Source organism: Erithacus rubecula (assembly GCF_903797595.1).
Source record: "Erithacus rubecula genome assembly, chromosome: 3".
Classification (NCBI taxonomy): Eukaryota; Metazoa; Chordata; class Aves; order Passeriformes; family Muscicapidae; genus Erithacus; species Erithacus rubecula.
In genome coordinates, this window is record NC_136689.1 from 28,331,072 (window position 1) to 28,619,429 (window position 288,358).

At 40.8% G+C, this 288,358-nt stretch overlaps 2 protein-coding genes and 2 long non-coding RNA genes across 10 annotated transcripts; 3 read left to right on the forward strand and 1 right to left on the reverse strand.

Annotated features, from left to right (window-relative positions):
- Window positions 1-1,034: 1,034 nt before the first annotated feature.
- Window positions 1,035-4,844, forward strand: LOC306799537. The gene is made up of 2 exons (XR_013773618.1): window positions 1,035-1,561; window positions 1,967-4,844. It is a non-coding gene; the product is annotated as an uncharacterized lncRNA (long non-coding RNA).
- An 18,851-nt stretch (window positions 4,845-23,695) lies between these two features.
- LOC306799712 lies at window positions 23,696-45,092 on the reverse strand. Of its 2 annotated transcripts, none has more exons than XR_013773668.1 (3): window positions 45,014-45,092; window positions 34,316-34,417; window positions 23,696-23,952 (listed from the first exon to the last, which is right to left on the reverse strand). It is a non-coding gene; the product is annotated as an uncharacterized lncRNA (long non-coding RNA). The 2 variants fall into 2 exon arrangements; XR_013773669.1 differs by lacking the exon at window positions 23,696-23,952 and adding an exon at window positions 27,422-28,245.
- Window positions 45,093-45,334: 242 nt separating this feature from the next.
- Window positions 45,335-200,182, forward strand: RAPGEF5 (Rap guanine nucleotide exchange factor 5). Of its 3 annotated transcripts, XM_079302279.1 has the most exons (26): window positions 45,335-45,646; window positions 73,920-73,970; window positions 75,089-75,195; window positions 76,207-76,328; window positions 77,550-77,718; window positions 82,860-82,926; window positions 89,378-89,426; window positions 105,515-105,591; window positions 111,155-111,280; window positions 137,587-137,690; window positions 138,026-138,114; window positions 165,158-165,236; window positions 166,346-166,490; window positions 167,814-167,911; window positions 168,638-168,668; window positions 169,602-169,680; window positions 172,633-172,782; window positions 175,396-175,493; window positions 177,240-177,362; window positions 178,553-178,731; window positions 181,976-182,066; window positions 185,325-185,375; window positions 186,476-186,563; window positions 189,732-189,796; window positions 194,672-194,726; window positions 197,930-200,182. In XM_079302279.1, the coding sequence occupies exons 1-26, from the start codon at window positions 45,458-45,460 to the stop codon at window positions 198,046-198,048; spliced, it is 2,601 nt and encodes an 866-aa protein (XP_079158405.1). In that variant the 5' UTR covers window positions 45,335-45,457; the 3' UTR covers window positions 198,049-200,182. The 3 variants fall into 3 exon arrangements, with proteins under 3 accessions (XP_079158405.1, XP_079158406.1, XP_079158407.1); XM_079302280.1 differs by lacking the exons at window positions 45,335-45,646; window positions 73,920-73,970; window positions 75,089-75,195; ... (2 more) ...; window positions 82,860-82,926; window positions 137,587-137,690; XM_079302281.1 differs by lacking the exons at window positions 45,335-45,646; window positions 73,920-73,970; window positions 75,089-75,195; ... (5 more) ...; window positions 137,587-137,690; window positions 138,026-138,114 and having other exon boundaries at window positions 111,209-111,280.
- Window positions 200,183-239,719: 39,537 nt separating this feature from the next.
- Window positions 239,720-271,168, forward strand: CDCA7L (cell division cycle associated 7 like). Of its 4 annotated transcripts, XM_079302321.1 has the most exons (11): window positions 239,720-239,736; window positions 248,472-248,533; window positions 259,795-259,941; window positions 263,118-263,249; window positions 263,572-263,928; window positions 265,586-265,660; window positions 266,462-266,644; window positions 268,026-268,160; window positions 268,956-269,105; window positions 269,755-269,891; window positions 270,209-271,168. In XM_079302321.1, the coding sequence occupies exons 2-11, from the start codon at window positions 248,498-248,500 to the stop codon at window positions 270,237-270,239; spliced, it is 1,383 nt and encodes a 460-aa protein (XP_079158447.1). In that variant the 5' UTR covers window positions 239,720-239,736; window positions 248,472-248,497; the 3' UTR covers window positions 270,240-271,168. The 4 variants fall into 4 exon arrangements, with proteins under 4 accessions (XP_079158447.1, XP_079158445.1, XP_079158446.1 ...); XM_079302319.1 differs by lacking the exons at window positions 239,720-239,736; window positions 248,472-248,533 and adding an exon at window positions 252,962-253,079; XM_079302320.1 differs by lacking the exons at window positions 239,720-239,736; window positions 248,472-248,533 and adding an exon at window positions 252,962-253,079 and having other exon boundaries at window positions 268,029-268,160.
- Window positions 271,169-288,358: the final 17,190 nt, after the last annotated feature.

Here is a 288,358-nt window from a genome sequence, read left to right on the forward strand (position 1 = left end):
CATCACCCAGGTCTGATTGCCTCAAACACCAGAAAAGTCCTGGATGGCAGGTGTGTTCTGAAAATTCCTTATTTAGAGGGGAGGTTTAGCCATCAGCCAAGGTAGTATGGAGGAAATCCCATTTTCTCATTTTCTGTAGCCAAAACTGTGGGGTTTATTAAAAGACTGGTTTGTTTTGTGGGTTTCTGAATGTTTAATTGTGCTTTGAAGACTGCTTGACTTGTGCGTTTTTGCTCTGTGTTGCTGAAGCCAAAGCTCACCAGCATTTGAGAAGTTTTTGGTTAGAGGTTTGAGGACATCTAATACCTCAATCTAGACACAGTTTAGGTTATTTTGGTTTTTTCCTAATTTAAATAACTTGAAGTCAGCTCAGTTGTCGCTCCAAGTTTCCAAACTCGTTTTTCTAGTTACAGAGCGTTTCTCCGTGTTTGCCAAGCTGTATCTTTGTGCTCTTCCGTACCGCTGCATGGGGCATCTGCGGCCAAAAAGGGTCCAGAAGGGATTTTTGTGGCTCCGTAGCCTCCGCCGGAGCGGCGGCGGCACCAGGGGGAGCCCGCGGGCTGCGGCATCCCGGAGCTCCGGGAACGGGAACCGAGCGCCGGGGGCACGGCAGGGCGGGAATACTGCAGCTTGGTAAAGAACGTTTATAAATTTATCAACAGTACCGGTGCTTAGAAACAGCACAATACCAGTATTTATAAATAGCACCAATACGATTTGCCTAATAATCAGAAGATTGAGCCAGCCAAGCTACAAATCCAGATTGGCGTGTCAGGAAATTCCTGATTTTTTGCATTCAAAGCTGAATTTCATTATTATTTCCCAGAAATAATGAAATTTCTCATTAAAAAGTAAATTCCTTCGAATATCCATGAAAAAATTCTTACAAAATTTCTGGCTACTTCTGGGATTTAGTTCCTTATTTACACAGATAATTTGGAGGGGAGCATGAAATAACCATATTTTTGAAGGTAACTAAAACTGGAACAAAATATATAGTCATTAGTAACACAGATGGTCTATTTAGATTTAAATTTTTGAAGCACAAGTATTTATTACTGCTAAGTTAATATTGAAAAACATAAAATATTTTTCCCTCTGAAAGATTGGAAAGGAATGTTCAAAGCTGGAAAGGAAGCTGCAGGTCCCTGGGTGATCCAAGGCTCCACTGCTATCATGATTAATAGAGCTATAAGGCAACTGCTGCAGACTGTGGCAGATCCATTGGTTCCAGATATGCTCAACAATCAGTATGCAGATATGCTAATTTACAGTGTATTACTCAATCTAAAGGCTGTTTCTATGCTCCACTAATAGTTCCAAAAAAGATAATTATTTTCTAGTTAGTAAAAAAGACAAAGCCAGGCCCCGAGTGTTGGAAAAGCTTTATTTTTATGGAGCTTTGTGATTATGTTCTTGAACAATTCTGCATTCATTCAGAATGGTTTATAATCTACCAGGACCAGATTTGAATACCACATGTGCCAAGGCAAAAACATCATGGTGGAACACAAGCCAGATTAGGCAGAAGCTATTTGATGAAGGTAGAAAAGGAATTAAGGTAGGCTGGAAAGCACAAGGGAGCTGTGGATAAGGATTTAAGTGGCAATTTGCAATTGGAGCATGGGAAAAGCCAGAATGTAACATTATAATGTAGTTTTGCATAGTATACAAATTGGTTCATGTATTATATTGCAAATTATAATTATGCCACATTATTATACTGATTTTATGCATTATAATATTTTGTAATATTGCTGTAATTACATAATTGGAGCAAATTATAATGTTGCATTATACTAATACAGAAGTCATTAAGACCCTAAAGCACAATGAGTAGTGCTGCAAAATTCTGATTTTCCTTCCTGATGGGTTTGATGGAATACTTGAGTGATCCCCCAATTAATGGAATCAAAATCAATATATTGTCACTTCACAATCTCACAGTTCTCACTTGTTTTGTCAGCTTCTGCTCATCTCTGGCTACATTTAGCAGTAGATGTACAAGAAAGAATGATCAGCAGCTGCCAGCTACAGCCCCTAAGCTACTCTCATGGTAACTCTCTTGTAATATTTACAGTCCTGAGCTGCCAGCACAAGGCTGGCTCTAGGATTGCTGAAATGGCAGGAGGAACTAGGGCTATGTTCTTCCCCTATCCTCATTCTTCTGCATAGCTGGAAGCCTTCATCCAGCTGCTCCCAGTAAGCCTCCTCTTAGGGAAGGTATGCTTTGCTCCAGGCACTTGGAATGCATGATTCCTTTTTACTGTATGCCTTGTATGCAAAATTATTATTATTATTTAAATCTAGGATGGCTTATTAGTAAAACTGTGCAATAAACACTGCTGCATAATTCATTACATACACTGGGAGCTTTTAAATCTAATGTGCCACATAATGTGCTGTGTGCCTTTTGTGGAATACAAACACATACAGACAGTCATTCTCCTTTTCAGCAGTGTTGGTCAAGTCATTAAAACTTCACTACTATTGCCCTAAGTTCTCTTCTCACAGTCAGTGGGTGGTTTCCCACCTGCAGTCCTCTGCTGTGATGTCAGATTCCTGGAGATAATGCAGGTGTAAGGTTGCAGCCCTCAGAAAACCTCCTTCAGTGCTTTGTGATCTGTTTGCCACTGACACAATTTACTTACTGTGACAGACCCTTAAGGTTACATGTTGGGTTGTTTCAGGAAAATGTCCCAATTCTTCTAAATTTTTTTCTCATTTAAGTTGTGAATTGCCCCCACCCAACAAATTACTTGGAGATTGTTTCAGCTGGGAAAGCAGATATTTCTGCTTCTTCCATTTTTTCTATATTCTTTCTAATAATTTAATTCTTAAAGGTCATAAGTTCTGAGGATGTGTGATTAGTGCTAGGACTCATTATTACGTTGAGATAATAATATTAAGAGTACATTAATTTTTAGGTCAGCTATGTTACTGATGGTCACTGTGATATGATAGAAATTGCCATATTCCCAGGACAGATACTTCAAGGACCATGTTAGGAAATAATAAGTTCACAGATTTATTAGAATTTAAGTTTTCTTATCAGCTAGATGCCTCAGACCTTGGATCAAAGAAAAAAAAGCAATGAAAACATGAGGACAAGGTCTCTATGGGCTTCCTCTGGGAAGGCAGAACTCAGAACTGCCAAACTGTGAGCTCTGTTTAAGCCAACAAAGCTATTAAAATTATCCAGGCATGTCCATAGAGACTTCTTCTGGAATAACCTCCTGGTTCTTGGCTTGTTTTGCTTTCTTCTGGCTGAGTTTTTGTTTCTTTGATGGGTTCTGGAGAGTTGCATCTAACCTTGTTTGGCTGGTGGTGGAGTGTGTTACAGACAGGGACCCTGGGGGAGAGTCAGGGAGGTGAGAAGGGTCTAGCTGATAGTGATGGTTGTCAATTCTGCCTCTGCAGAAGGATTAAGGAACATAAAGGAAAAGGGAAGACTGTGTCTGAACAGGTGAAAACAAACATGGCTTGTGAAGGGAATCCATGTCTGAGCTATACATCCTTATCTTGCTTTCTGGCCTCATGTATGCTCCCTGTAGCTTCTGCTGGCACACTGTCCCTGCAGCCTTAGGTGGATGCACTGCTAGGCCAGGTTGCTGAGCTGCTGTTGGATTTCTGACTGCCACGTGTATGTTTGGACATCCTGCAGCTTGCTACTGCTGTGGAATTCACCTCTGTGAGGCAAGCAATGAAAAGAACAAACCCTTTCAGAATGTCACGAAAACCAAACTGTAAGTAGCATTGGATCTTTGGAATATTAGCGTTTTGCAGTAAAATTAATACAAAGTCTGGTTTTAGAAAACCAAGACTTAACTTTGATTAGAATTAAATGAGCAATTTCATGCTGGTGAGGTACAGGCGATGGTTATTAATTATTCACTTGATCCACTTCAGAATGCTTTGACCCTTGCAGAAGCAGAGTTGCAGTAGTAAGACCCCAGCCACCTAGGCACTGGGTATTTATGATATTCAGTTTGCTGGGTAGTTCTGGTTGCACTACTGAATACTGATTTCTTAGGGGTGTTGCTGCTTCAGCTGCATCCAGTAAAAGAGACAGACTTCAACCCTTAGCACCATGGTTCTATTTCCTGGATTGCCTCACTTTTCAGATGGTGCTTTGGCTGAATTACTCATGTTTGAAACCTGCCTCCATAATGCTGGTGTTAGAGTAGCTGAGCAGTTGCTGTGCTGAAACCTGTCAGCCTCACACCACAGTCACCAACAACAGCCACAAGGCAACCCAGTGTTTCCTGTGGCCTCATCCAAAATGTGGGATTTGTGTAATCCTACAGTCATGCAAGCAGGCTGCTATAGCAGGGTTTCTATCACAGCCACGATGGAAGGAGAAAACAGAAACAACTCTTCCCTGAAGGAGGCAGCAGTTCATAAATGAATGATATCCTGGACCACATTTCCTCCTTTCTGCCTAATGCCACACTTGTTGGAAGGAACTGTCACAGACTCATGGATCAGATTAGTAGACTCAGCATCAACAGTCTGGCCACAGGGCTGGAAATACTTATGCCAAGATGATGAGAACTCATAAACTGGAAAAAAAATAATGGGGACTTCATGCACTGAATTGACATTAAGAAACATTTAAATGCAGGTTCCCTAAGCTCTTGTTCAAGGAGCCAGCCTACAGAGCTTGCTACCTTGTAACAGCCAAATTCAGGTGGATTTCCCCTTTTCTGAACATCTTATCTCCTCTCACTCCCTCTTTCTCCTTAAAATTGTTTCTCATTACTTGCTGTTGGGAAGACAAATAGAAAAAAGATAATTGTAGCATATAAAATGCTGAATAAAGATCAAGCAAACATTGTTGTGAAGACTGGAGACCTTGCTGACACTGGCAAAGAGGAAGAATTTGAAGGGGGAGTCAATAAGTTTCTTAGACTGGTGGGTGGAGTAGAGAGACCATTTCAGGCAAGCACACAAATGAGTTTTATTTCCCCTCTCTTGAGGAGAAATTGATTAAATCTTGGATTGTCTTTTTACAGGTTTAAAAGATTAGGGCTGAAAAAGGGAAATCTTTTTTTTTTTTCCCTTATGTTTTGATGAACTAGTTAAAATTCATCATTTCGACCACTCGAGGGTCAAATATGACCTGGTTGGCATTTTCTGACTGCCTCAGAAAATGCAAAAAAAAGTTCAGGATTTGTTGGCTTTTTTTTTTGTTGTTGTTGTTTTTATTTAGTTTTGTTTTTGTTTTTGTTTTTTTTTTAGCTTTGGAATTGATTCCTGTGGAAACCCTGGGAAACACTTATTGTTCTATTTTGAAAGGACAGAATTTGGAAGAACTGTTGCACTAAGAAAAAACTGTGCAGGGACCTTGAGGAATATCCCACCCTGTCTGTACTTCTGCTGTACTTTGCCTGCATGATAATTGTTATTTATTGCACTCTTGTTCTTACCAGAGCATTTATGACTGAATTTATTTTAGACTATAGAAGTTATTTAGACTATTACCACTGGTTTTAGGGATGTTTTTAGACATCATTAAGCCTATACTGATGGCTGCTTTCAAGGTAAACATTAAATTCTTGTAGCTGGCTGAATATCCTCTTGGGAGTCCATTATAGGCAGATTTCCTACTTAAAATAGGTGTTCTGGGTTTTAATAACCAGGACAGACTGATCTACAAGAATCTGACTTTTTCTGTTGTTGGAGGTTTTTTATAAACCACAATTCTGATATAACTCATTCACTCGAGACGTCATTAGAATAAATTAATATTAAAATATTTAAATGAAGAACAAAGAGTTCAAAAAGTTACAGAGATTGATCACCTGAGATGCAACATTGGTGCTTCATTAGTTGTGGCTCTCTGCACTGCCAGGCTGAGGTACTTCTGTTTCACCTAATTAGCAATTTTTTTCCATAATGCTGACTGGACTGTATTCAGGCTGTGTGGCTTGATTTTTCTTTTTGCCTGAAGTTTATATTTCTAGGAGATTTCAAGGTATGTTGGTGAGAATTCATTCCAATTAATTCCAAGAAAAGAGGCTTTGCAAAAAGTGCAGATTTTCGTGGTTAGCCTGAAATTTGGAAATAGGGGCATCAAAGGAGAGACAAATGCCATCTTCTCTAAGCAGGCCAAATTATTTTTGCATTTCTGGTGTCAGGCTCCTCTTGTATACAGAGAGAGGAGTTTTCTCAGCTTCCCAAGAAGCTTGGCCCATTCTGAACCAATAATCTATGGCATAGCCAGTCCATCTTGTTCACAGCTCTGAGGCTGAGTAGAGAAATCTCCCCTCTCCTGAGTGAAACTCTCCTCCCAGAGCTTCCTGCAGTGCTGGATTCCATGGTTGGAAGTCCTTAATTCTGGTAATACTAACACAGCCATATGTCTAGAGCTGTAGAAAAAGACTTTTTTCTAATTGTAGGCAATAGAGTTTTGCCAGGAGAAAAAGGAAGACAAGTTTTTTAGCATTTAAGCCCTTTGCCATGTAGTATGCTCACTCTGCAAATGCTGCTTTTACAGCACTTGGAGTTTCCCTTGATCCCCAACTTAGGACCACAAATGTAAATCTGGGCCTGGCTTTCTTCCCAAAAAGCTGCTCATAGGGGTTTTCCTCTGGAAAATCTTCTGCTTCCCCCCATGAATTTGCCCTGGCCCAGTGCCTGCAGGCATGATGCAAAACAAATTTTCCAGGGCATTGGGGTCAAATCTGCCAGTTTGGAAGGGATAAACCCAAAGGCAGGAACATGAAACAATGAGGAGCAAATGGTGGAGGCATTGGGGAGAGAAGTGTCTGCCACTTGTAACTCAAGGCCACATGGAGCTTTCCTAGATCTGAAGGTCCAGAAAAGGCACAAACCATTCACTCATTGTCTGTTGCTGGTGGGCAGAGGTGGCAGAGACAGTGGTGACTCCATGCTGGGGAGGAAAAGCCATGCAGGAATGTAACTTTGCATTTCTTTGCATCTAGTTTTTTTTTTTTTTTTTGTGGCTTTGGACCAGTTTTAGTTTGTGATTGCATGCGATGATGGATTTATCTTCAATGATTGCATGCATTTCAAAAATAGAAGTTATAAAAAGAACATCAATCTGTGGATTTAAAAAGTCCTTTCTATTAGGAATTTTCACTCCCATTATAGCTGTGCCCTATTTGCCCTCTTTAAATCCTCAACAGAGTAGCTTGAGGTTTTGCATTTGCAGATGTCATGTTAATTCAAAGGCAGTTTTAAAATAAACCGGTGGATTCAATGCAGGCAGAAGGATGAGTGACTTTTGTTCATGCATAGGTATCCACAGTGGGGAGGTGTCAGTGAATGGGTCTGACCTTGACTGCATGGACCCTGTGGAGTTTGTGATATGATAAAATACAGCATTTGCTGCAATGGGGGCCTGTTTTAGCTTTTGCTTTCTGTGATATAGTGAGGATGTTCAAATCTGTAAACAGCACAGCACATTGCCCTTGACATGTTCATGAAATGTTCCCAGAACCTGTCCTGAAACGTGCAGTGTGCAGCTGGGGCAAACAGGGCAGGTCAGGGATGTTGGTAGGTTAGTGGCTTTGAGGCACAAAGGGTTAAGATGAAGGGCAAGGCTCCTTTCCCTGCTTCCAGGCATGTGGTCTCAGATCTCAGATGTGGGGAAATAAACATTCCTGGGAAGTGGTGTCTCGTGGGAGAAGTCTTCTGCTCCACAAAGCTCCCAGGTCTAAGGGGAATGGAGCCAAGGCTTTGGTGCTAGCTACTGCTTAAGAAATATGCAGTTTGATGCTGTCTCAGTGGACTTAGCACCCAGACATGAAAAATAGCCAAATCAACATTTTAAAGTGAGCTTTAACTTCTGTTTTTCTCTTCCTTTTTCTGCCAGAGAAAGTTTCTTATTCCCAGGCATCTCTTAAGCACATGCAGGATTATCTGGGGGATTAACTACACAGAGAAAGAACAACAGGGTTCAGGGAAGACCCAAGGGAAGGGAAAGACTGCTGAGAGGAACACTTCCAGGAGGCAGATTATGTTTAAATTTTGTTTTCATGAGAGAAATCTAGTGCTGGTTGTGCAGCTGTGGTGGTGGAGATCACAGGAGTAGAGGGACTGAACCAGGTTCAAACTGTGCAGCCAAAAGAAACCTTGCTGCTGGGGTCTTCAGATCCTTCCAGCACCATCAGGTCTTCACACATATTCCCTATCAACCCCCTGCAAGAACAGTATGTGGTCAATACACTCTGCATGCACTTATCTCTCTTAGCTACCCAGCTGGCTAACTTGATTCAAATACTTTACTTTTCCCCATCCCTATGACAGAGAAAAAAAGGCTTTTTATCTCTTAAATGTGACAACAACAAATTTCAGAGTCAACTTTTAAGTGCCCTTTCTGTGCTGCAGTCTTATCACAGGCTCATGGGTAGCATTTGCTTGGGAAGCACGTTAAAAAAAAATGTCAGCACATAACTAATTGCTTAATTTAAACTGGTGAAACAAAAGTTCAAAGCTGAGGGGCTTTCAGAGAGCAGCAGGTGCTTCCCTCCGACTTTTGTTTCTTCTTTAAATTTATGTTAGCTGGCAGAGCTGGTATCTATAGATTAAAAATCTAGTTGTTCCCTACCTTCTTTTGCCCACCCAGCAGTGTTTATCACAGGTCTGCTGCACTCAGGGTTCCTGAGCTGGGCACTGCTGCTAACCAAAGCCCTCAGGGCAGAGCCTGCTGTTCCAGGGAAAGGTGGCTTTGGAAAAGGTGCAGCTGAATGCTTTTTCTGCCTCTTCCTAAGAGGTATATCTGAAGTATCCTGCTATGCCTCTCATGTCTTTGACTGACATATTGAAAGCTTTTGAGAATTTTAATCAAATATCAGTTTAAAAGTTTTGATGCCCTTTTCCATTGGCAAATATGAAAGGGCTTTCCCCATGCCCCAGGAATGGGACTGTATCTTTCCAGTACCTCTATGGAGAGAGGCAGAAACCCCAAGCCTGCTGTAGGAATGGAGAAGTAGGAAGGCTGAAGCAAAGGAGAGAGCTGTCATTTTGTGCTGAGCTACTTCACCTCATCAGGAGAGCAGCATTAAGCAGAGCTCCCACTTGAGTGACAGTGACACTTTTAACAGCTACTCAGCTGAGTCAGGTGCTTGTTGGTGGGGTTATTATCTGTCATGAAGAGGTGTTGGAGCAGTTAATACAGCTTACTGGGGGGAGGCAGGGATATAGCTGCTTGGAGCAGCATTCCCTCCTGCCTGCAGAGTCTCTCTTCCATCAGCATCCTACTGATTTGTAGTGACTTGCTTCCTCCATTAAAGATTACACATATGATGTTGGGCTTTGATACTAAAATAATTGCTTTCTGGGTTACAACTGTAGCTTTGGCACAACAGAAAGCTAGTTACCTCAGTCACAAGAAAACTTGGAAATAATTCATTTGGCTCCCTGCTGATGCTGTGAATGTATTACTTCTTAACTGGAATGGGCCCAATATTATTTAATGATGTCTTAAATCCATGGGACACTACGGAGAAGCTGCTGTTCAGCAGGTGCCAGTGTTGATCATGAGGACATGCAGCTGCTTTCCTGAGTGAGCATGTAGGTCTCTGGGATTGCTTGGAGGAGCATTGTGCCAGCAGATAGACAGTTGTCAGGGATATCTGGTGGTGTCTGGAAATCCCCTGTCCATGGGAAAGGGGCTCTGCAGCACAGGGAAGGCTTGAACCAGGTGAAGGTGGGTGCTGGTGTAGTGGCAAAGACATCAGGGTGTGACAGAAAGCTGATGGAAAAGCCTAAAGGCAGAAATCAGAAAAGCACTCCTTTTACATACGAGCTTTTCTGAAACAGCATCAAAATTTTGTGGAATTGAGGATGGAATCCTCTTAGCAAAACTATTTTTGTTTTTTATTTTGCAAATTAATCTACTTTTTTTTTTAGCAAATAAAGCCCTTGAGATTTAAAAACAATGGAAGAAACTCATCAAACTCTTTCACTTTTTCTCCTAAATCCGAGAGAGCTGAGCTCTGGCCCATTTCTGATTTTGAGTGCAAATTATTTTGGCTTGATCAAAACCTTAGGAAAGGCTTAGATAAATTTTATTGTTGTTTTGTTACCAAAATAATTTTCAAGTCATACTGAACAATAGCTTTATCACTGGGTAATAAGTAATAACATTTGTTGAGCTTGTGATAATAAGTACTCAAAGATCGTGTTTGTACACTTGTGTCCTGTGGGTCCAACAACATTTGTTTAAACTGTGGATGCCTTTTATTTTTAATTATAGGCCTGAGCTGGAATTAAGAATTTCTGAACCTGGGGGCTGTTTCCATATGAATCCCTAGGCTGAGAAGGACTTTTGTAACTATTGCTCTACTGCTAAACATAAATCAGCATTTTTACCTTGGGTCTACAGGCAATAAATTTATAGTGGCATTGGCTCTGCTGATGACATGTCTGATCAGGAGGTGGACTGAGCTTACAGAAAAGATCATGCTCTGTTCTTTCACTGTAAGCTGGTTGACATACTCGTTTTAACAACTTATTTATAGTTAATGTATTAATCATTTCTGTCTCATATTGTTACTTTTCCAGTTGAGATGTTATTACAGGTAAAGTCTAGGTCTTGTGCAGAAAGAATTCAGCTGGGAACCTGAACAAGGTCATTAAATGTCTTTGAGAGTGTGCTTTTAAAGGAATTAAAGTGAAATTGAGCCCCAAGTGCAGAAGACAATGCAAAAATATGTGTTATGCAGTGTACTTTTAGATAACAGTATCTTCTAAGCAGCAAAAGGCACAGATGTGGTTACTCTGGGAGTGTGCAGAGGATGCAGTAATGCTGTTTTCTCCCTGTGCTGCTCATCAGGCCCTCTGGTACAGATTCAGTGTTTGCTGGCATTCCCAGCCATCCTTGTTTCCTGCTGGAAGCCCAGTTCCCACATTCCTGATTCAGGACCAGAGCTAGCCCGGGGCTCAGAGAAGTAAGTGGCTCTTGGGTACTGCCAGGGGCAGTTCTATGCTTGCCTCTTGCTCCAGGCAGGCTCACACTGGGAGAGAAATTCTGGCTTTTCTTCCCATGATTTGGAGTGATTGGTTACCCAGGCTGCCCACTGCCTTCCTTACATCACATCTTGTAAGATGTCACATACAGATGTCCCTCATCTTCATCACATTTTGCCACAGAAGCAGCACATTTGCCTTATTTTACAGATGAGAGATGCCCCATAATGAGGATGTTGACATCTACAGCTCTTCCTTTCTTCTTGTCCTTGTTTTTCTCCTTTTGGAGCCTAATTGTGAAGAGAAGGCAGCAGGAGATCAAGCCATGCAGTAATTAAACCCATGTCAAAGATCAAATGAAAGTGTTTAACACTATTTGAATGTGCTATTCTAAATTTTATGGGGTAGATTCAGTATCTGGGAAGGAAATTTACTGTGTTTGGATGAAACAAATGATATATTTTCTACACTTTTGGGGTGTATATGCACTGTAGGGACTTGGAGCCTGGATCACATCAAGCAGATAAATCTGGGGAGTGGGGGAAATTGCATTTTTGATGGTTTTAATATATACTAGACCTATTTTGTTAAACAGTACTTAAAAACACATTTATCATAAGTTGCTTATTGAGATGCATGTCACATGCACCATCAAGCTGATCAGCCTGAAAAAGAGCAGTTTCTCAGCTGATAATCTGCTGTGCCACAGGGAGGTCAAGTTAGAAGTCAAGACTCCAGGGATTAAAGTGCAGCTCCTTTGAAATTGATAGGCATCTTGCCAATCACTTTGGATTCTGCTCTCTTTTGCTGTTTCACATGGGTTCTGTTCTTGATTCTTGTCAGTGATTTGCTGTGGGAACTTGAGCAAGTTTAACTCTTTTACTTTTTTACCTTTTCCAGCAGGTTTTCAAAACCCTATGTATTGCTTGTTACAAAGTAAGATCAACATATAAACACATTAGATGTGTAATGTTAAAAACCTTGAGATGATCAGCTCCTCTGATTTCTTTCTTGATACAATATTTCCTGTTCAGGATTGTAGGTAGGAAATGAGAAAGAAACTTCCTACTTTGAGAAATACAATTTTTGGAGGAGAATATTTTTCATTCTGTGCATAACTTTCTGAACTGTTTTCCATAAGTTTTGTGAGCCAACCCTCTTTTTAGGTCAGCAGTAGGGTTGAGTGAGGAGAGCTTGAGAACTTAATTTGGTGCCTGGTGCATGTCCCAGGATGCTGATGGGAAAGGTGTGCAAGCTAAGCTCCATAGCAGCATGTTTTCTGCAGGCATCATTCACACAGCAAGCACCACTTGTGCAGAGAACCACAGCCATGTTATTCCCTAAGAACTGTAAATATTCTTTTCTTATGCATTTCTGTTCAAGACAATTCATTTGCCTGCTGTGGAAAGGAGCATCCCTCCTCCCTCACACCAGCTTTGGCTGCAGGCCACACACAGACCGGGTACCCAGTGCCCTGGCTTGGTAAACTGGCTGGTGGTGTGGAAAAGAGAGCCACAAAAACTGATGTGGGGTTGGTGGAGAACAGGATCATCCCAGGGGAGCATGACATTTACTGTGATGTAAAATCCTGCTGCCAGCATTGTGGTGAGTTCAAACTATTTTCTGTGCCTGAAGTCAAAGGAAGATGAGCAGTTTTAATCACCTTTGACTATATCCATGCAGCCCTGATGAACAATCCCTCATTCCCAGTGAAGATGTGCAAACTGGCCCTTGTCCAGACACCAGCAAAAGGGGACACCTCTGGGCTCTGCATGATCACCCTGGTGGGCAAGTGGGATGGGCCATGTCCTGGTCATTCCAAGGGGATGCTGCACTGCTGATGGGTGAGCTCTTTCTCCCAGAACAAGGTAGCCTTGGTCATTTTAATTACTGCATTGTGGTGTTCCCTGAAATAAGCCTGGACATTGTCTTGGAAGACACAATTGGGCCAGGAAGCCTGCTGGAAGTTCAACAATGTGGGCTGTGCCCCAGTTCACATCCTGGGCCTGTTTAGTTCCATAGTGCCCTTGTTTCATTCATGACCAAGGATGTCATTATTTTCAGCACCTTTGCAGTTCAGTATGAGTGCTGCACCACAGCCTGACAGATGCTGTTGCAGCAGTACAACACAAAGTACAGGTCATACATCCAGGAAAGTGGCAAGCATGTGTACATATGGTGTTCTCATGATGCAAAACCTGCTGGGACTACTGTTGGAAGTCTGAAGTAGGAAGGAGGAGCCAAATTTGTAATGTTTCCTTTCATACTCTTTCAACTGGACTGTGCCATCTTTCAGTGTGTTTGAGGTATGGGTGATCAAAGGACTGAGTTAGAAAATTAAATTATTTGCAACATAGGTGACCCCAGTTTTTTGTTGGTGGGTCTTTCTGCACCCTGGGATCCTGGAATGGAAGTGCTGTGTAATTAGAATGAAAAAACGGGGTAATCTGCAGAGGTGACTTGCTCTGCACACTGCTGTGAGGCTCCAGGGCTGCCTGTGGCTGTCTGCTTTGCACACCTGACCCATTCATCTCCCTAGGCTCAGACAGTGAGAGCAGCCGTGCTGCCCCCCTCCCTGCCAGACACACAGGTGCTGCTCCACAACCCAGAGAAAGAAGTCCACGTTTACAGGAAGTCCTTTTCCCTCCCTTTCCTTTCCCTTTTAAGGCTCCTGGCAGAGCTGTGCGATTCTTATCTGGCCTCTGCAGAACCTTGAAGTGAGGTCATTCAGGAAGTTTAATTAATCCTGTACAATTGTCACTACATCCTTGGCTGCACATTGTACTAGGGCCCAGCCCACCACCACAATGCCTCTTACGACAGCTGAACATCTGTTTAAAAAGTGGCTGCCAAGAAGTAGTGCTTGCTGAGCCTGGTTTTCCCTCTGGCTGTATGTATTCAGCCCATCACAATATTGTATAACAACGTTAAGAGAAAAAACAGAAATTCCCCTTGCTCTAGGGATCAGCCGGCAATGCAAGCTAAAATTATCTGGGAAAGGCCGGTTCTGAAATAGCACTGGCAGAGAAATGGCTGGTTTGTGTGTATCCTGCTCATATTTATTTCCCAGGCTGGCACCATCCAGGACACTGGGCTGTGAAGAGATGCTGCAGTGGATTCATCAGTGGGACCAGGACTGGGACCTTGCATGTCCCCAAGGCTATGCTGGACTCCACTCTTCACCCTGCAGAGAAGGTCAATATGTTTCTTCTCCTCAGGGTGGAGAAGTGTTGCCCACACAGAAGTAGTCTTAGTTCTTTCCAGCCTCCCAGCACAGCCTTTAAAAATTATTCTGGAAGGAAAGGAGAGACTGATAATGAAGAGGGGAAATTGCAAGTCCTTTTCAGGGAGGAAAATAATGATAGATGCTGGGAGACAGGGGAGCAGGGAGTGCAGGAACCAACAGAAATATGGGGCAAGCAATACCAAATGCCATGGTGGCAAAGATAAAGGGACACTTAGAAGGCACTGTGACAGGATGTACTTTCATCTGACAGAAGAGTATTCTTGGTGCCATCTGATCTGTCTTTTACCTTTATTTGCTCCAATCCCCCTTGGCTTCCTGCAAAATTCTTAGTCGTGCAAGAATATAAAGAAGCCTAGGATAAAATCCAACAAGGAATTTTTTGTAATGGTAGGAGGAGGTATTGAGGCCTGAAATTGTGCATCTCATCCTTCAAGGAGAAGCAAAACTCTTTCCTGCTCCTGCAGGCAGAAGACTTAACGTGCCCCGGAGTTGCTCACATGGGATAACTGCTCCTGTCCAAGAAAGCTGGAACTGGTGGGACTGGGGCTGGTGTGGCCCCTGACAGGCACAGCTGTGGATGTCTGAGAAGTGATTTGACATGAGGATTGTCTAATTTGGCATCTCTGATGAATAATGGATGGGAAAAGTCAATGTAGTTAGAGACTTTTTGAGCCTTTGGAGGTAATAATCCATGCTTCCAATTTCCCAAATGGTCTTGCCTTTTGCTTCAGTAATGAAATCTATTTTTCATAGTTTGGCCTTTTGGAGCTACCTGATTTGTTTCACTCTTTGCATTTGTTAAAAAAATTTTAAATTGCTTTCTCTGAGGTTTTGCAGAGTGATTGTGCAGTTGAATGGGCAGAAAGGTGTATTTACATGCAGGCAGATCCTTCATGGTTATTAATTCTGAGATATTCATATTTAGTTCTATACACAGATCATCTTTTATTCTATAATAATAATACTGGTTTACCTTGAGAGTTGTTCTTTCTTTGGTATCATATTGCCTTTTCTTAGATTTATGGAAGAATAGAATTCAAAATTAGCAACATACACTAATTTAATGTTAATTATGAACTGTAAATACAGTCAAGCTCTGAGCAGTAAACAGTTGACATAGACTGCAGCATATAAAGGTATCTTCTATAATTATGATGAAAAAATGAATATATAATTATATGTATCTATAATTATTTGTGTTATCTCCAAAGAATTAAGGTCATACACAGAATGATGCTTACCATGCATTGGGGAGCTGAGCTCTCCAGATGCTGTCAGTGTGCAGGTGTTAAATGGAGGGTTTAGGTGCTGTCCTTGGTTGAATTGCTGGTCTCACCACAGCACAGAGGCACAAGTGCATGGCCAGGGGCCACTGCTGGTGATACAATGCTTTTGTGGCAGGAGGGGTGTGTTTGTTCCCACCCCCACAGCATCTTTCTGGAGGGCAAACCCAAGCCCCATCATCCTTCTAGAGATATCTCACTTGTTCTGCACTCTAGGCATCTTGCTTTATACTGGAGGAGTTAACATTCAGCTTTTAGTCTAAGGGACGTGTGAAGGCCAACTCAAAGGAGGGTAGAAATACTAAGGAGGACTAGAGGTGATATTTTCCTGGAGGACTGTTTTATTGATAGCTTTCTAGCCAGTATTTTCCTGCCTCAACACAATCCTCTCAAGCACACTTACAGGACTGCATGAGTTGCATTTTAGGGTATTTATCTGTCTTACCTTTTGACATTGGCACACGTGTGTCTAGCTCTGATTTTTTTTTTTTTTCCTACAGAGCTCTTGGGAGCCAGTATAATCTGGATATGCATCTGTCATAATGTAATAACTCCCCTGCTGTCCATACCACTGTTCTGTAGCACTTCTCATGTTTTCTGTGTCTCAGAGCTGCCTGAGCTTGCTTACCTCTGAGTAGATGGTGCTGTTCTGTGGCTTGAATTGCAGGCAAGGGAAAACTGCTTTCTGTGGGTGTAATACACCTCATGTTTGTGTAAGAAAACTGTTTTCTCTGCTTTGGGGCAGAATTCAAAGCCAGGCGGAGCTGGCTGATGCTAAAATCAGCATTTTTGAAGGCCAGATTCTGTCCTGATCTGATATCCACAGCTGAACCTAAATGGGATTGTACTGGCACAGTCAAATACAGAATATACCTCGCTACCCCTGAAGTAAATGATGGCTCACACTATATATATGTATATAAATATATATATATATATATAAATATATACCTATATATATACACCCATATATTTCTTCAATGTGCTTACAGGAGTTTAACTAATTAACCTGCCAGTGCTTTTATTTAATGGGGCCTGAGTACCAGCATGCTCACAGAAGTCTATTCCCCAAGCACTGCTCTCTGATGAACATGCCTTTTGATTTAAGTACCACACACAATAGTATTTTATTGATTGCTCTGTTTTTCTCCTACAGGGTTGTAGGGGTTTTGTGTAGCAATGGGCTGGAGAATCTTGCATTGTCTATGGTGCCATGATGCAGCTTCCTAGTGACTGAAATTTAATTTAAATGATTTTTAAAAGTCCATGTATTCTCACAGAAATGGGAGAAATAAATAACTAAGAAAACCATCATTCTTAGGCAAAGATATAATGTCTCCTGTTTTAGGCTCACTTTGCTGCAGTGTATTGGGCATTTTAGCACAGTGGCTTGGACATTAGAATTGCAGTGGAATTTAGATGAGCTTTGGCTCCCTGTTAATCATTTGGCCTTCCTGGACATTTCCTTGGCCTGTGAGGTTTGTTCCTCTCTCCACCAAAGAGCCCTTGTCTGGCATTGAGAACAGCTCCCCGAGGCTGCCTGCTGTGTTTTGGGACTCAGCAGCCTTACTGCCTGCTGATTGCCTGTGTCTGAGCAGCCCTTGGCCCTGGCAAGCATGGTGCAACTGTGTGTGTGGGGGTCTTGGGGTGACTTTATGATGCTTGCATTCCCAATTGTCTGTTCTGTTAGTCTTGAATATTGAGTCCTGCAGCTTTAAAACTGGCTCTGAGATTAAAAGAGGGGAGAAAAAAATTACAAAATTTGTTATCAGAGGCTACACTTGCTCCCTCACATCCTTTACACAAACTGTGCTGTCTGCAGTAGACAACAAGAAAGAGCTCTCCTTTGCTCTTGGTTAGCTTCTAGTTAGATAAAGCAAAAAAGCCCCCTGAACTGTTTTTTTTTTTTTTTTTTTTTTTTTGCTTTTTCTTAAAATTGTTCAAACCTGCTCTGAACTAAAAGCCCAAAGGAGCACAAGAAGCTTGCACCCATAGCCCACTAGGGCTTGGCCTGAGTCACAACATTTCCCAGCACCAGAAAAACTAATAACAGGCTAGATAAGCCAACCTACAACTCACAAAAGAGACGTTCTGAATTTGTCATCTCTTCAGAACGACAGAAAGTTTTAATGTCTAGTATTGTTCATTTTCCACTTCTTGCTGAGAAAATATTTCCCCGAAACAGTTAAAAAAGGAAACCACTTAAATCTGTCTCCTAGAGAAACCCCATGCAAAAGTTTTCTCCCAAATTGTCCCTAAAGCAGAGCAGGGAAGGGCTGCAGCCCGTGGTGGGTGCCTGCTGGATCTGTCTGACCCCTGGGCCAGCTCCACATCCTGCTCCAGGCACTGGTTTCACAGGAAAAGCGGCTCATCCGTTTCTGCGGATTGCTCAGAGTCACGTTTTCATCTGTGCATGCAGAGCTGTGGCTATCAGCTGGAGCCTCCAAGTAACCTGGGAACAAGACAGATTAGAGTCTTCCACCAGGCAAGTTAAATTGTGTGTCAGATTGGCTGGGATTCTGCTCATTGAGCAGCTGAGGTTTGGCTTGTGTGGCTGCAGTGCCACTGACACACCTCTTGATTCATGGTTACTGGAGACCACTGAGCTGCTGAGCTTCTTACAAGCTTTACAAACGTGCAGTATGGGGAGTGTTGATTAAAACACATTTCTGGATATAAGTGGAGTTGCATACTCTGTATGTTTTCTAATAATAGCTTATCCTTATTTTGCCTAAACTCTCATATTGTGAATTCTCCAGCAGACATCTTTCTGGTATATCAAATGTACTGTCAGGCACACAGTTTTGTTTTGGCTTCAGCTGTTATATTTTTATATGGTGGTTTTTAGTGTTTGTTACAAGTGCCTTCACACCACTTTTTCTTGCCTTCTCTCCCCAATCCCTCCTCCTTTTTCTTGCTTTATGCTGAATTTATACTGAATAAATGTGGCTAGTTAACAGCCACCTACATCAGAAATTTCTGTATATTTGCATCATAGGTATGCCCCTGAATTCCTCCACCACTTTCAGGTTCTCCAAACAGTCCTTTCTATGTTCTCAAAGCTATAACTAAAAGCAGAGCCAAGGAGAAAAAGGGATTTCTGTCCATCTTCTTCATGTCTGAATGTCAGTGTGTGACAGGAGTGAATCCAAGGGCTGAAGGTGCTCATGCTGGAGCCCCTGCACCTCCACTGTAAGCAATTTACACCTTTATTCCAGAGCAGAGTTAGTTTGATTCTTAAGGTGAATGTCCTCAGTCATTCATTTGGGCTTTTGCATTTCCAGCAAAATTTAACGTGCAGTTTTTTTTCTTTGCACACCTGAATCACAGCACCTGGATAAGATTCCTCTGAAAGCAATCTAGTCCATGACCACCAAATTGCCTTGCAAACACCACCAAAATGTGAAGATGAAGAACAGCTGCTGCTGCTCTGTACTATGAGCACAGCTTGAAGAAAAGATGTGCAGATCCTGCCAAGAAGACAAAATGACACTGGGTTAATGGTAGATACTAGGAGCAGGTTTTGTCAAGCTTAGTGTAAAGCTGGTCTGGAATCACCAATCCCTTTTCTGTTGGACTGACAGACACATCTTCCAGCTAGCCAGGTTGCCACTGACCTTCTTGTAAAGGCATATTTATTGACTGTGGAGTGTATCTGTTGAGGAATATGGGATTTCCAAATGAATATTTGAAAAGAAACCCTGGGAACAAGAGGAAACACTAAGCTGGCTTCTTGTGTGTACTGGCCTGAGCTGCTTAGCAGAAACACAGCAGCCCCTTCTCCATAGGAGGCTGTGGAGCCTTCATCAACTCTGTGTTGGTGGCCTTGAAAAGCCTTTAGACAGTCCCAGTGTTACACTCAGTGATGGAGACCTGCCCTGGGAAGGAAATAATCACAGTCTGCTCTGCCCTTGTCCGGTTTGGAGCCAAAGATGTCACTTTACCACAAAAATAAAGAGGAAGAGGAAGGAGGAATGACCTCACCCAAGTACAGCAGAGAGCACAAAGGGAATGAAACCATTGGGGACAAGCTCAGCTGCTCTAGGAAATTCCCTTCCCTGGCCTTTCTGAAGGCATCATCAGTATTTCCAACCAACCAAGCAATCTGTCTGGTGCTTCCTGCCCGTTTTCACCCCCACCCTGTGTGGCCCAATCCCCATTCCCCCAGTGCAGCTTTCCCTTGGCAGTGGGACACCTGGACCTGTGCAATGTACCTGCCAGGCTCTGACCTCACTCTTTCATATCCTGGCACTGGCCACCTTTGCTGCTTTTTCCCATATGTGGCAGAATTTGCACCTGCTGGTGTTCTGCCCCAGCGCAGCTCAGAGTCTCTCCTTTGGTAGCAATTTTGGATATAGAGTCAAAAAAGAGTTTAGCTTGGTAAAAACCTCTAAGATCATTAATTCAACTCAACCAAGACCACCTACTAACCCATGTCCCTAAGTTCCACATCTACACATCTCTTAAATACCTCTGGGGAATGGGGACTCCACCACTTCTCCTGGCCTGGCTGTTTCACTGCTTGATAACCCTTTACATGGAAGTTTTCCTGGCATTTATTATAAATCTCCTGTGGCAAAACTTGAGGTGATTTCCTCTTATCTTCCTAGTTTTTGCCTGGGAGGAGAGTCCAACCCCCATCCCAGCACAACCTCCTTTAGGGTAGAGGAGCCTCCCTAAGCCACCTTTGCTCCAAGCTAAACAATCCCAGCTCCACCAGCTGTTCCTCATGAGATCTGTGCTCTAGAACCCTTCACCATTTTTGTGGTCTTTGTTGGGCATGAAATCTACCACCTCTATATCATAGCCGTGCATTAAAACTAACAAAAAATTAAATAAATTGCAATGGGTCCTACCTCTTCATGCAGGCTACCTCCATATTTCTTCTGGGCCAACAGACCCTAATTTTCCTTAATGATGAATCATCCTCCAAGCTTTTGCCCTTCCTGGGAGTCCCTGTGGTGTGTGCTCAGGTGACTGAGTCTTGGTCAGGAGTCTGTCCTGCTGGATTTCATTGGAAGGTGAACATTGTCTTGGGGAAGGGCTGGTATAAAACAGTTTGTATCACACAGACATTACTGGAGATAAGACAACTCCCAAAGTATCCAGATGCTCTGTGCATTTCTTTTTAACTGACTAAGTAATGAAAACTAGCCTTATAAAGTTCAGCTTTTAAGAAATTTATTTCCTTTGATGTAGGAAAAACTCCAACTTGTTTTTTGACAAAAATAATATCACAATTGTTTTCTAATTCCAAATGAGTTGAAACAGTTAATAGATAAGCTACAGAGGTGTGTATGTGCTTTAGTTGTGAAGGAGTGCATCCTTGTGGATATTTTACTGACTCTTTTGCACCCATGGATACACCTGGTTCCTTGATTTGTTGACCTCCCAGGGCATGTGAATGTTGGCAGGCTCTCTGGTGTGTAAATACCTGGAGAAGAGTTCAGTTTTAACTGGAGAACTGAAGAGAGTGGGAACTGAAACTGCCTTTTTTTTCTCGCCTACAATAGTGAACAAGGTTTGGGTCCTTTGAACTAATTAGCTCGTCTAATTAGAGACTTGTTTTGGTCTGTTCTGCTTATGCGTTAGTACTGTGATGGAAATAAGAGCAGAGACCCCAGAGAGCAGAGAGATTTATCAACCACTTTTATATTATCTCAATTGGCTTTATTTTAACACATGGCATGAAAAAATGTATGACAGCAAAAGTATGATGAAGAAATATGGTCTGTATTGCAAGACTCAGCAGTCATTTGCAAATGCAGTTACTAAATCTTTGATTGCACAGAGTTTGGCTCCAGTAAACACTAAGATAAATTCAGGTACAGCTTCCAAGGTATTCTTTATTCTGTGAGATCAACCAACATGTCTTGCAAGATTACAGCTATTTTTTTTCCCACTCTTCCTTCATCCCTTCCCTACTGCAGAGGAAAATTCTTTTTGAAGTCTTTGGACATGCTGCTTCAAAGGAAAATTATAACCTTAAACATAAAGTTCCCACAACTTGAATAGCCCCATGTCTTCTCAAGGTGATGAATTCTAATTCCATCATCATGAAGAAGATGAAAAAAATAGCTGTCAGTCTCATCAGCTTTTTTAGAAGAGTGATGAGATGAATTGCAGAGTTAAGCAGCTAAAGGTTGGAGTAAAAATACATTTATTACCTTTTTGAAATCAATGCATATTACTGAAATGTTCAGCAATAGGCAGCTTGCTTTGAACAGAGCAGTTTGCTGACAGATTTCTTAAACTACCAAACCAGAATTCTTATGGGAATATGCAGGTGTCAAATAGGTATCTCTAATAGAAAGAAATTGGTAAAGTTTGTCCTCAAACACCACAACAGAAAAATCTGTATTTTCCCAAACACTGATCTGGACACTCTCAGTGCTTAGGTGGAGCATGAGCTGGGGCTTCATCTTCTTCTAAGAGGTGGTGAAGTTAAAAGTAGTATTGCAATGTGTTCATTCTTCAGCCAAGTGCTTGCAAAAATATTTGGAGTATGAGAATCCTTTTCTAAGCTAAATCTATTTCTATCAAAAAGGGCTTCTGTGACTGCTATTCCTGTCTTTGGATTTTCATTCCAGCTTTGCCATTTAGATTGTGTCAAAAGATGAAAATTTTAATGGCTTTTCTCCTCACCACCTATACCTCCTCTTCACATCATGTAACTGTTAGGTAAGAATAGTTATATTGGACATCAGGAAGCTTATATATTGCTTCCAATTTCATTTAATCTTAGGCTTAATGATGCTGAAAATTCACAGAACCTCTAGAGATCTCTTGGACTCCAGTCTCTATGCTTACAATTTGCATGAAGGTAAAATCACATGGAAAATACTCAGGAAAATGAGGTATTTTCTTTGCCATAGAAAATACCTTCCTCTGACAGCTGCAGAATCCTTGATTAGTCTTTGTCTTTTACATTCCTTTTTAGGGATGTTATCAGTGCCTGAGTGGTATCTCTGTAGCTCCAGTGAGTAATTTATTTCCTACTGACTGACAAAGAGGAAGGATTATATCAAGACACTGATTGCTGAACTGTCCTGATTGCTTTGTTACTGGCACTTTGGAGAGAGCTGGGAGAGGAAGCTGGGGACTGCTAGCCCCAGGATTGAGATTGCCCAAACAGGGGGAGAGAGACTTTTTTTTTTTTTTTTTTTTTTTTTTTTTAACACATTAGAAAATGGACAGTTCCCCTAGCAACAAACTGCTGCTGAAGTCGAGTTTGCACCATCTAAAGGGTCTGTGTCCTTCAGACCAGGAGTCCAGAACTTGCTCCCAGCTCTGTCCTCAGACCAAGTGGTGCTAGAGAAAGGCTTGGGGGCCTTGCAAAGCAGAAACATCCCTCACAAGCCCTGTCTTGGGCCAACCATACCCATACCTATTTTTTGCTAGGTGGATGACTGTGGGCATGTTACTCTGAGTCAGGAGAGCACAGTGCAAGGTCCAGGTTTCAATCATCCCCTGGTGCTTCACCCTGGAGGTGCTCAGCCCTGCTGAGCCTCTGGTGCTGTCAGACCCCTCTGTGGCCTTGGTGTGCCCATTCCCAGGGGAAAGATGCAGATGTATGGGAGGTGAAATGAATGGGCCAGGAGACCAGCTCCTTTTTAATGCCTTTATTAAAGATCAGCTTTCTGTGGGGAACCTGAGGGGTCGCACACACCACTGCTGTCCCCACTGGACAACACAAATGAGGAGGAAATCAGCTCTGCCCAGTGACAGAGCTCAGGGTTCTGTCCTTGCAAGAATCCCTAGGAAGACTCTGCTGACTCTTGGTGTAGGGATGTCATACTGACTGAGTGCTGAAAAGTCATGGCAACAAGGTGAAAAAGCTCTAGCTGGTGATTCCATCTTCTGTCCTGCTTTCCCCACTTGGGAGTATCATTTTTTAGTCTTAGATGTTATACTGGCTCACTGTTTTTAGGGGTTTTTATCACTGAGTAGTATCCCTGTTGTGCCCATTTTGAAGGGGGTCGTGGAGATGTGTGTGGATGTGACAGTGGGTACTGGGACAGGGTAAGGGACAAACTGCTAAGAGTGTTAACATTTTACAAAGATATAAAACATTAACAACAAATGGTCAACACAAACATCAACAATTATGGTCGACTGGGTGGACACACATCAACAAAAACATCAACAACTGTACTTTAACATCAATAACTGTAGTCAACTGGGAGGACACCTTGTAGAGAAAAACTTGCATTTGGGAATTTATTCCCCACAGGAGGCTTGGCTGAAGCCCTGCTCTGATGAGCAGAGGAGATGGTTTTGTGAGCTCTGAGGACAGTGCAGCACCAATTGTGAGCAATGAAGGATCAGAGCTTCTCTGTTTACTGTCATTGTGGGTCAGTGCATGGGGCTTTTCTGCCATCTGCTGAACGTGGGAATCTCTGTTGCACCATCTCTGTGCTCATACACTGATGGTGTAAAATCTGCTTACTCATGCAGAGCTGAATTTCTCCTCAGCATGCATGTCTGGAAAAAAAGAAGCAGTCATACAGCAATTTTGTCCTATGCTTCTTTTAAAAAATAAAATAATGTAAAGGTAAATTAATGATACCATGTTAGACACCCCTCCCACCACCCCACAAGGGCTGAATTCTTGAGACAAATGCAGCTTTGCATTTAGGACCAGGAAATGTATGGACAGGACTAAGAAAGGGTTCTGAAGGCAAGGTCTCCTTCTTAGGCTGGGAAGGTGGGGAAGGAGCTATCTAAAAAGTGTAACAATGGTGGAATTGTTCCCATGATGTGGAGAGGAGTCTGCTTTTGACATTTATTTTGGGGACTGACTAATTTTATCTGCCTTCAGCACAGCCCAGGCTTCTGTCTTGAATGATGTGTCACTGCAAAACAGGAGGAAGGGATTGCTCTGCCTGCCGTAATATATCTAGTGCAGACTTTTTGGAAGTAGCATTTTGATTAGGGGCAACCCCAATGGATGAATTGGTTTAAAAATTGAAGTGGCGGATGTAGGTGTAATAATTTCTACTCTTTCTTTGATGTGAAGGTATTTAAATGTACATCTCATCCAACTAGAACTGACCTGGGGTCATTTAGATGAAGGTTACTAATGTGGTGCTGTCTCTTTTAAGTCAACCAATACCTGTACTGACACAGCCATGGCTCAGCATCAGAATTCCCTCTCTAAACAGGCCTGTTTTCAGAGATTTATGTAACTGCTGCTGGAATTTCCTACTGACTGGTTGACACTTGTCAGATCTATTGAAACCATCTCAACAAAATCAGGGGGAAAAAAGTATTTCCTCTTGCCTAATATGAAACTATTTTAAAATAATAGAAAAAAAGAAGAAAAAACCCTGAAAACTATATAACTTGAAGAGGCAATAAGTAACCTTAGAGGAGGCTGCTTGGGTGGCTCCCAAGATCCCTTCCAGCCTCAGTAGTTCCGTGATTACATGAACTGTGAGCCTTGGCAGTGTGATGACTATGTGTTCTTGAAAAATTGTTTTAGAAACACAGTGTTGGGGATAACAATCCCTGCTCAAAATTGACAGTAAGTCATATACCTGAGGTGAGACAGGATTTTTATCTGAAACCTCCACCCCATGGTGGAAGGAGATGGTTTTTATGTAAGAGCTGTACATCTGTCAAAGAAATTCCATCACATTGTTTACTGTGTGTAGTGCACATGCATATTGCACTAAACTCTACAAAATACATTCACAGATTATACTCTTTATCACAGAGTTCCTTTAGGCATTGCCTGAACTCTCACTGATGTGATGAGCTGCTCTGTGATCTCCCTATCCCTCCAGCAGAATCTGCAGGATGCCACAGGGGTGGCCAGAAAATTTTCTCACTGGGTAAAATTTTAGTTTTTCAGAGGACTAGTGCTCAGTTTTGCCAGGATTCAGTTTGTCAGAAGCTGCAGTAAACACTAAATGCCATAGTGGCTCTTTATTCTGAAGAGGGAGATGGTAAAAGCTGTTCATACTGTTGTGCAAGCCAGTACATGGCAGCACACATCAAGTGGTGACACCAAGGTAGTGGTTTGGCTCTGGAGATTCAGCTTGGAGCTACCTCATCTCCCTCTCCAACAGCTTCCCCCCAGACTGATGCTTGACTGTCCACTAGGAATGAGTAGTGTGTAGGAGAAGCCTGTGTTTCTCTGTGCCTGTCTACTCATTGCCAGGTATCCCACTGGCTTTTTGGCTCCAGTGTCTTTGGAAAGGTGGGATCTTTCTGGTGGTGGTGGCTGCCACTTGCTACTGGAACACTCCAAAGCACTCTCCAAGCACCTCTGCAACAGAGACTTCATTTTCATGCATGCTCCTGCCATGTCTGCCTATAATTAAAGCTCAGCAACCAATTAGATCATCAGCATAAGTCTGTGAATGCCAGCACTGCAGTATTCAGTTGCCTATGTGTAATGAAGCAATAATTCTGAATGTGTGAACCTTGTCCCACGGCTGACTTGACACAGCATCAGTATCGTCTTCATTCTCCTCTTGTTGTTGCCTTCTAATGTGATCCTGTGCCATGTGAAATTAAGCAGTTGGGTCTGCAGAGCATAAACACAGGAGCAGACATTTGTAAGACAGTCCAAAGTAAACTATAAAATTTGTCTTTCATTTCTTGGCTTCCTCTTTCACAAGACTTTCCCACCATAACATTTTCTTGTGTGTCCCTTCACTAGGACAGGCAGTGTGCTGGTTTAATATTCCTTTATTCTATTCTGGTTCTTCTGCCACCCACATCAGTATGGTGTCTTAACTAACACATGCAGATTTGAGGAGAGAAGATTTTAAAAAATGAGAAAAACAGCCTGCTAATTAACATTCTAGTGATGGGAGAGAAATTGTTCTGTTACCATTTAATTCTTGAAAAGAACTCAGTGTAAAGGTTTTGGGAGGAACTTTCTAAATACTTTGCTTAATAAAGCAGCAATTTTGTGAAAATGAGAATAGACAATGATTGCAGAGACAATGGAATATGATTTCTTAAAAAAAAAGCTCACTGTGCAAACTGAGGATTGCTAGTGTCAAAGAGACAGTGATATTGGTGCAGAATTGATAAACCATTCTCAAAAATACAAAATACTAGATAATGGCCGTCTGCCAGTTCCTGGGTGAAAAGATACCTTTTTGTTTTCTTTTGAAACTGGAACAGAATTAAAGATGTTTTACTGAACAAGACTATAGGAAAGGCCATTCCAGATAGTGAGTCCTTACTCTGGTAGATATGGAAGAGACATATGGGGGGGCTACAAATCTATTTGCCTGTGTATATGGTGGTCATTGCCCAGCTGTGCAGAGTTTGGGGTTAATTAGCACTGGAAGTTGGGAATGGAGGGATGACTGCAAGCAGCAGCTATGGCATATGGCTTCCTAGCCTTTTGTGGCAGTTGTTAATTCTCAGAGAATCCACAAACTAAGTAGACAAGATCAAACTGCAATTCAAGTTGTTCAGTGCCATTTCTTACAGTTTTTCTCATGTCTTATTCTAATATTCAAAATAAGCATGGGCTTATTATAGAAAAAGTTAAAACATCTTTTCTGTCCCTGCAAACTTCTAAAATTATCAGTGGTGTCTCAAATGGGTGAATGAACTTTGGTCTTAACTATGTGCTTCAGTACAAGTCTTCACAAAAACATCCAGTCTGGCTACATGCTATCAATTGCTTCTGAGCACAGGGAGACAAGCTGAAATAAAGCACGGTGCAGAATGTACAAAAACAGCCTAGGAGGAAATGTGGGCATACTGCAACATTACATTGGATATATTTTTTTTAGCTGAACAGCTAGTTATCAAAACAAAAACAAAAACAAAAACAACAAAAAACAACAAAAAAAAACCCCAAACAAAAAAACAAACAAACAAACAAAAAAAACCCCCCCCCAAAAAACAACAAAAAAAAACCCCATGAAAAAACAAAAAAAACCCCCACAAACATCAAAAAACAACCCAAAAACCTAAAAAACTTAAAAATCTCCACACCCCCAATCTTGAGTGCCTATTTTCCTTAAATTTGTCTTTAAAAAGCTGTTCAGATTCAATTACTCCTGGTTCTGACAAAAGGAACTGGCAAAACCAGCATACATAAAAGAATACAGGGTACTACCTTTTCAGTTTTGATAAACTCACTTCAATGTTGAAAAATTATTCTAAGCACAAGTTATAGCTCATATCTGATGCCAGGTAAAAATAGAACTACAACAGACACTAAAACATACTCCTTGGTCAAAGTATAAGGAAATGAGGGCTTTTCCCTGCTCCAGCCATCAGTCTATAAGTGAAGTTTATACCTAAACAATACAAGGAAGGGTGCATTAGAGGTAACATGGGTAATTCAAAAACATGTAGGGGAGGATTCCACACTGGAAGTGTATAGTGAAGCAGGATGTGACTGAACAGAACCAGACTTGCCTTCACAGAGATAAAAACAAGTATTTGGATGATGATAGTGCAGCTTTTGTATTATTGAACATACCTACCATTTAGAAAAAAAAAAAATCCTTTTTTTGTTGGAGGAATCTGTTCTTCCTAGGGAATTCAGCTGAGTCTACTTCAGTGCCTTCCTTGAATCTTGTTAGGGCAGATTTTTCTGTTAGTATCTTTTGCAACAAGCATGGGACTTTATGTTGTGGAGGGGACAGATTAATCCATTGAAGACCCCTTTTTTGTTGTTTTTTGGGCTTGAGGGGATTTCATTGAAGGCTGGTGCTAATACATCTGTGAACGTGCACCCTTGTAGGCTGCATTGATCTGAGTCACTCTTGCCTGGGCTCTATGAATGTCAATAACCTAAAAGTGAATAAATTATTTCAACCCTCAGATACCTTCACAAAAGTGAAGGAACTGCAGAGATGCCTCCTAGGTTATAGAGGATGTTGTGCTATAGAGAGGATTTGGGGAAAACCAGGTAGTATTCATACATCCTCTGCCTTGTGATTAATGGGGGGATCTTCTGTGCAGACAACAAAGTGACTGAAGAGAAGCAAGAGAGCTGAGTAAGTAAAGAATATGCCTAACATCAGAGAATCCAATTCTCCACAGCTGGGCACATTGGTGCATGCCCATCTATGTCAAAATCCCTGTGTGCCCATAGTCCATGAGATGAGTACATCAGACAGCTAAGGGACCACCAGGAGGCATTCATCTGAGAAAAACATACCTTCCCATGGGGAATTTCATGTGCTGCCTGTGGGAGAATACTGGCATGCAGCTGTGTCCCTGGGCAACCCAGAAATGTTGATCTTGGCCACCCTTGCTGGCTTACCTCCCACCTTGGCTTGAGGTTTGGATTGCTTAACCATCCCCATGCTGCCACACGCCTGCTGCAGGATGGGGACATTGCAGGTCGGGAAACATGGTGTGTGGGCATGTGGGGATTATGTATAGGAGCATTATGGGTCTCTAAACCAAAATGTTTCCTACCCTTACAGTGCTGGAGTGACCCTCAGGTCTAGTGGTCCGTGGCGAGACAGCAAAAAGGCACCAAAATCAATTCTCCTTCCCTTTTATTGTTCATCCACCCTATATCCAGCCCAAATACCAGGTGCAGCAGGAAGCACTGTGCTTTAGCTGCAGAATTATTTCCTTCTGTCATTAAAAGAAATTTTAATGCACAGCAAGCTCCATTGAAGTGCAAGTGAAGGGCCCATTTCATAAAAGATTTAGGCACTGTCTCGGTGTATACTTTTGATTTGTACAGCAGGGAGCTTGTACTTGGGAAGAAAAAGGGGAGGGGGAGGAATTTGCTTTAAATTACAGCTTTTTTTTCTATTCATTTTGCATTCAAAAGCCCAAATATATTTTCTTTTTCTCTTCCCTTGATTTATGACCTTATAAAAATGAGATAGAATCAGTCCAGAAAGAAACAAAGGTTAGGTCTTCCCAGAGCCTGAAGCCTTTGTGTAAGTCCCTGAAGAACAGCTGTGCAAATTACATTTGCTTCTATCAGATAAAGTGAAGACAGAGAGCAGTTTTTCTAGCAGGATCTGGACAAGATTCCATTTTATTTTGTCGTCTTGAATGCAGGTTTGATTTTGTTTGCTGGTAATCACAGCCTTTAATGTTACCTTGCCAAAAATGGCTATTGCAGGAGAACTGTCATCAATGTGCTATCAGCACAGGCAGAAAGAGAAACATCCTGTTTATGTGAATGTCCCTAACAAAAGAAGTTAAGATCTAAACAGATAGAAGAGAATGCCAGTAACCATGAAACAAACTACATGCCAGATGTTAGTCACGCTGCTTAGAGCACTAGGAGAAGTTGATCAGCTATTATGTTGATGAGTGCAGCTTATAAACATGTAGAGAAGGGAAGTGATAGTTGTCATTTGCGTGATTAAAGTCTTGTGTAGTACTTCTACGTTAAATCATAAATAATTTCATTTTACCTGAGTGTATTAATTAAAAGGTTTCTTTTTAAGGCATTCACATTCTTTTCTTTACAAGTTCATATAAAGCATTCAAAAGTAGAAATTAATTTTATTTTACAGACTAAGAAAGCCAGAGAATCACAAAGCAAATTAAGTTGAAAAGGACTTCTGGTCCTAGCCCTTGCTCAGAATGTGGCCAGATTCAGAGTCACAAGTTGCTCAGAGCCTTTAGTTAAATTTGAGTATCTCTATGGAAACTAGATTTTTTTTTTTTTTTTCATTGCTTAACTGTATTCACAGTGGAATTGTTTTCTATCCATCTAACCAAGCAGAAATTCCCTTGCTGAGACTTGTGTCTGCTGCCTCTCATCCCTTTACAGTGCACCTCTGAAAGGACTCCACTTTCCTGGACTCCTCCAAAGGCCCTCAAAAGCCCTCAAAAAACCTCCAAAGGTTGCTGTGAGGTTTGCTGTGAATGCATCTCTTTTCCAGGCTGGACAGGCTCAGCTCTCACAGCCTCACTTAACTCACAGGGGGTCCAGCCCCAGTCATCTTTGCAGCCCTCTGATGAGCTCACACTGGTTTTTGGATCTCAATTCTCTTCTGGAAGGTGCAAAACTGAACCACAGAGAAAGTTTCACTAGCAGCACAGAGAAATCTGTGGCCTTTCACATGCTTCTCTCTCCTGTGATGGAGGTAACTTGGAGCAGAATATTCAGGACTTGCAGAAGGAAACAAGTAGTCTAAATAAAACCAGAATCTGATCATTCAGACTGCTTTCCATTTTGAGTTTTTTTTTTTTTTTTTTTTTTTTTTTAAATTTTTTTTAAGAAAGTAGCTGTGTTTCTCAAAGACTAATAGGAGTTTATTTTTCTTGTTTAAATCTCCTTTGGGTTTCCAAAAATCTTTGGGAAAGGAGATGATGGGAAAGACTAAGGGTTGAAAGTGAAGGAACTGAAGCCAAGACCAGCAAAGTGTGGATTTGTACAGGAATAAGACCTGTATATACACAAAAACATTTGTAGCTAGCAGACACTATAAGCACTTCTGCTACTCTGTGTAGTTTCACTGTTTGACTGGGGAAGGAGATATTTCCCCTGCAGCAGTGCATCCTTTTTTTCAAATAAAAAATTTTCACAGGAGCTTTTGAATTTTGATAGAACTTGAGCAAGTTGAAAAGAAATACCTGACTGTGCTTGGTTTATTGATATTAGGCAGATTTTTTCTGCAGTATCAAATAACCTGCTTCACTATATTAGCAAGCACTCATTGTTTTGGATCTTTTATTAAAGTACAACAGGAGCAGTAGCACCATTATTATATCATTATATGTTACATATCTGCTTGATAATCAGGTTGTGTAGTCAAAATGAAATAATTTCATACTGAACCCAAGTTTACAGAACAGTGTCTCATGGGATGTATTGAATAAAATGTCAGTTCTCTGTTTTGGGTAGCTTTCTTATTTTCTGAAACTTCTGAGCATTGTGGTGGACCATGTACTTCCATGATTCACAATTCATGATGTGATCAGATTTCACTATCTGGACCAGCCCAAGGTGGTGGAAACACTTCATGCCTTACTGCTCAAACAGCATTTGGTGAGCAGTTCTTGATCCCTGGTTTTTTCTGTACTGTAATCTGATAGTAATGAACAGTTCTTCTGGCCTGGCAGGTAATACACCAAGGTCACAGTTAAGTCTGTCCTAAGATTTGGTGCAAATTTTAAACATAAGGAGTTAGAGGGGCATACAAATGGAAAAAAAAAAAAAAAGGGAAGTAAGGGTAAATACAATTTAGCACACCCTCCAGGTGCATATGTTGTGTGAATATATCTGTGCATTATCACTGTGTTCATTATATACTTTTCTCAGAAGCATCAGCCTCGAGCAAAGGTAAGGTGACATTGTAACATGACATGCTTTTCTAAAAGCCTGTCAGTGGGGATTTAGATTTAAACTCTTCTCCCCTCATCTTCTCTTGAATATGAAATGGTTTCTAGCTGGGCTGTTTAAAAGATTCATAAGGAGAGTCTGATTTGTGTTGGTGATTCATTTGTAAAGCTTCAGGTGAGGGGAAACAAAAACCTGCAAAGAATTTCCAACAGAAAAGTGCATGTGAAGGAGTTAGAAAACTATTTCCTGTATGGACCAAAGCCTTCTGCATGGCTGAGTGTCAAAACTGCAGCAGTCACACTACACTGACTCCCACACTGGCATTTTGCTACTGCCTCTAAATGCACTAGAGCAGGCAAAGACAGAACACTGTGAACTGGGTTTTTGAAAGCCAGGATGTAGAATTCAATCTTTCAGAAAGCAGAGCATCGTCAACAAAATACAGTGATTGTGCTTTAAAGCCACCTGGGAGCAGAGGGAGAACACATGCTCAAGCACTCAGAAAGCTGAGGCAGCCTCACATTGTTCTGCTCCTGATTTTGCCAGTGAGATGTGAAACTGAAACAGCTGTGTTATTGAGACAGAGAAAAAGCAAATTTCCTACCTGTGCTGACCTTGAAGGCTGCTCTCCTCCTGAGATAATTCTGTTTAGTCAGTTGTTTCTTCTCCTGAGCCTTATGCTGGGATACAACAGGAGAATAATGAGGGTGGGAAATAAGGGGACAGAGTCACTGCCAGCAGTGTGGAAATCTCAGTGGCTTTTGAACACCTCCAGGCCCCCTGACCACACCAGCACAAACCAGTGTTGTGCTGCTGTTCCAGCAGCATAGCATTCTGGAGAGCAGCCCCTGGAGTTGTCCCAAAGCCATACTCCACTGGATATGCTGAAAACAGCTATGAAGGAGAGCAAAAATGAGTTTGATGACTGAAGAAATAGCCACTGAAATCAGTGTGAATGTGAGGCAAATCTTTTGCAATGTTAAGTTTTGTCATGGGACAGTAGACAAGAAATGAAATGTTGCTTTCTACAATTCCTAGATATTTCTTTACACTTTTTCAGAAATAAAAGAGAAACTGTCATAAAAGTGAATGAAACCACTTGAACCCTTTGCCCTGCAGCACAGGTTGGCAGAGAAATAGGGAAGAATGTTGTGATGCTTCCAGATTTTCCAGGAAACTAGCAATGCTCAGGAAATTGGAGACGCTGGAGTGCCTCATATGGATGCGTGCCAGTCACACAAGCATTGTTATAACAGCTGAAATTTGTTTCTACAGGCCCCATTGAGCAGGGCATTAATACATACTTAAGCCTATCCCAAGCCAGCAAGGAGCAGAAGCGTGGGCTGAAGTTCCAGTTGTGCTACTGATTGCATGTGGCACTAGTTTGATTCTTACTACATCCACAAAGCTTTGCTCTGCTTCAACTTCTTTGCTGTATCAAATGTAATTATGCTGAGGTGACCAACCTGAACTGGAACATGGATTTAGGTTATCTTAAACTAATGAAGGCAAAGATAGATATTTACACTGATTCTACACAACTCTTTAGGTGCCCCGAGCCATGTGCTAGTATCCATGTCTTTCCCTTTGGGCACACTGGTTCTCAGGGGCTCTCAGGCTCATGAGCTCTAAATCACATTTTAATTAGATGACTAAAATGACTGTTATAAATATCTTTCTAAAAAGCAAAGTTTTAACTGTGAGCATAATTCAGTGTTGAAATCAATTTCAAAAATAATTTCAATTTGTCATCACTTGCAGTCATTCAGCTGAGCATGAGTGATCATAAACATACATTTCCCTCACTTACATAGGGTTCTTACATGGCACATTCTGCACTGTGCTGCATAAATTGACTCATGGTGTGCTTCACTGTGTATTCCTTCTGAGGGAAAAACTGTGTATCATGATGGCTTCTTTTGGTAGCAAAATGTGTGTGTGTGAGAACCTGCTTTTCCAAGAAGGTGCCTGGCAGTGTTTTACAGTAATTGCAGTTTCCTGTGAACATACATTGCATGCTATACTCAGTTGATGGATGATCAAAGTATGATTTAATAAACCAGATTGTAATCTACCAGAGACAATTTCCTAGCCAGCCAGGGATGACTGCTAGGTGATGCTACGCAGTGTCTGGAAAGGTGAAACAAATGACTTTCCAAGTAACAACTTGGAACATAAGTCTTAGTTTTCCAACTACTCTACGTAGTGATTGCTTGTAGACACTGAAAAGAGCTGTGTAATAGTTTCTAATAAAGCTGCAGTTTTCTCTCATTATTTTTTGAGTGCCTTGCTGGAGAAAAAGCTCAGACCATTTCAGATTGTTACCCTGGACCTTTGCCTTTTTATCTCAGGAAAAGGAACTCCGCCTCTGAGACAGTATCAAATGCTTTAGGTAGTTCCAGGAGTGTGAAAAAGGATGTTTACTGTGTAGCTACTGACTAGATGAGATTTTACTTCCACTGAAATGGTTTCTCATCCATATCCTGGATCTGAAAATACCCATTCAGCTTCATTTATACAAGGCTACAGTTAATCCTGTATTATTTTTTAGGAAGAATGGAGAAGAGGTAACCATAGCCTATAGCAGATTGTTACCTGTGCACCCAGGGCACTTTGCATGCCAAATAGTGTCTTTGAAGAGAACCTTCTTCTGTGGGTTTCATGTCAGCTATTTCTGTACAGTGACACCAGCTTACCCTGATGGAGGAAAAGTAACTGCTGTAGTCAAGTTCTTGGTTCATGCCCTCTCCTCAGTATGTGAAACTTTGTGCAGGTTGGAGGTAATGGGCACTGGAAGCCTTGATGGAATGCTGGCTGCAGTGGTGCCCTTTTATGCTGCTTTGCATTTCTGACACTCTTTTGATCACAAGATACATCTGTACAGAGCTGATTAAATCATCTGTGAATCATAGGAAGGCTTGGGATGAGATTTGGCAGTATCAGTGGAGAGATGTGGGCAGAAAGGTTTTATGGGAGTATGGGACAACCTCAGCTTTTTATTTTCTGCCACTTGGAACTTTGGTTTCATGCCTCTGGCAGGGGAACTTGTACAGTGGCAGAAAGCAAGGGAGGTATATGCAAATGGTAGGAAGACAGATCCATATGGTAGTCAGTGAGCTGATTGTCAGTGCTGTCAGTGCTAATGCCCCATAAGCCCCTCATGCTTTCCTCTGGGGAAGAAGACATTTGCATTTCAGCAGACCTTGGTAGCTGTTGTCATCTTTGTGGCCAAGCCAGAGGCTCTGAATTTATGGCTGGTGTCCTAATGAAATGATGGTTGTGATGTTCATAATCTTGATAGCAGGGCTGGCAAGCAGCACCTGCCTAGCTGTTTGACCAGAGATTATCTGTGACAGTTCTAAAGAAAAAGGGAAGAATTTGGCTATTTTAGTCTGGTAGTCTCACCACAGCGTTGTTGAAACTAGGTGAACACTGATTTATTTCACTACCTTCAATGATCCAGTGAACCAGTGTACCATTCTTCTGTCAATGCTAGGGACTGTGACAGAATGCAAACATGTGGTTTTACTCCCCATTCCTTTACTGCTCCTCTCTTCTGCTGTGCCTACCAATTGGAAAACATAGTGAATGGTGGTGTCCTCAGACTGAGTGCTGTGGATTCATCTGTAGCAACACAGCCTCCAGAGAACAGGTTAAACAACAGTTGGTCTGTTTTTATCTGCCTTACCTTGCAGTTACTGTTCTTTCTATACCTTAGGCAGGACAAAGGTTTCAGACATGGAGTCTGTCTTGGAGATCATAACAAAAAGTTTTAAAACAATTTATAGTTTTCTTGTGATGTAACCAAAGATAAACTCTGTTTATTTAATTAAGGTATCCAGGACAATGGATATGTATATTAGACATTTACCTGACTGCTTTGTTACCTAAGGATGAAGGATAATAAAGGCAGGTGATCTCTCATGACTTGGTTATATTTTTTGCCCATTTTACAGAAATGTGAATGAAGACCCAGTGCTAGGTGTCTGCAGTGCAGCTACCTAGGTTTGAGCTCCTTGTCTTAATTCACTTTATAATCAGTGGAGTTAAAAATGTTATTTTTAATACCTGCCTTATTCAAAACACGGTGGCTGAATTCAAACCTACAGAGTCTTCTTTCTCTCCATTACCATGAAAGTTTAGTGGTTCTTGTGAAGATAGACTACAGATGGCTAGAACTTCACTAAAGGTGAAGACTCAGTGAGGAACTGATTCCATTACATTATTCTCCATTTTGAAATGCATTTATTTCTTTGTTAATAAGATCCAATGTACTTCAAAGTTCTAAAACAGAGTAAGTTCTCATCCATTCCCCAAGCTGGCTCAGCTTTGTCAGTGGGGCCCACAGACAAACTGTCTGGTTTTACATGACCCAATTAGTGTTAATAACTTCCCATTCAGACAGCGTTCTCACTTGCCAAAATAGAATTTTTCATGAATTACTAAATTAATAATCAGTTCTTACTGACTGTCAGCTTCAGTGAAAGCTGATAGGAAGATGTTCTTGGCTTGTAATACAAGCCTAATACAAGTTTGTTCAGTAAGTTTCATCCTATTTTTATCACCCTTCTCCAGCCACCTATATTCCTTTTTTCCCAGGTGCTTTTTATTAGATTGTTGAAAATCTGAAGGAAGTGAGACACTTTAACCTTTGAAAGATTCACAACAGGTATTTACTTCTTCCTCTTCTAAAAGTTAAAAGAATCAAACAATATTCAAGATTGAGTCACCACACTACCAGCCCATTAGTTTATTATTACCAAAAAAGCTACCTAGGTCTTAATTAAACTGTAGATCTGTCTTCCTGAGACAAATACAGTTTGGCAAGAATAAGGAAAGAGAAACTCAAATCTGTAATTCAGTATTTTCTCTGCTATGTCTATCAGGATTTTGTTTTAGAGTTTTTGCTGAGGACAATTTCTAGAAATTAAGTATCTGGCTGTAAACATCTGACTCTATTGGGGCAGTCATATATAAGGTTGGAGCAACCTTAAATATGTCCTAATTATTATCCTACAGGTTTGGCTGTTAATTGTGATGTGAGATGCTGGACTGGCTTCCAAACTCTATTCTTCAAAAACTGTGCTGTAAATGAAGGAAAACACTGGAAGAAAAGAGAAGAATTGCTATTGTCTAACCACAAAAGTCCAGGCAGGCTGCCATAACAGCATTTTTAAAGCTCTAATTCAATAATTAGATCCAGCTACAAATGTATTCATTTAGCCAAGTCCTCTAGTTGGCAAAATGTCTCAAATTTCCTTTGATAAATGCTGTTGTTTCCTTAATAAGTTGTTAGATAGTTTACAAATTGCTTGTCTGTAAATTAATATGTTTAACAGCAACTTATTAATTAGATTGATTTGGTTTGGTATTTTGCTAAAAATATAATAATAAATCATTTTATTTCATTACAGTTACAGATATAACACTGTTTACTAATGGTAGTGAATCTAATTTTCAGAAAATAGTGTAAATGTCTTGCAGGCTAAGTACAAAAAAAGCATTTTTCCAGGGCTTCAGTGAGAGGGACAGTTTTTTTCTTGTGGGAATGCAAGATACATCTCATGTCTTTTCCATGTACAGTGCCATGTGCTTACTGTGACTCTCTTCCAGCAGGTTTTACATGGCTGCTAGTGCAGCTTGTTGGGAGACTGGACTGTAAGAGTCTTTTTTTACAGTTCTGGCTGCTTCAGGTAACCTAAACACATTTCAGACAGATAAATGCATGCAGACCCCAGAGCTAGTACTGCTTGCATGCAGAAGTACACCTCTGTAGCTGAGGTTCCAGTAAAACCCACCTCTCCACAAGCCAACATCTATAACCTTCCATGGGTGGTCTCATCTGTGTTGATGTCTTAGGACAAACTGGTTTGCTATCCTTATTTTCTAAACTCCCTGGCTCCTGTTGCCTTTCAGGAGTCTCCAGAGGTGTTTGTAAACACTTAGAGGAGACTGAAAGGGGAGGAGATTATGATGGGCAGGACAAAGACCATTTCTCCTTTTCTCCAGGTGTGCTGGATATCTCAGCACAGGGAGAGCTGTTTTGGCCAGCCACCTCTCCTTTCCCACCCCTGCCCTTGCTGTCTGCTACTTCCTTGAATGACAAGATTGCTTTGATCATGTTTTCCCACAGTCCCTTTGAACAGATGTCCCACAGGACAACTGAATAGTCAGGGATCCCAGGAATGCTGCTGGAGTGAGATTTGGGAGCTCATGAAGTCGTAGCTCTGGACACAGAGTTGAAAATGCCCTTGTGTGGATCCATTGAAATCCATTTACCCCAGGCACATGGTCACTGCCTTCCTGCACTGGCAGATGTGGAAGGCAGTGTTTCTGCCTGGACTTTTGCTTATGTTCACTCCTGTTGGAGTGAGCCTTCCCTTCTTCACCACCACCCAAACAGAAAGGACAAAGCCACCTGGATTTGTCATCAGCTTCATTACCTCTGCTAGTCTGGTGTGGCTGTACTTCTCCACCTTTAAGAATAACATCTTACTTTTAACAATACCTAAATAAAGAGAAACCCATCTGGTCATTAAGCAAACCTACACCATCCTTTGTACAGTGCAGACTGTCTACTGAACCCCCGATCAAACATGGTTTTCTTTTCCAGTCATCTGTCTCCCTGTTTCTGTTCAACAGCTGCAGTCCTCTTATTCAGCAGGAAAAATCAGGCATAGTTAAGATAAAACAAACCCCAGAATAAATACAAACAAATCAAATTAAAGAAAATGTTTTAGAGCGTTTCAATACTCACATGATGTTGTGAGATGGTTTCATGTCTAAAACAGTAATATTATTTCTGGCAATCTATCTCATGCTATTCTTTTGTTGATTTTTCCAACCTCTCAGGGACTTGGAATGAAAATATTTTACTGATGTTACTATCCCTGGGAAAAGCTTGTCAACATAGATCCAGGTTTATGCTGAAAACTCAAAATGTTTGGCGTGTGGTTTTGTATTTTTCCTTCATCAAAGAGATTATGTGGGGCCAAGGTCTGTTCACATGGAGGCAGTGAGAGACACTGTAATTAAAACAAAAGGTGACCTTTCATATCTGTGTACACATATATGCAAATATCTCTTTTTGCAAATGATAATATCATATGAGAAAGTCATTACATTACAGTAGCTCCCTCATATGAAAGCTGAGTAGACACTCAAGGGATATATGTGCAATAGAAATCTCTCTCTCTCATTTTTGCAGTGGCTCTCTGAGCAGGGGGATCAATGAAGTCTGATTTTGTATGGATTTGTGTCTTGAGGTTGAGACCTTATCTGGACTTTGAGGTCTCAGATGAAGTGCTGCACTTTTTACCTCAGTGAAGCATTAACCACAGCTCTTCACTGGCTGCCTGGTTTTAGAATACTTCTAAGGACTTATTAGTTTTTGGATTTCAATGCCTCTCAAATGTGCTTGATGAGCTTAAGAATTTGAAGACTCATAGAGAGATTTCAGATGCTCAGAGGCAGCACAGTATCTTAAACACAGTTTCTACAAAATGAAGCTAAAGCATCCTCACCCACATATGGAAAAAAAGCATAAAATACAAATTAAAACAGAAAACATTAATTTAAAAATAAAGAGAGAATTTAACAGCTGAGGAAGAAGAGATGTATTTGCAGACTAATCATTAATCACACAGCAGAAATCTTCCATTGCCTGTGAGAATTTAGCACCTAATTGCAATTTGTCTCTTTTAAAATTTTCTACACAATCTCTTCTCTAAATGTATGTAAAGCCTATCACATTGCACATTAAAAAATCCCCCAAAAACACATATATATCTATGTGCCTGGGGGGCAAAGAAACTTGAATTTCAGTTGTTTCAGGAAAACTCCCCAATTCCATGGGTTTATTTCTGTGTTTTCTGTTTATATTCTTAATTAAAAGATATTGATTTGTCATTTTGAGATTTCTATGTTTAGTTAAAAACCAACCAAACTGAACAAAATCCATTGAGGATCTTATTGGCTTTGGAGTTTAATTTGGCCTGTAAATAGCACGATGACAACACTGTTTTGACAGAAAAAGCCAGATAGATGAGCTTTAAGAGTTTTAATTTCCCTGAGGGGTCATAAGGTCCCCTGCTACCAAGTATGTTAAAAAGACAAATCAAGCTGAAGAGTTGAGTCAGGTTCATCAGCTCTGGCAAATGCATTCTTCCTTGGGTTTGTTTGAAAGCAAAAGTTTGCTACACACCTAACAATGTAAATACAATGCTGTGTTCACATTAGTTTTGCCCTTGTCACCATGGCTCAGTGATTCTTTAAAAAGGCCAGGTTGCTAAAGAAAATGCAAAGAGATCCATTTGAGACTTCAAACACCCTCCTCCTGTCCTCTCACAATTTGAGTTCAAACCACAGCAGTAACAAACCCGGTGGCTCAGGGTGCTCCTGAGCTCTTTTTGAGTGCTGAAGAGTCAGTAGCAGGGATCATGTCCCAATTCCACAGATGATTCACGGGCAGGACACAGGCTGAGCAGCCATTTGAAGATGCTCTGAGAGTTTTGAAGGCTGGAAGAGGTGCTGGGGCAGAGGGGCAGGCAGCTCTTAGTGAGTGCAAGGAGAAAGGGTCAGATGCTGAACTTGAAGAGGTTCACAGGCTGTCAAGTGAAAACTGGGGGTTGAAATTAACAGAAGCAGCTTCAGATCTTGCAGCTATGAGTCACACAAATAATGAAACTACTTGAAATACTTCACCTACTCATACATCTCCTTTATCTTTAGCCTCTTCCCTCTTTTTTAAAGTTATTCTCCTGTTCTGCTTTCTTTCACATCACACCCTGCACTGTTTTCCTGCTTCCTCGTCCCTTATTCCCATTTTGGTATCTTTCTGCTGCTGAGAATTCATTACATTTTGCAGATCTTTCACATTTTGGAAATATTACAAGCAGTACTTCTGAGTTTGTCACTGAATATTTGGTCTACATGATGACACAGTACTAAACTGTTCTTAGAAAATTACTTGAGAAACCAATTTTTTTTAAAGTATGCACTACCCACATACATGCTGTCAATCTGATAATGAATTTGTGCTATTTATACCTAGAGTGAATTGGTGATATTCAACATTTGTAATGCAACTGAGGTCCCACTCTCTGATCTGGTGGAAGGGAGATAAAAACTCAAAACTATCAAACAAGTTATTCAGCCAGAAAGCAGATCCTTAGGAGCTCTGAGGTGTAGACAGGTTGGTTTTGTTCTGAAGCTGACTGAACCAATGAAGAACTGACAAAACAGAAAAAGGTGAGAGGTGCCCAGATTTCTGCAGTGCTATCTCCAGCTCCCAGCACAGTAGCTGAATGGTCACCTGCTGCACTTGTGCTGTGGATGAAGTGATGAGGGGCACACACACTTCCCTTCTTGGGTCTGGGAAATGTGTCCTGAGACTGCTGTGAGGCACTGAAGTGGCAAAATGGAGCAAAGCCTTCCCCAGGCTTCCCTTTACAGGGTCATGGCACATGTGTTTAAAGACAGAAACAAAAATCTGCCAGGCAGATTTTCTCTTTTCCATGTCAGGAGCCTGAGAGCTGGCAGGATCTTGGAGCATGACAGGGGCGGTCTGCAAATCACATGCATTGGGCCTGGAGTAACATTTGGAAAACTAAAATTTGTAGGATACAATTGTCAGGAGAGCATCCCACGAAAAGGGACCTCCTTTGATGTTCATCTGGATGTTGTACAGGAGGTGGGTAGTACACAGCTCACTTACTGCTGAATAGGAAAAGAGGTGTTACAAAGAAAAACCTGCTTGTCTGCTTTTTGAAGAGAGGGTAGGGAAGCATCCACCCTCATCCCCACTCCAGCAGGACTGCCTGGGGTAGGGGAAGTAGTGTTTGGCTGGTTGTGTAGCAGGTGGTATTGTTTTGGAAAAAAAATTGCTTGCTTTTAAATGCCTCCTGCCAGGTCAGGGAGAGCAAATATTAAAAAAGGACTGCTGCCTGTCATGGCAGCCTGTCATGGCTGTCATGGCTCCTGCACACCAGTACTCTGCAATTCTATTTCTGCACTGCCTTTCTTCATGCAGGGAAACTAAACTGACATTTATCAACCTTTCCAACAGAGTCAAGAACTCCTAATACTTTAAGTCCACAAGAAGAGTTTATCATGCTTTGTCAGGAAATGTCTGATAGCAGGTAATTCTTTTTTTTTTTTTTTTTGCTATGATCTACTTAAAAACTGATGTGAAACACATACAGGCATGAAAGAGCTTGCATTGTTTTTACTGCATTTCTTTTGATTGTGCTACACCATGAAAGAAAAACAAACACATTCAAAAAGCAGACACTCCCAGGCTCCACATCTGCAAAGTGCAATAGAGTTGTTTAGGTCTCCAGACTCCATCCTGTATCTATTTAAACATAGATGTTTCTATATTTATATGAAGACTTTTGCAAGAAAGGGAACAAAGCCTAATCCAGACTCCACTCTGGAAGGTATATTCAAGCTTAGATTTTTTGCTAGAAAGCACCAGATAGAGTATGTCCTTAGCTTTGCTTTATACTGGGCCAAATCAAAAGTGTTTAATCTGGAGAATTGGAACTCTCCAATGTCTGCACATGGTCAGGAGATGTGATATTTCTTTAGTGTTATTGCTGGTGTCTACAAAGGACAGGAAATTCAGTCACCTGGAGGACAAACTTGTTGAGAATAGGGATCACAGTCCCTCAGAGCCCTGCTGTGCCTTCAGTGACAGTTCACTGAAAGCAAGGTGCTCTGAACATTTTATGTTAAATTTATGTTAAAATGAACAACATTTTAGCTGCAACACGCTGTTCTGGGTTTTTAAAATGAAACTGTTTTGCCAAATACCTCCTGATCAGATCTTGTCTTGCTCTCTGACCCCATCCCTTTCCTGTGCAGAAAAAACCCACACTCATTCATCATGCTAAACTTTCAGTGACTTAACAAAAAGATCAATACAAAATATAATTTTATACAATTCCTAGCACAATTCTCCCAAAACACTGAATGATCCCAAAAAGAACTAGAGAGGCCTATCTACTCTGTACTCAATTTTCTTGACAACTGATATTCCATATTATGCTGTCTGGCAGCTGATAATTTTTAAACACACTGTAGGGAATATTTATTTCTCTTTTGACACTGTTTACATGTTATACTTATCTTGCTTAGTTATAAACCAAAAAATTTTGAGTGCTGGAATAATTTTACTCTTTCTTAACATAATCAAATTACTTCTGGTTATACTCTGGTCTGTCATATTAAGTCCCACTTTATTGTCTTACTGTGGGTTGCATTGTAGCAATGCCTAAAGACTCAGACAAAGAGTATGGTCCTTTTGTGAAGCCCACAGACTAAGGATCCATTATTCTTTTGGGTGTAGATACACTTTTCTTCCTAATTACATCCTGAGCTGTGACAAAGTGGCTGCCAGGCAACACAGCTGTCAAAACTACATTGCAGGGCAGTTGGAAGCACAAATCAAGTATTATAATAGAAATGTTTGGGACATGACAGTGTTTGGGATTGACATAATCACACTTGTCCTTGCAAAAGTGTTGGTGTTGATATTGCCAGTCCCAGATCACTCTGGCATTTTGAGGTCTGCAGCACAGTTTTTGTCAGAAGGCTGTCACTATCCTGCCTCTTTTCTGTCTTTTCTGTCAGCAACGGGCATCATGCAATGGGCTGTAACACTCTGCTAAAATAGGTGAGTATTTTTTACACCTGACCTTTCAGATGTGGCTAATGTAATGGGCTATAGCAGCAGCAAGGAGGTGGTGCCAGAATGTGGCTGGAGCAAACTCTGTCCCTTTCAAGAGTACCCAGGTTGCCTGACTCATGCTTCTCATCAAATCATGCACACAGGATGCAGTTAAGTTGATCTGCTACTGAAAGGAGCAGCTCTGCTTTACCTCACTTCCAGGTTTCTGCCTTCTTCCACCCTGCAGCTGTGTGGTCACAAGGTGGATCAATTCAGCTGTCTGGTCAATGGAAAATCCATTATTTTCTGAGGTGTTATTTTTCACCAGATCAATCAGCGGAATGAAATCTGATGGTTACCAGATCCCACGGAAGGGTGACAAAGGGAGAAACTCATCCATGGGCAGGTGGGATCACTGTTTCACAGAGCCTGTGGTCAGGCCAGTGCTGCTGAAAGGACAGGCTGCTGCTGCATTCAGGTGACAATAAAATAATCCAGTGTCACACTGATGGTGGAAGAGGCTGCTCTCTCTCTCAGTGCCCTGACACAGGTTGGGCACATCTCCCATTTTTCTATTATGGGTGACCCTGTGATCCCAGAGGAGCTGGTTTAGGGAGCACATCAATGGTGTAAAAAACCTAATTGTTTTTTACTTTTTTCCCCAAGGTTAGTGTCATGGTTAAGCCAGTTCCGTGTGGGGCTGGGGGAGTACTAGGGTCAGTGCTGAATCCAGTGGGACCTCTTGGCTGGGAGAAGGTAAAGCTCTGTCTAACATGGCTGTGAAATTGGCTTGACTATAATGTTGTTTACTCAGACATTTAAGCACTGGTAAACTCCTCCTGGATGAGCAGATCAGCCTCATTTTTAGCTTTGAGGCAGAAGATGTAAGTAAGGGAGACCTGCATTACCATCAGTTCTGTGATCTAAATAAGAGAGAGTAGAGTCTGGCATAGAGGAAGCAATTTCTGTAATATGAGTTCGAAAAGGCAAGGACACTAAATAAAGAGGCTAAATAAAGTCCCCATAAGTCATGGAGCTGAATTCTAGACAAGGCTTTGAGGGAATTGGTTTCTGCCACTGAGTTCTCTTTCAGGGATTATTGAATGATTGCAAGCAAGTAATTTACCTGGGATGAGCTACTTGCTTTCTCTACCAGTGCTGGCTGGCATTGGAGGATGAAACACCTCTTTGAGTCAAAAAACCACTGGGAATGGAACAGAGAAGGTCTTCACCTCTTGCAGCCATAAATAATCGTTGTTACCATTGGTAACTCGGGCAAGTGGGAACGCGCGGAGGTCTCCAGCCCAGGCAGGCTCAGTGCTTGGGGGTCACACCGGGCTGCTTGGGACTTCCTCCAGCCCGCTCCTGACAGCCTCCAGGAGGAAGCCGAGGCCAGCCAGCCCCTGGAGGAGCCCGCACGCCTCTCGGCTCGGCTCGGAGCCGCCGTCTGTGAGCGTGCTGGCCACTGTCCCACGTGCTGTCGCCGTGGGTGCGGGTCTGTGCGTGTCTGTGCGGGGCGCCAGCGCCGGTGGGGACAGCCCGGGCGGCGGTCCCTGAGCGCAAAGGAGTTAACAGGACTTTCTGCCTTTTCCCTCCCGCGCCTCCTCCACCCTGCTCATTACCTGCACTTTATCACCGCCGGAGCCGCGGGGCGGGAGCGGTGCGGGGCCGGCGGGGCTTCCTGCGGCCGCGCCGCGCTGTTCCGAGCGGGGGAAGGTGCGCGGGTGCTGCGTGCGAGGGAGCGCCTGCCCGCCCGCCCGCTGTGTGCCTGCCTGCCTGCCGTGTGCCTATCCTGTGCCCGCCTGCCTGCCTGCCTGCCTGCCTGCCGTGTGCCTATCCTGTGCCCGCCTGCCTGCCTGCCGTGTGCCTATCCTGTGCCCGCCTGCCTGCCTGCCTGCCGTGTGCCTATCCTGTGCCCGCCTGCCTGCCTGCCGTGTGCCTATCCTGTGCCCGCCTGCCTGCCTGCCTGCCGTGTGCCTGCCTGTGGGTGGGAGCGCGGCAGGGGCTGGGGCTGGGGCCGGGAAGGCAGGCGGGCTCTGCGCGCCGCAGCCCGGCAGGGATGCGGCATGGCCGTGGGCTCCGTGAAGATGCCGTCGCCGTGTGAGGGCGCGGAGCTGGCCCGAAGCTGGAGCCCGGGCGGCGCAGCCCAGGAGCCGGCTCCGCCGGTGCAGCTGCGGCAGAAGCTGCGGGAGCTGCCGGCGCTGCTGCGGAGCGGGCTGACGCTGCGGAGGAAAAGCGCGGCCGCCGCCGGCCGGGTGAGTGAGTGAGGAGAGAGCGAGGCAGCCGCGGGCGGCCCGGGGCAGCGCCCTCGCCCTGCCCTGCTCTCCGTGTCCTGCCCGGGGCAGCGCCCTCGCCCTGCCCTGCTCTCCGTGTCCTGCCCGGGGCAGCGCCCTCGCCCTGCCCTGCTCTCCGTGTCCTGCCCGGGGCAGCGCCCTCGCCCTGCCCTGCTCTCCGTGTCCTGCCCGGGGCAGCGGGGCGGCGCCCGCAGCGACCCCGGCCGGGCCGCGCTGCGCGGAGGCCGCGGCTCTCGGCGCTGCCCCGGGCGGCGGCAGGGGCGGAATGAGGGAGGGAGGGAGAGGGGATGCCCGGGCCGCACCTCGGTACCACCGGGAGAGGTGCCCGCGGGGGGCTGGCCGCTGCCAGCTCTGGTGTAACGTGAGATACCAGGGGAGAAAGCTGCTTCCTCACCCTGTCCCATCTCGGGTTCCCCGAGTGGCTCTTTCCCTCTGTCATTTTCGCCTCGGGCGGATGCCTTCTCTCTGCGGTGCAGCACACCTGTGCTACTACACCGGTTTACACGCGTGTTCCAGCAGAGAGCTCCAGCGTGTCCTGGAGCGTGTGAAGATGGGATGGAGTGAAGTTGGGATGTGCACACCTGGCCCTCAACCTCGCCTGTCTCCTGACACTGAGGCCGTGGGGGTCAGGTGGGCATAACCGAGATCCCCAGCCAAATCTCAGTGAGTTTCACCCATTTTCCAAAAGGCTGGTGGTGTGTCTTCACAGGGCAGTCAGTGCTCCTGTAAAGTACAGCGTGACACTGCCATGGCTGGGAACTGCTGTGACAAGCAGCTGCTCACGGCTCCGACCTCTCCCAGTGGAGAGGAGACATTGCCATCCCATCAATGGCAGTCAATCACACCTTCCTTGCAGGCCAGCACTGATTGTAACCAACCTCCTGAGCAGTCGAAATGATGCAATGGGTTAATTCACACGGGGTTGGGTTTGTCTGCATTGGGGATCAGGTGAGCTGCTGTTTTTTTTCAGTGCACTGATAAACTACTGTGCAGAGAGTTGGTGGAAGTCAGCATGGTGTGTGTTTGTACCCTCATCAACTTTGCAGTACTTTGCCCATGTAAATAAATGATTTCTCTGTATGGGGAAGTTGTTGTGAAATATACTAGGGTGTGAATGTCAAACCAAACTTCCTGGGTGAATGGTTTGTTATAAGAGGATATATAGGCAAGGAAGATAATTAGGATTAAGTTAGGATATAAATTCACAGTAGAATAGCTGTTTTTGAGTAATGTGGGTTCAGATTCCAGTCATACATTAATTTATTTCCTCTGGCACATTCAACACACAAAATAAAGACTAACCTGTAAGGAGATGCCTAATGATTTTTATTGTTCTGCTGAAATAGCAATCCACCTGATTACAACCCAAGTTGTCCATATGAACTCAGAGCTAAGGGGGTGCAGTTAAACAGCTAAGTCTTGCTTTGCCCTCGGAGGATGTTGGTGGCAGAGATCTTTCTTCCAATGAAGAAAGTCCTTTTCTGAATGGAGTGTAGTTTGTTCCTCCTTGTAAACACACTACCAAAGAAATGGAGTAAGTGTTCCGTGAGGAGGAGAGAGGGAGCAGCACTGCTGCTGGTAACAGCTTTAGTTCTCAGGCAGGTCTGAAACAGTTTTAACAAAACAAATTCATGACACTTCAGGGAGACACCATGCAGAGCAGCCTCACGTTTACTCTGGTGGTTTTTCCTCACCCTACTGAAAGCATTTGACAAGTGAGTGGTAAAACAGATACTCTGTAAATATTTGTTGTGGGTGAGTTAACACCCTGGTGAGAAGCCTGGGTGGCTCCTGGGTCATGCAGCTCCTCACTTGGTGCTTGGTGAACCCTTGGTGCTCTCTTGTTTCCAGCTGAGACTCTGCCTGCCTTTGCTGATGTTGTGTGTTATGGACCAGCATACACAGTATGACAGATTTAGTGGTGGTGTCACCTATGGCTTCACCTTCCAGTCATCTTGTAAATTTATTCTTGAACTGTCTGTCTTGGTAGGAAGACTGGAGGGAGGATGGTGAGTCTGTAAGGCAGTATGGAGTCAACCCAGCAGATCTGCTAAGAAGAAATTCCTTACTGTGGGGGTGGTGAGACACTGCAACAGATTGCCCAGAAACGTTGTGGATGCCCCATCCCTGGAAATGTTCAAGGGCAGATTGGATGGGGCTTTGAGCAACCTGGTCTAGCAGAAAGTGTCCCTGCCCATGGCAAGGCGGTTGGAGCCAGATTGTCTTTAAGGTCCCTTCCAATCCATTCTGTGATTCTATGACCTTGGATCAGAGGGAGATGCTGTGTGGAGATGCTGTGTAGCTAATCAGGATCTTTGGACCAGTGTCTTTGTCCCACGTGGAGAATGGGAATGCTGTGCTCTGCCATCTCTGGGTTTGCAGGGACTATCCTGCAGCTGGAATTACTCAGCAGCATAAGTGCCTAGTGGAATGCTCCAAGGAGCAGGTCATACAGAGTCCAGCAGGGCTTTGCTTGTCCCTTTGGAGACAAAGTGGACACCTGAAGTGCAAGGAATGTCTCCCTACATGTGTGATCATCCAGGGAGCAGTTTGATTTTGTTAGTAGTACCTGCGTTGATTCCTGTCTGCTCTGTGCATGTGCCTTTTCCCCCCCAAAATGAACTTTTAGGGGCATGACACTTTTCATATACTTCTATTTAATATGAAGAGTAACTTAAACCCTGGAAATTACAGTATTTGGGAGAGGAAAGGAGTATGTTAGAACAATGAAATGCAGCATTTTTTTATCCTTTCCCTTTTAAACATGACCCTAAAATTTTAGAAGTTTTAAAATAAGGTTGAAGAAAGAGTAACACATATGAAACAAAGATTCCCTTTTTCCACTTCAACAAAATATTTCAAGTTAATCCAAAGTTAATTTTCAGAGGTTCTGTTTGCTTATGAAAAATACTTAGTCTGTTCTTCCTCTCCAGTGACTTTTTCTTTGTGCCTTTTTTCTTGTTTAAACACCAAGCTGAGTCTTATTTGTCCAGCTGGTTTTATCAGGAGTGTTGCTAATTTAGGTGAGCTGTTTTCAAGTAAATGCTGACCAGCTGAAATCCTGGCTTGTTTAATTTCCTAGAAAAAATATTATGACCCCTGAAGAGGAGTTCTGCTTCTGGTGCTGACTTGCTCAGGGACTGCCTGCAGTGCAGTTTCCTTCCACATCTATAAAGCACAGATAATCTACATGTGTGCATGCCTGGGGACTATGGATAATAAAATATAATGGAAGTGTTAAGGGTATTATAATTGTTTTAAGGATGTACTTCACTTCATGCTGTTCAAATACTTCCTGGGCTTCAGGGGAAAGGAAAGCATTGTGTAGTAGAGGGTAGTACATGTTAAAACAGTTGGTTACATTTTGAAAATCAGTAGGGGTGAAATAAATTTTTTCAATCTGTTTGAACATCTCAGTCCTTGGCTCTTCACACTAGACTATCTGAAAATTGTGACTAGAAATGGGAATAATTGAAAATACAGTGTAACAAAATTAGATTTCTCTCTCAGTTCAGTGACCCCAAAAACTGGAGAGCAAATATGTATTCTTTGCTTTCTGTGTTGGCATATGTCTAGTACTAATACATGTAAAGAACTTGGAGATGGAAAAGCACCTTGTAGAAAAAGCTGCAGTTACCACCCCACTTAGATGTTTCTATTCTGTGAGCAGTAAACATGAATACACTCCACTGCTTCAGTCATTTAGATAAAACAAATGTCCATCTCCTTGTCTAGGGACAATGTTTGTTTTAAAACTCTTGATCTTTGAACTGTACATTGACCTTGTCCTTGATGGTATTTTTTGTTAAATTCATTCTTTGGGCAGGTGTAGCACAGTTATCCAAGGTGGCATGGGTGATTTGTTTGCATTTGCACATTGAGCTGCAAGGTGTAGATTTTACTCATCATCCTCTGCTGGGTAAAATAGTAGAAAAATGACTCAACCTTTTTCTGAGAGCTTGTGCAGAGGCAGAGGAGGTTTCTGCTGTGGTGGGTCATGGTGCCCTGTGGAACTGTTCCCCTCTGCCATGTCTTTTCTCAAAATCTCTGGAAAGACCCTTCTGTTTCACAGTTTGCCTCCTAGAGTTGTGTGTTGAGTGTTCATGCAGTAGGCATGAAGACTTTGCTTATAAACCGTCTTTGCTGCTCTTCCTGCTGCCTGCTAAAGATATCTTCTTGTCTTCCCTAATCTCTTGTGACTAGTGATGACATACAGCTCATACAGAGAGGCTCTGCAGGCCACTCCATCTTGCCAAAACTCCTTTTCACCACACACAGTTTCATTCTTTATGGAACTAATCCTGCTCTCGAGAGGGCAAGGAAGGAGGAGGAATTGTCTTGCACACACCTTTTTAACCACCTCTTCTGCTTTCTAGGTTCATATTTGCACACAGATAAATACTGTTACACATGAGCATCAATGTTGCTCTTTGTCACAGCAGTGGATCCACAAAAGGAAAACGTTTTGGATGTCATGGTGTCAAACCCCATTACTCTGATATTATGAAATATCCTGCTGGTCTGTAGAAACTCTCATCATGGGATGTACTTTTTGGCTTGATCAAAGCTGAAGAGATACCATGAGTATTTCCTCTTCTGAGACCTTGTATTTACTTCTGTGAGATTCCTAGAGGTCTTCAGCCAGGCAGATGTTCTCAGACTGTCTTTGTCTTAGCCTTGTTTTGAGCAGCTACTTTGCTGTATGTTTGTCAGGATGTAAACTGACTATGGGGTTACAGGTTGAAAATAAACTACAGAAACTGTGGTGCAGCTTCTAAAAGTCTACATGAGTTCAGGGTGAGTCTAGAGAAGTTCATGGAAGAGAAATGTATTAAGGACACAAATCCTCATCAGGCACAGAAGGTTCCTGAGCTGAAAATAGCTGGAGGGTTGGAGTGCATTAGGGATATCTATCATATATTCTGGCACTAGCAGTTGTCATGCTGTTGGAGACAACTCCTCTTTGGCAGAGGAAAAAAAATCAAACTATATGCAATCTGTTTTAATTAAATGAAGTATCAGATCCTCTCAACCTACATTCTGCTAAACTTCTCCTCATCTCCTGTTAGGAGATTTCATTTGCTTATGTCATTCAAGTAGCTATTCTCAAATCAATTCATTTGGCAGCTGGGGAGATTATAGTGTTGTTGATGAAGTATTGCCAGGACATTAGAAATTGGCTGCTGGAAGCACTCAGAATTTACAGTCCTTACATCGTGGTGGTGGCTGATATTTAGGTTTCGATTGAGCTGAGCAGATAGATCTGCTTCATACCCAAATAATCCTCTCACAAATGACTGACATTTATCACAGTCCATATCCTTGTTGGCAGTTTCTCATCCTCATGGTGCCTGAGTGACCTTGTATTTCATGCTGCTGAATTGCAGCCTTTTCCTAATATTACACTTCTTGAAGGATCCTAATCTTCCAGTACACCATTCTGTTTACATGGATTTTGGCAATACCTCCACTTTTGTGCCATCAAGACATTTCATTAGCACCTTTATGATCTTTTTACCAGTGTTGCTAATGAGCAGAAAAAAAAATCATAGTAATTTCACAGGTACCTATGTTTATATATACTGTAGAGAATTTAATGTTGACATTTCTTCTGCACTAGAAAGATGCAGTGATGTTTTGTGTAGATGCTGTACTGGCTGAAATCAGCACACAAAATGCTGGATTGACTTAGTGGGTTGGAAGTTTTATTGTCAGAAGTATTATCAAAGTCAACTGATTGATATTAGTGACATTTTGCTTTCAATTCTGTCACAGAAGTTCTACTGGTAACTTAATACCCCCATCGCTTTAGCAGCTTTTATGTGACTAAAAATAATTGTGGTAAGTAGTCTTGAATTTTTCCCTATTGTAATCAGGATTATTAAGTATTCCTGCTAAATGTATTTGATTAAGATAATTATCTTTCGCATATCACTTATAGTATCCTTAAACTTGTCAGCTCTGTGATTGGTGACACATGAAATATTGAGCAGCGAATAAAATAGCTTTAGTAGCAGTGACCATGGTAGCTGCTGGGGAATTTCAGTGTCTCATGTGTTTATTTGCATAATAATTTGTTTCATAGTCAGTCTTCAGTGAATTACTAAATTGAAAATACTTCTTAATTAGCCCATGTGTTATGACATCTGAGAAATTACGCCTGGATTTGATTAACTACAGTTGAATGAAATGGAAAGTAAACCCACACTTCTGCCCCAGGATGTAACACAGTAAGTTTTGCAGAATGCAAAGCTGTTTTTCTCCCTGAGGTTTGGGATTAGCCTGCTTGATAGGATGATGCCCACTGCCTGTGGTCTTGCAGTGGCACTGGGAGTGAGGCTGGCAATTCCTGGACTGACAAGTCAGCTGCTTTCTAGCATCCCTGGGAAAGTCCAGATGCAGCTCTAGCAGGTGCTGCTGCCAAGGTGTGGGGAGTAGGTGCCATCATGTGGCTTGTGTTCATGGAAGCTGCATAAAATTGACATGGATTTCTTGACACATCAGAAATGCAGCAGCTTGCTTTAAACTGTGGGAGAGGTTCTGTTTCCTTTCTCTGCTTTGGTCCAGAGCACATCCTGATAAGTCTCTCTTTGACCTGCTTACCATAAACCAGACTTGACTGTAACCCCTTTCCCATGCTGCAAATTTAGCTCCAGCTGAAATTACCTTGAGCTCATTTTGCCTGTGCTCAATCTTTAAGCCTATTGTCTTGTGTTGGAAATAGAGCCTTAAGTTAAGTACTGCAGAAGCAAGTTTGATCAGCCTTGAATGTTTTATGTCTGTTTGGACAAGGATCTCACTGCTTTTTGGTTTTGCTCCCCTTCCTAAGGAATGTAGCTTGCAGATCCTCAGATGTGGTACTGCTGTGTATGGATTGGAAAACTATCAAGGAAGTCTATGTAGGAAATACGATCAACTTCACTGGAAGTAAAATCAGTGTATTTGCAAAACTTCTGCTAGTGTTACATCCTACTGAAATTCTTCATTTAAATATGAGCTGATTGTCCCCTTAGTTACATACTTACAGGAAAATAAGCAAAATTCACTTAGTGGAATGGTATACTTTAATTTGCTTGGTTACAAACCTGTATTATTGGTTAATTCACACTAGATTTCCCAGCTGCCAGGATGAATGAACAGCACCATACTGTACAATTATGACAAACTCTGTTAAGATTTGTATTCAGCTGTTGTTACTTGTGTGTCCCCAGTGGTTTAAATTCCATTTGCACTGTGAGGAAATTGCAAAACAAGCTGTGCATTTTTATGCTGATGAAAATGCTGAAAATAGACAGTGATAGCTTTTCAAAAGGAGAAAAGAAAAAAGGCAAGGAGAATATGCCAACTTTTCAGCCCAACTTGTAATAAAACAGATTTATGCTAATTTTATAACAATTAAAGTAATATTTCACACGTAGGAAAGGAAGGTCCTTTTTTCTTTATACTTATGCTATGTAACTAGTGCTGTATAACTTTATACTGTATAATTTGGTTATTCATTCCAGATGAAGTGCTCCTTCCCACCCATGGTTTCTGCTCACCCCAGGCAGGTGCTGAGTTGCTGAGTGCAGCAGCCAGTGCATGAAGTGATGGCTCAGGCTGCAGACTTTTGGTCTGGCTCTGCTAAAGCCCTTGAGCCCCCTGATGGGTCTGGCTGCATTTCTGTGCCTGATCACCAGGCAGCCAGATGCTGCAGGTCTGGTCACACACTCATCTCCTGGGGATGTGAGCCATCTCCTCAAAAGGGTTCTCATCAGTGCTTAGAAAAAGAGCCTTGAGGTTGGTTTGGGCTCAGCTGTAGGGCTGGAAATCAAATGGGACACCTTGTACCTCTGGGCAGGGTGACAGTGCCCTGTTTTTTGTAGTCTTTCAGGGCTGACAAAGCTGAAGCTAGGTAAAATTTAAACATTTTTCATTAAACTTGTAGTTTTGGCATGCGTTTAATGATAAAAAAGAAGTCATTTGGGCTCTAAAGTTAAAAGCCATGGAAGCAGAATGTGAGTATTTGCAAATTCTAGGTATAAAATGCAGTAGCTATTCATTATTATCACTATGTCTTTTATCTCAGTTAACTTATTGTTTGGTTTGGGCTAGACCTTGTAAAATGATCTTCTCAAGGACATTGTATTAAGCTAGGGTTAATTATTAATTTAATTATTTAAATCCTCTACAATTTTTTTTAATTAACTCATTTTTTGAAATATATTTTCCTGCAGAGAGACACAGTGGTCTAACTGATTAAAAGTCACTATACTTTTTTATAGTGCAAAAAAAAAAAATATTCTGCTGATTGAAGGAGAAAAAAGCTCTTCAATCTCTATAAATAGCAGTAGATGTGTATTCATAGCATCAGTAAGGATCTTCTGCCTTCATTTTTAGAACTGAATTAACCCATTACATCTTAAAATGATAGATGATTTCTAGTTTTCGTTTTTTGAAATACTAGTAGTGAGGAATTATATTCTCCTTGTTGTTGACTGCCCTTTTTCCCTGCTTCCTGCACCTCATACTCAAGCCTTTATGCAACTGAGACATATATGGGCTAGTTAGAGCAATAAAGAAAGAAATAGCAATCTTTTGTTTAATTACAGGGTGTGTTTTATCTTTATGTGTGTGTGTTTTATTGTGGTAGCTTCTGCAGCTGCCCTTTCTGATCCTCTCTGCAGGTGGTGCATGTGTTAGTATCAGCACCCTGACTGTGGAATGAGTGACACCAAGCAAGGAGCAGTGGCTGTTTGAAATTATACCACTGGTGGCAGAAATGTATGTCAAACCATGTCCTTCATGATGGAGTAGGTGGTGTGCAGTTTGTAGGTCAGTACTGAGGAGCAGGAAGGACTGCATTTTGCATTAAAAAAGCAAACTGGAAAAAAAAAAGGACCCAAAAACCCAAATCCCACAGAAAACCCCCAATAGAAAACCAAGGTCCAGAACACTTCTGAACATCAAGACTTTATGATGTGGCTTGGGAAAGGGAGTGAGAGCAGGTGTTTGGGGGTTGTTTATGCATTTTTTAAGATGATAAGCATTTAATTGTGGTTTTCTGGCCAAGTTCTCTCTAAGAGAGTGAGACCCAGTGGACCTAAAACTCTTTGTAATTTCAGATGGATGTGGTAGTCATTTGCTGCAATAGACTGCTACTGCACACTGCTGAGGAGATGCTCCATTTCATCCCATAGGCAAATGCAGTTCAGTGATACATCAATTGATTTTTAAAATATGGAAAGAAGGGGAGGAAAACAGTGCACACACATGGTTAGCTTTGAGAGTTGTGAAGCTGTTGTTTATTGGGTGGCTGAAGGAATGAGACAAAAGTACCACATAGATCTGCTCTAGATCCCAGCTCGTGTACAATCCAGTGCTTTGTTGTGGTTTGTCATTTCTGCACTGCCTGAAGCCTCTTGGCAGTAAAAATAAATCTGGGGGTGTTGGCTGTGAGTCCAATGCTGAATCTGTGTTGCAGGACAAACTGGGCTGTGTGGTGTTTGTTAAGGAAGGCCATGGGAGATCCAAGCCCTGAAGGAACTGAAGCAGAATCTCGTAGTTAGCTGCCAAAGAAGAAAGAGGAGGACACAACCTATCCCAAATTTGAGTATGTTTTGACTTGAGCAGGATAAACTATAACATCTGTCAGTGCTCACACTGATTTGTGTATGGGAATACCCTAAAGTAGCCTTCCTTGCAATTTGTTGGCAAAAAAAATTATTTAAGAAACAAAAATTTATAATCCTGTTAGATTTAACGGTTATAAACACTTTTGAAAATCTAAACAGAGCTTAGTTTCCATTCACAAAGAATGGAATAATCATGTTAAAGTTAGAATTTTGATACTTGAGAAACTTATACCATGCATACCATCTCAAAGTTGCACTCTGTCAGCTCAAAAAGTGTCTGCAAATGATTAAAAGACTTGTTCTCTTTATTCCACATGTATAAAAGAGATTGATAAAAATGCTGAGCCTGTTGGAGCACAGTAATTCATAAATAGTATCTTTGTAATTGCCTTTGACAGCAATTGCTGCAACAAAATACATAAAATGCAAAAAAATAATAATGGTAGCCAAATTAATATCTCTTTATTTATATTTTTACTATTGTGCTGAAGGATATGAAGAGGAACATTGAGCAGATATTTAATTTCTTGTTTTATGTCATTAAGCAAAACAAACGAGTTTCAGATTAGTTTAACCAAAGCTATTTATCCAATTAGAGCTTTCACTGCACTTGAATGAATGGTTGCAAATCAATAGGTCTCTCAGGTTGCCAGGACATGCATTAATGTTGGTGAGTGTCCAAGCTGAGCAGCAGGAATGATGTCTCTTTGGTTTTTTTCCATTCAGATATCTGTCCTCAGTTCATACAGTGTATGCATAAACTGAGAATTTACCTGAAGTCTTGCTTAAAGAGTTCCATTTATAAATTATCATTTGCAAGTCAGTGTGGCAAAAAATATTTATGCTATACTGGTAGAGGTTTTATTAAAAAAAACCTGCAAAGCAACTCGTTTAGAGGAACGTAGAGTAGATAAAAACATATTGTAATGAGTCAAGATGATGGTTCATCTAGTCCTGTAACCATAAGTTTTAAGGATAATCAAGGAGGTAACATTTTTAGCCAGAAATATAATGTTTCTTGGGTTTTCAAGAGAGTGTGTGGGCAAATGTTGCATTGCCTACCTCCCACACTGTTTTTTTTTTTTCCCTTTTTTATTCTAGTTTCAAATAGTCAGATAGTTTATACTCTGATGCTGAGGCTTCCTAACATTAACCATTTTAGTTACAGCTTTTCAGATTGTGCATATACAAATTGTCTTTTAAGGCATCTGGAGAGTCTTCTGTTTTGAGACTTATCTTTGGTGACAATGACTTTACAAGGGAAGGAAAACTAAGTTTTGTTTTAATCTGTTATTGATGAAAACATTTAGTTTTGATCAGCTTTGAATATTCTACCTTTAAATTCAGTGACCTTTCCTCTGTTCCTATGAGACTGGGAACTTCCAACATCTGTACATTTAACTTTTTATTCTTTTTCACAGCTGTTTTTCAAGCAAGCAATTCCAGTCTCTCTAGATGACTTCTTCCATGCTGTAATCATTTTTGTTACCTTGTTTTGAACTCTATCTGGTGCTGCAGTGTCCCTTTGAACTAGTGATGGCTTGTGCTGAATGTAATATTCTAGATGAGACTGCACCACTGTTTTATATAAATCATGCAATTTCCTCTCTCTCTGCATCATGTAGGATTTTCATCCTAACAATCTGCTGTTTTTTCAGAGCTCCAGGGACACTGATTAGTTCTTCACACAAAATGTCTTCCCAGCCATTCAGGTTGTCTTCTTTCAGCTGTTATAGTTATTTTAAAGCCATATAAATTGTCAGCATGTTTTTCCCTGCTTTTGATGTGGATAAACATAATTTAGCACTGTTTACTTGCCTACCTTGACTAGGTCCATTTGAAGCTGTTTATAGGCTTCTGATTGTGACTAAACCAAATTTGTATGTGCAAAATTTGCTTATCTTGATGCTGACATCATAAATATGTTTTATGAAACAGCATCCAGCCTGGGATACAACGTTGGGGCATCTTTGTGTTTTCCTTTCCACAATGAGAACAGTCTCTTTCATCCTCTTCTTGTCCTTCATTACTGCTGTGTTTTTGGTCAACTACAGTGTTTTGTCTACACAGGAAAGACTGCTTTAGCTTCCTCTGAGGAGTTTTCTGTGTTAGGGTGAGTCCTTGCTGTCCTTGTTGAAGCTGGAGGTACAGCTGCAGAGTGTGGCTGTGTAGGTGGTCTCTGAACATAGAAGGATGGAATAGGATAACACGTCAGTCTTGAGTTTGTTGCAACATGCTCTGTCAAAGGCTTTGCTGTTCTTCTAAGCAATGTAAGAATATTCATGACCAGTGAAGCTCCTGTTTGGTGGGTGGACAAGTGTTTGGAAGGCTTTCCACAGATTAGTTACCAACAACTTTGTCAATCTTTGAGCAGAGCTCTCTGCAAGAGTATGTCTTGACTCTGCTCCTATCCTACCAGTATTTTCTTTAAAAACTCTAGTGATGGAGTGGAGAATAAGTTGTTAAGGAGTAGCTCTGATACATCAAAGAAGAAAGAGCAATGAGGAAAAGTGCAGTTTTTTGTTCTTTTAAAAATAATTTATTTTTATTTTTCTGCCTAGGTGACTTTTGGGCAAAACTGCTATTAGGAACAAACCTATCTAACAGGTAAACCAACAAAGACTTAAAGAATGTCACATTTCTTCTCTATTCTTGTAAAGCACTTCACTAAAAACAGAGACACAAAATGTCCTTGTAGTTAATGGTTTTTTGCATTTAAGCAGAAAAGTGTAGTTAACAGAGCATCACTGCTATTAAATCACAGTTGTGGTCTGATTAAAACAGTACAAACTTAGGCTCTTTGAGAATAATTTTATTTTGGCTGTGGAAAAGTACCTACTTCAGTTGTTTATTCGTAGCAAAACATGTTACAGGAAAATTTATGGCAGGATGGTGGGAATTGATAAGGAAATACCACATTTGTTCCTTCTGTAAATAAAAGTAATTCCAAAAAAACTATCCAGAGACATTAATTTCTTGTTTAAAAACTGTGTCTGGTCACTGAAAAGCTAATGGTAAATTTTGTGAAACTTCTGAAACTGGAAACCTGATTTCATTTTTTAAAAAATTTGAGTTAAGCAAGAAAAAGACTGCATCTTTATCCCTTGCTTTAGCAGTTCTTGGTGTTATCTGACTTTTAGAAACAAAGCAAAATGCTGAGAGTCTGTGACTCATCTTCTTTTCAGCCTGAGCCAACTCCAACTTCAGTATGTGCATGCTTGTTTCTTTATACCATGACTTTTTCCCTCCTAAGCTAGTCATTGTTATCTCTTGGCACAAATGAAGAGGTTAAAAATGTCAATAAGCATGAGGCATGCTACAAACATGCAAACAAACCTCCCATGTAATCTTCCAAACCCCAGAGTGTTCTCGTTCTCATTACTTTGTTTATGAACCCATCTGATCTTTTGAGTATATCCTGATGGAGGGAGCAGGGAGGTGAATTCCAAGGCAAGGGTTTACTGACGAGGAGTAATGTAACTGAAGAGGTCCAGTTAACTTCTGCTGGTTACTGTGTCCAGTTTCCAAAACAGAATTTATGGCATTGCATAAAGAAAAAGCAGAAAATAGATTAGATAGAGGTGAAAAATTTCTGTTGATCTTTTTCTAAAAGCTTTGCATTTTGAAGAAGTCTCTGTGTATCTATGTACCAAAGAGTTTTGTAAGCTGCTTTTAATTTTGGTACAATTTTTTTTTCTGGTACTGGAGAAGCTACCAAATAGGTAGTGTACCTATAGGGTTTGTCTGGTTTGGATAAAATGGATGAAGTTCTTGTGGTTTGTGGTGTTTGTTTCATTGAGATAAGGATGGTTTGAAGTCACCTCTAAAAAACAGTGTGGGAAAGGATGGAGCAGTGAGCAAGGTGATGGGGATGGGCATGAAGAGTATCTCAAAATGAAGGTCTCTTACAGTAAGTGGTGATTTGCCATCAGACTGCCCTAGGGCCAGAGTTTAACCCATGGGTCTCATGCCCCTGCTGCAGAATAAGGGACTGAGCTGGATGGGCTTGGAGATTGTCATGGTAAAGAGGTTGGAAGAATCTAAACAGAAATTACCTGCTTTGCCCAGGCTGCTTTGGTGAATTGATGAGAGTAAGCTGAATGTCCCAGCAGTCTGCTAGCATGTCACTGACATCTTGCTTTTTCTTAGTGTTCATGGAAAAATTGACAGAGCATCTCTGCTACTCTCTGACAGATCAGTCACTGTGGGGGGAATAATAACATATATTAATCTTTTGGATAATTTTTCTTCCCTGATTTCAATCTAACTTATAATTTTCCATGTGCATATTGCTTAAACCAACTTTTCAAGACAGCAGTTCCCCATCTCTCCCACCTCCTGCTTTGTGTAGGTCAGAACACAGTTGCTGACTTAAAATGATATTTATTAGTGACTTTTAAAACTGAGTAGGCTGGTAACTAGGATACAGTGGGTAAGTGGAAGGAGGATAGCAGCATATTGAAGTGATCAATGTTGCAAGGATTGGCTGTGATGCAGAATATTGAAGAATAAGACAGTTAATTCTCTTTGCCCCTAGAACATGAAAAAATGTGTTCAGTCTTTACCTACTTTTATTCCCATGGGACAAAGCACTCCTTCAAGGATCTTAGGATAAAGATTTAACATTGTGAAGCAGAAGAAGGTGGCTCAGTTCTGTGTTGTTGTTTTCCATGGATACATAAGGGAGGACCCTGAAGAGTCCTGGGCACTGGTGTGCATGTGTGGTAGGGCAAGAAGGGTTCAGCTTCAAGCAACACACAAAATCTCTGAGCTGCCCCTTAGTCTGTGATCAGAAGCTCCTCTGAGTGTACTGTTCCTAGTGCTGGCTGTCCTCAGGTGGTGGAAATGTGACCCTGTAGACAGGCAGTGGTGTGTGAGTCCTTTCCTCTGATTGTACTCTGGCATCAGCAGACGGTTCTGCTGGCTCTTTGAGGCTGCTCTGTTCAGGATACACTCAGCTGCACTTTGCCTGTGAGTAATGCAGAGGCTATTCTGCTTTTCTTCTGTATGCCCCGTTCACACAGCTGATAAGCAAGCTTCTGTTCACATTGTGTCCCTCTGCTTCTCTCCTACGTGTCCTAATGAGTGTTTCTTTAAAAATAGTTACAGTGCTGCTGCTGCTGTCTCCAGTGAGGGATGAAGTGTTCTCCTGGGTGGTTATCTCAGATTCTGCAGGTGCAGGCTGTGACTACTGCCTTGTGTGTATTTTAAAACAGCCTTGAAAAAGTCAAGCACAACTTTCAAGCCAAAAGGCTTCTGGTTTAAGACAACAGTTCCTCTGGAGGAGTAATTTTCCTTTCAGCACCTGATGTACAGACATCTTTTAAAACTTTAAGAATTCAACCTCTTTGTCAAGAGACAGACCTTACACAGACATGTTTGTTCAGTTTCATAACATACAATTCACCTCAGATCCCTGCTCTGCTGTAATACTGTACTTTTTTTCCACTGCACACATGTTTTTCATGCTAATTTAGTTGTTTTTTTCCTTTGCATGTGCCTTGGAGTATGAGAATAAGATTGACTAGGATATAGATATCATATGGTGGGACTTCTGTTGGGATGGAAAACTAGATAATAGTTGCAAATTTAATTAAAGGTTAATTAATTCAGATAATTTAATCAGATGTAGAAAGCAGAAAAATCTTCTAATCAGTTGACTCTCAAATTGTGAGGGTTTTTGTCTATTTATGGAGGAGTATCTTTCTTTTACAGGGAAAAATGCCTTAAAAGTCATTTAAAGGCTTTGTAATGCACTAAAAATGGAACAAAGGGAACTTTCTGCTTTAAATGCCAGATGTAGGAACTTTCTGCTTTAAATGCCAGGTCTAGTTTTGCTGGAGGGAAATTATTGACATCACAGGGGACAAGAGACTGATGTGGGACAAATTCAAGCAAGGCTTGTTTGTTTGTTTGTTTAGTTAGGCTGCCTAAAATAGCTTTTTCATAGGTACTTTCTCCACAAAAGGTTTAGTGCAACACAGTTTGATATATTCTTTGTCTGTGAATTTGAGTGAGGTTATCATCTCAGAGGATGCTAATCTTGCAATAGCATCTTGTCAAATTTTGTGGCTTTTTGCTTAAACTGAGTTTGGCTGCACATCTGAACACAGTCTAAGGCTGAGGAGAGGTGCAGGGATCACTTCTGAAGGCCCATGCTGTCTTAAAAATAAATAATAAATGCAGAACCCTAATAGAACAGTTTCTATTCATGGTATTTTCAAAAGTCTATTGTTGGATCAAGGCCTTTTCTTTCAAAACTTGAGGTCAAAAAGAGAAAATTCCCTGGTACCAGCTGGAGTTTCTCTACAGATAAAGAAAACCCTTCCAAACAGGGATCAAACTTCCTACAGCAGTAGGAAGGCTGACTGGTAGACTTAATTAAATGTACAATGAGTAAATCTGCAGAATGAAAATTCAAAATAATGCAGCATAAACCTGAAGAGACATATCCATGTGCTAGTAATATCAAATGTGTGCAAACAATTGTTTATATGAATAAAGAATTAAAATAAACATATATATCAGAAGAAAGGCAGGTAATGAAATTGAAGGATGAAAAATATAATTAAGGAAATCTGCCTCATTAGGGTGAAAGCCTTGCCTCACTTGAAAGGCTGTGTTCCTCTCTTGAACCTATTTTCACAAAGGAAGTTCCTGTCTAAAGATGCTTGAACTGTATCTGGGACCTTGTGAGGGTGCTGAGCATGTCTTTGCCTTTCTTATGAGATTAATTTGCACAGGATATGTAATTTGTATTATTTGGTTTTATCATGCTAAGTAAAATTTCTATCTCTTAGCTACTTGACATTTGAGCAGTTTTACTGAGGCAAAAAGAAACATACAAAACTCATCTGTGTCTTGCATATATATTTTCTGATTCTGTAACTTCTCAATCTGGTGAAAGCTAAATTAACCTAAACAGCTTTTAGTGGTTACTCATATATTCTAGACTCTTCATGTTCTAATCATATTCCATGTCTAATGGTTATTGCACACTACTTTCCACATTGCTCTGTGTGCCAAGCAGTTGGGATTCAATGATAGGCATGCAGTAGTTTCTGCCACATTGGAAAACTCAGATATTTTTGAACTGCCTTGTTTCTCAGGTCTCTCCCCATCTCAGAGGTGACAAACCACCCTTTGGAGTGGTTTGCACTTGAGTTTACATTTGTTCCTGCTTTAATGGCCAGACTAAAAATTTGCAAGGTGATCAGAGTTAGTAAGATCTCACTCTGCAGATGGCTTGAAGGTGCTGGTAGCTGAGTTCCAAGTATTTCTGAGACTTTGCCAAGAGCAGTTGAGGAGTTCCCAATCTACTTTGCCAAAAAATTGCTTGTGTGATCTAAGGGAAAGCTTTATTCTTTCTTTGTGTCTTGAGTGCTTTTCAGCTCTCTGTGCAGTGAGCCCTTGACTGCTTCATGAAACTAAAGTAGTTAAGCTTTAATAGTTTTTCCTACAAAACAGTAAATTACAGCTGTTCTTCTGGAAGTGGTGAGGAACTCCCACTCTCTGGTTGATAGTAGGTTGGCACTGGTTTGTGCCAAGAGCTACTGTCAGTGCAATTATTATTGTTCCCAAGAGGTCACGTAACGGAGCGCTGCCAATACAAACCACAGCACTGCAGATTCCCAAACTCTTAAGGCTGTAATGCAAAACTCTTCAAGCAGAGCTTGTCCACCCACCCTCAAGGCTGCTCCTGCTCTTGGTAAACCTCAGAAGCAAGAAAAGCAGAAGTCAGCGGTTTTACTCGAGATTTGTTGCATTTTAAGTGTCCTGTAGGTATTTGGGCTTGCAGTGGGGCTGCCCTGGGTACATGGAGGTGACCTTGTGTGCTTCTAGCCCTTAGCTGATAGCAGATTTTTATCTGTGGGTCTCAAGGTGCTTTCAGAGCATGCTCATGGTCATTTCCATTGCAACCACTGGAGGTGCAGGAATAAAACTGAGGTGCACTGAACAGCCTGGTGCTTTTCCCAGTGAGTCACTTGGTCTCTCTGAAATCAGAAAACCAGTTTCTCAGAAACAAAGAGTTTGAATGTCTTTTACCTAATAGGAGCAACTGTGCTCTCCTAGTAGGAAAAAGGTTTGGGAAATTAATGGGTGACCTACCCTCTGTGCAGGCAGTGATAAAAACAGGGCTCTCTGGGAGCAGGGACATTAAACTACAGGGACGTTGAAAACATACCTTTGTGCACTTGTAAACCCAATAATAGACAATCTGTGTGTATTAAAAGAAAATTTAAAAGTGTTACCAGAAAGACAGGCATTTTTCAAATAGTAAACTAATGCAGTTTACTTGGAGGTATTTTCATAAATCATAATCAGAGCTCAGAATTTTAACTTTGTCATTTTTTACTTGAAATATTAAAGATACTTTAGTTATTGAAAACTACAAAACTGTTTCTTTAATTGCAAATTGCTTCCGAATGAATTGAGATTATAATGGATTTTCTTACTCAATAATATATGCTCTCTATAGTGACATTTTTAGTCATTTGTCGTCATCGTTCACAGCTGATTTGCTGAATATTTGCTAATATTTGGGGTTTTGTTCCTGCATCTGCATTCACTGAAATAGCTGCAGCAATCTTGGATATTTTCTGCGTTTTTTTGGGTTTTTTTTTCTTATTATTTTGCTGTTTGCCAGAATTCTTGTGGTGGAGGTGAACATCCTTGCAGCTGTGTTATGGGGCAGTTCATCAGAAGGCTCCTGAGCCTGGCTGGCAAAAATCAAGTTACCCAGCCATGCTGGTTTTGCCTGACACCAGAGAGGGAAGGTTTGAACTTACACCTACGTGGTGGGTGGTTGGTAGTGACAGGCAAGATGAATCACTTACTTGATTGTCTGCTTTAAAATTTTTATTCTATTTAACCTCTGAAAAATGTGGCTTGCTGAAGGTCAGGTTCTGGCATCAGTATTATCTGCAGTAATGTTGACAGCTCGGGTATGTCAGCACTTGAGACCTGCCACAGTGGGTAGTGTGACAGAGAAAAGTTTTGGTGGAAGGCTAACATGAAAATATGATTTTCATGATTTTAGGAGCCTCTTTTTAAACACAGAATGCATCTAGAAATGTACTTCTGGTTTTCCTGAAGCTCCACAGACTTTTTCTCCAGTGCCTGGTACAGCCCGCAGAATTAAATTGTCTGGGAGTGATGGAACAGGAGACAACTATAGAATTATTTAGGTGCTAAGAGAGCTCCAGGAGATTGTTTGATCCAACCCCTGCTCTGTGCAGGACAAAATTCAAAGCCAGAGAAATTGTGCAGGATGCTGTCTGGTGAAGTTACCAAAAATCCAGGAAGAAGGTTTTACAACCTGAGTGTTTATTCTTGTGTTTGACACACAATTTCCTCATAAATTTCTTTTTACTAATGAATTCTTGTAAGTCAGGCTTCCTGGCTTTCAGAATGCTTTTGCTAAGTAGATGTGCCATGCTGGGTTGTTTTGGTTTTTTTTTTTTTTTTCATTTGAAAATATGTCATGAGAAGGTATTTTGCTGGCAACACAAGAAACATGTCAACAGAGGTACTTTGAAAAGCTTTTAAGTATGCAGACAATCTGCATTTTGCTACTCCTGATCTCTCTTTTAACTGTTTTGTTGGTGTCTTCATTTAGATTTATCTGAAAATAAGCAGTAACCTGTCACTGGGAACATAGTTTTAATTGTAGTGTGGAATATCCAGTGCACATTGTCTCGAAGGCTCCAAATACTGTACTATCAAATTATAACTTCCATCATTAGAAATACTAGCTGTTACAAAGAACTTTATCAATCACTAAACCCCCTTACTCAGCTTCTCTTGTGTGCTGCCCTCCAGATCAAAACCAGACCAGATGCTGGTGGCCAGGGACACAAGGGTAGATGACAAGACCATCTACTGTATTTATTAGGTGCCGAGTTTTAAAAAAATATGAGTATGGCAATATTGCTAAATGTTTATGGTAACAGTCTGTACACAGTGCCTATTTTGTACTGGAAGAAGGGGAGGAAACTGCTTTCCTGTGAAATGTTGCTGACAGCCAGGAAAAGTGAAATGCACTGGGAATTTTGTAAGATAGCATTAGGAAGTGTATGGCTGAACTGGCAAACTAGAGCAGAAATGCTGCAATAAAGTTTAGTTAACGGAGTAATATGAATAGACAATTAAGTGTACTCTGCATATTTAAATGTTGTATAAAGCATGATAAAAAGCAGTAGAAATCTGATTCTTTCTTTTCATATTTAATGAAATCTCATTGCAAACATTGTGTTCACATATGAGTTGAAAATGTCCATTCTCTCTCTTTATAAGAAAGAGAAATCTTGTTTAAACTCTGTTTCCGTACTTCAAACTATGTCCATGCAATCTACAGCTGGAGATGACATGGGAATTGTGTTTTGCTTCAGCTGTGAACATGGAGTTGGAAGTAAAGTTCCCCATTGCTGACACCCTTGAATTTTGTATTGTCATTTTTTTGTGAGCATAGTTAACTTCCTTTTTATGTTGACAGAGCTCTGCCAACATAAAAAGGATTTATTAGATGTGTTTTATGCCATCATTCCTTGGATAGTTTCAATTTAACATAAACAAGTGCTTCCTCTGAGCACAGCTGTCCCTCCCTGCCTCCCTCCGTATCCCACAGCTGCTCGCCCTGCTGGGGATCCTGTTTGTGTGGCTCCCCAGTGACCCCACTGAGGAAAACCATCTCTGTTGAAATGAATCTCTATTTAATGAGCCAATTCAAAGCCACTGGTTCTTCAGCTTGGTTCAGGACGTGGCTTCATGGACACACATGGAATCACAAAGGAGAAGAGCGGCAGGAATGGGGAGCTGAAGAAGAGGTGTAGAGAGGACAGGACCAGCTTGTCATTTCAGGGCACTTAATCTGATGGAAACCACCATTAGCAGCAGGGTGGTGTCTCCTTTCTTTAGTATCATAAGGTTCCTAACCAAGGCATCCCCTTTGCTGGCTCCCCACTCCTCCCTCTCCCTCAATCCGGGTGGGTGTCAGGATGCTGCAGTTTCATTTGAAGCACAGGATACAGATGGAGGAGCCTGTGTTGGTGCCTTGCTGAAGCTGGATTTATCCTGGGCTTTTTGCCATGGTAGGACTGGGGAAGAGGGAGAGAGAAACCAACCAGCCCTGCCATATTGTCTTCTCTGATATTATTTTATATTCTTAACTTCTTTTAGGCATAAAAAAGGGCATTGAAAATAAATTTTGCTCTTGGACAGTAAATTACACTCCTTGCTAGGCTCCAGAGACTTTGAAAGTGAATGGTTTATGCCAGATTAAGTAAAAATTAGTTTCATTTGAAGCACAAATCCATTCAGCTATATTTAGTTTGCTAGATGCTTCTAAATGTATAGCTTTCCTAGCTCTCACTGTCTCAGAAATAAGTTTAAACATAAAGAGCACTGCTTCTCTTGATAAAGAGCACCCATTTTCCTCTCATGTCTCTTTTGTTTTGGAGGAAGTGTGAATGAACAGTGAATTGTGGGTTTCCCTTCATAAAATACCTTATTTTGTAAGTTGTTTTTTTTTTTTTTTTGTTTTGTTTTTATTTATTTTTTTTTTAATGCAGAAAATAAATGACAATATCTCCTTGGTTTTCTTTCATTAATGACCCATTTGGATTTCTCCAGAGAGCTCTTCAGGCTCATCTGGGAACCCTAAATTGCAAGCTCTGCTGAATACAGATTTTTCTTTTTACAGCTTCTTGACCTTTTTATGCTACGCCTAAGTATAAGAAGTTTAAGATGATCAGGAGAAGATTTTTCCTTTATAAAAAAGATCCTTTATAAAAGGTTTTATATTTAATCTTAAATATTAATGCAGGGAACTGTCACATTGGTTGTTCTTCATTACCCGTGAGTTCTAACAGTGGTTTCAAGTGGAGCAGTGGGGGAAGGTTGTTTGTTACAAATATTATTGGCAGAAAGTCAGGCATATTCTACGGTTTCATATGAATGATATCCGCTGAAAGTCAGCTAGCTTCCCAACCAACTCTGCTTGCTGTGCCTTAGCAACAAGGAAAAATCTGTTGCCACATGGAAACGGATTGGGATTCATGACAGCACTCCCCATATCCAGCCACCCTCAAACAACGGTAGCGTTTCATCTGCTAAACACAACACCCGTGTCTAACTTCGCCTTAAAACAACTGCCATTCAGATGTCAAATGCAAAACATTCAAAGGTGGCAAAGTGGTTGTTCATATTGTTCAGTAATTTTTTGCTGCCTTCCCCCACTCCTTGCCTGGCACAAGAAGCACTGGGAATAAATGAGCATTTACTCCTGCAGAAATTACTGCCTTCTTGTGTTGCAGGTTGAGGAGGGTGTGCCAGGCAGGTACAGCCCAGCTTTGTCTCAGGATTTGTGTTTGGATCAGGGCTAGAGTGGAAACTCTCTAATTATTGTAGCTGCTTGCTTTTAGCAACTCCAGCCAATCTTTTTGGTGAAAAACCCCCATAGGTTTCTATCAGCTGTAACAGTTGCGGTGGTTTCTGTCACTTGTATGGCATTATCATTGTCATGGTTCACAATGAGAGAACAAAATCTGGTTGAGACACAAGTGATTAGTTTTTGATTTGTGCATGGAGTGGGAGAGAGGCCTGAGGGAAATTAAGTAAATACCTCTGGTGGATTTTTAAAATTTTTCCTGAGCCACTGTGTTCTTAGAGCTGAATGGTCATTGGAGACAAAAGTACAAGCAGATGATTGTTTTTGAGAGTGAATTTGTATTCAGCTTTATTTGTGATCCTTTTCCATACGCTCTCATGGTTGGAATGTGAGAAGTTTCCAGCATGAGTGTACTTGTGAAAATGTATTTTAGGTTCAGATGCTTAAATTCTTGTTGGGTATGTGTCTGAATATATAATTTCCTTTGTGGTCACATTAGCCAATTTAGGATTCAGGTGTTGAGTAGTTGCAGAAATCCCCCTGTCAGGGAATAGAAATGATCTCATTACCAGGTAGTCCGTGCTACACCATAGGCATTTCAAAATGAGACGATTTTTTTGTTCAGGCTATTTATATTTAGGGAATAACAACACTGAAGCATTTGCTTAATTTTAAATATATTGAGTAATCCAGTTTGAAATGCACGAATGTTATACTAAATTCTTTAGGGACATCTTGACAGTGCCCTGAAATCATGAACAATTGTTTTGCTAAATTTTACATAAGAAAACTGTTTCTAGAACTGCTCAGCAGCGTGGAGTTGATTGTGGACATGTTTGCAAATTAAGCTCTGCTCAAACATACAGATATTAATGAGTGTGTTGTAAACTGAAAACAGGTGAAGTTTGATTGCACAGTACTAATTCCTAAGCACAGAATATTATGCTTGTATTTTGGAAATACAACCAGTTAAAAACCTTGATATTTGAAAAATCTAGAGTGGAAGCTTGAACAATTTACTGGGGAAGAAAGCCATGATTCTGCCTTTCCTCAATTCTGTTAGTTTTAAAATAAATCCCACTCTAGAAGATTCAGTAAAAAGAATAATCTTGACTAAAAAAGAAATTCTTCCTTCCCATTTTTGTCACTTTTTCTTGCTAACTGCACATGAACATCAGTAGCTCTTAAAAGAAAGGCAAAACATTTGTTCCTTATTTGAAATTATTATTTTCCTACAATTTCTGTAGCCTCTTTTGAGGTGTTACAGTATGGATTCAAGTGTAGACAGGTTGCTGGCTGCTACCACTGCACTAAATCCCAGCTGAGGAGAGCACTTGAACTGGAGCTCAGAGCACTCTCACTTTGTTTCTTTCTGGGCATGCTGGTGATTAAATTGCTAGCAGATGTATGGAGCATTGCTGATGCTACTGTGTCTGCAGTGCTGGCAATGGCAGAAATATCAGCAGTTGCTGGAACAGCTTGGGCAGGAGGCGAAGCACAAGCGACTTGTAGGCAAGTCATTCTCCCAGGCTGAGATGTGGCCAAAGCAAAATCCCAGGTCTAGAAATTAGGAGAAAAATCAAATGTATCTCCAAAAGATACGACTAAATCCATGCTCTATAGTACCATTAACTCTTGTACAGAACATTAACCAGGTTGTAGTAAATGCACAGGGAGTTGCTATAGTGGACCTGGTTCAGTACTCTCCCAAGGAAGAGACTAAATCAGCAGATTACAGTAAGATACAGCTTGTTCTTTCCAATGGAGCCATTAGTATACTTGCTGTGTAGTGTGCAGGCAAATTTCTTTTCAAATCTCTAAAAAATCACTTTGTGCTGGTATATTATAATATTTTTATTGATATCTTCGCATGCTTAACTTTAAATAATGACAGAAATTCTCAACTTGGTTTAAAAAATAACTGTACAGCTGAAGCAATGCTAATTTAAACTTAGGTATAGCCTTTGTATAGTAGTATTAGTCATTAAATTAGCCTCTGCTTCTGGAAATCTACCTGGCATATTTAGTTCTTTGGTTTATAGTTCTATAAGCTGATCATGTAGATTGTAGATAAGTATTTCCTTCTGGTTGTTTTAATTACTTGCTGGTCACTTTATTTTAATCCTCCCATTCTTTTCACATCATTACTCTACTCCTTGAAATGAGTGATTTTAAATACCACAGTAAACTCCTTTATAATATTTCCCAATTTGAGACTAAGTTTTCCGTGGTGTATTCAGATTTGATACTAGCAGTCCTATTCCAAAACCTTCTCTGGGCCTCCTGTGCCAGCTGTCCTCTCAAGTTGTGTCCCCAAGCTAGGACAATGCCACCCCTCTGCCATGTTTGTAGTACAGACTCTGGATCATCCAGCCCACAAAGCCTCTATCTTCCTCTTTCTTCCTGCATCCTCAGCAGGTAAGATGAAGCTGCCTATGCACACCTACTCATGTGTGATGGGGCTGCCCTTCTGGAGGACACCCCGTGCTCTGGGTCTCCTGCACGTGTGGTCTGCTGTCTCTGGGCCACACAGACATCCTGTCCTCTCCCTGACATGGGGCTTGGCAAAGCTTCTCCTCAAGCTGGAGAAGAGGCACGTGGGGATGCCAGCGTGGCAGTAGCTAGAAAGCAGCACTTGGCGTGGGCACCAAGAACTGTTCCAAGGTAGTTTTCATGAGAGATGAGCTGTTTGCTTGATGACTAATTAATTTGCTTTGAAAGCACATTTAGACTCATTCTTAGAGTGATTTGCAAATGTATTTTCAATCAGTGTGCATGTCAAACTAATTTTGGGGGAGCAGCTTATATTTGCCAGGTATCTTCAGGGAGGAGTGGTGCTTCCCCAAGAGAGCCACCCAAAAGCTGGGGGTCTTTGAAGATAGGCTGGACCACTTATCCACTATCTCTTCCTCTTCTGTAGGCTACTGACCTGTTTGTCCCCAAGAGCCAAAGCAGAGTCTGCTGAACAGAGGTGTACTCAGTACCTAATATTTATTGAGGCAAGTTGAAAAGAAAAGAAAAGAGAAGAAAAGAAAAGAAAAGAAAAGAAAAGAAAAGAAAAGAAAAGAAAAGAAAAGAAAAGAAAAGAAAAGAAAAGAAAAGAAAAGAGGATATATAATGGACATAAAAATCCTAAATTTCTGTATCAATTTCAGCTTAACTGCAATGAATGTTTCAACATTACATAGGCTGCACTAGCATCAATATGAAAGATCATTTTTTCTATTCCAGAAAGCCACTTCCTGTTTTGTTTTATTTTCCCCTATCCAGTTTTTAGTTCCCTAATGCTTTTAGAAATTTTGAGTGGTTGAGTACCTGCATGGCAGGGTAAATGTACTCTCATGGTCTCTCCACTGTTTCTTCTTCGCCCCACATTGATATGGGTTCAGGCTGCCACTGAAAATCCATTGTCCTGTCCTCCCTTGTCCCATTTCAGGGCTGTGAGTTCCTCCTGTCTTCTGTGCATGAGATCTAGCACTTTGTGGCCTGAAGGATAAAGTAAAAGCTTAGGTTTTGTTCTCCACTTCTTTTCAGCATCAGACACCTTTTGCAGACTCCTCAGAGTTTCTTACTAATATTTAATCTACATCTACCTGTTTCAGTTTAAAATTATTACCTGCTGTCCTTTCACTACACTCCCTGATAAAAAGTCCATCTATGTCCTTCGTGTTTGCCCCCTCAGAAGATGCTACAAGAGCTCCCTGAAGCCTTCTTTTCTCCAGACTCAATAACCCCAAGTCTCTTGGCTTGTCTCCATGGGAGAGGTGCTCCATTCTCCTTAACTTAGTGACCCTCCTCTAGGCTTCCTCCAACAGATCCCCATCTTTATTATGCTGGGAAGCTGACAAATGGATGCAGTACTCCAGGTGAGGGTCTCACAAAAGTGCAGTAGTGGTGTAGAATCACTGCCCTCAACCTGCTGGTCCTCCTTCTTTTGGTGCAGCCCAGGATATGGTTGGATCGTGTCCAGTTTCTCTTCCACCAACAGCCCCAAGTCCTTCTCCACAGGGCTGGTTTCAATCCACTTGTCACCCAGCCTGTGTCCAAGTTTGGGATTACCCCAGCTCAGGCACAAGACCTAACACTTGACATTGTTGAAATACATGAGGACTGCACAGGCCCAGCTCTCAAGCCTGTCCAGGTCTCTCTGGATGGAATTCCTTCCCTCTAGAGTATTAGTCACATCCTGAACTTGTCATACCCAGACTTGCTGAGGGTGCACTCAATCCCACTGTCCATGCTCCCATGTTAACATGGGGATGTTAAATATTATGGTCCCAGAGGGACACCACTTGTCACTATCTCCACACAGCCATCAAACCATTGACCACAGCCCTCTGAGTGCATCCATTTCCTTATCCACTGAGCAGTCTATCTATCAGATCCCTCTCTCTCCATTTTAGTGATAAGGATATGCATGGGACAGTATGAAATATTTTGCACAAGTCCAGGTAGGTGATGTCAATCTCTCTTCTCTTATCCATCACCACTGCAACCCTGTTTTAGAAGGCAGCCAAATTCTTGCTTTTTGCTGAGTTTCATCTTGTACTGTCATGTAAGTGCACACTGCAGCACCAGTGTTCTCCCTGGGTGACCCTCTCTGTCTTTGGCAACACCAGCCTGGGAAAGGAGCAGAGAGCAGGGAAATTATGTATAAACTTTGACTGTGCTGCTGCAGTGAGACTTGTGAAATGAAAGACTTGGATGGAAACCAAGAGAAGTGACGGTATGAAGGGTTGCTGCAGAATCGAGGTGCTAATGACATACTGACTAGGAAGAGTAAATGGGATCCGAGGCAGTGTTGTGCTCTTACAGCATCTTTGTTGGGCACAGGAGAGGGAAATTAGGCTTATATGTTACAGTATTTCCATATGGAGCTACTGTAATGCAGGGAACTACACTAAGGTTTGTGAAGAGCGTGGAAGGGTAAACAGCAGTAGATGCTTCTGTGGCTCCTCGTCCCTTCTCTTTCTAAAAATACAGGAACAAGAATTCAGGGAGGAAAAAGCAGGTAGTGTTACTGAAATATGGATTCTGTCATTCTTACAGGGTGTGAAGGATGGCAGTTTTTTATGATTGCAATATACCAAGTGAGAATTGGATCCTTCTCAAAGCAAGGAATTAATTATGCTGCTTGCAAGTTGGAATAATGTGAGGCAGCACAACATGATCTTCCTGTTACAGTGCCAGTGCACCTCCACTTCCAGGCTTATTTTAGGCAGTGTTTATTTGTGTCTCATGTGACCTGTAGTAAGAGATAAGCTGCAAGTAAGCATCAGTGTAGACAATACCTTGTCTTCTAATAGTGACAAGATATGGGAAGAGCATGGTGAATAAGAGTGGGATAACCTGATTCCTGTGGAAATGTTTATCCTGTCTCTGCCTTTCAGAGTTCTGGTTCACTGTGAATTTTATAATTTTAAAACCCAGTCTTTATTGATCAGTGGTAAGATTTTGGCATTTGCATTTCCCTGCAGTGAAGAGTTATTTGTGATTTTCCTTTCTGTCTCCTCAAATATGAATCCTCTCTAATTTCATTGAGTGATCAATTATTCTCATGTAATATAAAGCAGAGTACAGAAAAACTGTCTTTTCTTTGTGCCATATTGTATTATTGCATCATGTCTCTTGTAATCTCTTCTTTATAAGGTAAATAGTCACAGCCTTTTCTGTCTTTTCTCACATTAAAATTTATCCAAATCCTTTGTTATTCCTACTGCTGTAATTGTCTGAATCCCCTCTAACATTGGAGCATTCTTTTCTTGAGATGCTGTTACCAGTGCAACATGTGGCATGGCAGAAATAACGCTGATCTACATTAGTTACATTTTCTCTCTCTAGTACATGCTGATTTCAATGTTAAGCTCATGATACTGCCTTTTCACCCAGCATTTTTAGGTTTATCTTGAGTTTTTTCACTGTCATTTTTGATCTGTCTTGAGCCAATAATTGTGTGTTATCTATAAGCTTTTCCCTCTCATTGTTCATCTGCTTTTCCAGATCAAGAATAAAAACCAAAGAATTGAGTTTGCCAAATATTTTTCCTGGTGTGAAACAATTATTGTTTGGAGACTTGTTTGATATGTTAGACTATTCAGATTATTTGATAAATTCTTTTTATATAGATTTCAATAGCTAAAAGACTAGATTGCAACTCTTTTTTTTTTTTTTTTTTTTTTTTTTTCATGCAAAAACCTTAAAAAAGCTAACAGTCTACCAAATTATCTTACAGACTCTGTCCAGAAGAATTTCAAATCCATATTTGGAAACTCCTGCAAATAAGGTACTTGTGAAGCTTCTTTTTAATTCTATTTCATCAAACAACATGCAAGGAATGCTTCTGTTTCAGTTCAACCTCTTTGAAGACACTTGTGAATGTGACGGGCAGTTAAATCCAGTTAAGAAATTATCATTTTTGTGTGTGTGTGTGTTACAAATCGCATCCTTCTATTACTGAGTTTGCAAACTGAATTGTTGTTAATTCCAATGTGCACTTGCTTCTCAGTGACTTAAATGATTGCCATTGTTTAGCTTACTTTTACAGTATTTGAGAACTCTGGTTTGCATTTCACAAGACTTTGCTGTCACAGGTCTATTCTATATGCCTTAAAAAGTTCCTAAACATAGGAAGCAAACAAACAAAAAGATGAAACCAAACAGCATCAAGTTAGTTCTTTGTGTCAGATGGTGTGCTTTGCTGGGACAGTGAGGAAACACCACAATAGAAGCCCAAGGTAAATTCTTCAGTAAAAAGTGGTACACAAAGTCTGGGTGGAACATGGTTTTATGGAAGACTGAGCTGGGTTCTGTTTTGCCAGACAAATCTGCAGCCTTGAGGTGCAGGGTAGAAATCAGGTGTGGGGAAATCAGAGGTGTGTCCATTCTGAAAGACCATATCCTCCTGGCAATGCATGGGAGAACTGATCTACAGCTGTCATAGGAAACCTCCAAAGGTTCTGAACAGAAAGAAAAGACTATGAAATGGTCTTTCAGTGTGTATTAGGCTTGGAATAAATTATTTAGCTCAAATACATAGGAAATTATATTTCCTTTCAACTGTATCTGTGTGATTTTGCAGTAGTTCATATGTCTCTGCTTTGCTAAAATAACATGTGTTTTCATTTGACTTGTCTGTTATTCAAAGGTAAAGCTGATGGATAATAGCTGTCCTTTCCTAGGCCAGCAAATCCAGAGTCAAGGTTTCCCCCCAGCTTGTGGGGCACCTGCACCCCCTGATACAACAGGCAGAAGCTGTGCTGCATTTCCCATGGGACTGAGTGCTTGCTTGTCATTTACCTGGGAAGAAGGCTCAAAGGGAGGGAGTGGACAGTGGCAAGGCAATTTATTACAGCAGGAATAAATCTCTGTTTGTTACAGTTTTCAATTTCTCTTTTCATTCAGATTTATGGAGAAAGTTCTTCCTGTGCTGGGAGAGCTCTCAGGAATATTTTTACTCTACAAGCTTCTGACCTGATTAAAGACAGGGTGTACCTTACTGGCATTTGCAGGTAAATCAAAATAATTTATTTTAATCAACTTTAAGAGTTTTATTTTCATTTACCTATGCCCTGATTTGACAAGAGAGTGAATTCTGAGTGAGAGATTCTGCGTATGTCACTAAAAATTGAAAATGTTTTCTTTAAAATATTCTTTAAAGTCTTATGCAACCTAATATCTTTTTTTACATTACATTTTCTTACATTACAATATCAGTTGTCAGAGCAGTGGCCTGATTGTATATCCATTTATTCAATTACTTATGATTTTCATATACAATAATGTTTGTCAGTTATTTTGTTGAAAAGAAAGAGTATTAATTTCAGCCCTGGTTTGAAGTTATGAAAGAGCTTAATTGGATTCCAAGATTTATTGACACAGTGATTTCTGCATGTAATTTATGGAATATTTCTGTAATGGAGTGATTTTCCATTTGTGTTGCATCATAGCATAAATGCTTTCTCCTGTTTTCAATTACACTAAAATGTGCAGCTCTCTGTTATAGCACCACTCATTCACACTTGTGTTTAAGGACAATCCACTACTTTTAATTATTATTTAAATATACACATTTACTGATAATATGAAAGATTAAGTATATTCTAGAGCAGCACTTACACATATTGTTTAGCTGTACTGATTATGCCTATGCTCTAAAAGGAAATACAATCCTGAGGCCAAAACATGGATTTTATTTATCTCTTGTGCATCTTTGGATGAACTGTACACAGCACAAATTGATAAAAATGCTACATATTGCAAAGTATGCTGCATGAATCAGGTTTGCAAGGGAACTTGCTCATCTACAATAAGTTCCTTCATTATAGCTAGAGGTATCACCTGAGGCTTGCCAGTGTAATTTCTTCCCTTGAAATGAATAGGTTTACAAAAATCTGGAATTGAGACAAAAAGTTTGCTGGACAAAAAGGCTGAGTTTTGACAACTTTAAAAATAGCTCTCTATTATAAAATAATGTTGTAACATTGCTGTAGTTTAAGAAGTGATGTTTTTCTTGTTTTCAGGAGAAGTTGTGTTGGATCAGAACTCGTGGACTGGCTTTTGGAGCAGTGCCCTTTTGTCAAGTGCAGATCAACAGCTGTTGGGGTGTGGCAGCTCCTCCTGGATATGGGCATTATATTGTCAGGTCAGTGCTGCCAGTACTTCCAGTGTCAGGAAGGCTGTGCCTTTCTCCTGCATAGGGCAAGAATTGAGGTTTTGAACAGAAGAGGGAGAGATATAAAGCACAGATTGATCCAATTTTCTTGCCAGTTCTTTATTCCACTATCTTTTTGGGAGACTTCTGTGACCTTTCATTTCATAAATACTAAAGATCATTCCCTTGGTTTTGGCAGTTTTGTTCTTTTGCTTTTGCAACTGTAATTGCCTATTATCAAGTTGCAGACAGAGTGCGTGTCTTTTCCAGCCTTTTTTTTTTTTTTCCCTGCAAGCTATTTTGGGTTTCTCACAAGACAACAGCTGTTTAGTGGCTGCAGATCATGGCTTTACCAGATGACTTCTGTAGCTATTAATGATTTTCTTTCACTCTCTGTTTTCCATAATTTTTAATTACAATGGTTTGAGAGATGATCCAGCATCTTCCTCTGGGTATCTTATGGGTTTTACTTTGAGGCTGGGACTAGTTATATAGCTCAATTCATATCATATCCCACCCTGGGGTCTGTGCTAAACACTTAACCTCTTTCTTGTGAAAAGGTGAGGAGTTGTGGAAAATTTCTGCATATGGACACCTTAAGGTTTTCTTCAACTAAACTGACAGCATGTCTGATCATGCAGCCTCAGCCAGGGCTAAATTACTTGTTGCAGGAGCTTGTGCTTTTGGCTTTGGACTCTGTCCTTTATTCCCCATAAAATCCCATTTTTTTCAGGGAAAACAACTAATACATCTTCTTATCCAGGTCTGATCTACAAATTGAGTAGTCCTGAATTTGAGGAGAATCTGGAATAATGATGGGCTGCATCCTCAGTACTGAACTTTGTTTACTAGTGCCTGACCATTAGTGAAAACAGTTTGAAAAACAATGTAAACTGAGACTCAGAAATCTAACAAAAAAAAAAAAAAAAAAGAGGAAGGTTTTTATTCCCTAAGCCTGAACTAATTCATCAGTCTTAACTAATGCTTGAATTCCAGGATCCTGGAGATCTTTAAATTGAGGTTTTGGGGTTTTCCTGTTTGGATGCACTGAATTAAATTGAGAGGTCAGGATTGTTTCTGTGCTGAGTATTCAATCCTTTTTCCCTGTGTGATGGTACAACTCAGCATTAAGAGCAAGTGTAGTATAGAATATTGTAGGAATCTTTACATGGTGAAGGTTTAAAGAGAATCTAATACTATTTTTTCTGACAGTGGACAGACAACTCTATTTTCAAGACAGTCATGCCTTCTACCAGTTCTCAGCAGATGAGTGTACCTACCTTTTCTGTGAATTTGAGAAGGAAGAAGCATGGAAGAATGGAGTAAAGCTCCTACTTCAACTACTGCCACTGTCTCCTCCCAGGATTGACATGTGCAATCTGTAAGTGTGCATATTCAGCTGTTTGCAGCTTCTACTGACTATTTTGTAAGTGTCTGGCCTTATCATGACACTGTTCACCCCCAAATCACCTTGCAAATGAGGCACCTTTCTTTTGGGGGTTGACAGTTCTTGTAGAGATGTGCTTTTCATTTGAGGTGGTCAGTATGGGTAGAAAAATGGAAGCACTTGACTAGGAGTCTTGGACATATTACAGTTTTTAGGCACCAGCTTTCTGCCTCTAGTTTGCTGTATTACCTGGGTATGTGATTTTTTTTTTTTGGTCTCCTCTTACATTTGGAGGTTTGGCATGAATTTGTCAACAGGGATGCTCTGGTGCTGATTGACTGGCTGATCAGATGCCCTTGTGATGTGTCAGGATCAGCTTTCAGATGGATTGACAAGATGGGTGGAAATGTGGTACCTTAAGTAATTTGATTTTAATTTTCTAGTGTATTTTTGCCAGGACTCTGTAAACTCACATTATTATTCCTTTTTCAGAGTATGCCTTATAAGAGTTTTGCTTTCTATATGTCTCGCCTTTCACCTGACTATTGGATGTTATGATACTCTCTGTGTTCATGTGTCTGTGCTCTAAGGTTGCCTGTTTAGAGTGGATAGAAGGAAAACACAGTTATTTGTTCCACAGTGATAGGCCAAAATAGAGAAAAAAGGTGTTAGTGAGAGCTCTGGAAACTCATGACCATTTATGCTTTAGTAAATCTGCAGGAGTTGGCCTGAACAGACAAACTGAGTTAAATTCTTTCATTGTCCCTACCACAATGATCCTCAAACCCAACACTTTGGAGAACTATTACTCTTGGAGTGCTACAATTTATTTTCGTTGATGCCAAAGACAAAGCTTTCTTCTATATGTACTTTTCTTCTCTAGGTATTAGCTTATTAAAATGCTCATTCTCAAAGATGAATGTCCAGTAGAAATATTTTAAAGGAGCACAAAATCCAAAGATCCTGTAAGCAGCTGTCTCAAGCCCAGATTCTTAAATTGAGACATGTTGAGCTGGTAGGAAAAAACCTCAGTAGTTTCTCTGCATAGTTCAGGACAGAAACTTGATTCCACTCCCTATTGCTGGCTGCCCTCACCAATCAAATATTGGCAGTTCTGGAGTGGAGATTCCCTTCAAAAAGCATTTGTTTGATCACCTTGAGTGAGTGCAGGCAAGTCACAAGCTGGCTGGAGCAGCAGGACTGAATATGATCTTCTAAGCAGCTGACTCACATGGGAGAAAACCTTTGACTGTTTTTGCAAATAGAAATTACTGTCTTCCAGCCAAGTCTGGTGCTAAACAGTTTGTCTGTCCCTTAAATATCAGGGCATTTTGATCTTGATTTTAGTGGGAATTGGGATTTTTCTCATCCCTGTAAATCAGACCCCTTTTCATGGTTTGTGTCTACTTGTTCAAGGGATTTGAATCAAAAGGACAGAACAGATAGGTCATATTGATGTTTTACATGAAGGATGCTGGGTAGGAAAATGGATTGAAGGCTTTTTAGGTTCAAGTTTACAATCTGCTTTGCAGTTTTATCATTTCAGTGCAACTGTCATTTCCAGTGGAAGATGATCCCTGTCACATGAATTGAACAATTATTCATTAATGTACATTTCCAGCTCCTTCCTGCTCACATTATTCAAATTTGAGCTGAAGCTGGATTCCTTTTGGGAATATTGTCACTGAAAAATTGTTTTCTTGAGCTTTTACCTGTCAGTTCATGAGGGTGCTTTTTGAAAAAGTATATACTGCAGGAATTGAATTTTAAATAATAGTATACCCTCAAGGGAATGTGATATTAAAGCAGAAGGAGACTTTTCCAGGTTCAAAATTCTTCATACTTGATGCAAATAATAAACTGCTAAACCACAGTCAGAAAGGGAACAGGTGTGGTGAGATGTTTGTTGAAGTTGTCTGACCCAGTTAAATAAAGCCATATACTGGAAAGAGGGCAATTCTAAAAACCTCTCCCTGCAGGGCTTGTCTTTCCTTGAATACATAAGCTGTTTTGCATACCATTAGAAGCTTAGGATTTTTAAAACAATTTAATATTTTTATACTCATTTTTCTGTCTGAGCTTTTCTCACAATCTATATTGGCTGCATTAACTCCATACGTACATAGGGACAGAGAAACGCTTACTTCATTAATTCCCTGCTTTTGGTGAGATCAGAAGCAGCTGCCTGCTTGTGCACCAGAGGGAACATTGGATGTCTCCTGGTGGTCCCAGAGGCCAGATGACCTCTGTCTCCTCTGCGGCTGTGGGCAGCAGCCTTGTGCTTGCCTGGGCTGCTGAGTGCACCAGTGGAGTGGTCTCTGGAGTACCAGGGCTCTGCTCTCCCAGAAGGACTCTGTAGACCTGAGTAGGCAGTAGCAGCTCTGGGGACTTCCTTCAGCAGCTATTCTGGAAACCCTGTTAAATAAACATAGCTCAGATTTGACTTGCTGTGTGGATTTGTACTTGTTCCTGCTCAGTTTTAGTTGTTTTACCAGATTACGATAGGAAACTCTGCAATGAAAATACTGTTCTGAAGTCTGAGATGTGCTTATGATTTCTGAATAAATGCTTCCTGTTGGCCTTGTAAATTCCTTACATTCAACATAACACTGGTGGCAATTCACCACAGAAAATGAGTCAGGATGTACCAGATTTTCAGCAGCTTGCACTAACCAGAAGGCCAATGTGTTTATTCCACAGGATTCAGACCCTGTAAATGTTGTCACTTAGATGGGACAAATGAAGAGGCTTCTTGGTCATTAAATGCCCAGTGTTAAATCACAGTCATTCTACTTGAGTAGAAAAAAAAGAGAGTATTGCAATAGCCTGGGGACAAAAAAACTGGATCGAAAGCTGTGCCATGGTCTCTCTTACAACCTTGAGCAATCACTTAGGCTCTTATTCAATGCCTCCTGAATTCTTTCCCAGTTACTGCAATGGTGTTGTATCAGGTGTTTAATCCTGGTGAGCTTCTATTTTCTTCTTTGTAAATGGGTGTGTTTAGAACAATTCCCAGAACCACTGGTAGACTCAGTGAACATTTCAAGAGTGCACTCGGTAGCTGAGGCTGTTGAAATGTATCCCATAATACTTTTAAAAATTAATGAAGGTATGTTAGCAGAGTTTTTTTTCTTAATCTTACATTGCTTTTTATTTTCAGGAGTGTTGCACTATATTCTCTGTCTTCTGTCCTGAAACAATTAGCATTTTATTGATATCAGAAAAGTAACAATTCTTAAAAGTAATTTGGTTTTCATGCAAATAACCAGGATGAGATATTGATTTAGTTACTGCCTTATGGAGTTCCTGGAAAGCTTTTGTTGAGCACAAACAGCTCTCAGGTATTGTATGGAATCTGACTTGCCTGCTTGCAGATCTGGGATGAGCATCCCTGCATCTTGCTCTGCTGAGCAGACTGAGCCCACAGATCACTGAACTGTACAAGCACTAATTGGCCTGAGCTTTGTAGCTCCTGTTTGGTACCAGACTCACTAGGTCCTAGCTGTCCACCTTTGAAAATATTGACAATTGTTGCTTTTTTCCACAGGTGTCATAGCACATCTTTCCTCTCTGATCCTGAAGAGCTGACTCTAACTTTTAGTTCATGATTTCAGAGGCATTTGATGCTCATATGCAGATGAATACTGGGAGTGTTTTTAAATAGAGAATGAAGTGATAAAGGCCCAAGAAGGAGCTAACTATGCTATGTGCTGTTTTGGGTTTATAGAGCTACTGAGCTGCTATTTTCTGCCTCCAATTTAGAAGAATCAAGTCCTAGCCTGGTTCTAAGAGATCAGAACAGAAGAGATGGGTAGAGAAACATCTAAAGAGTTCAGTTATTTTAATCTCATTCCAAATTATAAAGAGAAAACGTGAATAAATCAGTCTCTGTAAATGAAAATGCATTAATTTATTTCTTTTGGGCTGCTTATAGTACTTAAAATGCTAAATCACATTTTCTTTGAATAGGAAAGGCAGTTGTGAAAACAACTGTGATTTTAATCTGAATTTGCTTGCCCCAAAATGAATGCATGTGTCATTCTGTGCTTTCTGACCTTAATTTTTCAATTAGGGAATGAAATTTTTGGACATGGGATGTAAGAACTACAATGCACCAGCTGCATATTCCAGATGTGTTGCAAGCTCTCTCCCTGAGGATATCAAGGCATATAAGCAATGAAATAATTTAGTCAAAGACAGAAGCTTCTGCTAATACCTGGGATTTCTGTTTATTACAGCAGCTGCAGTTTTGTGTGTCTGTTCAGCTTGCTGGCATGTTTTTTGAATACCATGAAAAGTAAAGATCTCAAGGGCATTTCCTTTTACTTCTTCCTGTAGTTATAACCCAATTATATTGGTATAATGCTTCTGATTGTCAATAAAGCTTGTGAAAAGCTTACAGATATTTCAGTGATGGGAATTAGATTTTTTAAAGAAAAACACAGTCTTATTCTGAACTGTCCATTTTTGTGCGGCTATTTCCACATGTGCCAGTCTTCTGGGACAGTTTCTAGGAGGGTTCTCACTTTTGAGTCTCTTAAATCTCTTTCTTGTGAGTTACTGTCAAGACAACCAAATATTGTTCTCAGCCATTGCTTTAGTTTGGTTATTTATGGCTTCTTAAATATATTGTTTTCACTTTCAGTTATTTTTTTTCTGAATATCAAATTTCACACGTCACAAAATTATTTTGATGTTGTCTGTTTTCACCTACATGGTGTTGTATTCCATAGGTGCCACTCCACACCTTAGCAAAGCTGGATGATGGGCAGATAGAAAAGTCTTTGTTCACAGAGTATGCTCTTAGCACAGCAAAATATGCAGTCAAATAAGCAACTCTGCTCTGAAGGGTCCTGCATTTTTCAGTTCTTTATCATATTTTTATAGCTGAAGAAATCTCTCATTGCTTCAGGTTGGTCGGATCAAAAGAGTTCTTGACAGCAAGGGACAAAGGGTGTACTCTGTCATTACTGACATGATTAATTATTGTCGTGTTGCAGTCCTCATTTTGATGTGGAATCTCAAAGGCCCTTTCACGTTAGTGCCTGTGGCTACACAGCTCCTTACTTTCCAGGAATCAAAAGATGTTGAAACAGAATGAAAGAAATAATAAAATCTTATTTTTATTTTTCAAGGCCCGATCAAAAAATCGAAGATACAGCAGAAACCAATGCTGAAATTCTTGCTCGTCTCACTTCTGCGGTAAGGTCATTTCATCAACGTTTGAACTGATCATGTTTGAAATATTGTCATGTTTTGGATCATTTCAAATTAAAGACTTAGTCTACGTGAAGAGATGTTTGTATATGAAGACTGGTTTTTTTAGTCTCTGGAAGGAGAGAGCTTTATTGAGGTCTCAGTGTTCAATTCCAAAGCTGTTAAAATCAACCCAAGCAAGGACTGCAGCAGCCTGCTCTTGTAATAGATTATATTCATGGCCCAGAAGATACCCACTTGGAGGTGCCTTTTGTGCAATGTGCTTTACACTCAGACCCTCTTGGGTCATTGATGGGAGACAAAAGGAGAGAAAAGTCTTCAGCAGATGTTGTGTAGATTATCATAAATTTCTGGGGAGACCCACCTGGGTAACCTGAGCTTCCCAACTATGTTTAGCCCCAGTAAACTTCACTATAATATACAATAGCTTATTCTGTCCATTCTAGACTTTGGTGCATCTTGTTTATCTTGTGAGATCACTGTTCTAAGAAGCAGACAGGCAGGACTTCAGAAAGTTAAGCTAGACTGACTCAATTTAATGTAATCTGTTTGATAGCACAGAGTGCACCCTCAGAAAACTGGCAAGCAATGTGACACTGGGAGGAATGGTTCGTCACAATCCCTGGAGGTATTTCAAATATGTGTGGATGTGGCACTTGGGGACATGATTTAGTGTGGCCTTGGCAGTGCTGGGTTAACAGCTGGACCTGATGATCTTACAGGTCTTTTCCAACCAAAATAATTCTGTGACTCTGTGCTTGTGCTGCCACTTAGAGGGGCTTTGACAGCCTGGAGAGATTGGCCAACAGGAATCTCAAGTCAACGAAGGGCAGTGCAATATCCTGCATTTGGGAGAGATAACCTCATGATTCTATACAGTCTGGGGATTGACTGAAAAGCAGCTTTGCAGGAAAGGACCTGGGGCTCCTGGTAGACAGCAGGTTGAACTAGAAACATGCCCTTGTGGCAAAGAAAGCAAATGCTTCCTGAGCATTGTCCTTAGGCTAAGGCAGGATCATTCCACTCTCCTCAGCACTGTGTGCCAGATGTGGAGTTGGGTCCAGTTCTGAACTCTCAGTACAAGAGACAAGGATGTCCTGGGGTGTGTGTGAATGACCATGGAGATGGTTGGGGAATGGAGTACATGACTTACAAGAAGAGTCTGACAGAAGTGAGGATGGAGTTTGGAGAACAGAAGCTGTGCAGAACAGAAGTACTGATGTGTACAAATGCTTGATGGACAGGCTCTAGCTGGCCATGGCTTTCAGCAGAGGTTTGGATCAGATGATCTCCAGAGGTTCTTTCCTACCTCTGCCAGTCTGTGATTGTACAGTTCTGTGAACACTGCACCTAAGTCATGCTATCATCAAAACATGGAATTAGTTAATGTGTTTGGAAAGCCAGAGATTCTGTATATTCAACTTTATGCATCAGTATTTTAAACTGTATTGCATAAGCAAATGCTGTGTTTTAATGTATTGTTTATTGTCTCAATATTCAAATTCCTTCTTTTCTCTACTTTTTTTCTCAACTGAAAATGAAAGGTGACTCAGAACCTTAATATCATCCATTTTTGTTACCATACAGAGCAGAAATAGAAAACTGTGAAAGACTTTCTGCAAAGTTGCATTTTTTTCAAAAACTAAGGGGTTTTGTCAGTTAAAAAAAGGTGACCCGCTTAACAAAACAAAGTGACCTTTTGAGTTTAAGAACTGAATCTAGCAGTTGCTGGATGCACTTGAGTAACATGCATATTCTTAAACACCTAATTGGCAGTGAGTTCAGAGAGTTTCACATCTGCAGGGTCAAACCTGTGAACTACATCCTGAGTAATTTCAGCAGTAGGGCAAATGGACAAGGTTTTCTGAAATGAACCATTACTGTAGCTAACAAGCTAAAGAAAAATTGGGCAGTTCCATCTCCAGATGGCTTGAGACTCATCTATTGCCATGGTGATGTCAAGAATCTGATCTTTTCTCCTGCATTTTCTGATTTTCCACAGAACTTTGTAGTGCCTCTGTAATGATTTTCTAGTACCCCTGGGGAAAAGGCACAAGATCAGAGCAGAATCCTCCAATATTTAACACCTGTAGATGAACTTTACCTGTTTATCCCTCCAGAATATTGCTTTTTCTCCATGTAGTAGATTGGGACTTAAAATACTGACTGCAATATTATGGAAAGTCTTTTTAAGTCCCAGAAGGGTTTGAAACCTCAGCTCACACCATTCAGTAGAGGGCTGAGCTATCCAGTATCTAGGTTCTCTTTTTTTTTTTTTGTAAGCAGGAGCTGGAAACTGAAAGGGAAGTTATTAGCTATTACTGGAAATGTGTTCACACTGGCTTTTTGATTCCTTGAATGTTTATGTATTTTGTACAAAAGTAAACCATTCTTCTTTGAAGAATTCATAATTGAAAATCCTGCTTATGATACTCTGCACACCAGTATTTCAGAGGTGTGGAAAAACCCACAAAATCATTCCTACTTCCAGCCCAGCACTAAAACAGTCGAAGATTAGAGTTGACTTTTTAATTGGAGTCACAAATCCCACTGCTGTCTCTTCTACTTTTCTTTTTGCTTTTCATGGAGCAAAACATTTTTTTCAGGTCAGAAGAAAGTTTGTGTCAGCTTTTTTTTTTTCAGGGGATTCCATTCTAAATTTTCAAACCTTCACTGGTTGTGAGGATCCAACCCAAGCAACGTTGGAGGAATCTGGGTGCCTAAAATATAAATCCCTCTTTTAACCTATCAAATTATGTGCTTATATCATATGCTCCATTACATGAGGCACCAACAAAACCATCAAATCTAAATTCTAAAGGCATGCAGTGCAAAATGCCATTAGAAATACATTTAGATCAGATAATCTTTTTGGTCATGAATTTTTTAAAAAATGCAGTGGTTACTCATGGGTTTAAAAAAGCATTCCAGAGCTGTCATGCATCCCATGTCGTGCCTGAAGAGCAGCTTCACATTCAGTATTTTGTGTGCTAAAAGCAGAACTCAGTAGGATAGTTATGAGTTTTTCCACTGCAAAGCTTTTTTACCTTACCTTGTGATGAAACAGAAGAAAATATCAGGATGTTAATGAGGTGTATCTGGAAAATAGTTTTCTGGTACTTTAAGGCATCAGACAGTATTGTGTTTATTTAGAGCCCATCAAGCTATTTTAACTCAAGAGGCAAAAATGTGAACTAGACTCTTACTCTTTTTCAAAACCCTGCTGTTTAGAGTCTTCTGTTGAAGAGTTTCATTTTGAGATTCTGTAAGGATTGGCATTTTCTCTCTAGGTTTGAAGTCCTGCTTGGCACAATGGCATCTAGAATACTGTCTCACAAAAAACTACTATGGGCAGAAAAGGAAAAAAGGTGTTGTGCACTGTCTGCTAGATGCAGTTATGTCCACTGTGACAAAACAATAAGATTGTGATAAGAGATGAGCAGTACTTTTTAAAATTCTCTGTTCTTTGAAGAAAAGATTGACCATATAAATGAGCCATTTGTACTTAATCAAGCAGAAATATACCTGGGTATCACTTTCTATGCATACTCTTGTATATTGCAGAAAGAAAACTGATTGAGATGTGGTAGCATGCCAACTAATATGACACACAAAATGTTCTCTTTCAGACTTTAAAAATACTTCTGTAAATATTGTGTGGTGTACTGGCATTTAGACTGAATCAGTTTTGGCATTTGCAGTGCTACTCAAATGGGATACTATTTGGATAGTGTTAGCTTTGTAGCAACAAGCTATATGTATAAAACATTTTTTTAAATTTAATATGTCAATATGGTAGGCATAGTTCCTGTTTATATATTTTATTTTGTGTCTGCATTATCATCTTCAATGTGATGTGCAACTATTGATTTGTCAAACAGGCAGTAACTGAAATCCTATTAGGAGGGAGTATGATAATGGGTAGCATGTGTGTGCAGTGAGAAATGAATGTTCTACATGGATTTCCATCGGTGTTATGATGCAGAGGAATTGCATGTCCAGCAGGGATGTCAAGTGTATTTATGCTAAAATGACAAAAGCAAATGGATTATGAAATCTAGGGACACCAATCAAATCCAGAAGGATGCTCAGCAGTACCAATTCTTTGTGACTGAAGTGAATCCTATGAGAGGGAGCTCCAATTATCCTGAAGGAACCCTTTGATGAAGGAACTTTTGCTTACTGCTAACACCAGAGAAACATATTTTCCTCCTGCTTTATCTGAAGGGTTTTGCTCAAGTTAAGTAAAAAACCAGCTGCATTCGTGGCCAGCAGACTGAGATATTTAGCTTGACAAACACAAAATACAGAAACCCAGCCTTTTAATTAGCCCTGATTTTAGCACTATTTTTCAAACCTAAGAGGTGCCACCTTATAAGCAAAGTAATACTGCAAATACAGCTGCCACATTGCTGCCTTGTCTTCTGACTAGATTGGTTTTTCTTTGCAGCCATGGAGAGATTTGCATTTCTTGAATGTTTGATTGGGTTATGTGATACATTTGCAATTGTTTCAGGTTGTAGAGTCTCTTAAGGATAATCTTAGTATAATGTATTTATTAAATGCTAAAAGATAATGATGAGACATCAGTGAAATGCTTCTTGCTGTCAATAACATGTGACAATAGACCAGAATTAAGGCATCGAGAGGGTCTGAGAAGTGTAGCCATGAAAAGTCATGGTGTTGTTCAGAAACAGCTTGGGCTGTTTATTGAAAATCCTGTTCTTTACTAGATAGCTTGTATGTATTATTATACTACTTGTGTATAGCAGTTGCTGCAAGGAAGCACATAAGTTGTTTTTCCACAGAATAACTGGTCTTTCCCATTTTACTTGAAGTTTATGCTTACATTATCCATGATTAATATTTCTCCAGACATGGGAATGAGTGTACAGGAAGGAAGGAAGGGAAGGTAATATTGCCAGCTTGCACAATTGTGCTGGAAACAGGATGACATTTAAGAAAACTGTGGCACTGCCTTCGTATTTTCCTGCTTGGAGTGGCAGAAAACTCTGTCCCTCTCAGTGGGGCAGCATCAAGGAATAGAAAAGATCCTTTTACCTTGCAAGGACAGCAAAAAATTATTCTTGGTCCTTTGCCACAAAGGAAAGAAGGATGCAAGCAGAGGAAGGATGTGGCCTCTGGTATGAATGCCTTCTGCCACATGCAGGGTGTACTGCTGGGTGGCTCCTGGGTCTCTGATCAGTGGGTGCTGGAGTTACCATTTTGAGATGCCCTGTGCTCAGACCAGTATAATGCTAACTATTCTTTCACATTTTCAAGCTTCTCTTCAGAGTCATGACAATGGGATATCAATAGTTGTTACTAATTGCATTACTTTGGGAATTCTTTGTGGGCCTTGTGCCTTATGACCTGACCCAACCATGAAACTGCATGTCAAACCTCCCACTGTCTTGAGCCTTGTCTAGTCTGTTAGACAAGGTGACTAGTATGCATTGCTGGAGACTTTGTACAGAGAGGTGAGATAATCCCTAGAAAAAGTTGGAAATGTGCCTTTTTTTTTTTTTTATACTGAAGGCAGGCTATCTTGGGAAAATTGGAGAAATTCAAAGGAGCTGAGACATCTCCAAAGCACAGGTGGGGCAGAGGAAGGGGAAAACTGAGGTGTATGCAGCAGAGAGCATTGGGACTCTGTAGGCCAAGTGCAAGCAGCTGCAGTGGGCCAGATGGTGGCAGTGAAGAAGTAGGAAGTGTAAGAATAATGTATAGAAAAATGATAGGAAAAGAAAGACCTATGGAGAGAAGTGGATGTAGAGTTGAACTGGCTAAGGAGACTATGCAGAGAATATGAGGAATGCAGCAACAAGAGGATGAGGAAGGGAGCTGGTCAGCATGGCAGGGCTGTGTTAGCACAGGCTAGTGAGGGAGCCTGTAAAATTGAAATTAGCCCTGACTTCTGCCTTTCCATCTCAAGCGAAATTTTGATCCTGAAATTCTCAGCCATGCTACTAGGACAGGTTGTTTTCTCCTGGAAGATCAAAAAAGTGAAGGTCAATTATATACAGGAACCTCTGTCAAATGTCAGCATGAAGGACTTTCTTATTCTGGAGTCACACAATAAATCCAGTATTACAGTGTGCTCATCAGAGGCAAAACAAATATGGAAGAAGAAGAAGGGAGAAGTGTGTACTTGTGAAAGAGATAGGCTGTACAAATAAATTACAGGTCAGGCCCCCGAATTTGCCCATTCCCCAAGAATGTGTGGTATTTACATGGAATTAAAGAAACAGAATTCCCAGCTGAAGAGGAGATAGATTTGTTGGGAAAACTGACTGTAGTTTCAAAACCAGGCATAATTCCACTTGCAGACGATTTTTGAAAAATGCTGATAGCTCTTATCTTACCAGTGTTGCATTTTGTTTTATTTGACCATGCTAAGAACTATAACCATCCTTTTCTTTTCCTGATATTTTAGGTACAGAGAGAACTGGCTGCTGTCATTGCCTTGAAAGCAAGGAAGTCAGGTGAGTCAGGCTGAACTTCAGAGGGGTTTTTGTAATGCTGTTCCCTTTTGTCATTTCTTGAAGTGTCTTGAATTGTAACTGCTGTCTTTTTAATATGGCAGAGAAAAGATAGTGATGGAGAATCTGTGTATATAGCACAATGCAATTACAGTTAAGCTTATCTCCTTCCAGCTCATTACATCTAATGACCTAGCTAATAAAATCAGCGTTACAGTTGATCTTGGGTCTCTTTCTGTCCAAAATCATTATTTTCTTTAGGCTTGCGCTTTATAAAAAAAAAAAAAAAAAAAAAAAGCTGATATATTTATTTGACTTACATTTATGACAAATAAGTTGGTCATTTTCCTTTTTTTTAATCATCCAGTATCTCATGCCCTCATCTTCTTTGCCTTTTACTGGCCCAGCCAGGTGTTTTTCTTACTGCTAAAGCAAAAGGACAGCTTTGTGCATGAAGGCATTCTTTCCTGCCTGTATGTCTGTATGGCTGGAGAGGCAGGTCTTTGATCAGGGCAGGAGAAGTGGACAGGCATTTGGATAACTGGAAATCTCTGACAGTAAAAACACACTCAGCAAATGCTGGTGCTACAGTGCAAAGGGACTGAAATTTGTGGCCATCTCAGCTCCATCAGGATTTGGCAGCACAGGCACTTCAGAAGGTCGAGTCTGCATTGCTGAGCTGGAGCGGGAGGTGGGAAATGTTTTCCAGGGAGTGCATGGGAACCAACAGAACCTACCTGGCCAGACCTGACTCTACAGGCTTAACTCTCTGGTGTTCTGCACCAAGTTGAATGTATTTCTAAGAGTAAAACAGAGGTGGAGTGGCCTTAAATTATTAGTGTGTTCCCAAAGCCATTGAGGTCTTTGAGTGCATTTTCACTGAGCATCTCTTGTGATATTCAGTGATTTTTCTAGAAATCAAAGTCACGGATCTTGTGCTTCTTAAGCTATTTTCTGACTTGTTCATTGTGCTGCATCATAATATCTCTGTCAGTCTGTCTGTGGCTTACAAGTACAGCACAAAATTTACTACACACATGCACAATACAGCATGGTATTGTAAATTGGAGGCACCAAGAAGATATGGCTGGTGTACGTGTATATGTAAAATGTAAGTATTAAAAAAATATTCTAGACATAGTTTGATGCCTTTTTTTCTGGAAACAGAAGTACCCATAAGTTATAATCACATTCATCTATAAATGTAAATCTTAAAAAGCGAACACAAATGTGAGTGTGAATTCAGACCTGAACTGCTTCTGTGTGGTAGTTTTGCTTCTGGAAGTGCTTCTGTAGTTCATGATGTCAACACCCCTGGGCTGCTTGCCCTTGCCTGGTGTCACCCCAGTCCCACCTGACTGGTAATGGCTGAACATGCAAATGCTTCTGCTCTGGCTCAGTGCAGAGAAGAACAGGCAGTTTTAAAGAAGAGCTCAATGTAATCTTTTGTTTTGCTGATAAATGGGCTGAGTGTGGTGCCATGTACTTTTACTTCCTGCTTATGGAGGCATAAGAAATGTCTCTGCTTCTAAGCAGTTTTGTCAGCAAATATTACTACTGCTATTAGCTATAAATAGAATTGTTTCCCCCAAAAGAGTTGTTTTCAGCCTCTTATTTCCTTTTGGTGGATGGTTGTTAGAGTAGAAAATCAGATGGGCGTTGGATTAGGAATGAGGTAAAAGACATGAAAATCCGAAATGAGAATATCTCTTGGAATCTCCTTTTTACTGGTGTAATGGAAATCCTCAATGAACTGGTAGAAATACTTCAGTTAAAAATCACAGCCTTAAAAAACCAAAGCTCCTTATAAAGCTTTGCAGTGCTGTCCAGCCTTTTCTAATACATTAATGTAAGCACTTAAAATATCTGAGCAAAAGATCTGAGCAAAAGATAACTGATTAGTCAGTTTAACTAGTGTGTGCTTGTTGTTGAAATTTGCATTTCTTTATGCCCCATCTTGGATGCCTGTAAAAGATGGGTGTATGATCAGGCATAACTCTAAGGTCTAATTTAAGTTAATGCCTTTACTGAAGTAGCTGCAGAGTAAATTAGGGTGGTTGGTTATGTTCCTCTTTTTTTTTTATTGCTGGTGGTTAAATTCACAGTGTGGCAGTTCTGTGAGTGATCAAGCTGTGCTGTGCTGTGCCTGGTGAAGTGAAGCACGTTTCAGAGAGACTTCTGGAGCTGTAAGCCACAGCATCTTTCAAAGATATTGTTCTTCTAATCCTCTCCAAGACTTCATATAATTCCAGGAAATAAGCCACCAAAATTCAGACAAAGAGTTTATTTTGGCTTGTAAAGAGTGGAACATGGCTTCTGGGCCAGCTGCCCTGGGTGGCTTCCAAGCTGGTGTGAATGGCGTGGGAGCCTGGCTCATCCACCCTGGGATTGATGAGTGGGAGGGCAGGCAGTAGGCATGGTCCTCACCTGCTGCCTGGGACCTGGCTGCAGAGGGTAAATGATACATTAACCAAAGGCTTTCGTAGAGATCAGCAGCCCCACTCCCACCATCCACAAAAAAAAAAAAACAAAACCAAAAAACCAAAAAAAACAAAAACAATAAATTGCCCAATGCAAGGACTACACAATGGGTTCCAGAATTAGTTTAATTTCTGGATGTACCTCTCCCCTTAGACAGGCTCTTCACAGTGATTTAATTGCACTAGAAAATCTGGCTGATTTAAGGTTTTGCATTATTTGTCTAGAACTGCTGTAGTAATCACTATGTTAAGTTGCATGGAAAGCACTGTACAAGCACCTAAACACCACAGCTCCATGTGCAAGAGGTTCCAAGAAGGAAGGTTTACTGTGGTTGGAGGTGGGGGGGGCAAATTTTGCCTTCGGTTACCCGAATGAAACAGTTTGGTTTTGTTTAAATGAAGATTGGGTTTTCTACCTAGTATATGTATGTGACAACTACTTGCAACTATTACAGTTCTGGCTGAGGCAAAGATTTCCACACTGTATCTGCTGACAAAAACAGAGAGACCTGAGCCTGGTGTGGGGTAGGGCACAGTGTCAAATTCTTGCTAGTACAGGATCTGACTTGATGGAGAATGTCTGCTACCAGAAAATGAAAAACCAGCAGGGTGTGGGGTAGAATGCCTTTCCCCAAGAGCTGTTATTCTGTTTTGACTGTGGTGTAGGAGAATAGGAAAAATTCATGAAACTGGCAGATGCTGAAAGAAAAATGAAGAACCTGAAAAATTAAAAACTTCTGTGCTGTGGGTAAAAAGCTGTTTTCATATTCCAGATGTGTACTGCAAGTATATGACTCTGATAACAGGGCATATGCTGACAGACATGCTTGAGAGCCTTCATGCAGAGGGAGATCAACACTTTTAGTTTCTTTGCAAATTAAACTAAACCAGGGTAAAAAAAGTGTCTGTAATTCAGTAGTGTTGATGGACCTCAGTAACACTGTTGATTTGAAATCACATTTATATTTCATTAGACTAAAGCTCTCATGATAAAGGTGACCTAGGAGGGGGAAATGAGCTTGTGCAATTCTCTGTGGCTTATAAAAATGCATTGAAATTATTCTTGCCTAACCTTAGAAATAGATTAAATACTGTCTTCTGTGGTTTGGTAAAAGGTCTTGGGGAAGTAAGTAACTGGAGCAGAAGGGAAATTTTCTTTTAATTGTAGGCACTTGGCATTAAATTGTTTTGTTTATTTATACCTTGCTGGCTTCTGATAGCTTCTTCAAATATGCTGAAATGTAACATAAATGCAGCCTCCCATCTGAAGATTTACAAGGGTTGGCATTTATCTCAATTGCTTGTCATGGCTCGTGACATGTTTCTACTGTGTTAGAGATGGTAGCTAAAACAAGGATAAAAAGCAGCAAATAGCCTAAGGCTGGAGGCTTTAGCTGGTGGCAAATCTACACAGGTACATGTGAACTGATCAAAACCTGTCAGGTAGATGCTTTGTACTGGTGTTAATCCCATCCACAAACAAGATGCCTTGCATTTCTGTGCACACACTGAGCTGCACCCCATGGCATCACCCAGTAAATCCCCTTATAGGAAAAAGAATTTATATAACTTTATTTGTGCCAAGGATCAATTGATAAGAGCATGGCTCTTTGTGTTTATGCATACAGGGGCTAATTAAGATAATAGCTGACAGGGTATGGATGAGGTAGCAAGATGTGACTCAGCTTCTCCCCAGGCACTGCAGGAGCAGTGGCAGGTCTGTGGGTGCTTCTCCCTCCCACTGTGAAAGGCAGGGCAGCCACAAATGCCCTAGAACTTGTGTGTGGTTTTTCTCCCTTATGAATGATACTCAGGTTTCCATTATATAATTAGACACATTTTAGTCATGCCATTCTTGAATTGGCAAGCTCTAGCGATTTTTTAAATCTGTAATTTACATTTTATTTATAATCATGTACAATAATTTATACTAATATGAATTTTGCAATGCATTAACTCCATATTTGAGATCTTCTGGATTGCCTCCACTCTATTCTTACATATATGTATGCACAGCCACCCTTCCCCTTTTCTTTTGTATTGCTTCTGTCAGAACCTAACTGCCTATGTGATTTGCTTCGTATTTTTATTTTAGTGCAGACGATTCAATATGAAGCAGTCACTGGGGCTTGAGCTTTGCCGACATGAATGAAAAGCAAGCTGTGAGCAGCTATTCCCTTTCCCAGCCCCTGCAGCACCTCCACAGTGCTGCTGTCAGAGCTGATTGCGTGACTCCACTCAAACACACTCCAGGCAATGTCAGCCCGGTTAAACACATGAGAACAGTCAGGCTGGGTCAGGTTAAAAGTCCATCCAGCTACGCTCCTACCGTGAGTGATGAGCAGGGCATGCTTAGAGTGGAGAAACAGAGTGAGTACAGTCCTTCTGGTGTATATACTCAGCATCTACCAGCATGTGATAGAGGGATTTTGCTGTACCCACACTGATGGGGTGGGTAACCCTTCCTGGACCTTTTCTCCATTAATTTATCAAATTGCTTTTTAAGCCTGCTTATACTCCTGACCTTCATCATCTCTTATGGCAGCAAATCTCACAATTCACATGTGTAGTATGTTAAAACGTATTTTTTCTTGTTTGTTTTTAAAGCATTCCCCATGGCCCTCACTCTGTTGTGACATAGCTCTTTGCTGACAGACAGTAGTGAATAGTCCACTCCCTATTTATCATTATACTATTCAGGATTTCGTGCACATCTGTCATACCCCTGTGAACCGTCTCATTTCCCATCTGTATCACTAGTCATTCCTCATACCAAATCTCTTCTGTAAAATCTGATTATCTTTGCTACATCTCTTATATTACTTTTGAGATGGGGCAGGCATACAGTATAGCAGCAATATGTGCTAGAGTTGACACTAACTGAGGGTGGCAGCTTCTTATCAGGGTGGGGAGGTGGAGGTGTGTGGAAAGGAGCCCAGTAAGACACTTTTGGCAGCACTAAGCTGTTTTATCAGCTTAGTTAACTCAGGAAACTTCATCTTTATCTTTCAGCCCATTTCCTCAAGTAGTACAGATCCCTGTGAGACTTCTGGGTAAATTTATTCTACAATAATTAGCAAAAGCTTTGTCATCTGGTGCTATCTGAATGTCCTATGCTATGTTATTCATTTTATTAACTTGAAGTGTTGTTATATAGAAAACGAAAATAATTACAAATTTTAGTTAGATTTGTATACACACTTGAAAAATGACTTAAAAATACATGATCAAAAGTCATTCAAGAATGGGTTATTTCAGCATTGTATGTACATTTCAAACATATGAAGTACTATTGAATTTACATGTTTCATAAACAACCAGGTATTCAATATCTTTGGAGTAAAATGTACACAGTTTGTTACCACCTATGCCACTGAGAAAGGGCATAATGAGGAATGAAAAAACTTGATCCTATTTACAGAATAAAGTGACACTTATGTGCCAGAAAGGCGTGCATTTTTCCTGGTGAAAAAAAAATTTAGACAGTTTCAAGTGTGGGGAAAGGGCAAATCAGTAGGATCTTACTGCTTTTCTGTTCTCTTCGTGTCCTTTTCAATAGGTTTGCTTACTTAACTCAAGTAGTGCCTCATTTCATTGCAACTTCCAGTTCCTCCAAGCACTCAGTTGTTTAAAGCAAGGGCTGAAATTAGTAAACTGTGGGGAATGAGAGTTCTTCTGCAAATTCTTCAGCAAATGATATTTACAGGATTCAGCCTGGAGAAATAGCCATTTACAGTGAAGGTGCAGGACAGTTGTGCTTCTGTTAGTTCCTGGTGACAGTATCTTTGTTTTTCCCTTGCCCACTGAAATGTGATTCAAAATAAAAGCTCCACCTGAGAACATAGCTAGCAATATTTTAAAAGTGACACTGTATTTTAGGATCTTTCTTTTAGGTCTGTGATTTCAGGTCTAGAAGTAAGGGAGATGATCTTGGTTTGTTCAGCCTAGAGAAGAGATTGAGGGAAATCTCGTGGTGGTCCCTTGTGAGGAAAAGCAGAGGAGCAGACACTGATCTCATCACTCTTGTGACTGTTGACAGGACTCAAGGAAATGGCATGAATTTGAGTCAGGGGAGGTTTAGTTTGGATATCAGGAAAAGGTTCTTCACTCAGAGGGTGCTTGGGCACTGGAACAGGCTCCCCAGGTCTTTCTGAGTTCAATAAGCTTTGGGGCAATGCTCTCAGGCACATGGTGATTCTTGGGGTGTCCTGCTCAGGGATGATGCTGATGGGTCCCTTCCAACTCAGCATTATTTATGATTCTGTGATTCTAATTGTGCTTGCTTCTTTAAGCAATCCTTTCAAAACATTCGGGAATCTCTACCCCTAGGGACCAGTGGGGGTTACAGTGATGTACTGCATGCATCACATGGGATTCTTCCATTATTCCTGAGATCAACCACACACAGAAAATGATAGCATTTCAAAAGGGCAGGATCAGTGCCCTTATAGCCCTGGGGAATGGTCCTCGTTTTTGCCCACCCTGGGTGATGCTGGGGGTGGTAAATGCCCTGAACAACATCAGTGAAAGGACTACACAGTAACACTTAACAGCTGTTGTGTACTCAACAGCTGATATAAAGAAGAATGGACTCAGACTCGGATAAAGAAGGAAAAGAGCTCTCTACTGGGAATTGTGGTGAGAGGGATTTTGGCAGTTTATGGTTTTGTTTTTGCAGTTTTTGCAGAACCTTGAGCATAGCTCTTTCTGTGTGATCTTAGGTACTCACATAGAAGAAATCAGCAATGCAGAATAACTGTGTAGGGGAAAGATATTTTGCACATATGCAAAAAGAGATGGCACAGTAAGGTCAGAAAGAAGCAGTTGTGCAAAAAACAGCCCCCAGGTGAACGTTTTGTTTACTGGGGCTTTGGGAGAGGCATTTACAATGAGTTCACAGAATTTATTTATTCAGAGTCCTCTTTGTTTCCTGCTCCTTTCCTGGCCATGCCTGGGGGATGTTTCCATGGAATAGAGAGCAGTTTTTTCACTTTGCACCAGACCCCTCAGCAACAGTCCATACCTCCTTGTTTGATCTGTTCCCAGCAACCATTCTCTGATCATGTAATGGCCTCTTTCTTCTCCATCCTTTCATCAGCTTGTTTCAGACAACACTGTTATAGGTACATTCACTACCACATGATTTAAAAAAAAAAAAAATTAAATATCACGCAGATGAGAACAAATATCTACAATTACTGGATAAAATTTAAAACTTTCTGCATTCAAGCATCAAATGATTCCCCTCAAGCTGTGATTGGTACAAAACCCCTTGCTTTTGTCTCTTCCTGTAATAATCCTACAGCATTTTCATATAATTTTTCTCATTTTTTTTCTCCTTGATAAAAAAAATTACTTCATATGTTCCTAAAGTGAGTATAAAATATGGCTTTATTTTTGCATGCATCACAAAGGGCCAGGCATTGAAAACCAAATCTCCTCTGGCCATCTGAATCAACAGTAGTTGTTTTTCTGCCCATCTCATTTAGCCAGAGGTGTTTTACAAATTTTATTGTTCTAATGCACCACTACCTGGCATGAAATATGGACCTTCAAAGCCAGATGAAAAGCTTTTATAAATAAATTAAACAGAAGTTCCTAACAAAACCAGTTGTACAGTATTGTGAAATGACCATGATCTGACTGAGCTGGGAAATATTGGTGGCTTTACTTGGTACAATAATTTTTAAATTTATAATAGGTATATAATGCAGGCAGACCTGAGCCTCATTTTAACTAAAGTTTGTCCTTCCTGTGGTCATTTAGGAGGAGTGGGAAGGAGTGGCGCCTTCATGGTGATCAGCAAGACCAAATCTACATCTGCCAGCCTCCTTTCTTACCACAGTGGCTTTGCTCTGTTTAGATTGCAGATACCTACCCTTGCTGTTATCTGTTCCTTTTGATAAACTCTGCAATGAGAGGAAATGCTCTTGCATCATTTTCTGGAGTCCTGTTTCCTATTTGAGATTTGAGAAATGGCTTGTAGCACTAAGACTCTTGGGAACTTCTTTTTCTACGTGGAAACGAATCAGAATAATGAGTACCCTCTGTGCAAATTCAATATTAGTTCTACACCTAAGGTCAAGCAGAAGTTAATGATCATTTTTTACGTACAGAAGTCAGTTATGAGACCAACATTACATTTCATACTTTTGTAACTGTAAAATAAAATGCTGGAGTAATTTATGTTAAATTTATTTAAACTACAAAGCTTAAATATCATAGCATCCCAGATTAGGGTTTGAGAGAAAATGGCATCATTGTCACTTGTGCAATAGTTCATTCACCAATTTACAAGTAGCTTTATTCCATCTTGTGCTTGCTGTGCTTTTTACATACAGAGGTGCTGAACAATGCTGTAAGCAGGAGCCTGTCTCTAATAATTTTTGCATTTTCTTTGTTTCTTTAATTAGCTGATTTTCTCAGCTGATTGCACAGCTGTCTGGGCAACACCCCCCCGGGGGTCTGCCAACTGTTTCAGAGATATGTAATGTACTCAGTGAAGGGAAATCTGTATGGTAATTTGCATGTATATATGCAGAAATAGTGGGAAGGAATAAGAAAGCTCAAAGGCAATTTTTGTATTGCTAATAAAAGGAAACACGTTAAGGATGAGCTTAAAAAGCTTTCTCTTTTCAGTAATTTCTGAGAAAAGATTACTCTTTCATGGTAAATAAGGAACCAATTCTCAGATGGAAGGTTTTGTTCCTGGGATTATTGCCCTCACAAACAGCTTTTGGGGACTCCAGAGATACTCAGTGCTTGTTAGTTTTCCCTTTACTTTGGAAACAGAACTTGGAAAATGCGGGAATATGCAGGAGGATGTGGTCTGGTCTAAAATGGTCCCCAAATCTGAGGTTTGCAAAGCATTTACTGGCTGCTCATCTTCTTTTCCATTGCTCAGCACTAGTGCTCTACATAGCCTAGAGGATCTGGCTTTTAGTTTCCCCAGTGGTGTCAGTATGAGCTATTCATTTTTTTCCACTCTGATAAATTAATAAGCATCAGCAAACATTGTAACACTGTCAAACAGCTCAGAGCTGCCATAGTAACCAAACCTCTCTAGAGCTCGCTGTATACCCTCCATAAAGAACAACAGGGGTTTTCAAAAGTTCCATTGTTCAAAAAAACAGTAAAGTTTTCAAAAATAATGAAATCAGTTATGTGCTGAAAAAAATAAAACAGGGGCTTGTTTTTTCTTAAAAGCTTCATGCCAGCAACTTCCATTGGAAAACAAAACTAAACAAAACCAAAAAACCCAAGCAAAAATGCAGAAAACAAACATTCCTCTTAAAAATTTGGAATATAAGAAGAGTGCTAGAAGTTGTGAGCTTCTCAGCAGCTGACAATAAATCAACTGGTGCAGGCTGCTGGCAATTCTGGAGCCTTTCCCCAGGGGAATATTCTTCCAGATTCTTGAGGTCTTGTTGGTTTGACAGGGGCAAAAAAATTCCCACAACAGGCTGTAACCATCCAGCAGGAATGAGGCAGTGAAAGTCTCCTGGCTTGTCAAATGAACCAAGTCCTTGTGTTCATTCTCTTTAGCTCTTCCAAGGTGGGAATGTGACTCCTATCTGTAGACAGCACGTAGGTGCCTTCAACTTACTGGCTAGATAAAAGAGATTAATATATGAATTGTGATCACAGAGTGCTGGAAAGACTGAAATCATACAAAGGGCAGGCTAGTTTGATGTTGTAGGATGTTAGCAGGTTAAAGAACAGTACTAAATAATAAATTAACGTCTGCATTTGAAATGAAGGAGCATCCCTGAGTACATGAGCGATGTAGCCTTTGGGGTGACCGAGCTTTGTATGGCAAGCAGAGCTACTTGTGGAGCAGGTGCAGGGACAGTGAAGTCCCCATGCAGCCTGTGCAGTCCCAGGTGAGCTTGGCAGTGTTTGTGCAGCTGGAATCCCCACGCTGAGCTGCCCCTGGGTTTGCAGCCTGGGGGTTTGCAGTGGGCTAAGTCAGTTTGGTCTAAGGAGCAACCTAGGGCAGTGCAGGACATGTCTGCTGACGGTGGTTTATGGGCTCTTGTCCCCAAAAATCAGGCGGTCCTGGCCCCAGAGATGGATTTCACAGCAAGCTCAAGGGCTGCAGCTGGAGCTGTGTGGCACAAGGGGTCTGGCAGCAGCGTTACCTTGAGGGGTGTCCTGTCCCCCTGCCTGCTGCCTGGGTGCTCTGTTCTCATCCAGATCACCAAACTCAGCCAGGTTAGTAGTAGTCCTTTGCCAATGCACAAATCCCAAATGCCTTATGGCAGCACAGAGGGGGAGCAGCCCGTACAGGGGGTGTGGGACAGCCAGCAGTGATGGGGAGCTAAACTGGCTTCCTGGAATGGCCATGTGGGTGCCACACAGAACCAGCTGCTTCCAGATGTGCTTGCTTCTTGTTCAGCAGCAAAATGGTTAACTGTGATGACAGTCCTTTCTTAGGCATTTAAATAATTAGCTTTCACGGTTAACACCCTATTAAGCCAAAGGAGGAAGTTCACACCTCTCCGGGTGTTATTGTTCCAGTCTGGCTGGCTGCTGCAGCAGAATGACGATAGTGCCTTGGTTTGTGTTGAGAAGGTTATCTTTGCAGCCAGAAGGGGTAGAAAGAAGAAATTTCATTTATAGGAAAGGAAGAAAGCACAATAAAGCAAAGCCTCTGGGAAGATTACAACGCTGTGGGTTCCAGGAGTTGCTTTATTTGTGGATTTTTTTAAACTGTCCTTCCCACTTTCAGCTGGGTGAACAATTCTGCTATATTGAACAAGACTAAGCCTTAAAATGAAATAACATGCTTGTAATATTGTGTGACTTTAAAAAATCTTACTTATCAAATGTAATTGATGTAATTAATTTACCTTCAAGTTTGAGGCATAAAGAGCAATGTGTCACAAAGGCACTGCTCTGTGGGTGACCTTGGCTCATTCTTCCATAGGTAGGAGAAGGTCTGTAGGGCTGCTGGTGTCTGCTGTTACCCTCACTGCATGCCAATGTCTAGCTAAGGAGAGCCCTTTAGCATGTGTGTAATGCTCCATACTGGAAAGACAAATCCCTTCCAGTGCCTTGAATCTACACTGAGCTTTGTGGCACAGCTGTAAAAGCAGGGGGGAGCATGGTTGGTTGGTTCCAGTGTGAGCAATGGTTACGTTCCCTTACCTTTCACACCCCTGTGTGATTGCTGACCCTGCTGCAGTAGCAGGTACAAAATGATTTATTTTGGTTTCTTATTTCTTCATTAATTTTTTTTCCTGCTGATATAATGATCTGAAATGGAATCCCTAAAGGACAAACCTCTCCCTCACGAGAGTTCTTGTGGTAACATAAGTTTACAGAAGAATCTACTAACAAAATCTCACCTCTATTCTGTGAGGGCACAAGGAACTCAGATGATGGCCCTTGAGATTCTTATGTGACTATAAAACATCAACATCCTGAATTCCCTTGACTAATTTACAAATGGACATGTTTGAACTGCACATTAGCAAGCTCATTTGACATCTTTTTCTTTCATTCATGATCACCTTTCCTCCAACGAGAAATGCTACAGGTAGAAAAGGGAACTGGTCCCTTTACATTTGTTTGTATCTTTTTCCTGTCTCAGGTCTCAAGGCTGAACCCAAATACAACATTCATAGATACACATAGATCGGGGTAAACTACCTTTTCCTTTCCCTGTTACTGCTGCTTTGTTAAACATGCTGGGATATTTGTATCAGGGAGCAAAACTGGATTTATGGTGGTGGAGAAGGAAACATTTGGCTCAGCTCCAAAGTTCACAACTTTTTTTGTATGTACAATTCCAGAATCAGCATTTGCCTGGGAAATACTTTCCCGTCCCACCCTAAGCTTCCGCTTGCTTTTCCTATGGTTGAATTTGCAATATCAATTTTTTAAAATAAAAAAATAAATGGCCAGCTAACAGTAAGTTGGAAATTATCCTTGAATTCTTATATTTTGTGACAGAACTTGTATTGCATATACAACAACCCGTGAGAGCAGTGCCTGGGCTAATTCTAGGAGTGTCTATGAGTTGTTGTGGGGTTAGGAGGCATACTGTGTCTAACAATTCTGCAGTCAATTTCTTACATGTATGTGGTGGCCCTCAGTAGTATAAATTTCTAAATATACCAGAATATTTTAAGAAATGTATGTTTTTTTCTGTTTTATAGACAAAGCACATAGTAACCTTTTCCTACAGAAACCAAGAAAATACGATTAGAGTTTGTTACTTGTCTGTGTGGCCACTTCAGCCTTCAACGGACAGTGTTCTTGTGATGGGAAAAAAGATGTGATTCCTTGAGTGCTGCTCCCTGGGTGTAGTTAAATGGTCCAGTTGTAGCTGGTTCTTTTGGGTTTGGATAAGAGGCAGGGAGGACAAAAAAAATCAAGTTTGTGATGGAAATTTCTGGAAAAAGAGGCCAAATGCTCCTTTTCTCCCAAGAGAGCTGCAAGAACGTCAGTGTGAGGTCTGGTTTGTTTTTTTTTTTTTCCTTTAAGAAAATATTTACTGCTTCTTTTCTACATTCCTTACAAAGTCTAAACAACATTGAGGCCAAGGAGAGCTGGGTCTGGATGATAAACTAATTCAGGTTTCTTTAGAGCTGAGTTGTGAAATCGCTGATAAAAAAAATCTTTCTTTTTCCTTTTAAGCCATTCACTTAGAGTAGATTTAAACTGAGGCAATTTTCTCATCATCTTTAAAACGATGCTCATGGTTAAATCATTCAACACTCAAGGATAGCTGTGTTCATTGGGGGTTGTGGTCATGCAGCCCCTTTCTGTTTCCCTTTGTGCCAGGTAAGAGATGGTGCTGCCCTCAGTTCTGGGTGTTTGCTGCTTGTCCCTGTCTCCCTGGCCAGACACCATCCACTCTCTAACCTGCCTGCCCAGCCAGGTCAGCAGCAGGTGCTGCTCCCTGAATGTCTGCCTGTTCACTGGGGTTGAAGATGCTCTGGGGTGTTGGCCCTGGCACTGGGCAGGGAAGGGGACACTTGTAACCGAGGCCTGTGACAATAAGTCAGTTGGCAGACACTAACCTTCTCCCCTGGCACAGCTGTTTGTGAAGTGCCCATCTGCTCAGGGCTGTGGAAAAGCTGGCTGGATCAATGTAAATCACTTAAACCTGGATGCATGGTCTTGTTACTAGTAAGGTGCCACTCCTGTAAATGCCATGATTAATAGCCAGAGTCTGGGGGATGTTTTGCCCATGAGTGCCTACAGCAAATTGATTTTAGAAGAAATCAGAAAATTGAAAGGAGAATTGGGGAAATGTTATGCTAATGTAGACTTAACGATTTGAGAAATTGTCAAACTACCGATTTTCAGCATTTGTTAATGTCTTCTGGCATTGCAGCATTCCCATCTCAGGCAGGTTCTTCTGGAGTGGTCCACACATCAGTGTCCTGAATCCTCTGTGTCTCCCACAGTGGCAGTGGGTAGAACAGGGTCAGGCATGTGTGGGACTGTGCAAGAGGATGAGGCAGCTCTTGGGGAGGAAGGCTGGGAGATGGGTTAGAAGGTACTGCACAGAGCCCCCAGCCTGGCTGGATAAAGAAGGTTGCCTTTAGGAACCCTGCCCTGTGCTAGAAAAGCAGGGGTCACACATGGCTGCTCAGGCCATCCCTCTCCTTACTGTGTCATTGTGTTGTTCCTTTTCCAGACTGGGGCAGAGATATGGCACAATATCCCAAGAGTGTTTTGGTTTGGCCTAGCTTTAAATATGCTGGGATCTAATGTCCATTATAGATGCTGTCTGTTACAGCTACAGTCTGACCCCATGTTTTCAGTATTCACCTTGAGTTTTACAGGTTTCTGGTAAAGTGATGTTAGAACTCTGTTTTCTTTGATAATAGATTTTAAAAGGTCTCATAATGGAATAAAATGCATTGACAGAATGACTTATTTCCCCTTTTATAATTACATTTTTATTACCTTTTTTTTACTAGCATAACTGTGGGGGAAGAAACAAAATTGTATCCTATATGGCATATGGCATAGTGATATCAGCAGCAATACTGCTGTAGGAAAAAATAAATCCCTACAATTTATTTTAGGGTCAAGAACAATCCAAAGTTACTTTTCTTTAAAATTGTTAGGTGCTGCCTAAATCTTAGGCTGCTTTTTGTCTGCAGAAGAGCCATTGCACCCATGCAAACACCAAGCTGTACTCTATGGCTCACTTAGGTGTATGAGCTTGGCCATGGTAACCTGGTTATGTCTGAAGATTCAGGCTGAGGGCTGAGGATAGATAGGTGAGGATGCCTGGGGAAGATTGTACCTGCCTAGCCTTTCTCCTGCTGCCTTTGCTCATCAATCAAATTCTGAGCTCCCTCAGCTTGCAGACATAAGGCAACTCAGGACTGGTGATCCTTGTCTGAATACACTGTGCTGTGGGCTATGTCTGTTCAGGTGCAGCCTGGTGAGCAGCTCAGGTGCACAGGGGAGAAGGACAGAGGAGGAGGGCAGGAGGAAGCACACCAGCTCAGCCCTCCCACCCATCCATCAAAGCCATGAGCCTGGAGGTGCTTTTTAGAAAATAGATGTGACAGCTCTGCTGCTTCAAGGACCCTTCTGGTATCACAAATGCTGTGGCTAAACCAGGAAATCACTCAATATGTACTCAAGATCAAAGATATTTGAGTGTGGTTCTTCTAAGTTGATGTGTACAGTATAAGGTGAAGTCCCTTTGCGTGTGTTTCATTGGGTCTGACTCTCCCGACCTGCATGTGTCACATTTCAGAATCTCTGAAGGCTCAATGTCCCACCAAAATACAGCAGGTGGCTGTGCTGACTGAAAGGGTATAGATAGTAAAACTGCCTATAGATGAAGCTGTTTGCAACACAGAAGTCTGATGTGTTCTTTCATAAGAAGTTCCTTATTTCTTTAGCTGGATGAACTCCTAGCACTGGTTTTGATCCTTCAGGGGATTACAAGTTTGATGCAAAACTTTAAATAGTCTACCAAAACTTGCTAGCTTTAAGTGATTTAATTCATATTAATTGAGTGAGGTTGCTGGTTTCTTCTATTGTGCTAGCAGCAAAGAACTTTCAATAAAACATCTCCTGCTACCACTTATTTCTGGAGATGGCCTTCATGGCTAGTGTGATATTTGTTAAAATTGACATAAGTTTGCTTACAGAGAATTTTCCATCTAAGGTGAGGGAAAAATCTGCTTATTTTGTTTAGTCTGACCTGACCTTCTGCAATATAATGGAAGAAGAGGGAGACCTTATTTTTTTATTGCTTATGAGTCATGATATCTTGTTACAATATATGGAAAAGTGGAGTTCCTTAAATGTCATTGTTTTATCAGGACTAACAGTAGCATAGCTATAACTACCTAATACTGGATTTTATTGCCTGGGAAAAAAGAAAGTATACTGTATTTAGTGCATAATACTAAAAATACTTTTGGAAAAATAACTGAATTTTTCCAAACCCAGTAAGGTGTATCTTATAGGATCTGTCCAAAACCACTCCAGGAGTTAACCACAATGCTAAAGTTTAAATATTCATTGAATGGTCATCCTCTTTGATCTAAAGTGGGCCATGCTGCTTTGCTGCTTTTTGTGATTTAAACCTGCCTGCTTCCAATATATTCATCTTTCTTATTTTAGCAATTCATCAAAATGAAGAAAACAGCAATCAAGATATAAGAGGACTAGAAGAGCTCAAGGATATCTCTGATGCACAGGTACATGTGTAAGATTAATGGAATCTTGGGAGTGTTTTCAGTTCTACAAGTTGAAGAACTGCTTCCAATAGCTCTGGGAAATGGATTTTCCTCGATGTTCTGTGCAGGGAGCATGTAGGAGGGAGAAAATCTGTTGGATCTTGTCTTATGTGACTATTTAGAATAAGATTGATGATTACTCTGGGAATCAATCCCATGATGTTGCAATTGGACAGCATTCTTCAGCTATCTTTCTGCTCCTTTTAGATAATACACATAGCATATACCAGATGTGAAAGTAAAATGAGATGTGTTTTAGGAGGCAAGGGCATATGACATTTTGATTGAATTTTAATCACTGTAAGTAGACATGCAGTGAAATAGGGATATTTATTAGTCACTCAAGTGCAAGCAACAACCTTCTTCTTTCTTTCCCTAACTGCCCTCATTTACAACCAAAGCACACTTCTGGATATTGCTCAGAAGAAACTAAACTGCCTTTTAGAGTATTTTATTGTGGGATTGCTTACCCTTTTAAATTCTGTGAATCTTTTTTGATTAATGTGCAATTCATTCAATCATTTAATTCATGTGTTCAAGCTGTGCAAGTGTAGCTGTATTGCTCATTGTACTGGTACTGATTATTGCTTTTAATTTAAAATTGATTTTTCCCAGTCTTGACTTGTTTTTTCTCCTTATTTTTCTCTTGCAAATGTTCCCCACCAGTTGCCACCTTTTCTCCTTCCCCTATAAGCAGCTTGCAGTTCCTGCCTCTGATTTATCTCCCTCACATCTTGGCAAGCTGGAAAGTTGTGTGCAGGAAAGACAGGATTTATGCTGATGTCTGTGAGCAGGCTTAGCTGAAAGGGTACAAGCCATGTAGCCAAGAGTGCCTCACAGAGATATAGAAAGGACCCAGCAGGAAACGCTGCACAAAAAATTTTGTTTTCTGTTTTTTGTTGGATTGTTTTGGGGAAGGGTATGAGGGGAAGGATTTCTGTATCCTCAGTTGTATTTAGTTGCTGTAGTTTTTTTTTTTTTTTAATGTTTGTTTCCATTTATGACATAGACAAGGTCCATGCAGAGCTCCTACATAGTCAGCTAGTAAGATTACCTGGAATAATTATAGAAGCCCATAAAAATGTATTACTGGGGTATTGTTTCACCCAGATTTTAATTGGTAGGAAAACAGCTTCTAAAATTTAAAGAACATGAAACACCTTTAAAATTATGCAATTATTAAATGAGCAGTTAACAAAAGCATTCATTGCTCTGCTGGGAGGAGAGCAGGAGTGTTATCAAAGCAATGGTTGCTCCAGTTCATTAGCACCATAAAAATGACATCCAGTGAAATCCAAATACAGTTTGTTTTAAAGGAGTAGATGGTTTTTTTCACTTTAGTGGAACTGTGCATATGACTGGAGCAAAGCAAGGGATCCTGTCTTTTGAGGAAGTGGCACATGATTTTAAGTTTTCAGGTTGATTAAAGGTGAAGCCAGTAATGATTACATTTTTTTCACCAGCAACAGAAAGAGAGGAGAGAGGTACAATAAAAGAAAACCAAACCACCACAAACCACTTGCTAATAGAATTGAAGGGTGTAGTGCCTGCTCTAAGCACTGCTCTGTGGGAGGGAGGCTTGTAGTGGATAAAGTTGTGGAAGTGTAGAAAAAATAGGCAAGGGAATTTTCAAAATCAAACAAGCTGTAAACATTGTAAATTATATAAATGAAAGATCCCATCTTGTCTTCCTAGGGATGTGTTAATTCACCTCTGTGTCATTGCTGGGATGCTCATTTATGACCTATGCAAAGGGAATATTTTCCAATGGATATGCTGAAACAGAAAGTGTGTGTTGTCAGCATCTTCTTCCTTTTTCCACCCTCAGTAGTGACTAATTTGCTTTCATTCCCATTAAACTTTTTAAAAATTTCATTTCAAATATTACATAAACCCACTTAATTATAGTAATTTTGAGCCACAAATGGTAGTAAAGCCTTATTATAAGGTACATTCTTTTATAATTCATTTAGATAAAGTCAGTTAAACTATACAACTTTTTAATTTTCATCTTCACATATGTTAGTAATTGTATCTGTTTTGGCCAACATGAATTAGAGGTCTGAGCAGCAACAAGGGTTTTGGAGAATGTATGCCTGCACAAAATAAAAAACAAAGTCATACTTTGCAAGTAGGGTGACTTGCCTTTACCCTTTTGTCTAACAGCTTCCAAAGTATTGCCTGAAAATTAAATTTGTTTTGAGAAGTAAAAATGACCAGTAATTGGACACTGTCAACGTTTTCCTAACCAGATTTTAGAAGCTGTCATCAACTAATTATTTAATTGACCTGGATGTTTTTTGCAAGTATTTAGCAGGAAGATTTTAGTGGAAGGTCAGCATAAGTGAGGGAACCAGAGGTAAAAGTAAAGGATTCATAGCTTTTTTTTTCCTTAATTATGAAAAAACATGTTTAGCCTGTTGTGTTTCAAGTGCATTTTTTACTCCTAGACCCAAATATATACAGTTAATTTAATAATACCTTAGCCCTCCCAGAATTTTTTTATCATCTGGAAACCCAATTAAATAAATTTTTTTTCATGTTCTCTGCAACTCTTTAAATTAAAGAACAGTGACAGGAAGACATGTTAAAGCATAGTATTTCTACTTGGTGGTTTTTTGAAGCAGGACAATGTGATTCTTCAATGAAATTGCCAGTTTGACTACAGACCAGGTTTGTGCAAGGGCTAATGGGCTTTTCTGGAGAGTTGCTGCTCTGGGGTGCTCATCCACATGGAAGGCAGCAACATGTTCTGTATGAACACAGGTGGAGGGCAAGTGGTGAACATTTAAAACCTTGTCTTTCTCTTGGATGTTTGTCCCACTTGAACACACTGAAGCCAACTCTCGCTCCAAAACAGAAGACCCCCTTCCTCTTCTTAACACAAGTGGTTTTAACCATTGGGCTTTCTTCACACTCTGAAGATCAATAAATATTTGTTCAGCAGGGACTCACAACCATCTCTTCCATTTTCAGGTCATGGACTATCTTCTCTGGACACGTCCTGGTTCCAGCCAGGACAGGGTTAGTTTTTACCATGGCCAGGACCCAGAGGTTATTCTGTACACCTCATGTGGTTGATGGGGGTACAGGAAGGGATTCTCTTCCAGGCTGGCATATTAGGAGAAGGGATCAGTTAGGTACTGTCTGTTGTGGAGGGGTTTCCATGTGAATCATCCCTTCCTTGTAATCTATATGCCATTATAGTTGTTGCTGTTACTGTTTGTTTTCTTCTCTCATTGCTGTTTTCAGTAAATTGTTCTTATCTCAACCTGTGATCTTTACCTCTTATGCTTCCAATTCTCCTCTCCAGCTACCTGCTGGAGGTGGGGGAGGAGAAGTGGTGAGGGAACAAGTGGAACCTCCTTAAGTCTCAGTGGGAGCACAAAGCTGAGGAGTGCCATTCCTAAACCAGGACAGCACAACAGGAAGGTCCAAAAAGTGCCTCCACAGTACTAAGATCCCAGATTCAGAGAGAATCAAAATATTTATCATCATGAAGCCCTAGTAGGCAATAACACTTTGAAGTTGTCCTTAGCCTACATTACACTGATATAATGCTCTGTAATACTCTGCTAGAAGCATCCTGCAGCCATGAAATAGAAGGCTTGATTTAGCTGATGTCAAAGTGTTGGAAGTGCAGGTATCAGGCCTCCCAAGTCTTAGGTTCCCTGTGTAAATTACTGAAGAAAAAGGAGACTATTAGGAAACAATTGATCTGATAATTTTTTAATATCTGCTGTAGAGTTTAAAAAAAAAAGTCTCTTCCTATATAGCTTCTTTTCTCTGTTGACTAAACAAGTTTGGACAACAAGTTCACTATATTCTTCCACATTTGATAAAATCAGTCTTGCTGATTTTGCAGGGGATAAGAGTGTGTCAGAACTGGTTTATAAACCAGTGTCTTCAATTTAGAAGATAAGGCACTGAACTCATGGACTATGTAAGGAATTTGAAATTAGGCAATGCAATTCCTTATTTTATTAGTGGTTTTCTGACCTTCAGAGCAGTGACCAGGCTCCTTATGTGAGGAAGCTGCGTTCCTCAGGAGGCTGGGTTCAGGAGGAGCACAGGACATTCAAGGCACAGGCTGTATCTGAAATCATTTACTTCATTGGAGCAGAAGTGTCTGATACAGACTTGTGAGGTGATGTCTTCTCCCCCACTGGAAGAATGAAGGCATTTACACATTTCTTTCAATGGGTTGGGTAAGGATGACTCTGGATTTGGTTGTGGAGCCCATTTTTTCCATCAGCATTCAAGAACTTATTCATAAAGTTGATTTGTTTTCTTCTCCAGCTGAAGAAATCTTAACCTCCACTTCTCTCTTCCTTGGAGAAATCAGCAGACTGTAGGATGATTTGGGTGGGCATTCCCTCACCTTCATCTATCATGGACAGGAATTGCTCAAGGCCAAAAGATTGGACCCTTCAGGGTTAGCCACTCAGGGTATCCCTAGTTTTTAGGCCTGACTCACAAGATATGTTTTGAGTTCTGGAGTAGGTAAGGATTTATTTCAACTCAAGATGAACAGTAGAAAGAGAAGGTGAAGGAAGTGAGGGGGAAAATGTTTATTTGCAGATTGCCTTTGACGTTGTATAGCTGGGTCATAGCAATACCACGTGATGGGTCCACCCAAGGCATCTGCTGGTCCCATCAGGAAACATCCAAGCTAATAAAAGCTGTGTGGTATCATTGCTCCAGGTCTGGGTTTTGCAGAGGCTGTATCCATAACCAAATCATGGACAGGGATATCAGCCACTGACTTTGCAAGGAGCAGTTTAGCCCATATCACCTAACTTTGCCATGAGGCTAACTGTGCCTATGTGCAAGCAGGAATCCATCATTTTATATGCATCTATCTGGCATTTTTAGAAAACAACCATGAATATTTTGACAAAGCACTATCAGCATAGCTTGAATAACTTTTTTAGCCAAAAAAATAGTTGTAACATAGCTTTTAAAACAAATGTCATTTCCTTCCCTAAATAAATCAAGAGATACAGATATGTTATTTATGGAATAAAGAAATGTGGCCTGACTGTCTTTTAACTCTTGAGTCTTGCATATGTGAAAAATGATTGGAGTGGGAGCAGAGGGAATTGTAGCCTGTTATTTTTAGGAGTGCCTTGTGTTGCACTTCATTCTTTTTCCAGGGCTGTTCCTGGCTAACTTTCCCATGAGTTTTTAACCTCTTGCTCTTGTTCTCTTATGTAACAGGAAACAGGCTGACAGGAACAAATAAAACACAGCATATCTGATAGTTGCACTCAGTGGAGAGGTTGATTTAGTTAGCCCTGCCTTCTTTCCTCCAGAGTAGATGCATTTGGAGATTCAGATGTGCCTCTGTTCCTCTCCAGTTGTTTCCCGGGAAGCAGTGACTTGTTTGTGCTCCCCAAGTGGCACCGAAGTATCGCAAATATGAGAAAACAGATACATTTCTTTTAAGGTTGAAATTTGTGGTGGTGTCATGTCCTGGGATTGTGGATTTAAGTATCTGTTTGCTCTTTCTCCCACCCTTAAGGCAGGAGTTTTATGCAAGCTTCAGGGGAGAGATGACATCGGGAGGATTGAGCTGGTCCAAAAGCTGGCAAGAGAGAACTGCCAGTTTTTGCAGGCGGACAGAAGAGCGCTGGAGAAAGCAGAGCAAGTAAGACATTTTTTCTTTGGGGTTTTTATTTCTTTCGGGTAGGGGAGGGAGATTTAGGTCACAAAACTGAAATAGCGAAGCTGATGGTCAGAATCCAGGGCACACATTAGTCATGGAGCTGTAGCTGCTCTCCTCTGGCATTTACATTTCTCTAAAGTGCGTTCAGGTCAATAATTGTCAACACACTTAAATTATTATGTTGTCATTAACTGTCAGATATTGTTATTAATATCTTATACACATACGATAGAGCAGATGATTTCAGGATGCTTTTTACCAAATTGTTGGGTTTTACAGTGTATTTAAATAATGCATAAGACATGTGAGTGCTTCAAGTACTCCATCTTAAAATTACTTTACTGTGGACATATTTGGATGCTGAAACTTTTCAGCATGAATTAAAAAGAATGGTCTGGATAGGGAATTCAGCAGTTTGTGTTTTTTTTCTTTTAAATTGTGTTTTCAATCAAAAGTTACACTGAAGCATTCTGTTTAATGCTTTTGAAAGCACTTATTCAGATGTTAATAACTGGACTGAAAATGCACTGAAACTTGACTGCTTTGCTTACAGCACAATGTCTCCTAATTTTGTTCTCCTAGTAAAGATTTCTATTCTGATTGCATATTCATCTAAAGGTGCAGAGGATAATAACTGGAAGAAGCAACAGAAAACCCACCTAGTCCTCATGTCTCTTGCCATTATGTATATGCAATTTATTCCATTTTCTGCTCACTGGACAGTAGAAAAAAGACATGCATTAGAAAACAAATACTTTTCAGCTCATCTGCAAGTTCATTCCTGCTGAAATAAGGCTGTACAAAGGAAAAGAGAATGATGAAGTGTTTTTTCAGAGCTTCACACTGTTCTGTTCATCAGCGTAGAGGGTCTGCTCTGGTGTAGTTAGTTGTGTAGTTAGTGTGTAATGTATCAGTAGGTGTGCAGGAGGGAGGAAGGCAATTAGGAGGCTAATTCCTGAAGGGTTAGTTAAATTGTTTCTCAGCTGACCCTCTAGCAATGGATATCTGGGAGAATTTCTATATATCTTTAAACTGTATCCACAACGTGCAATTAAAAGTTTAGGTGCTCAAGCAAATAAATTTAAAACCAGGGAAGGTTTCTATTGTATTACAGGATTTGGAAACAAGATTACAGATATGTGGGCATAGATGAGAGGGGACTGTTGGGACTGATACTCAAAAAATTCAGTGGGTATTTTTGCTGCTACTCCGGTCATTGCAAAGGGTGCTGTGGAGTCAGCTGCAGCTCTGTAGCTGCACAGACTACAGAATAGCTCCAAAAATGGCAAGGAAAGCAGCACTCAGCTTTTCTTCTTTTGAAAAGTATGGTACTTAGCAATTGCTGCTATTTAGGACAAGAGTGACTTCAGTTTAGCAGGAGCTGAAGCTATTTGCTCATACCCATCCTGAGCAGTATAACACAGCAATTGCTGCTCTCAGACAAGGATATGCCTTCAGATCTTTAGGACATGCTTTTAGAGGTGACAGTAAAGAGAAATGTTGCCTGAGAGACTGCAGAAGCCCAGGTCATTCCTCATGTGCTTTTATTTTTGGGTGGGGAATCTCTTGCAGCTAGTGCTGGCAATAATAAATCATGGTGTGCTTCTTCCCCCTGTTCTGCACTTTACTGGTTGTTGTAGGGTGGGTCCAGGCAGCTCATGCCCAGACATAAGAGAGACCTACAGTCCTTGTCATGGGTATGTTTGGTAAGCCCCCAGCTAGACTACTGACTTCATTAGGAACAGTCAGAAGAACATCCTGAACATGGGCAAGGTTTGTCATAGCTTCTCAGTTTAGCTGACTCAGGTAACTAACTCTCACTGGAAAAAATGCACCCACTGCCGTGGCAGTGTGTTGCATATGTTCAGGAAGCTGTGAGCTTCCATCCCTTCCTCTCCCTCCCTTCCTCTCCTGTGCTCTGGGAGGTGATCTGGTGCACGTGCAGGTGACAGGATTTGACTGGCTGGGCAGAGTTCACTGCTCCAGGCAGATATCCCCCCTCTTCTTCAAGGAGAAAAGCAGCAGGCTGAATTGTAGTGAGTAAATTGTGGTGAATACTGCTTGGATTCTGGATTTCAGACCTTCCCATCTCATCCTGCTGCTACAAAAGTGATGGCAGATTCATTGGCATCAGTTTACTATCCAGTCCCTTGGGCTCACTGTAAATGTTAGAGGAACAACATGTTCAGGGTGTGGTATCCTTACTATGTGCAACATGCCCTTCTTTATTTTTTTTTATTTCTAAAAGCACAGCTTATTTTACATTGCTTTCTTTGTAACACAGGGTGATGGGCACTGAGTGCAGGAGTAAAATAGTGATGCTCTGTGTGTTTTCCACAGAACTCTTAATTTCTCAGCAAGTATCCCTGCACTAAAGCTTTCACCAGCTTTCCCTCTTGGGGAGCTCAAACTGGGCTGGATGATCTGCCTTGCTCAAAGGAATGGCATGCAGTCTGTAAATGAGAGGCCAGAACACCCTGCCAGGCTGTTCTCCCTGCCCTTGGAGAGCCTGCCCTCCTGGCAGCCCAGCTCAAAGCAGAAATGCTGCTGGCCTGCAGGGCTGTGTGTTTCTGTCAGCCCGGGCCAGTGTCACTGTTAAAAGCTGGGGGCTTCATAATCTGCCTGGAAGCTAAGCTGCCCTTCCAAGATGTCCAATTGGAAATTTTGCCTAAAGGAGGGCTCTCCTCTAGTTTGTTCTCCTCTAGGAATATGAAAAAAACCCCAGAACCCCATCTTGAGCATAAGGTTGGAATTGTGCACATGCATAACTCCTCTCTACACGTACTATGTCCCAGGCATGTGATGGGAAATGGACCTGTGGCTCCTTTGGTGTTATACCCACTGTTTCCAAAGCAGGTCTCTTCAGATTAGTAAGCCTCACATGAGTTTCCAGCATTAACACCACATATAAATCTATTATAATTGAGCTTTGATGATTCTTGTGCTTTGCTGTAAAGAGGAAAGGGTTCTTAGCCTAATTGATGAATTTGGTACTGCTTTGGTACCCCAATAACTTTTTCCTGCACAGTGAATGAGGTGTGGAGCATGATAGAGAGCTAGACTGGTTGGCTAGGAGGACTGGTAAACCCTCCTGTCATTCAAATAAATAGTCAGCATCTTCATCTGAGTTTGAGGACAAAAGTTAATGACTCACTTAAAGAAGATAGATGACATGTCAATGCACAAGAGGTTTTTTGGCAGATCAAGTACCTAAAGGTGTTCTTTGAGGAGTGGTATTAGAGGTTTGTGGTCCACAAGGAACAGGTAAAGCATGGATTGGCTTGGGTTGCTAGTTCAGGAGATGAAATATAATTATTTTTTCTCAGAAGAAGCAGATGGTCTGGAAGAAGGAATATATATGACAGCTGGCTGGCTCACTGGAAGAAATCTTGGCGTGGAACTAGTGGGTGGGAGAAGGGATTCCTTTAGTCTGGTTGTGTTCTGAAGGGTATAAAATTGGGATATATATCTATCTATATTTGTAAGATGAAAAATCTGAAAGTACATGCTGCTTTTTCTTTTTTTTTTTTTTTTTTTTATTTTCTATTATGAGCATTTCACATTCATGGTCTGAATGAAAAAAAGCTTTGAAAAAAAGTCATAATTTTAAAAGTTCTGTCCTCAGTTTCCACTGACTGTGAACCACTTAATTGATTTTGACACTGGAAGCTGACAGTGGCCAGGTTTTATTGATGTATTGGAACTGGTGTTCCTTGGTAGCACATAGTGCTAACTTCTTCTCTGGTAAACAAAGTGTTTGCAAAGTGCTGTAACCATAATGATGCTCACAGACTTGTAGAGAAAACCACAAACTAACTAACACTGATTTTTTTTTTCCCCACTCCCACTTCCTAATGTGTTAGAATAACAGGCTTAATGAAGGCACTGAACCTACCATATGTGTTAGGTTTCCTAAAAATTCAGCTTTGCTAATGAGTAGAAAGTAAATAGAAGTAAGTAAGCAGATAATCTTTCTCTCTGTGCTTTTGCATTCCTACAACATATTGATAAATAAATAAAATTAAATGTTTGTCTAAAATACACAGAAATTATTTTAATATTGAATGTGGAGTAGCATAAAAAAACTGTGCAAGCTTGCAGTTCTAATTTTATCATTACATGCAAATCATACTCATAAGCCTAGGGAAATGTGAAACTAGATATTTGTACTTTTGTGCAATTTAAATGTTTAATTTCCTTTTAAAAAATTGCTTTGACAGAAAATAAATGAAAAATCTGTATTGAAATATTCAGCTATAGAGCAAGCCTGATTTTTGGAGAGGTTTGCTTATTATTAGCATTAATTATAATATGGAAAACAAGCTGTGTGTGTAAAGCCATTTGAAGTCATTTATCATAGCTTTTTTTTTCCCTTCAGTGTACATTTGGGATCCATTCCAGAAGATATTTGCACTAAACCATAGTTTTTGGAATTCCTTTTAGTCAACCACAACTCAAATAATGCCTTTATAATAGATGTGAAAATGTGTTGTACAGTATTTCCAGTTATTATTTCAATGAAGTGTTGCACTCATTAAGAAAATGTTTGTAGTGTCATTGTTTAAGTAAAATTGTAAAAGGACTTTTTAACCTCAGCAAATGGAGAGAATATTCTTTAGATCATCATATCATTTTCATAGTCAGATCAACTGAATAAGATGTTCACAAACTGACAGTAATATTCAAAGGGGGCTCTTCCAGTACTTCCCTGTGCCAATAGGAAGGGGACCAATTCCTAAATCTGCCCTGTAATCTCTTTACAGATTATCTATATATTAGTTAGAATTACATACTGTTTAAAAGAATATAAGTATTTACAGCTTGAGTGTATTGATTCTGTGACTTAATTCAAGATGAAAGATAAATGAGGCAGGTATGCTTTCAGAAGGACAAGAGACACTGAACAGCAGTTTGTTAATTTGCTGGGCACTAACTTTTGTAATCGGTGGTCTCATTAGGAAGACAGATGATTTGCTCATTGAAGCAGGTTAGTTGTTGAGCTGAAGCTGTTAAAAGGCTTACAACAGAAGATTAATGATTTAGAGCCTTGGGTTGTATAGATTACTCATGACTGAGGAATTTCTTAAGGAAATTCCAGCCATGACACACCAGGGGTATTTTTAGGGTGCCCAACTGGTCGCCTGCAAGGAGACAAGGATGAATGTCAGGACATGTCCAGAGCTGCAGTTTTTGTTAGCTTGACAAAGCTGTGGCACTGTGCTGATGTCCTGTAGTTGGATTGATGGTCAGTAATCAGGGCTCTGATGGAAAAATATTCTTCAAAACATTGACATCAAATGATGTCTGAATACAGTCAGTGATTAAATCTGTGCATTACTTTCTAAAAACATAATAACTTTTGTTGTATCTGCTCTGTTTGGGATGGATCTATCAGTAGCTTGGGGGCAGGTTTACTGCTTTTGACTCTTGGCAGCTGCTCGGCATCTCTTGCAGAGCTGTAGGTCTAGTGGTCATAACAAATATAAGACAGTTTTGCTAAACTTTCATGGCTTGAATAGCTCTGAGGTGGTATAAATATATAAAGTCATTTAAACAGAATGGACTTGGCGTGTCAACACAGAAATTTGCTGTTTCTCTTTGTACCTCTTGGACCTGCCAGCACTAGCAGAGAGAGCTGTACCAGGGTAAGATGATAGTTTGCAATTTTGATTTAGTCTTCAATCACAAGCCAAGAAAAAAATGAATCTATCAATGAGATTGTCAGCATATACCTCCTTGTTGAGTAAGAATAAGTAATTAAGAGGTAGGTACGTGTTTGCTGTGGAGGTAACCTGAAGTTCAAGCCTCTAGTCTGAATCAGGGAAACAGGGAGTGGAGTCTTGTTTTGTCATGTTCTGGAGAGAATGTCCTATTCCAGATGCTCGATTTTTCATCTGCTGGAATGAATGCATAGCTCCAGGTCATCACCTATTCTTCATAAGCCAACCTCTTTAACTTCTAAGAAAAAAAAGGCTTCTGCAGGTCCTATGTTGTTTTGGTTTTGTTTTTTTTTTCTCCCATATGGAACAGGCACAGACATTTTTTCAAAATGGAAAAAGGTAGCCAGAGATAAGGATCCTCCTGTCCAGATGTAGGACTTGGGTCACCTGCATGCTTGTTTCAGTCTTTTGCAGCACTTTGAAAATAATAATAGAATTATTTTTGTTTCCCATGTACTTTTAAGAGGACTACCAATTTCTTTTGTTGAGTCTGTTTAATGTAGCCAGAGTTTTGGAGGAGAATGTCCTCTTGCCAGGAGTGCAAAAGAGTGGTGAAATTATGTGATCCTTCTCCTTATTAAAAAAAGCACTTGAGACGTGCTTGTAGTCCCATGATATTTTGTGAGCATAGTATAGGAACACACTGAATAGAAACCTCCCTATTTTCATTTAAGTCAAGTTACATATTCCCACAATACTTTCTTTCCTCCAGATGCTCATCCTAGTGCTTAAAAGAGAAGAAAGCCTAATTTTCTCCACTTTGATTTATTCTGTAACATTATACTTACTTTGTATAGGAGGAAATTCCACATACACATTTTGCATGCTGGGCTTTCTTTAGAATGGAATGGTGACTCATTCTTGTGTGGGACAATGACTTAGGTCCTGTGCTGAAAGGGGTAAAAAGAGCACATGGTATTTAGCAGACTAAAACCTGGGAGCCAGAACTCAAAATTTTTATTTCTGACTCACTTGGTTATTTAATAAATAACCTTCTTCAAATCTCATCACTTTTCTGCACATTTGTTTACCCAGGTATAAAATGAGGTCTTAAACATGTGGGACCTTGAAAGGTGCCATAAAACTTGCAGTAGTTAATAAATGTTGAGGAATTGCTTTGGGATCCTTGAGACATGGTTTGGGGAATCTCAAGAAAGCTGGAAGTGGGTTGATATGTTGACCAGGGGCAATTTTTTTAAAATCCTGAGCACAGCTGAGGTGGGGACAAACATTTGCAGTCCCTTTGTATCCTCTGGGTCCTCAGGCATCACTTCAGGGGCAGTGTTGCCCCAAACACTTGTCCCCAGCCCTGGGCTGGCCCATGCACTGCTGCTTTGTGAAGTGACACAGGGAATAATGAAGCTGAAAAATACAGTGAATACACCTTCCTTATGGGGTTGTTTTCCAGCTGGATTGGTTCCTCTCATGTTATGGGGACATGGATATGGGGTGAGAATGAGATATGGTGCTTGGGATGGCCTCTGCTGCTCCTGGTGAAACACAGCCATCCTCCCCAGAGCCTTGTGATGTACCCAATGCAGAAACTGGACTGGGTCAAATGAAATGTCCTTGCATTTCTTTTTGGCTGGCAGTATTTTAATCTAGATGCTGTGTTTCACAAGTGGTTTCATGAAGGCACACACACACACACACAGAAGGGGTGAGTGATGAATGGGGGTCAGCACCCAGGAGCAGGGAGAGGACAGGAGTGTTGTTTCTCATGGGCAGCAGGACTACACAGTTCTGGTGGTATTAACATTGACAACATGGCTTCTTGGTCCTGCCCTCACTCCATTTATCCACATGAAGAAGCAGAGAAATTCCCTGAGAGCTGCAATCTGCAGGTTGTCTCTATGCCCTGCTTCTGTGTTTCTCTCCAGGTTTATAAACACTAACCTGCTTATGTTTCTATACTGTCCAAAGGTTTACACAGAACTAATCTTATCATATTCTCCCTTTGGATAAGTGGAAATTACCAGTTTATTAGTTCAAAGCTTCTTCTATTTTGTTTTCTGACAGTAAATTGTCCCACTCTCCATGTGATAAATACATTTGATGACATTCTGAATGTTCTTTTCTCCATTTTCCTGATTTATGACATCAATAAATTCCCAGTTATGCTGATAAAACAGTGGATCTGCCATCTACTTCTGTACAGTTACTTCTGCCCTTTTTCTGGGAACTCTGAATAACAAAGGTGTCTGTATCTCTCTGTTAAGTTAGGAAATTTGCCACTTAAATTCAAGAAGATAAAAAAGTTGATAATGCCTTGAAAAAGTACCATGCAAACTTAGGTCAGAAATTTTAAGCAGCTTCTCAATTTCAGGAGTAGTAATTTTGTCTTTACCTTTCTGTGGTGCAGAACTTTTAAATAATTCACACTTTTACCAGACTTTTCTGTTGGAATTTAAACCAATCAAGGACATCTTGTTTTGGCTCACATTCTAGACCTGATTGAAAAGAAATACCCAAGATAACTGGAGCATTTTTGATGAGCTAGAAAACTGATGGCTGTCTACCACAGCTTCCTCTTTGGAAGTTGTCTGAGATTTGGTAAAGATCAGAATTGTGTAAAAAGGATTCAGTGCTGCAGGTATCCATTTTTTTGTCTTTCTTTTTCTTCCTATCCTTCTGAATAAATTCAGGAAGAACATTCTGTTTCATTTAAGTGAAGATTTGGGCCAGTAACACAGAAGATACCTGTTGAGTTTCATTAAACTAGTGAACACATTTCTGCACGTCAAACTTTGCTTTGAATAGAAACTACATTGGAGCAAATGCTGTAGTAAGATCTGTAGTCTGTGCTAAAGTCAGTGTGACTCCAGTGGCAGGATGCTCTGGAGTTGATGAGCCCTGTGTCAGGACTCACTGGAATAAATACTGACAGCATTTGTTGGCATCTGCTCCTGCAGGCATGCTCTGGAGACCACCTGGAGCATGGCAGTGTGGAGACAGCCTTTTCCCTATGTTCAGCTGCCTCTCCTGGACCAGAGTCAGGCTATCCCCTCTGAGGACTTTTTGGAAAAGTGGCAGCTGTATAGTGGTTGTCTCTGCCTTCTTTGTTGAAACCATATACACAGGAGAAATGTAAGGACACTTTGACCTTGTATTTTTGCAGGCTCCATTTTTCCCCCAGTATTTGTTTATTTTAATCATGAGACCTTCCTAAAATCTCCCCACAAACATGTCCTTTTGCTATGGCCATTCCATCACTCACTGTGCCTCCATTTTAAAGTTTAATTCAGCCCCTGCTGATGTTAATAGATATTTTTTGGTGAGAGCAGGCTATAGCCTGTAGAGTCTAAAGCTTTGTCACACTGTAGCCGTGGAAGGTGGTGGCATTTTGCAAGATGGGCTTGACACACGGCCACCTGTGGAGAAGGCTGATTTGGTAGCAGTTAATACACCACTTGCATCCATTTTTCTTGGTTCTGTGTGGCAGCTCAAAGAGCAAAGGAATGAAAACCCCAGCGATTAGTGATATTTTTGCTGACTATCTTCCTGTAAATCAAAGCAGGTATTCCCCTCTCCTCCCTCGATTAGTGTTCCTACCGCTGTGTGCAGCACCTCCTGTATTCTAATTCACAGCACATGAAAATGAGGTCTCAAGTGCATTCACACGGATTTCGTTTTAACTACCCGGTGAAAAGTTCTAATTAGGTGTTTCATGTGGAAACATGAAACAGGGTTTGAAATTAGCAATGACCTTGCTGCCTTCCTCGAATATATTCTCTGATAGCGTGTGGCAGGCAGTTCCCAGCTCCTTTTGTCACTGCCTGGAACGCGAGCATCCGAGCAGGGAACGCTCTGACGTGGGAGCGGCGGCAGATGCTGGCTGCAGGAAAAAGTCCTTTAGCCTCTTTTGATGACTGGGAAAATAATAGGATGACCTAAGTCAGGAAGAGCATGAATAGTAGCTGGTAATTCCTGTAAGAGCTTGCTGAAGATCAAATCTTAGATGGGTTTCCAGGCTCTGAGCAAGGGTAAGCCCTGAGCAGGGGGTGGTGCTGAGCTACACAGCCCTGTTTGATCAAGGGAAGGACTTACAGCTCTCACATGCCTTTGCTGGCTGCTGTGCATCAGCTCTGTGTCCCCTGCCAGCCTGGCTGATGCTGTTTTCTCACTTGGAGTGGCTGGACTGAGAACACCATCCCTAATTTCATCTCCATTTTCCTTGGGAGGTGAAGTGAGTAGACCTGTGTGTCGTATCAGGAGCAGCATTCCTTCTTAGTCTGGTGCTGCGAGGAGCAAAGATGAGCTTGCTATTTTTGGCTTGCTCTTTTTAAGAGACAAGCACAGAATGCAAAAGTGCATCACCTTTCTGGTTTGGTTGCAATATCTCAGTGTCTCTCCTGTTTTAGAGGTGCTAATATTTGTCCAATGAATACAGCATCAGTTTAGGCCTTTTTTACAAAATACTTTTATATTGCAAGTAGGAGATTATCCACCACAGGAATGTTTAAAACACATCTGTGGATACAAATACAACTGTTAAATCGATTTACTGTTTGTAATATATGCTGTTTAAACGTATTTAGTATGTTAATAGAGACTGGATGTGGTCAGGGTCAGAGAAGATACTAATCAGAGCTGACTGAAGTGGCCAGAATTTCTGTTCTCATATGCAAAGCCTGCTTGTTCAGGCTTTGAGCTTAAAAACAGACACATTTGGGCTTGGGCTTCTTTGTGTGAATGGCAAATAGCTGGAAGAGTACTGACACTCTGGCTTTTTGTCTTCTCAGGTGAGAAACCTGAATTTTTTTTGTGGAATCCACACTATAATTCAGTCTGTCTAAATAGTCTCTATGCAGTATCTGTATTGAGCTAATCATTGGACCATATTGATTTCTTTTTGGTTTCTTGGATTTTGAACTTATGTAAAAGAAATGTGGCTTCTAAGCAGAACTCTATCTGCAGTGAGTTCTTTACTCCTATTTCCCACAGACACCTAACTAAATTAAGCCTAGGTGAGATTTTCCTACCTGCTGTTTCATTGTTATCACAAGAGTTTTCCAACAGAGTTTGAGCAGTGCCCAGTGCCACACTGGGAAGCTGTCAAATCCTGCACATTGCAGATGATGGCCTCCTGCATCTGGGGCCTTTCTCAGGGCTTCACCAAGGACATCCTCCTCCACAAAGGAACTTGCAGTGTTCATGGTCCCCCAGTTCTCCTTCTGTAGAGACATCTGCCTATATGTGCATGTGCTGTTCATATTTATTCATTAAGAAAACTGCATACCTTGCTAAAAGCAAAGACAATATCTTACAAAGAAAGATCTCTTACTTATGGAACCCCTTCTCACACTGTAGAATGAACCAGACATTTAAACACACAATTCAGTTCTTAACATAAAGAAGATGCTTTTTCCTGGTGACCCATCTGCTCTGACAGTCTTCTCCTCCTCTTTTTCTTTTCAGATTTTATCAGGTTTTTGTCTAGCAGATTCAAAAAAGTTTCAACCTCCTTTTCAGTTCTTCAGGTTAAAACTTGAGTCTTGGTCATCAGAAGGTGTGTTTGAGTAGTTAGGGTGCAATGGGTTGGTTGAGTGATACTATAGATAGGTTGAAGCTTTTTATAAGTCTGAACACATGAACCACCTGAAACTTGCTGGCAGTGGCAGATTTTTAATGTGGAACACTCAAAGGTACTTTCTTAAAAATAGCCCCTATAATATTTCTTTTTTTCAAAGCATGAGCTGTAGCTTTCATTTCCAAGGACCCCTCAAATGTGCCTCTCTTAGATTGTTTTTGACACTTCCTGGTGGGAATGCATGCAGGAACTGTGGGAACACGTTCCAGTTTTCCATCAGAGCTGTGGGTATGTGTGCTGATTTGTGTGGGATCCTCAGCCACCTGCAGAGCAGCTCTGCTCTGCTCTTGCACTGGGTGCCCGTATGCTCCCTGTAACTCGTCTGTTCTCACTCTCCCACCCTCAACTGTCACACAGACACACATATGTGCATGTGCAGTTATCACTGGCTCTTCCCTGGAGCAAAACTTAGTTTTGGACTATGTAGGCAAAAAGGCTGCTTTCCTTTTCAGCTGCTGTAGCAATGCTCTCCAGTTCTGTCTAATATTTTTACTGGTTAATCAATTGAACCGTTTTCATTGCAGGGACATACAAATAGTAAATATTTGCATTAGACAAAAGCTATACAGTAATCATGCAGTAACTGTTGTTTTAAAATGCTATTAGTTTTTAATCTGCTCAATATGTATTAAGGAAACACCAAGAATAAAAGCAGTAAAACAAATAGCAACTTCTTCATTTAAGTGTGGTAGAAATTCATGTCTTACCTGCTGTGAGAAGAAACGAAAATTCAGCATTCCAGCAGAAGTATCAAAAAGCTGTAAAAGTTGCTTGACCAACATCTTGTCAAAACTAGCTCTAAAATCATAGGTATTTGCAGTCTTCCTTGTAATTCATTAGTGCTGCAGTTTCTGGTATTCCAGTGCTCTCATGTGTGGAAAAGATCTGCATCAAATAGTTGGATGCCCAGCCTGCTTGAAAAAAAATCCTATTGATTAAGGTCTAATAATGCATCCCATCCAGAGATTCTTCATTTGGGCAATTTTGTGAACGCAGCAGAACGTGCAATATCAATACGTCCACATCACCTTTGCTTTTTTAAGAATTAATTTGTTCCAATTATTTTACTTTTTTTTTTTTTTCCATACACAGGTTAAGTGCTTGCTACAGCAAAACTTCTTCACTTTCCTACCTTGGACAATATATTTAATGAACTTTATCTGTATTGCCTCGTTAAGGGCAAGGAGCTAGGAGCTACCTCTAAATAGACTGGAGCTTTTATGGAAATGAAAGCACCAAAGAGTTGCTTCATCATGGGAAATCACTGCCAAATGTCGTGTGAGCTCTCACTTTCCTGGCAGACACAATGTAGAGAAACATTTTCATTTTTAGCATCTTGACATTCAACTTTTCGACTTCTAGTGCTTCACCACATTTTAGTATATGAATATTTTCCATTAAAAAGTGTTGTCATGAATTTGCTTGTATTGAAATAACAATTGAGATAATATAGAGATATAGATAATTAGAGACTTAGGTCGTGCTGTACAGAAGCATTTTAATAAGATCAAATGAAAACCTGCATTTTATTTTTAGCATAGTCTAATGTTTAATAAGCTAAAGCTTAAAATCTGATGAATTGGCAATGATTTTGTGATTTGATATTCAGAAAGAATGTGTTCTGAATACCAAATGAATGAAAGTTACTGTGGAATATCATTGCTGCATTTCTATTTTGACCTTGAGAACCGGGTTGGTTTAGTGTTTTACACTGCTAACCTTGAAACACAGCTATTGGAAAAACAGTGCTGAAGGTTAGCAGTGCTTTTTGAGTTATCATAGGGGAATGGTTTGAAGTTTATGGGGGTGGAAAGAAATTCAAGATCTTCAAATAGCCTGAAAGTTTTGGTGATGACAGCACTTTAACTTATCATTATCCTGCAAATGTCCTTCTGTGCCAGTGAAGCCTTACATAGCTGAAAGGAAAAGTGACTGCAGAAAAGAGTTTAAGTAATGTCAAGAGGATGGGCTTGCCCAGAAAGCAGCTAACAAACCCCTTCTGAAGCTGCAGAAACACCTCCTGCACCGTGGAGGTGAGTCCTCACAAAGTGTCCTTGGTGCAGCCACGTTTTGGTAGGTCAGGTGAGTAGCTGTGTGTAGAGATCACACTTCTCATGAGCCCAGTCTCATCCCCCTCTTTGCTGGCTGCTAGCAGGCAGCCAATGCACCAGTACAGACTAAGGGTAGGTGAAGGAACATGCTTTGCACAGGGAGGGTTTTGTCAGGAATAAACAGAGGTATAAGACAGAAACAACAGGCTTATGTTTTCATTTTTTTGTCTTTACTGAGGGGGTAATTACACTGTAAACTACCCATTCATTACTTACAGTGGAAAAAAAATCCCAACAGATTTTAGGAACATTAGACTATGATTACTTGCTTTTTAGGGGAGCAGAAGAAAATGTAAGAAACTTTGGCTTAGGGTAATCTGAAAATATAATTTTTATTAAAAAATTTAACAGAAACCTAATGTTTTAAATATGATTTTAAAGACTTTCCCCTACCCCCCACTGTGGTCTCTGTGTTTCTGATTGCCCCCAATGCATGTGTTAAAATTCAAGGCATCCATAAGGCACATGTCCTCCTGACCTAGTGCTGTAGTTATGATGATGCATAAAATAAATCATTGCAATTACTGAGGCAGTCTCAAGCACTTAGTAACTCATGCAATTGCTTCTTGAAACATGACTGCACTGAAGAAAGAATCATTAGTTATTTCCCTGGAGTACTTGGATATTGTAACCCTCTCCACAGGGTTCTATTAGGGAGTTAAGACCTGGTCATCTGTTCATACATCTCATTTTATCTTTCTGTTACTCAAATGCTCCATGATAGATGGTGAATTCCAGGCTGTGTGTCTTCTTCACCCACAGCATCTCCTTATCTATCAAAGTTCAGGTCAAATAGCAAATGACCAACCATGTGGGAAGGAAGAACAGAGCAATGACACAGTAAAAAGGTTCAAGAAGTAATTTCTGAAAGGACTTATGAGAGAAGGTGAATTTATGAGATATATGACATAATTTCCTGAGCAAGGAGAAAGAAGTTGGTTAGATGACATCTCATGGTTATGAGATGAAAAAGATGTAGCTGTAGAAGGCTATATAAATTGTCTAAAGCTATGATGGTCGGAAGGAATCAAAGCTGGAAATGGGGGAAGGGAAGCCAGGATCAGAGATACTTGAGAGTTTCAGTATTCCTTGGGTGCCATAATGAATGTTGGCAGTGTCTAAGGAGTCTGTAGGACGCAGTCTGAAAGTAAAGGGATGTGATGAGAGAAAAGGAATGGGATCATAAGACATATGTCAGTGGACAACTGCAGCCCTCAGTGAAGACTTTGTTGGCTGAAGAAATCACTGTGCAGAGTATGATATCAGAGATAATTGGCACCATGGAGTGTCCCTCTCCTTGTAGGTAACACCAGCTTGCTTAGGAGGAGATACTTCGAGGAAGGAGAAGGGGAATGACCCAAGAGAGATAATTTGGGAACCTACAGTCAATGCTGCTCCTCATGGTGAATTTGATGGAAGAGAGAAGGAGCCTTAGGTAGGCATGATAGTGGCTAAAGAAGAGCTAGAGAAGGGCAGCAGGGAAGTACAGTGGCTGATGGATGGGCTGAGATTTATGGATGGGACTGCCAGTAGAACAACGTGGTTTAGAGATTGTTCTGAAGACAACTGTTCCCTGGAGAAGGGAAGGCTATGCCAGGCAGAGCAGGTATGTTAGGTGCTGATAATATCAGAACCTGGCAAAACGTGCAGCAGCCTGGTTAAGGATAGATCAGATGCCCTTGTTTTGGAGGTGGCAACATCCCCCAGAAGGGTGGAGCAGATGGCTGGAGGCAGCAACAGCTCCAGCTCCTGTGGATGTGCTGCTGCATGTCTGGCAGTCTCCACGCTGGCAGCAAGGCTTTTCCTTCCAGTGCTGTTGGGAATGGTCTTCTGGTGCAGGGGGTACAACGTGAGTTTGAGGTACACTGTCATTGTAAGATATGAACTGAGGCAAATCCCAGCAAAACATTCAATATGTGTTCTTTTTTCCCAGTATTTCTTCCTATTCTAACGATAGATCTGGTTAAACCTCCCCATGCAAAAATAACACTTTGGATTACTTCTGTCAACGTTTTGCGGGAGAGACAGTGAAATCTGGACTATGCCACAGTTCTACACATGGAATGGTTCCACAAAGGGACCATTCCCTGGGAAGGAGGTCACACAAGAGGCAGATGAGTGTTTACCAAGACGCCTTACATCTCTTTGCAGATACAATGTGATTTACTAGTTGCCATGGTAACAATGTTTTTTCATTCCATAACTTGGAAAAATGTTGAGGTTGCCCTTGGTATAACTAACTTAGCACCCTTCTAAAGTTGGGCACAATTGTATTATCTAAGGAAAGCAGATAGGAGACTCCCAACATTCCTACTGAAATAAATTTAGAGCATGTAGGCACATAACAAGCAGGCATATGATTACATCAGGCACAAAATAAGAGTAAAGTAATAGATTATTCTTTACAGTCATAAAATATAAAGAAATATAAAATGTTGCTTCATAAAGTGTCATACATCTTTCTAATTTTTACTGTTTGTGACACTTTGCTTTTCTTGAATACATGAAAACTTATTTAATAATTTTATAGTATTTTCTTTATATAGGTATGCAAGAAAGTACTTTTCTTCTTTTTCTTTGTTGTAATCCTGCAATGAAATTTCTTTATTTCTTGAGTGCTATAACCTCCAGGTCTGAATTAATTATTGCTGACAAGAGTTGATTGTTAACCTGCTCTTTCCCTCACTTACTCGTTTTTGTTTTCCTTTTGTTAAATGTGGACAATAAACATTGTTCCAACACAAACAAAAAAATGGATGCTTTAATTTCATCCTGTGCATGTAACATTAGAAAAAAGCATTCTATATAGAAGCAGCCTGATTTTTCTCATTTCTATAATTACTATTGACATGAATGCACATTTTATCTTACATAATAAATGTCAAATCACATCTCCTGCTATTAGGTGGAAGGAGTGAATTTTATTTTTCCTTCTAAATCCTCTTTTCTTTTCTTTTCTTTTCTTTTCTTTTCTTTTCTTTTCTTTTCTTTTCTTTTCTTTTCTTTTCTTTTCTTTTCTTTTCTTTTCTTTTCTTTTCTTTTCTTTTCTTTTCTTTTCTTTCTTTTCTTTTCTTTTCTTTTCTTTTCTTTTCTTTTCTTTTTTTTTTTTTTTTTGGCAGCTTTATTGCATGCTCTACACATTTCTGTCTACTTAGGATCTGTTATCAAGTCTGGGAGTGATTAGTGGCTTATCTATGCTTGAATGATTTAGATTCATGAATTAATTAACAAGAAAAGAGCCATTAGAAAGCATTAGTAAAAAGGCTGGTGATTTCAGGCTATTTTGGAGAGAATTAGAACTGTCATCCAAACCCAAGAAAATTGTAGCCATTGTGATTCATGCTTTCCTTAAAAGAAATCACTGTCTAACCTAGCTGAAAACAACCACCAAACCACAGGATATAAATTTTACTTTGTGATGACTGTTATTGGTCTAGAAGTTAAATAAATTGTTTTGATTTTAAACATTAGCTTTGGATTGCTATTTTTTTACTCCTTTACTCAGTGCTTTTTCACACTTGTGGTTAAATGTCAGAGCATTTGAGAGAGTTTGATTCTGGAGTTCATGAGAATGAGTTTGAGCTTTATATAGTAGTCTCAGTTTTAGAGAACCTTTTTCTTAAGCCTTTTATGAGGTCAGAACCAGCTCCTGACCTTTGCTGAGTACTCTTTTTTGAAAAAATTATCTGCATCCTTCCTTGAGCATAACATTTCATCCAAAAGATATATGCCTTAGAATGATAAGTGTAATGAGCAGCAATAGGCAAGTTTTAACCTTCCCAGTTTGGAATTGTGGCTTATAATGGGAATAGTGTACAAATTGTATTTTATTTTTATTGGAATGATGGCATTGGCAGCATCGAGAGGTGTTGTGGAGATAAGTCAGGAGACAGAGGTTTCTCTAAGAGACAGTAAGGGGATCAGTGAGTTTTTTAAAATAATAGTTTGCAACACATCTAGTACAAATTAGAGTGAAAGACAAGGCATCATTGGTCTTGTCTGTTTGACTTAGAAGGTGTGTGTTCAGAACTGGTAATTAGAGCAATACAAGGCTGACAGTGTCATATATTTACTGCCATCTCTTTTCTATTCCTTCAGGAGACCTTATTTATCTCTGCTTCCATTAAAAAGCTTGTAAGGCCTTTGTACCCTTGTCCTTACTAAGGTGAATATTAGTCTACATTAATAAATTAAATCTATTAATGGCAGTGAGCTGTGTTCTGCTGTTCTCATTCTTGACTGAAAGCTTATGGGTGCTGCCAAAGAAGTCAAGTTCCAGCCCTGTTAGATGTTAACCAATTTGTTATCTATCTCCCCTCATATGCCAGTGATTTCTAGAATTTCACCCATTTGATGCTGGTTTATTCTCAAGTATAATTTCTGCATATATACATAGCTCATTTTTCTTTCCCTGAGGCATCTGGTAATAGTATATGTGTTATCAGTCCTAGGGTATCCAGGTTAAATCTGCAGTCCTCCTTGAAGCCTTGGCACTCCTCCTCCCCTCCTGGCTGAAACATAACTCCTGCAGTTTTAATGTAATTTCTCTGATGCTCTTCACTGCAGCTAAGGCTTGAACCACTGCCACTGGCATCACTGGAAGACACTATTCTAGAGTCTCCCCCAGATAGCAGGGGGATTGAACTGTTGTTTCATCTACATACTTCTATTCTGTTGTTTCATCTACTTCTATTCTATTCTATTCTATTCTATTCTATTCTATTCTATTCTATTCTATTCTATTCTATTCTATTCTATTCTATTCTATTCTATTCTATTCTATTCTATTCACAAAGGAGATCACTTGCATCTGGTCTTTGAGCTTTTGTCTTGAAGGAAACATTATGTTCTTGGGAGGAAAACAGTTCTGATTCTGGTGAAAATAACACAGTTGCAAAACTCTCTTAGGGCAGAAATACAATTTGAGTTTTCCTGACACTTACATTGGGACCTGGACCTCCAGGCCTGTTGAGCTCCTGTGTGGCAGGGGATGCAGAAGCCCTGCCAGCCTGGAGTGGGCAGTATGTGCAGGCAGTGGGGGAAGCCTGGCTGGCTGCTTTCTGTTCAAACTGACATATTTCTGGCACAGTTTCAGTTGTACTGAATTAATATTTTTTCAGTGAAAAGAAAAAGTTTCACTGGGAAATTTCCCACAGTTCCATACCCCACCACATTAACTGCAAGGCCACTGGAAGGGATGGTTTGCATATTCCCCTTTTGTTCTACAATCGTGTTCATCTGCCCTGGTGTGGTGCAGGTTTTTCTACAAATTCAGATGCTCTAAGCCTGCAAATCTTCCATATTCTTTCATATTTTTCAAGTAAATGCTGTCCTGCTAGCTGTGAGAGAATGACAGCAATATTAATACTATCATCCCATCTTCTGTCTCTCTTCACTCCTTTCCCCTCTCTTTTTTCCCTCTGTTTTTGTAGGGTTGCAGAGGAAAGGTCTCCTCAGTTGTCCTTGCCAAGGTGGTAGCTCTCTGACAGGTTGTCAGACTTACCCACTAATAGCTAGGAAGAGTGTAGGCTCCAAGAAAGAGAAAACTGAAATGCATAGCCTTCAGTTGCTGTGAGAAGACATTTCTCATGAACCAACAAAGGGCTGGGGAGTGCTGATATTATAATAACATTACTTCAGTTGGTGTGACACCAGAATTTTTTTCTTTCTTATTTAGAAAGTGTGCCCTTTTTTTTTTGTGTTAGAGGTGTTGCTTCCTTTCATTAAAGCCCAATTCTTAATGTGTTCTCACCTTAAATACATTTAGAGGACACTGGGGCCAGTCAGGACTATGAACAATTTGGCCTCCATTTAGGACATTTCTTGCCTGCTCAAACAGTGTGTCTGCAGCTCAGCACTGTCAAAGTGTGCCACAGGGAAGTATTCACCAGGATTCCTGTTTTCAGTCATGGATTTTATGCTTCTGTTATTTTCCAAAGAATATTAAGGGGTTTTTTTTTTTTTTTCTTTTTAACTGTGAATCTTCTGATGGTTGGATTTCATCTTAAAGTTCTTTTCCGACATAAACAATTCTATGATGCTATGAAAAGCTTCATGAGGTTCTTCTTTTTTCACTTCTTTTGCCTTTGTTTACACAAACTTTTTTCATATTTTCAAGTGTCCTGAACAATGAACCCCCACCCTGCTTGTAGTTGGACCACTGCTTGGGAACATCATACTACTGAGATTTTGGGGCTTTTTCCCCCTTAGCACCTGCCTGCAGCCCTTCAGCTCACATAACAACTCACATTTAGCAGTGTCCTAATTCCCATGAGTGGTTTCTTTCTTCTTGATAATAGAAAAAGCAGAAATAATCCTACTCTCAGCAGTTTTGGGATTACAGGCAAAAATTGTGTTCCTTGATGTATGACTGTGTAGGGATATTAATCTTTTCCCTGATGCCTGTTGTCTGTCATCTCTGTCTTGCCAGCACTGTCCTTTTGACCCCTCTACAAGGATAACTTGTTATTAACGTTGCCTTTGCTGCGGGTGCTCAGTATGCAGATGACAGCAACAGTTTTTCTAAAAGGGATTGTCCTGTGCATTATCAGACACAGTATTCAAAACTGGCTTCAGCAACAAAGGATTTTGATTTTTTTCTTTCTTGTGCTGTGGTCTGTGCCCATATTATCGCCATTTGTGTAGCTGATAAATTCAGAGGAGGTTGTGTTAAGCTGAATATTCTTGTTGTTGTGCATCTGTGAGACTGATAGCCCTGTGTGAGACCTCTAGGAATTTTTAGTACAATGCCTGGGTGCTTTTTCCTGGAGGGAGGTTGTGGTCGAAAATTTAGAGTGTTTTATCATTTTACAGACTGGTCAGAAGTCACTGAGAGCCAAAACAAAATCATTGTGTGAGGCATTTTTATGTCATTAGTTGGTTTCTACCAGTATATGGTGATTAGCCCACATTTATTAAAGGATTTAACAACTGCAGGAAAAAACAAAAATATTTTGCTCAGAGAACTAAGTAAAAGATCATGACATCAGAAAAAAATAATGAAAAGCAATATGTATATCCTATGAGCTGTATTTTGTAGTGAAATAAAATAACACAGCCTTATGTAACATTTTTTTTAATGCTTAAAAATTGCCATACAACAAACTTCTGTTGATGGTCCTGCAGTCCTGTAAGGTAATGTTTCCCTAGGTATGTGGAAAAAATGGTGATCTAGCAATTACAAAACAAGAAGTCCATTGAAAATGTTTAATGTTTTGATATTTTAAATTGAAGTAGAGTAGTACCTATATTTTTATTTTCATCTTTCTAAAATAAAGAGAGGGTAACAACTGCAGAAGAAATACTGGTCTCCTCCTTACATAGTGGGGTCGAGCTGTACTGGTGACTTTGAAAGCTTTTCTCCTGTGGTAGATGAAAGTGAATCAAACACCTTAATACAGGTTTTGATCTCTCTTGAAACTCTGTGAAATGCAGTAACATATTCTGAGATGGTATATCCACAGAGATCAGAAATATTGTCATCCACCTTCATGTCAATTGTGATCTGTTCACTTCCATTTTTTGTCAAATGAAGGGAAATAGCCTCCAAAGAATAGAGTAATTTTTGCATGAGTTTGTACTTTGGTGACTTTAGATCTAATTTTGTAGTTCCCACAATAACAGATTCCAGGGGGAAACACAGTGAAGTGTAAGAAGGTGATCATCTTTAGTCTTGATAGAAGCTATCTGAAAGCATGTCTTAGATCTGTTAATAGAATATGTTTTGCAGTGGGTTTTTTTCCTTTCTTTTCTGTTTGCAGTGTAAATGTGCCTATATTTCATAGCCAGGACTCACCTCATTGTCTATTATTAGCACTAGCAAATGTCTCACATTGTAAGACTTCATTTTCCATTGCTTCTAGGAGCTGTTGCATCTTTTCTGTTCATTCTGAAAGGTGTCTGTGTCAGCCTAAGTAATTCTATATGAAAAATGCAGCCAGTATTTTTCAGAAGCAGCTAAGAGTGAAGTTAGGGGTAAATACTTTTGCTATGTTTAAAAAAAAATAATTGGCAATAGTTCTCTGGAAAGCTCTTATGTCCAACCTAGACCCCGTGGGCAGGTTTGGGGACCTCACTTGGACCCAGTCTCAATGTCAAGTCTCAACAAATGCTGAACAAGGAAGAGGTGTAGGGATGGAGCAGAACAGTTAAAAAAAAAAAAAAAAAAAAAAAAAAAAGTGTTTTAGTCAAAGGAACTGCATTAAATAGTACAAAGAATACCAGTCAATGTTTCTCATTTTTTTGACTTTTCTGTCTTTTTCATATTCTTGTAATTCTTCTTTTGCATGGATAGTATATACCAGAGATACTACAATATCCAAGTAAAAGACACCTGTCCAGCAAAACAATCAGTCTTTGGAAATTAGGATCTTGTTATTTCATGGCTTTTGTCACCAATTTGAGAAGCTTCCCTGCGGGTCAGTGGAAGCTTCTCTACCCTTGTTTTGAGCTCACTTACTTGTGTTTCCACTGCTCACATGGATATATTCCTGTGTGCACAGGGAAGCTCCTCAGATTCACTGAGGGGAGCAGTCTCCTCTTCAGAACACAAACAGCCCTGGAATCCTCTATGAATACCTTTTCCCCTACCTCTCAAGGGCACGACCTGGCACCAGCATCAAAAGACATAGAGGCAGAAGTGATTGCCATTATCTGATTGTGTTGAGTCAGTTTTACCAAATCATGCCAGGAAAACAAAATGTTCCTGCCTCCATAATTCTAGAAGAGGCAATTTCTTTGTTATTTAATATGATTTTGAAGCAGATAGCCTGTGTAAAGTTTGCTTTGTTGCATGTTGCCCAAAGAAGATTCTCTTTGCCTTTGCTTGGTTCTTTGGCAGCAGGAAAATCTGTTTTTGCAGTGGATTTTCCATGCTCCATTAAGTTTATAGGTGTCTTATAGGCTATCTCTTAGTTCCTGTATTACTTTTTTACCCACAGAAACTGGCAGTGTGAGAATCTGTCTGGATCTGGTATTAGCTGGGGTAGCTCTGTGTCTGATCCCTTTTTTGAAAAAGCAGGTGAAGGGAAGTTGGACAAAAAATCTGTCATTAGGAAGTGCTGGTTAGGGATATTCCACCATAACAGGCACTTCAGTAATGGGTAACATAGATACATAAATTAATCTTTGCACAGTTGTCTTGTCCTAGAGAAAGTATGTGAAAATGGGGTTTTTTTTTCAATGAAGCAGGCTTCTAAATATACTGTTTGTTGTAGCACATAATGTTGGGGTTTTTTTTTCTGTTAGAAAGCTGTTGGAAAGCAGAGCAGCTTTTAAATGCTATTTCTAGCAGTAGAGGTTTCTCACAGGAAGAAAGGAGGCCCTGCATTCTGGGTGTTGGATTCTCTTTTAATTAATCAAAAGGCCAAACTCAGGAATTCAAGGAACACAGAAATATCCCTCATACCAAAGTTATCAGTTGCTTTGGCCAAGGATTGGGTTCTTCCCTGCCAATTGCAAATAACCCATAAGGAAGCCAGCCCACTGCAGCTGTTTTCAACACTGCCATTAGGTTCCTCCTGCTTCCTTCTTCCTCTGTGCTAATTCAGGGGGTCATATTCCTGCTCATGCAAAGTGTAACTCACAAGTTGAGGCCTGCTAAGCAAGGACTTCCAGCTATTTCATTCCTATAAGCACATAAATATTTATACCACCCCAGGGTTCCTTTCATGCTGAAAATAAAGGTAGCACTTGTCTGCTGTTAAAATATATTACCCAGGAGATAAATGACTTACCTCAGTATTAGGAAGATGGATGAGAGGAGTGGAAAATTGGCTATAATATTGGTTGGAAGATCCACTGAGTCCACAGAACCTTGCTGTTTACTTGAAACTCCTGCTGGGAACTGACATCGAGGTTGATAGTGCTGTGTTTAGCCATCAAGAGATGATTAATTAAAAGCTGTAATAAATGTGAAATATAGTGGCTGACAGATGCAGAGCCAGCTAAATTTCCTCGTGATGGGTAATGTGCACCATGGATTGATTATAACATCCTAACAGGGTGTGAATGGTGCTGTTGAAGGTACAGATGAGACAGGGAGGGTGTGCATAAGGCCACATGTAAAGTGGCAGTTTTCCTCTGTGGTATTTTGGTGCTCTACCTCTTCCTGTCCAACCTCAAGTCCAAATGTATTCTGATCAAGGCTGCTGGGAGTAATTTCCTACACACTGCACTGGAGCAAAGAAAATATCAGATTGAGGGGCTTAAAGTCCAGGTACAAGTGTAAGGTCAACCAAGTAAACTGGGATTCTGTGGTAGCTCAAATTCTTCTTCCTGGCCATAAAATGAGAGCTGGTGATGCTGTGTGTCTGTGCCCCTGCATGGCCAGCACAGGTTGCAAGGCTGTGTGAAGGTCTGGAAAGCTGCAGGGAGGCTCAGTTGTTAGTGGCAAGTGTGATGAGAGCATCTCTTGAGCCAGCCTGCTCACTTTCAGGGGCACAGCTCGGGCTGCCTCGCCCTTCAGTACACACTGCTGTCACTTGGGGGCCCCTCATATCCTCCTTCTCATCTGACACTGGATTTAAACAGAGCATGCTGAGAGCAGCCTGGTTTTCTTCCAGCAAGAATTATTTCATGGACCATTCCAGATTCTGATAAATGAAGTGTGCCTTGATGCCATTTTAGAGTAATATCTGTATTGAAATCAGAACTTGTGAAAATACGTAGGACTTGCCTTTGTGCTTTCCTTTGTTCAGGATAATTGTTGTGGCTTGCTGGATGATTAAAGGGCCTGATTGAAAACAAAAATATGGCATGTATAAGTGGAGGTTTAATGAAATAGTTATTCTTCCCTTAAAGTGTAATTGGTTTTGATATAACACAGCAAAATAAAGAAATTATCTATTCCTCTCCTTTTTTGGGGGAAAATATTTATTCTAGGTAATGAAAATCCAACTTGAACCAATAGGGCCTTAGTTTTGTACAATTTTTGTCTTATCTGATAAAAATAGATTGATTTTTCTCTTCCTTGAAATTGCTAAAAGAAGAAAGGACAAGAGGAAGAGTCTTATGAAAATCTTACCATTGGGGCACTTTATACTGCAAATTTGCAAACACCTACTCCAAAGGTTTTTTGAAAATATCTCTGCCTAGTGAGATGTGAAGGGGAAACACCATCTTCCACACCAACCATTTTTAATGTCCTTTCAGTGAGAGAGCTTTCACCCTCCCAGTGCTCCCTGTTGACTTGCTGCCAGCTGCTCATGTATGTAATGTATGGGTATGCTTAAAATCCATTCCCATCTATGAGGAAATGGATGGCTTGTACAAATACAGCACCATACATCACATACATTCTCCATATGTGCTGCAGTTTGGAATGTCAGTGAGCACAGGGAAATGAGGATTGGGGCTATTTTAGAGGATGGAAATGCCAGAGAAGAGACAGAGAAATGGAGCAATTTATTTGTTTGGATAAAACTCCCTTTTACTGAATTGCTTTAATGCTGTGCCTGTTTCTCGTTCTTCCTCTAGTTCTCTTTTGCTGCTTCTTTCATTGCAGTTTTTCAAATATGTAGGCAACAAAAAACCATGGCCAGTGAAATGGAAGATTACAATTATGCATCAGTATTCCTGTAACGTGGCTGCTCAGTAATGTCTCCTGGGAGTGTTACAATGAATATCTGACATTAATTGGCTCAGTACCTGTATGTCTGACCTTGCAGAAATTTTAATAGATCAATTCTACATGATCTTTACTGATAAAGAAAACTACTTCAGGCCAGGGGCTGCATCTTTGGGCATGCCTGCACCCCAGTGACAACCAGAAGTAGCAGTCAGATTCACTGCTATTCAAAAATAAAATAATAGAAAGAGGAATAATAAAGTGGTTTCTCTCCCTTGTTTTGCCAAGGTAGCTCAGTTCCTCAGAAATTTTTGACCCAATCAAAGTCCTTTTCACTGCTGGATTCTGTACACTTGATGCACAAATGCTGTTATCTCTTCTTTGAGTAGTACACGTATGGCCTTCATATTTGTGTTTGACATACTGAACAAAATAACTAAACCAGGTCAGAATTAGAGGAACAGCACCTGCTGCGACGTGCTTGCATTGAAACAGCTGCCTCTTTTGTGTCGCTGACTCTCCGGTGGCTGGCTCTGCCAGGAGGATCTCGCAGGGGGCTGCGCGCCGCTCTCCGGCAGCCGCCGCGTTTCAATGCGCCCTGCTCAGTCAGCAGCAAGCCCTCATCTCCCGCACTGCTCACTCAGCTGGCTTCGGCTGCGCCGGGCGGCTGGGCTGCGTGTGCACAAATGGGTGATGGTGCAGCTCTCTTCAGTTTCAGCCAGCGGAGAGGGAGACAGTCGCTGTATGAACCGCAGCCTAGCCAAAATTCACACACACGGCAGTCACTGGGCTCAACTTTCCGTGGGGGTGTTTGTTTCCTAAGTTAAAAAGTTGTTGAAAAGAAGGGAGATCAGTACACGAAGTATTTCAGGAGATGCTCAGAGGCACACACTACATGCCTGCCCCGCTGTTTTTATTGCCTTTATTGAAGTACAGTAGAGAAGCTTTACAGAAGGTGTATTCTGCCTTCCTGTAACTGGCATGCTCGGGAGCACTTGTCGCTTTCAGACTATTGTTACCTGTCCCCTGCTTTGTTTGACTGTCTGGGAATTAAACAAGCATCATCTTAGGGACAGGGAAACCCGCATATTCAAAAAGTCCCCCTCCTACTAGCTTCTGTGAATTAAAACCCAGCACACGGAGCCCAGCGCCGCTCACAAAGGGAGCGCGTTCCGGGGTGCAAGGAGCCCCCTCCCCAGCTTAGGTCTCCGGCAGCGGCCCCCGGGGCGGCGGGATGGCAGCCGCGGCCCCGGCGGGCACTGACCGCGCTCTCTCTGTCCCTGTCGCCCTGCGCACGGAAGGCGGACGATGGAGGCGGCGGCGAGCGGGCGCGGGAGGCGGCCGGCGCGGCGCTGGTGCTGCGGAAGGTGTGGTCACGCAGCCCGGCCCCCGAGCGGCGCGGGAGGTAAGGCTTCCGCGGCTCCGGGCGTGCGGGGCTGGGCCGGCCGGGCCGGGCTCGGCGGCGGCGGCGGGCGGGGCGGCGGCCCGCGGCCCCGGCAGGGCGATGGCCCCCGGGGCGGGAGCTTAGCGGCCGGGCGGGCGGCGGGGAGCGGGCGCCATGGGCAGCGGCAGGGTGCGGGTGCCCGAGGCGCTGGCGGGCCGCGGCGGGGAGCGGCCGCTGCCCACCTTCGACGTGCCTTACTTCAAGTACATCGACGAGGAGGACGAGGAGGACGAGTGGAGCAGCCGCTCGCAGTCCTCCACCGAGGATGACTCCGGGGACTCTCTGCTTTCCGACAGATACGTGGTGGTGTCGGGGACGCCGGAGAAGATTTTGGAGCATCTCCTCAGCGACCTGCACCTGGAAACCGCCCAGGACAAAGAGACAGGTAAGAGATCCCGGCGGGGAGGCGGCGTTGGCCGGGGATGGGGCAGAGGTGCTGGTCCCGGTCCTGGTCCTGGTCCCGGTCCCGGTCCCGGTGGCGGCAGAGCGGCGCGGTGCGGGGTCGCTCCCGGGCACCCCTGGCCGAAAGCCGCTGCCAGCCGGGGATTGCAGGGAGGAATCCCCGGTGCGGAGCGGTACCGGGAGGTGTCCGAGCGGCACCGGGAGGTAGCGGAACCGCTCGGCAGCAACTTGAGCCGGTTTACCTCGGGCTTTGGCTGCCGCCGGGGCAGCGCAGGCTGCGGCGGGCTTTGTACAGCAGCGTCTCTCTGCAGGCAGGGCTGCCATCCCTCGTAGCCTGCAGCTGCTCCTCTCTCCATCCGGATGCTTGCAGTGCACCTCAGCTCCTGGCCAGCTACTCGTTTTGCCACCACCCCAGTACTTTGGCGCGTTTGTTTCATAAAAATGGCTTATAAATTTCCTCATAGCCCGGGGCACACCTTATCGCCCAGTGCTCTACTTGTTTGTCTTCAACCAGAGATATTTCATTCCAGCCTAGAGCAATTTTATATGAATCAGGCTACTTGACATGCAGTTTAATTTCCAGCTGGATCTCTTGGCTATATGCACAGCTTGCTGTCACCAAGAGCTCATGGAGTAGTTTATCAGAAGTGCCTGCAATTCACAGATACTTTTAGTGGAAGTGGCCAGGCTGGTGAGACTTTTAGAGGTCCAAAATGCTGAAGAGGAGGGTAGGTGGCTGCCAAGGGCACTGTGATTTGGCCATCCTCAATAGGGTTAAAATGCATACTCCTGTACATATCTTTCTCTACAAATGAGATTACTGAGAATAAACACACTTTAATCCTTTTAAATGTCTGAAAAGATAAATAACATCTGTGATTCCCAGAGGAATGTCTCAGAACAAGTCATTAATTTAATGTGGGACAATAGGCATATTCTGAGTGCTGATGTGTCACTGCCCCAAAGAAACACATAGAGTGTCTGCCAGTGATATTATTGCAGTGTTCCTAGTGCTGCTTTTGTCTGCCTAGACATTAATATTTAGTGCAGAGAGAGGCTGTGGTTGTTTTCCTTCCACTAGGCTAGTTATGGGTGTAATTTACTTGAACCAGCTTGTAGGCAGTGTAGTGAGGATCCTTCCTTGGCCATTTAAGGTCGAATATTGGATCCCGAATAAGTTTTCTCATTAATGTTTATCACACACAGATTAGGGAACATCAGCTGCCAGTTTTTATAGTCCTTCATCTTGTTTTATAAGCTCACAATCTTTGCTGGAAAACAATGATACTTTCAGTAGTGATATACATTATATTTTCGTGTATGTAAAAGCAAAACGCTCCCTGTGTAAAGCGTTAGATGCTGTATACATCCTCCCATGTACTACCTTTTTTTTTTTTTTTTTTTTTTTTTTTTTCATCTCATTGCTCTCTCTCCCTCACATCACAGAGAGACTTGGTAAGCCTGGTCTTTTTGTTGTACAGAGGGGCTGGTAAACTGTCCTCAAAGCAAATGTTAAACCACTGCTTGCTTGGTTGTTAGCAGATGGCAAAGTATTTAAAGGTTGATTAGCTTCTCCTCACCTCTGCCTTATCCTAGCTGCTTTAGAAAGAAACAATTAGGCTCTGCCCTGTAGCCAGGGTTAGCTGGATCCCAGGGACAAAACAAAGTAGCTGTGTCTTCAGTTTTTTGCCATCACAAAGATGTGTGCTAAACCTTGCCCAGCAACCCTCCACTCCTTCAAGGGTAGTTCCTCAGACACCATTTTCTTCTGACTTTATCAATCTAGTAATACAGAACTTCATCAAAATGAAAGACTTAGGAGTTATGTTTCTCAGAGGTTTATGAGGGGGATGCCCCGTAATGTTTTTTACCAGCTTGTTTGGCAGACTCAGTTGCCTTTGGCATGAGGAAGTATGGGATGTTGATTGTGCATATGTACAGCTTTTGTGTGTACCTGAAGGCATCCTTCTGCCGTTTGGGTGCTTGGATTGGCTGGGGTTTGTATTTTTTTCTTGTTCCAATCTGGCCCATCTCAGAGAACGATCGAGTTGCAGAGCCCTGCAGGCTTGTGTTTTAGCAAGCATAGCTTCACAGAACATAAAAGGACAATGTTGTACCCAGCTGCTGCTCCTGCTGTCTGTTTGCCAGTTCCAGGATGACTTCTGTGGCCTCTTGCTTTCCCTGCAGCCCCCAATGCAGTTTTCTTATTTGTCTGTAAAGAACATGAGAAAGGGCTGTTCTTACACTCGCTGGTGCACAGGGGGCTGTTGTTCTGTTTGACCCTTTGCACTCCTTCCCAAGGAGGAATGCTCTGCTTGTTTTCATTCCCACCCTTTGTATAGCAAATGATAACTGCAGCCCTCTATGTCTGTGAAGAAAAAATCCACTATCCTGGGGCTGGTGTGGTTGTGGAACTCTGCCTTCTGTAAACACCACCATGGCTGAATGATGTGCCATGGATTGCTTCTCTATTTTCTAGATCAAGTCAGCAGATACTTCTTGCACCTGGGAGCATAAAACAGGTTTTGGGGTTGGTCTGGAAAAAACTTCATTGGTGTCCAGCCCAGTCTTCAAGGCTTACTTCAGCTGCTGCTAAACCTACAGCAAGAAACCTTAAGCACTCACCTTAATGAACTCTGCTATAATAAACAGGTGGGGACCCAACCCGAAGTGTTGTCCCAGTGCCTGTAACATAACAGAACACTGTTTTAGCAATTGAGGACATCTGAAGAAGATACTGCAATCTGCAAAGCTAGACTAGTCTATTGCTCTGGTGACTTCCATAGGCAGGATCTCTGGAAAGCCTAAGGTTTGCAAGACTCCTTGGGCTTAACTTACTTAGTAGTTGTTTAATGATTGAGGGATTTTTGTGATGACTGTGTCAGGGAGTATATGCGAGTTCTTGGGACATCACCTTATATTTGGGCTTGCCACTAACAAAGGCTTGCCAGCCTTCCATCTTAAAGGGAGGAAGTTTTCATCTCAGTGAGGTACCTGTAAAGTACCAACCCCCAAAAAGACTATTCTTGTTTCCTGCCATGGGATGGATGGAAGTTTAAAATTTCTGAAACAAACTACTTTTCTGAGTCATCTCTAAGGTTGTTGGAATCACTGGAGAATGCCTGCTGAGTGTGCATTTTAGAGTGCAATTTGACATTTCAAGAACTGAATAGAGAGATAGACTTCAAATATGTCAGTATTTAGGTGGAAGATGCAAAATGCACCTCCTGGTCTAATTGTCATCAAGAATGGGGATAAGAACAAGTAATTTCCAAGAGGCCAAATCTTAACATCTTGGGATCTCTAATCCCTTCCCATTGACTAGACCATTTATTTCAGAATCATTGTTCTTTTATGTAAAATCTTCATTTCTTGGATGTTAGCAGCATTTCCTTCTCTAGATATTATCCTGATGTCATCTCTGGAGTTTCCTCCAGCTGGTCTCTGTTCAAACATATTGTCTTGCTTTGTGGTGGTTACATTCAGCATTTGACAGCCTCTGGAATGGTGTAGTGATCATCACATCCACTGCTACTACTCTAGGCCTGCCTGGATTGCTCAGACCATTTCCTTCAGTCCTCTGGGTCACCTCTCCCAGGCAGCTTCAGCAGAACATTGCTGAAGTAGAACATAATCTCCCCCACTGCATCTGCTGACACCACATATCTTACCTCTCTACTAAAGGATTCATTTTAGGGAATGAATAGAGAAGAGATACATTTGTGAAGGTCTTTGAGAGCAGGAGGCAGAGGAAAAGTGTGATCTGGGGAAAGGAAATAAATGTGAGATGGTATGACTGGAACAACGTGGTGTCAGTACTAACTGATGTACCTTTGTAATAGACTGGGTGAAAGGGATTGTGGCAAGGAGGAGGCATGTCAGTTTTGTTAGGCTATTGCAGAAGTTGGGATGGCAAATGATGAAGAGCCTGGAGAAAGATTAAAGGGACAGAAAAAGAGGACAAATCCTCATGACAGCTAAAAGTGAGGCAGGAAAATATAAGTATGGTCTGGATGTATTTGGAGTTGGAAAAGAAAGGAGTGATGACCTTTGTACCATGCTGTGTCACCTTATCTGGGACTGTGCATGATCCTGGGATTAGTGAGAACTCTCCCTTGTCATACAGAAGCTGTTTTACCTTTAGGATTGCAACATACCACCTCGGAGGGGCCTTCAGACCATGTCTATTTGTCCTAGAAGTCCTGTGTAGTAAGGTTGAGCACATAATTTGTTTCTACACTGCACCAGTGACACTGCTGTGCTGTTGGGCAGTGGCACCCTCTGTGGAACTGTGTGTGACCTTGGAGGAGAATGGTACCATCTTCCATGAACTGACTGTAGTCAGCTGCTTAATAAGGTTTATGAGAAAGAGACACAGCTCTGCCTTTTCTGGATTCTCTTTTGTTTAAATATTTGAAGAAAGAAAGGTCTAGTTGATTTTTGATATTTTTCTTAGTTATGAAGGATGTTATTAGGTTTTTTTTGTTCACTTTTTGCTTTCTACTGATGATTAAAAGGTGTTGAAAAATGTATTCCTGTGACTGCCACACCATCAGTGTGTATCTGATGCATGTGGACTGATGTCAATGAGATTAAATATTTGCCCAACACTTTGTGATCCTACCTTCCAGGTTTTAGGATTAAGAGAATAAATGCCTACTAACCCTTCCTCTTAAGAGCCCTTCATAATAAAATATTGTCAGTCATAATTTTGAGGCATTTTGTAAACTTTTTCCTGAAGTTTAGGAAGATTTGGTAGAGTAAGTGGGATAAATGCATATTACTGCCATGCCCATAGGAGGGGAATAACATTTCAGCAGAGCACCTCAGTGAAGGAATAACAGAAAAGATAAAAAATACTAATATATATCAGTGCTCAGTATGAGAGGATCTGGGGAGGCTCTTGCAGACGACCATTGCTTTATGCAGTGTGAGTCTAAGCTATCTCTAAATTAGACTGTCAGTAGAAGTAGGTTTAGAATAAATCAATAAAATGAATAGTAACAAATCACCAGGATCAGATGTTCCTCCCCGAAGACTTCTGAAGGAACTCTGATATGAAATTGCTGAACTCCTTACAGTGGTGTGTAATCTATCATATAAAGCAGCTTGAGTGGCAGAGCAAGGTGGAAAATGTGATACCAATTAAAAGAAATGGTTCTATTTGGGGAACATCTAAGTAATAAGGCTGTCATTTTATCAATACATTATTCTAGCATGAACTGTTGCTGGAGTTGAAAGAAGCAGCTCAGCCTTTCCCAGCCACTCTTGCCACGGATGCCTCTGTGCTTCTACAGTCTGTCATGTCATTCTGTAGCACACTCAAAGCTGGTCCCAGTTGATACTAACCTAGGAAATACACAGTTATTAGTTTTGAGATGGATAAGTCTCTTGATCCACTTAATCTTTTAGTGACACCAAATTTGCCCCCCTGACACAGGGAGAAGGTGACAGGGAGTGAAAGGTGTGCAGGTGAGGACACCAGGAGAGAGGGACTGGTGTCTTTAGCAGCTGGACTTGCTTGCAGGAGTATGATTAGATGCAAAATTTCAGCATGAAATTAAGAATTTGTGCTGGGAAATTGGATGGCAGTACAGTGGATGCAGAAGGAAGAAATGCATAGAGAAACATACTGAGAAGCAGGAAATGTGGAGATTATTTTTTGCAGACAGTCCAGATCTTGTGCACACTGTAGGTTTGAAAGATCGTGAGGATATATATGATCTGGTGTGCCTGTATTTTATATTCATCTTTCAAAATGCTTTTGGTAAAGTCCCTTGCCAAAAATCCTGAAATAAATTTCAAGATTATTTTGCTCAGGAAGGAGATGTTTTTTAGGACTGATGATTACTTAAAGGGGAGAAAATGAAAGGTAGGAGTAAATTGTCTGTGTTTAAAATAGAGGGAATTTGCCACTGAAGACTGGGTGCTGCTGAGTGTGGGATGAAATCTGAGGTAACAGCATGTGCTGTTATTATTTAATGGTTGAGGATCTCCTGATAAATGAAGCCACAGTTTCACCTTTGGTGGCTGTGCAAGATTATATTCTATTACACCCTATTATCCCCACATCTGACTGCCTGTTTGAGCTGTTGTGCTACTTCAGGAAGCTGATCCAACTCAAAATTAGTCTCATGAAAGTAGTAAGAATGGGGCAGTGTAGAACTGGGAAAATAAGTTGGGAGCAGGCCCCTCAAACCAGCCCTATGGCTGCAGAAAGATGAAAGGAATAAAAATCTGCGTGACTGCAGGATAAAATTGCAGATGGGATCCAAGTTTGAAAAATGCAAAGTAATGTGTTTTTCTACCATGAAGAAGAGGAAATTCTTATTATACATATTCAGCAGGGTGCTGACTTGACTATTATCATGCAGGAAATAGGTCTATGGAGGTAATGTGGATAGTTCTTGAAAGTTTTTTGATCAGCACTGGTCAAAAAGGCAAGTGGTAATTAGGCTAATTAGGAAAAAAGTCAAGCAAGAGCTGTAGTTATACCACTATGGAACTGTGAAATATGCAATGTATAATATGATTCCTTCTTCTCCCCCAGCTCAGGTTGAAAATGAAGTAAAGAGCAGCAAGGGTGATTAGAATTATAGATTAAATACATCTAATAAATAGTCTAGGGCTGGTCATTGTAGGAAGGCAGCTTTTGGTAAAGGAGATACATGGTGATCCACAAGGCTGTTAATGGTGTGGGGAAGGTGAGATTGTAAAGATGGCTCATTGTTTCTCATAATGAGGCAAAGGGAAGTGGTTTTCTGGTATAATGCACAGCTAAACTGTGAAATTTGTTGTGAGTATTCTGTGGAAGCCAAAATTTGGAAGGGTTTAAAAATGATTTAGGCAAAATCCTGGCAAAAACTCCATCACTGCAGTGATGTCAATACAACTTCCCATTTGGAAAATATACACTCAGTGTTGCTGGAAGATGCCGTGCTACCTCATCTCTTCTGCTATACTTGGACTGACCTTGTGCCAGGTAGGTTTAGGTATCTTCATAGGAGACAATTTTTTTCCTTTGATAGGATTATTTTCTGTCACAGTGGGGAGCTGAATCAGCTTGCAGAAGGAGCACCATGTCTGGGATTCACTACAGACAGTGTGTCACATACTGCAGTACTGAAGATAAAGGGAAATAGCAATGAGGGAAAGATGTCTAAGATGCTCTCTCATGTCAGGAGCCCAGACAGTTTTTTCTAAGAAATGAGGACATGAAGCCTGAAAAGGGTTTATTTGCACTTGGGCACTAAAACTTGTTTGAGCAAACCTTTGGAAAGGCAGAGTCTTGGGAATGCTGCTCCTGAGGTGTCTCACCATTGTATCCAATACTGGGAAACTAGAGTCAACATGGGGGATGATAAACACTTTTATTCATGATCAGGACTCTCTTTGTAGATGGTATTTTTTCAGTTCATCACTGCAAATACTTTTATGCTGTGGGTACACTTAGCAAGTTAGACCCTCTCAGGGAGAGAAAGTAACTGAGGCAGCATCAGAAAAACACATGGTTTTGGTGTGCCCAGGAGCAGTGAGGTGCTTTGTGCTCTGCAGGCACCTAAATGCATTATTTTTGAACTCAGTGCAAGAATACCTGCTAGAGCCCCAAGTGTTTAATGTTCTGTGTTCGAGTCAAATTTGCAGAAGAAAAAGCTACCCATTCTCTATGACAGCCAATTGGATCATAGTATTCTCAATATAGTTTCTCAATCTTTTCCCTGTAATTCAGTAATTCATTATTGCCAGTTGTCACCTTTTGCTTGTGAGAAAGTGATAAGGAGCTGTCATGAAAGCCTAGTGTGAAACCATTTATTATGAAGATGTGCATTGTAGACAATATCAGTGTTTTTGATGATCTTAGTTGTTTAAGCAGAAAAGAATTGGAAGTGTAGGTGTATCAAGAGAACATTTTTAATGGTAAAAGTAATTTTCTTTGACAATGGGAAAGGCTTTTAAGTCAGAAAAGGCAAAAAAATGTTCGTGTGTTGTACTGCAAAATAAGCTTGGGTGATAAAAGCATTTGGATGAGGGACCTGGAAGATAAGATGTTATGACACTGGGAATTTAGAAAGGTTGCTGGAAATGTAACCCTAAAGACATTTGTTTAATCAGTTATTTATAACATCCCTTTTGCCCTTATAATATTGGAAGTTTAGGTGCTATAACTATCAAATCAATGGAGTAAGTATTTCAGATATATGAAATTATATATCATATATATATATATATATATGTGTGTGTAAAAATATAAATTACCAGATACATTAAGTAGCTGGGACCATAAAGAGACATGTTTGTATATTTGAAAATTGTTCCTACAGAACTTTTTTCAGAATTATGCTTTTGATAATTCCTAATTGTCTGGTGATGCTCAGCCAAAAAATGTATGGAAGGGATAAAAAATTATTGGAAGACTTTATAAAAATTCTTGTATTTTAGTGATAAAAAGAATAGCAGATGTTGCTTCTTAGTTTCTGCTTTAGTGTGAATGCTTTTCTAATCACTCGAGTGTGGCTGGTCAATGTCAAATGTAGCAGAAATAACTCTTGTTCCCAGGTCAGAAGGTTCAAACTGAGGGCCACAAAGTCGAAGGGGAAAACTGAGTCTCACTGCACAGGGGTCATGCCAAAGAAATCTCTCTCATCAAGAGATGTCATCTCCTGTCATCTTAGATATATGCTAGCCACTTAGGTTGATTTCCTGTCTGGCTCAAATGCTGCACAGGAGGTTAGGTCAGTTCCATAGCTGCAGGTCTGGAGATAAAGCAGGACAGGTACCTTCTGTTGTAACTAGTGTCACACTGCCTCTAGTGAGCCATAAGAACACCAAAACCAAAACAAGTCAACATCAGCTTAGCAAAAATTCATAGCCAAATTCTGAAACTAATCTAAACTGTGGTAGCTTTTGCTGACTTCTGTTTACTAGAGGTCCATTCCCCTGCAGAAATTTGATCAAATCACCAAGAATATGGAGGGAGAGGATAACCTCTATTGCAGAGGTGACACAGCTTTCTAGATCCTCTCAGCCCCCAGATACAGCCCTGCTTCATCTTTTCCCAGGACGTGGCTCACTGAAGCTGACTATAAAACATGTACAGTTATCTAAAAAATGCTGTTTCTAGTAGATGAAAGGTGGGATCTGATTTTTAAGAGAGTAGTGTGTGAGGAATAGCAACAGATGGTGTGTGGGCTGGCAGGTCAGTTAGCTGTGAGAATGGGGACTGGAACTGTAAAAATGAAAGATCAGTGTTGCTACTTCTTATAAGGTGTCCACACACCATGTTCCTTCAGTGGGAGCCACAGACCACCTTGTCCTTCAGAAACCCCAAACATAGGACTTTTCACCACAGGTCCCCCATTCATCCTTCTCTTTGTTTAGTGTTGCACTCCTTTTCTTCCTCCTTAAGGAGGGGAGGAGTTTTTGTACTATCTTTTACCATCAAACCCTGGTCTGCAAGCTGTTGAAAAGCTGGACTCTGTCATCCAGGTACCAAACTGAGATTCCCGAGCTGCTGACCTAAGTAGGTGTTTGTACACTAATGACTCCCATGTTGCTGTTAGCACTTACTGCAATGGTTGTTGAGTTGGAATCTTGTTCTCAGGATACAGCAAGCATCCCTTCCTGAAAGCAGAATCTGTAATGATATAAAACTCAGAGATGGTGCTCTGAAATTCAGATTTTTTTTTTGTTTTTTTTTGAAAAAAGCTTTTATGGAATGGGGGAGTTTTTGTGTAAGAAGGGTGAAAAGATAAAACTGCATCTTGACATGCTTGCTGTATTTCAGAGTCCAAGAATACAGCTCATGCACTGTCTTCAGAGTTTGAATTCCAGTGCTCCAAGTTGCTATAATACAATGATTTTCTTGTGAGATTAACATTTTCTGAGGAATATAAAGAGCGCCTTCATTCCCCGCCCACAGGGTGGAAGGAGGGATTCACTGCAGACCTGTGCTTTGAGGTTATGTATTAAGAATCTGAAAGAAAGCTGTTCCTCAAAGAGGCTTTTTTCCCTCTTGTGGACTAAATTTACTCTCATGCTGTTAATTCCTCCTTCCCCCGCAATCCTTCTTAACATGCCCTGAGTTCAAACTGTTTCACAGTACTATGGAAGTAGCAGCCTTGGTCTTTTTGTAGGCAAGAGTGGGACTGGTTTTGGCTATAGTCAAACTACAATTATTGCTACTTTACTGAGCTCCCTGTCATGCTCCCTGTTACTGCCTTTAGGTGATGCTTGGTTGTGCAGTGTACTGATGCAGTCCTTTTCTTTCCCACTTTACTGCTTTCTGTAAATCCCTGTGCTCAGAGGTCACCCGGGGAGATTAAGAACAAAAAGCCACAACCCAAGACCTATTTGTGAACCATTAATTGGTATAGATTTCTGCCTATTTCCCAGTGGGCTCTTTGTGGGCTCTTAAGACCTCCCTTAATAGCTGGGGACCCTGGGCTGCATTACAGCATGGAGTGCCTCTGCTTGCTGTGTAGCTGAATAAATGCAACTGCTTGAGAAAGGCTGGGGCGTTGGCAAACTGGAGCCAGCACTCTGGATTACCAGGTGCAGCAGAGCCTGGCTCTGCCCCACCCTAGCAGTGGCTGCTGCCTTCTCTAGCATGTGCAAGGGAAAGGCAGAAAAGGAGCAGATGAGACAGCTGCTGCTAAAGGCCAGATTTTCTGTGTGCTGGAAGATGTTTCAGGGTGTTCTGCTGTGATTTGTGATGTTTTGCTAGGTTTTGATTTCAGTGGGCAAGGGAGGAGATTGGCTGTTGGATGTAGAAATAGATGGTTGTAGCAGGAATACTTCTGTGAGAGAGTGTTTTTGTGTCTAAAAAGGAGATAATGGAGCAGAATGCACTGAGCATAAATTCAGAAGCTCTGTGCACTAACTGCAATTGGTAAACTCATAATGCAGGTTTTAAATTGCTGTTGCTTTTTTTAGACGGAAAAGTTTGATCCAGCTTGCTATTACTTGGGGTGTATAACACCTTCTAAGAGAGTCTATGTAGCTGGCATTGGAGCCAGTCCTGCTTGTTTTTTTAGAGTCAATTTTGATCCTTTCAAAGATTGAAATAGGAGTAGAATTACAGCACTTTGACAGCCAGAGGTTTTTCATGAGATGTCAGTTACCCTCATGGAGTATAGATGGCACTGACAGAAAGAGCTTTTCAGAATAGCATCAGTTACTGCAATAAAATACATTACTTCTCCCATCTTCTCGACAAAAAATACTGATGTGAGCTGTAGCTGTGGCAGCTGTTCACACCACTATCTCCCAAGCCAGGCTGAGATCATGAGATGACCTTGTCTTAGTTCAGAAAAGCTTGTGAGATCCTTCTAAAACCAGGATCATACTCTCTGTCTGATGTGAAAATGTGAAAATGGCTACAAGGGCACTGAATGTAAAAACATTTTGGGGTGAGGGTTTGGGGAAAATAAATGAATGTAAATTAGTAACAACATTGATGGGTACAATTTTGATGGAAGCTAATAATAAAAAACTTTGGTTTTCTTGTGATGGCACATGGCATGAATTGTGATTTTGTTGCTTTGCTTGAACTGAGTTTTGATGGAGATATAAATTACCAGAATGAGAGATGTAATAATGGAGAAATCATGCTGGAAGCTTTTACATCTCACATTTTATTGCTTTTCAGTTTCTTTCCTTTTTTCCTTTTTCTACACCCTGCATCCTCCTCCTGCTATTATCCCTTCTCCTCTCACTGCCCACACTGCTCTTCCAATTCCACAGACAGCCTTTCTTTAACCCTTTTCACATCCATTTCTTGGAATTTAGGGCTGGTTGAGCTCTCTCTAGGAACCACTGCAGTTAAAATCAGAAAGCCAGATCCTGATTTTGTTCTTTCCCAGACATGAATTCAGAGCCCCAGCATCAATACAATAATGAAACCCTTGTTGTATTTCATTCCCTGCCCCATAGGAGCCTTGTCCATGGGATTTTGTTTGTTGATACTGTTAGTAACATCATGGGGGATGTACAGCCACAAGCTGGAAACAAACAAACGACAGAGAAAAACAACCACAAACAAATAGCATTTGTCAGATCCCCATGTCAAAGGGTTTTCATTCAAAGCCTTAAAGCATCAGTGGCCATGCAGCATTGTCCCAAAGTGTGAAAACCACCAAGAATGGGCAGATGCAAACATTTTGCCTGTTCGGGTAACTGCAGCTTCTCTTACTGTTTGTAGATGTTAACTTCTCTGTGGCTTTAGAGTTTAACTCTGTAACAGGCAGGTGGAAAATTTCCATCCCAGTTTATGCCATCAAGCAGTGGCATGGGGCTACAACAGGATGATTTAGCAATTCAGCACACACCTGCATCCCCCTTTCCAGCAGGCAAAATGCTTCCTCACTTCCACTTTGGCTGTGCAGGCATTGAGCAGAGGGTGGTTCTTAGGATGGACCTGGTGCAGAGGGTGGTTCTTAGGATGTACAAACAGGTGCAGACCCCTGTGTGTTGTGAGGAGGCAGCCCTGGACATGCTGCAGGCTCCTTGCTGTCCTCTCCCCTGGATGTCCCTGGAGCAGGGCCAGGGAAGCAAAGGGACACTGTCTATTCCCTCCTTGCTCTCCTTGTGCACTGTAGAGCTCCTAGGCCACAGTAGCTTGCAAATCCCTTGGAGGCTCTATCAGTGCTGGGGCTGCTGATGGGCACAGAGCCCTTCCCCAGGGCAGTGTGACACCCTGGAGCCACTGCCATTGTGGCACCTCTGAGGTTTGCTGTGGGCAGAAGCCCCAAAGCACACGCAAAGGAGATTTTGGGATGTGAGCAGTTGGGAAATATGGGCATGTTGGACAAACTAAGACTAAACCTGGAGGCAGGGGAAGGTCTCTGCCAGCTGAAATTGAGCTTCTCCCATTGCAAAGAAGACATTTTCCTGAGGTGTGTGTACCATCACTGGCTTCAGGGAAATTTTGTTATGGTCTCCAGCATGATGGCCCATCTCTGCAGGCAAATATGTCATGGGCTGCTTGTGCAGCTTATGTAAATACCTTGAACAGGTTTTTTTTCTTTGATGTGTGAGTACAGATCGTGTTATTATTCATGAGAATCTAATTTTCCTTCTGGGGTGAGGGTTTTGACATGCAAATGGGCCATAGGGCATTTGAGGTTACATCACAGTTTAACGGATAAGTCATTTGTTCAGGGAGTCAAGGTTAGTAGGATGTAATTTGGGAAGTTACAGTTATGTTCTTGATTACAAAGAACAATAAATATTTGATAACAGTTTTCTAAGAGCATCTGGAAAACATGAAAATGCCATCAGCTTTGCAAGAAACTGCTGTACTGGGTTTTCTTGACAAATGGAGAGGATTCAGGAGTTTCCTGGACTGTATGGTCGTGTAGGTCTGGGATGAGGGAGTTTACAGCAAAGGGTAGGAGCAGTTGCTCACAGTGCTGCTATTTGTAGTGTTTGGAAGAAAGCCAGCTCCTCTTCTGACCCTCTGTGACTTGGGGGAGTCCTGGGTGTGCATCAGGGCAGAGAGACCAGCAAAGTCTGTGATTAGATCATACACAAACTCCACTGAGGTGAATCTCAGAGTTTGGTGTCTCCTTACTGCAGAGAATGTCAGCTCTATACCATCAAGCTCCAAATGAAACAAAAAATTTCAAATGGGAAATGAATGCACCACTTCCTCTGCTAATCTGTGAATCCAGAGATTCACAGCATTTGGCTTGACTATTCATGATCTATTTACCTTTTAAAATTCAGACATAGGCATGTGTGTGATGATTTATTCCTCCTTGTAATTGGATACAGTGATTAAATGAGCTTGCATATTATAGTTCGTTGTCCTCCTGGGATGTGGGCTACTGTTTCTTCAGAACAGCAGCTCCTAATGGAATTAATTCCAACTCCTGTATGTTTGCTGTAATCAGTGATGTGTTTCTAAAAACTGATATGGAAAATCACTTTTAAATGTATGTTCGTATGTAAGAAGTATTCGTCTAGCTGAAGGGTGGTATGTAATCCTCAGGGTCTTCCTTTAAGATGCTTTGCTACCTTCTCTGACAGGCTCTTTAGGAACAATAAATATATGTTCACTATTTTGTAACCTGAAGGATGCTGTAGGAGGCATTACACCTAGCAGAAATGTTTACCAGGATGCAGCCATGGAAAAGTGATTGCAGTCTGAGACTGTCATCACATAATTGATGATTTCCCATGGGCTAAGCAGTGGTGATATGGAAAGCATACTGCTTCTTAGTAAGAAAAAATAATTTTTTATAATTGCCTTTAATGACTAATTGAATAAGCATATCAGTTTAATAAAAAAAAGGAGAGAGAAATTATGCTGTTAGCCTATTTAATTTGAAGAGGGTTTGGAAAACTGATAGGCAAAGGCAATTTGCAGTGGGATCTGAGTCACATTTGATGGTGTTGGCAAACAACATTGGTGTTATCTGCATGGGGACAGTGGGTTTGTGTGCTCAGCCTTGGCAGGTACCTCACCCTTTCCTGAGCCCATATCTGCTTCCTTTTCTCTGTACACTGGCAAAATAAAGTATGTTTTATGAAAACTGTGCTGGCATTTACAGCCTAAAAGAGCTATAGAAATGAAAGATGGCAGTGAGCAGTAATCACAGCCAGGTGCTGTAGTGGTGGAACATGGTCATAGAGCAGATGATCCAAGAGGAGCCATTTAATACAGTGGCTTATCTGTTATGGCATTTTGTGATTTTTACCTTTTTCCTTAGCATTGCATCAGATTTGTGCATGCTTGTGCAGAAGGGTGGGGTTTATCTGTCAGCCAAGGAGATTTCCCTGTAAAGTCCAGGAGACAGCTGGCTGTCTTGATGAAATGCTAAAAATTGAGTTTTTAGCCTTTCCATTAAATAGAGAGTGCATCTCCTGCATTAGATGCTTTCCAGTGTGTGCATGAAAAGCATAGTATCTCATAAGATTTGGAAAAGAAAGATACAAAGGAAGAAAGTTGGAATATATGAGGCCAAAGTTAGGCCTCTCTGAGGGCTGTGTTTTGCATCTATTTTTTTTTTTTTTTTGAATGAATCAATAAATAGCGCTAAAAACTGAAATAATGGCAAAATGAATATAAACCTTTAAAAAATTACCCCACTGTGCTTTCATCTATAATTGCTTGCTATTTCCACTTTATTTAACTGAAATAAGCAGGGCCATCAAATAAAAAACCCTGAGTAATTACAGTACAGTTGAACCAAGGATCTAATGCTGAACTCCCCAATGAATGTGAATAGTTTGAAAATTATCAAAATAAGGGTCTTCTATCTTAAGCTGAGATGCAGTGTATTGCAAGCAGCCAAATTGCACACAAACACAGTTCAGCTGCCACATGAAAATATGCTCATGCAGGTGTTTTAATACTTACAAGCAGCTGAACTCTGGATAATATCTGTTTCTTGTGTCTTGCCCCGTATGATCTTTAAACAGTGCAAGCAAGAACCTTTTTGATTTGCTTTCATTCTGCTGTCAACTCAGGGTTGTACTGACAAACACAATTGTTTGAAGTTTTTAGATGTTCTTAATACATATGCAGACTATGTGCAAGGCATTTTTTTAATGCTGTCTTCCATTAAGTTGTGAGAATAATAAGCAGAAAAGCTGTCTTTAATTGCTTGTTAGCCTGTCACTGGGATAATTTGAGTGTCTCAGTGTAGCAAGTACAATTTCAGGTCACAATTTAAGGACCTATGTCTTATTTATAAGTCTACACTGAGTGTAACAATGTATTTTAACACCACCGTCATGAAACTCATCAGATTTTTTGGAACACATTCACCTCATGGGGAAGCAAAGTGCAGTTGCTGTGTGAGTGTTCTGGTGCTCATTGTTCTGCTTTTATTTTGTGAATCTGTGCTTCACTGCTGTGGGGAGTGGGGAGGAAGATGTGCAAGTGCAAGGTGCAAGCATTGCCCTGTTTGGTTTTTGGGTTCTCTTGGGTGTCATGCCCCATGTGCCAGCTCCCTCCATTGTGTATCATAGGTGTGTTGTTAAATATTGAATAAGTTATTCAGAGCTATCTGAGAGTTGTTTGCCCATCAGCCTGAAGTGTTGTATACTCTGGGCAAAATGCTGGAAGTGACATCCTTCACCAGCCACAGCAGTGACATTGCAGCATGCCAGTGTCTGTCTGTGGGGTTTGCAAGATGTGTTCCTCCCTCCCCTCTGCCCTCTCCCCAGCACAGCCTGTGACACATCACAGTCATCCAGAGCCTTTGCTGGGCCTTCTGCCTCCATATGTCAGAAGATGTTAAGTGAGTCTCTGCTTTTGAGGTTACATGACAGTGGGCCACAGCTGTGTATGCAAGACCCTAACCTAGTGTGCCTGACCCAATACACCAAAAATATCCCACCACTTGACCTGTGCTGGAAGAAATGTGTGGTCTGTTCATTAGTATAGTGCATGCTATTCCCATCTTGTACAGAGATTTGGACCAAATTAGACATTTCTTGCTCAGATGAAAATGCCATAATTCCCTTTATTGGCAATTCTGTCAAACCCACAGAAGCCAGGAGTGATTTGCCAGTGGAGGCTTTGTCGTGCTAGGCTTCCCTGAAGAGATGCTGTGATGTTCACTGCACATGCTCCAGTGCCACATGTTGGGGAGTTTGCACTGCTTTGCATATTTATGATAATTTGGCTCCCAGGGGCAAACAAGATACTCCTTATATCTCCTTCCTTGGGCTGAAGCACAAAGAAATTTCCCTTTGCTGCCTTGTAGGGGGGAAAATAACAGATCAAAGCTTCTTGCTAAACACTTTTTAAAATACACAGTGTGGATCCTTACATTTCTGTTCCCCTAAGGGACCCATCCCTCTGGTTGTATGGAAAGCAGTAAGCAGCAGGTGATGGGATAAAGCTGCATGCTGGAGTCTAGGCATTATACCTGACCTGCAGAGCTTTAGGTGGGGAGGGCACTGCCATGAGTAATTTGGCCTGTCCTTTATCTGTGTCATGAACTGGCATGGAATGTATTCTGGTCACAATACTGCAGTTGTCATAATCTGCTGGACTGGATGTTGTCCAAATACAGTGGATTTGGAAGTAAAACCTTCTTGGGGTTAATAGTCTCAACTTGAAAATAGTGCCAATTAGGAGTTTATATATATATATATATCTCCAAACATATATGTATTTTTGGGTTGTAAACAGAAAATTTGGGTTAATTCTCAGACATGTCACTGAGAAGCAGACTGTTTTAAAGCATCTCAATGATCGAGAAATTAGGAACTCACAAGCATTTTTTGAAGATGTGATGATTTTTCTGCTTATATGTAATATTAGATTTGAAGTTTACTGTTTCCTAGGAGTAGATTTTCCAATTCAGCAATGACAAAGACACTCTGAACTTGAAACTCAAGCATTGGACAGCAAAGATGAAAAGAACAAAGATTAAGTGCATCTTCCTTCGTGTCAACTTTTTGAAAGCTGAATGTCTGATTTTCAAGTTCCCTTTAGTGTGCTGGACTCATGGACCAGGCAAAAGGCTCAGGCAGCCTTAAGGCACCTTAGAGCACCAAACTGGTGGGACCAGGCTTCCAGTGACAGAGGGGAGAGATGGTGCAATGTGTGTCCTTTCTGTGCACTGCTGCCCATTCCTGGAGGATGACTGTGTGCTGTGCTGCCACCAGGCATCAAAAATCCTGTCCTGCTGGCACCACTGAGGCAGTGTCAGCTCTTGGTGGCCCCTGGAACTCTGTCACTGAGGAGCTCGAGTTGGAGACATTGCATCTCTTGATTGCCTGAGGAGGTGGGCAATGGCACTGACACAAAGTTCCTGTGCAAGACAGAAGCAGAGAAGTAGAACCTTGCCTTGGACTTGCTCATACAGCTTTCACTGGGCCACACCAGTGCCTGGGGTGCCAGGCAATGTGCAAGCTGGAGGTGCAAGCCCAGGAGGGCACATCACAGCAGGCTGTGCTCAGGCAGCTGGTCTGCAGGCAGAAGGATGAAAGGGAGCCATTAAATCTTTTATCCTCTCTCCTGCTGCTCCAGGCAATCCTGGCCTGGCTGGCTTATTATAATCAATCGATGGGTTTTTCTCCTCAAGTACTTTGGGAGATGCCTGATGTGAACAAGGGGTGTCTGCATTTTGCTTGTGTGTGGATTTCACATGTGCATTAGAATACCTCCTTTTACTGTAAAGTTTCACTGCATGGAAAGCTTCAGTGTTTTAGTTGCAGCAGTCAAAGGCACTTTTTACACAAAAAGTATCAATAGCTTAGAGTGACTGTTATAGGAAACATTTCTAATGCTTCAAAAAGTATAAGGCTGGAGGATTTATCCAGTAATTTCAAGTAACATTGACCATTATAGCTGCACGTGAATCACCAGGGCTCCCTCCCACCTGGGGAAAAAAGAGAGCTTCAGATTTCTGTGTGGAAAAATTAGTGTCTCATTAAAGCTGGACAAGTTTGACATTTGCTCTCTGCCTGTGGTTTCAGGGCTTTTTGTCCCTCCAACAAAATAAGAAGCTGCTCCAATACATGTAATAGCAGCAACTGGAATGCAACTTTAGGAGCATCTTTGACCTTACCAGACAGAATGTGTTTGATTGATTCTGCAGATGTTAAAAATACTGCCAGAAATTTCTGGCAGATGACCTTAGAAATGATTCCTAGTTCTGACTTTTGTGCTCTAATAAAAAATGTGGTTGTACAGGTTAAATATCTTGCCCTTATGTATTTTAGTTTTCTAACCTAATGCCAGAAATAAATGTCTTGCTCTTTATTCCTTTGTGCATTGATTTCTCAGTGCCTTGGTGGTTAGGTGACATAACTACTATAATTGTTTTAATACGTTAGCAGCAAATTATATATCGATGTTCTTTTTTTTTTCATTGACCTTTCTTTCTCAACATAATTTTCATTTTTTTGCTTCATGCTGTGTCCATGGTGGCATAGCACTATTAGAGGATTCGATTTTGAATTAAGGGCTAATCCTGCAAGGTCCTGAGCACTGTTGCCATCTGCTGAATGCAGGGGAGGTCTGGGACATCTCAGCTCCCTCTCAGACAAGAGCAAGATCAGATAGCAATTTGCATTTACTGTTTGTACTCAGAGACATCCTGACATTTTTAGTAAATTGCTGTGGAATTACAGATTACTGAGAAACTTTTACCTTTGAAAAGAGTTGCTGCCATCAAATCATTTTTCCGTTTCTGCAGAACAAGCAATTTTCTTTCTGATTACAGCTCAGCTCTCAGGACCTGTGTTTGCACTGCTGAAAGGTTTCAGAGCCTTGCATAGTATTATGTGAACTAAACCACACCAAAAAGTGTACATGTAGCACTGTCTACCATGAGGGATGTTATAATTTTTCTCGTTTTGCAGAAGGGAGGAAGAGGCTTGAAAAGAATTTATCAAGGCTATCAGAGGCTGAAAAACTTGCAAATGCTTTTCTGTTGCCTTCGTTTTATTTAATTTAAACTGACTGAATATTTAAAATAGAAAAAAACTATTTATTCCCTATGGAATAGTAAGTAATCAGCATCCATTTTACTCAGGCACAGGGCTCATCTGTCTGTTTGCCCAGCTGTAACCCCATCTCACAGGGCTGCTTTTCTTGATGACTTTGAGAAATGCATGTCTTAACTGTTTCTGATCAGTATGGTGTTACTAACCCCATCAGTGAATATTTTCTTTTTAAAAAATTATTTCCAATATGGGCTATGAGGTCAGAAGGTGCATTAGTGTTATTGATCTCAGCATTTTAGTCATAGCAGGATAAAAATTCCAAAGGATCCAGCTGGTCTAGCAGTTGACCTTTTTTTCCCCCAAATACATTCTACAGGATGAGCCTCACAAAATGTTAGAGAAAACTGGTCCTGCAAGGTAGGGATGATGCACTGAATGTAAAGGAGAGCAGAGTTGTTGATGATTATTAAATTTGTAATTCTGTCTAATACTGGTAAGTGTATTAACATAAGGAGCTGACCATATGGTCATCTTATCATCTTTGCCACAGTCACAAATGGGAAATGGCATAGCTAGAGGGTTTTAGAATTTCTTCTGTGTTGTCTAAAATGCATTTATTTTTCTCTTCATCTTAGTCTTTTTGAAAATATCCTTACCCACCGCCAAAGCGATTTCATTATCACACGAAAGTCCCTCAGAGTTTGCATTGATGTTTGAAAATTGCATTTGTAGCCCCCACTTGTATTTCTTGCTGCTGGAGTTCCTAGATGCTGGTGACCAATATACTATACTAAAGTTCTTACATGATGAGGATGAAGAGGATGTAATGACCTCTTTTTATTTGATACATTTCTGAAAGATAAGTTGAGCAGGAAGGAAGGACACTCAGCAATTTCTGCTGCTTGGAAAGCAGAGGGTTTAGAGTGTCATATTTTTAATTTAGTGCATGGTTTTTGTTCTCCCAGTTTAATTCTCTCATACACAAAGTGACAACCACAACTGCTCTGTAGCATGACTAAGGCTTGCCACTGCAGTGGCAGTAGTTTTAATATATGAGTTACTGAATTCCAGTAGCTTGTTCATTCAGTCAGTGTTTTTTTTCTTTTTTTGTTGTTGGTGTTTGGTTTTTCCTTCCATTTCCATATAAGTTTGGCCTCCACCAGCAAATCCTTGGATAAAGCTGAATCACTACTTTGCATAAAGTGGAAGAAGACTTGCATTCCAGTGCTTTATCTATATTTTCTTATAATCCGATTTAGTGTGGAATACAAGCCTGAAAAACCCTTAAATCTTTCTGTAATTCTTGCACAGCCATTCACAATGGATTTGTACAGTGCAAAGTCGAAGAGATTTGGGTTAAGAATAGTGATGTTAAAAAAAAAGCAACTCCCTCCCCCCAAAAAACAGATTACTTGTTTTTCTTTTCAGTTTAACAGATTTCACTGTCAGTATCATCTTCCCAGCTAACAGTACATGACATATTCAATCTGCAGAGAAAGGAATATAGAGTCTATATGCATGTAGTCTATAGGCTTATACTGCTCTGTGTAGAGGAATTTGCCTTTTGTAAGCCATGCAGTTATAAGAAAAACCCTCGATGCATTGGATGTTTTAAATCCTGTTGTTGCCTTGTTTTGCATAGCTTTATTTTTTTCATAATATTTAAATAAGCATGTAATGGAAAAGATAGAATGTGGACAAAGAAATTATACAGAGAGTGGAAAGAACCGAATCTGAAAAATTGCTCTGTAAAGTCTGATATGAAAAAGAGAATGATTGTTGTCAGCAGTCAGTTTGTCACTGTAAGTGGGAGGACTTGTTTTGGCTTATTTTGTTTGTTTGTTTTTTCTTGTTTTTTTTGTTTTTTTTCTTGGTTTCTTCGTTTTTTTTCTGGCAGCCATTGAGAAGTAACAAACCAAAATCTGTTCAGGATGTAGTAGTGTGATCCAAAAACCAGGACAAACTGGAATTTGGCATCAAGTTATCTCTTCTTGTGGGTATAAAGAGATTAACGACTCAGGCATTAGGAATAATTATATCTGGCTTAGCTGGACAGTATATCTAATATTAGCAATAGGGCAATAGGTATATTCTAAATGCAGCCTGAGCTATTGGATATGTTTGTAATGTAGATGCATTATTGGTTTGGCTGTGGTGGTCTAAAGATGCTGGTTGGTGCATGTGCAGGCCAATAAATAATATGTGAACATATAAATTGCTATAATTGCTAATTAGGGATGTGCAGCTATCTGTAACACTTGAATGTTTCCATACTTTTCCTTCTTTGCTCATTCTATGTGATAGCTTTTTTAAATATTTGCTGTTTAGAGCTGTTCTCAAGTACATCTAATTTAATCAAACGAATTTAACTTTTACTCCATTTGACAAAGGCATTTCTGTTAGATTAGATCTTCATATGTTTATGGTACAAATTACTAAAGTGAGGCTACTCCACTGATGCCTCATACCATTGCAGGAGTTTAAGAAAATGCTCCAGTTTGAGAAGAGGGTACGAATGTTTGATTTGGCAGCACCAAGAAGTGTACTGTCTGTCCTGATTTGTTAAATCACAGATGACTTTTCTTTACAGATCTGTATTAATTTCTGTCCTAAGCCTTAGTAATTGATAGCCTGCCTAGAGAACAGGGTGGAGAAAGGAGAGAAAAAAAGCCATTGGAACATCAGATTTGGTGTGCAAACCCATATGGGAAACCCATTCTTTCCTCCTGGCATTTATAATTGTACCATCACCTTGAGCTGGTGTTTGTAGAATTGTCTTCTCAAAGAGAAGGGGTTTCTCCTGGTAGAGAGGTAAGTGGGCCCACAGAAAGCAGCAGGGAATCCTGTCTATTCTTCAGTAGGTGGGAATAAATGATGTAAAGATTTTGTTATTTATGTAAATTTTATATATTTTGTTATTTATGTAAATATTTTATTATTTACTGTCTCTGGGACCCTGGGTCCCCCTTGCCCACCAAAGACACCATTGCTGCTGTTGGATGCCATCACCCTTCTATACAGCTGCAACTTCTCATGTAGATGTACTGCTGGGTCCTTCAGTAAGCAGCTGGAAACAAGTGTTCCCTGGATGTTTCACATGGGTGAGAGTGTCTCTGTACTGCTCCTTCTACCCCTCAGCCACCCTGAATGTGTCTTGCAGGAGGACTTGTCCGTTGCAGGAAAATGTGACAGGCAGTACTAACTATTCCTGGTAAAGCAATGCCCATCCTTTATTTCACTTGGGGGAAGGAGGGGATTCATAGCCTGGCAGAAACTGTCTCAGCAGAAGCTGGTGCAAATTGATTATTTAATAACAAACAAGCACAGTGCCTGCTTTTTTATTATTTTTATGCCTATGGAACTCACACACTATTGGTGTGGTGAGATTACTGCCTGAGGCTGTGCCCAAAGAGCTGCAAGTAGAGGAGGCCATGGGATTCATGCTGGTTCTGTTGCATGTCTTAATGAAGCTTTAAAATGTTTGAAATTGTTTCTGAAATGAAATATTCCTCAGCTGCAATTTAACTTCAGACTTTGTAATAATTGCTTGCCAAATAAAGGAAAATGGTGAGGAACAAAGAAAAGTTGGATTGATGGCTAGAAGAAAAAGATTAAATAAAAAAATTCATGAAGAAGAGAAATTTAAAAATCATAGCATCACAGGCTTTTGCACCAAGATTTCCCTTTCAATATATTTTCCTTTTTGACTATTACTATGCATTTTATTCTCCCTGTGTGCTACAAATGCTAGAAAAACTTTTTCTATAGGAATGATAGGGAAAATTGTCACAAATTTAGTCACAAACTGGATCATGGAGTAAAATTTTTAAAGGAATATGCATTTCACTGCCATTCTGAGTGTGGGTGTGGTGAACTGCAAATTATTAATGAGTTGACTGGAATTGCCTTTTTTTTTTTTTTTAACTCTTAAGTCAAATGTGACTAAAGAGAAAAATCCCAGAAAGACTTTTGTTCATAATTGTCAGCCCAACTTGTACCCTTACAGCCCTTCCTCATTCAAATTTACTGCTCTTAGTGGCCATTAGTAACAGAATGAATAATGTGCTGTGAATAAATCCTCTCATGGTTACCCTTTTTCTCCATTTGTAAATTAAGACCAGCAAATCATTTGTGAACTTGTATGAATGTCCAAAAGTGTCTGACAAGTGTGCAGTTGTTTGTTTTGAGCAAGTTATTTTTGAAGTATCAGTACACCCTCAGGTTTTGTGTTCCTGCTATGACATGAAAAACCATTCTGGAATGGGTTTAAATTACAGGGCATTTAGGAAGAAAATGCAGAAGATATTTACAGTGAACAGTAGGACTTCAGGGAAATACCTACAAGCTAGTTCAGGCACTTTAAAATATGAATATTATTGTAAAGTCTTTAGGTGATGTCTGGTAATAGATATTTAATCTTGCAAAAGCACTTTCATTGCTTACTTGTTAAAGTAATTTAACGGATGAGTGATGCTATTAATGGACCACATGTATAATCCAGACTTTTTTTTGTTCAAAACATTCCTCTAGGGTTTAAATTTCTAAACATGTTCGGAGGCAATTTGAAAAAATTTAGCCTACACAGAAGCTGTAGGAAACATAATTTATTAACTTTGCTTTTTAGCATTTCTTCTGCATTTAGAGGATGAAAGAAATCACTGTGTGTACATATGTGCAATTTTAAGTGGTCTGAGTGATACACTTTGTTTTGATGGGGTTGTTAGAAACCAGAGACTGTGGAGGGAAGGGTGTAGAGATGGAGATGAACAGAGGGCTTAAAACTAATTGTAAGTTATCTGAACAAAAGTGCTGTTCCTGACTTTTGTTTGTTTGTTGAGCTGGTTTGTTTTGTTTATTTATTTGTTTCTTGGGAGGTTTTTTGTTTGTTTTGTTATTTTAATGGGGCTTTTTGGGGTTTTTTTTGAGAGAGAATTGCATTAGTAATGTCTGTAGCATAGTTCTTGCAAGAAAATAAAACAAAAAAAGCAAAAAACTGACATTATAGTAAAACCAGTCCTTCTTTCCATCCTAACACTTTGGGATGCTGAAAGGATTGACATTGATAATCTGAAAACAGATTATCAGGTGATAAAAATAAACATATAAGTTGCTTTTAAAACATCAGTTATTATGATAAAGTCCCACTCTTTTGAACAATTAGAGAAGTTCTTTGATAATATTGAAGTTTTGCTTCAACTAGGAATTAATTTCTTTTCTGAACACATGGCTACGTTTTACTGAAACTCAGGTATCACCTACACAGGGTAGGAAATTAGGGAAATAATCTAGTTTGACTTTGTGAGGGTCACAGCACAGTAACATAGTTCAGTGAAGAGCTAAAATGTGTTTGTTGACTCCAAGTTCAGCTGTTTCCAAATAAATGTTTGTGAAACCTCCAACTTTAATAGTCTCATTGTACCATCCAAAAGATGTGCAAGAGAATGAATAGATGACCTTTCAGATAGAGAACAAGCTGTTCACCATGTCTTTTCATTTACTGAGACAAAATACTCTTTTTATGCAGAGATAATACTTCCCACCATTTTCAGTATTTTGGGTAGAATAAAGAATTTAATTGTTTTGCTGCTGGGTGCCAGGGGTTTAACCTGTGTGTCCTTAGCTCAGGACTCTTTCTAGACCAGCTGTGTTAAATGCATTGAGCTAGATAGACTTTAATTTTTTTAAAAGACACTAGTGATATTTTGAATCCCATGCTCACAGGGTGGGATATCATTAGCTATCCATCCATGTTTATCCACGTGACATCTGCCTGCAAATGATATATGGATGAATTCTCATTGCCATTGTACACCACAGCCATGGGATCAATAATTTACTGATAAGGTCCCAAGCAGCTGTAAAGGAAATTGCTCTAAATGATCGTGAAATTGCAGTCCTGCTGTGGAAAGTGGCTGGGGTGCTCTCAGTTGCACACTTGTACAAAAGCACCAGCTTGGACCAGAACAGATCACAAACAGTGAGAAAATCAGGGGGTGGCAGTCAGGGCTCAGCCTTGTCTTGCTGATGTGAGGTACAGTTTGACCCTTAGTGTTTGCAGTTGTAAATCCACCACTTAAACCCCAGCTTAGCATAATTGGTGCTAACTAATACCAGTTAGTTATACTGGTAAAATATTTTTGCTCTGCAGTATAACTGAAATCACTTCTGTTACTATTCAGCTTCTGTCCATGTTTCTATTCTTATCTGAAAAAAACCAGGGTTGCTCTCTTGTTAAAGAGAGCACAGTGTATTTGCTGAAATTGAAAGAAATACAGTCAAAAGGAATCCCTTTTTTGAGGAAAATCTTACCATTTTGGAAAAATAAAAAGAAACCCAAAACCAGAGAAACAAACAAACATTTTTATATTGTGTTTGCAAAGACCAATTGCATTGTCTGTTTTGCATACACAAGAATATTTTGTAGTGTGAACCAAATACTCTAAATCACGCATCGTGCATGAGTAGTTTACCAAAATTGGAATCAAATTTGTTTAAAAATGTTTAATAATTTCATTTAGAAGGGAGCTGTGGAACCACTGGGTCCAACCCATGCTGGAAGCAGCTTCAGGATGCTCAGAGCTTTGCACAGGCAAGCCCTGAATATAGTGATGTTGGAGACTGAGCTGGTAACCTGTCATGTTGGGCCTCCTCACTGGGAGAAATAATAAGTATCTTAATCTAGACAAGTTTTCTTTAGTTTCCATGTCTGATGGTTGCCCCATGTAGTTTTGTAGCACACCTCTAGGAAAAGCTTGGCTTGGTCTTATGTCCATTTGTCCATTCTGCCACTGGGTTTTTGAAGATCACCATGAGATTACCTTGAGCCCTGTCATCCAAGAGCAAACCAAGTGCTTTCACCCAAGTGATGTGTGCAGGGTTTGGAAAAATCCTAAAAATAGTGTGACTTGGGAATGAGGAATGGAAAAGCTACTCTGAAATCTGAAACTGGCTGTTTGTCCTGACAACCTGAGGTGCTACAGCTTCAGTATGTAGGGGTGGTCTGTTAGCAAGTACCTTCAGCCTAGTTTTGTAAAACTGATAGAAGCCAGGAGGAGAAAAAAACTTCATTATTACAGTGAACAAACCTTAGAGAAAACATCTCGGCACTTACAGTGATTCCCCACAAAACTAACCAACTATCTGAAGATTTGAATATGTTTATTTTGTGATTCTCCACTACTGTGCATAGATGTTAATCACAGTTCATGGCAATCCTAGTTTTTTCTCTTATTGCTAAATGGTATTCTTCTGAATCTCCAGAACAAGCTGGTGTGTGGGAAGGCTGCTTTGTGTGCAGCTGAGCTAACCAGGATGGCAGTGTTTGTAATAAGCACTCTTTCTTAGGTTCCTGAACTATGATGAAGTATTTTGTGCCTGTTGGTGCTTTGGGAGCTGAGGATGTACTTGTTAAATAAAGGGACTGATCCCTGCAATGGTAACACACTCTTAACCTTTTGAAACGTAAAGGTTTATGTATTCTGTATTCTTTGGGCCTTTTTTTTTAAGGGCAGGGGTCCTGTTCCTGCTGTGCACAGTAACAGGAGTTGATACTCCCTTCCTGCTCTTGCTAATGTATTGTACCTTGGGCTTTTTTTTTTTTTTGTCTTCCTCTGCAGAAACTCTCCTGGATGATTTCCTTCTCACATACACGGTTTTCATGACGACTGATGACTTGTGCCAGGCACTCCTGAGGCAATATCCTTTTACTGAAAGTTGTATTCATGGGGGGGTCACACATCTACTCGTAGTTTTATCTCCTGTTGAACCTTATATCAAAGTTATGTGCCTGGTTTTTAAACAGATGGCTAACTCGTAGCAACAATGCAATTTTATGTCAGCTTTGTTTAAGAGAAATGAACTTTTACAACTTGACAAGGTAGAATCTAAACAGGGGTTAAAACATTCCCAGGTTATGTTAATTCATAGAATACCTACATGTGCATAATACATTACAGAATACACAAGGAGAAAAAGTAAAGAATTTTACAATCTGTGCTCCTTTTATCATGTAATCCAGGATATGTCTTAAAGCATCCCAAGATAAAAGAATTATTTTTATGTATTTCTAAAGACTTCCATATGCTATGAAGCTATGGATTAATGTTTGAATAAACTTGTGGCTATAAAATGAACCTTTGGTTTGTTTGCTTGCTTTTTAAAATCTTTTTCCTGTCTTTAACTTCTGTGGTGAAAACATAAATTTTTTACCTTATAAAACAAAGAACCATGAAGAGACAGGAACAGCATACAAAGTGGGTATCATCTGACATTTGGTGTTTCTGCCCTGTGAATAGAGAACAATGGCAGAAATAATCTTTCACTTCTTTTTAAATTTTAGTAGTGAACCTTCTGCAGATAGTGTAATTTGTGCAGGCAAAAAGAAACTGACTTTCTTTGCCTGTTTTTTGTGTTATTGTTAATGATGCTTTGCCCTCCTTCCCACAGACATTCATGTTGGAATAAGTGTGCAGGACAAAGGTTCATTCTCAGTCCTGCAGAAAATATATGACTGAACATTGTATAATTCCTTTTGAATTGGTTTTACTTATATAGACTCACCTCTCTAATCTGTAAGGGAAAAAAATCCTGTTGGCAAAAAGGATGAATTGGCATTCATATTGCTGAGAATTTAATTCCCAAAAGTTAGGAAACTCCTAAAGCTCCAGACAGGATAAAACATTTAAAACTGAGCAATGCAGTGAAAAAACCTTTCATCAGCAAACGGGTTTTTTGCAAAGTCTTTGCCAGCAGTTAATTTTAAAGTTTCTTTGAGGCCTTATTATATGTTCCTTAACCTACTGCACCTATTGTGCTAAGAACCACCAAGGGAAAGAAGATGACTCTGATGTGTCCTGTAGGAAAAGAAAAGTCTTGCACTTGGTGTCTCAGTGGACTTCTCTTTACAAAGACTGGTTACACGAAGATGAGCATTTAAAACAATTTTTAAAGGTATTGAAACAATTTCTATGATGCATTTCATGACTCTTTAATTACATACTATGTCTAAAAAGCCTCAAGAGCAAAATCCATAAAACATATTTTTTCATACTTAGATCTTCTCCATGAAATCTATAATATAAAATGATTTACACGTCTTCTTTAAATGCCTTAAATTATAGTCAGCTTGGACAGAAATCCTCTTAGTACAGTCAACATTAAAAGCATTACTTTAACATATGAAACTCATGGAACTCCCATGGTCTCCAAAATGGGAAAAGTTAGGAAGGTAAGAAATAAAACTACAAAGATGTGGAGGTTCCTTGGACACACCAATCCTGTCTCTCAGAATAGGATCTGCAGTCCATATCCAGAGGATTATGGACACAGAGTTTGGAGGTGTCTATAAGAGATGCTACTTTGACTGAGGAGTGAAATCCTATTCCATGGTGTTTGCTGGGTAGACATGGAGAGCAGCATAGTTCTATATACTTTTGATAAATAAAATTTTGTTCCTTCCTTGCTAGCAAAGCTCTCATATTTCTGTATGAGTTCCTAAAGCTCTTATAATTCCTTAATTAATTTGAAAACAGTGCTGTTGTTGAGAATCTAAAATCAGTCTGGTTACTGATTTTTTTTTTTCAATATATATTTTTTCCCTGCTAGTTGAAAGATGAGAGTATTTTAGGAGCCTTTGCAGTATCTTCCACTTTTACTGATAAGGCTCTGTCTACAACTGAAGATCTTCTTAAGGGTCTTTTATCTCTCCAGTCACTCACTCAAGACAAAGGCAATGTGGAGAAGATCTTGAGATTCCTTTTTTTGTGTGTGTTTTGTTTTGTTTTGTTTTTTAAGTAGGACACACTGCATATGTAAACAAAGACCTTAGGATTTTTGCTGTTTGGTAGTAGATGTGTGTTGTGTACTGGATATATGCCATTGTAAAAGTCCTAATCTAATGAACCTATTTGTTATCATTTTGGATAAGTGATGATGGTGTGGTGTGTTGTCATACTTCAGAATCTATTATTCTGACCTAACCCAGGTTTTATGTGGTGTTTCAAATTTTTCTGTTCATAGACAAAACAGTAAAAGCATTTTGCCCTCTCACTTGGTACACAGTACAAAGTAGGAGTGTTTCTCCAAAGACAAGCTGAATACTGACTATTTCCAGAAATTTAAACGGGAAAGTTCTCTCCTTACAGGTTTTGCATAAATATAATGATAAAACTTGTTTTAGTGGGATAGTGCCTGAATTTACTTACACCACTGTTGTGTTGCCTTAGATGAATGTTTGGGTTGTCAGTTGTTTTAAGGTGCTGCTTTGTTTTGTAGACAATATACAGAAATGTGTTAGATGATGTGTATGAGTATCCCATTCTTGAGAAGGACCTGAAAGAATTTCAGAAGATACTTGGGATGCATCGCCGTCAGTAAGTATTAATTATATTAGTGATCAAGTCTGCTTTTATTCAGAGTGTAATTTATTTTTGTTGCTATTTTTCTGTAATTCACTGATGCGTGATACAAGTGACATATTTAGTTTTACAAATCATCTCTTCTTAAAACTAAAGCTAGATTATTCAATTTTTTTCTGATGTTTGTTGGGCAGTGTTTGTGAGCATTCACTTGTGATTACTTACAGACAGAGCAATAGTTTGTGGATAAGCTGGCAAAAATTCCTTCAGAAGTTGCAGTCTGTGATTTTTAGATGCTACCTTCATTCTCTTTGCAGCACTGAGAAGCAAATCACTTGGAATAGTCATCTCAGAATTATTACTTTACAAATAATTATGTCATGTATAAAAGATATTTGATTGCTGTGTTTTTCCAACAAATGGAGGTTGTTTCCATGGTTTGGCCACTGGTGAAGTGGAAGGAGCTGTGCCCTTGAGGGTGACCCTGACTGCTGTGTTTGCCTACTCCAACAGCTCATGGGTTGGCAGCATTGCTTTTCACTACATGAATTATGCAAGTCAAAGGAAAGTTCTATGGCTGAGCCAGGTGCCTTAGTTTTTCCTGAAGAACCTCTGCAGTCTTTCTACAGTGACCATTTACTGTTGAAAACTTTCTGATGTTGTAAAGTTTGTTATAACTAAGACTTTCTTTTCCTAAGCTTTGGCTGGAAAGAATAACTGTGTTTTTCCTTTTTGTTTCAGCACTGTAGATGAGTATTCACCTCATCGAAAGGTAATGCCATCCTGGTTGTTACTGATAGCTACATAACTTACCACCTCACTTTTTTTTCCCCCTCTTCCCACTTCCTTCTCTTTTTTTGGCTTCTTAACTGAATATGACTGGTGACCAAAAACATGACAGGACACATCAGTGAGGTTGCACCTGCAATGCTGCTTAAGGAAATGTTTTTTTTCCTTTGAGTGCATCCTGGATATCAGCAGTGTGAGCTAACCTGCAGTGGCTGTGACAGTATTAGCATGTTAACAAGATAGTTTTGAGATGTCAAAATTCAGGAGAGACCTGGGAGTGTGTCCCTTCCAAGCTAGAGGGATGTAGCAAGCTGGGCAATCCAGGCTGAACACAGGCATTGACATGGATGTCAAGTAAACAGAGAAAAGGGTGGATCTGCTGTGACAGGGACAGACAAGAAGACAGGAACATGATTCTGTCTATTTAACTGGAAGGAGAAGTTGCAGCCAGGGAAAGTTGGCATACAAACTGCTCAGAGGTGACTTGCTGTGCTCATCAATTTTACTGGCCTGAATCTGAAGTGTGTAATAGGATTAAAATGTTACTGCAAAAACGTGCAAGGCAGAGCATGTGATTGTAGTGAAATTGCTAAATAGGCTGATTGGTACATAGGAAATGTATATAAGAATAAATGTATAAGAAATGGGCTCTGAACATGAATACAGAAAACCTTGAATTGTGCAGGCTGTTTAGCCTTGGCATGTCCTGCTTCCTCCTAAATCCCCACCTTGGCTATTATTTAGTAAGGCAACTCCCAGTTTACTGCTCCAAGAAAGGGTGAGTGTACTTCCTATACAGAAATCTTTTGGCCAGACATATGGGTTAAATGCTGTGTTCTGTGAATTACTGCTTTGTAAACAGCAGGGATGCAAAAAATCACTGATTTTTTTCCCTTTCTTTTCCATTCTCTCACAGAATAAAACCTTTTTCCAGCAGTTCAGTGTAAAGGAGAACTGGCTGCAGCACAGAGGAACCATGAATGAAACAGAAGAAAGTGAGTATAAATGAGAGCAGAGGAAAAGCTCAAAAACTATTAAATTATTTCTCAACTAATTCAATGTAAATATTCTTTAGCTGGCATAAAGCTTTTGAACAAGACCATAGGGACACAAAAGAAGAAATACTTGGCTGTGCAAGCTTGCCTCCCTTCCTCCTGATTTGCAGGGCTCAACAGTGCCATGGTATCCCAAGGGATTTTTGTCCTGTCCGGTTCCTCTGGACCCCTGTCACAGTCCTGTGTGCATCCCAGGTGTGCTGGCAGCCCATCCACCAGGCATAATTTCTGCTCCATTTCATGCTCTCAGTCTCTTGACCTATATCTGGCTTGTAAAAGGTAAATGAAGAAGCCTGTCACATGAAATGGGCCAGGATCTGCTAACTCTGGGAATGTGCCTTAGTTCCTTCTCTGCTCGAAAACATCTCAGCCTGGAGTGCAAGGTGCCACTTTATTTAATGTCAGCCATTTCAAAAGGCAATTTCCCTCCCTCACTGGTAATACTGTAAGGCAGCAGAGCTGTCAGCCTCCTGTAATGCCTGAGTGAGGAAGGAGGCAGAGAGGAGAACACTGTGTACGAGAGCAGGGAACAGCAGGACCTCCTACCTGGCAGCCTCGCTCTTTGACAGTGTATCTTCATTTCTTACTAGGAACAAAACTCCGGAAGTTCACTTGAAGTCAGTGTATTTTTAGTCCTCATTTGTGACAGAATAAAAACTGAGATTGTTCTGCAACAAGTAGAAAGACTTGCTGATAGATAATCATCTTTTTGTGCTTCATATGCTGGGGGTTTGAAGGTTTATGTTACGAAGGCTTCTTCTAAAAATGTTATTTGTGGATGAGAACCCTCTTGCTCGTTCTTCTTTCAAAGCTGGACACAGCTTGTGGGTGACTGGAGAGGAAAGTGTACTGGTGTAAGGGAGGGGACAGACAGTGTCACTGTGGTAGGACAGTCACCAGGACAGGGCCCAGCAAGGCCAGTCCTGACTGAGTTAAATTGCTTTTGTCTCACTCCTTGAGAGCAGGACGATGGGATTGAAGGAATGAAATAGCCAGAGTGAAGCTGGAGAAGGGAGACAAATGGAGAGGGTGGACATCTAACCCTGTGTGGTGGAGGGCAGTCTGACTGAAGGTGCTTGTGGAGGATGGGTCTGCCCAAGGTGCACCATAGCACTTGACCTGAGGTGTTTTATCCTCTATTGCAATCATCACCAGAGCAGCTTGCAGCCCCTGGCCTCCTCCTCCCACTGGCATTGCTTCCTTCTCACAGAGGAGCAGGATAGGCTCCTGGAAGAGATGACATGGTCCATCCCAAGAGATCCCACAGACAGAACATGGGAAAAGTGTGAGGGGGAGAGTCACTATGGTGGTTGTGCTTGAGCATCTGACCTGAGAGCTGATTTCATTCAGTGTTAAAGAAAGGATAGATCAATAGCCCATTTATGAATTGACATTACTGTCATTGTCCCTTTGCAAATGACAGAGAGGACATTTCAAACAAATTCACTGTAAGCTAGGTGTGTCAGTCTGCATATAGAGTCCAAATATTCCTGTCACATTTTTTTAAATATATTTTTCTACCTAGTAATTCAAAGTGCAGTTGGATGTCTCTGTCTTCATGATGTGCATGCATTCTGATAAAAGATTCTGCCATAGAGTGAGCATCTCATTTACTCTCTGTCAGCAGAGACAGGTTAAAAAGCAATTATAAAATCAAATGGCTTTTTCCCCCCAATACTCCGTGTTAAGTTCCTCCTTCATTCTCATACTCATTTTTTTCTTTACTACAACAGGAAAAAACCCTATTCTCAAACATAGAGTTCTTAACTGCTTCTGGCATAGTCTTCACTAATGAAAGTGCCCTGAAGCCATGAAGATCCGTAGGACAAGCAAAGAGCTATTGCTACATACATCTGTCAATAAAGATAATAAAAAAAGTTACAACTGTTCTGGAGAAGTTGTCCTGTATTGGCATGGTAGCAGCCTGTCTATAATAAGAAGTGCTAGAGTAGAAGGAAATTGAAAGTTTAATTAAGCACTGAAGTGAGTGTGAAATGGAGAGCTGTGACAATTCTGATTAGCAGATGTAATTTTCAAAATATTTATGCAAGTCTGAAGCTTAGTTTCTTCCACTTTAAGTGTGGCAGCCGTATTTGAAAGAACTAGCTAGGGCAAACTTGGCAAAAGATGTAAACCTAAAATTCTGGCAGGCAGAGAGAGAGTACATCCCCTTTTGTAGTGGAAATAAGCAACCACTGAGCTGACCACAGCATTCCTAGAGCTGAACCGTCTCATGAACCTCAGTGGAAGCAGAGAGCCCAGGGAAGTTCCCCAAACGAGTCCCTTTTATATGTGCTGCTTGTGATTCAGGAAATGAGTTGTCAGAACTGATTGTATGGCTGTTTGGGCAGTCTCTGATGGTGCTGAAATACTCTGGCAATGTAAGTGGTTTAGATGTCTAGACAGATAAGCTATCAGGAGTGGTTGAAAACCTGGGAGACTGTTCTTTCAAAGCATCCTGTTCCAGGTAGAAATGGAGGTCCAAAGTAATTTCTGCAGCAGATATGAAATATACTGAAGGGACAGTGATTTTTCTGAACCTAAAATGAAGGGAGAAAAAATGGTGACAGCTGAGTTTCAGAGAAGATAGGCAGTGAAGAAGATTGTGACAAATCCTGAGGGTAGGAAGTCTTAAATAAATATTGCTGTGGGAGTCTATGTTTCTATTTTCTTGCCTCCTTACCTCTCTCATTTCCCAGGTACAGGAGGTGGGGAGGGGAAAAATGGTGATGTTTATGCTTAGTTTCATGTCCTTGTGTCAGGTGCAGTGACTGCCCTTCCTGCAGCAGCCAGGCAGCTGAGGCAGTGCTGTGGTGGGGTCTGCAAATTTGTTCCTTGCTCTGTTGAGGTATCTCTGCCCACAGCTGAGCATTTCTTCCTTCCTTTGTGCAGTTTTCTGCCGTGTGTATATAACAGAGCACTCCTATGTCAGTGTGAAAGCTCAAGTGTCATCTTCAGCTCAGGAGATCCTGAAAATCGTGGCAGAAAAGATCCAGTACCCAGAGGAGGAGCTGGCACTGGTGACAGTCTCATTCTCTGGTGGTAAGTGACTTCCCTTCATCTGGCTACTCACCTTTTATTGCATCAGGTGAGGGAGGGCTGACATTTCCTGGTGCAAGGATACAGCTGTTCCTCTGTGGGCCCACAGCTGGATGACCAGGGGAACAATGAGGAGCTGCTTCCCAGAGACTTGTTTCCATGGCAACAGCTCTTTCTTGGGTACTGTGGGATGTAGCATCTCCTGGCTGGGAAGGGAGTGTAAAGAACTCTCATCTCCAGCAGTATTGCAAGCTTTTATTTCTTTCCCACAGATGAATCTCCTGTTTTGGAATTTAAATTAATTTTGTAGGCAATGAGGCATGGTTTGCTTTAAAAATAGAGAAGGGAATATCAAATACTTATGTGCATAGCTGTTTCCTCATTTATGGCATAGGTAACACATATCCTTGAGCTGAAAGGAAGATGTATTTACACAACTGAGATACTGAGAGCAATCTCAGCAATATTTTGTAAGCAACAACTGACATATTTTGCCTATTGTTTTAGTCATTATGTAGAAGGGCTAATTGTCTTTTTAAGAAAGATAAGAGTGATCATGGAGTGATACTAGGGACCAGCCAAAGTCTCAAGATCTTTGATGTTTGGCAGGTCTCAAGCTCCTTGGTCAGATTGTTTTGATCATTTTAGTGGTTTTTGGAAGCAGTTTAACTAGGTCCATAGAACCCTGAAGCTGTATCTACAAAAAGACTAAGAGTATAGGATATCTTGAAAATATTCTCAGATAACATTAGTTGGTGTTGACCCCCCTAAGACAAAGGATGCATCTTTTAAGTTACAGGACTCATTGCTGCTTTTTGTCTAGTTAAATGAAATACACGTAAGTATTGGCTTGTTCTGTTTATATCTTTGATTCAGGACTGGAAGGTTACATTGTTTTTCTCCCATGCTGAGCTCAGTTAAATGAACATGTTTTTGAGTGCACTGGTGTGGGTGGAAGGGAGATGGTGCCTTGCTCTGGTTATTGAGAGCCTGGGCACAGAGCAGCCATTGGGAGCATTACATGTGGGTGTTCTGGCCATCCAGGCTGCATCATTTTCAGGCATACTCTTTTTACCCTTGTGTTTGCCCAAACTCACCTCCTGTGCATTTCACAGCACTCCAACATCACTATACTGCTGCTGTTTTTCAGGTCTTTCTCTCCTGTTCAAGAGCAGGTCAAGTTTTGCTCTGGTAGCAATAAATCTATTTCTAACTGCCTGCTTAGCTAAAGAAAACCGTTCATAAATAATGAAACATACTATATTGGTTCCCAGGAAAATAGAAGAGGTTGCCACTTGGTTGTTCATTGAGAAACAGTGGGTATAGTAGGAATGCCATTTGTACATGACCTTTATAACCCCTAAAATGTTATTTAGTTACATTGCCTGAGTTAATTTGAAGTACAACAATTTTAGTATCTTTCTTCTTATGCATCCTGTACTGCAAGTAATAAACACCAACCTGCTATGCTTTTTTTTTTTCCTGCTTTGTGTTTTCACTGTTTGTATGACTTAGGACTCTTGTCTTTCATCCACTTGGAGGGCAGCAGTATGAGCACTGGAAAACCTGTTTTTATTGTACACCAATAATGGATAAGCAAGCTCTTTATTCAAAATCACCTTGAAAAAACATAATGATAGTTCAGTGTAATGTATTTGTGTGTCAATGGATAAGTGAGCATGGATAAAATGGAAAACTGTCTGAAATTATGTATGGCTCTCAGACTCCTTCTGGTCCTACTCCTCAAGGGCCATGCAGAGTCCAGGGTAGCTGTCAGTGTGCTTGGAGTAGTTTTGGGTCTACCATGTATCAGGTCTCCAGAGGATTACTTGGAGCCTGCAGGAAGTGACAGTTTTTGCAGGGCAGTTTTTAAGCTGTGTTTGGAGTTTTGCTTTTTTGTTTCTCCCCACCTTTCTCTAGTTCATTCAAGGTTCCACAGAGCTGAACCAGCACTCTAGACTGGAAGCAAAAAAAACCTTTCTCTTTGTTACCAGTGTCCTACTCTTTTATTCAGATATTTCCTAAATTATTTGCTCTAAGTCTAGAAGAAATTCTAGAAGTATTTCTAGAAGAAATAGAAATAGAAATAATTACAAAGGACTACTCAACTCTGCTCTGTAGGACGAATTTCATGGTGTTGGGATCCTTTAAACTTTTCCTGTTGAATGGCTGTGGCTACTGATTTAATCTCCATCCCTGCTTTTGTCTCCAGTGACACACAACAGCTCAGTCTCTGGAGCCTGAGACACTGTGCTCTAACAAATGTCACATCATTTATACACTGGGTTGAAATTAAATGTTCTATAAGGCATAGGAAGCTAGACCAGATGATTTCAGGGTTTCTTTCTGTTCTGTGTGAAGTGTGAAGTGCAGAAGTTTATGTGAAGTTTGAAAGCAGAAGCAGAAAGCTTTTGTGCTCTTGTCCATCAGAGATATCTTGTCTTTATCTTGCCTGAGCAGGGTGGAGATGATGGGTCCCCACAGAGACTGAATTTGATGCTTAGTTACCTTTTAAGAAGTTCATGTGGCTTCACAAATACAATTTTACCTTTGTTTCTCAAATACAACTTTTACTCCTGTTCTGAAACTTCTATGGGTTTTTTGCTGTTTTCACAGAAAAACATGAGCTACAACCAAATGATCTGGCTATCTCAAAATCTTTGGAGTCATCCAGTCGTATGTTTGTGTACCGAAAAGATCTGACTGATTCTTTGGTAAGGGTTGGATTATATATATTTCCCATTTTTTGTTTGTCTGACTCCAAATCAAAACCTTAGTATTCCTCTCAGAGGGTTTTTTTTAATGGAGAATTTATTTTTTGCTTCCTTAGTAAAGCTTACTGAGCTGTTCTATTCCTAAAAAAGAAAACAAAATCTTTCATTAACAGCAGTTATTTGACTGAACAGTAATGGAATTTGTTCATCAGTTTTAAATAAACCAAAGCTTCTGTGCAGCTTAAGTCTTCCAATCTACATCAGCCTGAAAAGCTGACCTGTTTGTGCCAGAATGGATGGGATGAGGATTATTCAGGGCTCTTGTGGCTCTTTCCTCCCCACCCTGCCTTGTGACTCTGTGGCACTCTGGCTGGTACACGATCATACAAAGTGATGGACAGATTCCATGGAATTACTGCATGTGGAAATAATGTCATGTGTGTTCCACAAGACCCATCAGTGTGACCCCTGTGGTGTGTGCCACTGGTGCTGTGTCCTCCCTTCCTTCTGCTTCTCTGTCTCTCCATCCTCTCTCTCCCTGGGGCTGGGAGCATCAGCAGATCAAGAGGCAGCAGATCTCTCTCATCCTTCCCTCTGTCTTCAGAAACCAGGGTTGCAAACTCCCTCCCTCCATGCTTTCCCAAAACCTCAGTGAGGCAGGCACAGCCAGGCACTTTGCTGTTTCAATAGTTTTCTGCTAATTATGCAGATGTTTCCAGGAAAGAATAGGGGCTATATCACAACTGGCTTCTACATGTTGTCAGTACCTCTAGGATCTGTGCATTCATCCTCAGGATGAGAAATGTCTATTTACATTTTGTTGGATCAATGTGCCCCCAAGGGTTGACATGCCACTACCATTGTAATCTGTCATCTCCATTATCTCTGGTGTTCGAGCCATCTCTAAAAATGTGAATATTAAGGGAAGATTTCCAGCATAGACAGGTGACAGCCAACCTAGTTTCATTAGTTACGTAATAAAAATTGCAAAACTTGCTGTAACTGTCAGAAATATAGCACCAAAGTAATGGCTTGGCTAGTAAGGATAATCTTTCATCTTGGCAGATAGTTCACATGCCAAGTTTCAGACTGATGAGGTTAAAATTGCCGAGAGAAATGCAAAACTTTGAAAATCCCAGCTAATAATGGAAATGTCAAATGACCCTGAACACCAGCAGTACCTCATAGTATATTCCTGTGGAGCAAAGTAACTTTTTTGAATCAGAACCCACAGCATTTTATTCTTTGTTGATTACATTTGGGGTAGATTAATAACAAAATGCATGGATTTATGTTATTTGTAAAAGAGGACTGGAGGGCAAGTTATGTGTATTTATTCTTAATCCAATGTGTTTTCAGAATGATTCTTTTACATCAGAAAATTTACTGATGTCTTAATTTAGATTTTATTTTCTGATAGTTTCAGGGATTTTGTTTTCATTATGTTGTCTGCTTGGCCAGTGTTTTATATTCAAGGTTGGGAGAGGGAGGGAAAAGGAGAGAGGGAGAGAAGGCCTCACTCTCCAAAGCAAATCATTGATCCTATTGACCCATTTCCCATTTCAAGCTATTTATTAAATAGGTTATAGCTCCTTCATTTTGATTAGTGGGGAAAAAAGTCCTCAGAGTGCACTTAGAGAAGATTACCTACTCAGCTCCATTTGGTACCTTAGTCCAGTAACTGTTTCATGGCAGAACCTTTGGCATTTCTTGAGGAATTTGTTTTGCTCTTGTCTATTCATTTAGAACCCATTTTCTGAAAATGAGGAATTGCAGCAAAGATCTGTGAGGATTTTGGGAATTAACACCTGGGATCTTGCCTTAGAACTAACAAACTTTGACTGGAGTCTCTTCAATGCAATTCACGAGGTAAGAAGCACCACGTCCACTTCCAGGTTCATTACTGTCACACAGTGTTGCCCTGTTGAGATGCATTTTGGAGCACTGGTATTCCTGGGGCTTGGTTCACTGTCATAACAGCATGATTTGGCAGCTCTCAGTAGTGGTGACAGGTCCAGGAGTTATCTTGCAGTCCTTGAGACTGAAAAGTATTGTCAGAGGTTTGTAATTTTCCTGTGTTCAGGCATCTCATATGTTCCTGGTATACCTGATGTGTTTTATTTGAGATTTGCCTCAGTTGAGTAAAAGTCCATGATTATTTTCTAAAAACCCCCTCTGTGAATGTGTTATATATGCAAAATGTCCTATGCACTTGATAGTGCTTCAGTAAATATGGGATTCCACAAATAGCTGTCTTTCATATCACTTTAGCCATAGAAGAATTCAGTTTCAGGAGTTCAGATGGTCACATTACTGTTTTTGCTAGGCTTCAGTGAGATGAAAAATACTGGGCAGGCTTTGTTAAATGAGATAATGGTGCACTTCAGGGCCCATTGGGTTGCTTCAATGACTTTGATAGGTTCTGGTTTGGCTTGCTGAGTAAAGCACACAGTTAACAGTAGAAAATCTCTCTTGAAAATACCATTTACTGAACAGCATGTTGGCTTTCTGAGAAAATGAATGTGAAATTTCCTTGCTTTTTACCAGTTGGTTTCCTTTTCTTTCATTTTGCATTCTTTTATTCAGTTTAGACACTTTACATTTGAAACTGCCCAAGTTGTTTTTTTTTTTAATACAGAAATCAAGACCCATACCACTATTGATTAAAAATTGGCTAATACAGAAACAAGTCTGAATAAAGTTGAATAAATTTTTCAGATTCTGCAGTGATTTTATATGGTTGCTTTTTCATACTGGAACAGAAGTGATGAAATACAGGAATAGATTATATCTTATACCTGGTTACAGCCAGAAATGGAACCTCAGGAATTCTAACAAGAGAGCATATCTTGCAGAATTTCCAGTCCACCTGCCTTCTGTAATAAGTCTCTAGATTTTGCTAAGCCAAAGCTGAATCATTTGTGATTGGCTCATGGATAATGAAAAAAATAACCATTTGTGACCAGACCTTGTTTCAAAAACATACTTCTGAATAATTTACAGTTCATTTATATTTAAATTTTGTTTATATCCCTAATTATGTTGTCAATGTCTTCCAGCAAGAGCTGATATACTTCACGTTCAGCAGACAGGGCAGTGCTGAAAACACTGAGAATCTCAGTCTTCTGCTTCAAAGATGCAATGAGGTCCAGCTTTGGGTTGCCACTGAGATACTCCTCTGTAGCCAGCTCTGCAAACGTGTACAGCTGGTGAAAAAGTTCATCAAGATTGCTGCCCAGTAAGTTCCTGGCATTACTACAGAAATCCTTGTATTCACATGGTTTGTTTGGCAAGAAGTAGGTGGAGAAGCAAGGAAAGAAAACTAATTTTTAAGCATATCTAAATAAAACAGTCCATAGATAACAACAGCAGAGCCTGGTCAAAACTAGACATGATGGAGTGTGTGCTGCTCAAATCTCCCCTGTCAGCTTAACTGCTGTCTGCAGTCAACTGCAACATCCCTGATGCTGCAGAGATAGCTCCTTCTTAGCTGAGATAACCTGAGGACCATATGACAGAACTATTTTGGCAGCAAGACAGTCATACAAGACTAATAGAAACCAAAACACTGTTGTAAACTTTGTAAGTCCCATCTCTAGAGAGGAACCTAGCTGCAATAAGCTGTTGCCCTATGTAATCCTCTCTGGAGTACTGTTTTACTTATGGAGGGGTAGGCTTTTTCATGTGTTAGATTTGCCAGCCTACTGTTTCACTGTTACTAAATAGTACTGGCATTTATTCTATGTCTTGCAACAGAATACAATATATACTAGACCCATAGATTTTTCTGTAATCACTCTTTGTCTTAGTAACCAAGGAAATTGAGTGATTTAAATATGTGCAGTCATCCTCCTCACCTCTCTCTCCACTTGTTGGTCTCCTGCAATATCTGAATATGCATGTTCATGGAAAATGTATAAGTTGTTCCCTTCATCTACTAGGCTGATTTAATTTGCAAGGCACTTACATACAAAAGGACTGTTCTCTGCTGAAGCATTGCCTTTAGAGAAATTAATTCTTCTAATCTAATCTAGTGTAAATCATAAATGTGATCTGATTTAGTTTGCAAGTTGTGTAGTATCCAGTAATATGATCATTTTCTGCCATATCAGTGGCCAAAAAATGGTTGATTCTATGTGCCTTGCTTGCACCATTGTAGTATTAATTTGCATCCCAGGAAAAGTTTTGTGTCAGTCCTATATGAATAAGAATATATTTGCTACCAGACTAAAGTATTGCTCTATTTTTATTGTTTCCATTCTGTTAAGTTAAAAGCCAGAGGTATGGGGCCTAAATACAGTTGTCAGTAGACAGGTTCTCCCAGTGTATTCCAGAAGCACCCATCACTGGAGAATGTAGGTGATGAAATAAGCAAGTGTGTCGTTTTCACAGGATTTCTTTGTCATCATAGCTGCTTTCTAAATGAACACACCAGTGTATCTCATCAGTTCTGGAAGAGCTGATGACCGAGGAACAATTAGGGTGGAAGGATGGTGTGCTAAGCACAGGGCTCTCATCATGAGACAAGCCAAGCAACCCTCCTGTTTTGTTTATGAGTAAGGCAGGGAGGTAGGGAACCATGAGCAGCTCTGGCTGCTCCCTGTTCTCTGCACAGATTCAGACAGGAATCTTTGTCTGTGATTTTCCTCTGGTCAGGAAAGCACCAGGACTAAGATTTCATGTTCATCATCTGTGTGCTTTGCTGTTGAGGAACGCCTGAAGAAAGTAAAAGCATTGTACAACAAGTGTGCCAGTACATGAAAAGGAGACAGTTTTTGAAAAACAAATCTATACACTTCTGTTGATGAGTAGTCTAAAAGAGAAAACAAGTGGCTTAATAAATGAAATTAATTAGCATGCTATTAGAAATTAACATCCTGAGGAGTTAAAGAAACAAGTCAATGTAAGGTTAGAACAGATTACAACAGCAGCCTTTGTGCTCCCCAGGCAAACAGGGGCTGACTGTGAGAGATCCCTTCTCTCCACAGCTCACTGTGAGGAGTGAGCCCACCCAACAGACAGTTTATGCAGGCTTGGACACCTTCCTTGTTTTGAAATGAGTTGCCTTTGGGAGCTGCCTGGCTTTAATAATAAGAATCTAAGCAACAAAGTTAGGATTAACTTGAAGACAGCTGAAGTGAAGTGAGAAATGCACTGTGTCAAGATAGTACACAGTGATAAGGGCAGGCTTTATAAAACTTGTAACAGGTTCTGGCCATTTTCCAGGCTAAGGCCTTGGCATTTACTTTTCCCTGATGATAAATCCCAGTGAAGCCAGTGGATTCATTCATACTTAAAATTTTCTTTAAAGAGGGTTCGTACTCTCACACACAAATTCACCTATATATTCATAAGGTCTCCAAAAATCTGCAAGAGACAGGGTAATACTAACTTTGTTCTAAAAGGACTCAGTATTCCAGGATTTCAAGTTTCCTAATGAACTAGAAAATGGATTAGAAATAAGCATAGTCTGATTGTGTACAGTAAAATGTAAAAAAATAAAGGTATCAAGCAAATCCCATTGGGACCTGTACTGGAACCAGTACTAGCTGCAACTGGTTTATAGGCATATGTAAATTCAACACTAACCAGATTTTCAGACAATAAAAATTATGAGGGATTGCAAATGCATTGGAGGATAGATAGGAAAAAAAAAAAAAAAAAAAAAGAATTATCTAAGGGGTCTAGTGCATGTGCAAACAACAGTAGGATAAGATTTAATTTAGATAGATGCCAAGTAATTCAGCTACAGAATGCTAATACTGAGCCGAAGAAATAAATGCATGATTGTAAAGAACAGCACTGTGACACAGGTCTTTGGGTGATAATAGATGACAAATTAAAAGAAAGGACAAAATGTGATGCTGTTCCAAATAAATAATTTGCAGTTTGTTTTATGCTTGCATAAGAACGTAGAACAGTAATTATATTTCTTCTTCCCTCCCCACTGTGTCTTTCTCTCTACGTGAGAAAGTAGTGAAGGAAATAAGAGTTAAATATGAGTTAAAATAAATTACAAAGAATTCAATAACAATATGGGAAAGCAGATTGCAGGCCACAACCACAAAGAGAAATTGAAGGAACCTATGTTGTACAATTTACAGGAAAGATGAAAAAGAGGATGAAAATATTTATTATACTATAGAATAGAGGTCAAGGAATTATTCTATATGGTAAAGGACAGCTGGGAGTAACTTGAACATTGAAAAGGGAAAATTACTTTTGACAGCAAACGGAAAAGAATAACCTGCCAACAACAGGGTTGATGAGACAGGAGAACGCTTTCTAAAAAACTTCTTAGAGACCCCATCACCTAGACTGCAGGTGGTTATGAGAGGACATTTAATGAGTTCATTATATGGAAGATGATTGTATGTTAGTGCTGAGGGTTGAAATGAGACTCAGTAACCTAGGATACGTCTGCATTCCATTTATCGCTGATTCTGAGCACAGAAAAAAAAAATCATATTTTTATTCCTCAGCTGTAAAGCCCAAAGAAATCTGAATTCATTCTTTGCAATTGTTATGGGTCTCAACACTGCATCTGTCAGCCGGCTGTCTCAGACCTGGGAGGTAAGACACATCTTTATACCTTTCAGACACTCTCAAAACCATTTCACACAAAGGCTGTGTACTGGTGAATTGCCTTTTCTTTCTGGTTATTGTTTTTTCATGCTGAAATCAAACATGAAGGGAGTGTTGGTGGAGAAAATTCTTTGTCACCTGAAACCTTAGATATGCAGGTATTAAAAGAAAAAACCCTAAATGTGTCCTTCCAGAGTTTTAAATAAGAGCAAAGCATGGAGATCTTATCCTTTACCATTTTAAGTAGATTTCAGAACAGAAAGTCTTACAAAGGTGGCTCCAAGCAAGAAATAATTTATTATGGAATCATTTCATTAAAAAGCCAAAACAACAAAGTAGAAACAAACCTTCTCTAGTTGTCTTTCATGGGGTTTTTTTTTGCAGCTGCTCATCTTGAACAACAAAGTGAGGAAATGAGCCATGAATAAGGAGCATACTGGAGAAGAGAGATTATTTGCTTTAAAAACTACTGGTTGCTGCACAGAGCATGACTGTGTTTAAATGAAGGTCCCTCTGGGATGTGTATTTATGTTGTAGATATTTTGTTTCCATCTAAGTGGATTGAGTTATAGTGTCCATATTAAGACATAGTATCTGCAAGTTTACTGCATCTGCCCATGAGCAAACTGTTGGGGAAGGAGTAATTGAGCAGCATGGGTTGAAGTCTTATCCCTCCTTCATGCCCTTAACACCAGAGGTGTACTCCAAAAATACCAATCTGTAGTAGAGAGTGACAGAGAAGGGCTGTGCTCTCCTGCTTTGGAGGAACTCCTGAGCACCAAAAGCTGGGACCAAAGGGCATTAGAGACTTATAAACCTGTCTGGTGCTGTCCAGAGCAAAGGCTCCTCCCTTAGCTGAAGCCATGAATATGGAACCATAACTTGTATATCTGAGGCTTTGACACACAGACAAACAAGGAAGAGCAAGGAAGAGGTGACTTAAATAAGAGATAAGGTAAAAGTTTTAGAGAAAACTGCATACCTGAGGACAACGATACAGAAACCCCTTGTCTGTGACATCTCTAGAACACCTCTCTAGGAAACGTTTGCCCTGGCCTCCTCCTAAGTTGCCTTCATTCCATTTCTCTGGGCTTTGTTAGGAGAGTGGAAGAGACCAAGTATGGTCTCAAAGGCAATGCTACAGATCTCTCCTGCACAGAGACATGCAGAACTGCTCTGTGCTGAGGCCTCTGGAGATGATGCACTGCCGGTGGAGTTCTCTCAGGAAGAGCAGAATATGTTGCTTGTCGGAACAAAGAGTGCATCTGCATATGTACCTCTGTAAATATGTCACGTTTCTGTGTGTAAAATATTTATCAAGTCACAGCCTTGCTTTTTTTTTGTGTTTGTAAAACTTCATTGCACTGGAAGTTTCAAAAGCAGAAGATTATTTGCATTAGTAATGCGACTTTTAGAAAGTGGAGCAATGTTTTTAAATTAATTATAGTTGCTTACACATGTAAATGAAACAACCTAAATTTAAGCAGCTATTTAGACACTAAATCATGTTGGCTCTGCACTTGATTTCTTAAAAGTAGTACGCTTAAAGTAGTATGCTCCCAAGCATATTGTACTTTTTTCCCTACAGTATGCAGTGTTTTAATGAGCCTTATTTTCTCTGATTTAAGATAGAAAAAAAAATGCAATTGCAGTTCCATGTTCAGTCATTTTAGCATTTTAATCCACTTAACCTAATTGTTCTAAATCTCTCTTCTCTTGGTACTGTCACTGTTGCTGTCAGGATCTAAGGACAAACACAAGACAGGATTTGTACTAAGAGGGGATCTCTTTTACTAGACTAACTACTATGGCTGGAAAAAATGGACAGACTTTAAGGTCCACACACCATTCTTCTAGTCTGAAATACCAGCATGAAAATTTAAATTGCAGAACAATTGCTTTGAGGGTAGTGATGTGAATCCATTAAAGCATCTTAGAGACAAAGAAAGTGGATGCTTGTGGAGTAGAGCAGGTGTTGGCATGAGAGGCAAGACATTAGTTTGCCCCTTAGAAAGTGTTTTATGCACCTCTCAGTGGGATTAGGATCAGATACCAGAGACAGAGTAATTAGTTTATTAGGGAAATGTGTCACTTGGCACTACTATGTGCCAGTGTTAACCCTGATCAGCACTGGCACGATGTATAAAATAGCACTGAGTGTGACACCTGTTAATTTCTAGAACGTATATTCTGGGGGGAGATTGCTTACAACAAATGATTTAACATGGATGTGATTAGTTTCTGAATTCTCAGGCTGTGTTACTGCTTCTAGTTTGCTATGGATATTTAGTCATGGAAGCTGGAGAAGAAAATAAAGACAGCTGCTAAGAAGCAGTTTCCACAAAGGAAGGATGCAGGTCCCTGGGATGCAGAGCCCTGTGCCTTGCTGGCATTGCACTGAGCATGGTCTGTAATTAGGCCCTGGGAGCTGAGGAGCTGGGGCTCAGTGCTCAGTGTTGGTGCTTTCAGCAGGCACTTCACCTGTCACTGCCTCAGGGGTTTCTTGAGCCCAAAATCCCCTCAAGAGGAATAAAGGTGGTTTGAAAATCAGGTTTTCCCCAATGGCTGCCAAGGAGACTGGAGGAAGCTGTTCTCTGAGGTTTTCAAGGCTGTTTATTGTCCCTTATTTGAGAGAGTCTTTCTCTAGCTGACAGTGGTCTGTCCAGCTCAGAATCCAAGGTAGAATGCCTCAGCCCTGGGAAGGGCTTATCTTATATACTCTAAATTACATACCTAATATTTACAATTACTTTCCAATACACGATAATTTTATTACACTGTTCAATTCTGTCCCAGCCTAATCCAAGGATGCCACCTTGCCATTCAACATGGAATAAGGCAAAAAAGAAGGAGGAAAAGACATATCACGCCCAAAATCCTCCATGTTAGTCATGAACTCCCTAACATTCCTAGAAATCCACTTTTTCTATCTTCTAATAGTCTAATTTATATCCTACTTATTTTTGTGGCTTGTATTTGTTCCCACAATGTTGGCACATTTCTCCAGGAACTTAAGTCCAGCCCCCAGGACACCTAGGTACCATGCCATGACCTCTGACACCCCTGCCAGGGATGGGTCTAGAAGCATTCAGGGAAGTCAGGGGAACACCCTGGATTCCCACATTCACCCAGAGCAGTCTCATGGAAAAAAATGCCTCAGCATTTTTCTGCCTAAATCAAATTATATCTCTCTCTCTCTCTCTTTTTTTTTTTTTTTTTTTTTTTCCTCTGTTTTCTACACTTCAGAAAATTCCTGGGAAGTTCAAGAAACTTTTCACTGAACTTGAAAGTTTGACGGTAAGTATGGTGTTAACAGCAGAAGAACATTGCTAGCTTTACCTGCCTTCCTTCTTCCTAATTTTTTTGGAGTCTGCCTGTTACTCTCTGGAGCTGGACCTGTCATGTCAGATCCATGAGTTGCTGGAGGCCACGTGGCTCTCCAGAACTTCAGGTTGGAGCCAGACATGAAAAGGAAAAAGGCTCTGTTCCTGACAGAGGGAGGAAAGGCAGAGAGAGGCAAATGTTGGATCAGTTCACCAGCATCAATCTGGGAGCTGTTCTTTTGCCCTGGTAGTTAATCAGCCTTTGTCTGAAGCAACATCCTGCAGATCAAGAGAAAAAGAGACCAGCTCAAGTTTTAAAAAACAAATGTCAAAATCTGAGGTTTGAGGGTCTTTGTCAGCATTATCAAAGCAGAATGAACAAATGTTTCCTCTGGCTGTCATGGAAGTGGGTGCATGGCAAGATCACTGCCTGGCACGGGGAGCAGGAGATCCAGCCTTTACCAGCTGTACCTTCTGTACTTGGAGTTCTTTCTAAATTAATGTGTTTGAAGATTCCGTGTAAGCTGGTACACAAAAATGTTTACATTGGAAATTGAGGTGACTTTTTGAATTGCCTACACAATGCATGCATACAATGAAATATACTGCCTTGATTTCGTTGAAGTCTGCAGTGTGCTCCATGGATCTCAAAGCAGTTTTTGCTGGGATTTCTTGTTGCTGTTTGGAGATGTTGGTTTTGGTTTTTTTAAGAAGAAATTAATCAGCAGTATATTTGGGGATACATTTTGTGTTATATAGTAAGAGATTTTGCGAATAGAAATTTGTTGGGAAACTAGAGAGCAGTCCAAGTGAATCCATTCTGCAGCTTCCTCTCAATTTAGCACTGCTTCAGAGAGGAACATAATTGCTTTTGTTGCTTTCACTGTTTATGTTTCCTGTTCAGTTTAGCATGTCAGCTAGCTTAGAAAACCTTTGAAAACCTTTAGCTACCTTGCATCACAAAGAAACCTTTTATATCTAAATCATGTTCAGATCATAAGCCCGTAATGGATTTAGAATTGCTCTTTTTATAGCCTATTGATTTTTCTGTCTATGGCTCAAATGTTTTTGTAGGATCCTTCTCTGAATCACAAAGCTTACAGAGATGCATTCAAGAAAATGAAATCTCCGAAAATCCCCTTCATGCCCTTACTTCTGAAAGGTAATGTTAAAGCTTGGCTGCTCTTCACTGTTGTTAATTAAAATAAGTGTAAGGTGGTTTTTCCTTCAGGTGCTCTTAAGATGAGTATGTGACAGATATAGTGGCATCAACAAAATAGCACTTGGTCTGGATAATAAACAACTTCCTTTTAAGACAGGGGGAAGATGCCAATTTTCACACAGGTCTTAAAACTTCATACTGTCCTCTCAAGTGTGGATAGAGCTGTGCGTTTTTGCTTTGGCCACATCCTCTTCAGTGAAGTGTGACCCTGCAAGCCCCTGAACCAGTGGCCATGGTCATACCTCCCTGTTTTGCTGGGGAGAACCTGCCCTGTCTATCTGTCCTGGGAGGAGGGGATTTCCAAGCCTCTTGTAGGTCTGAAAGAGATAAATAAAATCTTACTATCTAAAATTTTTTTTTTTTTTAAATGTCTTAAAATAATGTACAACTACTTGCTAATGTAGTGAGCTGGGCAGCTAATTAAGGGGCAAGTATTTAAAGTACTCCATTGTCTTGGAGTTATTAATTATTAATTGCCTAGTCTTTGAACATGGCAAATTCATTTGTTTATTCCTGTATTCTGAAAGTGTTCTCTTTAGGCTGTTTATTCCAACCTGCTGCTGCTGCTGTGAGATGCTTGAAGGCAGTTCCCCAGATCAGTGGGTGACAGTTTGGGAGCCACCAGACACTTCCCCTCTTTGCACACATCAAAGGAGTTTGCATTAATTCAGATGGATACAATTATCAAGGCTTCAAAATCAATATTTTCAAAGTGTTCTGGAGAATGTCTTGCCTGCAAACAAAGGCAGCAAATATGTCACTTGTAGTGATGGTGTTTGTACAGAATTACAATATGGGGTATAAGAGCATGCACCTAGACAGCATTTGTACCTTTAACTTGTACTGGAGATAGCAAGAAGACTTTGGAATTAATGTACTGATGTCCTTCAATACAGTGGTCCATAAGGAGATGTTGCCAGAGTTGGTAATTTTCAAAGTGCAGTGGAATTTATTCCATATCAAGAGTGTTTGTATTAAGGTCATTTCCAAGACCAGTAAAAGAGGAATGGGTAACATAGAAATCATTAATAACTCAGCAAATTGCTGTATTTCATCACAATAGGAACAAAAGTAGTTTCAATTAAAAAATGAAAAATCTTAAATTATGAAAAATAACTTCAGAGTGTCCTTTTGAAAGTTAATTAAATTTAAATGCAGAGCTCTCACAGCACACAGACACAGCTTTTGAAAATCAGGCAGATTTTTCAAATGTGTAATAAAATACTGTGATATACCCTTATAACCTAGTTCAGATGCAATTTTCTGCTCCACTGAATTTATCTAGACTCTTAGTTGTTGGCTGCAAAGCAAATTTCTGTTCCTTCTGCCCTCAGAGATATACACATTGCTGTCAATGACTTTAAAAGCTGTGTGGAAATTTCTGCTTCCAGTATAGGTTTTTCATTAGAAGTGATGGGCAGTTTTTAACTGCATTGATATAGACACAGCACTGCCTGTGTCCTGAAGTCCTGTCCTTTCTGTGTCCCTTTCCCTGGGTGCCCCAAAGCAGCCCAGCAGAGGAGGTGCAGAGGGTCATGCTCCTTTCTTTCCCTCTTTTTGGGATGCAGCCCAGGGGTAGGAGAGGTGCTGGAGGTTTTGGCAGCATTTGCTGTGCTTTCGGCGTGCACAGGCTGGCATCCTGTCTGTCCCAGCCAAGCCACCCTGGGGGCACAGGAGCTCTCCATCACCTCCCCATAAGAGTCCCAGCCCCGGGTTTCCACCAGCATTTGAAGCTGTTTAGCATTTCAATTCCAAGCAATTACAAAATGCCCCTCAGGCACAGAGTGAGCCTTTGAAACCCAAAGAAATAAATCAGGTTGGCTGTTTCGAGGCAGGGTGAAGGTGGAGGTGTATGTCACAAAGCTTCTCTGCAGGTTTCCACTCCTGAAATCCCCCAAACCGTGGTGAGTGAGGGAGGACAGGAGAAATGCTGAGGTGCACAGCTTGACTGCTGGGCTGGAGGCTGACACCTCTGCTGAGAGGGAGACTTGTCCCATTTACTGTGTGCCATTCTCCCTCTGGCATACACAGCTGTGACTCTTAAGGAGTAATGATATTGGAGTGTTCTCTCATTCCTTGAGCATTTTCTCCTCGTGGATCTCCTGGGTACCCTGACTTGCAGGAGAGAGCTGGCAGGGGTGTGTGGTGCTCCTGCCAGTGTTCTCAGTAACCTGGAGGGTGTACTATTGAAGTCAGAGCTTCACTCCCACAGGGAATCTATTCATATTCTTGGTACTTTATGTCCAAGATAGGTCTCACTTCTGACCCAATACACATTAGAAAAACAGAGAAAATGGCCTTGAGCTACTGTTTTAATTGTAATCTTAATTTGGCAACATTTATTTTGCTTGATATTCCCTCCCTCCAGTTCATTACACTGTGTTCAGTTCTCTTCCTGGAGCCATATATAGACCTTTTCCTTTTCCTCTGACCTTTTTGTTGCCTTTGCAAATTCCCTCCAACAGCACTACATAAAAGTGTTTTTAGCCATGATGCTTATTTCAAGGCTTTGTACTTCACTTGGGTGTTTTGTGTTTAGCCTCTCTGGCTGTCCACTGCTGTACCCTTGTCTTTGGGGAGGACTGGACAGTCATTTGTCCCCCAGAGGGGATGAAGGGATGTCAGAGCCAGCTCCAGCTGGTAGCTTTGCCCCTGTGGAGCTCAGGGACAGACCTGTCCCAGCCATGGGCAGAATGTCTGGATTGGTGCTGCAGGGTGTGGAGAGCAGACATGCCATGCAGGGCCATCCCTCTGGATGCCCTCCCCTGCTCCCTCTGTACATTAAGCATCCCAGAAGCAGCAGATAAGGTTTAATTAAAAAATCCTTGCCCCCACTTAAAAATACTCTAAACAATGTGGAATTGTTGTTGTTATCTAATAATCTCTGCATATCATCATTAGGCCAGGCTTTTGTTTCACTGCAAGATATTGTATTTATATATAGATATAATATTTTGTTTCAATACAAGATACTGTGTCAATCCATAATGGGATACTTTCCTTTTTTTTTGCTTTTTGTTGCTGTTCAGTAATTTTATTTATTTGCATATTAAAAAAAGGTTGTGAATAATAACTGGGGTTTTTTTGGTTTTTTTTTTTTTTCCCCAGATGTAACATTCATCCATGAAGGAAATAAAACATTTCTGGATAACCTTGTTAATTTTGAAAAGCTGGTAAGCTAATTTTGTCCTTCCTGTTTTTTCAAAACATTCATATTCTCTTCTTCCCTTTGCTTTTCTTATCTTGTAAGACTGTAAGGTTTTCTTCTGGCTGAACAAGGAAGAAATAAACAGGGGTAAAAAAGATCAAGCAGGATGAAACAGCCAAGTCTCTTTCCCCTGCCCTTTTCCTCTGCTCCTCTACTTCTGCATAAAATGGCTAAACCAGTAATGGCCATCATCACTGCTACACAGTCCACTCTGTATTTATACCTAGTGAGATCAATTCCTTTGCACCACCTCATGGGCTGCTTCTCATGACTTAAGTTCTTCTGCTTCAGCTTTCTCTGAATTACGTTTCTTTTTTTTTCTCAAGGTTTCTCTAGTTTATCACTTAAGGAAAGATTCCTCTAGTTTATCACCTGCCAGTGGTATTGTAATTTTAGGGACCTTAAATGAAAGGGAAGCTTTTTGATCTGTGTTAAATGAGGAAGAAAATAATTCCTGAAATACAAATTAAACTGACTGTAAATGTCAGTATTGTAGCTTTTATACATAATGGCATAAAAAATACTTGATGATATATTTTTGGCCACATTCACTCTAGCCATCAGATGACATCTACTCTGGCATGGTGTTACTGAGAGAGGTTTGAATTGCCTAATTTGTGTTGGGTTTTGGTGGTTTGTTTGGGTTTTGTTGTTGGTTTTGGTTGTTCTGGGGGGGTTTTCTTTGGTAACATTTTTATGAGGTCACTTGGTCCAACCTAGAGAAGAGCTCATCACAGTCTGTAAGTTCCTTATGAGGGGAAGAGGAGGGGCAGGCACTGATTTCTCCTCTCTGGTCACAGGACCTGAGAGAATGGCTCCAAGTTGTGTCAGGGGAGGTTTAAATTGGGTATCAGGAGAAGGTTCTTTCCCCAGAGGGTGCTTGGGCATTGGAACAGCTCCCCAGGGAAGTGGTCACAGCACCAACCTGACAGAGCTCAAGTAGTGTTTGGACAGCACTCTCAGGCACACAGTGACTCTTGGTGCTGTGCAGGGATGGGAGTTGGACTTGATGATCCTTGTGGATCCCTTCCAACTCATTATGTGATTCCATGGCACTGAAAGCCAAAATCTATATATCTTAACAGTGGTGGTGTAGAGAAGCTTGGATTTTTTTTCTTGTTGGCCCATAGTATTTGACCAAGAAACCAAAATGTCTTTGCAATTGTGCAGGTGTGCCATGGCACTGTTAGGCCAGATGGCTGTGGTTGGTGAATTGTGCCCAACTATTTTCTCCATGTGTTTACACTTGTTTGGGAATGAATACACAACCATGGAGTTATTAATGAACCAGATGTTGAACTTATATTTACATTCTATTGTCATATATGTTGTCTTTCAACCTACAAGCAGATGTAGACTCTGACTTTTTAATCTGAGCTCCTTTTTTTTGTGTTTTCTATTTGATTTCTGTACCTTTGCTTGTTGCAGAGTTTACAGGAATACTGATTTGCATTTAATGGAAGGTTTTTTTGTCCCAAGTCCATTAACTGTTTGACCTTTAGGTGTTTTCATAAAACTCATTAGCATGTTCTTCTTCATTGCCTCTTGGAAGTACATCCAATTAACATGTAAATTAAACTAGCCCTTGTTGCACCATAATTGTTAATAAAATCCCCCCACTGGCCCATATATTTATTTAGTGAATATGTAGGATCTAATTCTTGTCCAGTCTTAGCAGGCTGTGTTCATTTGTTTGTTTGTTGTGTAATGTATATGTTTGATGTATGCTGGGCTTCCTGGGTGAGAATCCCTTTCCTTTCTGTCTCCATTGTGTCTCCAGAGGCAGTGGGAGCTTTGCTAATTGACTTCAGTGAGCCAGGATCTCACCTTTTCCATTCAAATGGATAATGGGCATTTTAAATGGCAGGGGGGGAGAGGCTGAGGTGATGGTTGTAGGGTGAGGGTTGTTCAGATTGACACTTCCTCCAAATTATCATTCAGATCACGCTCTCAGAGACATGCTGTCTCATGCAGCCCTGTACATATGAATGCAGGCAATAGTGCAAGCTTAGGAAGTGGGGGCTTAGGAGAGATTTAAATATCAGTGTAGTGGAAATTCAGGCTGCACACTGGTATTACCCTGGCTCAGTTGGACGTTAAGGGATTTAGTGGATGGCCATGAACTCACAAGATGCATTACACGTGATCACGTATTCATCAGTCCGTGTTTCTTTTCTGATTATAAGGGCTTTGTCCCAAAGAACAATGGCCTCCTTGGAGTTCTGTACTGAACACTGAAGTGCTTAGCACTTTCTGGCCTTTGCTGAGAAAAATTAGGATTGACATTGACTCCTGCTTGATTTGGATCAAGCCACTGAACCTCACCTGCAAATTTGCTGTTGCAGAAAAAGAAGAAAAGAATTATTCTACCATAGCAGATTACTGCTTTGGGGAAGGAACTTACTCACTGTCATAAATGACTAGAATTTCCACTTATGAATTTCAAAGCAAAGATGATTTCTTGTGTCTCTGGATCACTATTTTGAAATATTTCATTTCTGCGTTAAACATCTCACCTGAAGGAGGACTTGTCAGTCTGAACCATTATTTTTTCCAACTATATTAGTTTCTTTAACAAGATTTTCTTTCTCCCTATAATCCCTGCTTCTTTTATATTCTTAGAACTCAGCAGTCCTACCATGACTGAATTTGATTTGACATGAAATGATAGCAGTGGATGCAAAGTTAATTCAAAATGTAAAGAAGGAAATTTACAAAGGAAAAAAAAAGAAGCTATATTTTGTCTCAGGAATGTTGCCTATCTGTAGCAAAGGTGAAGGGGTTGCAGTGGTTAATTTAACTGCATTTTGGGTAAAGTGTAGTCTATTACAGTGTTAGATCAATATTTTATATCATACCTGCTTCAACTAAATCTGAGGGAATAAATGAAAATATAGTCTTACAAGGTCACATTTCAAGGTATTTCCGTGGTATTGTCTTAGCTGTTTCACTGAAACGTGGCTTCTTCAGGTTTTTCTCTCCAGCCATCAGCCATGTCTTAGCAATGACATGTCTTAGCCACACTCCAGCAAACTCTATTACAGGTCAATGGCCATTACCATTTCCAATAGCACCTGCTTACCTAGAGCCTTCTGCTGCAAGGTCTGTGCATGTGCAGCTGTGGGTTCTCAACCCACACCCCCAGATACCTGTGCAAGCCCAAGCCTGAGGCTCTGCTGTCCTCAGTGAAAGGGGTGCTAATGATCCTGGGTAGCTGGCAGGCTGAAGAGCCACAAGAAATGTGTGTTACTCATCACACTTACAAGTATGCAAGCACCTGATTCTCTGGACCCCAGAGAATCTAAACCAGAGAGAAATGCATAATTAGGATACTAAAGCCAGAGGATTTGGGATTCTGCTGTAAATGGTGCCCAAATAGGTTTTCCCTTACCAGAGCATCACCTCCATATGCCAGTCTTGGGATAGACCCTCACAGTGACTGACTACAAAGGAGAGACAGCAAAGAGTTACAGTCTGTGTGATGTGTGGGTCTCTCTGACTTCTAAAATCCAAATGCAGAGGATGTTGGCTGGGAAACATCACAGTAACAGCACTTGTGGAAGTTTTAGTGCTGCCAGTACTCACATTATTGATCGTGAAATCTAGATCATCTCATTAGAACTTCATTATAATCAGTGCAAGGACATCAGCACAAGAGATTGTATAATTTCATGGCAAATGAAGCACAGCGGGTAACAAGAAAAATTATTTTGATTTACTGATGAAAGAAATATGAAGTTTCCATTAAACATGCTCTCGTGATAAGCTTTTTGTGGAGGAGCCTTGTAAGCCACTCCCAGGATGCTGAGAGATGAGCTTTTCTGCATCATTCTCCTCTTAAACATACTCTGCTCAAGACAATTAATCCTTTCCTCCTCTAATAATTTTTGAGGGGGATGTGAAATTAGCATCAGCTGTTTGCATGAGCTTTCAGACCATTCCTGCTAACTGCAATTTGCTTCTGTTACTAGATTTGGTGAGGAATTGCCTCAGAAACAGTAAATGTTTGAAAAAGTAATTGTTAAGAGCTTTATGGGCAATATCTAGTGAAAATAAACTCCCTCTACTGATATGTATGAATAATCTAAATTTTTGAATAAATGGATGACCTGAGCCTGGATGAGAAACTGAATTTAAACTTTTTGTTTCCTCTGCTTAATGTAAGTGAACATCCATTATCCCTGTAAGCAGCAGCTTGTGCTGAAATAGCATACCTGCAGGAGAGTTTTACTTGGTACATACCAGGGGAGATGTCAGGGTGCTTGCTCTTCAGCATTTAGGCTATGAGGTCTTTATTCTTTTGTGCTGGTTAGGCTGCAGACAACTGCCTGTTTGATAGTGGTGCCTGAGTGTGGTAGGCATTACACAAGTGTACAGTAAGAGGTGTAGTCTGTGCCCCAAAGAGGCTTACAGTCCAATTATACTATTGGAGACAGAAGGAGAGGCTGCAGACTACACAATAATGCACTAAAGGTGGGGTTGAACCCCAAAGTACTCACCCAGTCCACAGACCTTCCTTGCTGGAGGCTTCCAGTTTAATAAAAGCCACTGGAAGGAAAACAAGAAAATGTTTGGTTATTTTTCATTTCCACTTTCCATGGGTTCCTAGGAGTTGTTCTCATTTAATCTGTGTGATATCAGTAAGACCTCTAGACTAACCCTGTTTCATCAAATGGTATCACTAAGATAAAGGGCCAAGTTTCTCCTGCTGTCTTCATTTTCTACATTACTACAGTTGCTTTTTGCTGTACCATGTAAAGCAAGGAGATTTTTCAGGCTTTTCTAATGACAGAATCTGTCCCAGGTCTTTGCACTGATGTTTATTATTTTGTCTTTGCAGCACATGATTGCAGATACTGTTCGGTCATTGAGACATTGCAGAAATAACCAATTTGGTGAGTAGACAAAATTTCCTACTTACTTTGCCTTTGTACATCCTTAAGGGTTTGTTTACTTTTTGGTTTGGTTTCCCCCCCCCCCGCCCCCCGTTTCCTTTCCAGTTGCTCAGGTTTATTAGAGCAGCAGAATGTGGTCAAAAACTATTTAACCAATGGACAAGAAAGGGCATCATTTTGGGAAAATCAACATAGCAAAAACCACATTTGGAGGAAGTTTGAGTTTACAAAATGTTTCTAGGAACATTCTAGGCTTCCAAAATGGCACTCATCCCCACAGCTTTTCACTCAGCACTTCACCAAGAGCAACTGTTTGCTTATCTGGGGCTCTTAAGGACATTTCACAGAACTGTAGAGGTCTTGGGAGGTATGAAGATCCTGTGGGTTTTGTGAAAGTGGTTGAGTAGGAAGAAATGAGGGGGTTGTTTTCTAGGGGAAGCTGCAAATGTAGCTGTGCCTGCTTTAGACACTGGAGGATCCATGCTGAAGGCAATGATTGCAAGTGCCTCAGCTGCACAGAGGACTTTCTTTGTTTGCTTTTTAAAAATTTTTTTGTTGTTGTTTCCGCCTTATTAGCCACTAGAGAATCCAACCCTAAGGGACCATGCCAGAAAACTTCAGCTCTCTTTGTTCTGCTGCTAGCAGAGGAGAAACCTTGTTTTCTCCTTCTCTGTGTTCTTATTCTCTGCAGAGATGTTAAATACAGGAAGGGGTCACAAGAACTACTTTAGGAAGCAGTTAGTTTTTAAGCCAAACCCACTAAACATGTCATTTATTGAGGCCACTAAAACCTCTTTTTCAAAGAGAAGTTCAGAACTGTGCTGCAGCCTTGGGGAAAATAGAGTTGAATATCTTTTTTCCACTGACTTTTCAGCAGCTGTCAGCACTGGCTCCAACAAAAAGAATAATAATCATAATTTTAATTATAAATACAGGTACCTTGGAGAATAATAGGTACTTTTAAGAGTTGTGTTAAACATTTGATTTATGGAATTACCACATGTATATACAGTATTACTTTTAAACAAAGGCTGTTCAGTATTATGGTTCTTAAGTAATCTTTCTAAATATATATACATATATATATATATATATATACATTTAAGTATATGTATGTATGTTAATGCATGTAAGAGAGGCAGAGGGGAGGAAGGAGCAAGATGTGCCTTCTTTGAATTCAGATACTGAAGGAAATGTTGATTATCCAAACCATGCTTCTGTAAATTAAAATTTCTCCTATTTGGCATTATGAAAAGTAACATTGGTTCCTTTCAGTGATGTGAGGGTTTTTTGTACTTTCCCTGCACATCTTTCATCTCTTTTTTGCCTTTTTTATTTTTCCAAGTGATTTTGTAAGTCTTGCAACGTAAATCCAAGGTTAATACCTGAGATTTATCATATAATCTGGTAGTTTGAAGTAGGCAATTGTTATTTTATTTTAGCACAGACTTGATTTATTGTGAAGCTGGCATTTAAAAAGCAGCTTATACAGACATCCCTGTAGGCACTTTTTTTTCTCCTAAAATTCGTTTAGGCATGAAATGAATTCACTGAATATTTATTGAGACTTTATGGACAGTTTCCTTTTCTAGTGGGCTTATTTTGCTCTCAGGAATGTGAATCTTTGTATTGCATCAATTCCCAGATTGGCCTAAGAGCAGCAGGCATCTCACTGTAGGAAGGAATTCAAAACTGAGCAGCGAATATTATTATTGCTTATGAACTGTATCGTGTATTAAGCTCACAGGCCAGCATGTTTCTGGATTAGAAACTGGTTAGGTTGCAAGTAAAACTGTTTAATGGAAATAACATTTATATCCTAAATCCTGAAAACAAATAATTGCATTTCCAAAGTGAGGAAAAGCAGCCTGAGAAAATAACATAATTCAAGCTTTTGTCATTTGAGGTGTTAATGAGAAATACAAATGTTTTTCCCCATGTTCAGCACAGCTGCTGGGATCCTGTTCCCTCAGAACAAAAAGGTCAGCTCTGTATCCTGACACAAATTTATCACATTATCCTGTTCTCTCCAACATTGCCCAAGTTAGATGGCTGCTGTGCAAGAGTTCTTTAAAACAGCTGCCCAGGAGCCCCATTAGCAGCCACATGCAGAGCTGGCTGCATTCATCTCGTGTTACCCACACAGTATCATAGAGATGTCTTCAGAAACAAGTGGGGTTGGAGATTCCTGGAAACTTTCTCATACAGCTGGAGAGTGTGGAGAAAAGGATGATAATGAAACAAAGGAGAGGCAAGAAGTGTCTGAGTTAAGCTGATTGGTTCAGGGAATTTTGAAGGGTTTTCTTTTTCGATTTATGGTAATATTAAAAATTCCTTGAGGACACGGATACGAATGGAGCTTTCCAGCCTTTGCTTGTCTGCCAGAAGTCAGTTATGTTGCTTTCTCTGCCTGTCTTGATGGATCTTGGGCTTGGCTTCTTTTTTTCTGTCTCTGCTAGTACCAGCCATGCTGGAGGGTTTTACAGGCAGCGAGTTCCCACAAGCCCATTTTGAGCATAAAGCTTGTAACAGAGAACAACTGCTATTCAGGCCACCCTTCAGTTTGTCTGTTACACAGCTAATTCCTCTTGCTGTGTAAACTTCCATGAAATGAGAGCATGACTTTTGTCTCTGTTACTAGATCAGAAATCAAAAGCCTAACAGATCAAAACACGGCAGCCTGTCAGAGCAGCTTTGAAGAGCTTTCGTATCCATCTGCTGTGCTGTCACCTTTCCCCAGCTCTGAAGAAAATCATCCAGGGCCTGCTGTCTTGTGGACTGTGTTAAAATTTTTAAAAAGTTGCAGGCTGGGTTGCCCACCCCTGCTCAAGGTCCCATTGTGCTGCCAGAGCAGCACAAAGGAAACTTTGAACCACCCTTACGGGGGATGGAATGCCTATACTGCCAGCAGAACTTAGACTTCCACTTGGGAAGAGTCAGCTTCTTGCCATCCTCATGCCTCCCTACTTTATGCATGCTGGCTACCCAGAATTGCCCATTTCTTTTTTTATTCTCTCCTTTTCTCTATCTATCTGTTACCTCATGCACTGCACTTAAACTGCAAGTCCTTTGGATTACTGGCTGTCTTTCCTGTGGCTGTGTAGCGCCTGACAGGTGGCACAGCAGTGGCTTTGTGACAAAGGACAGAGGAGCAGCAGGCAAGGCACAGCTTTCTGATCCATCCCCTTTCTCCTGTCTTGCAGGCAATGAAGTTCCTTCGAAAGAGCATCACGAGCTGAAGCCATACGTCCACCACCTGCACGTCATCGACAACCAGCAAGCTCTGTTTGAGCTCTCCCACAGGATAGAGCCACGAGTGTGAGCGTTCACAGCTTCCTATAACCTTGTAACTGCAGCACTTTGAATTAAGTGAATGTTTATGCCAAGCATGTTGCTTCCCTTTATGAGAACGGTTTACTGAGTTTTATCAGTAGCTCACACAACGTGCGCAGGAAAATCAGGCAAGAGCCAGCAAAGGAGCTGCTCACAGAGTTGCAGGGCAAGCTTGGTGCCATTCCTGCTGGTTTTTGGGCAACCTGAGGGAGTGGAGCAGTGTCCTTTGAGCTCAGGAGCTTGGTTTCTGTGAAAATATTGTTTGGTCCAGTGTAGCTTTCAATGCAGATTCTGCCAGTATTAGAAAGAAAAGAATCATCGTGTCACAGCAGCAAAACATTTCAGCAAGCAACATGCCGCAAGGGGATGGATTCCCAGTTCACCACAGTATGTACCTCACTAATTCAAGGCTGCCAAAAGTATTGTTGCCAAAAATAATGTGCAATCTGTGCAGCTCCCATGAGTCCACTGGAGCACAGTATTTGAGATGTGTGAGCAACCTATAACATGAATATAACAAGGCAGTGCAACCAGATGAAACTCAAGAGTGTGTTGTGATGTGGAGGTCAGCAGTAAACAGTTCAGTCTGTTGTGACTCCTTTAAGAATATGCTTTAGAAAACACACTGTAAGAGCCAGTCCACTTCTGTTGCAATTTATGGACACAATAGTTTGTACACTGAAAACGTTATTTTCTTCCTTTTCATTTATCTCAGATTTAGCATTGGCTCCTGCAGTTAATGTGTTATAAATTATTATAGCAGGATCTTTATTTTCTGCTTGGATTACAGCCTGTTTGGTATCTATTCATAGGCAATACCTAGATCCATCTACATTTCTAATTCCCCCCCACTGGAAATAACATTTCAGTAAGTATTACTTCACATAACTTGCACATACTTCTCATTTTTGTAGAACAGAAAGGTGCCCCTTACAGGATCCCAAGATTACCTGCATACACACCAGGCTCTCAGCACCATGGTCCCTTTACTGCTTTTGTCCCTTTCACAGCCCTCCCCACGACAATTTTCATGCAGTTAAAAGTACTGTATCTGGCTCTGTGCTGAGACAGCATTTCTAAAGTCATGTCTACAGCTGACCTGCATCTTGAGCACCACCATCACCTGGTTTCCAGTGCTAAGAAGTTGCCCTGAAATGATCCAGTGGATGCCACAGGCGATGTGCAGGGTGCTTTTGGCATGTGTTTGTGCACTGGCTCTCAGTGACAGTCCCTTTACAGAGCAGGGAGGATACACTGCATTACTTGCCCATCTCTGCTGTATGTTTTCCACATGAGGAAGACTTCCAAGAAAATGCTCCTTTACTGAAATGTGGGAATACGGAAGTAGCATGCTCTTCATCATGGTGTTATCTCTGGTTTAAAGGGATTTAAACAAAAAGCAGCTTTAACAAGTAGTCTGTGGGGGAATCTGTAGAATGCATTCCAGTTTTCCCATCTGTGAAATATTGTATAGATCTATTGTAAAGGAAACAGATGTTTCAGAAATGTATTTGCTTGTACTTTGTTATTATCAAATATTATATGATTTTTTTTAAGAAAAAAATTTCTTTTTACCCAGTAAAAAGAAAAAAAAAATAAACTCTTGCTGGCCATGGAGTAAAAATTTCCTATGTTCTTCTGTAGATGTGACTGCACATATTGTAAATAACTCTTTTGTGCAAACAGACCAAAACTGTTCAAATGAAGATACTAGCTGTGGTGGGCTCCTTTTTGCAGTGTTAGAAAAAAAAACAGATACAATTTGTTGCTTGTGTTTTTGCAGTTCTTCCTAGGGCTACAGCACTTGGAATTCCCAATCTAACTGCGTTACCTGGATGCTTTCCTGGGTTTTGAGCTCCCTCTTGTGAATTTTTTATTTACTGTGGCATTATTTTTAGGAGCCTAGTGTGTAGACCAGCCTGCATGCTTCAGCTTGTGTGGTGTAACACTCTAGTCCACAAAGTTGTTCTGGAAATCTGTGTGAGAGGGAGCATTCAGAGGTATTCAGGGTGAGAAGGTGAGGCTGTTTCTCAGTTCACTGCATTTGGCTCTGTGATAGTTTTGGTAGCTACCATGGATGAAGCAGCAGCTGTGCTGGAGAAGAATAAAAGGAAATGAAAGAAGGGGGAATTAAAAAAAAAAAAAAAAAAAGATGATTTGGTGCCAAGGCTTTGATTTGAAAGCCTGATAGACCTACCTGGAACACTCCTCACTCTGCCAACCCAAAATGAAATAAAGGGATGGGTTAACTCATACCAATAGGCTTCGAGGCAGCTGAGGTGCTGGCTTTCTGCACCGCTGTAATTTCACACTAAATTGGGTGATGTCTATCACCTGCAGCTGGCATAAAGTCAGTTTGAAGGCACACAGCCAGCATTAACCTTGTAATCTGTGCTGTGACTAACTAAACAACTAGTCAGAGCTTTACAAACTAGTTTTCATAGTGGCCTGTATAACCTGGATTTAAGATTCAGGTGTGGGTCCAACATGGCTGCATCAATTTAATGTTAAGAACTGGGCCTTAAAACTGTTGCTATAAAGGAAAAGTAAATAGCCCAAACCTATAGCTAATATGTCTGATTTTAAAAAGGCCCTTCTATGTCTTCATTCCACAGGTAAAATATTGCAGAGCCTTGTTGCAGACTGGTAAGCAGTTTGAAGATCTGGAAGTTAGGAGAAGAATTAGAAGTAATTCCTGTATTAGGGAAAGGCAGCATTATACAGCCTCTGCCAGGGTCCAGCAGTGGTGATATTGTGTGATTTTTTTACATCCTTCAATAATGCAATTAGGTTACATGGTATAAAATCTATAAATCTTGTAAATTTCATTTATCACAATCACATCTGGGATTTAATACTCTGCATACTCTATTTTTTAGTATCTAAGAGTAATTAGGCAGAACAGAGGAAAGAGCTTGTGCCACTTTATACCTCTTTGATGTGGGATTTTGTGGCAACAAATTTAGATGTTTCTCCAACACAGCTTTTTGATTCCAACATCATCGTGAATAGCAATAAATTTCATTTGCATAGCAGTGGCAAAAGAAAGGGTGTTATCAGAAATAAGACCTGTGCTGCTGTAAAATTACAAAGAAAGATGTAAATACTAAACATTTTAGCAGAGTAATATTTATTTGCATAGCCTATTATTTATTGTCATCTTATACACTGTTAAACACTGGGATGAAGTCAATGAGCTGAGGTAAGAACACCTGCCTGTTCTCTCTTGAGTGCCATAATGGTGTCAGCTTACATTAAAAATAATAAAATAGAAACCCCCAAATCAAGGTATTTACCTGACTTCTCAGGGACTACAGCTAGTAGTTATCCACCATCATGAGACCTGGTATGTATGAAATAATCTGATTTACCAGAATCAATGTTGCCAATGTTTTCCTTTGCATATTTCATGCTTGTTTGCCTCTGTACATATTATTGTGTTGTGTATTTATGAGAGCTAGTAAGCAATAATTTATATGTCAAAATGGCCAAGCAATACAAGGTTAAAACTTGTAGAAGCAACTGTTATGTTTATCTTGCATTTTCCAGTGTTTTTTAATATTGCTTTTCAAAATATAAAATCTACCTTAATGAAGTCTTGGCTCTGTGCCTTTATGCCTACCACACACACTTATTGTTCCTATGTGGAATATTTTACTTCCAGTCATTCAGTTCCACAGACCCTCACTGCATTTGTGAGATGGATGCAGACTCACTCAGAGGCTCAGGAGCCTGACCTCTTTCAGAGCTGCTCATTTGTCTCTGGTCAGCAGGACTTGCTGGTATCAGTGTTTCAAAGCAGGGATGATGTTAATGGGGCCTCAGCTGTGCCCTGTCATCACAGCACAGCCAAAGAGGGGCCTCCAGCCACCATGAGAAGTCCCTGTGGGAGAGGGGAGGAGTAAATCTATCTTCATATCCTCTGGAGTCTGCTTATTGGCACTTGATCCTCTTACTGAGGACAGCAAATGCTTTCCCCTGTCATCAGTCATCCCTGATAGTGCTGTTTCCTCTGCTTCCTCTGGGCTGGTCTGCAGCAGGAAGGCAGAGTTTGGCATGGGCTGCAAGTGCACTGTAGAGCAGCTGAGGCTTGCCCTGTTCTTCCTTCCTTTCCACTTGCAAACCCCAGGAACCAGCAAGTCACACCTGGCTGTTTCAGACAGAAATAGCACTTGGTACTTACAACATGATGTCTGTGCTTTACAAATCGGCAGTACTTAATCCTCTGAGTGCTTACACCTTAAGTAGTCTTAAGCCTGACCTTAAAAGTGTGTCTGCTACTGTTAGTATACAGACAGGGTGAATTCTAACCTTAATATTTAAAGCAAGCCTGAATTGTTGACACTTCTCTGTAATAATGTTTAAAGATACATTACAGACAGAAGTACTTTTCCAGATGCAGTTACACAATTTGAAGAATTTATGGTCTCAGTGGTTTACAACAGTCCCTTCATTGTTATCACTGCTCTCCGTGGTGTAGCCCAGAAGACTGAGAGAGAACCTCCAAACCTGTGCAGTTTTTAGGCCACACCTGACTACATGCAAGCAGCTAACTTTACAGAAAGAGCTCTCCTTCCCTCCACTGCTTTACTGGGAGACTTTCACAAGAGTGATGATCTGTAAGTGCCAGGGTGTGGAACTGAGGACAGCTGCCCCACAGCTCCAGTTGCGCTAGAAGAGCCACAAGAAGAGGCTGCTGGGCTGCAGATGTTGTCCCTTCAGACCACCTTACTAAACTGTTCAAATAAAGGCTCTTCTATCCCTCTCCAACAAAAAGAGCTTGGGTGGCAGAGGCCTGCAATTTGAGCTGCTCAAGGGACTCTGGGAATTTCAATCTGAAGTAATCAGAGGGGTCTGTGATGAGCCATTCCTAGAGGAGCTGTGTGACCCCAGGGGCAGCAGGTGGGGGCAGTTTGTTTGGGGCCAGCACAGCCCTCTGTGCAGAGCAGCACTGACCTGCATGGGGACTATTGCTCTACCCCAGGTAGAGATGATTTCCTCTGCTCAGGAGGAAAAAAAATACTCAACCTGAAAACCAAACCCCCCAGATATTTGCTGCATTTTATGTCCCAGCAGACTTTCATGCCACCTAGAGGCTTTGCCCTGGAGTCCAGCTGTCTTCTGCTGTGGGATGTCAACTGAGATACAACAGCAAAACCCAAAGAAGGTAAGTCTTCCACTCCTACAATGTCCACCTTTTCACACTGGAGACTTGTGTGATGGCATCTTACACTCATGGGTACAAGAATAGTGTGAAATGCTTGTATTTGTATCAGAATTAGAAGAGTTGAGCAGTGTCCTTGAGGTCTGGGGGGCTGAGGAGGCCTGCAAAGGTGGGCAAAACAAAAAATTGTTGACAGAAGCATTTTCCTGCATTCCCTCTTGTCTGGAGGAAGGTCTAGTGATGGCCATGAGATTAACTTGGTTAGAGCATGGTGCAAGCAATGCTAAGGCTGTGGGTTTGATCCTAGTAGGGGTCATTCACTTTAAACTTTAATCATCCTTCTGGGTCCCTTCTAACTCAGAATGTTCTGTGATTTCATAACCCCTGTTAACACCTGTGAACAGCATCTGCCTCAGCCTTTAAAAGTATGACAGGGATAGAGTCTGCATCATTTTATTTTTCACTGCCCATTGCATTGGTAAGCAGTTGCAGCTGGTGGTCTCCCCAGGAGATTTGCACTACCACTTCCTTGCAGAGATGCAAATCCATGCATTTAGGGAACTGTCTGGACTTCAGCATGGCTTTTTCATTTGTTTCTTATGCCAAGGAGGGAAAGTGGCATTAGTCAGTAAAATCCACAAGTGCCAAAGCCTTATGTCCAAAAAGGAGACAGAATACTCCTGCAACTTTATTTGAATAAAGGGAGAAAGTCCACTGGGGCACATACATTCAGAGCTTTCTTTTGGGGGTTTCAGAGGGCGCAGCCTCCTTTTATCCCAAAATCCCAGCTGCAAATTGCCTTCTTCCTTTCCCCATTGCTGAGGTACTCAAGAGGTACAGCCCTCCAGAACTGCCAACTGCATATGCCCCCCTTAAGTCTACTGTTTTATCCCTAAGCTTAGGAACTCAGGCTTGTGCAGACCCTTGTTTCTTTCACAAGCCAAGATGTCTGGGCTCTGCAACACATCTACAGCCCAAAGTTAGTAGACATTAAAACCCATTTCAAAAACCTTAACACCCACACCTTCACCTATCACACTGCTTGTAAAGACATTACCTTTCCTCTCAGCATGATCTGGAAAGCCTTGGAAAACTTCATTTGCCCTGAACAGAGCTTCTGACCTCTTCCAGATTCGATTTCCCTAGAGAAAATCTCAGGGTATAGGCAACCCTCCCCATTAAGAAAAACACAACCATCCTAGAGAAAACAGGCAGCTAAAATGCAAGGAAAAACTCACTTTAGGGTTAGGAAAGAGAAGAGCCATTTGGGAGGTCACCCAAATGCAGCAAATGAGAAGGAAGATCTTCCTTTTTTATTCTCTGTATAGGTCTGATTGATTGCTCTAGGATTTTTGACTAGTGAAGTTTTATTTTGCAGGGAGAGGTGCATAGTTCTGGGCTTGCTTGCAAGCAGGGCTGATTCCTAATGAGAAGCCTTTTGTAGGCTGCCTTTAGTACTCTTTACCATCCTAGAGTCACTAGTTCCTGTGCCTAAAGTTTCACCTTTCATCTCTGTGGTAAGGAGCCAGAGTAGACCTGGGGGTGCTAAGGAATAGTGAATCAATGTAATTGAGAATAAAATTTGATTAGAAAAACAGACTTTGCCCTTTTTAGTGGGAAATGTGGCTCAATTGTATAAGTTTATAGAAGTACATGAGCAAGACATGAATCAGATGAGCTAAACCACACTGAAGGACAGTAACAGCTGGGCAGCCTGTCGGGTAGACAGGTCTTAAAAGATGGTTTGTGCAAGGAGATGGGCTATAAATTTCTTGGTCTTTCAAACAGATCTATTTTCTTGCAGAAAGTTGTTAGGTCTTCTAAAACTTGCAGCTTTTTGTTCTGTTCTCCTGCTGTTGCTGACACCAATTCAAGTTCTTTTCTGTCTGCAGCAGAGAATGGTTGGTTCAGAATGACTGCTAGTGCTCCAGCTAAGGTTATAAAGAAAATTAAAGGAAAGGAAAAGTCTTGCTGTTGTCCCAGCTGAATGTGGGGCTGCCTCTGTAGGAAATGAGTTAGATGGGGAGTACTACTTAGCAGGGAAAAATGGCACTGGCAGAACTTGTCTATTTAACCTAAGTGGTGAAGTGTCCCTTGAGAGGTACTGCCAGCTGTGACAGATGGCTTGAAAGTAAAGATCTGTGAATTGCTGGAAGGGAATTCACTAGCAAATGTAAACAGGGATGTTTCAGACCTAGAAATGAAAAGGATGGTGAGGATCAAGGCCCAGATCAAGTGCATCCTTGCTAAGTTATGGAGGCTCTTGACAAATATTTGTGAGAGCTCTCTATAATGCTAGCCAGAGTTTTGCTGTTCATGAGCAATGAAGTTGTTACTGAGGTCACTGTGGGCTTGCCCCCAGCCATGAGTGGCTGTTGGTCAGACACTCAAGTCCCTGTGTCTGCTGGAAAGTCAGCTCAGCAGCTCCAGGTGACAATTCTTAGGTCATAAAGCCCTCAAAAGTTTGGAGTCTTCAAGGTATGTCAAGGAGCTTGGTAAAACTTTGATCAAAACCAAGGCAGCTTCTGCCATAGGTCTGCTCCCTCTCATTCAGAAAGACTGTGTGAAATCAAGTTAACTTCTATTGATTTCCACTGGGTTTTAAAAAACCAGGATACCCAAATGCCTGCTGTCAGACTCGGTCTCTGGCTACACTACCAAACAGAATATGGTCTCTCTATCCAATCTGAAATACTTTAAAGTAGCAAATAACCCTGAATTGCTTGATCTGCTGCTGATGCTGGGCTTCAGAGAAAGCCAATCCCTCTCATTGTGGTGCAATACCAGAAGAGGACCAGGCAGAGCTCTTGGGTGTTGGGTGCCCTGTCACAGTGATGAAAATTGTGGATAACACCAGCTGCCAGCATTGAACTTGGCTCAAGGCTACAGCTACATGCTTCAGCTTCAGGGCACATTGTTGTTGGTTGGAGGTCACTCTTTAAGTCTGAGTAAGTGATGATGTGATAGAAAAAACTAGAAGAGGGGCATAAAACAGGGTGCAGAAAGAACTGAACAAGTCCAGCACAGCAGAGGTAGAACAGGGGAGTGTTGTTATGGGAAAATAACATGCAAATTTGAAGTAAACTCCTGCATGTCTGAAATCCATTTAGACCCTTGTTTGCTGCTTAGTTGATGAGGTTTACCTAGTTTTAAGTGAGGTAATTCACTTTGCTTTTAAATTGGAGTTTCTGCTGAAGCTTATAACACAGTTTAGTCAATCGAATTTACTTCTGTGCATTTTGCAAACTTGATTGATTCCTTGGAGCAATTTGAGTGACTCCAGGGAACCTGGTCCAGCTTTGTACAAATGCAAATGAGGAGACTTCAGCTGAATGTTAAGGTTTTCAGAGGACATTGAGAGATCGTAGTATGTTAAAGGTTGGTATAGTTTCTCAGAAATAACCAGACAAGAAACTACTGGAGCCACATGTTACTGTAAGACAGACAGGGTTCTTATTGGAGGCATCTCTGCAAAGAGTACATCAGTATTCTGGCCAAGGAAAGAGTTTGGTTGACTTGTGGTTAGCCGGTGTCAGCCAGAACAAACTTTTCCTGCAGTTAACAGTATCCTTGCTTTCAAAAACTTAGGAAACCATTGACATCTAGTGGTGAAGTCCTGTGCCCAGAATGTCAGTTCATTGCATCAAAACTCCAGTGTGACCTTGAGGGATTGCAGGACATATTGCAGCAGTGAGAGGCACCTCTGTCATCTGTGTAGTCCACTGACCCCATTTCATTAGATTTGTTGACTCAGATTCCCATTTAAATGGACTGATGGAATTATCTGTTCAGCTTTTTTTTTGTGCGTGTTCTACCCTGGATTTAACTTTCAGGCTTTATGATGAGAGTGCACATTCACTTAGGACAGATGCTAATGGGAATAAAGACTGCTGCCTTCTCATCTGTCAGGAGTCCCTGGAGTCAGCCTCTCATCCAACACTGTTGGCTGTAGTGAGAGCATTTGGTCTGGGGAGCTTCTCCAAACATGCTGCAAAGTTGTCTGGGTGTGTTTGACAAAAGCAGCAAATCCCCAGCCCGCTGAGTTAATGGTGTGAGGCTGAATTTGCTGTCTGGACAAAGGAGGGGTTTTGTGAGCCCAAGGAGCAGGCTGTCTTCTGAGGGTGCTCTTGTACAGGTGCTCCTGGCAGGCTGGTGATAGTGTGTGGCTGTTCTCAGTACCAGTGGTACCCCCAGGAGCACAGCTCCAGCCAGCTGCAGCTGCCACAAGGTGTCACATGAAAGCTGCAAATAGATAAGAGAGGAGCATTTTGTAGTCATATACAAGGCAAGCCTCCTCTGCAGAGTAAACCTCATATTTCAGCTACACACACAGCATGGGTATTTGTGCTTGACCCTACCATTGATGCAGCTAATGAGTGCAGCTCAGTGGGGGCTCCCCCAGACTTGCTGTGACATTGCAACTATGATCACAGTGACATCCTGGGGTCCATAACAGGGACTACTGACATTTGCTCTTCTGTGGGGAAGAAGTGTATTCCTGGACAGCAGTGAACAGTACTGTCAATAGGACTTACTCATTTAGTGCCACTCAGAGGGCTTTGAAGGCAAATAGAAAATGCTCATCAGCTTAAGGCACCAGGAGGCAGAGAGAAGATGCTGCTTCAAGGAGAAGAAAGTTCAAAAAGAGAGAGGCAGAGAGTCATGGCTAAGGTCACAAGGCACTAGAGCATCATCCAGATTGAGCCTCACCCATCCTTGGGCACTTCCAAATCATTGGTGCTTCCCCTGTGGCTGCTCACTAAACCAGTTTTACCCTGTAAAAGTGACAGTGAAGGTGAAGGAGGCAAGAGCCTGATGGAGACAACTGGAAGCTGAGGGGTGGCAGGGCACAGCCTCCTCCTGGATGGCTGCCAGATGGCTGCCTCTCTGTCTCCAGAGAACTGCCCAGTTTTCTCCTTGGTGGAGCAGCCATGGTGTTGCTTACCCAGGCTCTCTATCCTGTTGGCTTTGAGGCATTTACTACTTTGTTTTGAGGAAATCAGTGTGACTTGGAAAATCTTCCTTCTCTTTAGCATCTCAGATGATTAGCTTTCTACAGCTGCTCCTCCTCTGCTGCCTTGTCTGTTTGCTGTAGTGGCAGGATAAGCCCACCCTGGGGAAATGGGCTGGTTGTGTGGGTAGGGAAGGTGACTTGCACAGAAATAGATTGTGCAGTCCACAACTGCAAGCATGGAGGAGGCATTTTGGAAGCTGGAGAAGGGTGCTGCATCTTTCTTAGGCTCCTTGGAGCAACCTGCTCCAGGGGACACAGACCCTTCTCTTCTTGGAGGCTGTTCCCACTGTGGAGCCTCCTCTCTGGCTACAGGCAGGCACATTTCCAGTCTGGTCCTTTGTACATTCCTCAATGGCTTGCCACTGACACTTGTTTATTCTCTGGGTCTCTTATTTTTCAAAATACCAACCAGCTCTTAATAGTTTCGTCTCTAGTAGCATATAGCTTATTTGGTTTAATTTTTTTTCCATTAATCACTTAATTTAAAGAAGGGTGGCTACTTTTTATTCCTAGTTTGTAGAATCACAGGCTGAATTTCAACAAATACATATTATGGCCAAAAAACCAGGAAACTTGACCTAGGAAATTGTGTCTTGTCTTGTGCACAGGGCTGCACCATCATTCTTGGCCAGTGGATATTTTGCTGGTCATAGGAATCAATGTGTGGGCACATTTGAGCAAGGTACTATTGGTGAACCTTGCTTTTTGACCTGGAGATTTAATGTCTGGAGGTGCTAGCAAGGCACTGATCCAGTAATCTAGCTCCTGCTTTTGCCATTCCAGGCAAGTCTCCTGATGTTCTTTTGATTCACATTATAGTCATTTCCTCCTGCTTTTTTTTTTTTTTTTGCAGTCTTGCCTTTTTGTACACCCTGCAAAGAGGGTGAAGTGTCTCAGGCAGGAGAGTGACCATTTGTGAGCTCTGTACATTACAACAATATCCAAATGATCCTGCTACTCCATTCCTAACTGATTACTACCAGTAAAACAGGAATATATATATATATATATTTAATGGGGAGCAGGAGTAATTTTTGCTTTCTTCTTCCATGGTTTTTTAAGTCCTCAGACACAGTATGGAGAAGAGAGCAGTCCAGGACAACAGGAACTGAGTATCAGTGTTGGAACCCAGAAGCCTGGGAGTTTTGAACTTTCTGTTCTTTCTGACACTGATCCCCAGGAGAACACTGCTTTTGACTTGAGGCCTTGGAGAAGGCTTCCAAATCAGAGTGATGGAGTTAGCCCTGGGTGTGTAGTTAGAATAGAAATGTGTAATTTCACATGATGAAGGGTTTTCAATTTGGGGATTTTAGAATATAATAATGGGTATGAGACAAGATAGAAGTTCTTGGGCATTGTCTCTTTCTGTCTTCTTCCTTTGTCCTGCTTTCAAGTAGTAGTTTCTGATTAGATAGTGCTATACTGCAAGTCACTAGTGTTTAGTTATTAGATGAAAAGTATAAATAATATAAGTGTTAGTTCTTTATTGGACTGTTTAGCTTTAATAGACCTTATAACTAGTTAAATTTGTCTCCATTTTACTTGCTTTTAGCTGGTAGCTGAAAGTATTGCAGAACTCTCTGTACTTTAAATAAAATGTAATAAACAACCAAATCCGAGCACGAGAAATTCATCTCCTTCATGTTTTTAATCCTAACTCTAAGTTAAAAAACAAACAAACAACAACAAAAAAACTAAACAAAAAAAACTAACAAAAAAAACCCCAAACCAAACAAAATTAACAAAAACAAACCACTAATTAAGTAGTACAATTAATCCATTTACCTATCAGTCCTATTTCTATCCTAAATATTTTATGGAAGGAAGACTAATGTTTGATTGCCTTACAGCACCTTTTCTGAAGCTCACTTCAGGAATGTAAGCAAAGTGCTTCAGGAAGAAAGGAGCTGTGGTGATCCTTAATACTGTTTGGAGAAGCAAGACAATTTGAATATGACAAAATGGCACCAACCTGAGCAGAACTGCAGTTGCACACAGGAGATAATAGTGCAAGTGTACTTTATAACAAAGTCATATTGGCTTGTCTCTTGATCTACAAAGAGATGTTTCTAGCTGGAGAAGGCTGGGAAGGCACCAGATCAAGTTTCCCCTCTTGATTTCAAATATATAACATCTGAGTGAGCTTAAGGAATATGAACAGAAGTTTGTGTAGTCGTTGTGTTGGGGTTTTTAATTTGTTTGTCATTGTTTATTATTTTGTTTTGGTTGGTATGGTGTTTTTGTTTAGGGGGGTTTAGGGGATTTTTTTTTTTTTAATAAAAAGGAACAAAAAGGCAGGAAATAGCTCAGTGTTGGTGAGGGGAAGGGGAGTCTTACAATGCCATCTAGGGGCTTCTTTGCTTGAGAGAGGTTTGCCTAATTCCCACTACCTGGGAGCTGGCAATGAGCAGATTCACACATGGTACCAGTTCAGCCCTTCTCATACATGAGAGACAGCATTATAGTATTATAGAGTCCTTTAGGCTCTTATGCCCAATCTGTGGGAGATGTCAAGTGTGTCCAAGGGTGCCTGAGTGTGTTTTACAGTGTCTGTGTTCAAATGTGTCTCAGAGTGCCTAAGTGTGCCCAATATGGATCAATATTCATTGTTTCAGTAATCTGGCTGCAGACAAGAAAACACTAATTTTAGTTCTGGCTGGGAAATGGATGAGACTTTTTCTTCACTTGACAGCAGAGTCTTGAGTGACCCATTTCTCTCCAGTAAAGGTGGTCTTGACCTTGTTTTCTGCTCTTTCTATGGCATGGCTTTAAACTTGTTTTGCTGGAATCCGGTGTGGAGTGAAAAATCATTTGTGGGCGAGGTAACTGTCTATGGCAGGATTTCATTTGGGAAAATGGCATCATCACAGCAGGTAAATTGAAGCAAAAGTGCTGGAGCAAATTATCAAATACAGCCATAGCAGTGTTAGTAGCAGGGGTGATGGTGGTTGTGGTGGTTAAGCTACACGTGTGTAACATCACAGTAAGACACAGGCATTTGGGTCATTCCTCAGCAACCATGGCAGAGGCTGTCTTAGGCTTTATTTATTTTTATATATCAGTAACTTCCTCTCCTTTGATTCAGTGAGTATTATGTCAGGCAGCCTTCAGAAAGGCATGACATTTGGGGTGTTTGTGACAACCAGTGTGACTCTGCTGAATAGGTGTAACCAGCAGGTTCCTAATGGCAGCCAGGCACCTTCCTGGACCATGTTTGGTCTTGGGAGCCTCTGTGCTCCCAGTGTCTGTGTCATGATCAAACCCTTACCAAGCAGAAGCATGTTGGACATGGCAAAAGAGTGCAGATAATATTCTGTAACCACTGTCACACTCTCTCCAACCTGCTTTTTATTGACACTTGGTTAAAACAGAGATTTTCCTTTATTACCAGTGATTTAAGGTTCTGTTCTGTAAGATTACACACACACATACTTGATAAATCTTCCTTAAAAGAAAATTAAATGGACGACTAGCCTGTGATATTTGCCTGTATGTATAATTAAATTCTCTGTTAAGAAATATTTAACCTTGAGCTTAATATGGGATAGACTGCAGTTGAAAGAGAATAAAAGATTAAGGTCCTGCACTGATTAGAGAGAAATTTGTCAAATTGAACAGCACAACAATGACACCTTCTGTAGAACACTAGAAATGTCATGTCTTACTGCTTCAGCTTCTTCCCTTGGAAATTCCTAACCTATACCTGGCAGAGGGCTGAAACAGACATCTATACAGGGGAGTCCTTTCTCTACCAGGCTGTACACATGCATCCCAGTTGTCAGGTCTCAAGCTGTGAAAACCATTTTGGCAATCCTATTCCGTGTTTTGTTTGGTTTTGGGGTTTTTTTCCCTGTCCAAAAGTGTACTTGCCTAAATTGAATGCCTCACCTAAATGGCTTCAAGATCATGGCAGCGTGAATGGAGGGCCCAGCCCAAAGTTAGATGTATTTGTAAGCCACATATTAAAAATACTCCACTTCATTGTATTTTCTAAATGAATTTGTTAAAAGGAGAGAGCACAAGAGGGAGCCAGACTCTGAATCCTGCTAAAGGCTTGTGTTTGGAAGCAGTGAGAGGAGCCTGGAGCTTAGTCCCTGTGCTCCAAGCTCTGTTGCTGTTGTACAACAAGTGTACAACTTGTTGTTGTACAAGTGGCTCTTGTAACCAGTCCTGTGGACACCAGGTTAAACTTTCAGGACGCCCCAGCCCCACATGATTCCCAAGGATTTGGATGACAAACTCACAAACCTTATGTCTTTCCCCTTGACATGAAAAGAAGTAGAAGAGCATCCCATTCAGGCCAGGCAGGATGTGAAGAGGTGTAAGATAAGGTTTTGATTTCCTTTCCAGTGAGGAGGAAACACAACACAAAACCTCCTGATCCAACTCTCCAGCCACTGCACACTCATGCTGCAGGGGCTGGGTGAAGAGCACTGCTGGAGCAGGTTTATTAACGCTGCAACAGGAGCACAACCTGTACTGTAACCCCCCAATAGTGCTGCCCCTTGTGGACACAACCCGGTACTGCACCCCCCAATAGTGCTGCCCCTTGTGGACAGAACCCGGTACTGCACCCCCCCCCAATAGTGCTGCCCCTTGTGGACATGACCTGGTACTGCACCCCCAGCTGCTGTGGGGTGTGTGGGGAGCAATGGAATTCACTCTGCATCAGGGAGCTTGAGAGCAGCTGCTGTGGGGGCATGAGAAGCAAGAGCCTGAGCCCACACCTTCCTGTGCCACAGTTGATCAGCACCCACACTGCTTGGGAGATCTCCCCAGGACCTGCAGCTGGCAGCCAGCGCTGAGTTTGGAAGCAAGCCCTAACTTTAAAGCATCTGGGACTTTTACTGGCTCTGATATTAGCTGAAAATCACTCTTGCAGGGTATGACAGAGTTGAGAGCTGAATTTCTGCCCCCTGAACCTCAAACCAGGGTTTTCACCACAGATCAGCTCTTCAGTTGCCACACAGATCCTGAAATAATCCTCTGTTCTTCTGCTTTCTGTAAAGGCATCATGTAAAACCTTTATCTACCATTTTGCTGGGTTACTGAAAATGGCATGAAGCTCTGTTTAAACTCTATTTAAGAGTGGAAAGTCATCCAGATTCCTTCACTTTTGGTGCAATAATTATCAGATATCATGAGGTTAACTCAAGGTATCAATGTTGGAATAGCTGCCCACAGGATGTTATAGGGTAACACACACCAGGATACAACACAGGGTTTGATGGGAATATGGCCTGTATAATTTAGTGTACACAACCCATGCCATGCAGCTCTTCCAGCACACAGGCATCAGTGTCAGGGGCAGCTCTGCTCTGTTAACACCCTTTCTTCTATCTGAAAATTGTCAAAAGGTTTAGATTAGAGTCCCTAAAATTTCTTGCAAGTTAGTAAGTGCTTCCTTATTTTTAAGAGAGCAAAACTAAGAACTTGGGCTCTGCTCCATATAATATATCCTCGGGATGTTTTTTTTTCCTGTGCAATTTGACTGACTACAGCAGTGCTAGTTCAGATCTCTTTTTGTATTCATTTTCTAGATAATACTCTTGCAAGTGACTGCACAGTTAAAATGCAGATTGCTTCACAATTATATTCATATATATTAGAATTCTGAAGACTTTGCACCATTGTGCCTCAGGTAAACATGTATCCCCTTGCACATTAAGCAGCATTAGCTGGGTTTCACCTCTGTTTCAGTGATCTGCACTCTCTTGAGCGTACTTGGTATGATGAGAATTCAGCTGAAAGAAAATTGAGAAGAAAGCATTGCTTGAATGGTATTTTATGTTAACTGATCAGATGCAATGTCAGGAGCAAGTTACTGCTGTGGCTGGTACCTGAAATTGTAAATGGTGTTAAGTACCAATCATTTAAATTTGTGTAGATGAGTTAGGTGTTGATCAAGTCTCTGTTGGCATCAGTGGAACATTTGTATTTCAGTGCCTTTTGGATTTCAAGTTTCACTGCTGAAATTTAGTTTTTGAAACTCAGTGCTTTTCCCTCTTTCTGGCTACACAGCCCACACCCTGTTAGCCCATTCCCTCCTCCAAGTTTACTGGACTCTCACAGGGGGTGGTGGATGCCCAGCCAGCCCTAAGGGTAGGCAAGGTCCTGGGCAGGAGGTCCCACATCTGTTTGGCATCTTCTGTTCAATTTGTTTTGGTGTGGTGATGGTCTTGGTTGAGAAACATTGACAGTATTTGCATGCCAGCTTGCTGGCAAGGGCAACATCCCATTTGGAGTTAGCAACACCTGTAGCATTTTGAATTTTGCTGGAGATGTGCTGTATTTACATCTAGACATGTATTTACAACTAGCAAATCTGGCACACCCAGGCACTCTCTCATCTCTTGCAGAGACAGGGTGAGCTATTCATAGGAGCCCAGCCTGGGTGGGTGCTGGGGCTTTTGTTGGTGCTCCACAGGGTGCCTCATCCTTAAGCAGGGGTAGGCATCCACTCAGCCACAAAACCACAGAGCACAGTGTCACTAAAAAAGAGCATTAATTAAAGGGTGTCAGGAGAGGAGAAAAAGAAGGGGTATTTTTTGTGGGGAGGAGGAAAGAAAGGACAATATCTTCTCTTTAAAGAGGACTAAATAAAGAGATATTTTGCTGCCATCTCTAATTTTTGGAGAATTTTCCTTTTAGTATTGCACATTATATCCTCTGCCCATTTCCATGCAATTTGGCAGGGCAATGTTTGCAGGCAACATTGGAAATCGAACTGCTTCTTTTGGTTTATTTTCTATACTTAAGACAGCACAAACCCTGCTATGTGCTTTGAGATCCAACCTGCTGCTCTCTAAAAATGGCACGCACCAGCATTAGGGAAATTCTGCAGTATTTAGGTAAAATTATGTCAATTTTCAGTAGAATTTATGGATTTTTATTAATTAGATGCTATAATGCAAAACCCATATATATATGCAATATAAATATACATATAAATACACACATATTTAGGAAAAAAAAAACGCAAACTAAACAAGTGCTTTCCTTTTGCAAAAGGCCAGGAACAGGGTTGCTACATGGCACAGCAAGTTTGCTAAAGAATACTGTCAATTCTATAAATTAGATTATCCACTAGTAAATCAGAAAGTCAAAACAACTGGGATTAATGACCCCTCTGAACGGTGGCAAATACAAGTGTTCTCTGCACAAAATGACTTCACTGGGGCTGTACTCATCTCATCCAAGCAAGCTGTGAGAGCAGCCCTCTGGATGCCCTTCCCCTGCCTTTGGGAAAGGAGGGTGCAGTGAGAGAGTGTTTGTTTTCCTCTTACAGGTTTTTCTTTTCCTTCCCCATCTTTGTGGTGATGCCTCTGATGCCTTCCTGCAGCTGCAGGTTTTTGCAAAGTGATTTAAAGATGTTCTGTAAGAATACATAAGGATCACAACCAGATCTGCATTTTTTTCAAAACTTTTCAGATTTATTTCTTGTTTCTGTTTCCAAGAATCTCATTGCTGCTGGGATTACAGCCAGGCAGCAGAGCTACCTTTTGCCTGTAGTTTCTGCATGAGGACATGCAATTTCAATTTCAATTTTAATTGTTGTAGCATTCCTGTTGTACAGTTGGCTGTAGAACTTCTGAGATAAAACTGGGAGGTTCAGCAGTAACTGAATGTTTCAATTACATCAGTCTTCCTTCTTTAGAAAACTAAGCTAAAATGGCTTGGGAAACCTGAGCACCACAGATGCCTGAGCACAAGAAGAGCATTTTGAGATCTGCTGGTGCCATAATGGCTGAAGATAATAGATGAGTAAACCAGCAGAGACTGCCTATATAAGACACTGGTAACAAGGAAAACTTAAGGGAAACAGGGTATCCTGAAAAAGGTATGATGAGAGTGTAAAGTAGCATCATAAAGAATGGGAGAGGATCTCAGCCTACTTTCATCTGTCCAGAAATACACATCTTTTCTACATGCATTTGAAGTTGTTTTTAGGATTGAAATGACCCCACACACTTTTAGTACTTTCCCAATGGTAGTGCAAACCAGGAAGCAGTTTCTAGGAGAGATAATAAATACACATATATATGCAAAATAATTTTTTACATTTCTGAAAGCTTTTGGAATCTTTCACATTTCATGTAGTCCTGCACAAGGAAACTGAATTGCTGAAACTCCACATAACCTTCAGGGAAGTGTGGGTAATAAGTTTGAAGAAGAGAAGGCTCTGGGGAGACTACAGAAGCTTTTCATTACTTGCAGAAGGGTGGAGAGGGAATTTTTACAAGAGTATGAAGTGATTGTACAAGGCTGAGCAACCAGGTCTTGTGGAAGATGCTCCTGCCCATTGCAGGGGGTTTGGAACTAGACAATCTTTATAAGTCACTTCCAACTCAAACAGTTCTAGAATTCTGTGATACTGTGTGCATTTGGGGAGCTGTATTTTTCTCCTCAAATGGCAGCCTTGGTGAAAGCATTTCTCTGGGGTGTAGCATTGAGCTTTTTGTTAGCAGTTTGACAGTATGACAGTGAGGACCTGGCACACCAAAAGAGTTGAAAAATTGTGTGAGCTGCACATCAAACATGAACAAGGTCTTCCTGGCACTTATATCTGTGTGAAAATATTCCTACTTTCCCCTTTTGTTGTCTCCCCTGTGGAGTACTTGGGCTCAGGGGACACTGCTTGGTTGGGAATTTGGGTCATGATGGCTGGCTGAGCTATGTTCAAACTAATATCTGTCCCTTCTGAGCTCTGGGCTATAAAAAATATGCAGCATTTCTATATCTTTTTGGTGATACAGCCCCAAATGTGTGAGCAGAGAAGAAATCACGGTAGGAAAAGTAAATAAATGAAAATGGGCTGTGTTGGATATTGACAGACACATGAAGTGCCACTTGCCTTGAAACCAGTTTCCTTTGTAGGAGCCAAGGCTACTTCCATTGCAGCCTGTGATCATGGCAATCAGGTAAAAATAAATTGGTTTTCATCTCTGTTTCCACTCACAATTTGAGGGCATTTTTGTAAAATTCTTCTTAGCAATGCTTACAAGTCCTGTCTCTAAAGATTTTGGTGAAGACACTTTTCCATCCAGCAGTTTTTTGGCTGTCTGGAGGACGGATATGCCCTGTTCAACATTTCCTGAGAACAGACTCTAAGAGGCTGTCTTCTGTGTTAATGGGCTAACTTACATCCTTGAACCTTCTGACACCTACAGACAGCACACACTGAGAGGAGAATCAAATAACCTGTTACTTCCTCTCTTATTTGTTTGCAGGATTAGTGCAATAGTAACTCTATAACAAACTCACATAGCAGCTCTGCTTTCCAACACTCCTAAAAATCTCAGTGAGGACTGAAAGGTTTCATAACAGGAGCAAGCAGTGTGACATTCCCAGTCCTGGGTGTACAGTCTGATTTGTTCCTTTTACAATCTTCTTGCTCATGACCTCAGTTTTGTACAGCACACTCCAGGGATGCTTGTATAAAACCAGCCATAAGTAAAGACAACTGTATATTTCATTAAAATAGATGAAAGGGGTGAAGGTATAAAGTCAAATGGACAGGAGCAGTGGGACTGAAAAGCTAAAAGCTTTTCTACTAAAGCAGCAATTCATTACTTGCTTACACAACTTGATGTTAGTAGGGGGTTTGCTGAAAATATTTATTTAAAACCTAAAACCCCTAAATGTTTCATATTTTATGTGTTTTTAAGTAAAAAAAAGCACCCAAAAAAGTGTGGCAGCCTCTTTATGCACTTAATTATGTAGCTAATGCAAGTTTCCTTAATTTCCAAATCTCATCTGCATAGATACAAAGATCACAGAACAATTTGGAGGCTTGTTCTTTAACCAAGGGAAAAAATAACAACAAAGGGAATAATTAAACCACAAAAAGTATTTACAAATAAGATAGCATCTGACAGAAAGCCATGGGGGGTATTTTCCATAGTAATTCTTCTTTTTAATGGCAGTATTTAAAAGAAAATAGAGAAAGAAACAAAAGTCACTAGGAAATCTCTGAGCATTGATTTTTAGTTTGCAATGCTTGTTTTAAAGGTTTTAAAAATTATTTTTACCTCATGTTCTCCCATTTTATCATTCTCTATTCTATAAAAGTTCTAAAAGATTATTCAGAGATGCAAGATGTGTAAAAGGTACATCATATTGTCCTACAACATTCTGTTGCAATCTGTACTAGATAGCAATAAATATTATGCAGATAAGCCCTAAATTATATTGAGTGCCATGTGCTCCTCTATGAAATCCCATATTTGTTGCAATTGGGATATTCATGCCTTTATTTTCTCTGGAGAAAAAGGATCTGAATGAGACATCCTGTGTCAGAAGCTTCTGGGCACAATAAAGAGAAACACATTAGAAACAGGCAATGGGTATTATTCCTCCCTCTTGCAATGACTTAACCAAGGAACAGCAACTCTGGTAAAACAAGCAAACAAAACCCATAAACAACTGTTGCAGAAATGTTTGATTCCTGAAAGCATCTTTACAAACTGTAGCACCATCTGGAAACTCTGAAACTAGAGTGACATCAATAAATAGAACCAAGGCAGTACATCTCTAGTTCATGTGGAGACTTCTGAGGTTATGAAGGCTGGTTGCCTAAACAGCCCTTTAAGCAGAGTAAGTTTTTGCAGATATTTGTCAAATTGATTTAAGATTCATTTGTGGTACACAAACCTCATTACAACATTGCAATTTGTAGTTATTCCAACTGCAAAATCCATACCCTAAATATGTTGAGCTTCCATTTCCAGCTTTTAGATCTTATTATTGTCTTTGCTACTTCGTTGCTACTATTCTACAGGACATTGAACATATTAATGAGAGAAATCCATGTCTGAGTGTTAAATACATAGAAACATGAGGCACCAAAAAATCCCTGAAATAAAAATGGGTTTGGGACAGGAGACTATAGAGAGATGCATAAATTTGCTCTGTCCTCATAACCTCTTTTCCAGATGTCCATGTCAGGTACTTTTGGAATGGTGATATTTGTCTGTACTGATGTTTGTTTTGATCTGTTCTTGCTGTCCATATAGTTCTCCTATAAATATTTACACAGCTTTTTAAGTAACACCTTAGGTTTTTATCTGCTCTGTGAATGTGTACATTGTGCTCTCTGGCAGATTTGACTGCAGGGCACTCATTGGATCATTACAAATGCATCAACATGGGTCTTAAATTGTAAAAGGGTTGTAGGTAGTGTATCAGTAAGAAAAAAACCATCTAATCTCTCGACAGCTCTTTCCTGGAATAGGCACAGGTAGCATTAGCCTTTTGCCAATGGTTGTATTCTGCAAAGACATCCACATTTTCACTGTGCACCAGGACTCCAAGGTTTCACTCTAAGACAGTGTTTTGCTGGACCATATCCCTATTCATAAAGACATGTTGCATATTTAATTTACAGATTTATATATACAAATGCCTATATTCCTTGCTTGTCCCTGCTTCCCAAACCACCCAACGTGCTCTGTCTCCATGAGCTCAGCTTCATACTCTGTCTCAGAAGGATGCTGTGGAAGGTGGTTATCCACTGGGATGTGCAACAACTGCCACCTGCTCCCACTGTGTCCTTTTATAGTGGAGGATGGATCTGTGAGCATTCCTCCTCTTCAGCCTCTGCACTGTCAGTGACTCAGAAACCCACAAAGCTACTTTGACACAGAAGGTCAAAAGGGGGTACCCTTTGACTGTTGGATCCTCGTTAAGAATTGGCTTTGCATTCTAATTATGCAAATATTTCCATGAGGTTTGAGAAATACCTGGGGAGTGACATATATGCTAGAAGATGAATGGGTCCTGTTCTTTCTTATCTAAGCTCCTGTCCAATGGTACATGAGCAACTTGAGAAATTCATCTTATGTCTTCTCATTAACTATGATTGTAACCTCTCAAAGCCTTGACTTTAGTTAAGTGAATGTATCTGTATTCTACCTTTTACAATGCTCTTGGATTTTCTTGCTTTATTTACCTTAAAAATAGATTGGTTTGAGTTATTTTTATTCTTGAGGTTTTTTCAACTCTGAAAAGTAGTTTTGGGTAAAGGATGGGAGGAAAATATTTAGGACAGACAGCTCTTCATGTTGAAGAGCTCTTCATGCTGAAGAGGTTAATATATTGAACTCAAAATTATTTTTTTGTTACCTTCTTAGTGAGATACAGACAGCATGTAACTCTGAACCACAAAAAAACCCCCAGTTCATCTAGCCACTTAGGAAATGCTTTAGATACTCAGGGCCTTCATTTAATAGCAGCAAAATTTTAATGATAGCAGATGGCATTATTTCAGTACATTTGACTGTACTTGGTTTAATTTTTATACATTTTTAATGCAAGTATTAAATGCATTAAATATTTTAATGATGTTGTTGCTGGGAAAAGTATCTCATTAAAATCAGAATATAAGTTCTACTTTTGCATATGTATGTTTTCCTCCTATAGCTATCAGAGATAATTTTACTTAGATCTACATGAAATATACATCTTTGGGGAACTGTTATTTAAAGAGCTGTGTATTCATTCTTGATAAGCACTGGGTATATTATGTATGTTTTGGGTTTGGTAATCCAGTAGTCATTTCTGTGATCCATACAAACAAAGTACCCAAACCAATAAGGTAACTAAACCTTCAATTACTGTAATGTATGTACAGAGCATTTCTCCTCCTCCCTACTTCCCTTTGCCCAAACCATCCCTTGTTCCCCTGGGCATCATCTGGTTGCTAAAGCATTGAATCCATCACAGTGCACTTAAACGGCTGCGGGAAATTTGCTTTACAAGGCTGGTTTTAACTGAACTACCTGCTGTGCACCACATTGCTGCTGTTTGTGAAGTGAATGATGGGAAAAGCAAGTCTGTGATTTCATTTGTTCAGACCGATTAGTCACACGTTGCATATGGTATCATTTGCTTGTCACTTAATGACTGACCAGCCTGCCTGAATCATTAGTGCGGCAGTGCAATGAAAGGAAGACATAAACATAATGATGAGCTCAAGGAAGTGGAGTGCTGTTTTACCTCAAAGAAATGGTGCGCAGAAATCCAGCACAGCTGCAGGTGCTCCGACGACAATGTGGGAAGCAGTTAGCTTCCAATTTAGCAGAAAATTAAGAGCGAAAAAACTGTTATTTGTGAGAGAAGATACTCATGGCAAGCAATCATCCATGCTCTATACCCACAAGATGAGCATTCAGCTGTCTTTGTCGTGACTTAAAACAATTGGTATCTTGGGCAGCATTCAACACCAGATTGGTGCTTATTATCTGCAGTTTATTCTTTCTTGGGATATTTTGTAAAACCCCCCTTTATTTTATGGTTAATTTGCTTGCTTGAATGTAAAGCCATTTAAGCTGAAAAATCTGGATTTGGGTTCATCATTGTGCCAGTGCTCTGAGCTGTGTGATGCAACATAATTGGCAATTTTAAAATTCATAATCCATTTTGTTTCATGCACACATACACACACACACCCTATCAGCCCCTCTTTGCAAAGCAGTAAAAAAGCATGATTTGAGTATGTGGATTCCTTCAGTGAAATAAAAGGAATCAACAAGAGGAGAGTTTTTATAAAGTTAAGTAATGGATTTCCAGTAGTCAAGAGTATATAACCACCAAAGAAGAATTATGGAAGTATTAATGGATCTGAAATATCCTCATTCCTAGCTAGGCAAGGCTTCTGCCAGCTTTAGCAGAGCTTCACATTGCACAAAAATACTGGGAAATCTGAAATCTTTATGTATGCCATTTTTAGTGATTTTTGTAGCAGGCTACTGAGAAAAGACATTGTAGAGCAGGAGGTACCAGAACTTGGCATTAATAAGGGAAATGCAATAATTTCTTAAATACATGGCGGTTTATATCAATGCACATTGCTATTTGTTCAAAATAACTTAAAATTTACTTTTTCAATTGATGATGAAAGGCCAACCAGAGAAAATTCAGGCCCTGAGTCCTCCTGTAAAAGCACTTTGTTTTTTCTCTCCTGTTTTATGTCTGGTCCTTGTTCCTGGAAAAGCTTGCACTTTTCTGGTCTTGCTTACAGGTCTTTGAGGCCAAGAAATTTTCTATGTCTCACCCACTTGCCATAAGGTATGCTGCTGGCAGGGTTGGTTATTTTTTTAAGGTTTATTGCTTCAAGAGTAACTCGAGTTTCTACATCAAATTTTGTCTTGCCTGAGCTTGTGATTTTAGTACTTCCTTGTGTTCCATTTTTGTTTTCACCAGCTGGCCACAGCCAACACTCAGCTCCACTCTTTCTCTGGCTAATGGCCAGCCGCCTTGCCTGCCAACTCTGCTTGCGATCCGCTGGTTCCTCTCCACCCATTTCCAACATTCCTGTCAGTTTGTGTCCTCTACTTCATTAAGCATATCCTCTGGTTTTTCAGAAATGAAAGATTCTTTTTGATGCTGGGATAGAAACGGTCTGAGTTCACCAACCCCAGAGTACCAGGGCTTCAGGATTTGCCATGTTGCACCTACATGGGAGGAGATGATGATAACTGGTTCTCCTAGCCAGATTCTCTTCACTCTAGAGTGAAAACCTTAATATCTGAGGAAACTAATTTCATCAGCAATTGATAATGGCATTATCAACTTTGAGTGAAAAATTTTTTACCAGGTATTTTATAATATTTTTTCTGAAGACCTGAAGCATTTCTCTGTTCTGTCCAGTTCAAATTCACTCTGAATTTCTCTGTTTTCTGGCTATCCATCAATCTGTTCTCCAATGGGAAGGTGCTGCAGCCTTAAGCCAATAGATCTCATATGAGAGATGGCTACAGTCACTAGGTCATAGAAACACAGAATCATGGAATTAGCTGAGTTGGAAAGGACCATAAGGATCATCAAGCCCAATTCCTGGCCCTGAACAACACCATCCCCAAGAGTCACACTGTGTGCCTGAGTGTTGTCCAAACTCTTGAACTCTGTCAGGCTTGGTGCCGTGACCACTTCTGTGGGGAGATTGCTCTCTTGCCCAGCCTCCACAAAGGGAGCTCTGGGTGAAGAAGCTTTTCCTGATATCCGACCTAAACCTTTCCTGACACAACTTCATGTGATTTCCTTCAGTCCTGTCACTGGTCACAAAGTGAAGACAGCAATATTTGCCCCTCTGCTTCCCTTCACAAGGAAGTTCTAGACTACAATGAGGTCTCTCCTCATTCTCCTCCAGGCTGAACAGCCCAAGTGACCTCAGCTACTCCTCACAAGGCTTCTTCTCTCCAGACCTTTCACCATCCTCATGACCTTCCTTTGGATGCTCTCTAACAGCTTTGTCATTTTTATATTGTGGAGTCCAAAACTGCAGAACTTTAGGTGAGGCCACCCCAGCTCAGAGCAGAGCAGGACAATCCCCTCCCTTGCCCAGCTGTGATGCTGTGCCTGATGTTCCCCAGGACAGGGTTGTCTCTCCTGGCTGCCAGGGCACTGCTGACTCACGTTCACCTTGACTTTGCTCCTCAGGTCCCTTTCCATGGCACTGCAGCCTCTCATTCCCCAGTCTATACACACATCCAGGGCTGCCCCATCCCATGTGCAGAATCCAGCACTTTCCCTGGTTGCCCTTCATTTGGTTGATGCCCAGGAATCTCATATATCCAGGTCTCTCTGCAGGGCCTCTCTGCCTTGGAGGGAGTGAACAGCTCCTCTCAGCTTTATATCCTCTGTGAGCTTGCTGAGTCTCCCTCCCAGTCCTGTGTCCCAATCATTTATGAAGATGTTGAAGAGCAGAGAGCTGAGGGTGGAGCCCTGTGGAACCCCACTAGGGACAGGTCACTGATGTCACCCCATTCACTACAACCCTTTGTGCCTGACCCATGAGCCAGTTTCTCACCCATATCCTGATGTGTTTATCCAGCTGTATGCTGGACATTTTGTCCAAAGGATGCTGTGAGAGATAATATCAAAAGTTTTGTTGAAGTCCAAAAGAGATCACAGATCTCTCAACAGCTGAGCACTAGGAAGGTAAACAGAAAGTAGGCAATTACTAGGAGAGGAGCTATAAACAAGACAGGAACTGTAATTTTGCTCCTTTTAAACTGTAGATATGGTCATACCTTGTGCACTCCCTGTCTTCCTAATTGGCCCACCATGGACAGGGCAACAGGAGGCATAGAGGAGTGCAGCAGAAATACCAGAGACTAGGATTTCCAAATGGAAAAGTGACACCAGGGTGGAAAACAAGAATCATATATGATCATAAACTCCAATCACTCTGAATTTCTCACCATACAGGAGCAATGTCAGATAGCAGTTTTGAAACAAAAGGCAATAGTACATTTTCACCTGGCACATGGAATTCCTCTCCAGTAGTTGCTGTGGAATTCAATACAGGAATATTAATCATTAATAATAAAAGGAAATTCCTTTATTCTCATCTGTACATTTGGATTTGGAGAACATGAAGGATGTGGGTAATTGCAGCCCTCCTGGAGTATTTCAGCTTGTTGCTTTAAGAAGTTCTGTATAACCTTTCACATGTTCTTATGACTGGTTTGGTCTTCAAACAGCAGTGGAGCAGCATCTCACCAGAACAGCACTGAAACAAGAAAAGTTCAGCTATCCAAATTTAATGAAAAATTTACAGTAGTGCTGAAAGTCTGTCTTTGAGACAGGCATTCATAAGTACTGCAAGGTGAACTCTATAAAGTCTGGGTAACTGAATGGTTATTTAACCCAAATGTTAAAATTGTGGAAGTTATAAAATATTTAATAGATGCTGGCTCATATTTAGTTGCAAGTTTCATGTATTCAGATGGTGAGGCACAGTCTCTGCATCCTAATTGATGGCAACAGCCTCACACTGACAGCTGCCTATGTATAATGACTCACATTTAAGAAATGTGTTCATAGTTCATTTATTTACTCATTGAAATGGGAATACCTTTAGTGGCAGAGTTCCTTTTTAAAAAGAACCAGTTTATTTTATAAAGTAAAGCAAAACATTGGAGAATTTACTGAGCATAATTGAAATCCTCATGAGAGATCTGTCTGGCTTGCTTCATCACTTTTTCTGGTCACCAAAATTCATGTAGGAATCAACCAAAGCTAACTGTAAACCTTGCCCTAGGGGGAAAAAAAAGGAGAGGGGGGGGTGGGAGGAAAAGAAGTCATGGAGAAAATAACAGTTCAAGGAAAACTTTTTATATTCTTGTTTCAAACTTCATTTGCAAATAAATCTGAATTTAATTCAAAATAAGTCAGTACACTATCCCCATCTTTCAAGTCTAATGGTATTAAATGCTCAACAGATTTCGAAGTATTTCTGTTTAACTTCTTTTTACTTTTCTAACCAAGGAACTATGAATGACATTATTTTCCCCTAAATAGCTTCAGACCAACTTTAAGTATATTACATATCACCCCATAATCCATCCTCCTCTTGCATTTACACAACTAAAACCAGTGTGTACCTTCAGAGCCTTGCTTTCCTTTTTTTTACTTGATTTCAGAAACAAAAAAGTCATATGGAGATTAACACTATGAGCCAGCATGGGGACCAAACAAAAACTAGGAAAAAAGCAATTATGCTGCTGCTGCTGGCATTCCTGCATAATGCTCAAATTGCAAGGCTGTCAGTGCTTCCTGCCACATTTTGATTTTTTATAAGCCACTTTTGCCTTCAGCTAACAGCATTAGATTATTTTGCAACTATTCCATATTCTGTACTCTCATAGCTCAAATATTTAGAAAAAAACCCAGGTATTTTAATAAACCTCCTGACCATATGAAGTACTATACAATAGGAAATAATTACAGACATTATTTCTATATCCAGCACAATTTTATACCTACATGGATATATCCTGCTGTGGGTAACTCATGGAGTCCATAGTGGCCATTAATTGTGTCTCTTACTAGTTCAGGAAGCTAAAGGAAGAATAAGAAAAAGTTTGGGGAGGAAGAAGGGTTGTCTAGCAGAGTGTGGCTGTCCATCCATATGGCTGGAATCAAAACAGGAAGGAATGCAAGATTTGTTTGGGACACTGGATTTCTCTTTTAGATACCTGAAGGAAGTTCTTTGAATCTGATAAAACACTCATTATTGATGTTCTTCCTTTGACCATACCAGTGGTCACAGCCACTCACTCATTTCTTTGGTGAACCCAGTCTTTCTTTGCTTTTAGGAGCACACAAGGAATTTTGTGAAGAGCTGTAAGGAATGTTTACAGTCAGGTGAATTTTTGTTTTATTTGAGTGAGAGGAAAAGAAGTTTGATCCAAGCAGAGGTAGTCTATTTTCATAGTCCAAGTCCTGCATTTTTTTTCAGCTGAATTAACTTCCCTTTCTTCCCTCTACAATGTCTCCAGGACTTCCCCTACACATCCACCATGGTGAAAACTAAATTGACATAGTGGCAGAAAAGTAAGGATAGGAATCCTCTCTGTGCTGCAGAGAGCATCCACAGCCTCCTCTGCAGCCAGTCTCTCTGTTTCCACAAGCAGAATTTCAGGGAAGGAACTGAGAGGAAAAAAGTTGCTCCTGCTGTGACAATGAAAAGCCAAGCAAGACTCCAGGATAGAAAGTAATTCCAAGAAGGGATTTTCCAATGGAGTAAATTGTTTGTAGGAGTCTCATGGTTTCATTGTAATGGTCCTCGAGGCAGCAATCTTCCTGGTGGATGGCAGTTGTGAGTCAGCCTAGCAGGAAAGCAAGCCTTGCAAGGAGGCAAGCAGTCATTAAACTCCTCAACTCTCACTCCTAATTCAGAACTACACTGATTTAACAAGACCTTCTTCTGCAGCTGTCTAAATTCTCACCTTTCAGAGTTTATTGAAAGAAAATGTCCCTCCCTCCTCCTCCCCAAACTCACCAAATATCAGAGAAAAAAAATTCTGCTTTCATGTAGTTGGCTTCTGCAGTGTCAATACTGATATTGATTCAGAAAGCATATTATGCAGGTGTCACTAAAATACTTGAAATTAGGAGGATAATGTAAATTTTGTCAGTGATAAATTCAGTGTAAATTTTTATTTTCTCTCTGTTTTTAACTTTCACGTCAGGTGCCAAAGTGGAAGAAGAAAAGCAAATTAACTAATCTCTTACATGAAATTAAGTTACTTTACCTACTTGTTTAGTTATAGTTACATATCTAATCCATATAACCATATTATTTTATCTATTGGTGAGTCTATCTGTCTGTATCTCTCTCTCTCTCTCTCTCTCTCTCTCTCTCTCTATCTATCTAGTACTTAGACACCTACCACCCCACTACCTCACTGGTGGAGCTCTGCAAACATCACTATTGTTTCAGCTTGCTGTCAACAGACAGCCTGCTGGCTTACTATGGAAAAACAAATCTGACATTAATCACATCAAAGAAATAATGTGCAGAGTCCTTATCCAGAGACTTTGGTTACATAAATGTATACAACAGAAATACAAAGAATGAGACATGACTGATAAATTAAATCACTGAAAAGTGAGTTGTCTTCCATCTGACTAGATGAAAACAAATGAAAATTGCACTGAACTGAAAGAATAACTAGTAAAGCTGCTAAAACTTCTGGGGACAGGAAAGGGAGAAAATGCCTGTGAAGTAATAGTGCAGATGATAATTCAAAATTGATATTGTTATATTAAACACTATGTGTTGTAACTGATAGCTTGCCAACTGTATTTGATGTGAATGTAGGGTTAATTACAGTATTTGAGAAAGCATTTGGACAGCCATTTTTTGGTAATCCAATATGATGGGCATCAACAAACACCAAGCATGAATATAATTGAGCAAAGCTTGAAGAAATGAGAAAATTGCAACAAAAATAGTAAACTTCAATATCTTGTTCACTGAACAATCACAATTTCCAAATATGTTGGAAATAATAAATTTGTTCTGATTGGTGAAACACAACAATATATGGCTGCTTAGCTGCTGGTGGGCAGCTTGATTTGTAATCTGTTGTTTGGAGGAGAGTTTGCATGTGGCCTCCAAAGACCAGAATAATTCACAACTGACTCAGGGTAAAGGCTTATGACATAATGGTTTTGTTTATTTTGGTTTGCATTTGAAAAATATTCTGAATTTGTTCAGGAAATATGGATTTCTGGAAACAGATGTACTTTCCAATACCCAGCTGCATTTAAGAAGCAAGGAGTATTTCAGGACAGTGTTATAATCATAAAAAATAAATTCAAAAGATAGTAGATTTTTTAACCCAGCTTTTTACAATATAATTATTTTGGAAAGCAAATAATCGATCTTATTGCAAATCTAAACACAACTGATTCAAAACATTTCAGAGCTCCTTTCTACTGAACACCTATACAATATAGATATATTCAATTTTAAGTCAAATTCAGTTTGGCAAACAAAATAAACAAATTCGGTAAACAAAAATGAGTGATCTGAGAACTTGGTTAGGAATTCTTAAATTTGGAGATACATCAGTTAATAGGGTCAATCTTGAAAATAGAATTCAGGGCCCAAAACCACTTGACTCAAAGACAACAAGGTCTATAATTACATATTTCAGTATTTGTATAGCAACACATCCCCAGGTTCTTTTCACCTATGCAGTATATGAAATTTGACACAAGAAACTTCTACAACTGAAATGTGTGCTGCATATGCTGCACTGAAAACAACTCAAGACCAAATGAGCAACTGCATTGCTTCCCACAGTAATGTGAGATAGAAGAATATTCTCTCCCAGAGGGGTATTATTGGTCTCACAGCATCTCTGGATGAGTGCACAAACTGCGGAAGTGAAGCAGTTGCCATCTATCAGGAGCAAAACCAGTTGCACCAGTAGCATCTGTACTGAACCTGCCCTCCTAAGGGACCCCCTGAGCCCTGATACCTGGTTCAGAGATGTACCAGTGCCATATGTTCTCCTGCCCACTGCTGTCCCTGTGGCCAGGCTAGGCTGTCCTCCCAGCTGCTTGGTGGCTGGCTCCAGCCCATTGCCCAGCTCTCACCCAGTAGTCGTGAGAGAAAGATCTTTCAACTGAAGTGATGTTCACCAAAGTCCCCTGAAATGAATTACCCATCTCAGGAAGGATTTCCAGATCCTACAGTGCAGCAGAGGAAGCCAGGATGCTGCAGAGAACAGACATTGGGAAGGCAACACCAACTCACCTACACTACACAGCTGAGCACAGTAATTACAGACATGGTGTGCAGCATGCTTGTTTATTTGCTGCTTTATATCACACACTGTGTAATAGCCTGCAGGAATTCATTCTGCTCCTAATTCAGTCTTAATTAAGATTATGCCTTTATCTGGGTAAGCAGCCAAAAAAATTGAGAAGGGTGGGTGGAATAAATAAGTAATGCAGTACATTAAGGCATTGCCTCAACTAGCATCAGTCAAACTCCCTCCTGCATCTAAAACTTTTGAATGGCAGTGAGAGAAAACTGAATTTATAAGAAGTTTGCTCTGGGTATAGTGTTGAATCAGCCTGACTCTCAGCTTAATTAAACTATGTACATGACAACAGAGCATGGATAGGCAAAGGTGTGAGTGCAAGGATCTCTTGGTGTCTTGTGACCAAGTATCACTCCAAGCAATTGGCTCTTTCTTAAAGATGCTACTACTCATTTTTCAGATCATATAGAAAATGGATTTACACAAAAATATCAGGCAGTGAAGAAGAATTCACAGACATTGAACATACTTGCTGATCTCTTCCTGGTAGGTGACAATGAATAAATCAAGTAAGGCAGCAGAGATTTGGACTGACAAACTAGGACAATCTTAAATGTCACATTCATTCACGGCCCTGAAGTCAACCAAGGCTTTATCTTGGATGGTGTTTCTGTTCTTAAACGGCAAAATATATCCAAATTATATGATTGTTTAGAAAGAAAAAGAGGATAGGTCTTTTACAGCCCCAGCTCTTCCACATTAGGAAAAAAAAAAAAAAAAAAAAAGAAAATACCTAGTATATGACTAAGCAAATGTTTCTATTTAATTGTGATGCAGCATGGGTTACTTTTTATCTGAGAAGGTGGTTTGGTTTCCAGGGAAGGAAACAGAGGAAGTCAACACTTATTTAACCTGGTGGGCAATGACAATAAGATACTGTGAAGAGACACTTGGCTACATTTTTTTCCTGGAAAAGAGTATAACTATAAAATATTCTTTTTTTTTTTTTTTTTTTTTTTTTTTTTTTTTTTTTTTTTTTTAATCCTGAAGTCCCTACTATATTTGGAATGATGGTCTGTCATTACAGGTAGAAGAAAGTGTCATATCATGGAAAGAGCATTGTGCCATGCCTTTTGTCTGCTCTGCAGCTCTTGGGACAATAGTGTAGTCCCAGTCAAAAGTATGGCACAATGCAGTTTTGCTGTGGTCAGTGACCATGTGTACACATGGCTTTGTGACCCAAACTAGTGCTGGGGACAGGGGCAGCACTGGCTAGCTAAATAATTCTGACAAAGGAAGCCTGTCACTGTTTTCTTTCCAGTAACAGTCAGAGGCACAGCACCTGCCATTATCTTTTAAGGCCATTAAGGCATTTTCAGTAGTACTAGGTAAATCTACCTATGATCAGTGATTTAATGATTAGAAAAATGGTTTCTAGGGAAACGTCTGTTCAAAGGAGAAAATCATGCATCAGAAAGATTCACAGCATACCTGCAGAAGGTGAGGGTCTCTCGTGCATTTTCCTTACCAACTTTCTCCATCTGTGGGTAAGAGGAAGACTTTCCAAAGACTGTGCATGGTTTGAGAGTCTAACCCTCAGCTGAGTCATACTTCATGATGGATCTTTAAAGAGATGCCATCATGAACATGATTCTCTCTGAAAGTTTTTTTTAATACAGGTCTTTTCAACAGTTATGAAATAGAGAGAAAAACAGATAGCACATGCACCCCATTTACAAGTGATTTGACAATGGATTCAATAACTAACTTCAGAATTTTTATCAGTTCCTATTTGGAAGGGTAAGCAACTTCTCAAAGCAATAGGACAACATTTTTCCTTCCTGCTTCTTTGCCAGTTACTCACCACCCTTTTCCCCAGTCAAACAGCTTTCACTGTGTATCACTGTGTCACCAAGGGAAGACAACAGGACTCTGTCCAAAACTTTGCTGGCTAAAAGTAAGCAGAGCATTGTCTTCCCTCTGCAATCAATTTTTGATGTAGTCTGCATGATGAGCAAATAAATACACAGCCCCTGTTACATCTCCTCCTGCCACATGGTACCAACAGCCTTCCTCAGGAGCTTTTACTACTGAGTGGAAACAGTAGATGACTGAGCTAAGGATTGCTAAGCAATCCTCACTCTATTTAGCTTGAGAGAGATTAAATTATGTTTCTCATTTTATTTTAATGTATTTAATGTTTATTTCTATATGTGCATGAGTACTTAATTTGGCATAATTATTGAGATGAATTGCAGCTAACATTACAAGAAAATTGTAACTTGTCATAAAACAAGTGGGCCATATTATAACAGAGCTGCTACCACACAGAATAGCTTAATAACACAAATTCACACTCCCCAACATCATACTTCTTTGGGGAGTTGATTAATTATTAGGAAGTAAAATGGCTAACAAAGTAGCATGTATAAAAATATCTTCTCACAGCAATAAGATTGTAAATCCTAACTATTTCATGACAGCAAGTGTAAGCAAGAATTGCACACAACGCAATGAGCTGAATGAATTAATATGCCTAGGGCTTTTGTTGCTAGAAATACTTTGCTCTGTATTATAATCAGTCATTGTAACTGATCTCAGCTGCAATTTAGGTTTCTTCTTGCTGTTTGTAAGTGACAGACAAGTGCTTGTGCCAAAGAGGCCTTCCAGCAATGTTCATCTTCAGCATGCAGGTCTTTTCAATACATTAGAAAGATAGAGCTGCTGCTTTCACCTCTTTTTCCCATTCTTTTCTGTCTACTGCAACCCAGTCCTTCTTGTCCTTAGCCCCTGTGGTCCTGCACAGTTCAGCCACCCATGTACATCTTCTCATGTCATTTAGAAACCAAGGATGTTGAAGACAGAGGAAAAGAATGTGTTAAGCATTTCTGCCTTGTTCATGTCCCTGTTTGTAAGGTGACCATCCTCATCCTGTAATCTTTACTTACACTGCATATTGCCATTAATATATTTGAAAATAATTTTTTTTTGTCCCTCACAATTCTGTCAGGCTTCAAATCCAGTTGAACTTTGACAGTATGAATTTTCTCCCTACAATGGCAAGCAATATTTCTGTATTCTTTCCATGTCACCTGACCTTGCTTCCACTGGGCATACATATTCCTTTCTTACCTTTTCCCTGAGGTAGAAGATTCCTGTTCAACCAAGCCTTTTGCCTCACCTGCTTGACTTCTGACATTTGGAAATTGCCTTGTCCTGTGCCCTTGAGAGATAATGTTTAAAAAGTGACAGCACTGATGGACCCCAGCACCTACAGGGGACCTTACTTACTAATTCCCTGAGCAGCTTGAAGTCAGCTCTCCTCATGTCCAGATGTGAGCATTTGCTGGCACTTTTCGTCTTATCAACAGAGATTTTAAAATCTATGTCTTCCTGACTCTGAATGCAAGTTTCGTCATCAAACGTTAAAAAAATATCTCTCAGCCACCAAAAATCATGTACTTGGCTTAAAAGCCATGAATTTAGAAACAAAGTATCTTTTGAGCTCTTGTATTTTCTTTCTGCTTGAAAAATGTGTGTTTAATTTACTCACAGCTTCAATCTTTTCTACCCAGAAAGGAGGGCTGAAGGTTTACTTTTTTGTTTAAAAAAGTGTTTTGCAGTGCAGTCACATTAAGCTATTGACATACCACATGAAGCAGTTTTCTGGAGTAAACACTGAAATCCCCACAAAGACAACATACAAATTAATGGAACACACACATGTCATGTATTATAACTTCTTTGCTGTCATCACAAATGTAGGCATACTGCTACTTTTGATTTTTTTTCTTTTGTGGGCTGATTTTCCCCATTAATAAGAGGGTCAAGCATGCCAAAACTCAGCTTTTTGCCAGGACACTTACAAAGTTCCCAACACTTTTACCAGAAAAATCATATGATATAGACCAGCCACCCAAATTTGCCATCTGAGGCTTTGCTGCTAGATGCAGCTCTCTGTCTACTCTCTGTCTGCTATGACTATGCCTCTGAACTCTCTGCAGACTCCATGGGGCTGCCATGGAGTCATTAGACCTGGACATTTGTCCAAGCTGTGAAAGATGCCAGCACTCTGCTTTGGCACTCTATTGCATGGGCATCTGGTCCTAGTGTTGCTAAATGGCTGATTTCAACAAGCCAGTCATGTGTCCCCACATCACTCATTTATTCCAGGAGTGGAGAAGGATAAAGAAAAGCATTTTATGACAAAAAAACCCCCAGTATTATGGGAAACACAATTCCTCATTCAGATGCCCTTGTGTTAATGCCTTGTAGCCAGCAATGCTATTAAAAAGGTATTTTAATTTTGCTACATTTTATTTCCTGCACCTTCAATGTCAGCCTTTTTGTCTCCATATATGTACCCAAAGTTGCTGGAAATCCCATTTTATGGCAGCATTTCTGCCTTCATTCTGTTACTGCTTGATTTTGTACTCAGGGTGAAAAACACACTGAGATCTGTATTTAATTTCACCTTTATGCTGTGGGTGCATAAACAAGCTTAATGCTGCCTGTGTCAATCTTCTAACAGGTTTAATGAAATGGCTGCTTAGGCTGACTATTCCTCCCACAACTGTGCTTTCTGTTCCAGCTAGCCTTGGGACACACAGATGCCCTGGAAAGCGGGACTTGTCCCCACATGTTTTCAGCCTTAATAGATAAGGCAGAGGAGTTTCAATGTTTTCAATTCAATTCAATCAGGGCTGACTTTCATTAGACAAAACTGGAGCTTAAGTCACACCTCCTACTTCTTAGGCTGGATCTCTGATTTTGTACTACTATACTAATTAGACCTCTAAAAATATCAATCCATTGTTGACAGGAAGAAAAGCATGTAGTGTCATAAAAGGTCAATTCCACTGACCCTAGTGGGGATTTGATGCTTCCAAGGCAAACCAAAAGAGACATGAAGCAGCAACCCAGCCTAGGCAGCTACACATTGATAAGGATTTCTTCTATATATAGGCTTTTGGAATCAGAGAATTACTTCATTATGCATTTTACCCTCATGTAATGAGAAACAAAGGAATCACAGATGACATCAGGATAAATTTGGCTTTTTCTGTATTTATTTTTTCATTTAACTAAATGTTTTTTATTTATACATTTAGGTCCCATTAAGGGTACTCATACTGAAACAAAATAGGTAGTATATTAAAAGTCTTGCATTGTAAAACAAAGCTTCACTGATGCTGCTTGTTTTCAAAACAGGGTTGATCTTCTTGACAAGTAGAGAGTGGCAACTCGGCAAACCTGAAACCCGATGTCCTCATGGAAAAATGCAGTCCTCCATGAATTAGGATAGTTCCTCTAGAGTACACAGAACTACACTGGCTACAGGAACAGATCCCAAAATATAGAGGGCCCTCTGACACATTGTTCCTACATGAGAAAAATATTAAGAAAAGGCACTCTTAAAAATAGATGACCCTCAAGGAAGACAAGCCAATGATGCTGCTGGCTTTGCTAGAGCAGTGAGTCCATCCATATGAAATGTTGTTTTAGCACAAAGCACTGCCAGCACCCCTCTGCCAACATCCTAACTGCCCCTTCATCCTCCCTTTCTGAAGTGCTCTGCCTAAGTTGAATTCAAGGTCCTGGAGCTACATCTCCAAGGCCCTTCTTATCTCAAATGTCACTCCAAAGTTCAAGATTCTCTTTGGCAACTCTTGAGATCCAAATGACAGTTTTTCTATAAGGCTGAAGTTTGCAGAACAGAGAGTGGGACAAATCTTTCTCAGTCTCAGGTGTAAAACCATGTAAGGACCTCCTAATGACTGACATAAAATGTTGAACTGTAAAGTTGTTGAGTGAGATTCAAAAAGAACAAGTAAAGGCATATAACAGTCATTCACCACACTGAGTTTTCAAATTTCATAGAACTGTCATTGAGTAAGGAGTTAATGGATGTTTGTAAGAACCTGCAAAGCACAGAATTTGGGCACTTGCATGGGCAGAAGCATCATGAAATTCACTAATCACATGTCTCAGGTGACTCATGCTTAAATAAATTAATTATACTTTTTGGGACATTTATGGACTTGCAAAAACTTTAGTGAGAATTCAGGTAAAATCAGGTACAGTATGGTACAATCTGCTCTGTATCATCAATCATGGAAAAGAATGTAAGTTAAATCCAGGCAACTGCACTGTGAGAGCATACAAAGAAAATACTTTGGTCATATTCTCTGAGCTAGAAGGATATCAAACCAACTTCTGCTAAAGCAGCAGCTTTGGTTATGATAAGGGACACAGAAGTGTCTTAAGCTAAAAGAAAATTTGTGGTAATGTGATGTGATTTGAGGAGTTTATGTTTGAGGGGTTATGCAAACCAAACCCCAAACCTTTAGCTCTCTACACCACTGTTTTCTCCCTGCCATTACAATGAGCTGTCTTTCCCTTATACCACAACACTGATACACATCAAAAAGATGAGCTGATCACCCTTCACTGAGTTTTGTAGCTCCAGGTGTCTGTCAGACATCCTCTGGCTGCAGCTGAGCAGGGTAAAGAGGCCCAAGTTTAAGAAAAATCCCCAAGAGAGCTTTGAAGCCCTCTGCTCTTTGAAACAGTTCAACTGAAACAGGATGTCTGGTCTCAGAGTATGCCAGCAGTACTGGATGCTGTCTGGTTTTCAAAGCTTACCCTAAAAGTGTGCTGAGATGCTGAGCCAAAGGCAGGAGCAGACTCTGTCCCCAGTAATGAAGAGGTAAATGGCACAAAGGTGAAAGAGATGCTTTCCATGGCGAGAGGATGAAAGAAAACTTCTACCTTGATTTTAAAAGCCCTTCTGACTCCAAATTATTTTTATTCATGCTAACTAGTGCATGCCTGACCTACACTTTTTATTCCTTTTAGCTTACTCATGGATGCAGAAATGCTTATGATAACTTGAGGGAAATCCAGCCTAGGTCCAGGCTGATATCTGAAACTGCTTATGTCTGAAACTGCTGTGCAAATGCCACGGTGCTACTGCTGAAGGCAGTAGTCACCTGCAGCTGGGTGGCATCAAGCCCAAAGTAAAAAGCTTTGGCAGTGCCTGAGCCTGGCAGGGCAGCTCAGTGTAGCTTCAGCACCAGCTGGGCTGAAGCCACACGTTTGTCATCAATCTGCCACCACTCTTCAGTCCTGCTTCTGAGAATGGCCTTTAGCTTGGGGTCAGTGCAGATGGCACACACCTCAGCCGGTCCTGGACTGGTGCTCATGCTGTGCCTCTGCCTGAGCCAAAATGCATAAGCTGTAGATGAGGGGCATCACCCAAGCTGCCTCAATTCTGTTGTATTATCCAGGTTACCTGATTTTTCCCACTGCCACACTTTCCCAGAGAGGTTGCAGTATCTATACCTAAGCAAGCTGACATGTTGCTCTCTGGGATACTTAGATTGATTCCTGATTAACCCCAGTCCTCCTACCATTCTTTTTCCTCCTTCTGCTTGTTGTTTGCTCAAAGAACTGGGTCTTTGCTGAAGCCAGGTTTGAAAAGTTAGTGCCAACTGGTTTTTGCTTTGAGCATTAAAGAACAAATGTATAATATAATTACTTAAGACTGGCTGGGTGCCATTAGTCACACACAGTAGCATGGTTGTCTGGCACCCTGCAGAACTGGCAGTGGTGACTGGAAAAAATAATAAAGACATTTATATTTTTATTAAGTAAAGATTAGCTAAATAACATCCTGGTGATATAACACAATGCCTTGACTGTCAGAGAAACTCAGAAAGGTCTAGACTCTAATGAAAAAGAGGTAAAGCACATTAACATTCAGCAGCTGTGATGATACTGAAGCAAGGAAACAAAAACCTTTATGATATGGCCCTTTCACTCCCTGTCTTTTTTCAATATTTCTTCCTTGCTTGTCCCGGATGCTACCTGCAACAATAGTGCATTATTCCTGGTTTTCCTTTGGTCACTTACAGTGCTGAATTCTTCATCACATTCCAATATCTCATGCAGAATACAGCACACAAGCACAAAGCTAAGGACTGTTCTGAGCCATGGTATTCCAACTGGAGATATTCAGAGCATTCTGGATCAGGTGTTTTAAAACAATTCTCATTTGAGGTAAAATTAATTTTAGAAGCAACTCCATTTGTTGGAGTAGAATGATGTAGTGTCAGATGAGCTACAATTACCCGCAGCAGAGTCAAGAGTCAGATTTATGAATCCCTTATCAGAAAGAGTCTCCTGGGTTTTCCAGGTTGAAGGGTCATGGCTTCAGCTGCTACTTTCCCCAAACAGGGCACTGCTTGCCTCTGGACCCATGTCAGCTGTTGGTTACCTCATCTCTCCCTTCCTAGGGAAGAGAGGGTGGTGACACTGGTGGGTTCCACTTTATGCCACTGAAGCTTCACCTTTTTCCCAAAGTGTGTGTGTGTGGGGGGGTGGTTTGTGTGTGTGTGAGCTTCTCTGGCACCTCTGCCCAAGGAGATGCATCCTGCATTGTGCTTTTCTCCTAAAAGCCCCAGTCTTGGTATGCACCTTAGATTCAGGGATCCTATGGTTTTGGCAGTGTATGGGCTGGGCCATCACTTCCCTGAACCCATTATTCCTCTTGATAAGGTGGCTGTAAAGTATGTAGTGAGATAAAAGGTCAGGCTGAGGGAATGAAACGAAGCAAAATGGTTACCAACAAGCTTTGTTTTTTGTTATGTTGCACAGCTGTTCTCTTTGTCTTCCTAATGCAGTTGATATTTATTAACTGTAAATTCTTTATTAAGCAGGACTTATTTTCATTCTCTGTGTGTAAAGGGGATACATATCATATCTAAATACCATGTATAATTGCAAAACATGAAGAGTCTTCAAAAGTGTACAGTCTTCCCTGCCTTGAGATTATCCACATTTATATAAAACAGGATGGTCTCCATTCCTCGTCTTAAAGAGTAGATTTTCCTACATATTTTGCTCCAGCATTCACCTTAGACATCCCTGCTTTTGCATGTACAAACATTTTGCAGATTACAAAATGATGACTTCTGCCTTTTAAAAATCTCACATGGAAAATAATAGCTCCTTATGCTACCTATCAGAGCACAAAGTTTTATGCCTTTGACTTCAAAAGATAAAATCAATCTTGATATTTAAAATCTGAAAAGCGTATGAGGAGAATTTAAATCAGAGAAGAAGAAAGGGTTAATTGACATGAAGGCCAGCACAATCCTGACCATATTGATTGTTGTAAAGTTTTCATTAGCAAACAATTAGCAACACCCACACCAAATAAAATGAATTTCTAAACAACAGGTAGTAATAACAAAATACATTCCTTAGCTGAGAGTCATTAGAAGGTAGAGAAAGATTATCCATAAAGAGAGGATTAGGAAAAGAGAAACCCCTGATGTAGCAAAGGGAGCCTCAGCAGGCTGTCTGCCTAGATTGAGGTAATAATCCCACATTTTCTTCAAAGAAATAATCAAAGTAAAAAGAAAGACCAGAACCAATAAAAGAAGCCCTTTGCATGATACAGTGTGCTATGGATAAATGCATGTGCCTTTTAAATAATCATTTCTAACAGGGAAACAAAGAAGAATCAGCAGTAGGGTTCGGTAATGTTTAAAGAGACCCAGGAACTGATAATGCCACTTTTATACCTGTGTAACTCCACTGGCTTCTTGACTTATACCAATCTAAGTAGGAGGAGAATCTGGATGCACACAGTACAGTACAGTGTGCTGCAGGACAAATTGTTGTTCACTGTTGTTTTTCTGACTGCTGGGGGGCAAACAGAATTAACTAATTGGTCTCTTCAGGGGGTTTTTATTTTTATTTTTCTTAGGCGTGCTTTAGATCCCGGTTATTTTCTTGCCTTAGCATTAATCATTGTTCCATCTGGTTATTGCAGGGAAGAGCAGAGCGAAGTTTGCCCGGTTCGAGCAGCCCCGGAATGTTTCCCATCCCTTCTGAGCAGCAGTGCTGTGGCAGCAGGCAGCTCGGAGAGGGAGAGGCAGCTCAGGAGCCAGAGCCAGGTACCAGACACTCTTCTGTCGGTCACCAAAGCGCTCGATCCCACTGCCATGGGGTTTTGAACTGGGCTCCAGTCCGCTCTCCGCTTCAAGGACCTGTTCTAGCAAAGCGCAGGGAGCTGCACCAGGAGGCGTCTAGATCCGTGCGCCTTTCACCCGGGCACCTCGGATCCCAGGCTCGCCCACGGGAATGCCAGCGAAGAGTCAGGCTGGGCTCGCACCCTTAGCATCTGCCTCGGCTGACATTGCCCTGTGCCCGGCGGGCCGGGCGCCGTGAGGGGCCATGGCGGCTCGGCTGTCGCCCTGCGGCGCGCGCCGCCTCCATCAGGTGGCGCCATTGCCGCGGCGCGGCCCGGGCGGCCTCAGCCGAGGGCGGGAGAGCCGCCCCGAGCCCCCCGCCCTGTCCCTGCCCCCGGTGAGCCTGAGGACACGAGCGGTGGCGCATAAACCAGCGGCAGGAGCCAAGAAATGGGTGAGGGCGCCTTCATTTGGGTGTACCGGAGAGGGAGGTTGAGATTTGTGCCACGTGGCTTTGACCTGGAAGAGCAGGTTTGCATCTGACACAGGTCACTGGAAAAAGTATGAGAGGATTATCTCCTGCCCTGTGATATCTTCCAGATAACCGTGGTGTCCTCAATCCCACGGTGGTGTCCGAGACAGCAGCTGCTCCCCTGTCTTGCTGCTGAGGTGAATCAGCTTTGGGGCGAAGGTGGGAAATGAAGAGCCACCAACAAAGCCTCTCGAAGCACTCACCTGCATGCCAGTGCTGCGCTGCACCCGCTGACTTCTGCCCTAGCCCTAACTCTGCCCAAGCATGCGGTCAGATTTAGGAAAACATCTGCCAGATTCCTCCTGGCACTCCTACCACTCTGAAATTGCAGGAGACTTTGGGCTTTACGTGCTCTCACAGCTCTAGTTTACAGTGAGAGACTAAATTGAGAAAAGGTGCTAGTCAGGAAAAGTCACCTAGATACACTTAGTCAATCCATGGCATACAGAACTGAAAAACTATGCTCTAGGAATGGGCAGTTACTAACAATGAAGTCAAAACAGGTCCCTGTCCTACCACAGAGCTTTGGCCATGGCTCTAAAGAATGTACTGAGCAGCCATCAACCTCCCCAGCTCCCCTAAAAAGGAGCAGATATTGCTGTGGTAGTGGTGCTGTGCTTCAGGACTGTCCTTTCTGCACACACAGTGAACTACAAACTTGGCATGGCAAGAGCCCAGATTCCTGCCAGCCTGAGGTGTTCTCCAAAATCTCCTCCAGAAGTGTCTTTTTACACCCCCATTCAAATGCATGGGAGGAGAGGGCATGAGCAGCTCCACCCTTGACAAAAGCAAAGTCTCAAGGCAAAATCTCCTGGAAATTTCCTCCCACTCTGCTCCCTCCTATGGTTCCTCCTGGAGGAGGGGACAAGGAGGCCCATTATTTAACACCAGATTGCTCAAAAAGAGGTTTGAGCTGACTGTATAAAGAAAAGTAGGTTTATTACCTATAGTGCTTCACATTTCAGAGGAGCTTGTATTGTTACACAGTTTGAATTGTTTGACAATATAATTATTATTATTAGTCCATAATGTACACTAACAGGTCTAGCGGTGAAAGGCTGTATATTAATGCACAGTAACTATGTTTCTCTGGAGGGGGTTAAACAAAACTGTAACTAGGGTCAAAGCTATGCCTTTGCCTCCATCTGCTAGAAACCAGGCATAGTTGCTTAAATTTTAATTACAAATTAATAAAACAAAAATATGGTACATTTTGCACTGGAGGGCTAAATGCTAATTTCGCAGCTAACCATGGACTATCTAATATTGGAAGGCTCTAATGTTAAAGGTTACTGTAGTTTGCCTTTGAAAATATACCTGATAAGAGCCTTGAATTGGAACTGAACTAATAATCAAAGCAGAATGGCATAGCCCAGTGAACTAATTTTTACACCTTCTCTCTTTCCGCAGGTTCAGATAATTTCCTGGCAAGGGCTGTGAAACCAATATTTTTTTCTTAGTAAAGACTGACAAGTTTCTGGAGCTCTTCTATAGCCACACTAGTTTCTGGGAAGAAGAGATAAGCCCTTTCCTATTTGCCTAACAATGATGGCAAACAAAGCAGCGTTCTACAGGAAGCAAAAGGCTTTTTTAAAAATGTAGTTTATTGGCTTGGCTCGAGGTTGCCTGCTAGACTGAAGAAGAAAATACATTTTATTCCTATTTATCTAGAATGCATGTTTCAGTACAAAGTACAGGCATTAAGGTGCAGGTACAGAACTGGTTTCGGGGCAACTGGTCTCTTTTTTTCACAGTAAAATATTGTGTGGTTGATGGTGCTGGAGATACAGCATGGCTAATAAGCACCCCGAAGGTATTCTTCCTACCTAGCCTCCAGTCAGGGGAGCAGCTTACAAAATGTTTAACTCTTGGGATACAAAACAACTGGTGGCTGTGACTGCAATGCACCATCCCCTTTCTGGGTCTCAAAACCATATAAAACATCATGATTCCTGGAAAGAAGTTGTACCCTTCAACAGACTAGTGAAACTCAATGAGAAATGTGCAGGAGGAAGAAGATGGTGGCTAGAATATAGGAACTCAGGAGATGGTGAGTCAGCTAGACTCTTGGAGGATCTCTGTCAAAATACTTGTGTGACTTCACTTTTGGCAACACGCATATGTTTAGGCCAATTCAGGTCTTAATTTCTCCTAGTCTGTTCAACATCCTGCTACAATAATTTTTTGCTTCCCTTCATTTATCAGATGCATACACACAACCCAGTTCCTCTGCTCTGGCCACTTTGGACTGTGCCAAACATCTTAGGTGACCATGACATTCTTTGCCATTTGAGACCACCTTGTGTCCTCACTGCTCAACAAGTTTTGCTGTAAAAAATAACAGGTTTAGTAGTAGAAGAACCTTAGCTCTTCAAAGGCCAGAGGGAAAATATATGTGGTAGTGATGTTGCTCCATCACCCGAGCTATCTTGAAGAAATCTTCATTTCTGACAGATTCTCCTGTGAGCACTGACAACCTCAAATCCCAGTTTTGCTGATGCCAAGCCATTTTGAGGAGACATAGGGCTTCTTCTGTGGCTGTCACCACCTTGTCTTTCCTGGGATGTGAGAACACTTCTCATGAAGTCCAACCTTCCCAGTCCAGCTGTTACATTTCAGGTGATGGAAAGAGAATTGCTGCCAAGAACCCGTGAGAGAAAAAGAGAAAAGGGAACTGGGCTGATGAGTTACTGCAGGAAAGAAGGTGGTTAGTGAAAGGGAGGAAGATGAAAACAGCCAGCCACCACTTCCTTCACATTTTACCAAGGGAGACAGTTAGTGTCCTGCCAGCTGTGCAAAGCAAGCAAGCCAATCTGCAATCAGACCAAAACTGCTTAAGGAAAGAAGGGTAAGGCAGAGAACTAGTGCTCATACAAATCTATCCCTACACTTGCATTCTTTGTGTGGCTACAGGGAAGTAGTCTTTCTTTGTGTTCTTGCCTGTTTCCAAGGAAGGCAGCATTTGAGAATAAATATTTAATGTCAGCCAAGACTTTGAGTTCCACAAAGGCAGTTAAGTGTTTATTCCTCAGCCTGGGTCCTTGCTTTCTTGGAGCAGAGTAGGTACTGAGCCTGTCCTGGAGATCATCCAAACCAGGAATTACCACCTTTTCTGTGGCATGCTTCCCCATGGAAAAAATTCAGGCTCTCGTTGCTGTTTGCTGTGGCATGTGAACAAAGGGCTAGTCTGCTGTCCTGAAGGATTTAGTGGATTTGGTGAGTGATTTGCCACTTTGTAACAGGAGCTCCCTGAAAGAAATCCAAGCGCAGTCATCATCTCTGCAAGTTCTGTCATTTAATCTGGATATATGGTTTTTAACTGTGTGTTTTTAACAGTGTTGCCAGTTGCCTTGAGGCCATATTTTGTGAAGCTCTGTTTAAACATGTAGGAGGTTTTGTCACCATCAGGCAAAGCTCTGTAACTAACCTGAAATATGAAATGACAGAACACATTATCTATATGCTACATTACTGTTCTTTTCAGATTTTTGCTTGTGTTTTAGCCTCTCTCAAACTGTCTGAACTTCCAGTCCGTTCCTGTCTGTACTATATTCCAACAGTACCTGCTGCCTTATGAATTGCTCAGAAATACAGTCAGTTTGTGTGCATACAGGAGAGTGATTACTGGGGACAGCTGAGCGTTATTAATGTTACAAAAGGATAGGCAGGATCAAAAGGCTTCTCCTGTTCTGACCGACCGGCCTTTGTTCCTGCAGGGGGCCACTTTAGGAGCATAACAGAGGTCATGACCTGTCCTGAACCTGCAAGTCCTGCAGATTGCAGCCCTTACTGCATCTCTTCTGGAGAAGGGGATGTGTTCTTTTTGAAAACGGGGTGGGTGATAGCTACTTAGCAGCAGGCACAAGGAAGGGAGGATGCTAGAACTTGAAAAGGGAGTCCTAGGACTGAGATTTTGTCACTCAGGAGTATGCAGAAACTTCTGTATGTTTGTGGGAAATACAGTCTTTCCCTGATCAATTAGTTTGAGCTCTACTTTTGGTAGGGGTAGCTAGAGGTGTGTGCAATTCACTTAATTACTATCTTGCCCTCCTTGGAAGCATTGAGCAAGCTTTATTTGTAATGAGTTCACTCCTGCAACAACAACAGCAAGAGAAAAAAAGGAGCTCTATCTTAACAAATGACAGAAAGACCTTAAATATAGAGTACTTTCCTAATTGTACGGTTATCATAAACCTAATTCTCTCTAGTAGTTATGCCATAAGTCTTTGGAGGAATAGATTACCTTTACTGAAGGTAGGGTCTGATCTGGAGAGTCTTGCACTGATATAGTGGAGGGGATAATTCTAGTTATCAATACCAAAAAACGAAAGAAGAGGGACTGTTCCTGCACTAGGCTCTATTTTTACATTCTTGACTTCCTTGAGCCACAGTGCAACACAACTGACTAGGAAAATGTTTTTAAAACAGAACTGATTGTACTGAGTTTTGTGCTTTGTAAGACCAGGTGAATTCTATTGTTCTCCATTGTTTTGGTCAATGCACACACAAATTTTTCAATTAGATTCTGCCTGCCAGTAAAGTCAGCAGCATGAACAGCAGCTGTGTCTCACATTAGGTACCTAGGGCTTGGGCCACATAGCCTCTCCTTTCCCCAAAAAGGAAATCATGGTGATTTGGGAGCACAGATGCATCAGGACAGCTCTTGAAACTGTGACTCTTCCTAGGTTTCCCACTTAGTGAGTATTTCATCTACATATTCCCCTGGAATTCAGCACCAGGTACCGATAAGTTACCATGATGGCTTTTGCAAGGGTTTGAGCTTATTTCACTCACTGCTGTTAGTACCTCTTAAAACTTACTCCTAAAACATTGTTAGAATCACAAAGAACTTTGATGTGTTTTTAAAAGAGCTTTTTGATTTCCCTTTAAAGTGATTTGAAAGGATTGCTGGAAGCATTAACAGTCCTGAGGACTGCATTTAAGCTGCATTTAAGTTAATTTGCATAGTAGACATTATTTTCCAAGTTTTCTGTAGTAGAGTATAAGTTTTCTTGACTTGTGCAACTTTAAAATGCAAAGGATAAAATTCTCCAGCACGCTTCTGGGAGGCAGACAGTCCTCATGAAAGCTATGAGGTTTTCAAACTATTCTAGGAAGACAGTGTTGAAAATCCTTTTATGGTGGAGTTCATTACAAGAAGGAGTATTACACAATTGACTTTAAAACAGGGAACAGAAAACCTACTTCCCAAACAATGCATTTGTAATGAAATACACTATGTCTTGATAATTTCTCCCATCCATTGTGAGAAGGGTTATCTGCTCCTTTAGAAGATAAAGGACAGATAAAGCCCAGGAGAAAAAGTTAATTCAAATAAGCGAACTCCACTGGGGCAAAGTCCAGCTCCATATTTGTAATTTGTGCTCCAGCCAGTGACAAAACATAGCCAGATCCAACACAAGCAGTCCTGTCTACCAGACACTGAGCGATGGCAAAAGTCTCATTCTCTCCAATAAGGCACAAGAGATGGTAGCAAATACTTTTCCAGGGGTGTGGCTCCAGATAGCTCTTCCTGAGGAGGTTGTGTGGTTTCTTGCTGAGCTGGAGACGTTGGCAACACTCCTTATTGATGGGAAAGCCCATCACACCACAGTCACACACTGCACCCTCAGCCAGACACAGGATGCCTGGCAATGACCTTAGACATTTCACATAAGTATGTGGGACTTCTGGAGCTGTGTGAGGAGGTTGTTTAGGCACACACAGTTCTAACAGACTCAGGTAGAAAGGGGCAGAAGTAAAAGATGGCTGGGCAGATTGCTATGGTCCTTGGCTATTCAGTTTGGAAGTGAAGCCACATCTAGCTGAAGGTTTTATGATGCCCTCAGCAGGTGTGTGGTGATGGCAGATTATCTTTGCCATTTCTGTCCAATCTATAAGACAAAAAGGGGAAAATGTTAGTGATACTGCTTTCTTCTAGACTAATGCCAGCAGGCTGAGAGTGCTCCTCAAGACATTAGACTATGTCCAGAAGATATGGAGAAACAAGGCTGTTACCACAAGACTGGGCTATGGGGAGAAGGTGCCTCAGCATAAGTACCACTTTGTGCTCTGTGTAAATTAATTCAGGAGCTTTTTGAAAAGTGGGATGAGGGATAGAAATCTTTAATACTACGGATAGCCACCTTATTCTGAGATGCTAGAATTGAATTTGAGCCAGAAATAAAACAATTTCTCTAAGAGACTATCTCACATACACAGAGGCATTTGTCAAGGCCCAGCTATCAGAAAATAAAGCACAGGCAAATGGGCAAGAGCAAATGCAAAACCTAAATTGTCTGAGACAGTAGAGTGCCATGGCTGTCAGTAGGGTCACCCTTTTCTACCACTGGCAGGGGAATAGGAGTCCTGGGAACCTCTTGTCTGACATCACCCCCTCTGGGACAGGGCAGCACAGCCTCTACTGTGAGTTTCTGCCTCACACTCACAGCAAGGCAGAATGGTGGTAGCATGATCAGGACTACTCTTGAATCCTATTTAGCTATCCCAAGAGATATTTTGTTTTGGCTACCAGAGAGGAAAAGAGGCAAAAGCAGAAGGAGTTTATTCTCTGCTTCTGTGTTTTTGTCTCCCAGTTCTCCCCACCTTCAGATCCATGCTGCTTTGGCTGAGTTGCTGCCTTCTGTTTGCATTTTATCCAATCCACTCTGGCATGTTGTCTTGGCTTCTTCTCCTGCTGCTAAGATTTAGTACTATTAGCAAGTCCTGGTTATAAGTTAACTCCACTTTCAGTTTAGTGGCTGTGGAAAGAAGTAAGACATTTATAATTTGGCTGGGAGGACCCGGGTGGGACAACACTGGGTCACAAAAAGGCAAATTGTGACACTTTTACCTCATAATGCATTATGCTTTGTCTTTGCATCCTCTACCCTTGTGGCTCCAGACATGGATGATACACCTGTTCATTCATATTTAACGTGCAATGCTATTAATAAAAGTACATTACTGCTTGCAAACTTCACATATTTTTCCTGTGTGAACTCCAAAAAAGCAGTCAGGCAAAAGAAAGGGGTAGATTACAGAATGGAGACACAGCTTCCTACACCTGAAATTAAAACTACGCAGACAGCAAAAAAATTCTTCCTTTCTCCATTTACTATATATTTAGTATTAGAGTACAGATGGAGTATTCATTGTCAAATCCACATGGCAAGTGACACCATATGTGATACTGAAACATACTGTTTGCTGCTAATAAGTGTGTCTAATACAGGTTGAAGCTACTGCATACACTAGTCAGATTCTGGGCATGCTATGCAAAAGAAGTGATTAAGCCTTTTATGGATTGAATGAGCTAACACAATAGAGGCCACCTGCCAAAGTGTTTGCCATATGAAACACCAGTGCAAAAAATTATTCTGGAGGAAAGAAGGGAAGGCTTTCTCAGGAATTTGAATACAAATGCAGGACTTGAGTGGTTTCAGAGGCAGAAAGCAGTGAGGACACATGGCCTGAATGCAAGCTAAAAGAAAGTTAACTCTGGATGAACAACTAGATGGGATGTATGAAGTGGAGCCATGCAGAATAAAATAGTCTGGTTTTTCTTTTTCCTGTTTTATTGCAGAAAATAGTGTTTAAGTGCATTGTAAGTAAACTGGAATAAGATGAAGAAATACCTATTCTATTATTTTAATTTTCTGCTTCTGAATGAGACAAGCTGTACTTTCCTGTGCTTTCAACTCATGGTTTGATCTAAGGAAGGTCCAGAAGTCCAGGAGAAAAGCCCATAGAGTCAGGGTGTAATTGTGGTGAAGAAATTCTTCATGTAAGGTATAGCGATACTTGCAAAACTCAAATACTGACTAATATATTTGAAACTGAAACTGAACTTTGCAAAGACAATGAAATAGCAGCCTGGAACACCCAGAGAAGTCCTAAAGAATGACCCTTTATACAAAAGCATGCTTTGATACAAAGACTTTGCTGGGTATGACAAGTCAGAGCAGATTGCTCTCTCAGCCTCTGATGTCAGAGTGAATTGGCAATTGGACAGTTTCTTGAGAAATTTTATGCTAGGCAAACTTTGGTGATTATGATATTCAGCAGGATTTATGGAACTGACAAATAAGCATCAGAAAGAAATTAAGAGGATGACTAAGGAGAAAAAAATGGGAAGTGAATGACTAGAGAATGTGGATTAAATGGGGCTTTGTCATATGTTCCTAGCTTTTTTCTAAAACCACAGAAAGCAAGAGGAGAAAGGTCAGATAATCCTAGCTCACAGAATACAAAAAAAACCAAAAAAACCATTTCCTCTGAAGGAAAAATCTAAAGCTCATTTCTCTGAAACAATAAGACTCATTTGTGCCACGTGAATGGCTGGGAAGGTAGGGGAGAAAAGGGCATTTCCCATGTCCAAATGAAATGTTCCAGCCCTGCTGACGCTGCAGAATTTACCCCAGGAGGAATTAGCTACAACTAACACAGCCCCCTCGCTGGCAGTTTGGAAACAGCCATCCATCAGAGTGGGCTGAAATACAACTAAGAATTAATTAAAATACATGACAGATACCTCCAAACATCAACAAAGAATTTTAGGATGAATTAGCAAAGGACATGTCTATGATTTGCAGGATTAGATCAAGAAAAGTATGTCAAAGATCTCATAAACTTAGAGTCTGAATTTTTTTCTGCAGCAGTGTAATAATGGAAAGGAAAACTCATGGGAGGAGGACTGAAGCTGGTGTTCATCTGCCCTGTGAGTATAGCTGTCTGCCTAACAAGTGAATGGAAAGGGGGAGTGGACGCTAATCATGGCTCATCTACTTTGTGAATGACTGGCAACAAAGTATGTTTTGCAATATGAAACAACAAAATTAACTTTCAGCAATACAAGATTCATTGGCGAACTGCCCTCCCCACCACCCCGCAGGAATTTGAAGGGAATGGTGGGAGAGGATAGGGAAAGTGACTACTGCAAAATAACAACCTGTGGCTTCATTTTCAATTGGTAGTATAAAATCACCTAAGCCCTCAGCCTCACCCACAAGCTAATTTGTTGCAACAATCACGGTGTGTGAGGAAAGGTTTTGAGATGAGTGGGTGAAAATCAAGGTAGCAGGAACATTTGTGCTTTTGTTGTTCTGTCAGATACCACCCACAACCCACTGTTGGAGCACAAATCTTCACCACCACCACCACAATCCTCCGTGCCAGCTTTTGAAAATATTCTGCAAATTGACATTAGGCAGTTTGAAAAAACAGTATTTTTTTGTATATAAGTTAAAGTGTGTTTCTGGGTTTTGTTAACAGAATACATAATATTAAAAACTGGGTTCAAGTTAAGGCAATTCTGTGTCTCTACCTTTTTGTAGACATCTTTGAGAGAAGTGTTTTGTCCTGAATACCATTCATGGTAGCAATTGTGTGTCTGTGTATTCATACAGCTGTTAGAAACTAACTCAGAAAATACCAAAGCACCAGAAATTGTAATGGAAGATGTCAATGAGTTAATAGTCAGGGACACAGCTCCTGGACAAGCATGACCACAAGTAAATCTTAGATTTGTTGTTTTATTCTATACCTTCTGCGATGGTGATTTGCCCTGCGCAGCAGAACAGAGCCTGGCCTTTCTTTTTCACTTACTAGAGGATTTGCAGAGCAGGAAAAGAAGATTACAATTCCTCTCAGCAGAAAGTAATCCTTTTAAGGTAGGTATGTCAGCATTCATTGAGAAGTGTGGGAAAGTGCATGCTACTTAAAATGCTTGACAGGTCTCAGAGAAGCATGGTGGCAGGAAGATGGGAGCAAAGACCCCAGTTGTGATTACAATGGCCCCCAAATTAGAGACTGTTAGAGGGAGCAGTGAAAGCAGAATTCAGGATCAGGGACTGATTTTAATGTTTCTCCAGCTTGGCAAATTCACAGCAGTAAAGTCCAAAATTATAAGCTAGAGTGGTATTTGTAAATTTGAAACTCATGGGAAACAAATTTTTCTGTTTACCTGGCCGCTTTAGAGAGGTGGTGGTGCTGTCCTGTAATTTTACAGTGCATCATGTTGTTACTGAGTATCCCATAAACCCATGGATCTGCTATACCTGATAATATATTTTGACTAGCTCATAATTCCTTCACTACATATTTGTTCTGCTGGGAAGTTTCAGTCTGATTATCATAGTCATACTGAGCCCAAGACAGAGCTCATTGTTATGAGTTTCATTGTATAGTTTTGAGTCTGAAGAGTTGGATTGGTTAAAGTTGAAGAGTACCCGGAATTCAGCTAAACCTTGTCTGAGCAGATGATGAGAGTCTACTGACAAGGCAATAACACAAAAACTATTGTGGGTTATTAAAAAAAAAACAAACCAACTTTGAAATAATATGACGAGAGGTAAAGAAAATGGGCAGGAATTCAGTGATGGAAAATCCACACTGAGAATTATGAGCTACAGACATAGAAAAATTAAACTAACAAAAGTTTTAACCCGCCCCCCCCCCCCCCCCCCCACTTCTAATAAGGCAACATAAAAACAATAACTGAGAAGGGCTTGAAATGCTGATAAGGAGAATGATTATGAAAGTACAAAATGAAGTGGAAAGTTAGGGAGAAAAAAAGAAAAAACAAAGCCAAAGCAACAAATTGCATAAAATAGCTAAAGATATCAGACAGTTCATAATGTATTTGTAACAGCATAATAGCTGCACATCTCTATTGTAAGAGAATTCAATTTTATTCTCTCTAATTTAGCACAGGACAGTCAACACAGCCATTTCAAATCTGTTGTTCACAATCCAAGATATCATCTTGACAGCTTTTAACAAATGAAGAAGTGCTTTATAACGTAGACTGTTGGGAACAAGGGAAAGAACCAAGCCCAGGGTCAGCAGTGGAACACATAATATACAAGCCTTTCAGTATTCGCACAAGACATCTTTATTCTTTTGTATTTTAAGAAGTCTGCATTTCAATTTTGCTGATATTATACATAATTCCCACATTTTATCTTCTGCTGAATTCCGTCCTCCCCACCTCATGCCCAGAGCTTATTTCCACACCCTGAGTGACAGTCTGAAGGTGCCTCAAAAGTGGATATTGCAATGCAAACCAGTGTTTAAATTGGCCTGCTTTGTCTAAATGCTTCTTTGTTTGCATGTAATGACTTCCCTCACGTTATCTCCTAACAAATACCTTCCATATGGTTGGAATGTAAAGGCTTGGAAGTACTTAAATGGGTAATCCCCATGTGTTACACTGACAATCAGATGCAATGGTACATGGAGAGGCTCTTCCCTTCAGAGAGAGGGGAAAAACCTCATCTTATCTGTCCTTCACTTTCCAAAAAAATGTTACTTTTCTCTAACTTTTATTTTAACATTTACAATGAAGTGTTTAAAATTCCTAGTCAGACCTGGGAACTCAATCATAGTAGGCAGACTGCACAGTGCATTTTGAAGTGCTCCCCTAAATGAAAAAATAAATAATGCTTTTAAGTCTCAGTCATCCAGAAGTACTGAAACAGTCGAAATAATCTGGATTTATTTTTAGAGTGGCAATTCACAATTGTGTTTGAAGGGATGCTACAGAGTAAAACACTTGGTTCCTCTGATTTGCTTTTATCAATTCAAAAACTATAAAGGTAGTTATTATGGGCTTATTTCAGCCAGAATTTCTTGCTATTCTATTCCAGCTACCCAGACTAGGGGGCTTGTGGAAAACACCAGACAGAAACCTGGGTGTGAAACATACCCTGAGACCTTATACTGATATCCCCCAGTTCAGACATAGTCGTCAATTATTCTCCTATTTTCTCAAATAGGAAAGAATGCTTCTCAGGGAACCCTTCAAGGGAGAAATACTCAGATGCAAGGATGGGAGAAGGGGAAAGAATTTTATAAAACGAGCCCTAATCAGGGGAGTTAACATAATTGTATATTGGAAAGCATACCCTTCTATTACCAAAGTTGCATTAGAAAAACACCATCTCAACAGACTTCTGCTGGACCTGCTTCACATTACACTGGGCAAGGGAATACTCACAGTGCCAGTGGGAAAGGGGGAAGCTGAGTTCAGATCTCCACCCCACCCAATCAGACAACTTTGGGAGCACCTCTATGCTCAAAGGGTAGATTTTCTCACTGAATTACAGGGTAAGCATAACACAAAGTTTGTCTTTCTACTAGCTGCACAGTGGAAAATGTGATGAAATAGGAACTTGTGTGGAAGAAAAATGCTTTAAAATTGATACATTCCCTTTTTTTTGTTTTTTTCAATTAAATCTGATTAGATTTATTTTCCAGCATTTGTGATATTTTGAAACTTGAACTGTTGACTTGCTGTTTCAAAGAACCGTTCTGCTTCCCATCCCTTTAACTTTTAGATTTCACTTTCACGATAAAGTTAAAGGCTGTTGACTTGGGAAGCTGGGGAATGCACTTAAAGTCTGCCTGTGCTTGGCACTAGTGAGGTCATACCTGAGTCCTGTTTTCAGTTTTGGGCTTCTCACAACAAGAAAGACATTGAAGTGCTGGAGAATGTCCAGAGATGGGCAACTGAGCTGGGGAAGGGTCTGGTGAAGGACCTGGAGCACAAGTCTGATGAGGAGCAGCTGAGGGAGCTGGTGCTCAGGCGACCCATTATTCTGCAGAACTGCCTGAAAGGAGGGTCGAAGGAGATAGTGCTCGGTCTCTTCTCCCAAGGGACAAGAGGAAATGGCCTGAAACTCTGCCAGGGAAGGTTTCTTCACTTAAGTGCTCAGAAATCATATGGATGTGGCACTTGGGGACATGGCTCAGTGGTGGGCATGCAGCGCCGAATTGATGGCTGGACTTTACTATTTTATACTTTGCAAGTGGCATAATCTGTATTCCCTCTCCAGCACCCCCCCCTTTTTTTTTTTTCCCCCAGAGGTTTTCAAGGCTTACACTTCTCGCCTGTATTGCGTAAATACATGTTTTAAGTTATTTGGAAGATGAAAGCCTATTTCCCCGAGGCAAAGCCTGCCCCTTGCAGACGAACAGCTGCCGCCCAGAGCAGCGTGCAGGAAGGGACGGACGATGCTGGGTGCCGGGGGATCCGCAGCAGCACCGCACAGCCCCTGCCCGTCCCCAGGCAGGCCGCACAGGATGCCCCGTCCCTCCGCCCGCTTTCCCGCCGCTGCCGCCCGGCTCCACCCCGCCACCGCCCCGCGCCCCTCCTCCCGCTCCTTCCTCCTCCTCCTCCTCCTCCCGCGGCGGCGCGGGCGGCCATGGCGCGGCGCGGCCGGCGGCGGCGACGGGGGGCGGCGGCGGCGGGGACCCGCGGCGAGGTGAGGCGGCCCGCGGGCCGGCGGAGCGGGGCCGGGCGGCGGGGGCGGGGAGCCGGCCCGCGGCTTTCCGCCTGCCCGGGGCAGCGGCGGCCTTTGTCCGCTGCCCGCGGCGTGAGGGGTCGGAGCAGCTGCCCGCCAGCGCCGGCCAGCGACCGCCAGCGGCGGGGCGGCTGCCCCGGCCCCGCACCGGCCCCGCCCGCGGCGCGCCGTGCGGGGAGCGGGCGGCGCGGTCCCCCGGGAGCCATCCACGTGGCGCGGCAGCTCCGCGCTGGTTAAAGGCCGGGAATAGGGTGGAAACCGCCCTCGGGGCGGCCCTGAGGCGTTCAGCAGCCGCGTGGGGCGGCTGCAGCTGCGCTGGGAATTGTAGCGGCTCCAATAAAGGCTGACGGAGTGGATCATTGATAATTAATTAGTTGCGAGCCTGGAGATGGATGCCACTTTAGAGATAGCTAATGCATTTATTTATTTTTAATTCTGGCCACCTTTAGGTGGTTTCTCATTCTTTCTTTTTTCCTTTTTTTTGGTTGTCTAGTTTTTGTTTTGTTTTGTTTTGTTTTTTTCCTGTTGAAATGTCGCGATGCCAACGCAGACACGATTGATCCGCCTGAGAGGCGTGTTTCCATCGGCTGTGTTCTGGTCCAAGCCTGGTGGCACATGCTTGGATGCATCAGGCTGATTGTATGGTTCAAATCTTGGGAGGTGTATGGCTATGGAATGGCTATATGGATGTAGAATACTTTGGATTGGAAGAGATCTCATCTAGTCAACCTCCTTGAATGAGTAGTGCCATCTTAAACTAGATCAAGTTGCTCAGAGCCCCATCCAACTTGACCTTAGATGTTTTCAGGGATGGATCATCCACCAGCTGTCTAGACAACCTGTTCCAGTGTTTTATCATTCTCCTTATATGTAGTCTAAATTGACTCTTTAAGTTATGGTGAGGTTCCCAAAGGGTGGGAAGGAGCAAGGAGAAATTCAGCATCTCATTCAGCTCTTGCTAATGGAAAGTTAGAGTTTTACAGGAATTTCTGTGGGACTGGAGTGTAATAGAGCCACTGGAATATTTATTAGAACCTCTGTCCTCGGAGACTTTGTAAACCTTTCACCTCTGTATGACCTCAGGCCTTCTATTGCAGTGTGAAGATAAGGGCACTATAAAACAGTTTGGGAAAACCCTGTTTGGCAATATACACAAATGGCACTTGATTCTCATCTCTAGTGCTGTAACACAAGACTCCTGCCATCTACTAGTTCCCTTCCTGGTACACAGCTGAAAGGCTGCACATCATGCTTCTTTCAAGGCTCTGCAAAGGGGAGAAGGATATGGTCTGGTCTTGGTGCTTTCCTGTTTCTCACGGGAGTTTGTTTTTGTCTGAGCACAGCCTTCTGCTGGCTCTGCCTTGTCTTTGTGATGCATTAGTGAGCAGTGAGTTCAGTCCTGGCTGGGACAGAAGGATGTGGTGGTGAAGGTTTCATTGCCTCTGAAGTCACAGCTCATCACTGGTGATGGGCAGATTGGCTCATGAGTACATGCCCTGATTTGAAAATTATTGCCAAGGAAGTCAGCACTACAAAACTGTTTTGAATTGCAAGACCTGCAATTCCATTTCCTGTCCTGGGGTCTGATTTCCCAGGTCCTGGCACAGCAGTTTCAGTGCACAGAGCTTGTTAAAGGAGTGCTGGCTGTGAGAAAGTGTTTGCACCCAAAAGGCCTGAGCACAAGTCCTAGACTCGAGCAGTCCAGGCACAAAGTGAGGGTGCATCACATGCCTGTGGTATTGTACAAAAATATTTTCTTTGGAATGCTGGGATTTGGACAGTAATTAGGCATCACCATAGATGAAATTGATGCTCTTGAATTATGCAGAATTAATTCAGAAATAGTTGTTACAACTGTTTGGATTGCTGAGATATTAGGTGGTACAAAGGAAGAAATAGTAGTAGGTGACAGTGTTTGGGTTGTGTTCATATGCTGGCATGCTGATATTCACAGTACTACCAACATTTTTGAAGAGCGGGAAATACCTTCCAGGAAGGTGACATTTTAAATTATATACCATGTGATTATGATACTTGGGCATTGTTTTAGGATAAAGTAGCTTTATGAGTATTAGCATATTATCAGTCTAAATAAGGCAATATAGAAACTGTTGGGCTCTTCTGAAAATAGCAGAATTTACCAAAATGTCATGGAGCAATAGGTCTACTGGTGTGAAAATTGCCAGAACCTTTTGAGGGGGTACCCTCAAAGTCCCAGGAGTTGTTGCTGTGACAGATCAAAGGCTCATGCATAATCTATCCTCACTTTAGAATCAAATTATTCCTGCAAAGATCATAAAAGTGGATGATGACTGCTCGTTCCATCAGTTATTCCTTCTTTCAGAGCACTCACTTGCCTTACAATCTCTTGCTGCTTATGCAGGAGCACTTCACTGTCTAGGGGATTTCAGCTTCTTGTGCTTTAATGATGTTGAGAAATTCTGGAGGTTATCTGTGATCTTCCTTGCCTTCCTAGATTTTGCTGATGCCCACAGGTCTCAGGCTGATTGTGTAGCTGACAGTCTTTTTGACCATGCATCCAGTCTGTGTGATTGTTTTGCACTGCAGTATGGGGCTTTACATCTCTGTGCTTTCACACATTTGTACGATGCTTAGTGTTAAGCTTTTAGGGTGCTGTTTTCCTTTATGACTCCAGTGGAAAAAACAGGATCTTGACTTCTGAATAGTTGTGGTTTATTGGTCTGGCACCTGCAGACATTCTGGCTGGGCCCCTCTATTCTTTCAGTGCTGCCCACAATTGTCAACCTTGGAGTGCTTCCCTGTTCCTTGTTCCTTTGAGGCAGGAGCCAAATGCAGTGCCTGTAACCCTTGGGTGGCATGCCTTAGGCTGGCTTCTGGACTCAACCAGGGACAAGTCAAGAGGCTTTGCAGCGTGTGGTGAAAGTGTGACTTTGCACAGATTTGGTTTGTATGAGTATCTGCTGGGATTAAACTTTGGTTATTTCAGTTTTACTGAGTTTGAACGTGACTGAACTTGCCTTTGCTCTGCTTTGAGTAGGAATGCCCGTACATTGAATTAAGGGAGCACAGCCCAATTGGTTTTTTTCCCCCATGGTAGGAGCAAAAATAGAGAATTACATCCAGCCCTGCTTTCTCACGCTGTAGATTCTGCTGATATATCACTGTTGGAGAAGAATGTGCTAGTGTGACAATTGACAGGGAAAGTGATGTGTGCAAATAACTCTTAAAAAAATTAAATATGGTAGTCAGTGGTGTAGAAATATCATGCTTCCTACCAATTCCATGGGTTTGCATGCAGGCAAGTGTTGTCACAGCCTACAGGGCAAGTTGCAACTTTTCTGGCTTTGGTATCAATTGAATTTTGCTTTTTCAATTGAAATATGAAAATACTTCCAGTTGATGTGGGTAGCAAAACAGCTCACCTCAGGTTTTTCTTTTTTTCTTTACCTAACAAGGTGGAATTCATGGGGGTAGTGCTTGGAAAAATGTTCTGGTGACTACTGGGGCCTTTGGGTGCTTTACTTTTCAATAGCTCATGTGACTGAGAGAGTTTTGACAGCCCTTGGTGACAGACCTGCCAGGCTCCACAGGCACATGCGAGCTGCTCATCCCTGGTGGTTTGGGAATAGGATCTCCATGCAGCCCAACACATCTCAGTATGCTCCTGGGTATACTGGTGGTGTTTTGCCTAATTTAGAGAAGGAAAACCTGAGACAGGTGGATGTCTTGAACTTTGGACTATTTCTGGAGAAACATAGGATTTGTTACTCTGGCAGTTGTTGGATTGTGTGCTATCTGTAGCAGGGAAGGTTTGCTGATGCTTTTGAATAGTACCTTGTAGGGATTTTAAAAAACTAAATGTGTTTTATGTGCAAAAATAAATGAGTTCAATAGATAGAAAATTTCCTACCAGAAATAAGACTGACTTTTTCAGCAGCTGTGAATTATTTCCAGCTTTTGCTAGACTTTTGGTATTTAGCCTTTTGTAATAGGTGTCTTTAAAAAACAGTATTTCTCACACCTTCAGCATTTCAGCAATCCATTGTGGTCTATTCATGTTGAAATATTTTCCCTGAGCAAGCTTGGAATGTTCATCACATCCCTGCCTTCATTCATTTTTTAGGGATTTAGTGGCAAAAGATCCTCTCCTGGAGTGCCTGTGTTTTACAGGTGTTTTCAATAGATTACATTTTGACATTTCTTTTCAGATAAATATGTCTTTCCTTTCTTGGTGTATAATAATTTGTTGACAAGAGTTGAAATCCTAGGCTTTGATGCTGATAGTAAATATATTTCAGAACGTATTTTAATTGAAAGTTGAAGATGGGAATGTGTGTGGCTTCCAGGACTGCACAATAAATGACAGTGATGTTTGCTGCAAACTTGTCTTTTATGTCAGTGGATTTTTCTTGGAAATAAATTTGGCTTACAATTTCAGGTGCAGAAATAGTGTTGCTAATCAAGATTCATCATGAGGCTTCCCTTTCTAAAATTCTGGAGTGTGTCCACCTTGAACATGTTATCTGTTATTAATGTAAGCCCTTCTGGTAAAATGGGGTTAGTGACCATTTAGTGACCAAATTAAGATTGTTGGTAGTCAGATTTTGGGGAGCAAGTCAAAAACTAAAAATCCTTGAAGCTCTGCAGTAAGTTACTTAAATCAGTACCAGTACCTTAGAATTTAGGAATGCAAAAAAATTTAAGTCTCCTACTGGGAAAGAATTTTTTTATTGTTGTTCAAAATCAGTAATTACAGTCTCATAATGACTCCTCTGGTGCAGATGCAGAAGCAATAGATGAAGAAGAAGAAATCAGGCATACAGTAATCACATCAATGGCTGACTTAGCTGTACATTAGCACAAGAATTAATGCAGTGGCTCCTGGAGGATTTTTTTCATAGCAGCAAGGCTTTCAGCTCCTTTTATGTTTTTCCATTAAAATGCTTAATGCTTCATTTTTAACACTGCTTTGTACTGAGTGAGTTCTGTCACAGCAATGGAAGTGGATTCTGGATGTTCACTGTAGGAGGTGGGAGTGAGGGAATATCCAAAGGAGTTTGGATATGGACAGCATGAGTTCAGCAGCTGTGCTTTGGATCGTGCCATTATAGGCCTGAGGGGGTCAGTTTTCCAGAGGTGAATTTATCTCTTGCTCCAGTAACAATAAGTTGGTTTTGCATCAGCCTTCATCAGCTTTGTAAGAGCAGAACAGGAATAAAATTAGGCTCATGTTCACCCTTTACTGTAGCTTATTTCAGACCAATGGTTTGGTAAAGGTACTGCTTGCTGGTTTAATGGAAGTGGAACTTTTTCAGCAGCATTACTTTTGGAGAATGAGCCTCCTTTGGGTCACTTGCCTTGCCAGAAGTAAACTTAAAAAAAAAAAAAAAAATTGTGCCCTGTATTAACAACCTTGTTTCTCTGTGACAGTGGAAAAGGGCAGTCTTCACTGTTGCTTCTGAGCCTCATCTCTGAGGTATACTGGTGAATATTCAGGACAGGAAAACAGCACTTTCAGATGAAGGATTGGCCTCTGACTGGGCTGTCACTGATCTCATGTTCCTGAGAGTTAATGGGAGTGTGGCTTTAGCAAACAGCAGGGAGGCTTGTTTCATGTTAGAGTGGTGTGCATGAGGTGTATATGTGGTCCAGGGGATGTAGGAGATGGGTGTCTGGATGCTGGTGAGGAATGCAGACACTTTTCTCCCAGAGCATTTGTGTGACTAGCAGAATGGTTTTGCAGGTGATACTGGGATGTGTGAAAATGTGTTCTGAAATTTGGCTAAATACTTTCTTCCTTGGTTTTTAAGGCTTGATCTCTTCATCCCATCCTTATACACACCAGATCCTAAAGCAGCCCACATGGGAGCTCTCTGAAGGCTTCCTTACTATCCTGGTACATGCAGAGCCTTATCCATAGTGTTTGCTGTGAAGTGTGTGGCCCAGTGGAATGATTGGATGTGGTGTTACAAATCTCCTAGACTGGGACTGGACTTCTTGAACTCTTGCACTCTGAAGCTGTGACCTTGGTCACCTTGGAAGGCTGCTGCCTGCCCTTGGCTGTGCTTCCTCCTCTCCTGGTGGGCCACATCATGGGCTGCTAGCAAAGGGGAAGTGTTCTTGGTGAGCACATTTTCACTCTCTTACCAAGTATCACAGGAGAAGCTCTGTGATAGTACTAACCAAGGAGAACGAGTTCCATTAGTTTTATTTTTGGAGATGGCAAAGTGTCTGCTAAAATCCATAGTGGTACTGTGAGATCTAAAGGTCAGGTTTCTTTGTGCTTCATTATAAATTGTGTTCCTCACCTCTGAGCCATCATTGCTCTGAAAGAGCAAGAGGAGTGGTGGGTTTCCTCATGGATAAAGGAGCCTGCTTGCAAAGTTTCTGCTCGCAAAGATGAGGCACAGATGTATTTTTATGTCTCTGAAGGACTTTCCTGTGGAGTTGAACACCCTGTACAGCACGTCCCCTCCCTAATCCCAGATCCTGAGTATGTATTCAGGGGTTAAAACAGTCTATACAGAATTTTCCTGGAGTTTAGCTAAATAAGGTACAATTTACACATAGCATATTTTGTGCTACAGACTTGTACTTGCATAGGAATATAAAAATAAGTTGTACTATTGCCAATTGGAATTTTCCTGTTAAGTTGGTGTGTGTGACTCATATTTTCTGTCTTGTTTTGAATCAGAAACAGGTTCCCAAGGATGTGGCCAACATTTTTAATGCCCCCAGTGACACTGGAGATTTTCCGGGATTCCAAGATGATACTTCCAAACAGAGCTTCTTATCAGAGAACAAGTCTGCTAATTTTGATTCCCTGGAGTCTGGAAAAGAGGTAGGAACAGATTGCCATAATCCAGTTATGCTCTTGGAATGCAGTAATATCTGAGCCTGTGTCAAAATTGTTTGAATTATACCTCTAACCTTAACCCATAATTTGCAGTCCCCATATTAAACATAAATGTAAACAAATTTAGTATCCTTAGTATCCTTTTAGTGGTTGCTTTTGAAAACTTCATAATATAGAAAAGAAAATGTGTTTCATTGGAAGGTGAAGTGAAATTGGTAAGTGTAGCAAACAGGAAAAAAGGGAATTACCATCCTGGAAATATGTTGCTGGATACATAAGATAGTGCAAATACATGATATTAGATGGGCATTTGTGAGTATGTAGACATCAAAGTATTTCTTCCTGAAATATCTCTGTGCTGTCTCTGCACTAAAATTGTGTTTTGATACTGGTAACCCAGAGAAACCATCAGCCCCTGGCACAGTCGTGTAATTTGCTGGTTCTTTGCTCTCTTGCTGATGAAGTGGCTTGGATGAGCACAGTGATGATATTTTTTGTTTTCTGTTTTGGTAGCTGGAGATACCATCTGTATTTGCAAAAAAAAAAAAGAAAAGAACTGGTGTGCTGTCTTGGGTGGTAAAAAAATTAGTTCTTAGTCTTTTAGAAACATAACTGTATGCTTGATAGCCATGGGCTATTGTGTTATAAGATACCTTTGTCATTTGTGCTCTTGCAAAGGTCCCTCTGTTTCATTAATAAGAAAACGGAATTTTTTTTCTTTTATTTTCTGAGTCCATCAGGTCAGCAGCTGGTTAAGAGGTGCTGATGACAAGATTATTAGCGTTAGCCAAAGAAGGAGACAGAATAAGGGTTGTACAAGTTTGCACTGTTTCTGAGCCTTTATAGGCAGCTGCCCCAGGAGAGTGCAGAAACCCTTCGGGGGGTAGAGCCACAGTCTGTGCTATAGAGAAAGATAATGTCTAAAATGTAATTAAATGTACTGGGCTCTAAATTGGCTTACAATCTTGTTGCTAGACAGTAGTACTGGCAACTTCAGAAAAGCAGGAGGTAGCTTTCTCGTGTTTTTGTGGGGAGCATCAAGAAGGGTCGGTGGGGACCCTTCTTGTGGTGGTGGTGGAGGGGAAGTCTTGTGTGGGTGCTTCTACTTGTGCCTGCTTGGGGGCTGCAGGCACCTGACTGTACTTTTCTCTCTCTTGATTTCCCAGCTGAATATGAAATAGAGTTTATTATAATGATCTCTTCTGCAAAGCATTTTTAAATTCTCTGATGAAAAATGCTGTGGAAGGTACTGTTAGTTTAAGATGCATTGCTGAGAATCCCAGTGAGACTTGTTCCAGATTTACAGCTGGCACTGCAGCCTTCCTTACCATTCCTGTGTTTCCCTTGGGATAAGAATTATTTTAAATCTTGATCAGTATTGAATTTAATTCCTTACCATTAAATGGTACAATAAAAATACCCTGAGTTCCATCCAACTGCAGCATAATCTGCAGTCCTTGCACATCAGGGCTCTGCATCAGGATGAGCATCTTGTGTTCATGATGCCAAACACCACTATTGCTGCAAAAGCCTACTGTGCAATATACAGAAAGGTTTAGGTGCAAAGGGCAAAATGATAGGAAGTTCAGAAAAATTCAGCAGTTGTTGAGAAAGGAGGCAAGGTAGCTGCCCTGCTGGGGTGGTAAATGGGCTGTTAGTCCATCAGGCATTCCCTTGGATGCTCATAAATGAGTTAACAAGTAGTGGCCTCTGTGTGCCTGCTTTTCCTCAGGGCTTTCTGCAGTCCTGCTCAAATAATCTCTGTGCTTCTGCCAAGTTCCCACAATTTCTCCCACAATAGGTATCCCTGATGTGTATTTTACCTGGTGTAGACTGTTCTTCATATATGAACTGCATCTGTGTGTTATATAGGTGTGTTATTTTTAGTTATTTTAGCTAACAAATAGCATGTTTACTCCCAGCAACCTTCATTGTGGAATTTCATAAAAACACAGAATGCATAAAAACTTTCCTCCAAGAAATGCAATTTAACTTTAAAGTAACTTCCCTATTGTGTTTGTTCCTTTCTCAAGCAGCTGCACTGCAGCTATAAACAAAAGAATAAAGTAATTTTCCTCATAGAAAACTCATTACAATTACCCATAATAATTTGTACATGTTTAAGTGTAAAGAAACAGCATATGCAGTGGCTCCCCCCTCTCATTTCCACTCTAAGTTTTCCCACTTGTCTATTGTATCTTTTTTTCATCAGATATTATCTTAAAATAAAGAAATGTGTAATTAAAATCAGGGTAGGGAGGGAATTGAAAGGAAGATATTTAGCAAATGCATTGTATTAAAGGTAATTTTTGTTTCTTGTGTGGGAGGAAGAAGTAACAGGAAAACTGGGGAAACAAACTTATATGATGCTCACTTTCAAGAGGCAGGAATGATGTGAGCATGGATTATATTCCTACCAGGAGCAAGTTTTTTCAAGAGATTAACAGGAACAAGTTGACTAAATGGTTTTCTACTAGTTCTTGTTGGAAGTATGGAAATATCTTTCTATTTAGTAAAGATCCTGTGTTTCATTGGGGTGTATTGTACATATCATGAAGAGTGTTTCAATGAGATCTTTTTACTTCCTGGTCTATAGGTTGAAATTGAGGGGCTGTCTACCCTAGAACATGAATGATGAACTCCAGTGAAAAATCAGAGAGTTAAGAAGTTGGAAGGTGGAGGGATAGTAGTCAGGCTGTTCAAAGCTCTGATCATTTGTGTTGGTATCTGTCAGTTCAGTGATGGTGTGACAGCATGAGGAGCAGACCCTCTCCCTCATTTGTATTTTCTTCTATTCAAGACCTGTTTTTTTTTTATCCAGAAGAAAATATATAAAACAGCATGATAATTTACATACAAGAAACCTGATAGTTTATTTTTATTGGGTAGTAATGAAGAAGGGAAGAGGTAAAGGAGAAAGTTTCCCCCACAAGAAGCAGCTCCGTTAAAGCCTTATCCTCAAAATGAAGAAAAAAATCTTGCCAAGTTAAAATAACTCAATACTGAAACTCTGAATATTGTCTCCTTGTTGTACGTTTCTTTTGACAGGCTTTGCCTGCAAAGTGCTGTCAGAGTATGCTATTTAGTTGGCACTATCTGACCCTTGAAACCTGTTTATGGTGGCTGTGTGAATACTGTATCTGGCTGTGGTGTTTTTGCAGGGGCTCCGGTTCCAGTCCAGGTACCTCACTGAAGAGCTGCAGAGGATTTTCACTGAGGACACAGACTCTGAGACAGAAGTGTTTGAGGGCTTCGCTTCAAACGAGGTGCATGTGAACAAGAAAGAGGTTCTGGTAAAGGCAGTCACACCTACATGTGAATGTATATGTTAATTTCTTTTTTTTTCCTGTCTCTTCTGTGTGAACCTCTTGTTCTTGTAGGAATTTTTATGAAATCATGTGATGCCATGGAGACAGCCATAGCTGTGTCCCAGACAATATTGTTATATTTTTGTTGATCTCTGCACAGGCAAAAGTTGCATACTGTGAACTTGTAAAAAGATGTAAATTAAGGTGAAATTTGGGTGGAAAGACTGCTGTCTAAAGCTAGTGATTTAAAAATGACCTCTCTTATGTCAGAGCCAATAATGTAACATGGGATTTTTCCTGCCTCTAGATGGTGAAGACAGACTTGAGTGATGAAGAATGTGATAATTTGCTGGATAATGAGAAAGAAGAGGAGGAAGAGGTGAAGAAGTTTTCTCCCAAGAGAAGAAGTTTTGGCCTTCGTGTTGCTTTACAGTTTCCCACCAGGAAGTCATCTGAGAAAAAAGTGCCTGAGCAGGTTTTGTCTGATTTACCTCTAAAGCACAGTGAATCCCTCACACCTGTTTCAAAAGAAATAAACCTCAAGCGGTCGGACAAAGTAGAGGGCTCTGCTTCAGAGTCTGAAGAAGACATTAAAGAAACACAGGAGGAAAGTTCCAGTGCACTGCTTAAGAGAGCCATAAATATTAAAGAGAATAAAGCCATGGTAAGACTTAAGAGCAGGATTTGTTCTCTGCCATTTACATCCAATTACTTAGCTTTAGCATTCTTGAATTTTAGGATCCCTGCTAGTGCTGTGCTGGAACTTTGGGAAAATCTTATTGTGGATTTTTCTACCTGGGAAAACTCTAGGGGACACTCAGCACTCAGAGTTTATCCCTAAAATAACCTTAAGTGGGAACTAGTCTGGTCAAGTTTAAAACCAGAGTGGAACTAAGAACTTTTAATGTTGATGTGAACAAAGTTACAAATGACCAAGTTTTGAAGTCTTCAGAACATGTCAGAAAACCAGCTAGTCCTTCTAGGCTATGGTATTGTTGCAGTTACTGATTGGAAAGCCAGCTAAAAACTGCTGAGGATGATAAATGTAATTTTTCAGTTGTGTGGGATGTGATTTTTACAGTAATGCTTGACTGTAAAACTGCTGAACATGTGTGTATGTGTGTGTAGGTGCCGAAAATAGCGACTGATCATTTCCTAATATTTTTTCCTCTATTAGCCAACATGCCACCAGCTCTCTTTAATTATCATGCTGCTATGTAATCCAATCTGATGTTCAGTTTCGTAGCTCCTTCAGTTTTACTTTTTTTTAGGGAAAATTGCAGCTTCCAAGCAGTCTAGGGGATCAAGCAATCCTTCTTGGTGTGGGCCTGCAGTTCCTGTGTAAAAACTTGCTTCAGCTTTGTACCTGCTCTTCTGTCTTGTGTCCCTACTGCTGTTGTGTTGGTCTTGCTGCTCCTTGGTCCTTCTCACCTTCCACTCTTCCTTGCAGTTCAACCACTGTGAAATTCACTGGCATCCTAGGAGCAGTACTGTAATGGCTTTTAATAGCTCTTAATAAATGCCACACTGAAGTATTTACTGAGAAATACTGTATTCAGCTTTTAATCTCTTGATGGCTGTGGCAATCTCAGAGAGCTAGCAGCTTGGCTCATCCTCACTACCACTGGCTTTTCAGAAGTTAGCCTCATTCTTCTGGAATTCCAGAACAGGTCAGTGTTTTTTTTGTACCTATCAGCCACTGCTTCTGTGGAAATGTACCTCCAAGATATCTTGTACATGGTGCAGGAAGTCATCATCCTGCTGAAGTGCTTCTGATGCTGTACATGATGAGAACATGCATGCATTGGGGAACTGCCAGTGGGGCTTAGTTGCTCTCTGACTTTTTAATGAGTGTGTACCCAGTGTCTGCACTGCTTCAGGGGACGTTGAGCTCCCTGGCAAAGAGCACAGATGTATCTGGAGTCAGTAAAAGCTCACTGGGAACATCTTACTGTCTTCTGACACCCTGTCTCTCTTTTCTCCCTCCTATCATATGAACTTAATTTCTCATTATCAAGTGTTACCATGGTATAATGCTCTCCTCAGTACTGTTTTGACAAGATACTATGTAAATCCAGTTAGTTCTAATTCCCAGTAAGAACTAGTGGGAGCTATGAAGTTAGTATTCTTGGCAGAGTTTTTCCTTGTGGCAGAGTAAATGAACCCCCTTTATGAGCCCCACTTTATTTAAGTGCTTCCATAAATGTTCCTTGCACATGTTTAGCTATAATTTGAAGTGCACATGAAGAATGGATGGTAGGTAGTGTTGCTTTTTTTGCAAATTGCAGTGAGTTTTTCAATGTGACATCACTTGATTCCAGCTTGCCCAGCTGCTGGCAGAACTGAATTCCATACCGGACCTGTTCCCAGTGAAAACGCCCAGCTCGACTCCTTCAGTAAGTTCCCAGCACTGGCTGGTGGTGACAGGAATTTTTGCTAGATTTAGGATTAGTGTATTTCACCAGAAGCTTTCAGCAAGTTTGTTCTGATTTCCTTTGGATTTGGTCACTTCATTTGTATAGACTTGCTATGGGTTGGGAAGTGCCAGAGATTATGTGAGGAAATGAAATTTTATAAGATAATTTATGAAGAAACATAAGGACCAAGATGAGATCTACTTTATGATTTTTGCTCCAGAAATACTGTTGAGATCTTAGACAAATGTCTGTGTATGTGGGAATAAGGAAGAATAGTTGCTTTCCTTTGGGTTCAGATCCTGTTAAATTTCCTCTTGTAGGCTTTTCTTCTAAAATCCATCCTTCCCAGTACAGCTGTGCTCATGAATTTGAACCATTCAACACAAACAGAAATGACACAGTAGTTATTTGAATTGACTTTTATAAGCTTTAAGCAGAGGAGTTTCAACTCTTCATTCTCTGTAGAGTAGCATTTTTCCATGTATATTATAAACTGGAAAGATTTGAGGAAACCTTGAAGGGCCATGTCTTTGGTAGAGTTCTGTGATGTGAATTGGAATGGAATTTGACATGAAGGTGTGATGTTTTAAAAGTAGCAAAAAGGTATAGTGTATAGGGAGTATATTTGGTGGGGTTTGGCTTAACAAATAAGGAGTAGAAGAATAGTAGATCAATTCATGACAGTACAAGTGTGGTACAGATATTTTCAGGTTGTTTCTAGTGTTTAACACTACAAACATAACTGAAAAGACAGTTACTGGAATTTTCTTTTCTTTGTAGAAGCAGAAGAAAACCCCAAGGAGAACATTTTCTGAAGGCCAGATAACACGTCGGATGAACCCAACCAGAAATGCTCGTCCACCAGAAAAATTTGCTTTGGAAAAATTTACCATGTCTGCTGTCAAATTCGCAGAACACATCCGTAGCTACAGACAGCAAAACCTCTTGAAGAGACTCAGTGTGGTATTTGCCAGATTTTGATATCCCCAGTAGTCAGGAACTAGGAAACATTTAAATTGTTGGCCAACACTTAACCAGACGTTACATCCTACACAAAATTACTGAAAATCTTTGATTTGGATTAACTAGAAGTCATTTCCAGGCCTTTCTGTCTCATCTATCACCTGTTAAGTGGGCTCTATTTGTGACCAGTGTTATTCAAGCATATTCAGTCAGTTAACTTATGGTCTGCTAATAATTCTTCATCTGAAAATTGCTAGAGCCCATAATGTACAAGGCCATGGAGTGGCAAGGCAGTGGGGTAAATGAGGTGGCAAAGCAAATCTGTTACCAGATTCAGGGAAAAAAAAAAAGGTAAAAATCCTACTCTGGAAATAGAAGAGTGAAGATGTGAATTATATGGCTGATCTAAGAATGAATTAAGGGAATCTGCACCAGCAAACTGCTAATGTACAGGCTAGTAATTGAAAAGTTGCAGGTTTTACTCTTTCCAATTTTTAAAAATCTGTTTTGTACCTCCTCTAACTGATGGTGGTCTTGCTTATATTTTCTGTATAGCCTTTATGAAAAAGACCTTTTAAGTTTGAATCCTTCAGACTGGATCCCAGTTCTGCTTGTAGGAACAAGTGCTGAACATGGTTAAAGCATTTTAAAGGGAGTTTGGCTATTAGAAGGAGAGGAGTAGCACCAAATGAGAATGTGCAAAAGACTCTTTTTGGACAGAACATAACTGATCTAGAGTGAAGGACAAATGAGGTCTTCAGAGACAGGTATGGGGAACGCTAAGAATCATATGAGATTTATTCATGAATAGGGGTTAAAGAGAATGATATTTAGAAGGAAAAAAAAAATCACGTAATTGTGAGTAGAGGTTAAAACAGGTTAATAAGAAAAGGCTGAGTATGGCAGGACTAACCTAAAACTTCAGAAGAGCTTTTTTTGCAGGACATTAGAAATTGTCATTGGAGAAAGCAACTAGAGAACATACAAGGAGATTGAAGGAGGAAAACATGGAAAGGCAGATGATCAGAGTTCCTAATTTTGAGAGGGAAGAAATGGAGTATGAAGAGTTATAGTGGAGGAGGACAGGAAATGCATAGGAAAGTTAGCAGTAAAATATGTTAGGGATTTGTGCAACTAGAAGTAGTAATGATGGAAAGGAATTAAATAAAACAAGTAAAAGGTGTAGTAGAGAAAATATGGAGGAGAGGGAGAGAAAGGCAGGGATGATTTGCAAACTATTCCCTGTTCTTACAGTGTTTATGAGCCTGTAGTTTGCTAGCTGTGGAATGCATACTCATTGTAAATGAAGGAATTAGTCACCCAGTGTGGTGATAGAGGCTTCATGACTTCAGACAAAAGGTATTGAGATGAGTTTGTTTAGCAGGGGGATTGTGGAGTACGCAAAAGAAGGAGATCATCTAAGTATTCGTCTCATCGTCCAGTGGAAGACATAACTGAGGAGGACTTGGACAACATTGCAATCACTGTTAGAGACAAAATCTATGACAAAGTTCTAGTAAGTGGATACCATATTCTTCAGTGTGTCTTGTGTGCTTGAAATGAAACACCACAATTTCAGTGGTGTTTGCTAAAAGGTGTCCTTTCCTGAGGCTCTGGGGAGTTCAGCTCATCATGATGTCATGCAAGTACATCTTTGAAAGCTTTGCCAGATTTTTCTGGGCTTGGCTGTGGTGGTTGATACTCCCCACTGGCTTTTTACCTTTGAAAAGTGTTTTTGTGCCACAGAGCTATTAAGTAGCTATTACTTGCCACTGGTGAGAGTTGGCATCCTTTTTGTCTCTCTCACTAATAAAAATGTTGTGTTGTACCATTAAATAATAGTGATCCATACTGTTCTTTGTACATCTGGAAATGACATTTCTGTACAGGTTGTGTAGTGTCCAGTGTTCTTAATGGAACTCCTCCTTCCTTGCTTTCACCGGATTTGGCTATTATTATTGATTATCATAAAGATCATCTTACTATGTATGTCATACTTCATGGTGTTGGCAAGGATGAACCACAAGATTTTCTCAATAGTTTTAGGTTTTCCATTGAGAGAAGAAAGGACCAGAGCTGTGATCATGAGGCTCATGTAATTTGAGACTTCCAATGCAACTGAAACTTGGCACTGTAAAATCTCTAAAATTCTTAGCATTCTTATATGATTTATCATAGTAACAGAACTTGATCTTCATTGCTCAATTTGACTTTGGTTTGAAGTATGTGCTTATTCTTATTGGGAAAGCTCATCAATGGGCACTTAAGTTGTCCTTTATACAAATATTTGTCTCTTCCCTTCCACCTTTAGGGTAGTACTTGCCACCAGTGCAGACAGAAGACAACTGATACAAAGACAATCTGTCGTAACCAGGGCTGTGGAGGAGTGAGGGGGCAGTTCTGTGGACCGTGCCTTCGAAATCGATACGGTGAAGATGTGAAGTCAGCTCTGCTTGATCCAGTAAGTATCATCCTTGAGTCTGGAATGAAAGTGTAAGGAATAGAGTTTTGTTAACATCTGTGATGTTAAGAATATGCTCATGGTAACATGGTGCTCAAACTTTTTTGGCAAAAGCAGATCTGTAGTACATAGTAATAGCTCTGATGTGCTGGCCCAGTGTGGCAGTGGCTGCTCTTTTAGCACAAGTGCTTTTATGTGCAGTTCCTGAGCAGCTTGGAGATACTTGACTTCATGTACTCGCTGGTTAATTCAGTCCCATGAATTGTCCTGTACCAGCAGGCAGAGAGAGGGAAAGGAACTTGTCACAGTGGGTACCCATCTCTTTCTAGGGAGTTGACTACTGTCAGCCTAGCATGGAACGAATGTTGGGCATTACAGATGACTTCAGTCATTTGAAAATGAGTACTGAGCACATCAGAGAACCTGAGGCTTCAGAGTAGGAAGTATTCAAGCACTGAATAATTTCTCTAATCCTGCAGAATTTGGGAAATGTTAATAAGGTTGGCTGGCTGATAGAGGCTTATAAAAACCTTTCCCTGAACAATCACGTGGGGAAGCCATACCCATGTTTCTCTGAGCAACAAGAAAGCAAATATAACATTTTTCCTAACTTGCTTGAACCCCCCCTCCCACACTCACGCCCCTGCAGGCCTGGATCTGTCCTCCTTGTCGTGGGGTGTGCAACTGCAGCTACTGCCGCCGGCGGGACGGGCGCTGTGCCACCGGCATGCTCATCCACCTGGCCAAGTTCTACGGCTACAACAACGTCAAGGAGTACCTGGAAAGGTGAGAGCTCTGCCCTCTGGTCTTTCCTTTTTAAACTGTTACAGCCCTTTAAATAACATTTCACTTCTTGTGACCTGGGGCAAATCCTGCAAAAGAAGTTTTTTGGATTTCAGATTTTTTCCTTGGCTGAAATCAGCTTATTTAAACGACTACTTAGATAAAAAATTTGAAAGACTTTTGCCTGTTTTGAAATCTCTATTGGTTGGCTGAAGTGCAATAGAAATGCTGTTTTGGAAGTTATCATCTTCAGCAATGGAAATTTTTGGGGAAGCTGAATTTCCTGAAAGGCACTAACACTGTTTTCTCTTATCTTCTAGTTTACAAAAACAACTGGCGGATGACAGCTGAGAACACTGAACTCAAGCAGTGCCTGCAACTGGTTAATATGTTAACAGTTTGACTTCAGAGGTTTATTACTATGTTTTATATAAAATTGAATTGTAGTGTATAGCATATTCATTTCTGTATTGGGAACTTTTTGATTGATATGGTCTTATGCAAAAGGTCTCTCAGGAAAATGTTTTGGTAGAGAAATCTACATGCACAGACCTATATGTTAAGTGAAATGGCACTCTTGAACCTTGAGTGGTTAATTTTTAATAGAGCTACACAGCCACATGATGGAGAGCTTGGTCAAAATGAGCAATATTTTTATTTATATAATTGTGCAAGTTTGCAGAAAGGGTGTTTAACAACCACCTTCAAAGCATCCCGTCTTCAAAGAAACAAAACACCCTTGTCTACCAGCTCAACCATAAAGATCCATTTTTCCAGCTCTGCTTTCTGAACCTGTTCCACCACCTGTAGTTTATAGAACTTGTCCTTGCAAAGAAGGAAAAGGTAATTTTGTGGAATGCCATTATATTCCAGCCAAAGCTGATGCAATCGACCAGTGGGAGGGTGTTTTTTGAAAATTTTATTCCAAAGTGCAATTACTTACCAAAACATGAAAGTAGAAGAGTATTAAAGAAAAAAAAAGTTTTAAAATATCCCAGTAAAAAAAACAACAAAGCTTTTCACCAGCAGTTTTTATGTGGTGTACCTTCTGCCTGAAGCATCTACCCAGCTGTTGTAACTGGTCTATATCAGAGTTCTGGATTAATTTTTTTTTTTTTTACTTACAGCTCACACTTGGATATTTTTTCATTTGTACAACCAGGTTTTCAAACAACTTTGTTTAAATGCAACATATTTGTATTGCATGTTAAAGTATGTTAAAATTTGTGTAAGATACACATTTCCTTTTATGTAGAGAGAATAAAGACTGATCTAATGAGGAGTATTTTGTGATTCAAACTACACCCTGATGCTGATGTTTCCCATTTACTTTCCCATAGCAGGTGTAATGGTGCTTGGAGATCAATAATCATTATATGAAGAAACACATGAACATAACATTGACGGATGAGGAAATAACAACACAGACCACATAAGTGCTACATTAAGAATTGTGGGTTTTGTGAGACAAATCTCCAGGCTCCAGCTGCCTCTGAAAAATCCTTATCTCCTTTTCCTATCAGGCAGATTGAGAAAGCAGCACATTTTATTGAAACCTTAGTATGAAACTGCCAGAAGTAAAGCTAATCCTGCTAGACCCCATTTACCTAACATCTCGATTTTCATCTGGAAACATAGATTGTTCTCCTGCTTTTTCTTTTACAAGCTGGACATTCATAAACATTCTTAGTTTCCCTTTGATCCACTGGAATAGCCTTTAAAAAATGGCATTGCTGAAGTCAGTTCCTGATCCATGCTTCTGCTATGGGTCCCACTAGATGTCCTGTGTGGTGCCTGCAGTAATAATAGCACCTGCTTTACATGGTGTTCTGTAGTGCAAGATCAGAATTATTTGTGTTCAAATAGTTGCTAAATAGTTAAGGCTACATTTGAACATACAGATGTAGTGTAGACTTTAGATTTGGTTGATTTAGATTTAGGTTTTGTTGGCCTGCTGTGCATCATCTCTTTGTACAGATGCAGAGATGAGTACATAGCATCTGTCTGGACTGTACTTGTGGATTCATCAACATGCCCTTTTACTAAAAGCAGAGACTGTGATAGGTAATTTTATATATGCAAACACCAAGTCAAGCTCAACTGCACTCACAAGGTTCCTTGATACTTTTCTTATCTCCAGAGGAAGAATGAACAGCATTGCCCTTGGACTGACAGATGTCTAGAAATAACCCCTGAAAAGTTGATGTCCCCATTTCAAAAAGCAGAATTCAAATACCATCCTTGCCACTGTTCCATTCCTGCACCCCAACTTTCCCCTTGGGGTTTACCTGCTGTAGTAGCAAGTGCTTTCTGTAAGAGTGGCTTTCCTTTTTTTATTATATTTGGATCTGGTGAAGAGTGTGAGTAATGATGGTGTTTCTTTTATTGCCACTGGGAGTCACTCACCTTTCTCTAATGAGCTGTAACTTTGTTGACAGCTTTTCTCAGTTAAAACTAAAATCTTATGTTGACAGCAGGTCTGAATTGTCCTTCCTGAACTAGATGCTTCAGTCTCAGGAAAATACAGATTCAAAAGAACAAAATACAATGTTTGTCATGTGAAGGTTGTTAAAAGAGGGGTTGCAGCTCAAAAGGTGAACCGAGTTTCCATTCAGGGACAGCCTACAAGCATATTGCAGCTACTGCAATAATTGACTGCTTGAAAATCCAGATGAAAAATCTCTTGATTCTTACACTTTGCCCACCTAATTATACCTCATGCTAATCACAGAATCACTGAGTATGCTCAGTTGGAAAGGACCCAAAATTGGTGTTCTCAAGTACTTCCTTTATTCTTGGTACGTCTCCCCAAAAGTTCTATAAGCATTATGACCCAGCAAATAAAACATTAAAATTCTTTATATCTGTTTATTTAGACTTAGCAACTTTCAGTCGAGGTAGAAGAAAAAAAACAGGATAAAGATGTTTTTTGTGGGGCTTTTTTGTTTATTAGTTGGTTTGTGGGTTTTGTTGGTAGGTTGGTTGGTGGTTTATTGTGGGGTTAGGTTGTGGGGTTTTTTGTTCAAATTGCAGTTGTGTAGATTACTTGTTCCAGGTTGCCAACATGTGGTAGCTACTAACGATTCTGCACCTCTGAGAGCTGCAAAAAATTTCTAGAAGTTCATTTTTGCTCAATTTACAGTTTCTGGAATAGTCTTTAAGCTTCTGAACCTCAGGTGGATTAGAGCTGCTGCTTTACTACAGTGCAAACCTTGTTCAGACATACTTAACAGTTATTTAAATGCAGGAAGTATATTTAATGATTAGAACATCAAGCTGATGTGAAATTTAAAGTCCCAGTGACAAAAGGCAGCAGTCTAGCACCATGCCTAAGCTTTTTGGTGCTGTTCTTAGGGTCACAATTATTTAGTGCAACTCTTGATGCCACTTGAATGCATAACAGACTGCCTGAACTAGGAGATCAAGCAATTTGAGTTTATTTCTTGCTTTGCATGGAAAGCACACAGATAAAGGCTCCTTCCCTTGTTGGGTCATGCTCCTCTTTAGTATTTTTGGTAACATCTGCACACCTTATCTAAAGGCCAGTTGTTCCTGCTGTTCCTGCATTAACAGCTTAAAAAAAAAAAAACCAACAAAACAAGTTATTTCAATAATTCAATATCCAGACAGTAATTTTAGTATCAGAACAGTCAACTTCTTGGGCCATCATGCTCAAGCCTGGGACTTGTGTGGGGTCTGCCCTTCTCCAGGGAATGATGGCAGCCCAGGCAGTGTCCTGTGAGGAGCTCCTGGCCACCTCTCTGCTAGCTCAGTGAAGCATTTAGCTCAATGCCATTGGTGACCATGCAGAATTTGAGCTACACTGTTACCAAGCACTCCTGTGGCATTCAGAATAAACGCAAATGCACATTTTACAGAATTACAGTGTGTTCAGAGTGGGAAGGGACCAACAAGAATCATCGAGTCCAACTCCTAAATGAATGATCCATATGGAGATTGAACCCAAAAACCTTGATATTACCAGCACCATGCTCTAACCAACTTGGCTAATATGATGTGATTATGACACGAAATGAGATGTGGTGCTTATTCACTACACTGCTGAAAGTTTTCCACCCCCTACTGTTGCAGCAACTACACAAAGAGGACTGGGAGACTTGATTTATTTTTCTCCTTAGCCTCATAACTCTTTTATAGAAGAAAATAGAATGGTACCATGACATATGCACCAAATTAGTTAAATAAAAATGATAGAAAAACTTGCACTCTTAAACCTTTTTTAAACTATAAAATTTATTTCCTTAGCTGCATTCTCTTCACATTACTGAGTAGCCTGAAGACAAGTTTGGATTGTTCCCCCTGCTTTCAGGAAAGGATTATTTTGATGTTAAGGTGATTTTTTATCTTTTTAAAGCTGTGATTAACTCTCCAAACAGCATAACAAACACCACTAACACCAAGAATTAGAGAAAAACGTCTGGCATTGAAACCACATGCTTGGTGCCTTGCACCCATCACTGCTGACCTGTCAGAAAGCACTGAGGATGGAACAAGCCAGAAAGCCTCACTGCTGCTGGCAGCACAAGGTCCTGTGTCCAGATGTCAGGTTCTCAGCACCTCACGAGAAAATCAGTAATCCTAAAAGAGAAGCATCAATAGCTCCTGCCTTAACTGTAAGTGAACTGCTTTTTTCGACAAAATAAACTACGGGTTTCAAGTGTACAGTCCTTTTGTCAACAGAGAAAGTACATTGCTGAAGACACCACAAAATATAAGCTTATGTAAACATAAGTGGAATTTGTTGTTTCCCCATGTATGTCTGAAATCAGTTGTAGAAGGTGATCAGCATGGGATGGATTGCTGGCAGCAGAGAATGTGTGTGCTCAGTCCTGTTAAATCTGCTGTCTTGGGGAGAAGCCTGAACTCCACCATGAGAAACTACCAGAATTTGCTAACAGCTGATGGCTTCTTAAATGCAAAGTGTCTGATCTTCTTTGGTATTTAAACTTCATATTTAAACTTCCAATAAGAGCAAAGTGCACATCAGGAACATAAGGGATTCTGACAGAGGCTCTGAATAATGGCATTGCTATGAGGTATCAGAATTTCCAAAAACAATGCCTGTTTCATCCATGTCTAACCACTGCTGGTGGCAGGCTAAGGGAAAGGAATCCCACAAGATGCTGAACACACAAGCCTAGTTCTTGGGACAAAGGGAGGTGAGGGAGACTTTGCTTTAGCAAAGTGCCTGGCATTTCTGCAAAACCCACTTCAAAGGAAAACTGATTTTCATTAGGACAAAATTTGGGAGAAATATGAATGGAACAAAGCTGCTGGGCTTAACTCACTGGCATAGCTCTCCATAGTAGTTAACCCTGCCACTGTGGGGTACTTACCAGTGGACAAAGCTGTGTGTGGATGGATATGCTGGTTTAGTCCGTGTGTCTGGCACAACATCACAGAAGGGTGTGTGTTGCAGCACTTCCATATGAGCAGAAAACATGAGCTCCCCCTTTGGAGAAAAATAAAAAGCATACAAAAAGAATAACTATTTTTTCATTTAAAATAAAGCCACAAAAAGCCCTGAAATAAGTAATTTGCCTTCAGATGGAGGTCCAGCTGTTTAAACACCTACATATCTCTGAAAGGAAAAGGTTGATCACTCTACTCTTTGAGGCAAACAAGAGCATAGGGTCTCCAGACAATAGTCTTCCTGCATGATTTCTGCTATGTTAAGCTTCTCAGGAAGCATTTCCAGAATATCATCCCAGACATTCTTAACCTGTCCAGGACAATACAACAGAGCCAATAGAAATCCCAGCAATCAACTTCTTCTGACTCATCTACTCTCAAGTCTGATATCTTCAGAATAGCACAAATATCTAATTTTCTTTGATAAAACCAGAGATGCTCCCTCCATCACCTTTGCTGTCTTCTTGGCTACAGTATTGAGAGGAATGTCTGCAAACCAATTAACACTTAGCAGCTTCTATTCAGTTTTACATTTTCAGGTAACATTGACCCTTGAAGCCTACTAAGACATTGTTAGACTTGGGATGACTGCTCTTTCTAGGATACACCCTGGAATTGTCTTGATTTTCAGTCAAGTGTGATGAGTAGGTTGTATTTCTCTAGTACCTAATAGCTTCCATCACCCCTTTCACCACCCACAGTCCTTGCTGTCTCAGGCATTAGCCAAAACATAGCACTGGCACTCATGTTTTACCCCCAAAAAGTCTCTCTCCTGCAGGCCTGCTCTGGAACTGAGAACAGAAACTAAGAACAATTCATAACAGCACTAATGAGCAGGAATTAAATCACAGCATTAATGCAGCTCAGCCTCTGTTTCAGCCCTAGATTTGGCAGACCTAATGATGGATGCCATATGTTATAGTCCAGACTCCCCACAGTGGATGGGAACTGAGTGTGAAAAGCACGAGCTCCCCCCAGGAGATGAAGCAATGTTTGGCTACTTGCGTGCAGAGTTGTCACATTTCCTCTGCAAAACCTCCATGATCTGATAATGATAAGAGGGGGGGGGGGAAAGAGTGTTCAGAGGAAAAGGAGGGAGTAAAGAAAGGGATGGAGAAATGCAGAACTGGAGTGGCAGTCACAGGGGACTTTTATTAACTCTGGTAAGGATAAGGAGCTGAAGGCTCAGCCTCATCATATGCCAGCTTTTGGAGCATCTGGACATAGTTTCTCAGACCTACACTCAGAAAGGAAGGTGCAGAAGATAGCAAGATCTGAAAACAAAACTAGCTGAGATTTGTGATTACATTTTCTTTCCCTGCTCCTTTATTCATTTTATCTCTTAAGCATAGCACCACTGATGTTCCATGCTTAAAAACCACACTTTTAAATTTTCCTGGAATGAGTATGGCTACACTAATGCATCTGTGTGTCTGACATATATTGACTATAGATCCAAGATAGATACATGCCTTGTTTCCCATGCCACAATAAATTCAGTGTGAAAAAATGTCTTCCTAGTGAATTACCCCTTGGCCAGGCTGGTGCATTATCACAACCATTAGCACTCATCTGATCTTTTCTAATTTGATGCCTTTTTTTCCCCATCAGAAATTAAGTCTATTGCTGAATTAACATAGCAAGATGTGTATCCCACCTGTCATTAACAACACAGTATTTATGTTATGTGTCCTCATCCTGGTTTAGTGGTAACATGGTGACAAGTTCCCCTTCAAGCTGTAGGAAAAGAAACGTTATTGGTAATGCTGACACCAGGAAACATTTTTCTGTATCTACAAAGTTTCAGAAATTCATTTGAAGTCTGTGGACATGACAGCTGCATGTTCTGATACAATGGAACAGGGTTATCACAGTATTCCCAGCATAGTTACTATTTGCATAATTTCTGGACACTTCCATTTTCTGCAAAACTGTTTCTTATTTCATGAGGATGCTTTGCATTTATTTAAGGACTGTCACTACTGAAGCAAGTGCATTTTAAGACCTAAAAGTCTGCATCACCTCAGCAGCCATGCAAAGATTCTTATACCATTTTGCTACTCCATCTCTCCAAGTGTAGGAGTTTTGTATGGGGTTTTTGTACTGCTTCTTTGGCCTCAGTTAGATAAACAGTGGTGATAATTTTAACAGGAGAAAAATTAAGGTTTCTGTCAGCTCAATATTGAGCCAAATACTATTAACTGAACTGTTCTATAGAGCAGGAAGCCCCTAACTCTGTCAGGATATGTTAAGGTAAGACTTGGGACTTCGGAGCAGATCAAGATTTATGTAGACAGGACTTTGGTGAGATGTACTTTCAGCGGGCTGACCTCCTAAACAAAATAAAAAGTAATAAAATAAAAGAAGAATAAAAGCTGTAGCTGTCACATTTATTTTCTATACTTCCCCATCTCCTGTGCTGTAAGAACTTCACTGAATTCAAAGAATTTCTCTGAACTTATTGTCATAGAGCTGTCTGCAATTTAAAAGAGGCTTGAAGTTGTTTTTGCTGAAAAATATTTCAAGCTCTAAGTGGTACTTTTCACAAAAGCTATTTCTTCCTAATGCAGGGTCCACTCCACAAAATCACAATAACATTTAACAGCTTCTGGCATTTAGAACAGTCTACAACAAGCCACTGCTCAAAATAACACCAGCAAGCACTTATTTCTGAAGTCATTTTGGTTCTGCAACCAGCCATTTACCTGTGCCTGAACTTGCACCACTAACCTCACCCACAATAAGCTGTATCTTAAGATGCCACTTTGAAGTAGTGCTGAGGTTTTGAAAAAAGCCCTGTTATTTACCTCGAGTGGAAGATCAATTCTGTCAGACAATCTGTACTTACCAGTCTCTCTGCTGGCACTTAAATCATGTTTTACTGCATCTGTGGGAGTTGTGTGCACAGAGGGAGGCTGTGGGTTACTGGGGTATGTAGCAGGAACTTGCTGCCCTTCTGTCTTTAGACTGGTGAAGTCTGTCAAAGCTGAGCCATAGTGGGTTATTCCAATGGACCCTGAGGAATGAATTTGTAGCTAAAAAAACTCATCACAAAGCAAGAAGTTAAAAAGAGAAGGTAATCTCCCCAGTGAATACAAAGCCCCACCTCTGATGAAGGACCATTCTATTTACATTCATCTGGCTGCCAGTCACTGAATGATTTTCTGGTTTTGCTGGTAATACTGTGCTTTAACTTTTTCCAATTACAGCAAGAAGCTAAGAAAGATACCTCACTGTTTAAAATACCAGTGGATCCACGCTAAGGGTTGGATCCCTAAACTTTCCAAAGGCCATACAAATAGCAGTGATTCTGTTCAGGTTTCACCACCTATACTTATTTTGCAATTATTTGAATGAAAGTTCAGGCTTGTGAAGGTTAATGGACTACCTAAAGTAGTAAAGCAGTAATTCTTTACTTATCCATAGGCTAGAAGCAGAGCTGGAGCTGGCAGGATGATCTTCCCACCATGCCCCCCTGACCTCAGCTGTCATATGGAGAAATCAGCCTCTTTTGAGGTCAGGAGTACAGTGGTGTTTAGCTTTTCCATCTCCATGGCAACTTACTCTTGGGCATCTTCTTCTGAGCAGTTACTTTCAATTTCCTTCATCTGAGGGTGGCTCTTTGACATATGAAATCCTGCTTCTGTGGGACCAAGGAGACACGAGCTGGCTCCTCTCACTCACAGGCAAAAGGCAGGATTCCACCCACTGCCAGGGGTGAAAGGGGCACTTCCCCCAGCTTAGCCCAGCCCCACAAATGGCCTGCTCACACACAGCATGATAATTTCATTTGTTTCCTCATATATGAGCTTTTTACTTCCGGACAATGAAAAATAACAAGTCTGGAAAGGGCGCTTGTAAAATCTCTTGGCTGTTTTTAGCAAATTGTGTAAACTGATTCTCTAAAGTGGCTTCTTCAGCAGCTAAGGAGAAGCATATAGGGTTTAAAATACTTATATATATATACAAATACATACATATAAAACATATATATAATAATATATTATACATCTATACTATATATGTGTGTACATATATACACACACCCCTGTATAAACAACTACATCTGTTATAACTATGTATATGAAAAGAGATTAAAGCAATTTCTATGCAAAATTTCTTAGAACTAAAGTTAAAGCAACATTGGTTTTTTTTGTAGCCACAAAACTTGTAGCATCTGATGATGATTAGAAGCAACTTTGGCAATCTGGCCCTTCAGAGTCATGGATGCTCCACATACACTTCGGTCCAGGATGAAAACTCAATAATGAAATTTGAATGATTCAGTATGTCAGCTGGTGATAACCTGGCAAACCTATAGAAACAGATGTGTGAGAAGGTAGTGGAAAATTAAGAACAATCTTGCAAGCTATTTCCCCTATTTTAGAAAAAGTGAGATGCAATGAAATGTATAACATTTCCATCTTTTTTTTTTTTTTTTTTTGAGGACAAAAATGTGCAAAGAGTAAGTGAAAATTCTGAGGATGGTGCCATTCTGGACTGCTGAAATTGGTGAGTCTATCAGCTACATTGGTGTAAGTGTACCTCCATAAAAGAAACTTTCCCATGCCTACCCAAAACCTTCTAAATGGAAGCACCTTAAAATAGTTTTCTTAGGAAAATATAAACCTAAGTGTATTCAATGTCATCAAGCTCACTATACAAGCAGTGTTGTGAAGAACTGAATTCAAGTTACAAATTAATGGTACTTGCAAAAGTAGACAAGCAGTATGCCAACTCACAAAACCTTTCAGCCAAAATCTGCTCGTGATAAACCACCAACAGATTTATTCCCCCAGCCAGGCAAGACCTTGCCACAGGTGGGGATGCCTGGATGAGAAAGTGTGCAGTTTTCTCTTTCCCTTGGGTTAAATATACTGTGTACCTGTTCAAGAGCTTTAGGCACGTATGAAAAACCTCACCAGGATTTTCAGGCTGTTAAGAGGCATAAAAGAAATCCAACTACTTCCTTGCAGAAAGCTTCATGGTTATACATTTGCATTGATGGGTTTGATTTGTTCAGCAAAAAACATTAAAAGGTTTCTTTTATTTCAATCCAGTGAGTGGTATCTGTGCAAAAATAGCAAATTAGTGACTAAAATTCAGTCACAAGTCAGTGTAAGATATATTATCCAAGCTTTAAGTTTTCTACCTTAGCCCTTATAAATAACTTTAAAGAAAACCACATTTTCAAAACACCACATGATGTGAAACAACATAACTTCGTGAACAAGTGCATGTATTTTCCCATACAGCTCTTTAAAAAATAATCATTGTGAGTGACAGGAAGATAATTTACTGTGCCTTTCTTGGAGGAGAAATAAAAAACCTGTATCTGATTGCAATCTTTTATATCTCCTCACTAGGGAATGTTTGGTTACTGAAATTCTACATTATTTGAAATTGGGAAGTATTAAAGAACTTCAGTAAAAATTGAATTAATATTAATCCCATTACAGCTACATCATATAAGCATTAATTTTATTGTAGAATTCTAGTCATAATGCCACAGAGAAAGCATGTGGTTAAGGGTAGTAAAACATTTTGTTCAAGGAACCACTGTCTTTCTCTTTTATTTGGCTTCACAGCATTTGAAGCTTCTTTTTGCTCGCCTTTGGTTTGCAAAATATGCCAGTTTGTGATGAAACCTTTGCAGACAGGAACCTTTACGCCCTTGGGGGCAGTATTTGCCTCCCAACAGTTTGAATAAAAACTTAATTATAGGCTTTAAATAGTGCATGATGTGACAGAACAGAACAAGTAAAATAGCTGCAGCTATTCCAGCCTGCTTGCTACATAAACTTGTATGCAGCAATTTGATTATGTGAAATGCTAATCCATCTTTATTTTAAACTGGTTCAAAGAAAATGGAAAAAGAATTTTAAAAACCCCAAAACACTGGAAGATAATATGCAGTGCTGCATGCTTGTGAGGAGAAGGCTGGACAGAGAATCCCTGTGAAAAATGCAAGCAACTTGGATTTAGAATGAAATGTTCTTGCAGTCAGAACAAACCTGCTCTCTCTTTGTCGGCAACAAGAACTCATTTAACATTTTTCTAATTTCATATATATTTACCTCAAGAAATTGTTTTTTCCTTTGTCTTTTGGAACAGTATATCAATATTCTAATGCAGTACAAGCTCATTCAGCTGCACACTTCTGGGACATTGATTATACTGAGATAATCAAAGCTGGTGATATAAAAGGGACATTTTTGCGAGTGTGAGAAAACTGCGGAATTTGCATTAGAAATATTTTGGGCTGTCAGGTTCACATAATTGCCATCGTGCTCTATACAAAACTGTTCTGTTGTACCCAAAAACCCCACAGAACTGTTTCTGGGTGGGAGGATAAGGAGAGGACAGAACCCATTTCCCACCACAACATTAGGTGACAACTTGAACACGTGTGTGGGGATCAGAAGGTGGAGGGCAAGAGTGGCACAATGAGGCAGGATCAGGCATCCTGTACTTCACATGGAGACCTTAACCATTGCAGGTGGGTGTGCTGATAAAAACAGATACAAGATTAAATATTCTTGAGAAAACACTATAAACTGGTGGAAGCTACAACAGAGTGATGGCAATTTCCTCTAGCTGATGGGCTAGCTCAAGTCACCCAGTTTATGCTTTCTGGTCAACGCTTAGTTGTCTTCAGGAAGTTGCTCCCAAAGGACAATTAACTGGAAGATTATATACATATGATTTATATATACATTAATATGTAAATATATATGTACAAGGTCATAGATATGCATACATACATTGGAACTCACATTAAAAAAAAAATCTATTGTCTTATTTCTCTCTCCAATATCTACTTTTAAGAAATCCTTAGGAAGCCACAGGGTAATGAATCACTAAGCAGTACAATGAGAAAGGCCAATAAGCAATATCACCAAGGGGAGAGAATAAATAATTCTTGCTCTTACAGACCTGTCTAGTATTCCCTGCCATCAGAATCCTCCCTCTCATTAATTAACAAAATGAATTATCCAGCTTATGAATTGTGGTTTGAAAAGAACAGCTTAAAGCAGCAAGATTTATTAGCAAAGAAAACTAAGGGTTGGAATAAGCTGATTTCATAGACTGCTTTTCTAAATGGAAAGCATTATTAAATCATCATAATAAAATTAAGCAATTATTTCACTATGACACCAAAAGGAAAAACAGCTTGATGTCCTACTAACTAAATAGAGGTTAGTAGGGGTATGAAGACAAAAAAGAAAATTAATTTCTCTGAGTAAATACAAGCTGTAAGATATGGAGAAAACCATATCACCCAGGAATGATGCTTCTCTCTGTATTTTTTTCTTTAAAAATATCTCTGAAATTTATTCAAATTACTAAAATGGGAAGATCTATTTATTCAATAATATCCTGTATCATTCAGTAACAACTAATTACTGCCTTTTATTTAGGCATTTCATATTTCCACGTACAGAACTTGAACAAATGACCTCAACTCAGTATTTAAACTGTACAAGTATGAAATATGCTGTAGCTCAGAAAAAAAATCACTCTTGTATCCTTAACTTTGACTCAAGGGGAACATTACTGAGAAAGTCACAACAAGGTGGCATCCTTAATACATAATAATGACACATTCAGGAAATGCACCATTATTTATACATGTGACGTGCTGTAAATTGCTTCCATCATCAGAACTAATTGTAGTGATTATTAATGCAGTGTTATGAACTGTCAGAATTGCTGTTTGTAATTACATTTGTGCAAATGCTTCATTACCTGCCTAATGAATTTGGCATATATGCACATGTAAACCCCTGTTTTTGTTAACGTAATGAAGGGCATTTTTTTCCCTCTTAGCTACTGATGTGGAACTGGTTTGACCTATATTACAAAGTTCAAGCATCCACTGCCAGAAAAGAAACCACAACCCCCCACTCCCTTTGATCTGATTTATTTTCATAACTCACCAACAGCATCATGTAGTGCCAGCTACTTAAATAACAGCTTCAGGGAAAGAGCTGTGTCTCCCTCACTAAGTGTAAACATATGACTGAGTGGAAATGACCTTGATGTGTGGTTACCTGTCCACTTCTTCCCTTCTTGTGGCCTCTGAGCTGTGGCTGAGGACAGTGACACAGGTGGAGATCTCAGCTGATCGATAGGGCACCTTCCATTCCAGCCCCAAGGGCCAAACTTCACTCTCCCAGGAGCACAACTGTGAAAATTGCACAGAGGAAGGGTGCTTTTAAATTCCCCTTCTCTGGCACACAGATCAAGGGTATGTTGCCAAAGAAAAAAGGAGTATCTTACACACTAGCAATAGTGAGCATTGCCCAGAGCTGTGCCAAAAGGGAGCAATATTAAGGCTGGAGTTGGAAGGAGAGAGAAACCCAGATACAAAATTGTTGATAGTGACATTTTAATTCCCAAATGTCCCTTAGGAAAGGAGAACTGTTGTGCTACTGAAACCAACAAAAACAGAATCTTTACCTAGAAGTCTATAAATATCACTAAAATAACCACTATAGTTTCTTAGCTAAATCATCCATAGACTTTATCCCAAGCAGAAAATTTACTAGTTTAACATTTATTAAAAAGCCTTCAAACTCGTTGAAATTTTACACCATTTCCCAAAGAGTCATGTTTGAAGTTGTTGTTTATTAATTTTCTTTTTGCCTCCATTATCTCTAATGTTAGTAGAGAATTTCAGCAAGATGATATTCAACATAGGGTTTCAGCTGGTTTTTAAATTATTTGACATTTGTCTGTAAAACATGTGGAAATTAATCCTTATGTCTCTGTCATTTTTCTATATTTTATCCTTTAGTTTAAGAAGCAATAAGCATAACAAAATTAATTTCAATACCCTTGAAAATAATGATGCGTGGAGGGAATATCAGAGGTATAAACTCTCATCTTTCAAGAGGAAATAGATCATCTTGAGCTGAACAACATGTAGCAGAATCTGGGCATGAGAAACATTTTATGACAAAAAACCTCCTTAAATCAGAATGCTGAGTTCAACCATGTAAAATACAACACAAGTCTCTACCCTGAATAAAACCACAAACCCATGAAATGTATTCCATCTGGATTAGGCATACTTTGATTTTTTTATTGTAATTAAAAAAAATAAATACCTTAAGCAGAAATATATTAAAGACAGTGTCTGCACAGGAATTTGTGGTAAGCCACAAACACTCATGACTCAGAATAGTGGGTGAGAAAAGATAGTTTTCTAAATTATGAAGCTTAGAAATTGGTTAATTCAAATATATACATATATTCTTTCACTAAACACATACTGAAGCAGGACAACAATGTATACAAACCACCTTTATTAAAAACTAAATTTTTCAGCTTTCTATTAAAGGTATTGTAATAGTAAGTAATAAAAAAACTGAAAAAGAACAAAATGCTGTATTAATCTTCAGCTGTTCACCTACAAAACCACAGCTATTCTTCCTTTCTCACAAATATCTTTCCAAATCATCCCACACCATCAAAATCCATCCAGCTCTGACACAGCTCTTTTTTTTTTTTTCTTTCTGTTTATTTTCCCCCCAGCTTTGACAAGTATTCCTTTTTAAAGGAACTCTTACCCTTCTCACATCCCAGCTCTGCCCTCGTGTGTGCTGTGCTCAAGTAGCTACATGTGAATACCTTGCTGGAAGGCACAAGTGCAGTTACAGCTGCCTTCATCATGGTCTGCTTTGCTGATGCAAACAAGCTGACTGCTCCAGCACTGCCACTGCTGCAGGGGAGCTGACTCACACGGGGCTTGGAGATCTTTCCATGAGTTCCTGGGGCAGCACACAGGGATAACCAGGGATCTGGAGGGAAGGGGGCTGCACACAACTCGTGATGCACCTGTTCTCCACATTCTCATTGCTTCTTTCTCCTCCTTCTTCTGTCCAGCCACCAAGCAGAATCTTACACAGGGAAAGAGCAAAAGACAAAACAAACAGCACATAATCCTTGCTTGTTAATTCCTTTCTTTATGCCTGACTGCAGGAACCCATACACAGGGCATTGCCTGAACATCCAGGTATGTAAATCCACTCTGTGGGAGAATGGTCATGACCATGCATTTGGTCAACCCAAATTTAGAGCAGAGCAAAACATGCAAGTACATTGAATGAAAGAACTCTGACTTTTTAAAACTACAGGTTTTTGTCATAAGTGTACCACTGGCTAAAGCTGGTGCAATAAATGCTCTTTCTGTCTTAGTAAGCATACCTATGCATGCCCACATTGAACAGTACAAATGTTTGTGTTATTGCCACGCCTTTCCTCCAGCCCACTGCTGATGGGAAACACAGAGGTAGGGCAGGGCACAGAGGAGTGGCATCCTGCAGCTGTCAGGCTGGTTTGGAATCACAATGATCCCACGTCCTGGTCTCACACAGAATGGTCATCAATGCTAACACTTGTACCCAAAGGGGAAGGAGTAATGAAAGCAAACAAAAGAAAAAAAAATAGCTTACTTTTATCTGGTCAAAACCATAGAGAGCAGCATGGAAATTAGCCAGCAACCTAGTAGGAGGCTCATCAGTGATTTTAATTGAATCTTCTAGTATTCCTTGGGGAATGATGTGCTCTTCTGTGGTTAGAGCTGGGTTACCGCTGATAAAGACACAAAAATCAGGATGGCATATTGTATTGCTCAAGGAGTTTGTCCAAGGTTCTGAACCACTCAGCTACTTAAATGAATATTCCATTGAAAAATAGCCAATATGGCTATTGCACAAAACCAAATGAATTTGTTGTCCTTAAGACATTGCCATCGTGACTTTTTAATAGGGTAACAGTAAAGTCATTGTCATTTCTGGGTATGTATTGAGGTTTCACTGTTAGCTTCTAAAATTTAAGGCCTTGATTCTGAAGATAATGAAAATATTATAAACTCAGGGTTATGTGATCTGTGGCTGTGGATGTTACCACATACAAAGACAATAACAGCTCAGAAGACACCTGGACTCTCTTTAAGTTCCCTGTAGAACTGGGACCTAGGACAAAACATATCCAACACATAATGGGGACAGGACAGAAGTGACGGACAGAAAAGTGAGTCCAGCTATCCTGGACATATAGAAATATGTCTCAGGCTACTTCAGAGTTACTGTCTTTAAATACACAAAGACAGTGGTAAGACACTGATGGGTTAGAGACTTATAATGGAAAAGTATCTGCCTCCAAAGCACCTGCCAGTGAAAAACAGGAATATTGAGAAAAGTTTAAAATGTGTTTGGGCTAAAGATGTTTTAACCACAGCATTAGCCCACAGTCCATGTTTCTTTGTTACTGTACTAATACTTCAACTCAAACTGCAGCTCATCCATGAGCTTTTCTTTGGCCCTTCACTGATGTGCCAGAACCTCGAGATTGCACTGGCAATCTCCATGCAGTGCAGGAGGAATTATAGCCAAAGAACACAACATGTCAGGCACACCACAGCTACTGCATCACTTTATTATGAGGTCTGCTGGGGGGATATTCCTAAACTGCCCCTCATCACAAGGAAAAAGGAATAGGGGAATAGAAAGAGAGGGAGACTTTCATATCACATTACATGATTGCAGCCTGGCAGCATCTGAATTTTCATATAGCCTGCATCCATCCAATACAAAGTGGAAATGATTCAATATAATAATATAATAACAAAATGAGCATTCAATACATCAGATATATGAATTTGAGATATTAATTATGAGTGACAGAAGAGTCAAACCTGACACCAAAACAATTGAAGTCAGTCTTTCTTCTGCCAGTTTGCCAACCACTGTGCCAACTACTTTCACTAAATCTGAAACCAAAGTAATTTTTAAAGTATTTCCCAGGTCAGTGAGAATAGTAGGTTGGTTTGATTTTTTTCTTTTTAATATCTAATTATGTACCATTTAGCCACCAATGAAATTCATAGCAAAATGCTTCATTTTTTTTGCTCCATTAAAAAAAAAAAAAAAAAAGCTTATAAAAAGTATATTTAAAAAAAGCTTATAAAAAGTATATTTAAAAAAAGCTTATAGTGCTTTTGGGCCCAAATGCAGATGACTAAAGCTTGAGAAGCACTGACTGCATCCAAACCCCAATAGTTTTAGCTAGCATAGTGCCATTTGGGATTTGGTCCACCATCATCCATCAGACTTCTCAAAATCCTTCACCATCAAAAACCTTTAAAGCAAGATTGTTGCCTTTCTCCTCCCTCAAAAGCCAGGCACAACAGACTGGAAAATTGAGCAGGTCTGTAACACCAGAAGCTTCTCGGATATTCCCCATCCATCCCTGTGGCTTCAGACAAACAACACTGCCTCTGCCATCTCCCATTTTTCACTCTTCCCCCAGAGCTGTTGAGAACCCTGAAATTGCCCTGAAAACCAACTTGACCCTTCCCTTCACAACATTTCTGTGCAGGGTTGTTTCCAGACTGGCATGATTAGCTCACTCACATGAAATATGGTTAAGCACACTTGCAGTGTCATTGCTGGGGAAGGGGGCAGTTGGTGCATGCTCTCACAGGGCCCCTCATTAATCCCATGGTGGTTTTGTTTCATCCAGCAGAAAACACTGACTCTAACCCATCTCTTTGCAACCTGGTTGGCAGACAAAGCAGGCAGCTGCGGTTGAAACCAGGAGAGGAGAGAGCCACACTATTCCCAAAACCACCTTAATGCCAATGCCTGGAACATGCCCTTGTCTTTTGCCTTCAGGGCTGGCAGGTAGTCACATTTAAGCATTGGCTATTTAGCATACAGCACCAGGGAGGGAGCATCTTTTTTCGTTGGCATTTATGGTTGCAGTGCCCCTGCTGACTCTGTTACTGGGCTGGCAAACCACGGCTGGCCAGGGCATCCCACGGATCTCTTTGTCCACTGCAGAGTGGGTTCCTGGTCCATACAAAGCTGGCCAAAGCCGTGGCTGCTATCTCAGAAAAGCAGCTCTCCGAGACTAATTATGCAGCTTCCCCAGGGGCAGCCAGAGCCATTTCATTCAAGTCTCCATTATGGCCTGCTGAATGGAATAGAAGCTCTTAATTAGGCGGGGGAAGGGTGTGCCTGAGGGCT

Excerpts from the sequence above, each read along its gene's own strand:
- CDCA7L (XM_079302319.1), top strand. The coding sequence starts at position 253,020 with ATGGCGCGGCGCGGCCGGCGGCGGCGACGGGGGGCGGCGGCGGCGGGG. Across the intron at positions 263,250-263,571 it reads TGAACAAGAAAGAGGTTCTG|ATGGTGAAGACAGACTTGAG; the intron begins GTAAAGGCAGTC and ends TCCTGCCTCTAG. Across the intron at positions 269,892-270,208 it reads GTCAAGGAGTACCTGGAAAG|TTTACAAAAACAACTGGCGG; the intron begins GTGAGAGCTCTG and ends CTTATCTTCTAG.
- RAPGEF5 (XM_079302279.1), top strand. The coding sequence starts at position 45,458 with ATGGCCGTGGGCTCCGTGAAGATGCCGTCGCCGTGTGAGGGCGCGGAG. Across the intron at positions 177,363-178,552 it reads TCTTCAATGCAATTCACGAG|CAAGAGCTGATATACTTCAC; the intron begins GTAAGAAGCACC and ends AATGTCTTCCAG. Across the intron at positions 189,797-194,671 it reads TTGTTAATTTTGAAAAGCTG|CACATGATTGCAGATACTGT; the intron begins GTAAGCTAATTT and ends TTGTCTTTGCAG.